General features: G+C 43.0%; 1 protein-coding gene across 1 annotated transcript; it reads right to left on the reverse strand.

Annotated features, from left to right (window-relative positions):
* Positions 1–36,947: 36,947 nt before the first annotated feature.
* Positions 36,948–138,126, reverse strand: LOC116737955 (forkhead box protein P1-like). The gene is made up of 3 exons (XM_032592488.1): positions 137,838–138,126; positions 131,786–131,846; positions 36,948–37,336 (listed from the first exon to the last, which is right to left on the reverse strand). Exon 3 carries the CDS (start codon positions 37,323–37,325, stop codon positions 36,948–36,950), a length of 378 nt encoding a protein of 125 aa, XP_032448379.1. The 5' UTR covers positions 37,326–37,336; positions 131,786–131,846; positions 137,838–138,126.
* Between the last annotated feature and the right edge of the window lie 150,232 nt (positions 138,127–288,358).

Genomic DNA, 288,358 nt, shown 5'->3' on the forward strand with positions numbered 1-288,358 from the left:
CTTCCTTCCCTGTTTCCATCCCTCTCTTCCTTCACTCACTCAACACCTACTTGGCATCCAGCACAGAAAGGGAGACAATGTAGCCAGCCTCAGAGGCCTGATAAGGGAATGCCCACCATCTACCCCCACCCAGTGGGCTCTGTGCTTCAATGAAGGGGCACAGCAAGGGGATGGAAAGGGAAAGACTTGGAAAATGCAGATTAAACTCTTAGGTAATGAGCAGAGGCCAAAGCCTAAGAAAGAAATCTGATTTTAGTGCCTACAAGTTAGTTTTAACAACCAGAATTTGTGAAACGGGTGAGGAAAAAGGCCAAGTCTATAGGATTCTGACATGTGTCTCTACACAGCAAGGCCAGGAAGAACAGAAAGGAAGGTAGGCCTCCAGGGCTGCTCAGGTCAGCACATCTGGGCCTTGTTTATCACAAAGGGTCCGGAAGAGGTACTGGCCAATCAAGGCTGAAAGCAGGGCAACAAGTGGATGTCCTGACCATAAAATGACTAGGGAAAACCCAGCTTTAAGATCTACAATGAAAAAAAAGACTGCATGGTTCAGGGTGGAACAGGAGAAGCATAAACGAGCAGATGAGCAGAGGAACAGAGCACAGGAGGCCATCTTTGGCTAATCACACCCAATGGCTTCAGGCATGGATCTGACTTGGTTGTGGACCACCCAGGAAAATGTTAGAAAATTGACTTCGTAGGTATAGATTTTCAAAGAAGTTGTGGAGTGCTGGAACACGGAGCTGAGAAGGTTGGGGAGAGTACGGAAACAGGAGATAGTCTAACACAGAAAGGACTTGGAGATTCTAAATGCCCAAAATTCTGAGGGCTTTTTAAAAAACAGTCCTCTGGCACAGCGAAGGAAACCATCAACAAAACTAAAATGCAACCCAGGGAATGAATGGGAGAATATATGTGCAAATGACACATCAGATAAAGGGCTAGTATCCAAAATCTATAAAGAACTTATCAAACTCAACACCCCAAAAATAAACAACCCAGTTACGAAACGGGCAGAAAATACGAGCAGACATTTCTCCAAAGAAGACATACAAATGGCGAATCGACACATGAAAAACTGTTCAACGTCACTCATCATCGGGGTAGTACAAATCAAAACCACCATGAGATACCCCCTCACACCTGTCAGAACGGCTAAAATTAACAACTCAGGAAGTAACAGATGTTGGTGAGGATGCGGAGAAAGAGGAACCCTTTTGTACTGCGGGTGGGAATGCACACTGGGGCAGCCACTCTGGAGAACAGTATGGAGATTCCTCAAAAAGTTGAAAACGGGACTACTCTACCACCCAGCAACCAAACTACTAGGGATTTGTCCAAAGGATACAAAAAAAATGCCATTTTGAAGGGGCACATGCACCCCAATGTTTACAGCAGCACTAGTGACAATAGCCAATTATGGAAAAAGCCCAAAAGTCCATGGACTGATGAACAGATAAAGAAGATGTGGCGCGCGCGCACACACACACACACACACACACACACAACAGAATACTACTCAGTGATGAAAAAGAATAAAATCTTGCCTACAATGATGTGGATAGGACTAGAGTGTATTATGCTTAGCGAAATCAGTCAGAGAAAGACAAGTATCATATGATCTCACTCATATGTGGCATTTAAGGAACAAAACAGGAATATAAGGGAAGAGAAGGAAAAACAAAATAACATATAAACAGAGAAAGGCAACCATAAGAGACTCTTAAACGCAGAAAACGAACTGAGGGTTGCTAGACGGGAGGTGGGGGGGATGGGCTAAATGGGGAATAGGTATTAAGGAGGGCACTTGTTGGGATGAGCACTGGGTGTTGTATGTTAAGTCATGAATCACTAAATTCTGCTCCTGAAACCAACACTACACTATATGTCAACTAGCCTGAATTTAAATAAGAACTTGGAAGAAAAAGAAATAGAAAAAAAAAAAAATAGTCCTCTGGGCCCAGGAACAAAATAATACCAAAATACTAAAAATAAGGCAGTGAAGGGGTGCTTGAGTGGCTCAGTCAACTGAGCATCTGACTTCGGCTCACGTCACGATCTCATGGTTCATGGGTTTGAGCCCTGCGTTTGGCCCTGTGCTCCGTGCTGACAGCTCAGAGTCTGGAGCCTGCTTCTGACTGTGTGTAGCCCTCTCTCTCTCTGCCCCTCCCCTGCTTGAACTCTGTCTCTTTCTTTCTCACAAATAAACATTAAAAAAAAAAAAAAAAGGCAGCATGAAAAGGTTCATCCCTGAAATGGATGGCTCTTAAATACAAAGAGAAATACTACCCACTCACCTATACCCCAAAAAGGGAAAAGTTAGGTTGAAATCACTGAATGTGAATATAACAAGGGGCAGAGCGGAGAAGACTTATGGAACATTCTGGACAAATGTTGGCTCCACATGGAGCTTCCATTCAAAAGTGGGAAAGACAAAAAAAGGGAGGAGGGAAAGAATCAGGTAGCACATAAACAAACAACTGGTGAGTGCAGAGCCTGGACTCTGTGAACAGATAAAAGTGAGTGATATTGTAGGGAGTGGCTGGGGAGGCCAAGTTCAGGTACAGTCAGGAGGTATCCTGGATTACTCCCCTCTGAGGTGCTCTTGGTAAGGTGTGGGCGAACAGTGCAGACAGCAGACAGTGAGGTGGGGGTGAGAAGGACCCCTGAGGCCTCCGTCAACTCAGTCACAACCCCTTTCACTGCCCCCACCCCACATACGCTGAGCCACAGCTATTCATGTAGACCTCCGATAAAATAATATCTTAACGTTGTAAGGCAAAAAAAAAAAAAAAAAATGTGAACTCATAAATAGAAGACTGGTGGTTGCCAGAGGTCAGGGTTTGGGTGTGAACAAAATGGGTGAACGGGGTCAAGAGGGACAAATTTCCAGTTGTAAAATAAGTAAGTCCTGTGGATGTAATGGACAGTATGGTGACTATAGTGAACGATACTGTATTGTGTAGTTAGAAGTTGCGAGGCGTAGATCACAGGAGTTCTCAACACAAGAAAATAAAATTGCAATCATGCATGGTGATAAGACGTGAATTAGACCTACTGTGGGGATCACTTCGCGATAACATACAAATACCGTACCACGTTGTACACCTGAAACTAATGTCACCTGTCAGTTATACCTCAACGACAGCAAAACTTAAATAATATAAGAGGATCGATCATAAAAAGGGTCCCCGAATCAAAATACAGATAAACGCAGGACTGAAAGTTAAAAGTCATCTGGACCCCTGGATTTCTCTTTCAGCCCACAGACTATGCTTCAAAAACAATGTAAAAGGTTATCACACATCTTAACAAGGTGAGCAAGGAAAGGCTGGCTCCAAGGTGGAAATAAACAGCTGAAGACTGCTTAAAAATTTGGGGGGAGGGGCATCTGGGTGGCTCAGTTGGTTAACTGCCTGACTTCGGCTCAGGTCAAGATCTCGCCGTCCGTGAGTTCGAGCCCCGTGTCGGGCTCTGTGCTGACAGCTCAGAGCCTGGAGCCTGCTTTGGATTCCGTGTCTCCCTCTCTCTCTGCCCCTCCCTTGATCACACTCTGTCTCTCTTTCTTTCTCTCTCTCTCTCTAAAAATAAGTAAACATTAAAAAAATTTAAAAAATTTTGTACAAATCTACTGGAAGCCTCAAAATTGTCCGCCAAAAAACTCAAGAGACACGGGCGAAGGATCTCTTTCCTCATTCCATGTTTTCCAGAAAACTGTAAAAGGGTGGAAAGAATCCAGAGAGAGGTAAGGAGGATTAAGAGGAGGGAAAAGGGAACTTTTGAGGAAAGGTTCCAAGGGTCAGGATGGTTTTGCCTGAAAAGGCGGCCACAGGGAGAATTTTAGTAACTGTTTTCAAGTATACAACAGGGCACAACACGTTATCTTTATCAGCAGACAGGACAGAGGAGATGGTCTTCACCTGCAGCCAGAGTGGGCCAGGGAGTTTGGGGACCCAGAGGAGTGAGTTCTTGACTGGACTGGATTACAGTATGGGACACCGTAGAACTCCTTGCCTTGGAGAGCTTTATACACAAACAGCGCAGGTGTTACACACAACGCAACGAAGGTGAGACCAAGTGACCTTCAGCCGCCCCTTCCTATGATATTTCAACTTGTGGCTCCCAAGTGTGGCAATAAGGCTTTACTAATACTCCGTTTCCTGCCCCGGGTCGGGGGCGGAGTAGGGAGTAAAATATTCAAGATACAGAAAGATCTCATCCAAGGAGGGGTTTACCAATGACAATGTTTTATAATGCACTGAAAAGGATGCCACCGTTCACCTGATTTTTTTTAAGAACGGCAGTAAACGTAAGCAAGAGAAACAGAAGCCCTGATGAGCACAATTACGCTTAGAAGAAAAATTAGGCCAAACGTAAGACGCCCTGAGGTCCCAATTCTGCTAAATGAACACACGGAACGAAGACGTGTGGAGCGCATGTCCTAAGTTCAAGCTGAACTCCGGGATTCTCTTCACTTCCTTCAAGAAGAGGCATTTATGGCAGAAGGCTCAAGAACCAATAAAAAAGGTAATTTCACAATATCTCTGCTGTGTCCCCAATCATCCAAAGGGCCGAAGGCAGCTCTGTTCCCACTACACTGCACTACGCTTGCCACGCGGCTGGTTTTCAATCGACACTGCTGTGTACTTTTTTTTTTTTTTTTTTTTCCTCCCAAGCTGGGCCTGTCGGGGTTTTGTAAAAAAAAATTGCAACTCCACACCAGGCTGCTGGCCTCTGGTTGGGTTGCGATCAAAAGAAGGAGACGATTTACGCTCCTAGAGAAAAGGGGGCTCTGTGCTGGCACAAGGCACAGGTGAAGATTCTAAAAGCCAAGTGCAGTTTAGGAAGGAGGAGGTCAGAAGCTGGGGAGTAATCTGGCCACTGGGTCCTGTGTATCTGTAATTCTGAAAAGTAATCCTGATGAGTGAGTTCTGATCTAAAGTCAAGCGTTAAACCTCTGTTGGCATTACGTGAAAACGGATACTTCCATTTCAAGTCTACAAAATTCTGGAACCCCTCTGCTCCAAATGGTAGCCACCAGCCACGTGTGACCATTTCACTTTAATTGAGGTTCCATGAAATTAAAAATTCAGTTCCTCAGCTGCACTAAGCACATGTCAAGTGCTTGGGCACCTCACTGACCAGTGGCTACTGCACAGGACAGCACAGGTAAATGAACCTTTTTACCATCACAGAATATTCTATTAAGCACCTCTGTGCTAGAATATTAGAGGCTGAAGGACACTTGAGAAGTCAGCCAAATAATGTTACAGATGTAGAAACGAAGGCCCACACAGAGGGTACCTGCCCCAACAGGGAACGGTCATCTCTTCCCTTACCCCCCACACCAACGCACCTTGAACTAGAGAGGTCTAAGAGGGGTTACATGTGATGAGTCATGAGGGCCCTGGGAAAAACTAGAGAGGGAGGGAACTAACCTTAAGGAATTTAACAGGAACAAAAGTATAGGGTGCAAAGATGGTCCGGCGGGGGTGGGGAGATGTAGCGTAAGCAAAGGAAAACAGATCATTGTGTAGACTAAAGAGTCAAACGTGGCAGACATTTTAGAAAGGTCTAAGAAAATGTACAGTAAGAATGGAAGAGGAAATGAAGGATTGATTTTCAAGGTTCCTGTTTCAATTCTCTCTCCATTGCTTTGTAAGTAACAAACCGCGCTACACGAGGTTTCTGATAACAGCTTTGTTTTTCTAAAATTCTGGGGAATTGGCTGGGCTCAGCTGAATGGTTCTTCTTTAGCTGGGGGTCAGTTATGCAGTTACATTCAGCTGGAAACTCCTGTGGCCCCCCAAGAGGTGGGCAGCTCTGTTCCGTTCCCTGTGTGTGTCCTCTGCCATCCCAAACGTGGTCTCTCGCTTCCCAGAAGTCTAGGCTAAACTTCCCTGCGTGGCAAGTGTGTGCCAAGAGAACTAAGGAGCAAGCTGCCAAGCCTGGAACTTGCCAGTGTCCCTTCTATTGTGTTCTATGACCTAAAGTGACTGAAGGGACTGCCCAAAGTAAATGTGGGCGGGGACACGGACTCCAGCTGTAGGTAAAGAGTGGCAAAGAAGGTGTGGTCATTCTTTTCTTCTTCTTCTTTTTTTTTTTTTTTAAACAGCGAGAGAGAGCACAAACTGGGGGGGGGGGGGGAGAGGGAAAGGGAGAGGGAGAGGGGGAGAGAATCCCCAGCAGGCTCCACCCATGAACTGGGAGATCATGACCTGAGCAGAAAACAAGAGACGGACACTTAACCGACTGAGCCACCCAGGCGCCCCTGTGGTCATTCTTAATCCATCACATTGCCCCCATACCAAGCTAAGGAATACTAATGAACTTAGTAGGAAATAGAAAACAAGAGAACAGAGGGATCAGAACTGTGTCTTAGGAAGAAAAAAACAAGTTCGGATAAGTGAAATAAATAAGAGAGAACCATCTACAGTTAGGAGCACCTATCACTGAAGGCACTGGGGAGAAGGAGAGAAACATTTCTGATCAGAGTAACTATAAAAATGGTGCATTATTTACCCAGATCGGAAAAGCTTGCTAAGTAAAGGTAAGTCTTAGTCCTGGACCAATTTAGAAAAATCCCTACCTGCAGTTTATGTTCAGATTCAAAAAGAACAATGATAGCCCATCCAAACAGACGCCAAACATACAGTCAAATGTACCTTAAGTGCTTTTTAACCTGGTTTCAATCATCACTTACAATTTTTTAAATTCTGCTGAACAGGTAGCTCCCCTGATTTAGAAAGTTAAACAACATTTACCATTAGCAAGCCATTATTTGGAAAGCTGAAACTGTATACTAAATTACAGGGTATAAGAGATACTTAGCTAACTGAAACCTGGCCAAAATAGTAGGACAAATGTAACTAAATACCAGCTTGGAATTCTAATTAACCATTGCTTCCCACAGTCTTTGTCTTTACATCTCTTTCAAAACAGACGTTATCAATATGATCCTTTCAGAAGGTCTAGTCTAAGTGAAGGAAGAGCCAGAACCTTTAAGACGTCTAATGTTAAGACGGTGGAGATTTTTGGAATAAGTGCCCACTCTAGCGAGGTACTTACTGAGTTCCTGTTGCATGCCAAGTGCCAGAGATAAAGCAGAGCACGTGACAGAGTCCCCATCTTGTGGCAATGTACATTCAGCGGCCAAAGTCAAATTACCAGCAGATCCATCTAGGGTCATTTCAGCTCATAACACATGTTCTAGCAAATCAAAATGGCGGACATGAGAGGGTGATGCGTGCATGCAGGAGCTTCTTTACATAGAAGAGTCTTCCCTAAGCTCTCCAACTGTCAGATAGAAATTGAAGGCCCATACACGTTTGGTACCTCCAAGTTTTACCTGATTCATTAAGTTTCGTAATTCCTTTCCTCTTTGAGGTCCCTTCTGAGCTCTTTTAAAAGGTCATTTTACAGTTGTGAAGCTGTAAGGAACAGGGAAGGCAGTGGGGTAGGATGAGAGCATACAGTTCCTAAGCCACCCACTGCTACTTGTCAATAGATGGAAAAGAACCAAGGGGCGCCTGGGTGGCTCAGTCGGTTAGATGTCTGACTTTGGCTCAGGTCATGATCTCGCAGGTTTCGAGTGCCAACCCCGGATCAGGCTGTGGGCTGAGAGCTCAAAGCCTGGAGCCTGCTTCAGATTCTGGGTCTCCCTCTCTCTCTGCCCCTTCCCCGCTCTCTCTCTCTCTCTCTCTCTCTCTCAAAAATAAACGTTAAAAAATGTTTTTAAAGAAAAGAAACGAAAAAGCTTCCAGAAGAACAGAGCGTCTCCCTTACACCCGGTAATTAATTAGAGCACCTGGATGAATGAGGTAGGAGACCTTGTCTACTAATATTCTAGCGATAGGTCACTTCAGTTTAAGAGTGCATCCCTCCATTTTTACTTTTCACCTTTCATAAGATCTTCCGGTGGCATTTATCACTCTCGTACCTACTGTCATGACCCCCCTAAGCGCCACCAGCACATTACAAAATGTATCAACGCCAACAGAAAGAAGTCCGAAGAAAAAAAGCGGGTCGTCCACCTAACTGTGTTCTCTGTACTCATCCACACAAGCAAATATAAACTTAAAAGAAACAGTTTCTGAGTTAGAGAACTTTGAATGTGTAGAATATTGGCTTCGATAAAAACAACGTACACGAATAACAGTGAAATTAGTAGACTGCTTCCAGAATCTTTTTTTTTTCCCCCAGGCACACCCACGGTCTGTCTTTAACAGATCCTGGATACTTCAATGAAAAACTGAGGTGCCAATGATTTGCAGGCTAAATTAATGTTAAATACTTCAAAGAACTGGACAAATAGGTCGGCAGCAAAAATTTTATGAGTTCACTTCCTTCAAGGGAACTTGGAGAGCGGGCTTTTATTGCTGCGAATTCTAGTCACCCCTTCTACCCCTCAGCATCTGTTTGAAATATGTAGTAGACAATTGCTTTTTTGGCTGTGACTCAGGTGGTGGAAACACAGGACAAACAGACTACTGTATATAAGCTTTCCTCCAGCAATGAAAATTTTTATTAACTCTCCTGCATAGCAAACGCGGCGGCTGCTTCGTGCCCAATCTCCGCAGCATTATCGAGGAATCTGACTATTTACGAATTCTGGTGGCCGAGCAAGGGGGTGACCATGTTGAAACGCGTCTACTCTAGGTTTCTTCACGTTTCAGAAGAAGCAGGGCAAACGACGACACCAGCAAAATCTCGCGTCTGTTCAGTTTTATCATTCAGATGTGTAAAATTCCAAGTTAAATACTAAATAGGAGCTTTCCACATAAATATGTCAGTCTTGCCCCAGAGGCCAGCCAAAGCAAACACGTCCCACGGTGTGAAGCTGCACGATTTTCATAGAAGCCATGCACTTGCCCGTTTTTAATCAGTTTTTCAAATTTTCTCCCAAGACAACAGAGATGTTAGAAAGCGACCCAGGGAGAGGAGTGAGGAAGAGTTCTCTCTCCTTCGCCATGGCGACTGGGGGGAGGATCGAGGGCTGAACGTCTGCCCGGCCAAACATGAGTCTGTAAAATCCTGCCCAGAAGAAAGCTAAATTCCATCCCATCAGCCCAACCCCAGAACAAAGACACATATAGGCCTGGACTAGAAACGTGCATGGATGTATCCCCAGCTGACAGTGCGGAATTTCAACAGTAAAAGGAGAGCTGATTCCAAAGCCCAACAAAACACCCTTTGCTAGAAACAGTGACGGTCATTAGAAGAGAAACTGCCTGATCCTCGTCTCCAAAGACGAACACAATTTGCACAGAGAGTCTAGTCGCAAACTGGGGAATTGCTTTCATCAAAATCTTCTGGCCAAATCTACTTCACAAGACAGCGCACACTTTTTTATGGACCTGTTCTGTGTTTCCTGCTTAACAAATCGACTGCCCGTTTCTTTCTTTGAGTAAAGCTTACTTTCTCCCTTCGCTTGAAAACTAAGATACGCTTTATCTTACAACAAACACCAAACTTCCTTTGAACTTTAGATTCATGCCCCCCCACCCACCCCGGCCCATTACACTTGAAATTATTTGCCTCCAAAATTATAAAGTAAGGGAAAAAGCAAGTGGCTGAGAGGACTCCGGTAACAACTGTTTTTCTTCCTTAAACCAATTTACATAGCCTTTTTCCTAGTTGTCCCAAAATGCAGATTCTTCAAGGAATATTTCAGGCATTTAAACGGAAAGTGAACTCCCATGAATTTTGGCAAAAATAATGGAAACAAGGACTGAAACAAAAATATCCAATAAAACACTTTCTCTTTCCTGAAAGAGATGGAAAGGAAATAAAACACACCCTGAAAAGAAAATGATTTTATAAAACGTTACTAGGAATAGCTTTCACCAAATTGAAAGGGAGCACCACATTTTTTTTTTTTGGTAAAAAAAAAAAAAAAAAAATCAAAACCTTTCCCAGATGACTGCTCTAAAATCATCAGCACCTCACAAATTTTTTTGTTTTGAGAACATTAAACTCAATTAATGCTTTCTTTAATATTCAAAAAATTAAGAAAGGAGGCCAGTTCTGCCAAAAGGCCTTTTTAATCATTTCAAATAAAAAAATAACTAAGTCACAAAGGACTGAGCAGACATGTCAAAAGTGGTACAGAAGAGGGTACGTACTGATTCCAGCCAAGCTAAACAGAAAAAAACAAAAACCAAAAACCCCTTGGCTGGTGAATCGACACGTCACCCACCTCAGAGGCACCTGAGATGACCAGCAGGCCACCCAGAAAGTCCTAAACCACTCGGAGGGCTCTGCAAAAATTCACTCGTGAGGTGGGCAACACCGAAGTTTCTCAGTCACTGGCCTGGGGCACTTCCTCGTGACGATTTGCATTCTCTACATACAAAATGAGAAGCAGCATTATCTTTAAGCAACTGTGTGTGGCTGGTGGTCACAGAAACAGTCTGTCTGAGCCACTGATGGCAATCTCCCACTTAACAGCAGGAAAACACAGGACAAAAGACTGGTTAGGTTGCTGGACTTCAACACTGAAGTTCCCCAAAAGGAGGACTTGGGGTTAGAGCACTCCCCATGGGCGGAGACCAGTGCAATCTCAGAAGCATGAATGTGAAAAACATTTAGAAAAGAGAGCCCAACGCTCAGTTCCTCCTTCTCTCACTTGCCACGTGGCACAGAGTCTGCAGAGGGCAGGCTTCCGGGAACCCTAGGGCACACACCCAGCAATCCAAGGCTGCCCTTGCCTTCAAGAAACTTAGAGTTTTAAAGGAGAGGACAAACAGAGGAGAGGCAGCACAAGCGAGTGGGGCACAAGTGCCATTCCGGCGGGGGGCGGGGGTGTGCGGGGGAGAGGGACATCAAGGCACCACGAATAATGGAATAATGCGTGCCACCTGGTGACCTGTGAACGTCCCATCTCCCAAAGACTCGCACAGTTGCGTTCTTTAAACTCTTCTTGAACTCTGTGCAATTAAAGAAATTTGGCAACGCATGCTAATTTTGAAAGGCACTCCCTGGGAATTTAGTAAAAGTTTAAACAACTTGTTTACATGTGTTCAGCCCATCTGTTTAAACAAAAAGTTTATTTTAAGAGGAGCAAATCTTGGGTGCAAGCTCCCTTTATGCTTGAGACCACTACTGACCTCTTATCCAGCTCCGTTTCCCTAATCTGCATTCTAAATCTCTTCTGTAAACAAAACTCGAATAACAACTTTTTATGATAAATGTTGTACACCTCTAAGATGACAGCTGCAAAATAAACTCGACTTTTATAACCAGGAAGCGTTCTAAACATACAGAAAATACTTTTTTTTTTTTTACACTCTTCCCTTCTAAGAAACCACACACAAAGGATTTTTTGTGTGTTTGCGTGCGAATGTATGTGTATGCGCATGTATGTACACACACACACACACACACACACATATATATATATATATATATATTCCCAATGATCATTCTGAAATGTGTGCATTCCCATCATGACCCAGTGTTTTCCAGCCCCATGATGCCCTCACTTTTGATTGTGGAGATGATGCTGAAGTGCACAGAGTATTTACTGATCCGGTTATCTTGTTCTGTGACAGGCAGAATCAATCAATCAAGGGGCTAGCTTTGCACTTACATATTCCAGGCACATCTCCGCACTTCAGGATACGAGATCACAGTGTTATCCAGCCAAATTTGATCAACAAATGCAGTTCCCCTGTGCCACAGCAATCTCAGATGAAGATGTTATTATGTGGAACTGAGCAAAGTGATAAAGACAGTACAGCGAGCTCCGAGAGGCCCGGCTGGACCTTACTGACAGCTTTTATATACCGAGACGGCGATGTCCCCTTCTTCCAGGATTATAAAAGTTGCCTTGATTTGAAGAAAATCATGCTGTACATACTCTGGTGACCCCCAAACACTGCATTTCCCCATCTAAAATGAAAATCCTCAAGGAAGAAGCAACATATATTTAGTGTAACTGCAGGCAAAATCCTTTAATAAAGAGGATAATATTTAAAGCACGGAGGACATCCGCGTGCATTTTCACAGAGCTCTTCCCCATGGTTGCTGTTGTTATTAATTGGTGTAAGCCAAAACAAAAACATGGTTTCATCATTCAGTCGGGCTTATAAATAATTTTATTAACACCACGTCTAGGGCATTGTGTGTAAGGAGGTGTCGATATTTTAAGTGGACTGTTGAAAAAAGTCCGAAAGAATCTTATTGTGCCAATAGCTTTTACTTCGCTACTGCCCTGCAGTTATTTTGCATTATTTAATCCCAAATCCCATCTTTTGGATTCTACCTTCCTCTTGCATTTTAAATCTTTAATGGAAGCCTTTGGCGGTCCATGGGTACAATGATTAGATATCTGCAGAGAGAAATTGAAAAATTAATCATCGTTTCCATTTTATATTTTTGTACTACACCAAAAATTACTTACTTGTAGAGCTAACTTCTACACTCTTTGCAATATGTTCCTTAACATTGCAAATGTGGAGAATGATTTCAGATAAAGCATGTCCAAACTGAGCCAGTAAACAGCCTTAAGTTATTCTTTGAGAGTTGTATTTTGGGTGTTCGTCCAAATTTCATTTCAATTCGTTTTAATTGAAATGCATTTATTGGTAGAGGTTATGTTACATGCGGCCTAAAACCAGGGCAAGAGTACCCAGGCTAATCACAGGAATGATGTTAAAATTGTTGATTATCCTTTTATGAATTTTCCTACTTAAATTACAACGTTTCACAACTCTGCAGAATGTGAAATGTTATCCACATGCAGTTTATTATAGAAACTGATATATGCATTAATCTGACCTTCCCCCAAATAGCTCCTGAACCACAGGCACGAAAGAAAAAAAAAAAAAAAAAAAACAAGGAAAAAACACAAAACCACCTCAAGTCAGCTATCACATCGCGAGTACCATCACACTGCTAAATCTATTAACTTTGTTTTCTTTTTTTCGCTATTATTAAACTGGAAAGAAAAATTCAACTGGAAAATTGTGCCTTTGCTGTTCCCTTGTCATCATGTAATAAGTATGAGAAATATATGTGCAATGGCCAAATGGCCGGTAGACAAAACACCCACTCTAAGTGACGTACTGTTTTCCATACCACTCAGACAAAATCAAAACAACAGAACTGCTGCAAACAAAAACAAAATAACATTTCCCATCAGCATTCCAGACAGAGAAAATTTACAGGAAAAGAAGCTGGGAAAAGAACCAGAATGTAATAACTGCTCATACCTCCACTCTTGGTAGAGCCATTTCTTCAGACAAACAGCACTTACTTTAACACTGAAATGTTTAACAATTGATAAAATGTTTGCCAGTGTTGGGAGACTTTTTTTTTTTCCTTGTTCAGGCAAACATTTGCACTGTTTCAAGTGATGAAGTGCTTCTATAGAACGGAGGGGGTTATTTATTTATTTTTTTAAACAGGGGGAGACTTAGGTTAAGGAAAAAAAAAAAACAACAAACGTAGGTTGCAGAAATGTACGGTGGCAAAGTGTGTCATTTAATGGGTTCCCCTTTCACTGAGAAATACAGAAGTGTCTCCTGGTCCGGCTAAGTCCGCCGGGCAGGAGGATGTAAAACTCACTTGAAAAACTGAAGATGATCATTTATAGCTGAGTCACATGTGTGTAACTTTATTAAGGCGTCTGGCTCCCTGGGAGTCACCGGATCAGGGCTGCTCCTAGATACCTGCTCAGAAACTGAGGCATGGCAGTGGCTACCAACAGCTGTATTTGACGAGCCCATCGAGTCCGTTTACAGTGTCTCTATCACGGGGGATTCTTGTCAGCTGCCCTCTTGCTAACACAATTCCTGTGTTTTGCCTGGCAGTAAATGGACGCCTCTGCCCTAGCGTCGTCTAAACAACTCCGTTAACATTTGCCCCCGAGCGTCTCTCTCTTTGTCCAGTCCCTGTCTTCTAACAGATGTCATCCAAGCCTAATCAAGCATAAAATGGTCATAAATATTTCTTTCTGGTAGATTTCACATTCGCATTTCATGCAGGGACATGATATTTTTCTGCTACCTCCAGGGAGAGCCTAATGCAAAAACCAGTTACTTACATTCTAGCCTCATGTTCCTTGAGTAAAATGCAGAACATGTTCTCAGTTCAAAGACATAAAAAGGCGTAAGACTTTATCTTCGGTCTTTTGTTTAACTGCACCTTTTTTTCTTCCCTTCCTCCCCCCCCCCCCAAAAAATGCATCTTCATTTTACAGTTTACACCTATGCATTACAAATGTCCCTTTGTGCGTGTGAAAATATAAAACAAGATCTAAAATGAGAGCGGGTCTACCATATTTCAATAACTTCAGGTTTTTCCACATTAGACTCCTTAATTACTGGCAGAAAGAGATTTTTTGCTCAGATACCTAATTCAAATAACAAGCTATTTAGAAAAGTAGATGAGATAAGATGAGGGCTCTGCCATTTTCCTTCATTTTATGCACAATTTTGCAACCTTCTTCATCATATTTAGTTAAAACAATGGGATGAATCCAATGTACAAATTTAGGGTTCATGCCAATTTACTAGCTGAAAAAGGGAAAGATAATCATGAGATAGGCCCCGTTTCCAATGTTTAAAACTTTGATCAGGCAGGGGAAGCCACTCCAGATAATTAAGCTGCCTCCTTAATGAGGGAAGAATTGGTAATCAGCACAATCGTATTTGTCTTCAGCGAACTTAGTAAATAATGAGTCTTAATCTAAAATAAAACTATCCTAATAATACTTTTGAGGCCATATGTCTGTGTTTCTCTTCCCTATCCCTTTTGTCAAAACAGAAATCTTATAACGCTATTTAAAGGGAACTGCAAAATACTTAGCAATATATATCACAACAATGACGCTCTCCCCCCACCACCTTTCCCTTCGTTGAGCCTAATATTTGATTACTGCTAGTCAAATCAAGCTTTCAGGCAAATAATCTCCATTTTTAAAGTTAATGAGATATGGTCATGTCGACAACAGCTTGCAGAAACTTTTAATTTTAATTCCTGCAGGCTGTGCTGGCCTCTTTTACAGCAACTACTGTATGAATGAGTCAAATTTGCCAACATGGCTTATGTAGACAAGTGCACACTAATTAAAAATACCCACTGGTATCATAATTTAAATACCATGAAAATAAACTGTGAAAGTCGCTCGGATCCAGTCTCGTGGTTGCCTTAGAGTGTGCTTCCTTTGACTATAGGATGTTTTATTGCTGGCGTGTGCTTAGCTGAAAACCGTTTTTGCATCTTTGAGGAATTTGGGATTTTGATGTCATTATACAATTTGTGTTAATATTTGTTTCACATAAGCTGTTAAGCGGGCCTCCCAGAACGACCACTAATTGAGAAAACCATATTGCCGAGGCAAGCGACAAATTTATACTCTTGATTTAGGGTCCATCTACAACTTCTCGTGGGCCGCGAGTGCCTTCTCTTTTCTCCCTAAGCTCAAGCCACAATGGAACCCAAATAAAAACACAGTTCTGTCGTTCCTTCTTTTCTTTTATTCCTTTTAAGTTTTCATTCTTCTTGATATTTGTATTTTAACTGCTTCTCTTCCACACAAGAGAGGTAGGGCAGGCTTCTTTCCCTACATCTAATCCCTCAACGTGGCTATAATTTCTTTTCATAGACATACACACACACACACACACACTTTCAAAATTTAAATGATTCTTTTCAAGGGAATGCCAAGTCTGCCTCTGCTGGGATAAAAGCACATTTCGAACAGGGGAAAATCTTGGCACCTCGAGGGTTAAAGCTATTTGAGGGGTTAAATATGCAATTACCTCTGACTAAAACCAGAGAGACATATAGATAAATAGAAGAAATGAAGTCCCCAGGTTCCCTTCGGAAGCCTTCATCACATTACTACCAGACAGAAACTCTTTAAGTACCATTTTCAGATGTTAAATCATTGTTCGTGCCGCACATATTCTCGCTATTCCTGGGGGAACAATATCTGAACAGAGTGTGCTAACAAATGCGATCCTGTAAACAGGCATTTTTTCCTCTTGTTGTGAGTACCTTTGTACCCCCGCTCCCGGCTCTGTCATCCATGCTTTTCTCTCTGCTTTGAAGTTGAAGGAGTGAATGAACAGCATCATCTATTATCCAGAGTGTGCATGTAGATTATAAATAAGAAATAAAAGTGACTTTCAGTACACTGCTTTTGCATTAGCAAGTTGCCTTCTCTCTTATGTCCTTCTGTCCTTCATACCTAACAACCAACAATCTATTAGAAACCTGCATTTCAGGGTTTCTTTCAGAGGGAGACACAGCCTGGAAAAGGCATCTGCTGGGATGGGGAAAGTTGCGTTGACACGCACAGGCCTGGGGTCTGGGCCACGGCTCTGCGGGCGGCTTCCCCCCCCCCCCTTAACCCTTATCTTACAGATGTCCTTCAGGACGAGTGTCTGCTGACCGGGCTGCCTCTTCATTTACATTTTTCTGTTGACAAACAGAGTCCATGAATATTAATTATTCTGAAGTTTATTTGCAGAAAAGGCACTTTCTAATCCTTATCAATTATTTATTGAAAATCTCCCCCACCTAATAATCTCATTAACATTATTATACTAAGGCCAACAGCAAATATTCCTTTGATAAGTAACAACCCAACCCGTTATTCTTCCTGCCAAATCTCATGTAGGCTCCTCTGCTTAATCATGGACAACCCGGCTTTTGTTTCCAGGAAGCTCTAGGTTAGCCCTCCTTTTTTAATTTTTTAAATAAAAGAAAACTCACATACAGGGCCTATTGTTTTAACACAGAAAGTTTCTGATACACTAAAGGAAAAAAAATAAAATTAAAACACTAGAAAAATACATGTATGCCTGCTTTTTTTATCCCTGTCGGTTATGTGCGGAATTACTAAATGGAAATCCCCAGGGACCCAAACCCCACAGTCGGGGAGCGTGAGTGTCCCCAGGGGAACACATCAAGTCTGGGAACACGCGAGGGTCTGCAAGAATGTAAGGCAAATAAAAACCACGTCTCAATAATGAAGACACCTTCTACTTACAGACTATGTTTCACTGCTTACAAAGCATTCTGACCTTTAATACCTCATTTGCTTCCCCTAATGCCCCTCTCAGGTGTGCAGGACAGTCATTATTAACTTGATCTTACCGATAAAGAAACTGAGAGTAAGGGACTGCCTAAGGTCACAGAGCTACCAGGCGGCAGGGCATGGGCTATATTCCAGAATGTTTTGCATCCCAACTCATTCACTGAGTCTGTCTTCAAAACCAGGATTTCCTCTAACTTCCTTCGTCCTTTTTAATGCACTGTTGGTGTTTCACAAGACATTCTTGCTTGGAATTTCAGGTTTTAAAGACAGTGTTGTGCCTAGTGGGGGGGGGGGGTACACTAGGGACTACACTTCCCCCAAATCACCAAGGCACCGAATATGTTAAACAGAGTCTGATTTCTAATTTAATCAGAAATTAAAGAGAAAAGAAACAGCATGCAATTTTAGAAGCAGAAGGAACCTGTGAAATGAACTGGTTTCCAGAGGCTCAGAGAGTCAGTGACTTGCTACAAATCACTGAAAGACTCCAACCCAGGCTGGCTGACATCCACATCAATGTTCATGGATCATATTTGCAAGAGCCCTTGCATTTTCCAAACTTGAGAGGTCACTTCTTTCTTCCTTTTGAACCAGGGGTCAGCTTTTTTTTCCCCTACCACAAAAGGAGTTTCTTCTCCGTTGCCTAAGACCGTGAGTCAGAATCCGTAAAGATTTCCCAAAATTTGACACGGTTTCATAGGAATAATCAGCCAGGAAGGCACTTCAACTTCACTCTCTCAACCCCAAAGTCTCCATCTTGCCTTTTCTTCACCAGCATCACCCAATCAACCGGACTGATTCACAAGGTTTCCAGAGTGGAAAGTGCTTTTCTTTCACCCTGCGTGAAAACACTGCAAGCATAAAAGATGTATTGAGGCAACACAGTAGCTGTTATCCTACTAGTACATTCCACCCAGGAGATGGACAAAACCTGATCCAGAGTCAAGACGATACCCTACACACTCCAGGTAGAAATTCACTAAAAGGCAAGACGACTGGGGGGATGCGGGGGTAACAGGCCAGTTCATGATGACCAGGAATGTCCACGAAGGAAATACTGAGGTTACCTCTGACAAGTCTCGTAACAATGAGACTTGAGGATGAGGGTTGAAGTCATCTTACAAGGAAGTCATCTTCTAAGTTCCTTATAAGGAAGTGCAGGCATATTCTGGGAAGTCTCAGCTTCTTTCCTAACAGCATTCGAGAAAACGTGGGTTTATGGGATAACCACAATGAATGAGGCTTTGAGGAATGGGAATTGGGAAACAAAATACGGTGGTAAGGATGAAACCGTTTTTCAGGAAGGAAGTGAAACCTGATCACCTTTAAAAGGAACTTTTATGAGAGGAACTTTATCACCTGCTACACAACAATTTCCTTGGGCTACCCTCTATGTGTCCTCTCGAGGACAGCAAACTACAGCCCATGGACCAAATCTGGCCCTCTACTTGTTTCTGTAAATAAAGTTTTATTGGAACACAGCCATGCCCATTTATGTATCATCTATGGCTGCTTTCATGCAGAGTGTTTGGGAGAGAGAAGAGCCAAAGAATTTTTAACATTTAAAGTAAATTTAAGGGACGCCTGGGTGGCTCAGTCGGTTAAGCGTCTGACTTTGGCTCAGGTCATGATCTCACGGCTCGTGGGTTTGAGCCCCATGTCGAGCTCTGTACTGACGGCTCAGAGCCTGGAGCTTGCTTCGGATTCTGGGTCTCCCTCTCTCTCTGCCCCTCCTTCCCTCACACTCTCTCGCTCTCAAAAACAAACATTAAAAAGAAAAAAAAAAAACGTTAAAAAAATAAATTTAAGTGTAAAGATGGCCGAACCCTGCTCCGAAAAGAAAACAGTGAAGAAAAATAACCACTTCCCAATAAGCACTAACACAATTTTAAAAGAGACATACATGTACACACACACAGTCACATAGATACGCCCTATACATTGAACGCAGTTCGTGATGGGTGTCGGTAACCACAGGAGTGAAGTTGCTGACTCCATCCATCCCGACAGACGATGGAAGTGCCGACATCATACTACACAAGATTGTTTCCCAACACATCAGGGGCGTCCATGCAAAAGTGAATCAAAGGACAAAGCCTTTATTTTGTCTGAGCTTAGTTTCTTCATCCATAAAATGTGAGGCTGGATTCATGTAAGGAATTTAAAAAATTCTAGGACTATACAGAGAAAGAAAAAGAAAAGCGAAAACACACATCACATATTTGGGGCAGGGAGTGGAGGGCGAAGGAGAATGAAGGACATGAGGGAGACCAGGTACAATCCAGGGAGAAGAGAGAAATACGTGTCAAAGGGACAAAAAGAAGTCACTTTTATCATTCGTGCGGGAGGTGTAGATTCTGCAAGAGCTTAGCGCCTCCAGCTAGTGGCTAGTGATAGAGGGAATGCTCTACTTAAACATAATAATGAATTAATAGAGACATCAGTGTTCTTTGAATCCTCCTGGAGAGGAGGTGGGAGACTGAGAGGAGACAGAGCAGAATGGAATCTACTTTGGACGTGCAAAGTAGGTTGAGGTGTGAACATCCAGGCCACCTGGAGATGTGCATTCACTCCTTCTCCTTGTACGGGGAAGTGGAACGGCCCAAGTTTCTTCTCCGGCCCATGTGTTTCTTTTCTGCAATGGCAACACAGATGCGGCCACGGTGACACCTTTGAAGAACTGAGGTCCTTTCCCTCTCGAACAGCAACCCCAAAGTGGGAGCTTTTCAAACTACGACTTTTCTTTCAATAAAACTGAGTCAGCCTACTCGTCCACCGCTCTTGCCAAAAGCAGACGCAGTTTGTTTTTAAAGGTGAGAGAGAGATGAAGACAGACAAAGAAAGACCCACTGCGGCCTGGTGTCTGGGCTCCGGAGTCGATCCAGAACAGGGACCAACAAGCATGGTAGCTAATTATCACAACGGGTAAAGCAAGGACTGGGCACACTCAGCCATCTTCACAAAATAAGCCACGCAAGTTTCAACGATTTCCCAAACCGGAAACAAACACAGGCTTTGCTGCCCGGAAAATGTACATAGTTTGACTTGTAGGTTATGAATCTTTAAAACTCCTACCACAAGTCCTATCGCACATCCTTTGTGAGTACTATCTTTTATTTATTGTGCTAAGCAATTTTTCTTTGTTGACTGGAGCGGGGTTGGATGTGAGCAAAGCAGGTGAGCCACGAAAACATTAACACAAAATAGCACTTGGGGAGGAGAGGACACTTTGTCAACAGAGCTGATCACTCTTGAAGCAAAATAATCCACTCTTTTAGGTATTAAAACAACGAAAATAACGGTGGCGACTTCAAAAGGACTAACTCGTTAATCAGTGAGGCTGAGTGAATAATTTCCCCAAGAAGCACAAGGTACCAGAGATATTTCACCCAAATACATTTTTGTATGGTTGGGAAAGGGGTCGAGCCTGTCACATAATACTAAGAAAACACAGAAGGTATTTCCCCAGCCCGTCAGTCTGTGACAGCTGTGTGGGGCACCTGGAGAAAGTTTGCAAGTTTTAGGTCTTCCAGTTGTGTGCACCCACACACAGGAGCAATAAAGAGAAACTTGTCTGACCCAAAATGGCTGCTTTTAAGTTGTCTATAAAACATCTATTGCAACCATCACAGCTTGCTGCTTATTATGTGCAGACTTATTAAGAGACCCAGATTTCCCATTTCTTAAAAGCCAACACTTCCATGCCCCTGACTCATGCAGGAGACAGCAATCTGAAAAGCATTCCACGTCGGAGGCATGGTTCAGATCTGCTGCAACCCTCCCATGCCGGCTTTATTGTCTGCAGCACTCTGTAAACCTCACCACGAGCACCACTGAATTTCTGTTGTTTCTGGAGTGACACAAATGCCTTCCAATCAAACTGTTTCCGAAACAGAAGGAATGATAATCACCTCTGCCTGGGTGTGCCAGGCTTGGGTGTTCAGCAGAAGGATGCAGGCAACAGGTGTGAGGCAGGATCCTCCTCCAGAAACGAAAAGAAACAAATCCGGGCAGCAAGGCAGAGCAGGCTCACCAGTAAGAGTGGACACAGGGGCTTTAAAAGGAAGGGCTCAGTCTGAAAAGAGGGGAGGGTGAAAACAGAAAGGCTCTGTCTAGAGGAATATTCGGCGTTTTTGGCAAGACTGGACTCGGTGAGAAAAGATGGGCTGAAACGGGAGAGTTCTGAAGGCCGTACCATTTTAGGGGGTTCACAATGGGGCAGGAGGCGCAGGCAAGTGCGAGAGAGCCTTGTAACATGACCTGATCATCAGCACGATAAAGGCAAGGAGTGAGGCTGGCATGCCATGGGCAGGGGCTTAGGTTGAGGGACCCATCAGACGTAGGCTGGAAGTGGGGCTTGTCTCCATGATCAGCTGTGTGAACTTGGGCAGCTAATTAAGTTTCTTTCTGTGAAGAGTACGAATTTTAAGAGTACTTGGCTCACAGTATGCTTGTGAGAACAAATTGCCCTAATACAGGTACGAAGCATAAAGCTGGAAGGAGGGAACTTTAATAAATTTTACTGATATTACTAGCACTTTTCGTGCCATTACTATTACTGGCATGAGGACCCTTGACCCTTAAACAACACAGGTTTGAAGGGCACTGGTCCGCTCCCACCAATTTTTCCCCAATGTAATACAGTAAAGTCCCATCAATGTATTCTCTCTTCCTTGTGATTTTCTCATTAACGTTTTCTTTTCTCTAGCTAACTTTATTTGTAAGAATTCAGTACATGAAATCTACAACGTATAATACATGTTAATCAACGACTTATGTTATCAGTAAGGTTTCTGGTCAACGGTAGACACCATTACTTAACTTTTGGGGGGAGTCAGAAGTTATATGCAGATTTGCAAGGGGCGGGTGCCACTAACCCTCACAGTGTTCAAGAGTCAACTGTCGATTGTCATTTCAAACCAATAAAAATGTGTGACAATAGGGATGTTTAAGATTAGTGATAAAGACAAGAGATGCACTTGTTTACTGAAAATGGGTAGGCTATCATACCACGATGAAAGTTTCTTCCTAAGAATAATTTTTAGGGGCGCCCGGTTGGCTCAGTCGGTTAAGTGCTGACTTTGGCTCAGGTCATGATCTTGCAGTTCTTGAGTTCAAGTCCCGCGTTGGGCTCAGTGCTGACAGCTTAGAGCCTGGAGCCTGCTTTGGGTTCTGTGTCTCCCTCTCTCTGTCCCTCCGTGCTCACACTCTCTCTCTCTCAAAAATAAAATAAACATTAAAAAAAAAACTTTTTAAAGTAATTTTTAAGGAAAGTGCCCAAATACTGACTTGGCTGGCAAAGCGGGAAGAAGGTGGAGGTGGGCGGGGGGGAGGGGGGGGTAAAGTTAGGAAAATAGCATGAATTAGACCATACACTATGAAATTCAAAACTAAGAACGTGAATTTTCCCCAAAAGCTATAAACACTAAATACAAAATTAAGATGAAAAAGTGAACCGTGACGTACAAAACGTAGCCCTAACCATTCCCACTGATAACATTATGGCTAGCCATATTTTTTAAGGATATAGTTCCATGGTGAGAAGTTACATATTTTATAGGGATATGTAAAAATGTGAAGGAGTGATTAAGGGAAAAAGAAAAAAGAAAAGGGAAAGGCTAAGTCCATCACCAAAATGTCCACCGTTGATACCTCTGTAAACTGAGATCGGAGGCAATATAGTTTCTTCTTTCTCTGTTTTCCTAGCTGCATCCTCTAACCTTTCTACAATGAACGTGTAATTAATTGTACAGTAGAAAATTTGAAATTATTTGGTATTCCATTTTCAATTGAAAACATCTGAATTACACCCAAGCCTTCCGCACAGCCAGCACAGAGGATTTCACTCTGGGCTCTGGCACAGGGGATATTTTGTAGGCACTGGCAGAGTTAAGTGACTGTCTCGGCACCTCTTCCAGCACATTCCGCAGCCATTCCCTAATTGTGCCACAGTCGCTCTGCCAATATTTTATGGGAGTCTCACAAAATGCACCTATAGCTAGTTATACTCACAAATGGGAGCACCTCCTAAAATTCTGGCTAAAAAAAAAAAAAAAAAAAAAATCGACTCCCTCCCCCTCTTCTTAATTCTTCAGAAACTTCCCCCAACCTTCCAGAAATAAGACAGGCCACAGAAGTCAAATATTATGTCCGACTGGAACCTAAAAAGGGGGCTTGCCAGACAACGGCCTGGGGAAGCCACTTGTTAGGCGCGGGGTGTAATTATTTGCTATCCTGGTTCTAGGTACTAATCCCGTAGAAATTACAGAAGGAGGGCAGTAAGGAGCCCTGAGACATAAAAATCATTGCCATGTGTAAAAACTTAGATGTTAAAAAAGAAAATGCAGGCACAAGAATTTAGCCAGAAAAAAAAAATAGACATGCCAATAAAAAAGCTGCTTCTTAAAATTTGGCTGGCAGTGTCCTCCCCCCTCCCCAATGGATACTCTTAGTAAAGAAAACATGGTAGGTTTTTTCTCCCTTGCCTGTATTTGATTTCCAATTAAAATTAAATATAAACTGAAACGCCACCTGGATTTTAGCAAAATCCAATCCCCACCCTCCACCGCTCCTTTTTCTTAAAAGAAGAACCTGGGCTTACATATACAAACATTTCGCTAAATGACCCGTGGCAAATTGCGTAATGCCAGTAAAAGTTGTGTTTTTTAAGTTATGAGCCCCAAAGATTTTATCTGAAATAAAACCCTGATTCAATTCAGATTCTGGAGGCAAACTGTGTCCTTAGCTCTGCCTCTAAATTTAAAACATTTGTGGTAGGGCCCCTTTAGTAACGTTGCTAGTAGGTATACGGGAGAAATTCTGTATTTATTAAGATATATGTTTTCTTTTCTAAAATGGTAAATTGGGGCACTAATTGCCTACAAGAACGGATTCTCTGCAGTCTTCCTATAGAGGTCAGTTTCTAGATGAAGAGTGTGACTGTCAAATCGGAGTGTGTCCGTATTCCAATTAATTATCCCAATGAGGGAAGACACAAGAACTCTGGAATTCATGGAGGAGGGTTCTCCTTGGAGGTCTCTAACGTGAATTTATTTCTACAATGCTCCAAGGTGATCAGGTTTGAATACAAACTGGATGGTGTACGTGATGGAATATATGTTAAAGAATGGAATCGCCTTAAGAAACAAGTTGGTTCCCTCCTGGTCTGTGACTTTGGATCCCTAAGATTTCAGCCCTGCTTTTTCCCTGCCCTCAGAAGATGTTAAGCAAGCACAATTCTAGAGTTGAGAGCACTCTATTTTAAAGGCTTGACTAATGTGCTAAGGCCTTTGCATATATATGTATGTTACTCAACGTATTTATACGCAACCCCACTCTAGAAGTTATCTCTATTACCCCATTTTACAGACAAGAAAAGTAAAGCTTAGAAAGACTGGCAAAACTCACCTACCTTCACTCTTTCAGCAAGTAGTAGAAATGAGCTCTGAACCCTTGCGAGGAGGATTCCAAAATGTCTCACATGAAATGTTTCTCCAGCATTTTCTAGACTGAGGCAGTGAAATAAGTCTCTAGTGGAAATGCACGCGCTGGGTAAGCAACTAAGTACCTGTGTATATTACCATCAATACAATACACGATTAAGTCCACTGGACAAGGAAACAGGCTGGCTCTACTGACTATGCTTTTAGATGCTCTGCCTTTTGCAGCGGTTATCAAAATGTGATCCTCTAACGAGCAGCAGAGAATGAGTTAAAAGCATCAGAAAGGCAAATTCTTGCCTCACCCCCCACCAGATCCACAGAATAAAGTACTCTGGGGGTAGGTCTAGCAATACGTTTTAAGATGCCCTCCAGATGATTCCAATACACATAAAAGTCTGAGAACCGCTGCTGAACGCTATACGACCTCTCAGTAAAAGCGTACCCCTGAATCAAAGGGTATGATGATCTTAAGCCTCTTGATACCCCATGCCACAGTGCCCCCAGAATGGGCAGCACGAACTTACACTCCTGGCAGCCACGAAAGGGAGTGCCAGCGTCATATGTATCATTTACTGTAACCTTTGCTGATGTAGTCAAAGATCTTCCAAGTAAAATTACTTGGGTTCTTTATTTAGAAGAACTCAAGAGTGTATAAACCTGGTGATTGCATTTGAACAGATACAAAATGGCTCTTAGAACCTGTGCAGAGTGCTTTCTATGACCTTACTTTCCAGAGTTTTCTTCAGAGCTGGCATTTATCGTGCTGCATTTAAGATATCCAAGAACTAATTCCAGGGACACATTGGTAAGCACTGAGAGCCAGAAGAGGAAACCTTTTCCAAATTAAAGATAGGTTACTAATATACTTAACACTAATTAAACACAGAAAAATCGAGGAACATTTGTCAAAACACTGAACCAGCAAGCAAATCTAATTAACAAGCAGTATGGACTGTATAGTGTTCTAATTGGGGGGTAGGGGGTTGGGGCAGGATGTGCATGAAACGCACTGCAAAATTACACAAACACACGCATAAACACACACTTTTCACGGCAAAAGATGCTGAGGTTTCATCAGATTCACAAAGGAGGAACCGTAAACCTGCAATATGCATGCATGACGGAATTAAAGACGCGGCCTTTGCTAGAGAAACCCTCCCACCTGGAAAACAAAAGAGATTTTCACTAATTGTGAGACCTCATGATAAGTCATCTGCCACACGCTGAAAACCAGAAAGAAATAAGAATGTAAGAAAACAAAGAAGACAGACAGAAGGGAGAAAAGACAAGGCCATGCATTTCTAGGAAAGAGTGTCAGTTCATAAAAAGCCGGACTTAACCAATACCTTCAAATTTGACAACTATTTCAAAATTAGGTATTATGACTTCACTCGTTCTAGCTCTATGACAAACAGAGGTGAATCAGCTAAAATTCAATATAAGAAAGTATATAAAATATGGACACCACCAGCCAAACGACCAGCCTTGTCAGTCTCCATCTAATCTCTGGAGATCGTACACTCAACTCAGGCAATGGTCTGTGTAAACAGATAGGCCCCAGGCCATTTCCTGGAGACCAATAAACTCAGATGCTGGCGTCCAGTATACACAACTTCTCCTTACCATATACCTGCAGTTGCTCCACAGTGGAAATCCCCCTTGCTTATCCCCAAGTTAAAAATGGCAAAATGGCAGCGATACACCCTTGGGCATTTAGGTCATAAACCAAAGCCATACGGCTGACTATACACCTTCTATCCATTATCTCCTGACCGAAAGGGTTAAATGAAATCAGCTGGTGTGCATGTGATGAGTTACTGTTTCTTAAATTGTACCAAGGGCTTCCGAAATCCCACCAACACGGTCACAAATAAACCCTTCCTCTCTGGGTTACTGAAGATTCAGTGCTTAAATCACTCATCTGTTGATTACTCACAGGCATCTCTTCTACAGCTTATCTTCATTTGCTTTGAAATTTTTATTGATATTTAATGCCTATGTTTATGTTCCGTTCCACTACAATTAGATTATAAATTTTATGAATTCAGGGAGATATTAAGGGCATTTCTTCATATATTCTGGGACTGTGAACATAATAAGATAGGCTCATTTTTACGTTAGTTTTCTCTGGTGAGAGAACCATGGAGAAGAACATGTGCTCTTTGAGTGACACAGTGTCCAACCTCCATTTCCTCAGTGGGGTGGTGGCTGATTGTTCTTCTAACCACCAGTAACTCCAAAACATTTAATTTGTAAAATGCATTCAGCTACGTGATGAGAAAGAAGCTGTGCAGGTATGAGTGAACCAACAAGTGACTTTACCACGCCTGAAAAAGACAAACTCCTACATTGTGATACCTCTCTTTTTGAGGGATGATTGGGAAGGGAAGGAGGAGTGATCCCTCAGGTTTTCACTTCATATAAAGAGGAGAAGGTTTGAAGGGTGCCTGGGTGGCTCAGTGGGTTAAGCATCTGACTTCCCCTCAGGCCATGATCTCCCAGTTCATAGGTTCCAGCCCTTTGTTGGGCTCTGGGCTGACAGCTCGGAGCCTGAAGCCTATTTCGGATTCCTAGTCTCCCTCTTTCTGTGCCCCTCCCCCGCTCTCGTGCATGCACGCATGCTAATTTAAAAAAAAAAAAAAAAAAGAAGAGATGGTTCTGGAAGGTAACTGTTGCCACATTTGCTATTTACTAATTCAGGGGTCAAGAAACTTTTTCTAGAAAGGGCCAGGTGAGAAGTATTTCAGGTTTTGTGAGCTATCCATTCACTGTCGCAATAATTCACCTCTTCTGCGGTAGGAAGAAAGCAGCTACACAGACAACGGTAAAGCAAAAGAGATGGTGGTGTTTCAATAAAACTTTTTTTTTTTTTTTTAAGTCCAAGAAGGGAATTTACTAAATCTCAACTCTTCAAGGAAGGGCTGAACAGACACACCACAAAAAAGGCAGGTGAGCAAGCAAACAGCATGAACAAGTGGATCCAGGAACTCAACAGCAGACAAGTCCTCCCCCCACCCCCTGCTCTTGACTCTTTCTAGCTCTTTCTTTCTTCTTCCACGAGATCCTTAAATGTTCTGAGTCTGTTTACTAAAATGGGGTCCCTCGGAGAAGGAAATGAGATAGCACGCTGCAAACAAACAAAATACCTCATTGGGTCCCTCGGGAGAATTAAATGAGATAGCACGAGGCGAAGAAATAGAATACCACAGGGCTCAATAAATGTCAACAAAACCTTTCTTTAAAAAGATAGGTGGCGGTCTGATTTAGTTTGGCCTTGTGGCTTAGCTCCCCAACCCTGGTACAGTTTGCAGGTTTAACACAGCACTTTGTACCTAGAACCTGCCCAGTCAAGGTACTGAACAAATGCCTGAGACAAGTTTGAAATATTTCCAGAATATAACTGTGACGATCATAATTGTGAACGTCACATAGTCAGCTTATGCATGATGCCTTTCCCTCTCCAAACACGTTCATGACACAGTCAGTCTATCTGTAAACGTGCGCGACATACACATGGAATACCCAGCACGAGCTCTGAGTTGGTAAGAGGAGTGTATATCCAATGAGATAATCAGAATATAATAAAAATGCACGTAAAGACATTTTCACTTACTACTTTTGGATGTTGAATGCCTATTGAGTTGAAATGGAAATATCATGAGTAGGATGAAAAAAATGAGGCAAGGTAAGCAATATTATCGCGGTATTATTTATCATACATATTAGGATCCAAAATAGTCAGGAAAGAATGAGCATTATGTCATTCTCTCCCAGTCTTTAACCTTGTAAAAGGTTGTTGGGTTCGTATGCAGGATAACAAGAGTCAATACAAGAGGCTATAAAAATGGAACTGCGTCTTACCATGCAACCTTGAAAAATTAATACTTAATCATTATACTCATAAAAGGCCACTTCTGCCCTGTTTCAGGATGTTACATATTATTTTATTAAATTTTTCCAAAACTCTTTCTCCCTTTGGCTCTGAGACACATATATGGCTCTGCTGTTGAAAAGCAAAAGACATTTTACGCACAATTTTCCCTCTACTAGAAAGAGGTATATTGTGCCCTTCAGTGAACATAAAATTGATATTATCATCTCTTAGTTTATATCTCACTACTTAACCTTCAGATTAAAAGTTATTGGATTTGAATGACTCAGAAGACATCATGTCACCTTCCCTTCAACGTGGAGACGGGGGAGTTGGGGGTGAGAGGAGAAGGTACAGTGATAAAAACACGGATTTTGGACCAGCTGCCACTTCGCCTCTTCTGACAAGCAGCGGTGATACTGACGATTCCTTGCGCTTGTGTGGATGATGAACTGTGTGACAAATAGTCTACTTGGAGACACTTTGCGGGAGACGAATCTATGTCAGGAAGTTAATTTTATTTTGGGTACAGCTGAAAAGGAGCAGTCTAAAAATAGGGATAAAAAGGGTTAATTCAAGGAGAACCTTAGGGTTACCACCTTTACAAAATCCTACCCCTGTTGGGCAGAAGAGACTGGAAAACATTCTCACAGAAGGATTAAAGACAACAGAGCTTCCTTCCCCCCATCTGCCTCTATCCAGGGCTCAACTTAAACACACAAACAAGGCCCTGACATCCCTAAGTAGTTGAATCTACACCCCGTCAATGAGTCTCCTGATAACACCAGCTGCCTAATAAGGACACATTGTATTTTTCCAACAAAAGAAACACAACATACACCCCCTTTCACCTTAAAAAACAAATTCATTCTAAGAAGCTTGTGTCAATATGAAGGAGACTTTATCAAAGATCTAACTTTGTAGTTTTGTTCTCCAAAAGAGATTAAGTCCGTCCCATGATCAATAGGGACACAAGCGGTTTATCAGCATTTCCCATGTGACTTTTGGAAGATATACTCATTAGTACCTGGCAAAGGCTAAAGGGAAAATGCTTGATGCAAATAAATACAAATAAACATACACAATCAAAATAGTTTTAGTGATAGAAGAGGATGTTGTTGTTGTTATTGTTGTTTTAAATAGCCTTAAAAAAAAAAAAAAAGAGGGGCGCCTGGGTGGCGCAGTCGGTTAAGCGTCCGACTTCACCCAGGTCACGATCTCGCGGTCCGTGAGTTCGAGCCCCGCGTCGGGCTCTGGGCTGATGGCTCAGAGCCTGGAGCCTGTTTCCGATTCTGTGTCTCCCTCTCTCTCTGCCCCTCCCCCATTCATGCTCTGTCTCTCTCTGTCCCAAAAATAAATAAACGTTAAAAAAAAAAAAAATTAAAAAAAAAAAAAAAAAAGAACTTTCCAAAATAAGTCCATTCCCTTCTTACAAATTATGTTTCTGCTTTATCATAGCACAATAACCAAACAGTGACAGGTAGGAAAGGAACATACATGGGTTCTCCTTGATGCCCTTTTTTCTCTTCTGTTCCCTGATGCCACCATTTTGCCAGTCATTCACATGGGAAATGGTGACCTACCCCTCATAACTGCCGCTGCTCAATGTTTTCACATCTAATTCAAAAGGCCCTGTTGATTTTCTAACACGCCCCTCAACGCTCTCTTGTGGCCACGGCCTTCCCTTCTCTTCCTATTTCATTCACTCACGGAGTCTGTCAAAGAACTGCTCTATGTCAGGTCCTGTGCTGTGTGTTGGGGAACATCAGGGAATGAGGAAGGGCCATCCCTGCCCTTGTGGGGCTTACAGCCGACCAAGGGATTCAAATGTAGGAGGAGAAATGCAAGGGCAAGGGGGGGACGGGTGATCAGTAAAAGTGAGCCCTCAATGAAATGAGGCGAGGTCTAGTGCCCAGCACTAAATTCTGGACCAACTGCAAGAGCCTTGTGGATGCTACTCATCTCTCAGGGATCTCTTTGTTTCCAAGCCAGGCCAGCCCCAACCCTCTAATTTACCTTCAGCACCCCTCCCCTTGAATGGCCTCTCTTCACTGCTTAGAAACCTCCCCCGTTGTAGAAACCCCCGTTGTAGAAACCCAAGCCTCCAGCAAGCTGACCCCAGATAACCTTGGAACCACCTTCCCAAAGCTCCCATCCTTGCATTTCAGGCTGTACCCCAAATTTGCTTTGCTGGCATCTGTGCTGACTCCTTACACACAGGCACGCACCACGCAGATCAGTCAAATCAAAGAAGGTGCAACAAATGAACAAATGAATTTCAAGAACTCCAAAGGTAAGAGACAAGGTTAACAAGGTATTTTCCAGGGCAGCACGTTTATTAGCTCACGTGGAACAAAGCTGAGGCCAGGTGAGTACGTGAAACTCCCTCCGCCACATTTTCTTGCAGAGGTGAAAGGAAAAAAAAAATGTGGTTGTATTTCTCTGAAGCAAATCAAACACAGTATTTAGCGAAGGGTCTCTGGAATGTTACAAGTAACACTTCATAATTACAATAGATTTGAGTTCAAAGACCAAGTGATGAAAAGAAACTTTCTAATAGGGGGTTCAATTCCCTGTATAAACTTCCCTTTGGTGGCTCCATCTAGCACTCGCATTTATATTGCTATTCTACTTTGTCATAAAAGCAGTCACCTCGTAACCCTTTTTATCAAGTAATCTATGCGCTACCTAAAAGGACACTCGACTCCATCAGTGGAGTTATAGGTTTACATTATACAAACATACCAATTCTGCCTGGTCAGCACCACTTGTCAATAAGCACAAGCAGTTGCAAAACAGCAAAGTACGTTCCTTGCCTTCAGAGAACAGATAGGAGCCTGCCAGTTGTGCAAAACAACGCTAGCTAATCTGTCATCAAATTACCATTAAAGTCACACCTCCAGAAAGTTCAAAAAGAGATTTCTGATCAGACAAGAGATAGAGGGTGGTGGCATTATTGTTGTTGTTGCTGTTTATTATTATTATTATTATTATTATTATTATTATTATTGGCTCACAGGTCAGGGCTTAAAATTACCTGCTCAAAGTAGTGACGCCTCAGCTTAAAGTCCAGAGGGTACACTTCTCTCATGATGAAATGTGGCATCTGGGGTTCTATTCCCAGGCTCTCTTATGCACATGGCTTGCTTTTTGTTGTTTCTCATGCCAGCTTAACTTTCAGCGGAGAAATTAATGACACACAACTGTTTAGTAATCGAAACTTGAAAGGATTTCATACAGGGCTCACATCACAAGTTACATACATCTTTGACAATATTTTGATGAGAGGGAGGTCCAAACTCACGGAGTGGAGAACTAAATTTAGCATTCAGGGTGAAAAAGGCCTTTTCCAGAAATAGCCACAAAAAGGAATTGAGAAAAGGGGGGAATCTCTTACTGTTGGGGCAGCATTTTCTCTATTGGTCACAATTATCTGAATCCCTGTCTCAGTTTTATCTCAATTTGTTCGTGTGGTCTGCGCTAACATTTTGGTGGCCCTGATTCCTACTATACGTTTTTCATCATCAATAATTTCTGTAATATTTGAACTCCACATTGTGTTCAAACAAGAATATATCTTGGTAGAGTGAGCCCTTTAAAATGAGGGTTTGAATTTTCACCCACCGGTGAAGGAAGGGGCTAGCCCGTATCACAGTACCTGCACCAAGGAGGGAACTTAAGAAATATTAATAATACCTTCTTCTACACTCCCTTCCAGAAGTTTCCATTGTCGGACACAGAAATGCTGACTATCTTTTCCCTTCCAATGGCATCAAAAGACCCTCCTTTCAGACACAGTCCCTGGCAGCTACAATGCAAAAGGCCACTTCGGGGCATTCCTAACAATGTTAATAGAACAACGTTTTGCAAAGAGAAGAATGGTAAGGCCCAAGTGGCCACTGCGACCTGGCCTTCATACCAATCCACAGCTAATCACTTGGGCCTCCCTGTGTAGAGGGAGGAACAAGGAGAGTGATGGCCACTGTAAAGGCAGCACTGTTCCCACAAAGGAATATGGGGAAGAATGAGAAGCACAGAAATGTTTTCTTTTATGCGAGCTCACCGCCCATCCCAACACGGACAGATACTTCTTCCAGGCGCTGTTTTTCACAGAGGCACTGAAATCTGAAAAATGTTGGCAGGACAACGGCCCTCTTTTGCTCAGTATCCACTAGTCATTTCAGTAACAAGAACAAAATGAAGGAGAAATTCATTCTGCCATTTTGAAAGTCAAGAGAGGAATTTTCAATGGTCCTATAACGGTTTAGGCTCAAGTGTTCATACTCTGGTCATCACAGTTTGGTTTCTCATATCCTGAGGACCCCAGGCTATCGACTTGTGATTCTCCCGTGCCTCTCTGACACTGTATTTTCCATATCCCCTGTGAATGTCCACAGCCAGATTTCCTTCTTGAGCTCTCTCACACTCAGGCTGTTTCTCGGAGCTTCTCTGGCCCTGTGCAGTGACTCACTGGCAAAACACGACCCAACAAATCCTTCTTCCCTCTCATGATGTTTCTTTCAGAAGATACCTGCCCTTTACATCTGTCTTAACTCCTCAGCGCTCATTCGATGTTTTCTCTCTTTCTTTTACATTATTAACAGGAAACATGTACATATACACATGTGTTCATGGCATGTATGCATCTTTAGGGCCAAAAGGCCCAAACCCTCATGCCAAATGTCAAAGGACCAATGTCAATGGATGAAACAAATACTTCCCTGACTCACACTCTCTGAAGAATCCATATTCAATTCCCATATATGGTTTATCTATTTTTTAACGTTTTTCTCACAGACTACTTCTAAACTGCCCTCCTCCTACAAAACAATGGCCACACCTCAAAACCACAGCAACCAAAGCTCTCTCTATACTGATTTTCAGACAATAAAACTGCCAGGTGGTACCCAAAAAAAAAACCCCATCATTAAATGGAATGTTGTTAAGAAATAGCTGTTTTATTTAACAGCTATTCATTTTTATTGAATAAACATTTTCTAGTATGCATTCTGTTAATTGACCTGACAGCATATGCTGTATATGGAGAAACTTCTAAACATTATGCTCTATGTAATATGCTTATCTGAAAAAGCTCTCATTTGCAGCAATATGGAAATAAAATTCTGCTTTCTAAAATTCAAGACTTTTAAAACGCATTAATCCACACAGTTTATGAAATTGCTCTGGACATTTTAAAATCCTTTCTTTAGGAGAAAAAAAAAACTTTAGTAATTGGTAATAGTATTTGTTGCCGAGTTTCCTAATGGAGTAGTGCTCTCCGATACGGAACTTTTACAGACCCAGGGATAGGGGGAAGGCATAATAGGAAATAAGAGGCAGTTATGGTATCGGGTGAAGAATTACCCGGTGGCTAAAAGAAATGTTCAGAAAGTCTATCAAATTACATTATTAGAAAACTATTGTTCTAATAGTTTCATGGCCTGGATAGAAGTCGACTTGAAACAATACAGAGATAATACATTTAGTTCTGAGGAAGGAGGACGGGTCGGGAGTGTGTTGGCGGACTCGGCCAGCTAACGGCAGCACCTCTCCCTGGGTGATGGCTTCTGAGTGATGATGGCATCCCACAGAACCACCAACTCCAAGGCCTAAAGGGCCACAAAGGAGCGTTGTTGCTAGATGGGAGCTGGGGCGGACTGGAGAGCTGCAGGCTCCCTGACTTGAGGACCAATTCATCCCTGAGCAACTGTTGCCCTTGTAGGAATACTGGTCTATGGTCACCAGATCTTCTGATTTTCCAAGAGAAGATGGAAAAGCCAGATTCCCCCCACCTTTCGAGGTTGTCAGCTATGAACTTTTTTTTTTTTTTAAACTATCCTGTTTGGACCTAATTTAGCCAACCTACAGACCAATCCCAGTCTAGAAGTCACTCCTTCCACAGCTAATCTGTGTGAAAGCTCTCCATTCTGAAAGGGCACTTGCTATCATTTGTAATTATCTTTGGTAATAAGAATCAAACATGGAAAGGCTTGCATTGATTTAAAGTCCTGGCACTAGGTAAAAATTCTCCCTACATCATCAACGATTGCACTGGTGCAACTGGAAAATCCTAGAACATTCAGTGTTACACACAGCATAATTAACTCATTTTCATACCAAGCCCTTTTAAGCCACATCTTTTTGTTCCATGGACTTCTAACATATCTTACAGTTCTAATTCTCTTCCACTGTCCTACATTAATCAAAGCTGTAACCCCTGTTGTCTTTGTGCTACAGAATCAGAATGTGCCCCTGGCGAGGAATGGGGGAAAAGTCAACAGGAATTAAATTTCAGTGCAACTGTTTACTCAACTGTGGCCTGCAGTTATTGAAATTTTATCCGTGGTTTTGTGTGACTACCGCAGTAATGAATTCAGCATGGCTGTGATTTTCTCACTGCTGGGATTCGCACTTCAAGTAAAAACCTGTAGAATAAGAATGACGAAAACAACCCGAGTCCATCACGCGGACCCTCACATTTCTCAAAAGGGCTTCATTGTTGCAGTTTTTAGGCTGGAAAGACACAGTGATAGTCCCGCGAAACTTTTTCAGCCCTGTAGTGTTTTTCTCATTTCGTCTACAGACTTTCTTGTCCTCCGACAACCTGTTAAGAACCTCATTGTACACTCAGAGGGGTCGCACAGCTGTCGGTATTTTATTTTACAAGACTGAAAAGGCCTGTGAACCACAAGATGTGGGGTTTTAGCCACAATGATAAACCCAACTACTTTGTTTCTTCTTAAATCATATCAATAGCAAATAAAAGTAGAATTGTTACAAAAAGTATTTACATAGAGTCTCAAAGTACAGTCAAAGGTTTTGACACCCATAACACAGAACAGCCTATTTTTCAAAGTGGTCACAGACAAGATAAGGAGGAGAGATGTGAATAATTTTTACTGATGCTTTTTAAGGAAGATGCTGTTAAAATGCACTTTCAAAACTGTCTATGAGGCCAATGTGTTGTTGCTGTTATTGGTGTAGGGGTGTGTGAGTGTGTGTGTGTATGTGTGTGTGCGTGTGTGTGAGTGTGTGTGTTGATGGTATAGATGTAGAGATTTTGGCTGACTTACTACTTTAAGACAGTAAATGATTTTCAGTTCTTCATATAAAACTCTGAAGAAGTGAATTTCCCATGTATTTAATGTACCTTAAATACTAAGTATGTGGGGTTCACACCACATAGGTCAAGAGCCCCACCTCAGCTGCTCCGTAATGAAGCAGGCGATCTTGGACTCTGTAGGGCAAGGTCATAGAAAATGGCACTCCAAAATACCAACTGTTCCTTCTCAATGTAACCAAAAATATCTGAGAACACCACGTGAATGATACACGCACATCCATGGATACCTTTCTACCATTTAAGCATAGTTTTTGTGAACCTCAGTAGTTAGAATCCAGCCATTTGCATTCATTTAAGTGCATAAACGTTACAGACAACATATATCATGAATCCCAGCTGATGGGATGCCCAAGGTGCGTGCACAGACGGTGCGGACTGCCGGTGGGAGAGGCCAAGTCACTCAGACGAAGCCCTCTGAATTAAGACCTCAGCTTGTCTATCAGTTCCCTTTTCTTTTCTCTATTGTCTATCTTGCCCCCAGCAGGTCCCATGGTCTCACATCGATGCCACTAACTTCTATGTGACGATTCTATGTATTTTGAAAAAGTCTTAGCAAGAAGAAAACAAAACACATTGAGAGTCTGTCAAAGGCTATATAATCTAGTACAAAAAGGGATTCCCTTCTACTTGTGTGATACAGATTCCAAGAAAATAGTATGAGAAAAGGTTCGCCTTCCTCCTCCTCCTCATCCCCCAACGACTTCTGTTCCTTTCCGAAAGGCCCAAAGACATATCTTTTTTTTTTTCCAGCTTTTTGCAAAGGCACCGTAACTACGTACTGAATAAACGAATCAAGGACTAGGATGGAACAAAAACAATCCATTTTTAGCAAAAATAAATCACACTTCCTGATTCCAAGAGACGTTGGAGAAACAATCCTGTCCTCGAGTGGATGCTTATTTACTGATTTGAATTTCCCTCCACACTTCCGCCACACAACACCATTTCCTGGGTCACCTTTACCATTTGGAAATATTGAATCATATCCGCTGACATGCCTTCAAAGGATGTAACAAGAATGAGTATGTCCCAATTTATATGTATTTTGGGGAGCCACCAATAAGAGGTCATTGAAAACATTAACAGGATCTAGCCACATACCAACTGTCACATGTACACAAGCCACATGCGTCAGCGGCCCGCACCCCTAAATGCTACAGGTAGCAGGAAGCCATCTCTTCCACTTAGGTCTGTGTTTCCCTGTTATCTACCCATGCCTGCCTGCGTCTGTCTCTATTCTCCTTATTCACCTACTCAATCTTAGATCCCTTATCCTGTGCCCTTCTTCACAAGGCTTCATACGCCTGTTTATTATTATTACTTTTTCATTCAAGCACGGGGAATCCATCTCTCCAAAAGATCCACTGTATTGCAAGGAGGGCACCTTTCACGCGCACACAGTTCGGGCTGGGAGGGGTGCCGGGGTGGGGGGGGGGGCGGGGGGTCCACTCCATCTCACTGTTAACAACGGTTAACACTGGACTCCCGAGGGCTTGAGAAGCGGCCTCTCGGGCCCACGGGCGGGCTCCTAGGTGCCGCTGACGGCCAGGCGGCCGGCCGGGCCGGGCCCGAAGCCGTGCGAGCGGGCGAGCGCGGAAGGGGAGCGGGTGTGTGGGCGCGCGGCGCCGGGGGCGCGCGGCGCGGGCACAGTACCTGCTGCTGCTGCTGCTGCTGCTGCACGTGCGCGAGGTCGGCCGCCCCCGCGTCCGCGGCCGGCGTCTCCCCGTTGGACCGCCCCTCGCGAAGCCCGGCGCACGAGAGCAGGTGGTTGCCGCCGCTTGACCCGTTCTGGATGGCTGAACCGTTACTTTTTGTCTCAGTCCCAGATTCTTGCATCATGACTCAAAAACCTGAGAGAGGGATTTTCGGAGGGGGGGGGGGCGGGGGAGAAAGAAAAAAGCAGCTGTTAAAACAGTTGTTGTGCACCAGGGGAAGGGCCCTGCCTTCCTTCCACGCTGCCAAACTCCGTAAACAGTTGTCATTTTCTTTCACTCGGTGTGGCCCTGCCAGCGGCTGAGTCCCCTGGTTTGGGGGGACGGAGGTGTCAGGCCAACTTCAACTTTTAGTTGTAAGCGGTCCTTTAAATAGGCTTTTTCCCCTTGGGGTGGGGGGAAGACTTCTGGGTGAATTCAGGATTTATGGTTAAATTTCTGTGACTGTATCTCGATGTTTTGCTCAAAAACCAGAAAGTCGTTCTACGCAGCATATTAGGTGTAACGTTAAATTTTACTACGTGCGGGCTCTGTTCGGGGATGCCACACTCCTGGAGGAATCTTCTCCAACTTCAGCCTATCAAGACTTGACACACACCCCCGGGAGGGCCCCCCCCCCCCGAGGTAATTCGAGCTGAAAACCCTTAGGGGTCAAAAGCCGAAGAACATTTAAAGATTCCTACTCCTTGGAATCATTCAGGTACTGAAAAGTCTTCAAAATGGGCCATTCCAGTAAGATAGTCCACGTTGAAGGAGAAAAAAATCCCCACTTTTCAGAAGCCAAATTCAGACTCTGATCATTGTCCTATGGTTAAAATTGTCCTAAGAAATCCCATTCAAAGTTAGGTGTTTCTCATGCTGGATTACTAACCTCTAGAGTTTGGTTTTAAGGCCTGAAAGGTCTGGGCCTTCTTATATTTACTTTGGAGAAAATCTGGCCTAGGCAGGCCAGGAAAAGAAAAGTCTGAATTTGAAAGTACAAAATGTCTAATAAAAAGCATATATATATATATATATATATATATATATACACACACACACACATACATATATATATAAAACACTATATATATATGTGTGTGTGTGTGTGTGTGTGTGTGTGTATATATATATATATATATATATACATATATAAAACACCATATATATATATATATAGTACAAGGTGTAAGTACCCAGAGGGTATCAACTCCATGCAAATACAGTCCACATTCTGCCCAGTTACTCTCTAGGTACAAAACCATTCTCCTAGGCAGCCAATTCAGCTCTCAGCAAAGGCGTCTGATGATGACAAAAGATACAGAATAATATTTACTAGTACCAATTATTACCATCTATTGATCACCAGTGTTGGACCAAGCCCTCCTGCAGCTGATTTATGTATATTCACCAATTTCCTTCTGAATGCAACTGGTATCTCTAGTTTGCACATGAGAAAACTAGGGCTCCCTGAGAACTATTTTCATTTGCCCAGCATAAATCTCAGCTAGCTATGGTGCAATCAAGATTTAAACAAGTTCAGTCTGGTGTCAAAGTTCTTAACCATGTCTTTTCCTAAAGCTGAGGTGCAGTGGGGAGCAAACAATGGAAATGGCAGGGTCGTACTCCAAATTCAGAGACTAGGACTTTGAACAGGAAAAACAACAGTCACTAAAGGGCTTGACAGTTCAAACATCAGAGCTGAGAAATGATCGAATATTAAAACTTTAATGTGAAATACCAACCTCGGATAAAAGGGCTGAAAACTTCCAACGCAAATATTTTTGCATCATGGAAAGAATATTATTAACCAGCGTTACAGACTTCTCCCCTCCACATGAAATAGGTGACATGGGGGAAATTAAAATACCTGGGACATCTTTACAGGAGGCTGCCCTCTTGCCAGAGGTTGGGTTAAATCCCTTTTCTATAGACTTCCATGAAAATCTAATGAAAAATTAAAAGCAGAAAAACTGACATCTTTCTTCATTTCCTTTCAGTGCATGGTATGATCCAACTTGAGTACAAACTTCATAAACCCAGAGGACTTATTTTTTAAAGTTAATTCAGTCCTGAGGGGGATTAAGAATGGCATTTTTTGTTAACAGGTGGGAAACAAAGTCAGAAGCAACAGCTGATTCACTCTCTTCTCCTTAGATCAGACTTTCCAGTAATGAGAGTCCTTTAAAGAGTGCATTCATATCCTTACTGTCCGTAGAGTATAAAATCTATCAAAAATACAAATAAAAGTTTCTCTAAGATATAAGAACCAGGCGTGCGAGCACCTTGTTCGTTGCCAAAAAAGGAATTAATTTGTCACAGCGAGGATTTTTTTTTGTGCCCCCTCCAATGTTTCAGTTTCTGTTTCACAAACATGCCCATTTGTATAGAAACAAAGGAAAAGACAGTGGTTAGGTATTTAAGGGAGAAAATGGTGGTCTTAACAGTAGTTAACAAGGAAATTCACTGAATTCTTAGGGTATGTCACAAGCATACCTAAAGAAAAAACAGAAACTTTTTTTTTAACTTTCTGCAAGGCCTGTACATTTCATATCAGGGAATAGGGAGTCAAAGACAAAAGACAAAAACACTGCTTACTATAAAATCTCTACCTGCCCTCAGAAAATGGGGCATATTTAGCCAGATGTCAGGTCCCCGGGGAGCAGAGATACAGGAAGAAGACTGCTTTCAAAGCCTGTGGCCATCGGGACGCCTGACCTCAGAACAGGTGTCTAAGAGACTGGCCCTGCTTCTGTTTCCTTGGTTTGACACCGTGGTGGTGGGTGGATTAAGAACAATCTCCAATCCACAATTTGATGAGAAGGTTTTGCTCTACGCAGTTCTAAGAAGACTGCCAAGTCCTCCAGGAGAAGTTTTGCAGGCATCGTGCCAAGCAACTTGGCTTGCAAATCGGGTCTGTGAGAGTGCAGGCATTGGGACCGAAATTGCATAAAGGATTATTTTGGTCTGAGGATGTCCTTAATTAGTCAAGTGCTAACAGTAGTATGTAGGTTGCAAGATTTAAAATTTCCCATAATCTCCCACACCAATCAGGAGAAAACAGCTTTTTGAAAAGCACATGTGAAAAATTAGGAGTGTCGATGTCTAAGAACATTTCTAACAATATCTGGGCTGGCAATACTTCTTTCTATGGAATGTTCCAAGCCATTTAATAAGGCTTTATGTCTGTACAGCACTTCACAAACTACAAGGCTCTCTGAGGTACTTTTCAAACTCGTAACGAGTCCATCAGGGAGGAAAAGGCAGGTGAAGTTTATCCCCATTTTACAGATAAGAAAACTAAAGCTCAGCGGGTCAAGGAAAAGATGCAGTCATAATAATTTCCCATTCCAGACATGAATTTGTCCATTCGATAAGTGCCAGAGAATTCCCCGTTTGCAAAGTCCTGTGCAGGGCCGTGAATTAGTAAATCGATGAAAAGAAAACTAATCCCCACAAAGACAGTAGGAAGCTGGCAGGTGGACACAGAAAAGCATTAAAATACCAAGATGAAGTGTCAGCATTCTTTAGCAAACAACGTTATTTGTCTTCTTCTATTGAGTTTTACAATTTGAGCATCACATCTGAAAGCAGGTCAACGTACAGGAGAGGTGTGTGTGTTCTCTAGTGCTGAACCCTCTTTTCTTAGAGGGAACCTGTCACAGACCCTCAGTCTGTATAACCTCCACTTCCCTCTGGGACTCCCGGTGCCCAACGAACTGCTTTGCTCCACAGCGAATCGAGAACAAGAAATGATCCACAATCATCCCAAGTGCATGGACGTGAAAGCATGTACCTAGAAGACACGACCGCCCCGTAGCCACCAACAAGCCCCTCCAGACGCAAAGACAAATCCTCCTCTGGCTTCCTCTGAATGAGCTGGGTCTGTTTAAGTCACATAGGCTCCATTCACCACAACCCTAAGCAGGCTGATGCTGCAATCATATGGGTGTCAGAAAGCTTAAGCAGCCAGAATGGCCACTTCGTGTCTTGCCTGGAAACATGACAGAGCTGCTGATTTCAAAAGATCGATTTGTGTGCTGAAGGAACATGCAGAAAGGGGTAAGAACAGAGTTTAGCATGCTTATTTATTGTCGTTGCCAACAGAGCATACTCTGGAAGTATTCTGGAAAATTCGTAAGGTCCAGGCCAATGTATTTATAGTAAATTAAAGCAATGCTTTATTATTATGATTATTTCCTTGGTTACAGTGTTGATGCTGAAAGTTTAGGGAAAACAAAGCCCTTGTTATCATATGCTTGTGAAAGATTTTAAGCTAACAAAAAGTTCAGTCTCGATTCCAGGGCAGTTAATTAAGGTTGACCAAGTCAGGCAGAAGTAAATTAACTCGGCTGATCAATTATTTATATGAAGCAGAATAAATGCCCTTAAAGAACTTGGTCTGTTCATGAAAGGATGTGTAAATTAAACTAAACATAGTTTTGTAAAATGTATTTCTACTTCTATGGGGAGAAGAGAAGAGAAGTTAATGGTGAAATCACTTTTTAGGAAAATGATGCCAGAGATGACGTGGTGCTCCTCCTATCCGAAAGGAAAGATCCTCTTTCTCATTGTTCATCATGTGCCACGAAAGAAGGAAAATGGAATGCGTTTGAAGAGCTAAGAGAAGCTCCTGGAAAGGAAGAGAGGGAAATGAAGAGAGGAAGGGACTTGGGGAGGGAGGGACAGAGAAGGGGAAGGAGGACAAGTGAGAAGGAAGGAGGGACAGACTGAGGGATGAGAAGGAGGGAAGGAGGAAGACAGTAACTCTAAGAATGGAGAGACGGTGTGAATTTCTGTAATTTGGAATCACTGAACATCATCGGTTAGACTCCGTGCAGGGTTTGCAGAATGGACAAGAATAAAGGCGGGAGTGAGTCTAAGCTCTAATTCTAAAAGAAGTACTGATGTTGCATCATGATGATTCAAAATCCATACTGATCATCACGTTCATGCCATCAGGAAAGAAGAAAAACTTGTCTATATGAAGATATAACGCATACATTTACTTCTGGGTCTCATCGGGTAAATGAACCGTTCCCTTTCAACGTGCAAATGGTTTACCTGGCAACATAATACACATAAAGGAGTTTTAAAGAGCAAGGTGCAGCTGAGGGACTTCTTCCCCAGCAGCAGGCAAAGAGCAAGGTGGCAGGACACTAACCCAGCGCCTTCCTCTCAATCCTCTTGCAAGATTTTGAATCCTCCCATTCAAACTAGGGACTCAAGAGCAGAGAGCAACCCTGAGGAAAGTCGAATGGAGACTTTATGTTTCCTAGCATGAGGCACAGAGAAGAAGAAAGACTGGTGGAAGGATTACGGAAGAAGGTGAAGAAAGGGCAGGATGGAAGGGCCACAACTGGTCCCAAGATGCAGATTTGTTATCCCTAAGTGAGGATTTCATAGCATATTCTCAAAGGGAAAAAAAGGGGGGGGGGGAGGAAGAATGAAATAAGAGAAAAAAGTAACACCAGCTGGTTAATTTCTCACTGAGATCACTCCCACAAGTTGTGCACGAACACTTCAGACACTACTGTCCGTCTATCCACTGCCCCCACTGGCAGGGGCCCCAATTTCACGGAAAGACTATCCAAGGGTCAAGTTTAGGAAGAGAAGTCAGTGTGCCGCCTTGTGTTATGAAAGCACTATCTTCCAATACCAAATTTTCATAATTATAACAGAAAGGCGTAAATTTTCTAATGCATGGCAGTTCAAAAAGTAATCAAGGGAATGAGCCGGAGGGCTATTTTAATGTGTGCAAAGCTAGTGACCCACAGTAAATGGGAGGTAAGCTACAATGAATGCAAAGTAATGTACGCATACTCAAGTCCTGCTCTGATGAGGGACGGCTAAAATTAACACCCAATTAATTTCCGAATTGACAAACAAATGAAACCCATAAATCTACTTTCTCATTAATTTTCTTGTGGCATAATTTAAAGCAGTAATATGAGGGCAAAAACTGAGCATTATCCATCATAAATATCAAAAAGATAGCACTGTAACACCATAAATTATGCATATTACCTGTTGTTAAAAATGATTTATGTATTATCAACTTTATCGTGCACTGGAAATATCTAGATCTATCTTTAAAAATCTAGAATTTCATTTAGCGCTCAGGAAGGAAAAGCTCAGGAGCAACGAAATAGTCAAAAACGCGTCTCAAAAAAAAAATAAATAAATAAAGGCTACTTATATAGCCATATGCGAGTTGAGGGCAAAATTGGAATCCTTCAGGCTGAGGATACCATGGAAGTGTCAGGCTGGGCGTCTCAACAGAGAAAGAAACAGCTCCAGGAGCACGCCTCCCACAAAGCCCCGGTACATGTGTCCTAAAGGAGCATTTCCTAAAGGAAATGCGGGGCTTGCTGTGGGAAAAGGAGTGGGTATAGGCAAGGATGCCCTGAATACACCTCAGAGAGTCAGAGGGGGAGAGCCCAGGGCTACAGGTGCTCAGTTGGGCGAGAAGTCTGGGAAGAAAAATGGGCTCATTGTTAATAATGTAATATGGTAGCATTCTTACCTTTATAGTTCAAAGGAGGAGAACAAAAAAGAGCTAGGGACTAGTTTGTATTTATCAGTCAAAGGGTGCCTGGGTGGCTCAGGAGTTACAGATCTGACTTCAACTCAGGTCATGATCTCACAGTTTGTGAGTTTGAGCCCCTCATCGGGTGAGCTCGTGCCCCACTTCAGGTAAAACACGAGCCCCAGGTGAGCCCCACTTCTCTGTGTATTTTGGAAGTGCCCTGTATTTATCAAGTAAATGGATGAAGAGGCATTCGGAGTAAAACGATCCCCTTCCTGGCCTCTCCACCTCCATTTTGTTAACAACACCTTTTTAAAAAAAAACCTTCACTTTCAACTATATTTTCAGGTATACCTTATATATACAAGTAGCTCCCTTTATCCATGGGGGACACGTCCTGAGACCCCCAATGGATAGATAGTACCAAACTCTATTATACACTATGTTCTCTTCTATATATACCTACATACCTATGATAGCATTTAACTTAGAAATCAGGCACAGGAAGAGGTTCACAATAATAAATAATAGACTAGAATAATTATAATGTTATAAACTAATAAAAGCTATGTGAATGTGGTCTCTCTCAAAATATCTTATTGTACTGTACTCACCCTTCTCCTTCTCGCGATGACATGAGATGATAAAATGCCTACATGATGAGCTGAAGTGAGGTGCCTGACCTAGGCGTTGTGACACATCCTTCTGACAGTACCTCGGAAGGAGGATCATCTGCCTCCTAACACCAGCTGACCACCGGTAACTGAATCCACAGAAAGCAAAACCGTGGATACGGGGGACCACTGGGGTAGGGATTTAAATACATAACTGCTGAGTTTTTAGGCAAATGACTGAATGACACTGGAGAAAACTCCAAGTCCAACCTCCCAATCAAATGAAATCAAGAGCTTGTGCTGGCCTCCACCTGTATGTTCCTACTTTAAAAATACTCTAAGTCCTGTACTTCCTTTGGAAAGTCTAATCATTTTGGATTTCTGAAACTCAGAAACTAACTTAAGCCATTAAATCATTTTAAGTCACAATGGAAGGAGGATGGTCCCAATCGTTGAAAATTTAAAGATCATCAATCAACGAAAAACTCCACGCAAAGCCATGGTCGAGAGTTAATATTCAATTCAGCTGGACTGGAAAAAGGTAGCGAGCAGGATGTTTAATTTTCCCTGTAATGCATGACTCACAACAGAGTTAGAGGAATAGGGTGGTAAATAAAATAATGTTCCTAACAAAAACATGATTTCCCTTCTCTACCAGACTTTCGATGTAAAGACAGAAGATTCTGCATTTCCCAAGAAAAGGAATTCCTGAATTCCAAACCCGAGGCAGCAACCTGTTCAGAGGAAGTGTGTGGGTCTCTCACAGACTGTGTTAACCGAACTGTTAGAGTCTTTGTAAGTCATCAATAAGTGCAGATAAAGACACCCACCCCTGTAAAAGTTACAAACGTCCAATTTATATTTTCAGAATGTCAGCTACTGTGGGTCTTGTTTCCCTTCCCTCCTGGTGGACGAGAGTTTAAGTGCTGTAATCATAGCAACTGTGGGCAAACCAAGGAGGTTAGAAAGGAGCCGCTCTAGGAAACAGAAGTACAAAGGAGAAGGCACACCCACTCCCGGGCATATTAATCCAGACGGACTCAAATAATGAAACAGAGACCAAAAAGGAGCTTTGCCAATCCTGTGCTAGGCTGCTGGCTTGGTCACAAGGAAGCCTCTGCAGCTTGGGGTACGACGGGGCCAGGTGTTCTAGGGAGCTTAATTAAAATGCATTGTGACAGAACCAGAGTTGAAGTTTGAGAATGAACACGGCCGGCCAAACTTGAATCGTTTTGAACATTCAAACAGCTGAACTGTCACATATAGCCCGGTGGAATAAAGTGGCCAACCACCAGGTCAGAGTATTATTATTTTTTTTCATTTCCATATTTTATACAGTTTCATATACGCGGGGGCAGGTTCCTAACATCAATTAATGACTGGTGGGTGCAATGAGACACTTCACGCATCTCCTGCCTTTGCCTCCAGCCCCTAGCCGCTCTAGCGGCCAGAGCGAACAATATGTTCAGAGCATCACGGCCGCTCAGTGAATGCAGGCCTTCAGAAGTCAGCGCTTCCATTTCTCCACTGCGTGCAAGGGACAATTACTCAATTTTATCCTTCAAAAACTTCAGTATGCATATACGTACTTCCCCCCGAAACTTGCTCTTACAGATAGATTAACAGGCTTTCTCCTGATATAAAAGACCACAATATGTTGAAGGTCATTACCCCCAGCCTCCACCCTCAACCCACTCCGTGGTTTATCCTTGTAATTTATGGCAAATGCCAGCAGGCCCTGCCTAGTATTGAAACACAACACAAATTCAGAAACAGCAACAAACAAGAATTAAAAAAAAAAACAAAAAACAAAGATGATGTCAGCTGTTTTCTCTGCTGTTTGCAAAACATGACAAAGGACAGGCTAATGTTTGGTATTGTCTAATGTGACTCCTAGTGACCAAGGGACAACAGTCACACACATCAGGCTGAACAAGGAGACACAATGTCTCCTTTACTTAACCACAAATGAGAGAATGCATAAAAGTCATTTTAAAATGAGACAGGTAAGAATAACAGGTAAAAAATTAAAACACTGGCTTGTAAAAACATTATCAGGTGTATTAATTGTATGGATGTCTCCGCTTGTATCACAGAGAATTTATTCACAATACGTTAACCTCAAAGTTAATCTCCCCGTTTCAAACTTGAGCGAGTACACACATCACACAGGATCCCATGGAGCCCACACAACAACACCCAACGCACGCACACAAGAACACAAAATCCAAGGATTGTACCTTTGGAAGGTGACTGCCTTGTTCATAGCACTAGACTTTTTCTCCTACACCTTCTAAGTCCTTGTTTGCTCCACAAAGAGTTTTGTAGCCATCTGATGTTCTATTACTAAGCTAGTGGCCTTTCAGGAGAGCTCTCTCCCTTCTGAAAAAAGCAAACAACTGCATAGATATCATTACACTAAGGAAATCTCTTAGAAAAACCAAACAACTTGCTAATCTCTCCAGCCCCTTCATCCAAGCAAAAGATAAGAAAAGCAAACCTAAGTCTGTTTCAACCACATTCCAGGGACAAGTTCCCCTTTTTCTTTCTTTATCAAAATTCTACTATTTAAGTTTTTTTTTTTAATGTGTGTGTGTTTTTTAAACAGACCTTGCAGGATAAACCACTGCTCGCACCCCGCAAACAAAGCAATATTTGTTTAATAACGATTGCTGCCATGGGTACAGTAAACAAGGGGCCCAGCATTTGTGTTTATGAACAAACACATCATCTTACAAGAGTAATTTAACATTAACCAGGTGGAATAATCAACAGATTTCATAGGTGACACCAGGGGCAGGACTAATGTAAACAGGGCTAGGGAGGAGAAAGGGGCCACTCTTTGGGAATCAAGGTCGAGGTAAATGCATTACAGAGTAAACAGCTGCAAAGAAGGCAAGATAAACAAACAGTCATTCTTCTGACATTTAGAGAGGCAGAAAGGTTGTATGTTACACAGATCAGCTGCTGACCACCATGAAATCAAACCAGTTGGAGACCAGGCCTGCTTGTTTGCACAATGCCATGTTTGCTTATAAACAACAATTTGCTGTTACCAACCTCGCATTACTCATCATCACATAAGCCAGAGTGAATCAAGTGAAATCCGGTTAACTCTTTACTGGCGACATTACTCAAAAAAACAAAACAAAAAAAAAATCATGGCCCCCTTTAAGAAAATTACCCCCAGATGAAGCAAACAGAGCTCAGTCAATGCCTTTTTACTTCCTGCCTCGTAGATAAAAATAAAGCACCCACATGGTTTAAACTCCTAAGGATTGGATTTGGTCACAGCTTTAAAAGACCGGAATGTTTTCATGCTTGAGTAACTATACGTTCATCTCCTGGGCTCATCTTCTTTTATCAATGAAATATACGGGTGAAACACTGATGGGGATCTCGAATGTTTTACCTAGAAGGAAAGCCCAAATGTTCCTTCTGCCCAAGTTTCTCGTTCCAAAATACCTTTAAGTGCACTGGATCCACACACGAATAGATGTTTCTCAACTACGATGAAACGATCAAACTGTCTCAGGGTATGATTGTGCTCTTAAAAAACATGACATAAATAAATGAATCAGTTGATGTTACATGGAGCCACTCAGGAGTTCAGTGTGTCAGCTCATCAAAGAAATCTGAGGCTTCGAAAGAGTGAATAAGTTCAATGTCTCCACTAACAGAAGTGTTATGAAGAATCGTTTTATCTTCAAAAATTCGCTTCATGTGTAAGAACGTGTAAAACGGCTTGCTCTATGTTATAAGAAAGCTATCCTGTTTTATTGGAGAGACTATATGTAGATGTACAATTTGCAATTAAAGTATTATTTTTAATCTACAGATTCTCTAACGTTTCTAAACTACTTAATTGGGATACGTGTGAATGACATCTCTCCATTACTTAATAGTTAATAAGCAAAAACATAGTGAAGATCAGTTTGGTAATTTGTATCTTACATTTATTGTAAATTAATTAAGTTTTTTAAAAATCTGTGTACTTAATATTTAATAAGCAAAAACACAGTGAAAACCAGTTTGATAATTTATAGCTTACATTTCTTTTAAGTTAATTAACTTTTTAAAATTCTGTGTTACGTTAGCCCAAAGTACAGTAAAACACTGCTGGGTATCCAAAGCAAAATTTGAAAAGGACATACTAAAGTCATACTTTAGTCAAAACTAAAGACATACCTCAGAGTATTGTGGCAGTGACATTATTAAGCATCAGCATGCTGGAATTTCCAGCTCTGTCTAAAAAGTGTAACAGAATTTTAGTGGTCCCTTTGCCCACCCCTGATGCCCCCCGCCCAGTCCGGCTATGAACTTCTTTCTTCACCTTCCCTAGCTGCTCCTGTTCCCCCATCTCCTGGATCTATAATCTAGTCTTTGTTCTGCCACCCTAACATCACTTTCTTTTGTGTTTTGTCTTGTGCTGTGGTTTGTCTCCCAAGTCCCTCTCCCTGCTGACAGTCTCCTTTCCCCAAACCACAGCAGCCCCCCGAAGCCTCGATAAAGAACTGGAGAAGAAATGTCCAACGAGCGCTCTGTGCCCAAGCAGGAGGGAATTTCTCAGGCTCGTGTGTGGATGAGCCTGTTACCACTGTGTGGACACAAGGAAGGGACACTGGGACCTCTCCCTTTCCTGCCCTAGAAAGCCCTCTGGGGCTCGAGCTGTCCCCACTGCCCTAGAGAAGGAAATCCAGCCTTGCTCCACTCTGGATGATGAAACCAGTCTGGCTGCAGGAACAGCTAACACCAAGACTCTTCCTCAAATGCTTTGGGAACTGCGTGTTCTCAAATTCCAGGCTTACTGCTCTCTGCACACGGCCTAGATGATCAGGAGACAAAGAAAAGTGAAGCGCCTTGTCTGCCGCTCCAGTAAAACTCCAGAGAGAAAGAACTGAAGAAGGAAAAGCAGAATGCTGTGACTGCAATCCTTATTCCCCATCTCTATTGCACACTACTTTTCCTGGAGTTCTCTTGACCTTCATTTTTATTTTCTTTTCCTAAAGCCTGGATGAACTGGACTACCAGTGAAGGATTACAAAGAGGGTTTACAATTCCAAAAGGAAATCCAAAGAGTTGTAACCATGTCGCTTGAGAAAGGCCAATCATAACTGAGCCCTGGAGTTTTGAAAATCAAGCTAAACCAGGGCACATGATCATTACCCAAATGAGGACTCGTCCGTGTTCAAAAATGGTTTTACTGTTTCCTTACTAACAACAAGATAAATAGTGTGCCTTTTCCTCTGCCTCAGTTGAGGTGGTAAACATCCTAATGCACCTTCAGTTTTAGAGGCATGTGCCCAGTTTACTTATTTTGTCCCCCACAGAGACCACCTTTCCTAAGCCTTATTTACAAAAGAAAAGAAAAGAATTGTAAGTGAAAGAATCCATTTATGAAGAGGACTTTTAAAGTAACCTGTTTGATCAACTGTTGCAAAACCTGAAAACAATCCCAGGGAAACCCTGGGTAGACCCAAGATTGGTAAGGGATGATTTGTTCTCTCCCACACATCTTCTCTGGGAGGAAAGCCTTACAAATTCTGAGATTCTTGGAGTGGGCATGTCATCTGAAAGGACACTTGAGCCAGTTTCCAAGGCTCAAGCGTTCATTTCTTCTTTTACCATCGTTATTTCTGCCACTTCTCTCCCTCCACCAATGCTATTTTTCAAATTCACTTTTGACAAACATACAAATCTATCGCAGAGGAAACTTTGTATCACTTCGTCAAAGAGAAAGCCAGTATGTATCCCTTTATAGGAGAGAAAGACTTTACAACAAATGTAACACAACCCAACCAATGTTATTAAATTCTAGCTAGATCCTGCTGCCCACAAAGGCTCTGAGCAGGAACCATGTTCTTTCTTTGTTAAATAATGAGCTTACAACTGGAAGAGAGAGATTAAAGACATACTAGTACCAAATGGAAACTTTCTCCTTGGCTTTATCGGAAGGATTAAAACAGACTGAAAATGGAATTGCTTCAACATCAAATCGCAATAATGAGAACCGGTGAATGATTTATGAACCACCTAAGAATCCTCTTCCAATATACCAGTGAGTGGTGCAAGCTTATGGACTGGGGAATTGGGCAAGAGGAGACGTAAGAGGCCCCTCTGAGGACCAGGCTATATCCCTGACTCCAGAGCACGGTTTTCTAACGATGCAATTCCCTAAGCACTTGCAGAGGGCCTACTGTGTATCCACACGCTGCTAGAGAAATAAAGAATCAACTGGCTAGACTCTCTATTCTCGTCCCCAAAGCGAACGGGGCTCCTGGGCCATGGGTATGAAGCCTGTAGAAGACACGATAAAGATCCAACTGGCAGCTCCAACGTGAGCCTCCCTCCCACGCCTGCCTTTTCGCACACCACCAGGGAGCGGTTCTTCAGCCACTTCCACAGAGCTGCCTTTCTACAATGCAGGTTCCGAGTTTACTCAGCACCCAGTAACTACTAGATGATAAAAACTATAAGCATATCACTCAAATGCTTTATTGGTCAAAAAGATGGATGCTTTTATTAGCCCAACGTTTTTTGTAATGGAGTGCCACTGATGACCCAGCATTAGCCTCATTCCCTGCTATTAATCACACTTCTAAGAGCTCATTTTGCCTTAAAATCTTAAGAAATTGCTATAATTTAAAGACATGGTGTCTACATAATGGGAAATGCCTCATAATTGTATCATTTCACAAAATACAGTATTTTTGATGGGAACAATGACCATGATGCTAAGGTATTACAAAATGGGAATAATTTATATATATAAAAGGAGAGTGAGATGTAAGCTGTCTTTTGTATTTGTGGTTTCCCACATCTGTGCACTTTAATCACTGCCTTTGGGAGACTGATTAATCCAAAGGCATAGGCATACAGTTTACAGAATTAAAAGCAAAATAACATCCCCAAACAAATGAAAAATATAAATGAAAGGGAGAAAACCTAATGTAAAAAGACAGAAAAGATGTGAAAACGCATCGTGTGCTTTAAGGAACTTCCATCAGTGGTATATTCCTTATTCATCATCTATAATTCCTGTGCCTTGTCTGTCCATGTAGAGAGAACTAAAGCAAGCTCTTCAAATAAGTGACTTCAGGACAAGCTACAGGTATCTGCCAATTTACTTTCAGTATTATTTCAATAATATAATGATGGCCTTAACTTGGAAGTCCTCATCTCATTAAACCGCCCTTCAAGAACATTTAGCACAGCTGAATACTATAAAGGAAAGAGTATTTGAAAGAGTTTTTCAAAATACGGAACTAAGATAAACCTTTTCAAAAGTTCCCCTTCCATTTTTATGACTACACAATTAGAACACAACATACACAAATCTTCAAATGTTGCATACACACAAAAATGGTGACGTTGTGCTACATGACGAATGAGAAGTAGGCTCCAATCAGGCACAAAGATTTTTGAATAGGTTTGGTGTGAATGGCTGGGCAGCATGCAGAATCAGTCACCCTTAAGTCAAGAATGTAGGCATCATCCTACAGTTAGCAAGGGTCAAACCCAGACACTGTGAAACAGCCAGAGGCTGGTGACAAAGCATAGGTGGGGCTGGACATCAGAGTGCTCGGTGGTAGGTAATCACAACTCTGAGAGGCCCCTTCCAACAATGTGGTTATCAAATGGTCATGAGAAGCACCTAGACCTTAGACCCCTACTCTACCTAGTGAAAAGCTCTGTACCTATTTCTCAAGACCTAGGAGGAAGTGCTGACCAGAGGGATATTTAAGAAGAAACTGTCACAGACAAGCCAGTAAGAAGCAGAGAACCTCAGGTGCCCAGAATAGGTAGAGGGGCACCAACAGCAGGCGGTCAATGGCAGCCTCCCTTCACACGTTGAGGGCTGGGGCCACCGAACGGCTACAGAGTTGATGGTGGGACCATCTGATGTCTGGTGACCTCAGATTCTCCACAGGACTCATTCATCCACTAGACACTCAAATTTTCAAAAAGTGTTGCTACTCCTTGGCAATGCTGTGGTAAATGTGAGTGGTGGGGGGAATGGACGTCTTTAGAGCAGGAACACCACCTGGTACAAAGGGATGAGATCTACAACGGAGACAGGGCGGGGGGGTGCCCATGAGCATCATCAACACCTGAGTTAAGATTCTCACGGCCCCTGGATAATCAACTGATGGACGGCACCAGTGTATTTATTCAAGAGCAGATCCCAGGGACACTTTTCTTAGGAGACCAGTATAGGTGCAAATACTCTGTCTCATGGCCAGGCTCTCCAAGAGAACCCCATATGCTTCCAAAAGATAGGAAGTTGTCATTTATTACGCTGTACCTGTGGTGCAGACCTCAGCTACACAAAGCACGGTTCTACGGAGTGAAGCATGGGTGTCTCCAGGGAGCGTGGTACAAATGCAAATTCTTAGGCCCATCTTGGACCCAATGGAGAAGAATCTGCATTTTGATAACATCCCCCAGGTGATTCACAGGCACGTGAAAGTCTGAGAAGGCAAGTGTGGCGGGAAGGGAGCAGCCTCCGTCCAGGCACACGTGAACGTTACTTCCCACTCTGCCAACTTTAAGGTTTCAGCACGCCACACACAACCACTCCATCTGTCCATTTCCCCTTCTCTAAAATCAGACCATTCTGCATTGGGGTTCAGTCATCCTTCTAAGTAATACTTATTTTGTACCTAGTATGTGTCAGACCCTGTGCTAAATGTTGGGGTCATGAGAAGCAACAAAACCTGATAGACATCCGTCCACATGGAGGTGACTGTCTTTATGGAAGACACACATTCATCAATTAGTCATACACATAAGTGGAGATTAGAACTGTGGAAAGTGCCACCATGAAAAACGCACAGTGCTCTGAGAGCACGCGAAGTTAATATATGTAAAGTGCCTTGTATATAGTAGGTGTTCAATAAATCACAGTGGTTATGAGTAGCCCATAAAACCCAGACCTTTGGGAAGCCACTAAAAAACTCCCAAGAGCAGAATACTCTTCTTCCCATCATAAAATGAGCCTCAAGTAGGACTGTGTTCTCAGTTAAATTATTATTTTTTTTCATGTTTTCCTGCTTTTTCCTGGTTACAGGAGGAACAGGGCATCAGTAAAGTCAACATTCCTCCTAATGACCGTTTAGAGGCTGACGTTAACTTTCCAGGTTATTGTTAAGAATTAGCTCCCATTTATCAAGTTGTAGTTAAAAGGAAAAAAATGCAGAGCAGGGCAGAAGGTGATACTGCAAACAGCCTTGTTCTAAGCAACCTTCTGATGATCATTTGAAAGCCTCGATACCTCGAGACAAATCTTTAAGGGGCTTTGCAGCAGTGTTTCTTTGTCTATGCAGTTTGCTCAAGTCCAGAAAGTACAGGCTAATTTTCAGGCAGGATTAGCAACCCGTACTGCATGTGCTGGACGCAAGGGGTTAATTATGAATGCACTCAGCACATGCCAATACACTGGGAAACCTGGACCGAACAGGAATCAAAGAGCTTACGCACCCATCACTAAATCCACACCATGGAGGACGCCCACCCCAGGAGCAGAGGGACTGGAGTCTACCATGCTAAAGGGGAAGCTTTCGTACCATTAGAGGTGGGCGTGTTCAAGCGTTCCTTAAAACAACCCTCCAAAGTCTACGAGGTCTTCCCTTTGCTCTTTCCCCATGAATTCACCCACTTCAAATAAAAATCTGAAATATGATATAATGTCTCTCCACGTTCATACGCGTCAGTGGGTCTTTTTCAGAAAGGTGGCTTCCGTCCAACAGGTGGATATTTGTGATGAGAGAGGTCTTACCTCACCCGTATCAGAAGGCTCCTGATCAAAGAGTAGAAAACAACAGCTGATTTGGAAAAGAACAGAGAAGTGTGTGCATGTGAAATGTAGCTTGTGTTAAGACTTCAGAGTCTTAACACACGGTAGCTGAGCGATACGACCATCGGCTCACACATCGGAGCCCTTATTTTAATTCTGACACCCGGCCGTATTGTTCGATGGAACGGAACACAGCCGTTGGCAGCCTGGTCCCTGGTCAAAAATGGGTGGTTTCCATTTATTACTGCCTGGAACAAGACTTAGCTTAGGATCGTTTCTCTTGGATCCAACCACCAAATCTGCAAAGCGGGAGGGAAAAGGCGCTCTCTTAGAGGACTTCTGGCAGTCTCTGGAGGCTAAAATTTTAGTTGCCGCAAGTCTGGTGAAGAGGTGCTACGGGGAAGCCAGGGATGCTGCTGAACACCGTACAACACCCAGGACAGCCCCCGCAACCAAGTTCATCCAGTCCCCCGTGCCAACAGCGTCATGGCTGAGAAAAATGATGTGAATCTGTACTGTTTTTATTATGGAATCAAAGCAATGAGTCCCATTTCTTGTTCAATAATAAATTTATAATGTGCCTTAAAATTTTAATGACTTGTGATTTTTTTTTTTTTTGCTTGCATTTCTACTTCATAAATACTACTGAACTGAGCACCTATTATGGGTCAGGTTAGGCAAGACTTGGGTGACGCCCCGCCATTTGAATGGAGTACTGTATTTGAAGAGGTTAGGCACGAGGAGGGCGTGCTCCAACGAGGATGGGAGGGGCCTGCCAGGGGAAGTGGCTAAGCCTAAAAATGCAGACTGCAGGCAGAACCTTAGCTGAGCAGGAAGCGGGCAGGGCTGGGGAAGGCGAGCCTTCGAGGATACCTACAGAAGTGCCGGGCAGAGAGCTCGAGCAGGGAGACCGAAGGACACGTTACTGACCTTGAAACCCCTGAAGACAGAGGCAGTAAGGGTGGGAATAAAAACCGGTAGCTGGGCCCCGCTCCCACCTCCCCCTGCCTTTTGAGCACCTGCCCCATCCATGTTCTCCTCTCCCAGCTGTCCCTCTAAGCTCTGCCCTGTCCCCTGTCAGGTGTGCTTGGCCACCTGAAAACAATCCTTCTCAACCTCCAGTGTCTGTCAGCTTCCTCCTGCTCTCTCCTTCCTTTCACTTGCCAGCTGATGGAAAGAAAGATACCTCACTGTCTCCACTTCCTGCCTCCCACTGGTTCCTCAGCCCAGTGAGAGCCGGCTTCTGCCCCACCTCTCTGCTGAAAATATTCCTACCACAATTGCTAATGAGCTTGGAGTTGCTCAATTCAATTGACACTTTTCAATCCTTACCTCACTTGACCTCTCGCAACACATGACGCTGTCATTCATATTGTCTCTTGAAAAAAAAAAATCTCTTCTCTCTGCCTCCAGGTTTTCCTGCTCACAGTGGTTCTCTGCCTACACATCTGGAACTTCCTCTGCTCATTCTTAAATGTTCCCCTCTCCTGGCATTCCACCCTCACAATTCCCAAACTCTAAAGCAGGGGCCAGCAAACTTTTTCTGAAAAGGGCCATCAAACAAATGTTTGCGACTCTGGAGACCACAGGGTCTCTGCCCCGACTACTCAGGGCAATTCGGCTGGAGCACAAATGCCGGCAGACACAAGACATGAACAGATGAGCACGGCTGACTTCCAGTAAGACTTTACTTACCAAACAGGTGGCAGTTGGATTTGGCCTCCAGGGCTGCTGTCTGCTGACCCCTGCTCTAAAGCAGGTTCTCTGAATGACCTGATCCTCCCCACGGCTTCACCTCGTGTTTGCCTCTGTCTGGTGACTCCCATATCATTTTCACCAACTAAAATATCCTTCCAGAGCTGCAGACCCCCTCTGTTCCCACAAGCTTCTGGGCATTTCTACCTCGATGTCCTGAAACGATCGTGACCTTGTCTCAGAGATCACCCGCTTCTTCCTCCGTCCAAACCCAAGCCAGGGGCTTTCAGGGAGGAGGCACATTCCAAATGAGGCATTATCTTCCTTCTCTTTGATTTCCTGTATTAACAATCCCCATCCCCTTTCCCTTCTATTTAAGTAATATCTGCTTCTCCATACCTGTCTACTTTGGGGCACGCCTGCATCACGTTGTAGCTCTGGATGAGAATGAATGCATCTCGTAGGCTGGCCACATCCCAGCACTTCTGATCTGTCACCTCCCTTGTTTCAGTGGCTCCCCCATCAATGGCTCCCCACTGCCTCAAGGGCGAAGTCCCCAACTAGAAGTCCTGCTCCATCTAATGTGAAAGCCACTGGCCACATGAGGCTTATTCAGCGCTCAGAACATGGCCAGCATGACAGCAGAACTGGATTTTTTAATACATGTGTAATTTTAATGCAAATTATCTTAATTTAAATTTAAAAAATGATGCTTGGTTCAGCTACTGGAAAACTTTTAAGTATGTGTTGAACAACTTGGGTATGTGAATCTACTCATCTATTCAACTATAAGTTTTATGAAATTTAAATACAGATCAAGTACTTCTGATGAAATTTTAACATCCAAATTGAGATACTTTTTCAGACTTAGTATCCAAGAAAAGAATGTAAAATGTGTCTTTCATAAACTGATTACATGTTGAAATGATATTTTAGATAAATTGGATTAAATAAAGTACTATTATAATTTATACCGGATTCTCCAGGTTTTTTAACGTGGCTGATAGAAAACTCAAAATCCTGGGGCGCCTGTTCAGTAGGTTAAACCTCCAACTCTTGATTTCAGCTCAGGTTATGATCTCACGGTTAGTGAGATGGAGCCCTGAGTCGGGCTCCGCACCAACAGCTCGGAGCCTGCTTGGGATTCTCCCATTCCCTCTCTCCATGCCCCTCCCCTGCTTGCACATGCTCTCTCTTTAAATGGACATTAAAACAAGAAGCAGCAAACGTAAAATCCTTACATGGCTCTCATTGTATTTCTGTTGCACAGCACTGGCCCAGGCATACAGCGCTTCATAATCTGGCTGTATCAGTATCTTCCATCGGGTGTCTCCCTCCCTGTCTAAATTGTGGCCACACTCAACAACGGACTCTAATGCCTCTGTACCTGTAGCCACACGTCCCCTTTACCTTTGTACATCTGCCATGAATCTTTAAGGAGCTAAATCCTATTGAATCTCAAAATTCAGCTGAAGCTAAGAAGCTTGTACAGACTACATTCACCACCAACTGTAGGATAAGTAGTCTCCCATAGGGTCTCATCAAGTTTTGTACTAAACTTTTGCAGAGCAATCAGTACGCTGCATTCTAATTTTCTGAATGCTTAAGTGTAAGCCAGGGATCATGTTCTGTAACCAACGGGGAACCAGGCAGTTTGATAAATAATTTAATGTCAGATGAATGAATGAATGAATGAGATACTGTGCCACTAGAACTGATGAGCTGGGAGTTGATTATAAAGGCTTAGCTGGCATCGATGAAGGTTCGCAGATTTCTAGCCCAGGTAATTGGGAGAATAATGATGCTCTTGTGAAAACAGCCAAGTGAGGGGAAGAGGTTGCTCTCAGGAGAGAAGGAGAAGTGAAAACATGAGCTAGTGGGGAGCCACCAGTACAGAGGCTACAGTTCAGAGGGAGTGGGTAAGACAGAGAGAGGAGGGGAAGGGTCCCTGGAAAAACCATAGTCTATCTTATATTTAGGTAACAGGAAGAGTGGCATTTACTAAGTTGTAGTCCTCACAACTACTCTGTGGGGTCCATATAACCTCCACTTTTTAAGAAGAAAGCGCCAAAAGTTAGAAAGTATTAATACACGCGCACGCACACACATACACACAAAGCTAGTGGGCAGGCATTTGAACATCAAAGTCATCTAATCTCTGTCCACTATACTGGAGAGGTGTAGTCAAGGGTAGAGCCCTCGAGAGTGACATAGAAGTAGAAGAGAGTTTCAACAAGGAAGGGGTGGTTGGTGGTTTCAAGTGGTTTAGAGAGCTTAAGTATGATAAGATGACAGAGAAGGCAAGAGGGAATTCCCCCACCCAACATCAGTATCTTCATCCTTCTTCCCTTTTCTCTTTTCCTTCTGAGATTAAGAGGGTGTTCACCTTCTACCTTCACTCTTAAACGCATGCCCTCCTCCATCAACTACCATCGCACCAACACCAAATCCCACTCTACTGGTTTACTCACTTTTGCCTCTACATATATTCAAGGTACTCTGACCCTAAATAATCATTTCCAGGGTACTCCTCTGCTGCCCCCCACTTCAACCTCTTTCTCCTCCTCAGTTAGGCATCTTGAAAGGGTGTAGTCATCAGGTTTTTATCTCCTCCTTGCAACTCTCTGTATGGTGGTCTCTCAATTTTCGAGGCTAGGATAGTGTAGTTCCTAAACCCAGAAGCCAAAGCGTTTCACCCAGATCCAGGGCAGGCAGCCTGGGAGGCAGCGTTTACAACAGGCAGTCCAGGGGATGTGGATGCAATTTCACTGCCTCTACCTGCCCATTCATTACGGTAATGTGTAAGATTCCTCTGTGCCCTGTGTATTTGTTTTACCCCCTCCGATTCCGTAATTAATCCAGATTGGATTCCTGACAACTACTTCTGTCTCTATTAGTTACTCCCACCACTCAAAGTTCATCAGATTGCCTAAAACTCAACACGTCCGAAATGAAACAATCTTTCCTGAAAACCGCTACTTTGCTCAATCAGGAAAAAGTCCCTGTCATCTCCTTTGACACTGAGCTGATCATGAGGACCTGGTAATTCTCAGTCAGGTGTATCCCCCTTTTTTTTCCTCATCCCCGTGGCCATCCGGCTACCATTACCTCTCCCCTGCAATACCCAGGGACTTTCTGCAGGTACCATACATATCATTCAGAACAAAAGCCAATCTGATCGGGTCACTCTCTGCCTTGCAAACCTCCAACCCCCCCCCCCCACTCCGTTCTCAGAGGAGAGACTTAACTCCTTTGCTTGGAATAACAGGCCCGTTGTGTAACTTCCCAGACTTCTGTCCTGCCATCCTCTTCCACTAACCAACACTACTGCCCGTTACTTGCTGTGTTCCAAACATGCTGTTCTATTTCTAAGATGCTGTTCTCTCCGAACAAACTCCTATGAACGCTGTGAAACCCAGCTCAAACGCTGTGTTTAGAGAGGAGATACTTCACCCTAAGTACTCCAGATGAATTCTATTTTTATGCTGGCCAAAGATCAGGCACATTTCAATACAATAATGACTAAACATATCCTCCCACTAGCTCAAGCATATCCTATCACTGCTTCATTAAAGCCTAGCAGGACTGGACACTTACTATCCAAAAGCTCGCTGAATGAATGACTGGGATCATGAGCAATGGAAGGATGTGGGGTGTAGGCATCAGCAATTACTCACCCCGCCAGGAGAATGGCAGCCCCTCAGGAAACAGAACTCCTTCCATTTTGCAGACTGAGAAGATGACCAAAGAGAAAACAAAGGCTGCCAACTCTGAGCTTAGAGGAGGGAAGTTTCACGAGTGATAGGACCGCCATCTTTAGAGTAGAAGAGCAATTAAATCATCTGCTGGGATGAAATGTAGGTGTAGCGGAGGCTCAAGTGTAGAGTCAGTGTGGTGAACGAGACAAACATGAAACCACAAACAATGGCACTGATAAGCCCATGAGGACTTGCTTCATTGAGCCCAGAATGCAGAGCTGCGTGGGAGGCATGGTTCTGAGCAGACCACCAGTGGTACACATCAGCTGAGGAAGAGCAGAGGACTCCAGAGAGTTGCCAAGGCCAAAGCAGCGGAGGACGAAGAGGTAAGGGAGACAGACAGACAGGAGAGAGCATCCTACTGAAATGGTTAGTTATGGCTTCCCTGCCGGGGGGGGGGGGGGGGGGGGGACAAGAAGTACACGCAGGACAGAGAAAGTAAGGTATAATCAACTCGAGCAGCGGGAAAACTATGAGCAAATGGAGGATGTGAAGCACCTGGGGACACATCTATGACAAAACACGGCGAGGTTTAGGTGAGCTTCTCAAATCACTCAGCAAGCCAGAGGGAGAGGGTTGGCACCTCACACAGTAACACACAGTAGGTGTTCAGCAGACGTCCGCCAAATTATTAAGCCAATAACCGCATGGGACAGAAGCATCCCCTCACCCAGTGATCCCACATGAGCTGCCAGCGTCTAATTTATCATCAAGCTCATTAGAAAATAATCACACATTAACAGCGTATGCCAAGGACACCCCACAGACTCGTTGTTTTGACAAGGTTATATTTGACATTATTCTAACATGATAATGTAGGCGATATGTTTAAGAGTTAGAAATAGCTCCAAAGGTGCCCAAACCTGCCAGGACCTGGCACATTACAGTCAGTCAGGATCTCTTACATGAATGAATGGATACGTACACGTAAGCGGAAAGATGAACGTGAGAATATGTATCACTTATAATGCCTACAACGAACACCAGCTACCTTTCGAAATCCTCACCCAAGGACCACTGTTCCCAGAAGTCAGACTAAACAGACAACACAGGATAAAGAGCGAAGGCACCTTGTGCCTCAAAAATTTAGATGACACAAAGGCGCTGGCTGGGAGGTGGCAGGGTGTGAAGGTGCCTGCTTTCTGTCGCCTGCCATGTTATTACAATACATTCACCGCATAAATGCTAACCGTCAATCCCCTTTGCCTGGGTAGCCGCAGTTCAGAAGTGGCTCAATCTGATCAGCGACGAGCTCTCCATTTAATGCTGCTTACTTCATAAACTACCAGGGCAGCTCAATGCTCTGAACGACTGGGAAGGCAACAGAGCTGATAAGAGAATTAATGCTTTCTTTCCAAATCACATCATCTAGGATAATAAAAGCATGTTGGACAAATAACTCTTAAAAGAAATAGGAGAAAGCCAGTTTAACATAAAGCTCTAAGCTATATTGATGTTTATGAGCATGATGGGGTGGAGGGGAAAAAAACTTCTGAGCTAAGTCATAATTGCTAATGCTACGGATTTGTTCCCTGTAGAATTCTCTGAGATAAACACAGATTTGCATATTTGGAAGGTATTTTGTCTGTTAAACATTCCTGTTTCTGTAAAGAATTTTTCTTTACCAGGGGTAGCTAGCTATTTTTCACTACTCATTTCCAATTCTCTGCCCACGTGCTTCCCCTAGCCAGCCTTCTGGGATTTCTCTCTCAAACCCTAATGCTGGAGGAAAGCTCTGGAACCAGGGGGTTGTGTACAGAACCCCCATCACAGCTCTGGAAAGCAACAGGATGTGAAAAGATTGCAATGCAGGGTAAGACGGGGCACAGGAAAGCGGTGCCAAGCACAGTGACCCAAGGCGGGGGCTAAGAAAAATCAGGTCTTCAGGGACACCTGGGTGGCTCAGTCGATTAAGTGGCCAACTTCGACTCTGGTCATGATCTCACAGTTCGTGAGTTCGAGCCCCACGTCGGGCTCTGTGCTGACAGCTCAGAGCCTGGAGCCTACTTTGGATTCGGTGTCTCCCTCTCTTTCATCCCCCTCCCTCACTCATGCTCGCTCGCTCTCTCTCTCTCTCTCTCTCTCTCCCTCAAAAGTGAATAAACATTAAAAAAAAATTTAGAAAGAAAAATTAGGTCTTCAGACATTCGGGCAATATTTACTTTCAGCTAGCAGGTTCATAAAAAAAAACTTTGACCTTCTAGAAACTAATGATAGTTTTGCGGATTAAACCTGAATGACTGTAAGTTTTCAAAAGCCAGCTGGAGAGGCAGGGGTGGAGAAAAAACTTAGTGTCACTGCTCCTATTTTTCCAGGTAACTTAGCTTGACACATCAAGGGCATGGGCACTTTTTTGGCAGCCTGCAATGCTGGACTCCTCTGGGGAGATTAAGTTTAAATTACATTGATTTTCATCTTCCCATTTACTCGAGCTAACTAGAGTACCTCTGCTTAGAAACCTGGGTGTCTCACTTTGTCTTGCAAGGTCTGAACTGGTAACAATCTCGGGATCTTTTTTGTAGCTGAAGCTGGATTCTTCAAAGTGCAGATTCTTGCTCGAGGTCTGATGGATAATGCTGACATCAGAGCATTGCCTTTCCACTTTCGGCTTCGCTCAGCAGGCCCAGGCGGGACTCCTGCCAGCCTCTGTGCCCCCTTCCAGCTGCAGTCATCCTGAGAAATACTCGCACTGGGGCAGGGGACTCTGTCATGTACAGGTGATGGCAGGGTCTACCCTAGGGTTCCCTTTTCCTTCCTGGGGTTCCCTCTCTCTCTCTCTCTCTCTCTCTCTCTCTTCCTCCTTCCCTCCATGTCTCTCCTCTTCTCCCTGTCCTCCTCTCTCTTCACCTCTGCATCTCCCCCCTCCCCACATCATCTCACCCCCCTGCCCGCTCTCAGTCTCTGGGCATGGGCACTAAGTGAGCTGTCACCAGCCAGTAAGAGGGACCGTGCACCGTTGCGCTGGTCAGACTGGTGTAGGAGCCAAAGCACGCAGGATGTCAGACAGCAGCTGACAGTCCCCTCCGATGACAGGGCAGAGGGAGCCGGACGTTTTGGTTTGGCTGTGGGTGGGGAGAGTCATTCTGGTCTTCGTGGTATTGGTGGTGCCGGGGCCCCCTGGACCACATAAGAAGGCCGGTGTGGTTCCAATGCTGCCGTACTTCTCACGCTCTTACTCATCCTTCCACTGACGCATGGGTGGCTCGTGACCCAGTGCAGTCCCCTCCTCACTGCTGAGCCAGGACCCAGGCCCTCTTCCGAGGCTGCCTTTACGGCCGTGCAAGGAGCACATCACTGTCGCCACCCCAGCGGCTGGCAGCTTTTGCCATACCCGTGGCTCCGCAGAGTCCCCTCACCACGCAAATCTAAAATTCGGGACATGCACTGCGTTTACCTGAAGACCACAGAGCACGAAAACGGACGGGGTCTTTCTCCTGGGAGCAGCCGAGCAACCCCCCCGCCCCCCCGGAAACACACCCTTGCCAAAACAGACCAAAAACATTCATTCCACCCCAACCAAAAAAAGCACAAAACAAAAACAAAAACCAAACAAAAAAACAAACAAAACCAAACCCCCAAAGGACTGTTAGTCAATTTGAATTATCCTAAGGTCCGGCTTAGTCTAGAGCTTATCTAACGGTCTATGGAGTTCTCAGTAAGTCATGTGAAAGGAAGTCCTATGATAACATTTCCTGAGACTTCTAGACATTTGATTAAGGAGTTATAAATCTTAGAGTCTGACTTGTCACAAGCAGAGGGAGATTACACCCAGGGCTGTCAAGATTAGGTAAACTTGTCTTGTTCTCTTATAGGTCTTTCTCAGCCTTATACCATAGATTAAAGATATTTTTTTAAGATAAAAAAAATGGTTACCATCACGTTCAATGTTAAAAAAAAAAATAACTCAAGGAGAGTGAAGTGACAATTTTCAATCTTCACATCCTGAAAGGTGTTTACCTGCTGCTCACTGGCAAGATTTTAATAAGCAGTAAGTAGAAGGGAAAAGGGGATCGCCTGCTGGGCTGGTCCCACACTGCTGCCCGATTAATTCGTTACAGCTAAATGAATAACCTGTATTAAATCGAAGAATGCGTGTGAGCTAGGCAACCCCCGCCTACCCCCACCCCCCATCTTCCAGGAACCAATTCTAAGAACGTGGTGGAATAAAATCAATACCTTCGGGGGTGGGAGGGGATCCAGAAACCTCTTACAGGAGCCCCTGTCAAATTCTATTGCTAATTTTGAATTGACACATTATTCTAGGAATGACCAGCGGTTACCATCAGCAAAACCTGTGGCGACAGAGGTTTTAATCCCACACGTCACCGAAGGAGAGGGTATTTAGGGAGTTCTAGGTCAGTAGAATGCTTCCTCAGCTTAGTGACAAGAGATTTGGTACCTAAGTGGAGAACTTACTGTTTCCAATTCTCCAGACACGCCGAAATTATTGGGTTAAATAAAGACATGACAAGCTTTAAATCAACTTGCTTTTTTTTTTTTTTTTTCTGGGGAGTTTTTACTCAGGTGTACTCTAAATGTGCATTAAACTACAGCTCCATTAAGCAGTTACAATGAAGGTAAAGGGCACAAGGCTAAATACCACAGGACCTTGTATGGATCTCATGGCTTTAATGGAATCAGGTTTTTAACAACTCTTTTTTCGTTAAATACAGTCAGTGTCAGGAAGATGCGTCCCACTCATAAAGCAGCGCAATGACAATGTACAGTGGCACTAACACAAGGACATAGTTCATCATGACATTTCCAGCAATTCCCAACTGATTAGGGTCATTATGTTGGAGGTCTGATTTATGTTGTCATTTCCTCTCACCGATCCTGCATCAATGAATCTTAATGAATTGGTAAATAAGGGTGAAGATTACACTCTATGACACTGAAACATTCCTCATTCTCAACACCCGAGATTTATGTAGCCAATTAGTGACTAACAGAGAAAATTGGCTGGCAGAAAAATAATATTCTTTATGGTACAAAATGGAAAAAGCTTTCTCGTTGAAGGGCAATGCCACAGCAAAAGTCCATAAAGTAGCTTGATATGTGGAAACACAAAAGATGTTTAAAATGTGCTGTAAGAGGTTCCCTAGTAAAATGCTTTCACTGTGGGTTTTTTGTTGTTGTTTTTCTTTTTTGATGTCTCATTTTTTAAAGGTTATCGGTTTAATATGCAGACCTGTATTTTATAAAAGAGAAAAGTTGGCCTTTTGGGGTAAGGAGTTAAGTGTACCCCTACATGACCCAAGTGCTAATTTTTGTATTTCCTGGCATAATGGGAAAAAAACCCAGTAGACAACCCGTTATTCCCCCCAGTTTTAGCCATTAGGCCAGCTTCTCTGACTTCTTGTAGACAGGTAGCCATAATCATTTGTACATAATCAGGGAGCACTAAAATCTTTCATTCTGATTAATTACTGGTAAGTGTGCTTAAAGTACAGAGCGTGTTTCAAATACCAGAACTTTTTAATTTAAAAAATAGCCTAATCATTAACACAGAAATCACTCCACTTACTAGTATTATTTTACATTCACCTGTTCCTGACCTCATTATAAAACCAGATGAAATGACTGTCATAAACAGGGAAAAAAGGTAAAAATTCCCCAATGAAACATAATTCAGAAAATCTTGGCTTCACCTAGAGCTCGAAGCGTCACCCTACGGTGTGTGTTCATGAATGCAAAGCATAGCTTCAGAGTCATTACTGCTTAAGTATATACTTAATGCTGAATACTGTCAGAAAAAAAAAAAGGTCCTCAAAATCCACGTATTTATTCAGATTTCATCATCTGGGCTCCATGATATCCTTGTACAATATGCAAATCAGCCATGTCTCTTTCTTTCCCTTGTTTTCTAGTCAATGTCACCAAGAGAACTTGGGAATTAAAAAAAAAAAAAAAAAAGTTGTATCAGCTGCACTGGGTTCTCTGAACCGTCTCATTAAGCTACCCAGGGTGTGGTGCACAATAACAACAAGACAGCATCTGCATTGACAGGGCAGCCGGTTCTTTTCAGTTCTGGAATGCTCCACAACCACTCAAGTATCCTCCTTAAGAGTTGCTGCTTCATCAAGGGCTTCTGGATAATTGTGCCACTTCTGTCAAGCTCGGATCATGTGTGAGGCCCTGCAACCTTCAGGACTCCCTGCAAACTTGCGGCTCACAATTAGAGCTCCTCGGGCCGCCTGGAGTTGTACAAGGTGCTCCAAACAGCAGGGTTGCCGAGGAGAGAGCAGGAGCTAGAGCAGACACCACCCATCACTGGGGAAGGGCAGGGGAGGGGGAAATAAAGGAAGAAAGAGGCAAAACACGCCCCTGCAAAGCCCGGAGCCTTACAAGAATATCACCCTGTTGTCGCTGGGTGTTTAGAGATGGCAGCAGCTTTTTTAAATGGATTGTCTCTGTTGTTCTTTAGACAATTTCTCAGAGAACAAATGGAGCAAACTGGCCAGTGAAATGGGGAGGGCATGCACTGCTTCTGACTTGTTCTGGTACCAAGAAACTTCTACCTGCACAGCAGGATGCCTCGGACACAGGAAACCGCCCTCCCAAGGAGCAGGGTGCATCTAGGACGCAACAATGGATCAATCTTCAAAACCCTCCCCCTCAAAACAAAGAAACAAGGGGGAGAAAACTGCATCTCCTTTACCTATCATGATGAACAGATAATATTTTAAAGTGCGAAGCGCCAATACTGTCCAGAACAAAACAAACAAACAAAACGTTAAATGCAAGTATTTTAAGAGTCATTCCAAACCAGTATAGAAAACCTGCTAAGCCAAACCCTGTGGGCAGAGAAGGAACTCTGGGGGAGGAAGAAAAGGTTGGTACATCAAATCAAGGGTGGGCAGCTGACAGTCTGCTCCTGAAACTGGGAAGAGCCAAGGGAAAACTCTCCACATGTTTTATTTTAAAATCATTATTTGATACTGATTCCAAATGAAACTGTTTTGTAAAATATTTTCACAGTAGGTGGCATCACTTATCAACTGTAGGAGGGGTGTGGTGGCTTGAAGCATATTCCTTTATTAAATTATCAAATAATCATCTAAATGGCTTTCACACATTCTGTTCCATTCGGGACATACCTCCAAGTATGGCCGGCCCGCCAGAGTGAGGGAAAAAAGATTCCAGCAGACTTGGACTACCCAGGTCCTGGTTCTTTGCTGTCCTCTTTCATCACACAAGGGAAAAAGTGAGTTTTCAAATCCACTTTCATTCAGTAACAGATCGCCCCCGTGAAACGCTGTGTTTGTGGAGCTGACCGCAAAGCCCCCCTTTTCTTTTGAAAGTCAATGGGGATACTTGGATTTAAAACAGCTTCTTTACTTAAATGAACCATAAGTCAGTGTTACTCGTTCGGACTTGGAAAAAATGAAGATGTAGGCTGTAAAATTAAAAACTAATGACGAAACACAAGCACACTGGTGTTTAGGCAGACCGGCTCCTGCAAACATGTTTCCATCTTTTTTTTATGTTCAAGAGAAAGGCAAGGAACTAATCGTCCTTTTCACATTATAAATGCCATGCATTCAAAAGCAAGACTTCTGATGCTACAAATACGTAAGCAAGAAAGAACCAACCTGCCTACCGCTTTAAGGAAACCTAGGAGAGCTTTCTAATCTTTAAAGAGAGAATTAGGGGCGCCTGGGTGGCGCAGTCGGTTAAGCATCCGACTTCAGCCAGGTCACAATCTCGCGGTCCGTGAGTTCGAGCCCCGCGTCAGGCTCTGGGCTGATGGCTCAGAGCCTGGAGCCTGTTTCCGATCCTGTGTCTCCCTCTCTCTCTGCCCCTCCCCTGTTCATGCTCTGTCTCTCTCTGTCCCAAAAATAAATAAACGTTGAAAAAAAAAAATTTTAAAGAGAGAATTAATTTATGACAAAAATCCAAGGGTTGTGTGGTGGGGGGGCAGGGATGTCAACAGACAACACCAACTCAATGACTCAGTGGTTATGCTGGAGAAAGTACAGATTCTGGATGCATCAAATTTCTCCTCGTGCATTAAAAAATAATAATAATGGGCAATAAGCACTATTTACCAGGCAAAGTTTTCAAAATATGGAGCAGAGAATAAAAAAAAATCAGGAAGAAGTTCAACAGGGAAAATAATGACAGACAATAAGTAAGCAGGAAAAGCCTCTTTTTTTTTTTTCCTTTGGGCACATAAATAATTTTGGTGCATTCTAACCAGATTGTGGTCTAGGGAGATGTCAGAGAATGTGGGGTGTCAGGACCCAGATTCCTAGACATTTAGAGGGAGAGTAACAGGCAATTTGCCTGTAGGCAAAGAGTTCATACTTCAACGTTATCTCCTACATGAAGGCCACATTTATTTTCTGGGTGCGCCTTCCAACACATGTGGAAAGGACTCTGTTCCCGAGGAAGAGCTTCAGAGTTCAGAGGGGAATTGGTACTCAGCCTGTTTCGGAATCATCACCTTGAAAGGAATTTCAGGGGGTTGTCTAGTCTGTCCTAGGTCACACCTGAAAAAGATCGTGTGTCCAAAACATTCACTCTGAAGAAGCCGGGTAGCTCAGGCAAGTGAGATAACAGAAGGGTAATCTGATAGTATGAAGATAAAAGATGTGCCACCATTTATTAATGGCATTCAATTACCTGAATTCACATATTAGTAAATCTTAACAGTTAGAGCAGGGAGGGCAAATAGATTTCATGCCAAGCACTATCGATTAGCAAGAAGCTGGCACTCTTTAAGAGAAAGATTCATAGACCACAGTCAGGCTTGCTGAGAAACAGCACTGTGATCAATTAGCAATGTCTGCTGTGAACACTGGCAGAGGGAAGGACTAACAGTTATTGTACCCATCTGCTAGCTACTGCTTTGTATGCAGCAGTCCTCGAAGGATGCTTCATGGCATCTCCAGAGTAGTAAATGAAAGCTAAAATAAGTAAATGGGCCTTCTCTAAGGCAGGAAGCATGTCCGTGTCAAGAGATCTGAAAAAGTGAAAATAGAAAATGTAATTCCAAACCCAAAAATGGTTTCAACTCAGCATTAAAAAAGGGGTGGGGGGAGGGCAGGGTGCCTCAGACAGTTAGAAGCATCCGACTTCAGCTTGGGTCATGATCTCACGGTTTGTGAGTTTAGTCCCTGTGCTAACAGCGTGGAGCCTGGAGCCTGCTTCCAGTTCTGTGTCTCCCTCTCTCTCTGCCCCCACCCCCCACTCCCTGCTCATGCTCTGCCTCTCTCTCAAAAATGAATAAACATTAAAACAAAATTGAAGTGGGGGGGGGGCCTCCAAAGGACTCTGAAGGAGGGACCAAGGATGCACACATGCACAGCCTACCAAGAGGAAATGTAGATTGCAGCACATGGGGTAGCTTCCCAGACTATACTCCCTAACTGATGGCTGCAGACACCGGGAAGGACAGGAGAGGGTAAGGATGGGCACATCTTTGGAAAACAAGGAAGGCAGGTAAGAAGACTTTTAGAACACACGGAAAAGCGATCAGACACAGAACTGAAGGCCTTGGTATATCAAAGTTGCTTTTAGCTCAAATCAGACATCATTACATGACAGAATTGTTGCCCTTTCCTTAGGGGTTTGTGTTCTTACTCCGCGTGACTGCAGTTACTCTCTTGGGTGTGGGGGCCGCTACCGGCCTGTCCTCTTACACAACCATTACTACAGGCACACTTCCACAATGTTCAGAACTGCTGTTTCTTGCACGTCAATTTGGAGACATGGAGATATAAAAGGCCACACCTCCAGTTACAAGAAATCGAGATACCTTTCACAAGCACAACAGAAGGACCCAAACAAGGTGTGAACTATTACATTTAAAACAAAAAACAAAAAACAAAAAAACCACACACACCCTAATCTTTTTGGACAACTCGAGTGATTGCCAAACGGTGGTTAGGGATGAACGCCTCAAAACACTAACCATCCATTACATCCCAGCTCCAAATTAATCCAACCAGCAGCCTTCGCTTCCTGCATCTAAGACCACCCGACACAACAAAGCACCCAGGAGCATCAGAGGCTGTCCTTCCAGAATCTATCCTTATGGAAGAAATGACGGTAATAGTATTGCGGGCAGGGGATTGGGGGGGGTGGGGGCGGGGAGCAGGGCTGTTCTTTAAAACCTTACAGCTGAAAGTCGCACTGCCTTCTAGAAAGTTTTGCAGCTCCAAGGACATTTCTAGGAGCAGCTGTTCCCTCCTGTTCAGAGATGATTTGCTGGTGGGCAAGGGTGGTGGCTCTCCTCTCGGAGGTGTCTGCAAAGAAATGTTTCGTGCGGATGACTTGAAGGCATTTTCCTCCCCAGTTATGCATAGGACAAAAGCTACCATTAACATGATTCCCCTGTGAAGTTCAAAGAGTCGAAGATAGGCCAACTAGGGGTAAGATGATTGAAAATGGAAGCAGTGTATGGAAAATTTCAAGCAATAATCATAGCCAGGAGCCAGTGGCCCAGAGATATAAACACCCTGAAAACCAATTGATACTAATGAAGCCGCAGCTTGAAGGCAGCCTAGGGCACGGGGTGGGGGTGACCATTTTCAGCACTTAACAAGTGAGTGGGCACATTTCGTGCTGGGTACTGATCTTTGCCAGGACCCAGGGTCCCTATGGTCATCTCACATCTAATACCCTGTCCCTTGACTTAAGGACCAAAAAGTAAAGTGGGATAATATCCCACTTGAATGCTTGCTTTTAATGGATGAGGTGACAGTTATAATTTCCATGTGTTCATTCCAGTGAAGGTTTCCATCTATTCTGATGCGAGGGGAAAAAAAAAAAAAAACCCTTAGAAAAGACTGCATATTGAATTTCCCTGGGTTTCTAAAGAATGACATAGATGCTTAGGGAAAAAACTTTTCGGTGTGTAACATACCTTTCTGCAGGGGTTGGAGTTATTGAAAATTTACAATTAAAATCGTGTTTCCCCTAAATCACCTAAATGTACGGTGAATAGAATGTGAGGAACATGTGAACTGTTAATGGATACTGATTATGAATCCTCTTGAAAATCAAAGAATCTTTTCATAAGGCAAACCACATAACTCCAATTGAGCAAAACTGAATTTTCATGTCTTGGGTTGAAGCCACGTGTGCTATTTATGTGTCCAGATAGTTAACAAGGTTTCTGAAGGCAGGGAGCCCATCATGCCTAATAAGACAGATACTTAATCAATACGTGTTAAATAATGTACATTCATATAATGTTGTCTCTCTCCTAAAAACAAAACAAAACAGGGGCATCTGGCTGGCTCAGTTGGAAGAGCGTGTAACTCTTGATCTCAGGATCATGAGAACAAGCCCAAGACTGGGTTGGCAATAAAGATTACTAAAAAATACATAAATAAACTCTAAAAAAAGACAATGACAACTATATTTACACATAAAGTTTACTTAAGGAAGGGTACACCTGTACTGGGTAAAGAATATCTATCAAGAAAGTATCGGGGCGCCTGGCTGGCTCAGTTGGTTAAGCGTCCAACTTCGGCTCAGGTCATGATTTCACGGTCCGTGAGTTCGAGCCCCGCGTCGGGCTCTGGGCTGACAGCTCAGAGCCTGGAGCCTGTTTCCGATTCTGTGTCTCCCTCTCTCTCTGCCCCTCCCCTGTTCATACTCTGTCTCAAATAAATAAACGTTAAAAAAAAAAAACTTTAAAAAAGAAAGTATCAAAGAGACAAATGCATTTATATGCCTAACAGAAAGTCCCCAATAGGATCCTGTGGACCCAGGGCCCCAGGTTCCTGCAAGATATCAGAATCCAGCACAGTAAGCAGAGTTAACAAAGTCCACTGGGAACACTGTCTTCTCTCTGATGACCTCTGTTAATGGAACCATTATAGGAGATGAGCCAAAATTTATTGGCATCAAAGATGCTAGCTGAGTATAGAAACGCTTTTCAGGTCCAAGTTGTTCAAACAATAAATTGGGTGCGAGATTCCCCAAAATGATAATAAGGAAGGACAAGGTGTGGAAACAACCAAGTAGTTTATTTCCTTAGTGACTTCCAGGTAGAAATATGTGCCATCTGGGGCTTCATCCCCAAATACTCTCCAAGCATCTACTGTGGGTCAGGTCCTCCGTGAAATACGTTCACTGCAGCTCTCTATCCACTTGGGGGATAAATCTGTGGGCCACTCCATCTGGCCTGCCCGTCACCATGTACACAGAGGTATGATGTACATTCTAGAACTGTATTATCTCACGGAAATAAACTGAGGGCCACAAATGCAAGCCAGGTCTGTAATTTTAAAATATATACCAGCCACATTTTTTTTTTCTTTGAGAAAGAGCGCACGCGAGCGGGGCAGGGGCGGAGAGAGAGAATCTAACCCAGGCTCCTCGCCCAGTGCAGAGCCCGACGTGGGGCTCAGCATCACAACAGTGAGATCGTGACCTGAGCCAATATCAAGAGTCGGATGCCTAATCTCTCAAGCCACCCAGGCACCCCTCTAACAAACGCATTTTTAAAGTAGAAAGAAACAGGGGAAATTACTTTTAAAAATGTATTTCATCTAACTTAATATATCCCAAATCTTTTAATGTCAACATGTAATCAACAAAGTTATCACGAAGATATTTTACATTCTTCTTTTCTCTACTAAGTCACTGAACACGTACGCACACACGAAGCACGTATTTTGTACAAACGATGCATCCTTAATTCAGGCTAGCCGCGCTCTGAGGGCTCTGTAGCCACATCCGGCTGGCAGGTCCCCTGCTGGCAGAGGCCTAAGAACATTCCAAGATTCCAGATTGGAAGAGTTTCTAAATGTAAGGGGCAGGGATGCCATCCACACTGTCATCACTTCACCCGCCTGCAGTGGGACTCCCGAGACACAGCAGAGGGACAGGGCTGGGAAAGGAAGTTAGAGTTTCCCTGAAATGTTCCCACTTCTCTCTCTCCATGTGGACTGCATCGTGTGTAAGAGTACAAGCTGTGAGTCTGTGCACGTCCACGGGGATGCATGTAAACATCTACAGATCCATACATCTATAAATTCTACAGCTGATATTCATTCTGTCACCTGTCAAGATAAAAGTAAAACAGACTTCAATCAAAGGGAAAGAGGAAACACAGCACTTTCCTCCCCCAAGAAAAAAAGAATTTATCAACAGTCTAGTTTGGGGAGGAGGGGGGTTGATGAAGAGAAGGTGGCTTCTTGCCAGGAATTTATATCACACTGAAGACTGGGAAATTAGGAGATGTCTCAGTTATTTAGAGCACACATTTAAAGTCAAAATCCCCAACACAGAAGATAAATATGAAAGCCCTTAAAAACCACAGGTTCTCAAAAAATAAGTATCTGAGAAGCACAAAACGCTCTCAAGCTACTGAAAGGTTAGTGCGAGCGTGTAGTGGCTATTTAACTGAGCCAAGTGCCTTTAGACAGGCAGGCTTGGGTTCGAAGCCCCGTTCAGTCACCTTCTACCCGTGTAAGCAAGCTATTCAATCCGAGCGAACGTCGGTTTCCTCGTCAGTAAGCAGAGACAAATAACAAATATTCTTCCAGGGCTCGGTGGCAGTGAAATATGCCAAGTTCTTAGGCAGCTACTATTCGACGCATGTATGCACAATACACACACGAGATGCAGTTGCATAATAGATACACGTATATCATGAGTATATGTAGGTAACAAGAACTATGTACATAGTGCACATGTATAGTGTGTGTAAGTGTGTGTGTCTCTTTGGGCAGTGACAAGCAGGACTGAACTGCAGTGGCCAGGAGTACGGACTCTGGAGCTTTCCTGAAGGAGTACAAGTCTTGGTTCCAGCCCCACGCCTGTGTGACCTAGAGCTGTACACGCATCATGGACGCCAGGGCTAAAAGATGACAGTAACAGTGCATATCTTGACCACTTGTTGGAAGGATTCAGTGGGATCACATGTGCCATGCACTTAGTACATGGCTCTTGCTCATAAACTCTGAGTTATTATTACAGGCATTAGTCCATAATCTGGGCTGCAGGTCTTCCGGGGAAAATTGCTACTGTCCAACTGCGAAGACTGGACGTTGGCTCCCATACAAGGCGGGGGCCAGAGGAAGAACAGATTGATTATGGGGTCTACAATCCAAATACCATCATGCGTATTTAGAGGCTTTACACCAGAGAAAGCATTTCCTTCTTTGTTTTCCTTTTTCCTTTTTTTTCCCCCAAGATTTTATTTTTAAGTCATCCCTACACCCAATGTGGGGCTCAAACTCACAACACGGAGATCAACAGTCCCACACTCCGCCAAGTGAGCCAGCCAGGCACCCTCCTCATTTTCTTATTTGATGCCCACATGCCTACAGGAATAAGTACTATGATTTCAACCAGAAACTATTTCTGGAACACCTATTATGTGCAAGGGGTGACTCCACGTGTTAGGAATTCAGATTAATATTCCTTGCCTTCAGGGAACTTAGCTTCTGGCGGTATTTCATTCATTTGTTTATTCAACTTCCCAGAAGTAGGAAATATCACAATGGGAATATCTGCTCAATTAGTGGCATGGTCTGAACTGAGACAGTCTAGCCTAAATTATTATAAAAATGTTCTAGACTATTACCTAAAATCGTTTCTCCTTTCCACCGTCTCCTTCAATGGTATGGGAAACAAAGTATTTCCACATTTTTGAAAAATATAATGTTGGATACGACATTATAGCCATACGCAAAGGTTTTTAGAAGCTTTTTTGCACATCTTTGCCTTCTGTGGTGCTTCTGAAATGAGGTGCAGGGAGAAAAAAAAAGCTCTTTAAGGTATATGCTTCTCCAGAAGTTCAAATTGCTGAATAGCCTGACATCACATGAACAGTTTGGCAGCATTTACTTAATTCAAAAACAGCTGGGAGAAGAGACATTCATTTCCATTAGGATTTCCAGAGTCAGGGGCACCTGGCTGGCTCAGTTCCCAGAGCATGTGAGTCTTAATCTCAGGGTCATGAGTTCAAGCCCCACATTGGGCTTGGAGCTGATTTAAAAAATAAAAAAAAATATGAAAAAAAAAATTCCACAGTTATGCAAAAATTCCCTGTTCCAGGTGTCACTGCTGCAAGGCTGAGTAAGCCTGTATACACTTCATGATGGCAAGACCAGGAAATCCCTGCCCGCCGCGGTGTTGGAAAAGGCAGCCTCCTGACAGAACTGCTGAGGGGAAGGGATGCAAATGGTCTGGCAAAAGTTTGGGTCAAGAGGCTTAAAACCGGGGAACGCTTACAAAGGAAGGGCAAGACTTTTAGCTCCAACAAATGAGGATGGACACAGCCGATTACTCTGCTTTAATACGCTTCCATTTGCCCAGGAAGTAGCCTGCAGGAGAGTCAAGAAGCTTGAACTATTTTTAGGCCCATGACCCTTTTAAAAACACAGAGCTAAATTCGGTCCTCAGTTACACCCACTCAACTCCCACTGGCTTCAGCGGGAGCCACAGGGAGAACCCGCTCAAGATGTCGAAGAGCTTACTTATGCTTTTGCATTCCTTGGTTCAAATGGAATGAGAATGACAGTTTACTGGCTGAGGCTGGCTTTCGAAAGCCACCCAGCGGGTCTCCTCCCTCCGGGGGGGGGGGGGGCAAAAGGCAGGGTCTTACATTCCAAGGACATGGCTGCCACACAACTGGATAAAACTTGTGTTTATTTGACGATCTGTGCAGGGGAGGGGAGGCGGTGGGGGGGTGGGGGGTGAGAGGAAGAAGATCCTTTTGAAAATGGTAGTCAGTCTATCTTGGAATGGTTTAAAATTATAATCTCATCTATAAAAGCCCAGATTGGAAGAATTGTATTATGTGGGCTAAATTAAACTTTTGCCTCCAACTAGCATGGGGCAATTACAATAAAGGATCACGTGAAGTTCACTGCTGTTGAATGCAACACGATTTGTGACCATCAACTACAGTAGAGTGGGGGAAGGGGGGGTGGGGGGGGAAGCATCATTTATAAATAATGGGTCCCAAGTCTGACTTGGGGGTGAGTGGAGAGCATTTGGCATCTCAAATTACTTTAACTGGGGGCCTTCATATCCCATGGAAAGGACACTTTGTCCCCCTCCACCGTCTCTAATCCTCCCTTCTTAAAGGAACACTCAGCAAGATAATGAATCCTTTAAATGTTACATCTTCTGTCGTGCATTATTGTGGTGCAGAAACTCTTCACATCAAACAGTCATCAGGACTATTACAAAGTGGGCTTATAAGAGAGGGGCTGAAAAGGAGCTGTGTGAAAAGAAGTGGAAAATTAAAGCTGAAGCAGTCGAAGAAAGGGCTTAATTTACTGGCATGTACAGTATGCAAATGAGATTACTCTCAGCTTAACTGCATCATTTATGTCCATAATAACGGCATCATCATTACAGGGCTCAAATTAAATTACACCATAATTAGCATATCAAAGTGATTGGTTAAAGTTTAAAACAAATACCCAATTTTGTTAATGAACAGCTGTAATTGTCATGTACACTTCAGTGAAAACTCTCTAAACAAATATATGTTTTAGAAGGGAGGAAGATGTTTTTTTTTTTTTCAAGCAGACAGGTCTGTAGCAGAGGTAAATTACCTAAAAAAGAATGACATGGACTATTCTATTAATGTTAATATATGCTGATCATTTTCAGGTAATAAAGCATTCTATCAAAACAAGGCTTCACTTATATTTAGACACCTTCCCTGCTCCTGAATGTGACAAACCACCAGAACCCAGTTTCCACTTGCCGCAATGATGGCAACGCAGGGGTGACCTGTCTCGAACAAGCAAAGGACATGTTCAATAACATGCTATTACAAAACCTCCATACTTATTGAAAAGACGTCCATGCTCAAATCGCGCCCACTCAAAGCTGATTTTCTCTGCATTCCAGCCGAAAGAGGGAAGAGTGACAGAGCCAGAGAACTTTCGGAATTTACGGGGTAGACCAGAATGCTCCTGAGTTGATGACCCTACAACATGTTAGACAGCCTCCAATTCAGGCTCCCCTCCTGGAATCAGAGCGGACCTACACAGCAGTCCCAAACATGCAGCTGCACTAGGGAAGTTTTCGCTCTTCCGTCATTAAAATAAATCAGGAGGCACAACTAGCTGTTCTGTCAGTGTTGGCTAGAGCCAGCATGCACACGCTTTTTAGATATGCAAAACCAGACACGGATAATAAGCTTGTTTTCAAACCTTTTTGTTATAATCATTTAATGTCTGAAGAGTTTCTACACAAGAATCAATAATCTTGAGGCTCACGTGCAAAAAAAGCTCTCCGCCTAAGATTCTCCCCATTTCTTACCAACGCACCCCATATGTTCTCTGCTATATCTGTGAGGGTAACCATCCACTGTGATATACAGCAACGCAAGCCAAAATATATTTTTCCCAAAAAGAAAAAAAAAAAAAACGCACTTTCAAATAGACTTAACAAGCAAATTGAATGTCTTATTAAAATCGTATTATCTAAACAGTGTTCAAAAATTTAAAGAAAGTAGCTTTTCATTTTATTCATCGAGGAATCCATTAAAGCTTAGGCTCTGAAGTAGTATGTAAATTATGTGCCTTTCAAGGTAGAGCTAGGGCAAATTCACTCCATCAACTAATGATGAACCTCATTATGTGCAGGGAGGATTTCATAATGAGGAAAGAGCCACCCGCCATTCCATGTTCTAACATAAATCCCTGTAAAATTTGAATATCTCCCCGTCTAATTAAAGGCTACTAATTCCAATCACCCCCTCCATGGCCCCAAAGTAAAAATAAACCTCTTTAAAAGCACAGACTACAGTTATATTTCTAAAGCAGCACTCGATTCTGTTTGGACTCAGAACCTTCCACTCAGATATGTTTTGCGACAAGCATAATTAGCAGCTTTCTAAGATACAAACTTTGAGGCTGTTCGAGCTCATTTTGGTTAAATACACTGGATTTCTATTTTTCAGAGAGCTTCACCTTGACGGGGCTACAGTGCATGCACAGAAATGATCCACAGCCAAGAAACCAACAGGAATGTGCGAGCGTCGTAATAACGTAAAATAAAATTCTTACACTAGAGTTCCAGGCTGAAGCGGAGATGTTCAGAAAAAAAACAAAAAAAACCCAAAAAACCAAAAACAAAAGAAACGCGCGTTGTGGCATGAACCCGAGATTACATTTGGAGGGGGATGTATTCAGACCTGCTTGGGAACAACATACTCGATTCTGGAACACAACTGCTTACTTTTAATGCGGTTTGAACTAATGAACAAGTACAGCCCAGCGTGTCACAAGCCATAGAGCTATTCCCTCTTGTAATCACTGACTTTGATTTTTTTTTTTTAACCGAACACTACAGAACGCAAACCCAACGTTGCCAAACATATTTATTATGATTAATAGCCTGTAATATCTCTCACTAAGGCTTAATTTGCTCTTGTTTTCAATTATGAATCTGCACTACTCTATTCCAGTCCCCTTTGCAGGTAGAGATGAATTTCTTGTGGTCTTTACTCTTTGTATTGAACTGCCACCCAGCAAGGCACAATTAGTTAAAAACAGCAAATCTCCACCTTGACTCTATCAGAGCACCAGATTAGGCGAAATAAGAGAACCAAATCAGTGAGAAACATGTGAAGGTGTCCAGGGAATTAAAAGCAATTAGACCAAAGGAAAAAGGAAGAGTCCATACGCTGGTCACCCACTAACTCACACCTTTACATTAGAATTCAATTTAAAAAAAAAAAAAAAAGACAAAGAAAAAAATATCCTGGATCCTTTATTTAATTTTGATAAACTGAATACACAGAATCCAATAAGGAAATCTTATCTGCTGTCGTCAATTCCACTGTCCCCCCAGAAGTCTGAACCCCAGTTTGGCAATGCCATTTACACACCAGCGTGACACCAGGTGTAGCATTTCAGGAGCTAACGAGTCCATTCTACTAGAGATGCTGCTGCTTTCTAAGTTGCATAAAAATAAACTCCACTCCATAAAAGCTGCCACAGTGCGTGCTCTCTCATCCCTGGGCTCCAGGCGTGATCTACACCACCACCCCCCCTGCCTTTTAGGTCAGCCACTCATGCATTAGGAAGACATCCCTCCCAAAATAACTCGGCCCTCCCCCAAAGCACAGAGTTGAGCAGCCTACCTTTGTTCTGGAGTTGCAGATAATAACAGGCAAGCCTCAAGACCATGAGGATTTGGAAAAGATCAGGAGAGTTGAAGAAAAAGAAGAAGGAAAAGAAATACTCCAAGTAGAGAAGAATTGGAAGAAACAACAGGAAAACCCTTCTAATGAACTGTAGTGGCTGCCACAGGATCGGGGGTGTCTTCACCAGTGTTTACACCAGTGAGTACACCCCTGTTCCATCTCATCCACAACTGGTGGCATCCCCCCCCCCCCGAATCTATGCATGACAATTAAAAGCAACTGCACCTCTCCGTTTGGGAGGGGGACCACAAAAGACCTCCGCAATATTTCTTTACAATGTCTATATCACTGATGAGCATTAGTTTGAGTGACAAAGGTCCCGGGCTAAATCAACATTCTTACCTTAATGTTCCTAGTAAAAGGCTCCAGGAAACATAACTCATGAGACATGTATGCAAAGATGTGTCTCAAGGAATTAATCCAGAGCCCGCAGATGAAGGGGGGGGGGGGTGGGAAATTTTTTGAAAAAGGAAAAAAGGAGAAAAGAAAAAGCAATGGCTTATTTCCAAACAAACGCAGCTCAGCCCGGGCAGCGATGGCATAAGAACAGGTTTGCATATACAGAGCTCAGTGGCAGAAACGAGAGTTCTGTAGGATTTATTTGACACTTATTTTCCGGAAAGCCTTTTGTGGAGTTGTACGGTTTGTTTCTTATTGTCTGAGAGGCAGTTAGGAGCTTTCTCCCGGAGGGGGCCCCTCAACCCCTGGGCTTGGCTGCCTCTGACAGGGAGGTAACCATATTAGGATGTGTATGGTAAAGTAAACAATAACATAGTTGCAATGAAATGGAATTTTTTTTCCAAGCTAATGGTGTTGGGGTCAGTCTGTCTTTTTAGCCATTCCCACTAATTTTGTTTCCTAGTTCAAACAGGCCCTCCTCCTCCTTTTTTTTTAAGTGCTAGCTGTTTCCAAATATCTGACTGTAAATTTGCTGAGAATGTTTGCAATGTAAGAAAAAGCTTTTAACATCCAAATAAAGATCCTGCCAGTTTAATCATTAAAGGGGATGTGAATTTTCAAACCCTTGCAAAGATCCAACTCTCCCCTACTTTCCTCCCCCCCACCCCCACCTCGATATCTCCCTGAAGGTTAAAATTACTTGGTCATTTAAAAGTACCTTCTAAATAAATCAGATTTTTAAAGAAAGAGACTGTTACCTTCATAAAAATTCCACATTCACATACGGTGTCACTGAGTGAAGAGTCTTAACCGTTCATGCGCCTGAAAATTTATTACCTGAAATTTCTAGGATGGTTACTTTTACATGATAAAGCTCTTTCCCACCTCCTCCAACCCTCGGTTCCCCCCCCCCAACCCCGCCCCGCCCGGAAGGAAAAAGTAAGCATAAAACACTGTTGTCAAGTCGGCCTCTAGAAATTAGCTAACCAAACAAAAAATATCAAGAATGAGTTCTCAAGATGTTGCATATTTAGGAAAAGTTCTGCAGGTCCAAAGACAACAATGAAAAGTAGGGCTGCTTTCTGCCCACTGTCACTCAGTAGATTTCCCGCCGAAGCAGCGAGGGAAGCATCCCCGTCCAAGGTCAGGGCCGGCGGAGGAGGGCAGCGGCGCGACTGAGGAGCACAGAGGGTGGGTGTTGGGGGACAGCCGGCCAGCTGCCAGGCAGCCCCGGCCCCAGGGCAGAGCGAGCTCCCATGTCTTGGTCCCGTAGGTGAGGGCCCTGCGTGGCTGCTCCTGAAAGCACTTTCCCAGAGAGATCTGCCCAAATGCGGGTGTTTAAGTAGCGGCCAGCCCCTCGGTGTGCAAGGAGGGGTTAGAGGCACAGCACTGCTGCCCGTGAGGACCCCAGAAACCACCCCCGCACCAGGCACAGAGGCAAAACACGTGGCGAGAGCGACAGGGCACAGGCAGGGGAAGAAATGATACATGCAATTAAGAATGAAGCCAGGCCGATGGAGCAAATACAATACACGTGGCCCTGGTGCAACTTCCAGAGCTCAGAAAAAGAGCGCCTCCCCAGCCTGGAACCCCTGGGCGGGCCTCTGCATGGCCTTGCTGCTTATCAGATCCGTATCACACAGAAACCTAAAACCCCTGCAACTCATGTTTTATTAAAACATGTTTAGCATTCTTCTTAAAGATAGGTTTTAACCCCAAATACCCATGAAATTAAATCTCCTATGCCACTTATCTGCACTGCCGGGCAAAAACTAAAGTTGAGCTAAACAGAGAGATAGCAAAATCAATAAATCACACCAAACAAGTAGCAGTTCAAAAGTTCAAAGATATGATGGCCAGTTCACTGTGTCTTAGCACTCACCCAATAATAACTGGTCTCCGTCACTCCGCACAGTATAGACAATTTCATGGCATCATTTTCATTAGCCTGTCTCATGGAAAATTGCTAGCTATTTATGTATACGCTAAAATAAATTAGCCATTTCATCGAGCAGTGTGATTCTTATAAAATACATTAACACAATACTCGATTTTCCAGTTGGAGTAAATAAATAAATCAATAAATTCAATACAGGGTGATTCTTTTATTGTGGCGCTCTAGCTCTCAGCATAAGTGTTTTTATTGGGTTTATTTGTTTCAATAAAAATTGAAATGGGCCAGTGATCTCAGTGCATCTTAGAAAAAAAAAATCTATCCAGTATTTGGGAAAGTATCGCGTAGAACGCTCAAACTTAGAATTGTATTCAAAAATCATCTTCGTGATAATTATGATTCCACAACCTCATTCTGATGGGGATTTCACAAAGGGAAAGGCAGAATCTGCCAGGTGCTTGCTTCACTCTTGTGGCGTTTCTGTGCCAGAGACCCGAGTCCGGGGGTGAGGCTTCTGAAAGACAGCAGCCCCTCGCTGTGCTGCGACCTTATGCCTCAGACGTGCCTCTTCCCTGGACAGGGAGAAAGGACCGAGGGGCAACTGCCAGATGGCCTCTTCTGTCACACCTTACGGAACGCCATTGATTGTGGCTCAGAGAAGGCCATTTACTCCAACCCCTGGGGGAAAGACTGGGGTATCATGATTGCAAGAGAGAAGAGAGAGGTGTGCTGATGCTGTAAATAAACTCGGGCCAGAGGCCTGCCAGCAGCTCCCGAGGCGAAACGGAGAACACAGCAAGCAGGGGATTTTTCCTGGGTCACCAGTGCACTGAAATCAAAGGCGGAGCAGGGGAGTGGATATCTGTTGTTTATGCCGGCCCAACATCCACGCTCCTTTTCCTCTGATAACACCAGCTGCATTTTTCTTTAGGGGAAGCGCCCCATACCCTCTGGCTGGTGAGCCACAGGCCTGGGATGCAGCTCCCAGCTCCAGAGGTGGAGCCATAAACCAAAGGCTGACCAATCAGTGCCATCTGCTCTACTGGCCGCCCTGATTGGCTGATGGATGGACAGGTCCCAAATCAGAATGGCACTCAACTCCTAGTATTCTGTAGGAACTACTCGGAGAGGGAGACTGTCCTTTTGCTGGGCTTTGGAGAGCTTTGAGAGCACAGACTGGGCTCGTCCCCACAAAACAAGAGAGCTGGCTGAAAGAGGTCAGGACACAGCAAGTCAGGGGTGAGCCCAAGAGCAGGACAGATTCCTAACAGTACCGGTGGAGGACCATCCTACGCCTGGACTTACCCATTACGTGAACCAATGAACTTCCCTTATTTGCCCAGCCAGCCGGAGTTGGTGCTGGGTTATTTGCAACCAAGAGGTGCAATACAGGATGTCAAACTAAATAGGTGTTCCATGTGTAGTTCTTCAACTCTACCGTATGTATCAGCCCCGATGAGAAAGCAAACCAACTAAAAACACACTAACCGACAAACTCCCACAGCTATTACTCAAAATCTGTAGACCTCACCTATCTATGTATCCTGATCGTCGGCCATGTTCTCTTCTCTGCTATCACTGAAAAGAAAGAGCTGGAAGAATGAGTGATGACCCATAGTCAAAAGGACCGCCAGATGAGCTGAAAGCAAACTAAACTAGAGATCTAAAATAAATCCAGTGTGAGGTCTAAGAAAGACCTAATATCTCTACGCCCCTGGTGCTGGTGGTTCAGGTCAGCAGTGGACCAACAAATCAGTTTTGGCAAATAGCCAGTTGGCTTACACAACAGGCCTTGTGTCTTCTGACCAGACTCATGGACAAGGGATGAAGATCTGACTCTTTCATTCTCTGATAAAAGTCGTATTGAGGTACAGAGGTGGGATCGAGCAGTCCTTAGTCGCTGATGGCAAATAACCGGTGAGGAGGCAGAGAAGGGGAAAAAGGCCTGTGTGGGTCCTTAAAAACAGGCCAACACAAACTTGCCAGCCCGACACTCTTTCTGAGTCCCTTCTGCAGATCCACTGACACTCATAAAAATGTCTACTGGTTGACCAGATGCTCTTACCTGCAGCCTACCAAAGTTTCAATCTGCTGGGCAAAGTGTAAAAGTATTCTAGGAGACACAAATATTCTAATATGCCATGGGGTATAGCTAACATTCGCTGCATCATACTGATAGAAGGGAATGTGGACAAATTCAAACGTCATCCTTGAGTTTTACTCCTATGTTGGTTCTCTAATCACTATAAAAACTACCATTTACCAATTCTCTAACTGAAGTAGAACACATTGTAATTGGCATGGAATTCTTACAATACTTTTCCCATTTCACAGATATGGCAAACTCAGACTCAGGTTAAGTGATTTATGTAAGGTCACAAAGTGAGCATTGAACAGAGTGAGGTCTCAAGTGTGGATTGGCTGGCATGCAAAACCCATGGTTGGCTTTAGCCCTGTCACCTTCCTTTCCTTCCTTCCTTCTCAGGAATTCAGGTTTTCAATATAATATGTCATTAATTCTTAAATCTCCCATACCTAACACCAACTAACTGGGAAAAACACACAATCCTATATCCACAAAATTTACTACGTTCTATGAAGGAAAACAGACATGAACCAAGGATGAGAAAAAAATGGCAGGATCCTGGGGAACCTATTTAAACAGAGGGAACAGGAATGTCCTTAGAGTAAGTGACATTTAAGCTGGGGTGGAGAGGGTGAGGCCCTGCCAGACTGCTTGGCTTTTAGCCCTGGCTCCAGCCCAGCCAGATTGGCAAACCAGGGCCCTGATTTCCTCCATGGGCAGGAAAGGACCCCAAATCAATACAGCCAGGCTTTCTCAGGAGTAGTAACCATAGCAACACAAACAATTAAAAAAAAAAAACAATAATAGGAGCTACCGATGACTTTATTCTTAATATGCTGGAGACTGTACTAATCACTTGACATGGATTTTCTCATTTCATCTTTAAAATAACCCTGTAAGACACACAGTCATCACCTCCATTGGTACCCAAAAGCTCAGAGAAGTTAAGTAACCTGCTCTTAGCCACACAGCAGATAAGTGGGAGCCTACACCCGAGCCCAGCTCTGGACGGAACACCTGATTCTGGTACCCCACGCTGGCATCCACCTGCGATGGTCAGCGTGAGCCTTGGTTGCTTACACTAATGTCCTGGCTAATGACAAAGGCCTGGAGTGGAATATCACCCACCCCAAGACGTTATGATTTAGATGGTCGGCTCCACTCAGTTTGCAGGAAGAGGGAGAGTGAAGAGGGAGAAGGCAGAGGAAGAGGGGGGACCAATCCCATGGCCCCCTTATGTCTCCCAACCCAGCTATAGTAGTGTCAACTAGACTCCCCTGGTGGCTTTATGGATCCTTCCCTGCCTGTGATTAGGACTATGGGATTTGGGACAAGGCTTTTCGAGGCATCGCCTCAAGTTTTAACCCTACTACATGTCAATATTGTATCAATACGCAGGTTACCTGCAGTCTTGTGAGCAGAAGTCACTTGAAACTTCTAGATGAGGAGCTGTGGGCCATCAGAGTCCCCCCACCCTGAAGGGTAGACTTTCTGAACCTCAGCACTACTGACAGGTTGGGCCAATAACCCTTCACTGTGGAAGCTGTTCTGTGCACTGCAGGGTGTCTAACAGCATTCCTAGGTAGCATCACCACCACCCCAGTTGTGACAGTAAAAAATGCCACCAGGGGCACGTGGGTGGCTCAGTCGGTTAAGCGTCGGACTTCGACTCAGGTCATGATCTCCCGGTTCGTGGGTTCGAGCCCTGCGTTGGGCTCTGTGCTGACAGCTCAGAGCCTGGGGCCTGCTTCGGATTCTGTGTCTCCCTCTCTCTCTGCCCCTCTTCCCCCATCACACTCTGTCTCTGTTTATCTCTCTCAAAAATAAACATAAAACAAATTTTTAAAAAATGCCTCCAGATATTGCCAAACAGTCTCTGGTGGAGAAAATCACTCCTGGACGAGACCCGCACATCTAGAGAAACTCTCCCCGATAGGACTTTCTGTGGACAACTTACACTGTCCAACAGAGTAACCGCCGGGCACTTGAGTCTACCTAGCACTTGGGAATATGGCTAGTACGTTGCGGAACTAGACTCTTAACTTTATGTAATTTTAATTAATTTAAATTTAAATAGCCACATACATCTAAGGGCTACTACATCCTGGACTGTGTGCAGTTTTAGAAGTGTCGCAACTTTTCCATATTCATGAGAATCCGATCCTCGGCAGATGGGTATTTGGTTCCCGGTTTGAAGATTCTATATATTAATTAAAATTTTTATTTTATTTTCAGTGGAAACGGTTTTGGTCCTGACTTCTTAAAAACTCCATGCTTATGGTGAATCTTGTCATTTTTCTAAAAACTTTCATCTAATTTTTATACAAATTCGAATCACAGGTTTGATTAGAATTGTAGACTTATTTAGTTGACTGATTCAGGCAAGAGATGTATACTTGCGGGCTAAAAATAGGTGCATTCTTTAAGAAGCCAGTAGCAGAGTAATCTTTTTCCCTGTTGGCAAAACATATTTGCTTCTCCCTTTAGGCCATGCTGCCAGTAAACTGGGTCTTCGGGGACATCAGCTCTCCTGGAGAAAGTGCTCTGCTCTACCAACTCTAATCACCCAAGCCATCTGGAAAAAGAGTGACATTATGGAAGATTTCTTACACAGTAAGATCCCTCCAGTCTGTCTCTCCCCTGAAAACTCCCAACTACACATATTCAGGTGGAACTTTTCCCTGTAGCTCAAAGTGTGATGAATTTTTCAGCTTAGGGAGAAAGATGAGTATTGATGTAACAAAGTGACGGTAAAACCAGCCGTACGACATTATAAATACATCACAGCTGTCAGGATGTTTCTTTCACAATGGGCAAATACAGAAGCACAGAATATTTTCGGGGTGGGAGAGGGTAGTCATACCCAACACCATGTGCAGAGTGTGAAACATCCAGAGCTACAGCTTTGAGCAGGAAGCTGAGCCATCTCCAAAGCATTTCTTGGGTGATATACAGAGAGCCAGAGATGGTATAAAGCCTAATGATGAATAAAGTAAACAAAGCGGGTTTGGCTTAATCATCCTCTCTAGATACCAAGAAATTTCAGCTTCAGCAGTAATGTAGGAATCTAAAACTACATGGTCATTCTAAACAATACCAAAAAAAAATTTTTTTAAATACCTAAAATAACAACTTCATACCCTTTGCCAGGCACAACCTAGATTTTGAAGTTGATCTTAGCTGGTCAAGTATCAAATGTCACTCCACATGTAGATACTATTCAACAGTCATTCCCAACTTCTTCGCCACCCCGTCGCCCTACTCTCAAGCTGAAAAAAAAAAAAAAAAAGACAGAGAGAGAGAGAGAAAGGGAGAGAGAGAGAGAGAGAGGTGGTCCCCTTCCCCTTCCCAGCTTTCTCTGCAATTACGGATAGACATCGAACTTAGCTCTGGCCAAAAGATATAAGGGATATAAGATATAAGCTATTTTTCCTCCTTGATTGGAGGAAAATCATACAAAGCTTTCTTTCTCTCCCTCTCTCTGCCTTGGCCCCTTCTCCCACTTTTGTGCCTATGAATGTGGCTTTGTAGGCAGATGATGCCTGGAGCTGTAGCAGCCCTCTTGTGGCCACGAGGAAAAAGCTAAGCCACCACAGCTAAGCCAACCCAGCAGTCAGATATTATTCAGGTGCTGAACCACTCTTGAAACTGACTACCTTTGGTCTTCTGGGCAAGTAAATGATTAATATCCTTATGTTTTCAGCCACTACTAATGAGGTTTTCTGTTACTAACAGGTGAACACATGCTAATTGACATATCTTAAGTCCTGGAGAAAAATCACTTCCTTAAGGGAACTTGAGTAATCAACGTGTAATTAGCCAATTCTCCTGGCATGGAAGATGGCTCCCTTGTCACTTGAGAACTTATCACTAAAGAAAATTATTCTTAATCTTTAGAGGCTCCCTGAAGAAAAACACCACCCCTTCACACCTACTGTGTGTGAATTCTGTGCAAGGCTTTTACTAAAGTGATTTGCTTATACAACCTCATCTAGTCTTCCAACAACTCTGTGGGGGAGGTACTATAATTTATCCAAATTTCTGAGGAGAAGAAACAGAAGCAAAGAGAGGTAAAACAGAATGTCCCAGGCCAAGAGCTGTTAATGGAAAACCTGGTCACACACTGGGTCAATGGTTATATGCATGGCCCCGGCTATAAAACGTGGATAACTGCAACCAAGTGATAAACATTTCATGTTCTAAGACATAATGGAAGAAGCCTGGGCTCAGAGCACAGGACACCCAGTCACATGAGCTGTGCCTGGTAACCGAAGACAGGATTCTGTGTCTCATTCTCAAGAGCTATGGATGCTCCCATTCAGGTGACAGTCACCATCACAAGTAGGCACAGATGTCACTTTAGCGTTGCCTGTCTCCGCACCCTGGAGGATGGAACGGGGGCAATGCCTGTAGCACCTCGTGCTTGCTGGGTTCCCCCGTGTTTCAACACCAAAGGAACAAAAGAGGTAAATACACTTCCAGGGAAGTTGTAAAAAAAAAAAAAAAAAAAAAAGGGAAGCACGGGTCAGAAAAAAATAGCTTCGAAATACTGGAAGGCAAACTGGCGAAATGGATAGGTGCAGCACACCTACGGCGTGGGGGAGAGGGAAAGCAAGGCAGCATGCGGCTTAGGGTAGTGAAGAACCATCAGCCAGCCTGGCTATACACTTACTGGCTGTGTGACCCTGAGTAACTAGCTTGACTTCTCTGAGCCTGAAGTTTCCCATCCATAATGTGGAAATGAGAGAAGGATCTAACATTTTGGGTTGCAATGGAAGTCCAATAAAATGGTACATGTCAAAGTTTTCACCTAGTACACAGTCAGTGCTCACTAACAATTACCTATCCTCCCCCTCCACTTGCTCCTCATCAGTGCTGACTGATGATGAATTGCAGAATTACTGCACAGGCCCTACTCTAGTGCTCAGCATGCACTTGGTACTCAGTAAGTGCTCGTTCCTTGGTTTTCCCATCTCTCTTCCCACCACAAATAACTCAAAGATTTAATTCTGATATGATGCACCTATCACAATTTTTAAAAATCTGAACAAATTTATCCCACTAAAATGGTTCTGGGTTTGATGCTATGGTAAATTCATAGATAGACAAAATATCTCTGGACATACGTGTACATAACAGGTATGGTAAATAACAAAGAGAAAACCATGCATTTAAATATACGTAAATGATGGGGTGCCTGGGTGGCTCAGTCGGTTAAACGTCCGACTTCGGCTCAGGTCATGATCTTGCGGTCCGTGAGTTCGAGCCCCGTGTCGGGCTCTGTGCTGACAGCTCAGAGCCTGGAGCCTGTTTCAAATTCTGTGTCTCCCTCTCTCTGACCCTCCCCCGTTCATGCTCTGTCTCTCTCTGTCTCAAAAATAAATAAACATTAAAAAAAATTTTTTTAAATAAATAAATATATGTAAATGAACATATATTTTCAAATATTATACATGCAAGGATACCCCTATCCATTTGCTAAATTCTCTGTGTGATGAGGAAAGAGTTAATTTTAATTTTTAAAATATTTAACAGTTCAAATTTTCTGCTATAAAAGTATACTCCTTATAGAAGTCGGAGGACGACATAACTTTTCAAAAGATAAAAAAGAGAAGAATGACCCAACTTCTATCCTCTTGAATTTGTTTTCTAACAGCTGCTAATTTGTCAACCATGTAAATGGCAACAAATCTTTAAGAAGTAAGTAACTTTCTGAACATTTAACTAACCTAACCTCCATGCCCTTAATAAGTTACTGTTCACTATTTTTCCCTCCTAACTTCCTCTTCTCACCAGGAATAAATTCTTCCCCCAATTTCAACCCTTTCTTTTTTTCAAAAATATCTCAGGGGACATCTTTAACCTCCTCCCACCCCATTCATGGTGTGACTAAAGTCTACAGATGGGTTGGGAACACAAAAATAAATAACTTATTAAGAGTCATGACCACTGGGCTGGCCTCATTCATGGAGGTTTCGTGGACTGGCGTTTGCTGAAAAGTTTTTCCTTTTTGGTTGACTGGCCTCATAGAGCCCTGTGAATGCCAGGACTTATGATAAGCAACGACATACTTAACTGTTACATATTAATGTTCATGATAATGCAATCTTTCATTTGGGTGATTTAAAAGTCCCTCTAGTCCGACTTACAGTTAGATATACACTGAATGCTTCATCAATCATAACCATTTTTATTCTCCATCTTGTGCAAAATACTAGAGAAGGTGAATTTCAACTACACACTGAAGAGGGCTTTCCTATTAGCCCTGAAAAATTTCTCTCTTGTCATTTATACATTGGATTCCCAGAGTTCCTGCCTAAGCAATCTGTTCACCTGCACCTTTCACTACAGCAGATCTTATCTACAGAGGAAAAGGAAATCCACATTCATATCTCTTCTACAGGGCCAAATCTTCCTTATCTTACAGAGAGAAGAAAGCATGTCTCAGTTATGGACTAGACAAAACGCCTGGCATCTCAACATTTGAAACGTTTGTGAGCAAGCAGCTTGAGAGGGTCGGGATGACTCAAAACGAAGGTAAAGCAGGATTTAGAAATAATTCGCACCAAGAACCAATGAGCCCCCCACCGTCAGAAGTATGCAGTGATCACAGAAAACTCTCATAAATGCACTTGAAAGAGACTACACCTCCCTTCCATTCCTGTAAGGGCTTGTCATAGTTTCAGGGCCAAAATCTTCCCGCAGCTGACCTTGGACCTACAAACCATGAGGCAAACCAAAATGGAGGAAGGGATCAAATCAGTCACCATGCAACTTGGCAACTCCAATTATCTTCAAAGTTAGAAACCCAACACCTTTTATCGTACTGCTACAGCAGTCCCGTATGCAGCCTGCAGCGCCCTCACGTACGACACACGAATCAGTGCAACTATAAACACATAAAAAGCTGTGCCCCAAAATGCTCTGCTTAGGGTACAGGAGAATTAAGACTATCCCTCTAAAAATTTTTTTTAATAAAATCTTATATTCAATATTTATATTTTGATTTTATGACCTTTCTTCACTTTTATCCTCTTAAATTCTCCCATCTTAACAATCTCCTTTGAGGCTAATAAATTTATGTTTTTATTCCTAGGTCGTTTATAGGTTGATCTCTTGAGGCAAAGAAACATTGAATTATTGGAATTCAGTGTAGAGATGCTTCCAGGGTAAAGGCTCTCTGTTTATTAGCAGAAGAAATGCATTCAACTAATTTGACTTGTAAGTCTGATAAAATCTCCCCGGAAAAACTGATTCTATTATGATGAATAATCCTTTGAGGTGAAAAATGAGAAATATACACACTAGGTTTTATTATATATTAATTCCAACAGGGTCTGAAACGAAACTCAAGTAAGCCATCTTTAAGATGTTGGAAAATGGCAAACTTCCCTGCAAACTACATGCAAGAAGTAATTAAAGTAAATGAACATGAAATTAAACAGCACCCCCATAAAGTCGGATATAAAAGTAAAGATTATTAGAAAAAAAATTGTCTTCCTCCTCTATATTAATCTCATGAATTGTGCGTTTACTCTATTTCTCTTTTATTATTTGATGATGGGTTTTTAGAGCTTGGGTTTTATTAGGACTTGCTCGAGGAAGGTCTTCAGTAAGAAGCTAACTACAGGTCTGAGTATGTTATTACATCTTTCCCAATGACTTAAATACTAGATGAAGCCATACAAGATAAGGGTGGGCTCATCAAGCTTGCCGCAAAGCAAAGCTGGAAGGCTTCCGGATATCACTGATGACCACGTCAAGATCATCAGAAAGGAGATTTAAAGCTACGGTATATGGGACTTTATTTATAGAGAAAAACTCTGCACCTCCTTCAATAAACTCTACTATTCATGTAAAATGCAGGGACAGCTGGTATTTGTTGAATTTTGGGGGCTATCCAGAATCCATTCTTAGCTCAATTTCTTTTTGGGGAATTACCACCCTCCCTCGCTGTTCCAGGCAGGGTGGGAATCCTCAAAGTCCCCTGCCCTCTCATAGCCATCAGGTGGCTACGTGATGCCAAGTAGGCGCATCTGATTCATGCAGAGCAGGCTGATGTGAGGATAGAAAATGTGTGGGGAGGGCTGGTTTTAGCAGTGACAGTGATGAGCTGGTCAAGTCATTCAAGCTGCCTGTATTCGGGAATTGTCCTGCCTCCTATCCATTCCCAAATTTCTGTCCATTCTGGAAGCTACTAGCTATTGCCCCGATGAATTCTTGTAAGTTGGCCAGAGGTGATCTCTGTTGCTTGAAATCAAAGAATCAACCAATATGATGGGATGAGCCTGGCTTGACATTGGTTCCCAGGAGTAAACTGAGCTCACTCAACCCAAGCTCAGTATAATTCACCTTATGTGATATTGTGCTCTTCTGCTACATTCTGGCCAACAGTCAGTAAAGTCATTAAAGTCCAGTGTCCAAATCTGCAAATAAAAAATCTCTTCTTTCCTGGTCTTGACAGCATAGTGCTACATAGAGATCACCGAAAAATACAGAATGGGTAAAAAGAAGAGGGGTGTGAAAAGAAGTCTGCAGGATGTGCGTGGCAAGATGAAGAAATCTAGCCCTATGAGCATTTATGGGAGGGATGTGGATTCTTCACCTGGACTTCTGGGAACCATAGCAACCACTGTGATGTATTCTCAGGTATCATGGCAACAATCACAGGGACTTTACAATCAGGCAGCTCTGAGTGCTAATGCGTGTCCTTTCTCTTAGCAGCTGATTCTGAGCAAGTTACATCAACTTTCTGGACTTCAGTGTTCTCATCTGTAAAATGGATAGTATTCACATCTGTAACTTATCAACTAGTTGGCAGGAACAAATGTGATAATAATATCTAGCAGTCTTGAGGCACAGCAGGCCCTCAACAAAATGGTCCTCATTATTACTGTGCTTCCTAACATCCGTGGAGCACCCACTATCTTCCTAATGCGCTCTGGGGCAAACAAAGTAAGTTACTTAGGCTCTTACCTTCAGGCAAGAATGTGTCGCTTTCAAGCCTGAAAAGAACACACTAAAATACAGAGCAGACTCGAACAAAGGTTATAATGAAATACAAACACACACTTGTGGGAGTCCAGACAAAGGAGTGAGTCATACAGGCTGGGCTAGGTTGAAAGGCTCCATAGAAGTGATATCTGAGCCAAGCCTCGAAGGATGAGTAGGATGTTAATAGGTAAGGGAGGAAGGAAGAAAGAAAGAAAAAAAAAAAAAAAAGGAAGGCCTGGCATGGCACCCAAAGTTGAAGGAAGCAATAACATGAGCTGCACAAGTTCAAGGGTAGGACAAAAACAAAGGGTAGAATAAGCCATCTGATATAAGCTCCATAAGACCAGGAACCAAGTTGGAATCCGTCATTCCTAGGACTATCCTTACCTCCTAGAGGAGGGCCAGTCCCATAAGAGGCTCTCAATTATTCTGTGGAAGGTTACAGTAGAATAACAAAAGACGGGGCGCAATGAGGCTAAGGTAGGAAGAGCCTCGAAGGCCACACCAAGGAGCCAAGTCTTCCTTCTACAGTTGGGAAGGCAATGATAAGAAGGACAGAAAGCAGGAGGCTGACTTTAGGAGTGAAATAAACAGGGCTTGATGCTTGGAAGGATGGGGGAGGGGAACGCAAAAGACAAGAGAGTTCTAAGTAGGCTTTAGTCTGGGAACTAAATTTTTTGAACTGAAATGTTTCTGTGTCCAGAACTATCAATGGTACTACCCTCAAAGTGGATTTTGACCACAGGGAAACCTTTCTGTCCACAGTTCCGAGAATGGAATGAGCTGCCCCATGAGGGAGTGACCATGTCTTTCAAAGCCTGCCGTCAGAAACAAGAAGATCCCAGGTTTAAAGCCAAATGCACCGTGTGACCTTGCAGAGGCTACTTCATCACCTCTTTGTGTCTTAATTTTATTACCTATAAAATGGAGTCAACAGCAGTACATCTTTATAAGGTTGTTAGGAGGACTCAAAGAGAAGATCTACACGAAGGACTCAGAATGGCTCTCGGCACATACGAACTGCTCCATGAATGTTGCCGACTATTATTCCTGTTGTGTCTCTGTTATCTACCAAGGATGGTGAAGACCGAGTCTCAGGGTCTAAATGACTGACTTCCCAAGTCTGTGATGCTTATATCAGAAGAAAAGTAAACCCCACAGCATCAGGTGAGAGGGGCAGACTCCAGTCAACTGTCAGTTTCCTACAGATGGATTAGGCGGTTCGTGGGTGAACGACTGTACGAAGAAAAACTGATATAGGTTTGAGATGAAACGAAAATGCCTACAAGTTAGTAAAACGTCTGTATTCAAGATGGCGTCACTCGGCGTGAACTAACTACATATTAACCAACAGCCGCCACAGGGAGTGCTTCCTTCTGTGGACTCAGCCTGTGACTTATGTCCATGTCCCTTAGGAAAAGGGGAGCCCAGTCACCCTCACACGTAAGCAACTTTGTGGGGGGGCAACCATGAGAGTCCCGCTAGGGTCTCAAGATGCCACTCCACTAGGTGGGAGAGGTGGAGGGCAGGCAGTAGGGAACAACTAAGGGCACTTGGTAATATTTAGGGAAAGGGGAAGGGATGCAGAGAAGAAACTGGCACAACATGCTTTTTGCTGCTGCTGTTTTAAAGCAGAGGTCCTTTTTGGCCATGTTTTGTCAAATGTTTGCAATGCCTCATTTTTGTCACTACTCTTCATCTTTGCATTTTACACTTTTGGCTGAAGCCTGGTAAGCATTCATACATTCTTAAATGCCGTATGCAATGTTAAGTAATTTATTTAGATTAATTGCTTAACCCACAATTTGAGTCATCTTAAGACTGACACTCGAAGGACAGTGAATAGTATGAAAGCACAACGTGAGGCAAAAATAATTAAAAGGTGACTCAAGTTTTGGCTGTGACCTGCATGGGTGATTAGCAAGGATGAAAAAAGAAACATTCTTGAAAATCAAAATGTACAATTCAGTTGATATACTTTATTTCTGGGTTGAGGATATAAGCAAGAATGTGCCTTCACACAGGAAACTGACACCGAGGACCTTCCCTGGGTCACCTTATATTTGAAATGAAACCTGTCGTTCTTGGGGCAATAATGTCTCCTAGAGGAGTCGATGGGCAGGGGTGCAGCATTGGAGGTGTGCCATCATTCGCATCTGTAGGTGGCCGCAGACCTGCCAGAGGTGGTAAAAGGACCCTTGAGAGAATTCTTGGAGGCAATGATGCTTTGGAGGCAATATGCCTCCAGCTTTCTATGTATTAAACAGCAGAAGGGACCAGAAGGTAAGGGGGGATAGCTGCTTTAGAATTTAGCTTTCCACCATACCCCACCTGCCCTTTTCCGAAGTGCAAATTTCTTTGTTTTGAAGTCTGTTTATTTATTTTGGGAGAAAGAGAACGCGCAGGTGGGGGAGGGGTGGAAAGGGGCTCCGAGCAGTCGATGCAGAACCCAAGGAGCCCAACACAGGGCTCAATCCCACAAACGCTGAGATCACGACCTGAACAGAAATCAGGAGTCAGTTAAGCGACTGAGCCACACAGGCACCCCGCCAAGGTGGAAATTTCTAAAAAGTATGGGATTTGTTAACCCATTAATTACATTTCCTTCTTTTGGGTGTTCTGTTAAGTGAAGTAGGAGTTCCCCCAGGCACACGACGGTGAAGCAGAGGAGCCCCTGATAACCTAAGAAAGAAGGTAGAGGATTATACAACCTACTATCTATACCTTTTACAGTAATAGAGGTCCCTCGCAAAGCTGTCGTGTAGTCGCTGTAACTACGTTACAACACGTTAAGTTTTAGACCGTATTCCATATTTAATAAGTCTGTTTAGATAATGCCACTTTTTATAAATTATCAGTGAAGTTTTCAACACAATAGAATAACACCTTATTTTTAAAAACCTAGTTTTCAGGGCACCAAGGTGTCAGAGTCAGTTAAGCGTCCAACCTCGGCTCAGGTCATGATCTCGTGGTTCGTGAGTTTCAGACCTGCGTCAGGCTCTGGGCTGACCTCTCAGAGCCTAGAGCCTGGCTTCAGATTCTGTGTCTCCCTCTCTCTCTGGCCCTCCCCGGTTTGTGTGTGCTGTTTCACACACACACTCTCTCTCTCTCAAAAATAAATATTTAAAAAAAAAAAAAAACAAAAAGGCTAATTTTCTTTAGACTTTAGTTTCCAGTTCTGCACTCTGGAAGTAAGACCAATTCTTAATACTTTCGCATACTTAGGGAGGAAAACGTAAAATTGAGTGGAACGGGAAAGCCCAGAAAAAAAGACTTTTGTCTCTGAGAGAGCTGGATCCAAGGGTTGTAACAATCTACGTTTGCTAAGATCCAATGTAGTGCTATGATTAACATGATGTTTTTTCCCCTGAATTACCCACATCTTCACAACATAAGCAGCACAGCATGGCGAGACAGGCTATCAACTTCTGTAGACTAAAGCTGTATGGCTGAAAAGTAGTCCAGGATGACTGTAAGAATATTCACAGACTTCAAAATGACTTTATCTTTGGTGGTCTGATCTGCCCTGGAAAGGGACGCCCACGTCACCATCAAGGGGACCTAGGCAGACTTGCCACTGGGAGCTACCTCAGTATGGATCATCACAAATTCAAACGGAAGCCCAACCTACAGCGTGTAGAATATTCATCATTCCTCAGTCAGAAGGCATGCAAGTTATCTGGAAATATACTTTGAGACCTGCCCTCTACGGAAGTCCTGATTATTAAGTACCATTTATTAATTCATCTGTTTGTTCACTCAGTAAATATTTGCCAGATCCCTACTACCTACCGGGCACTGAATGCTAAGACTACAAAAGAGATATGAACCCAGCCCGCACCATGACGATCAAAGTTTTCGGGTGGGGGGAGAGAGGGTTAGTATATGCCTAACACACCCAGAAATAAATAAGCAATATAATTTTTATACTCGTGGTTTATTTCCAACATCAAATTTATGTAGAAAAGAAAGAGGGTGCCCTTTAAAAGAAAAAAAAGTCAGCGGATCAAAAGCATCATTAATCACTGTCTCTTTTAAATTAAAAGGTTCGCAAAAAGGTGGGCATGGAACCAACGTGGGAAACAAATCACTCCCCTTGCTGAGTGAGGGTCAGAGTCTAAATGGGAGAGTCCTCGGTATTTACCCAGCTCATCTCCTGCGTAATGGATTTGGAGAAGAGATTTCCGCTGGGGCTCTGCTAATTTGAGGCTTGCCTTTTGCTTTTTAAAAATGACACTTGGGTGGGTACTCTAGTGTTGCGCCTGGTTTTAGAAATAAACCTTCCCAAGTTTCTCTCAATAAGGTTCTCGCTTTCATGGTGTGACCTAATAAATCCCGAGCCGCGGCAAAGGTGCTCTGTTAATGAGCCACAGGCCTGGTGCTTTCGGTGGCCTCGGGTCTCCATTTGCAGAACGGCCAGCCCTTGTAAAGCAAATGTAAAACATGCCCAAAACACAGGAGAAAGGCCTTCTCACACGGTGGCTGAAAGGGTCAGGGACACCCCCAAAAGGTACGCATTTGAAATCAGGGCGATCTCAGCAAGGAGCTCTCAGGGTCAGGGTTTGCTGCCTACCCCTCTTCACAAAACCTCTATCCACACCCGCCCTGGTTAGAGCAGGTCAGGGTCCAGGGAGATAAAGCATGGTGGTTTCTGCTCTGTACACAGCCCAGCAGGAACTCCGCCTTTGACAGAGTCTGCTTCTCATCCTTAGAACGCCAGCCCAGAGGGATTTAAATATGTCTAAAACCTAAAATAAAACAACAAAACCTAGTCCACGCAATTACCAGGAAAGCTGGGGATGTCAATGGCTGCTGGGAGGGTGTAACCACAGTTAGAGATTGGGATTTTATTGTTCTATTGTTTATTGTCAACTTCACCTGCAAACTTCTCTAATTAGGCTGGGGCCTGTTCTTAAAGGCTCACAGTCCTTGGAATGACTATAGCTACAGAGAACCACCCCCTTCACCACCAGGAAGACTTCCTCCCATTTTTATTAGTTGGGAAACTTATATTTGTTTTCTTCTGTTTTTTTTTTTTCTTTATATATATAAATGCATCTGTGATGGAACGGGCAAGAGGAGATAAAAACAATCTGTAAAGGGGTGCCTGGGGGCTCAGTCGGTCACGCAACCGACTCTTGGTTTCAGCTCAGGTCATGATCTTGCGGTTCACGGGCTCAAGCCCCGCATCAGGCTCTACGCGGACGGTGAGGAGCCTGCTTGGGATTCTTCTCTCCCTCCCTCCTTCTGTCTCTCTGTCTCTCCCCCCCCCCCCCCCCCGCTGCTCTCTCTCACACAATAAATAAATAAACTTTAAAAAATTAAAAAAAAAAAAAAAACGGGGCGCCTGGGTGGCGCAGTCGGTTAAGCGTCCGACTTCAGTCAGGTCACGATCTCGCGGTCCGTGAGTTCGAGCCCCGCGTCAGGCTCTGGGCTGATGGCTCGGCGCCTGGAGCCTGTTTCCGACTCTGTGTCTCCCTTTCTCTCTGCCCCTCCCCCGTTCATGCTCTGTCTCTCTCTGTCCCAAAAATAAATAAAAAAAAAAAAAAAGTTGAAAAAAAAATTAAAAAAAAACAACAACAACAGAATCTGTACCCTCACAGTAATGATAATGAGGGTATGCACTATTCACTGATCATTTACCACATGCTGGCCCATGTGCTAAATGCTTCTTATGCCTTCTCAAACTTACCCCTCTCAATTCCAGAGTAGGCACTACTCTTTTCCCCATTTTAAAGGTGAGAAAACTGAGGCCAAGGGCACAGGGACAGAAGTAAAACAGGTGATAGTTGAGCCTGACACGCAAGTGCTTAAGCAGTACTGCTCCTGACTTAATACAATACATAACTAACCACAAATACAAAGTAGTTGGGGAGTAGGGGAAACACGGGAGGGAGGAGGCAGTTTCAAACCCCCAGCCCCTTAGACCTTGCTAGCTGTTCGTGCTAGCAAGGCCTCTAGGTGGCCTCCTTCCTCGGCACCGGAGCCCCGAATTTGTTTGGGCCCCAAATGATTCAACTAACCTATCTGCAGTTTTAGGCTCTCTCGTCACTGGAAATTGTCCAAAAACATAATCCTGGCCCAGGAGACAGATGCCCAGAGGAAGAGCATTCTTTCTCAAGTCAGAAGGCAAAGCCAAAAGCCAAGAAGATGCACTTCGTTTTACAAAGAAGCAAAAACTGGACAGAAGGAACCTCCTTAGCCTCTGCTCTTTCCTCTCCTTCGTGAGCCTGAAAACACACTTTTTTAAAGGTACAGGGGCCACTGTGTGACCATGAGAACAAAAGCTGAAGATGGTGGACGGACAAATAGGTAAGGAGTTCATTCTTGGAGGATTCCCTTGACCAGATATATTAGTTGTGGAAGGCCTACTTCTACACTTCTTATTTTATTACACAGAAATGACCCTGCATCCCCATTTGATTAAGCCAGATGATACAAACTGTGGCCCGCGGGCCAAACCTGGAGCCTGTGTGCATCAAGTTTGATGGCAACATGGCCATGCCGGTTGATTTAAGCGCCGTCTACAGCGGCTCTTATGCAACCACAGCAGAGTTGGGTACTTCCGATAGAGACTGTACAGCCTGCAAAAGCCCAAAAGGATCTTTTCAGTGAAAGTTTGCCAACCTCTGGATTAAGTCAGGTTTCTGCTTAGCGCACGCAAACGCGATCCTAACTGAAACACAGCCAGTCATGGAAAACTCCCAGTAAGTGACGAATAAAAATACTTGCTCTACCCACTCAATCAATGTTCCATACATATGTGTATCAAGTCCTACTATGTTCCAGACCCTTTGTGATATGCTAGATATAGAGAAGTGAACTGTTCCTGACCCTTTAAGAACTTGCAATCTTTGTAGACCATCATATGCTTAAAGATTAGGTTCAGTAAAAATCATTTGTAATTTTCAGCACTAGGGAAAAAATACAGGATGCTATATAAACACACAATTAGGGAGCCTAACTTAATCTGAAAGAGAGAAATCATCTCTGAAGATGTGACAATTACCCTATTTCTACATAAAACTACCCCACCGACCCAGCTTCTGGCCACCCGTAAGCCACTCCTTGGTGGAGATTTTCAAAGCTCCAATCACAACTGTTTACTAACCAACTCACGTTCAATCAAAGAAAACCCGGACTTTGAGAAGCCATCTCTCTAGAACAATCTCATTCAGTGATTTTTAACACCTGCATGTGATTATGAGGTAGGCATCCAGAGAATGTTTTGAGGGGCAAAAACATATGGGTATCTATACCCAATGGATAATTTAATCCTCAATACAATTTCTGCATTTGTGTCCCCAAGATCAAGCCACCTGTGTATGCTACTTAACCATGGACACCAGTCCTCGCGACCTCCCCAAGTGTGATCTCTAGAGAGAAGAGGACATTGTACTCTGACAGGAAAGTGCAACATAAGCGATGTTTTCCAAAACACATCATCCTGAAGACCCATGGAGCACTGATGGTGAATTGCCAACAAATAAAATCTTTAATTCCAGAATGCAGACAAATGAGGATGAGAAATGCAAGATCCATAAAACCTTGACACCAGTAACAGAGAGCCACGAATGGCCTTTTAGGGAAATTAGTTCAATCCTTAAGTACTGGCAGATTGGACAACATTGCCACTTAGAGGAGACCAGAGTGGATTCTCCAACTGCTTTGTCACCTGTCCCTCATTCTTCCACTGATTTGCTGAATGCTAGACTAGAGAGGCAGGATATGCCGTGGGTTCTGCTCATCAACCTTCCACTCCGATCTCCAAGCACAAAACTGTCCACTTAACAGCTACCCCGCTCTAAGAGAATTGGACATAGAGGACTACGCAATTGGTAACAGACCTTTACTAGGTACACTGGACAATATGAAAAGTGTAACATGTGAATGCTCCCTAGGTACCAGGCCCTGCCCTGTGGCTTTTATATTCGTTGTGGCATCTAATTCTCAGAGTATTTTAAATTGGATACAATTTCCCCTATTTTACAGATAAGAAAAGAGAGGCTCAGAGAGGTGTGCACAAGATCACACAGCAAGCAAGCTGGGGAGGTGGGGTGCAAGTACCAGCTCACATGATTCTAGAGATGGCCCTCCTCACCAGTGACACATTCCGAAGCTCCATCCCGAAGCCTCGGGGCAAGAGTGGCTCTACTCTGTGAGGTACGAGCTCTAACTCCAAGTGAGGAATGAAAAAACACCAAATTCCGGCTTTCCTCTCTCAAGACATTGCCAGACTACTACTTCTCTTTGGTTTAACGACCACCACCACCACAATCTGGCCAAAAGAGGTACCATCAGCCCAACACAGTGAGAACTACGTCCACGCCGTTCCAGCTACCTGCCACAACTGTCCCAACGAGACATCAGCTGGGATTCAAAGCATAGGATATAAGAAGAAAAGAGAAGGGATAACTTTGTCTCCCTGATTTCGAAGACCCAAGAGCTGAACAAAAGAATGACTGTAAGTTCCAGAAACCTTTTGGGGCGCCTGGGTGGCTCAGTCGGTTAAGCGACTGACTTCGGCCCAGGTCATGGTCTCGCAGTCTGTGAGTTCAAGCCCCGCGTCGGGCTCTGTGCCGACAGCTCGGAGCCTGGAGCCTGCTTTGGACTCTGTGTCTCCCCCTCCCCTGCTTACACTCTGTGTCTCTCTGCCTCTCAATAATAAATAAACGGCAAAAATAATAATAAAAAATAAACAGAAATAAAAAGTTCGAGAAAAGTTTTGGGAGTAAGCCCTAAGGCAAACCCATTACTAGAGGGGCAGTACCAATGGCTAACAGTCAGTCGACGACTGGCTCACATCCAGTCCTTCACAGCCAAGTAGAAGGTTTTGCCCCAGGAAGAAACAGTCAGATGTGACCAGACACCTGAGGCAACTAGCCAACTGGACAAACATCTATCCATCTCTGTCTCTTTCTCAAAGAAGCATAGAAGAGAAAACACAGAACACTGCAGAAATGGAGCAGACTCAGGCTTCCCAGGCTAGCTACTGTCCCATTAACCTGGGAGCTTGTTGACGGCACACTGACAATTTATAGCAGCAAACACAGGGATGGCTGACTGACTCTGTAAGAACAGATCAAGTATGAAGAAAACCGAGAACCAAGTGACAAACATGTGAAGATAAACCTCATCAGCACATGCAGGAGAAAAAAAGTGAAAAATGAAGGTTGTGGGAGGCCATTTCACACCTCGGGAAAGAGGTGAGAATGCCCAGAGTTGAGAACAAGGCTCCAAAGTGCATGAGGTTATGGAGATGGAATGACGTGGGTATTACGTGGACCAAGAATGAGGCACAAAGCAGGGATGATGCTGGTTCTGGAGCCCACCAAGCAGTGGTTTCAATTGTGACATCAAGGAAGAGTTCATTAGTGTGGTAAAGATAGATGCAGAGCTCTAAGAAAAGCAAGGGAGGAGGGGGAGAAGAAGAAAGTGGTACTCTTACCACACCTCTTACTTCAGAGTACTCTTACTGTACTCTCAAGGCCATGACTCACATCCACAGGCCATTACAAATGTGGACTTTTCGTGTTCTCTCCAAATCAGTCACAGAAATACAGGGACAGGATTGTATCCAATCCTTCATCATGGAACTTTAACCTTTACCCCCTTTAATGGATCATATCACCTAAATACATAACAAGTAGTATTTTGGATAAATCATGTAAGTCTCACTATTATATTGCATTGTGTGTGTGTGTGTGTGTGTGTGTGTGTGTGTGTGTGTGTATACGTTAACTTATTTAAGGTAAATGTTGAGAAGATATTGCAAATCTCCTAAGTCTGTTTTTTGTTTACATTATATATTAAGACATCATGAGCCCCGAAGTAATGAAGTGTTCCAGGTCTCCCTTGGATTCTGAGAGTCCTTCCCCTTTCACAAATGTATGTGATGAGGACACTCAATATTAGAAGAGTTTATAGGAATTACAGTAGGTCCATATGGAAGAGAATCCAAAAGGAACATCAAAGGGACAAGATCAGTGTCTAGATGCTCTCAGAGAAGGCTCAGGAAAGCCCAAGAGTGCCCCAAGGTGACTGAGCACTGACTTGCATATGTGAACAGAAATGTCAGATAGGCAGAAATCACTCTGCCAAGAGGAGGCCCCAAAACAACAGCTATTGTAAAAGGAAAGTCAAGATCATGGAACTAAAAGCCAAAACCGAGATACAATTTTTTTTTTTTTTGTAAATGCTTCATTTCAGGAAAGATCAGGGTAATAATATATTTAAGGTACTGAAGGAATGAAAACACAAAGCAACGATTTTATATCCAGCCAAACTATTCTCCAAGAATAAAAGATTATAGGAAAAATGTCACAAACGTGTAAACATTCAGAGTATGGTTTCCATGACCCTTCTCAATGAATCTCATACATTCTAAAAACTAGTTGGAGAAACTTCAGCCAATAAGTAATTTGGGAAGCCTCACCATGTAGACAGGTGGCTGGAGACTTATACCATGTAAAAATGCACAAGGCCAAAGAGTGGCCAAACAAAAAGAAGGAAAGTTCTGTGGATAAGGCCCATATTTTTGGAAAAGAGCTGTTTTAGATCACCCTGCAACTGAACTGTCATTTAAAAGACGATTTTCTATCAATTTGGAAAATTAAGTACAATGCCGTGTAAAGATTAATATACCACTCGTAAAGGTGATTCAACTCGATCTATTCGATGAGCCTATGGCTACCAAGGAAAACGTCTTTACCCTGACTGCCAGAGGAGGAGTAAGCAAAGTGCAGACAAATAGGGAAGAAAAGCACTCCTTTTCCTTGCAAAAGAAACAATGAGTGCCAAGACTTCAAAGATAGTGTGTGGTGTGTTCAAAGGAATGAGAGCATAGAGAGAGTGTAACGGGAGGAGAGACATGGGATTTTAGTGAAGACAGATATGGTAACCATGTCTACGGGAGTCTTGAAAGCAATATTCAGGAACATGTGGACAAACTGAGATACAATTAGCAAGAGACATCAGGTTAAGGGTGGAGGACGGACCTGTGTAAGCCCAAAGAAGTCGAACCAGGCAAATATTACTCCTTCTGGTAGTGAGGGCCAACGGATCGCTTAAAAAAGGCTTGCCATCTAATAATTTTGAAATTATTTCGGCTTCTAAATCGCCCTCAATCGTTAGATGAAGAAGGCAGAAAATAATTGTACAGGTCAGATACATCCAGATTGCAAGGGCGTGAGACCAAGAATCGCAAGGTGCCTGAGAAGGAAGCGATGTGGTTTCAGAGATTCCAGAGGGCAGGAAAGCCCCCAGAAGACTGGGGGAGGGCCGGGAGGGTAATGAAGCACCCCTCACAAAATGATGAGCCAGGTAATTCAAACGGATCTTCTTCCCTTCCTCACCAGGGGAGACACTGAGAGAAAACAATCTCTTTACCGTCAGTGTGAGAAGCACAAGTTACCAGGCAACAACCAACACAGGTTTTCTGGAAACATGCCGTCCGGCCCCTCCGACCGAGTGACAAGTCAGGTAGATAAAGGGGAAATAGGAGATGTAATCGTGTAGACTCCTGTTAGTCGCCTGATTCTGTCCCTTGTGACATTCTCATCAGCGGGCGAGGAGGATGCAAGCCACACCCATCGAGCTGCTATCTCTGGTGGGCTGTCAACCTGGGGACGCCTAACGAGTGATGTTCCACAGGTGTCCACCTTCCCACCAGGATTATTTAATATCTCTATCAGCGAGAAGCAGTAGAGCTTCCTGTGCCCAGAGGACCGGCCGGCAATCAAATCCCAGGGTCTCCCTATCGCCGTTCTGTATCGCCGCTTCTCTTATTACCCGAGATGCAGCCCCGTGCCTCATCTCGGCAGAGCGAAGACAAAAATCTACGAAGGTGCCTGAGTGCAGAGAGTTGAAAACTCACTCTGCGACAGCACTGCCCACGCAGACCCCACCCAAGCTCACAGCGACTCCGAAAGGCTTTTGGTTTTCATTCAGTGACACATGACTGTGCACAGCACTTCGAGGAAGGTGACACAGAATCCCAGGAGGCCTCAAAACTCGGAGTGGGCTCCAGGGAGGCTAAGAACCTTTCCGTCTGGAACCAGCCCCCGGGCCTCCAACTGCAGAAATCCTCCCCAAAACACTAGCTTTTAGAGATCCAGTTCCGCATGGCATCCTGCAGACAGTGATTTCTGAAGCAACAGCCAACCCCAAAACCCAAAAGTGCCAGGAAACAAACATTATCCTTCAAAGGCCCTGGGAAAGCAATGATAAGATCACTTAATTAGGCAGAAAAAAAAGAAACCACAAAACTAAACTTAATGTGCATTCACCTAGACCTAAATTAAAAATAAGATGCCACCACAGAAAGGATTTTTCAAAATGTGAGGTCTGAGAACACGGACACATTGTTCCATCCTGAGGAACCCAGTAGCTTCACTTTTATTACTAGACTCCCCTGGCTTCAAAGTCCCTTGCTATGAACATTTACAAATTTCATCGCAGCATTAGTACTAAACAATATTCATTAAGAATCCCGCCAAAGTGCAACATGTAAGTAAATCAAAGCTTTGATGCTCTATTTTGCAAATTTCATGGGCCACTAGGGATAATTAAAAGGGCAATTATATAAAGTTGGTGCAGTTTTGAGAAACAAATGACATTTTCTGCTTTAAAGCACTTGATAATTTGATATTTTGCTATTAGGGCCATCATGTGTACTTTTATAGACAGGCAGCCAAATAAACAATAAATGTTCCTTAACAGCCTCTAATGATTGTTGTTGCCCACTGATATCACTCACCATTCCAGTCCATAAATCATACGCTCCGAGATTAAGGTAAAGATAATGAAAAAGCAGTCGAAGCCATTAAGCCAGACGAGGAAAAAATAAGGCTAAAAGCGCTGATTTCTTCTGCGCTTTTTGCAAAGACGCTCAGCGAAGTTGGGAGCTTCTGCTGGCGTGGGGCTCAGTTTGTCCCTGTGTTTAACCACCGTTCTGAAGCCGGCAAAGTACATTACAGCTCATGAAAAATACAGCGAAGAAACTGCTAGTGGCAGAAGCATTTAACTTCCTTGTTAGCAGCCTCCCCCAAGTGGCACTTTTTCACCGGCAAGTTGTTTATTATGTTCCGTGCCAGGCAAAACTGATTAAATGGGGCTCTTAAGAATCAAAGCGTTATAAATTCATGGAAATACAGCAAGCAATAAATTCCATGGAATTAAAAGCTTACTAGTGCTATTAGCATTTCAGGGTGTTTGAATTGTTAATACTGATGTGCAAGAATGATGTGCCTCTAAGACAAGGCAGACCGAGGCAACACAGGCGAACAGCTATGAAAAAAAAAAATTTTTTTTTTTATCAAAGTGGCACTGGGACTTGGCAGTTGTTATAGCCACAGGAATGGAGGAGGAGAGTAATTATCTCCAAAATTCTCATCTGCCCTGAGAAGTCAATCCCACCACAGAAGAGACAAGGCACCAAATAAAGGTTTTCACGCAGGAGCAAAACAAGCGTAAAAATATTATGCAAAGGATTTATGCTTTCAACGGATAGAAATTTCATCTTACCAACTAAGAGGGATGAGAATTTTATTTTGTAACCTAGTCTTGGCAGGGACGGGGCCCCACGTGTTGTGACTGGGTTGATCTTGGTTTTAGCACAGGACACAACGGCAGATCGGGCCCCAAAAAAGTTATCACAAGTGGGGCTGGCTGCTTTGGTGCGGTGGCCAATAAAATTCCCTGGATTGTCATGTTTCATCTTCAACTCTTTCTGGGGGTTTTATAAAGTGTTATTCTAAAGTGACAAGGGGTAAGAAAAAAATCAATTATTATGCCATTAGGCAAGTGATATCCTCCCAAGTGCAAGACACAAAGTAGTAATTCTACTGCACCCATCTATTTAAAGAATACTTTGTTCCAACAGAAATGCATCTCAGGATCTTTGCTAGGCAAATACAAATGTTAACAGAGAGAAAGAAAAAAAAAATTAATGAGTGCTTCTTAAAGACTCAGATTGTTGTTCAAAGGGCAAGGATCTATTGAACTTGTTTTTTAGAAGAAAGAATTACGGTCCACAAATACAGTGTGATCACATGAAAACACAATTTAAGAGAAAATGTACTCTTAAATCTAGAACTACCAAGATTCAGGAAAAAAAAGTAATCCGAAGTTATCAATCCAGACAAATATCCCAAACACCTATTCATCCATTCTAGAGTTGGCCAAAGAAGTACTATTTTCTAACAGATCAAGGAAACTTAATCCTTTGATAAAAGAATTGCATGCGTAAATCTATGAATGGATCGCTGGTACATATGATTATCTCTGGGGCTATGTTCCACATGTGGATATAACATTTGTACTCACTGAAGCTGTCTGCTGCTTCCCCACAGAGCGACAGAGCCTGCTCATGTACCAAAAAATAGAAAGGAGACAGAGAGGAAAAACCTTACAGACAGAAACTCACATCCATTAATATGCTTTCACTGGGCTTAAGTCCAAAGCCATGCATTGTTCCAGAAGCAACATTTTATAGGGCATCTGAATTGTTAGCACTGCTGTTCAAAACAGTTCTGCTTCTAAGACAAGACCTACTGTGTGTAGAACACTGGCAGGGGAAATGAATAACTGTAAGACGTTATTCCTGTACTCAAGAAAGCTTAAGAGTCTCACTGGGGAAATCATCAATTATAAAGCACCTATTATATATTCTAAATCAGGAATCCAAGTTTCTTAAAAGACAGGTTTCTCTACCCATTGGGATTTTAGAGTGACTTTAAGATAAGGCATACACCCAAAAAACAACCCCTGAACAAGCCAGTATTAGACCTACCAACATTCTATACGCATACAATCCTGGCGTGTGTGTGTGTGTGTGTGTGCGCGCGTGTGCACACGCGCAACAAAGTCTTCAATTACCAGAGAGTGAAGAGTAAAACCCTGATAAATAAAACACTGGGACAAATTCACAGAACAATTAAGATGAAAAATAATGTGTGTACTTTGCTCTGGGCAGTACCCTCAGCATCACGAGTGGGTCAACTGAGATGTCCACATGAGTCTGCGTAGGAGTATATCCAATAGACCTGAGCAAAACCAAGAGGGTCCTTGCCCCCAGGGGTCTCACAATATGCTAAGCGTGGGGCAAGCGGCAGAAGGCGGCCTCAGTAACAATAAAGACCTGGAAGTTTCCATGCCTGTGTCCCACACTCATCCCTACCACCCTCCTCTAGTCTTCTCACATGGGTCTCCAGAGGCCTGTTCTCTTCAAAAAGAGAAATCCACCCTCCAGCCTTCCTTGTCACTGGCCGACAACCCGGTAACGTCAGTGAGCTGCACTCAAGCGTTATGCCAAAGAAGAGACATTTACACTGTCAGCTTCTCCTAACTAGCTGGGATGAAGAGCACTCTGGTGCGTTCTTTTGACTACAGTTGAGAATCAACAGAACGTTGTTCTTGTTGATATCGTTTCAAGGGTAACATCTTTTAGAACGGCTGCGGATGAACTCAGTTCTATCTTATTTCCAGATGTGGAGACAACAGCCTCACGGCCATGGTCTTCCTTGGTTTGCTAGGGGCAGCAGCAGCAGAAAGGAAATCGCCCTGCGCTCTCCCCAACAGGGTCCCTCCCTTCTCGCTAAACGCAAATGAGGACTAATGAGAGCCCTCCAATCCAGGGAGCCAAGTCCTCTCCCTGCTTACTATTCAATCCCCCCGTGGTGCCCAATGAGCAGAAGTGGTCAACTGCTCATCTCCACACGGGCCACCTAAGAACGGCCCAACTCAAGTTTATGAGAGGCATCGGAAAGGAGCCCTTCGGGTCCAAGACTGGACCAAGTGCTCACGCTCAGGTTTCAAGAATTACCCACAATGAAGTGCCGGGAAGGGACAAGTCCGACTAACAAACAAACGATGATTTGCTTTCCACTCGCCACTGTCTCCTTTCATACACACCTAGCTTACGGGAAGAAGCAGCATCATGTGACCCTAATACCACTGTAACGAACTCTGAGTCCAACTTCAGCTTCCCTTCCTCCTTACTACCTTAGCCATAAATCAAGCTGCTTTCTGGTCTAACCTCCTGTCTTTGTCAGACTGAAGACTATTGTGTTTTCCAGTACAAAAGTTGGCTGATATTTTCATGCTGTACCCTACCCCTCTTCAGGAGTCTTCTTTGAATGCAACCCTAGGCTGCCTCCGTTATTTCTGTAGCTGGGAACAAAGTTTCTGAGGACAAAGTGTGCCCTTGGAACACAACCCCTTTGCTAATGGGGGACTACAGCATGATAATAAGGCACTAATTGTGTCGCCCAGACAATGCAACTGAAAAAGGGACCGGGAAGGGAGACAAGTAAATAACAATACAAAGTAATAAACGCCTGTCCCAATGAGTGCAAAGAAATAAAATGCATTTATATTCTGAGGACTGAGTGATTACCTTGGATGGTCTCTTCACGGTGGGTGGCCACATAAGGAGAAGGTGGCACAGGGGCCATCTTGAAGCAGAACTTGATGAAAATTAAAATTGTCTGTTCATGCTCTTCACATCCTCAAACGGCTCTGACCTTACTGCTCTGCACTGTCTGTACGAAGTAGACATACAGCTCCCAGAAGCCTTATCTCGGCTGTTACTCTCTCCCTCGTCTCCTGCTAATACTCCCTCCGAGGTGGAGAAGACACCCCTCCCTAGAGTTCCTGGGAGGCTGATATTTCCCTATTAGCTTCTGCATCTTCTCTACCATGCCATGAACTCCCCAAGATCTGCAGAAATATTTATCTTGGTGATTCCGCAAAAAACCCGGAATAGAGAAGTTTGAGGCTCATCAAATTCAAATGCTCTCTGAACAGGAAACAGAGGAAAGCGGGAGGGAAAGATGAGTCTCCAGGATCCCCCAAGAAGCATGTGACCCAAGGCTAACAGGAGAACAAATGCTGGAGGGGCTGGACAGGCAGGGAGACCCTTGTGGCCGCCCTTGGAGCCGAGAAGTTGCAAGGATGGAGTTGCCAGAGCTATTCACCACAAGCAAAAGTGTCCCAGTAGGCACAGGGTCAGCACATAATAAAGTGGATGGGACACAGGTAAAGACAGGGCCCTTGAAAAAAATTTTTTAATGTTTATTACTTATTTTTCACAGACAGAAAGACAGAGCATGAGTCGGGGAGGGTTAGAGAGAGACAGGGAGACAGAGAATTGGAAGTAGACTGCAGACTCAGAGCTGTCAGCACAGAGCCCGACGCAGGACTCGAACTCACTGACCGCGAGATCGTGACCTGGGCCAAAGTTGGACGCTCAACTGACTGAGCCACCCAGGTGTCCCAAAATAGAATCTTTAGGGCTTGGCTCAGGTCCAGCCAGGCCTAGACCTGATTCAGTTACATAATCACATAGTGTCTCTTTTTGCTTAGGTCCATCTGGCCTGCAACTTAAAAAAAAAAAAAAAAAAGGAAGAAGATTCTAGATGATACATAGATAATTCAAGTCGATAAAATAAATTAGCATTACACAAGAGACAAGCCCTACAGAGTCAGGAGTCTGGAGTGAGGATGTGATTGATGAGGGCTCAATCAACTGTTCCTTATCACCGGGTTTTGAGATCAATCAGCAATCTCACCTGATCTTCCCACTTACTAAAAGCAAGGATTTAAAAGAAGAGATCATCAAAATCCAGTATCTGATCTTTTCCAGCAGGGCTTGCTGCCCTTTAGGTAGTCACACCTTCACTCTTGGGCATTCCAGAACCGCTGTGTTCAAAGAGGCACCAACCTCATCTATACACAAGCCAACAGCACAAATGGGGTCCACAGGGAAAAGACATCCCATACTCCTAACCACCAAATTTCCCTTCCAAAGGCAACCATTGTTACCGGCGTCTTGCCTCTATCCAAAAATATTCTACATATAAACAATCACATGTGCTTTATATGTAGACTTCTTTGGTCCCCTTCAACTGACACAGTAGAACGACTCACTTGGTCACTTAAGCCATCTTGGAGACACATGCCCATCAGCACCTCTGGGTCTACCGTCTTTTTTAATTGCTACAGAGCAGTGTCCCTGTGTGTGTCGCACCCCCACCCTAGGGATGAACCGGAACTTAACCATTCGCTCCGGACACACATTTAGGGTGACTTCACTGCTTTTGTTCCCACAAACACTGCTACAAGTTAGATCCCTGTACACTGGCCTTTCTTTCCACCTGGGTGGACATAACTCCCGAGAAACAACAGTTGGTTTTTTTCCTGCTGCCTTTGGGAACTAAAGAGTCAACAACCTTGCCAGTTGGGAAAATAAATCCCCACGACCTTCGTACATACCCGATACTTGGGCTTCCCTTTTACTGGCATCTTTCTGATAGGATCAGACGACTAGGTGCCCTTGATGGAAAGAACAAAAAACAAAGGGAGGCACAATTCTGGAACATCAGCTGCTATCCACTATAGCAGAACTCAACCTGGCAAAATATGACCCCCCAACACCTTTCATAAAATTAATAACATTTTACAGTCCCATTAGAAACTCCTATGTGCCTACATCAAGAGGGTACACATGAGGCTGTTGGGTGCGTCCCACATCCTGGGAGTTACAAGTGGTATGGTAATCACACGCCCGTGTCCCTGCACATCGGAGGGGTTCCCCATTCTCTCACGTTTATCCTCTCTTCATGTTTTTCCTGAACCTTCCCACCTTTAATGCATCCTGGAGCAGTCCTTCAACCTGCTTCCCGCCAGTCTTCTTACTCTTTCATTTTAAATAATGTAATAACGTTGACATTTTCATTTAGAGTTAAACCTTGCTAATTTGCACAAATGATGGGCAGACACAGCACAAATTAAAAGGCCTCAAAAATCAGCAAACACAAAAGAGCCAAGGATTAAAAAGAAATCAAACTGCTGCATTACGACACACACATTTGTTCTTACAAGCAAATTCTGCAGGCTCGGGAGCAAGTGTGGACACTATGCTGCTTTCGAATATTCACTCTTTTCTAAGCTACAGGGTTACTTCCTTTCCAGGGCCTCCAGTGATGATGCTTTCTGAACAAAGTATCACGGCACATGGTGAGACTGAGTCTTTCTGAGTAACTATGAGGTATGTAAGGCAGTCTACGCACTCAAGTGTCGCTGCTTTAAGAATTTCTGGGCATTACAGTGAAGAATAACGCATTGTCTTAGTGCACGGGGGCTGCTGTAACAGAACGCCGCAGGCTGGGTGGCTTACCAAGAGAAATTTATTTCTCACGGTTCTGGAGGCTGAGAAGTCCAAGATCAAGGAGCCAGTAGAGGAGGTGTCTGGTGAGGATCCACCTTCTGGCTCAGACATGTCCTCACATAGCAGAAGCAGGTGAGGAATTTGTCTGGCGTCTCTTATAAAGGACACTAGTCACATTCGAGAGGGCACCGCCCTCAGGACCCAGCCCCCTCCCAAAAGGCCCCACCTCCAAATACCATGACACTGGCTGTTAGGATTCAACCTATGGATTTGGGGTGAACCCAAAACTTGTCTATAGCATATAGAAAATGGTTGCATCCTGAAAACCCCCACAATGTGTCCAACCCAATCTCATCATCTTCATATTCCACTCTTGGGCTTTCCTAACATTCCAAGCCAAGGGTAGCTCCCTAAGAGATGTTCACATCAGCAACTGAGGTGCCATCTTGCACAACGCCCTCTCTCTCGCATCGTTTCCTCAGTCCATCAGTGACAACTGCCTAGTTCGCACTCCTAAATCTCTCTTAAAGTAGTTCTTCCCTTGCTGTCTGCCATCAGCATCAGAGTCCCAATTACAGTCTTCTCCAGCTTGGTCTTCCACAAGGGCTGGCCACATTCACCTATCCCATGGCTTCCTCTATCTCCCCTTCACTTCTGGTCTCTACACAGCCACCTTCACTCACCTTGTAGACTCTGCACTAACTAGGGCACCTACATGGCATGCACGTTCCCTCCCTAGCCTACGTCTAGTTCCTTCTTTTCATCTTGACTTAAACGATACCTCTTCACCGGCACCTCCCCTGACAATCCAAATGTCTGAAGTGGCCACTCACCTCCTCGGCCACTCTGTTATGCACGAGTTTAGCCTAATTGCCAACCAAATGACATCTGACACTGTGGTCCTATTTATTTGTTTATTGCCTCCCTCTATAAGGTCAGAAGAGCGAGAATTTATCCTGTATCATACAGCGCTCTATTCTCAGTGCCTTGAATTGCATGGATTGCCTGCCAAGCTGTCTACCAGTTACTCTTCCCATTCTTGTATGCGTGAGCCCATCAAGAGGTGAAGTATATTTCTCCTCCCCTTGAGCGTGGGCTGGCCAGGTGACATGCTCTGACAAATGCAAAGTGGGGAGGATGTGCTGGGCCAGTGCCGGGCCTCCCCTTAGGAACCTTCAAATGTCCTCTTACACCCTATCATGATGGAAAGGCCAAGGGGAAAACTGGGTCATGACCCCTACTAAGCCCTCCCCAAAGGAAAGGATCCCATACCAATGATTATTGTTTTAAGCAGCTAAATTTCAGGGCAGTTTGTGAAACAGCAGTAAATAAGTGATGCCTAAAAGCTGATTGTTTGTGGCGAATCAGCGACTGCACTGCCCCCCCCCCCAACCAGTGTTTCTGCATCTACTCCCCACTGCCCCCAGGCATTCTTAACACTTCACGGAGTGATCTTCCCCAAATGCAAATCCCATCCTGTTCTCCCTCCCCCACCCCCACCCCATCCCTCACTACAAACACTAACAGAAGCAACGGTTTGGGAAGCACATATCCAAATCCATGTACATTCTACCCACAACCCACATCCTTGGCCTCCTACTCACCCTGGCACCCTCTCCATGTGCCCATTCTTTGAACACATCATAATCCGTCCCCTCACCGGGGACATACTGTTCCTCCTCTCTGGTTCCCACATTTCCCCTCCACCCTTCCTTCTCTCTTTCTCCAGATCTCATTTTAATCATCACTTCTGCAGACTTTCCCTGACACCTATGACTGGGGCAAATCCCCCAACCGTAGGCTCTAGAAGGTACCAGGCACCTCCCTTCCTTAGACCTCATCAGGTCAGCCTTTCTCAGCCCCCACTGGTCTGTGAGCTGCACAGAGGCACTACTACAATGTCTTTTTTCATTCACTGCTACCAACTCAGCAAAGAATACTGCATCTGGATCTCAGGGAGAGCTCACGTGTTTGTTGGGAGAGGGAATACATGAATAGCCGTGTTCACTTGGACTGTCTCCTTCAAATCCGGGCCCCACCATGCACTCAGGATGTGACCCAGGACATGCTGGATGAACGGCTGGTGTTCTCTCTGTGCCTGTCTTCCTTCACCTGGGAACACAGCAACACTCACCTAACAACAAGGTTGTTCTCAAGTTTAAAGGAAATTCTATGGAACAGTGCATCCCAGTGCCTGATACACAGCAAACGTTCAATAATTAACTATTATTAGCATCCTTTCCTATTATTCCTTTTTCTCACTGTAAGGAAAGTCTGAAATTGTGAGGTAATAGGTTTTCTCATTGTTCTACCATCTTTTTTTTCCCCCTTCTATGACCACAGAAACCCTGTATATTATGCTAAGTAAAGATGGCCCATGGCACCGCCTCGCCAACCTGGCCTCCCAAAGAAAACACCTACGGTGCCTCCATCACAGTCCTTAGAAGAGCGGATCTCAGAAAGCAATGGGATTATGCAATTTCCCAAAAAATAAAATGACAGATACCCAGGCCTCTCTTCCTAATAAGCTTCTTGTAGACATTTAATGAGGACTTTGTTATCCTCAATAGATATGTGAATTGCTACCATTTTTCTAGAAAATAGTTTGGAAGTATACACAAAATTTTCAATGAATATCTATAGCTAGCTAGCCAGCTGCCTATTTGTTTAAGTTTTAAACACATATACCTTTTCACCTAGCAACTCCCATTCTGATCATCTGCCCGAAGTCAGGACTTCTCAGCCCTGACAGTTTTGCCTTGCAGGGGACACATGGCACTGTCTGGGGATGTTGTTTTCTTGTACCAGGCGTGATATGGGGTAGGATGTGGTAGTGGCATCTACTGGGTAGAAGCTAGGGACACTGCTGAACAACGCACAGCACGGACCTCCACAACGAAAACTGATCCAGTCAAAAATGTCCATCACGCTCCAGTTGAGAAAGCCCATCTTAGAAAATCATCACACAGCCTTGTAAAGTTGAAAAACAAGCTTGTTCACCAGCACTATCGTGTGTATCTTTGTATATCCACAAAGCGGGGCTGATCGAATAAATTCTGATCTATCCACACACAACTAGAAGGTAGTAAGAGTGTTGCCACTTATTAATCAGGACAGAAAGATACTGGCGACATATTTCTAATTTTGAAAAATACGTCCCAAATTTTAAAAATTATTAAAAACTATAGTGTGATACTGTTAAAACTGTAAGGGATCTAGACCCAACTGCAGAATAAATATATAATGTGAGGGGCGCCCGACTGGCTCAGTCGGTGGAGCATGCGACTCTTGATCTCGGGGGTTTAAGTTCAGGTGCCATGTTAGGTGTAGAGACCACTTAAAAATAAACTCTTCAAGAAAGAAATATAACGTAAGCTACAGATATAATGGCATTTAATAGTATATTTCATTTAATCCCATATATCTAAAGTATTATCATTTGGGGGCACCTGGTGGCTCAGGTGGTTAAGCATCCCCATTTCAGCTCAGGTCATGATCTCACCATTTGTGGGTTCAAGCCCCGTGTCGGGCTCTGTGCTGACAGCTCAGAGCCTGGAGCCTGCTTCGGATTCTGGGACTCCCTCTCCCTCTCTGCCCCTGCCCTGCTTGTGCCCTCCCTCCCTCTCTCTCTCTCTCTCTCTCTCTCTCTCTCAAAAATAATAATCTTTAAGGTATTGTTATTATTTCAACCTGTAGTCAGTATCTAACTTAATATGTATTTTATAGTCCCATTTTTCCAAAAATCTGGTAGGGATTTGACACAGCACAAGCTGATTCAGACGAGCCACATTTTAACTGCTCAAGAGCTGCTTGGCAACTGGTTACCATATTGGACAACTCAGGTCAATGCAATAACAGATGGGCAGAGAGAGTGATATTTAGAAGGACTGTCTCCAAAATGGTCCAAGTTGTGATCCTGGGGGATGACTTTGCAATAATGTTTACTTTCTTACTTATGTTTTCCTGTTTATTTTTACAATGAGAAATATCACGTATAAGAAAAAAAATCAAGCTATGCATTTAAAGAAAGAAAGAAAATTGCTTGTTGACCTTCATAAACATAAGTGAAAGCAATCCTCATGATCATTTCTCATATTGTTGTTGGAAACGATAGATTCCGGAGATTTCAGAGAAAGGGCTTGCCACCACCTCCCAAGCACGCACCTGAACGTCTACAAGCACACAAATGCAATCCTTTGCACAACAGTGGAGTCGTGGTCACTTCTGACAAGTGTACCCCAAAGAGCCAACCCACGCTCCCTTAAAACACATCTGAGGAGTGCCTTCTCCTTCTCCCAGATAGCCAGGAATTCCTGCTTCCTGCCCTGGGGACCTCCTTGCTTCCCTCCCTCCATTTCGGTCTCTGTCTCTCTCTTTGGCCTTGGACACAGTGAATACTCAATGAAATTTCTACCCACACTCCTCAACGTGAAGTGCTGGGGACACCAGCCTAATGCTCTATTAACACAGTCTCCATGGGTAACTTCCATAATAAGATTACATTAGAGCCAACGAATCTCGTACACAGCCCTTGAAAACCTTTTCACGATATCACACAGTTTAGGTGCGAGTCCCAGATCTCTCTCTCTGAACTCAGAAAACATCTGGGTGTCAATGGCCTGGCCTAAATTTGAGCACTTAGATCTAAGCTGTGGTGTGGCGGAGAGGCTGATTCAAATTCATAAAAATGAGCCAGTGGGATCCTGCTGGATGGCCCCACCCGTCACCTGGTGATGGCAGGTGGGACGTGAGAAGGAGAAAATGATACAGAAATACACGTTATCTTGAAAAACCTCAGGTATCAGGATGCCTATTTCATTTCTATTTCCTCTAAATAGACTCTCCCCAATAAAAACAGCCATTTGAAACCATTTTCATTAACTTTAAAGTAAATTAACAGTAAAATATATTAACGTCCGTGAGAACTTACTACATCCCATGCACTGTGCTAATAATAAAAATAGACATTATTGAGCCAACATCACTGAGCCCTTCTTGGATATGAAGCATTGCTCTAAGCACTTTTTACTTGGAATAGCTCAGTTAATCTTCCAACTACTTCCAAGTCCCTACTTTTTTAGATAAGGGAAAAAAGGCTTAGAGAAGCCGGTTGCTTCCACGAGATCACAAAGCCAAAAAGTAGCAGGGGCTGGACGTGCAAAGCAGACCTCTAAGCCTGAACTCTTAACCAAACTGTTCTCTACATAATCCTCACAGCACCTCTGGGAGACAGGTCCCTTCCTTCTGCCCATGTCTCAGCTGGGTACAACTGACTGACACGTCGGGACCTGCCAAGAACGGTCACATCCAAACTCAGACGAGGCCCCCCCCACCAATCCCCATCTCTGAGTGGGGCACTGGGTCCCCAACCCCAAGCTACCCCTTCATTACTCCAGCACTGAGAATGTTTACCTCAATTACAAATCAGTTGTGTTTTGAAACAGTGGTGACAGGAACCAGGCGAGTACACAGACAGGAGGGCGCTTGCCGAGTGATTCCCAGGAGTGGGAAAGCCTGAACTCTGCCCCTCCTCTGCTTGTGCACACACGTGTGCACTCTCTCTCTCTCTCTCTCTCTCTCAAAATAAATAAGTAAACATGGAAAATTTTTAAAATAAAAAAATGCAAAAAGCCTAAAGAAGCAAAATTTCTGGACTTCACTTGTAATCAAAGAATTGAACAAAAAATTGAGATACACTTTTTTTTTCCTCCTATGAGTCATTATAACAAAAAACGTTGATACTCATTGTTGGCAAAGTTATAGTGAAATAAACACTCTCAATCAGTGTTAACAGGAGTGTGAATTGGGCCAGTCTTCCCCCATTCAGTGCTGAGTTCGGAATCCCCGAGAGCACTGAGAAAGCAAGAGGAAGCACACTCTCCTTTTCTACTTTTTTCTTTTTGATTCCCTCTTTCAGGTGCTGATGAAAATCAGCTGGTTGAGCTTACAGATTAAACAGACGCAATGCCCAAAGAGGTGGGTGCACCTAGCAGCACCCCCACTTATCAGCCTTTGGCAATACCCCTACTGGCCAGACGCCAATGGGAGGGGCTCCCGTGAGGTCCACAGCTTTGTCCCCAGGGTCTCACGGCTCAATTGTACACCACTGTGCTTCTCTACAGGCTGCTGGAACCACAGGGCTGGAGGAGACTAGCTCAGTGGGTTAATTAATAAAGGGGTTAAAAGAGAAATGGAGAGAAGCTTCTTGGGCTGGAGAGCACCAGCCACGTAACGGCATCCCTTCCCCAAGCGTGACAGGGACACTCCAGAAGGGACCTGGCTGGCCACAGTTTCTTATTTGAGCTGCTGCTGCTAACGGAGAAACAGCACTAGCAGTAAGAGAAACAACCATGACTCTTACCGGGCTAAGTGCTTTATGTAGAACTGTCTGTCTGTCCTCATCATCAAGCAAAAAGGGAAACTTAACCACATGTAAAGAGCCTTTCTTTTTTGTTTACCAGTATATCCCTGGTGCCTAGAAGAGTGCTTGACACAAGTAAGCATTCACTAATTATTTGGTGACTAAAGGAATACATTGAAAGCATCCAAGTTTTTGGAAAGCTTGTGAGCCCCAGATCTCTCGATGTGGCCTCAACAAAGTCTGAGTGCCAGTGGCCTGGCCTTTTCCAATTTTAACACTTAGATTTTTTTTTTTTGAATGTTTTATTTTTGAGACAGAGAGGGCAAGTGAGCAGGGGAGGGATAGAGAGAGGGAGTCACAGAATCTGAAGCAGTCTCCAGGCTCCAAGCTGTCAGCACAGAGCCCGATGCAGGGCTTGAACTCACAAAACATGACATCATGACCTGAGATGAAGTTGGACCCTGAACCAACTGAGCCACCCAGGCGCCCCAAATTTTAACACTTAGAGCAAAGCTGCAATGTAGCGCTCTGTGAATTCCCTCTGGAAATCCTACCATAAGGGCTACTGATCAAGGACCATCCTCTTGACAGGATTCCTTCCCTGTGCTCTCCAGCATCCTGGTTTCCTCATTCGCACTCCTCAAACCCTGGCTGCTCCAAAAATTATGAACAATTAGAAAAAACACAGGGGCGCCGGGGTGGCTTAGTCAGTTGAGCATTCAACTCTTGATTTTGGTTCAGGTCATGATCTCACAACTCCTGAGATCGAGCCCTACATCAGACTCTGTGATGACAGCATAGACCCTGCTTGGGATTCTCGCTCTCCCTCACTCTGCCCCTCCTCTGCTTGTGCACACACATGTGCACTCTCTCTCTCTCTCAAAATGAATAAGTAAACATGGGAAAATTTTAAAATAAAAAAATGCAAAAAGCCTAAAGAAACAAAATTTCTGGACTTCATTTCTAATCAAAGAATTGAACAAAAAATTGAGATACACTTTTTTTTCTCCTATGAGTCAAGTTATAACAAAAAACGTTGATACTCATTGTTGGCAAAGTTATAGTGAAATAAACACTCTCAGTCAATGTTAACAGGAGTGTAAATTGGGGTATTTTGAAAAATAATGTGACAAGATGTATGGAAAACCTGTAAGAATTCCATAAATTCTTTTCTAGCGATTTCCACCTCTAGAATAGATCTAAAGAAATAAAACTTGAGAAACGCTTGTGCACAGATATGTCCACTGCAATATATGACAAAAAGCTGGAAACAACCTCCACAGCCAATAATGAAGAAAAGTTAATTAAATTTTATTACACGTAAAAGGATGACACAGCTTACAATCATTTAAGATGTCTTTAACAATACTTCATGACATGGGAAAACGCTCACCATGTAATATTAGATTTTAAAAAGAGCCAGACAATTCCATATACTGTATGATGGCGATTTTATTAAATATGTATACATTCAATGAAAAAAGAATGGCAGAAAATTTATGTTATTCTCTGGGTCAGGATTCTAGATTATTTTTACTTTGATACGTGATCGACATATCTGTAATTGCAAATTCCCTCTAATGAGTTGGTTTTACATTTGTAATCGGGAAAAGAAAATAAAGTTCATAAGAATTTCCTACTCTATTTCTATTGCTAATAACATAATGAGAACTTAGCTAGTGAAGCTCCCAGTGACAAATCTATATTGGTCTTCATGTATTTTTATCCCACATTCGGAAATAAAGAGAGGATGTCAACCCCATTCCATAACTAGGGGGAGGGAGATCTTGGAGTGTAAGTAGCTTCAATCAAAGAGACAATATATATCTCAAAAAACATGAGGAAAACACAATTATCCTTCCCCGTACCTCAGCCCTTGGCAAAACAAATGCCACATGGGAGGTGTTCCTTTGTATGAATCAGTCAGATAAGGGCAGTGGACACTGAAATTCTCATACACACAAGACTCAACAATTTTTAAAAGGCACAGTAGTCAACTGGCAGGAACATTCTACTTTTATATACATCTTCATCAAATGGCCTTGGTGAAAAAGCCAATCAGCTTTCAAAGCCAGGAGACAGAGAGGGAGAGACAGGAGTGGGTAAGAGCAAGAGAAAGAAGAAGGAGAAGCATTGGGAATTCTAGAAGCTGGAAGAGGAGGGAAGGAGGAAATGGAGGTGGGAAGGAGAGCGAAAAGTGGGCATTTTCTGAGATGAACATTTTAATTTTTGTTTTTGTTGGTTTGAGATGAATGTGTTCAGGTGATGTTTCTCAGAGATAATACAGTGAAACACTTGTAAATGGTGTAATTTCCCTCAACATTGCTGGAAAAAACAGAGTGAGCACTATAAATGAAATCCAAGATAAGAGCCATATATATATATATAAACAATACATGTTTGTTTTTGTCAGGTCTGTTTTTTTAACGGTCAACTTTTTAAGAGTCATATTTTAGTATTTCCACTTGTTTTTGGTATTATATCATAAAAGGAAGGAAAAGGTGTAGGAGAAGAGCCGGGGATTCCCAACCCAGAGGGCTACAATTATGCAGTGGCCTGGGGTATGTCATTTTCCTTTCCTGGATGTTGGTTTCATCTTCAGTAAATTACAAGAAAGAGACCAGAGAAGTCCCACATTCCTTGGCCCTCTCTGAAGTTATAAGACTACTTCACTGAATGGCTGTTTGGGGATTTTAAAATTAGATGGGGTCATGGTCACAAAGGAGAGGGGCACACAGCTCAATTTTAAAAACACAGTGAACCTCACCAGAACTCAAATGTTTATTGCCTACACCATTAATGACGATACTGCTGAGGTACGGCGAACAAGGGAAGAGAACTTAAATTTTATACTCTAAAAGCAGTAAGTACATTTCAATCTTTCTGGGTAAGCGGACGGAAACCCAACCAAAGCAAATTTTGGAGATGCAAATGCAAACAGAAGTCAATGGCTTGCTCTGGGGAAAGAGAAGGAGCAATTGTTTGGGATAATAAAACAAAGAGAGGATGAACAGCTGAGCCTTCAAAGAACACAAAGTGCCCAGCTCACAGGCTAAAAATCAAGTTGGGAAAGTGGGAAAATACCAAGAAACAATTCAGATCAGAAGAAAAGATGCCTAGCAGCTTAAAGTCTAGAAATTGTGAAATCAAAATTAATGTAAATGGTACCACGATTTCCTAATCGTGAAAAATGCATACAGTCCACCCCAAGGGGTGATTATGTGTGCTTCAGATTAGTTTTAATTTATTCAAAAGTAGAGGGAGAAACTGGATGAGAATCTAAAATCTCAACATCATTTATAAAACTAATTCAAGAGACTGAGCTAACTTGAGATGTTCAAAACAGACATCCTGGACATCATGACTAATTGGAAAAAATCGGAAGCCCCACCATTGCAGGAATAGACAACACAAAAACAGAAGTCACCAAAGAATCCTAAAAATAGTACTTAGATATAACATATAATAACTTGAAAAAAACTTGGGAGATTGTAGGGTTAAAAACAGGAAAAGAAATAGTCCGTGCAGTATGACCACATAAAAACAAATCTACATATACAAAATACTGGCAGGATAATGACAAAATGGTGAACTGTTTTTGGTGAGGTCACCAGTAAAACTGTTCTTCTGACATTTTCTTCCTCTACTTTCATGCTTTTCTAATTTCTTGTAATGCCATCTTATAATGAAAAAAAAGTAGATTTATTATCTTCCACAAATAGCTAACATTCTTACCTCACCCACAACTATTAGTACCTAAAGACAGACAAAGAATATTTTTAAAATTATTTTACCTGTAATTTTCTAGATGCTTGATGATTTGGGACCAGCCTAGAAATTTCAAAAGCGTTAACTGTGTTTCAGATTTTTTGAATAAGCCAGAATCTTTGATGCTCTTAGTTAAGTTGAAAGGCAGATGACCCCTTCAAAGACTGTATCTTCAAAGACTACCATAAGGTAAAGGTCACAGACTGACATGTGGCTCAAGCACAAACTAGTACTCTACTAATCTAGAGACCATCTTAACCACACCAAGCTGCAGTGCACCTTTAGATGGTTAATACATCCCCCTTTCCCTCTGCCTTTTCTTTAAACGTAGTATTATCTCGGCCATTGGAAAGAATAAATTGAAAGGGGCAAAATGCACAAATTCCTCGGTGTAGCAGTGAATTTTGCTCTGATCACTTTCCAAGGGCTGTACCGTGACTCGAACATCACAGAGTTAGGCCCCTGTCCGGGTGGGGCGGCGAGGGGTGGAGGTGCCGGATGACCTTAACAAGTAAGAGTGCTGAACAGGCACTATTCCGGGAAACTTCATTCAAAATGCCTACCATAAGCACACTGGTAGTTATATGAAGCCGGTGTATATTAGGGGAATGAGGCTCAAAACATTTTTGACTGTGGTTAAGGTTATCGATGACTTCCATGTTGACAAACACAATGGCCAGTTCTTTCTCATCATCTCTTATTACATCTCAGCAACCTCTGAGGCAGCTGACAATGCTCTCCTCCTTTAAACAATGTCCTCCATAGGCTCCTGGCTCATCCAAATCCCCAAAATCTCCCGCCAGCTTTGACTCTTCTTTGTATCCTGTCATCAAGCTTCCTAATGGTGCTGGCGACAGAACCCTCATCCTGGAGCCCTACTCTCCTTTATTTGTACCACTGCTCCCTTGGTGAGCTCACCCGGGTTCATGCCTTTACATATTACTTACATGTTACAAATCCTCAGTTTATAGCCTCAGCTAGGACACTTCGAGACCCACATATCCAAATGCCCGCTTGACATCTCAATCTGGGTGAATAACAAACAGCTCAAACCTCACGCGTCTACAGCTGTGCTCCCAGTTTCTCTCATCCACCCTTGACAAAGATTCTTGGCTTGACCAAACTTCAGTCAGGCTCCTGAATCCATGTGGGCACCTTCCTATAAAATCCAGTTTGAGCAAGAACCCTGCTAAGTCAGTTGAACCACAACCCCCTCTACTACCACCTTCCGTATCTGATCACCGCTGACATATGACTGGATTCCTCATCTTCCATCATCTCCCAGGTAATGTCTGATCCCCCTGGGCTGTGAGATCTGTTTAGCTTAGACCCTCTGCTTCCCCATGATGTTTACTCTTGGAAGTTTTCCATCCACTGACACCCACCCTGCTATGACTTCCTACTTGCCAGGGCTGTATTCGGAGTTGAGCCCAATCTCTCCCGTATAAAACCTCACCGGAATGTTCCCTGTACCTAGTGTGATGGTCCTGAATAAAGTGTACCTTACCAGCTTTAACAAGGGAGATTAAATATTTCTTTTCCTTTATACCCTAAACCTGCTCCCCTACAGGGTTCCCTATTTCAGATCATGGCAGCCCCGTCCTTACAGAAATTGCTTGGGTCCCAAACCTCAATCTTCTGCTCTTTCCTTTCTACCCACAAGCAATCCATGACAGGATACTACCCCATCGTCCAGGACAAAAATCTTCGAGCCATCCTCAATGCAACGTGTTCAAATTCCACATCTATTCCACTAGGAAAGCCTTTGGCTCTACCTTCAAATAAAGCAAATTTAAGTACTTCTCACCACCTCTAGTGATCCTCACCCTGGCCATCACCCTATCTCACTGGGATGATTACAATGGCCTCTTAACAAGTCCCCCTCCCTATCATCTATCATCTTGCCTACTCCACCCACAGGCAACTTGCAAAACAGCTTCCAGAGTGATCCACTTAAAGCATGAGTCAGATCTTAACCCACCTCAAAGCCCATCGATGGTTCCCTATTTTAGTAAATGTCTAAGAGTCCAATGAGTCTTCACGCCCTACTCAGCCTGGCCCTTTACTTCTTCTCCCCCCACCCTCCAAAGTTTGTGTGTGTATGTATGTATACATGGATGTATTTACTTATTTTTAGTGATCTCTACACCTAACATGGGGCTCAAACTCAGGACCCTGAGATCAAGAGCCACCTGCTCTTCCAACTGTGCCAGCCAGGCACCCCCTACCTTGTTACTACTTGACCTTGTCCCCCCTCCCCCCCCCCCCATGACTTGACTTCAGCCACACTGGCCAACTTGCTCTCTTTAGAACAAGCTACATCTTCACTCAAAATGCCTGTGCTTCACAGAGACCCACCCTGGTTATTTACAGCTGGAACCCCTTGCTCTAGCAAGCCCATCTCCCTTATCCTCCTCTATTTTCTCCCAAGCACCTATCACCGTGTATTATATTTAATAATTCCCCATCCACCTGAGCAAAGCTGACCATTAGAAATATAATGTCTGCCATTTATGTATTTGTGACTACACTGAAACAGATGAAATTAAGTTGAATAATTTATATTATGTGTCCTAACATAACCAAAATATGATCATTTCAATGTGTCATCAAAAAAGAGTAATTGTTCAAATATTTTTTTCCCTACAAAGTCTTTGAAGTACTTTGTCGAACTCACATTTACAGCCCATAGAAGTTTGGGCTAATTGTACTGCAAACATGTGGCTAGTGGTTTCCACACTGGACAGTGTAGGCTTACTCTATTTTATTCTACTCTACTGTATGCTTATTCCAGGTTTTAAAAATTCTTGGGCACAATCCACTAAATTGATTTCCTAACCCACAAATGGGTCCCAATGCTGACTTGGCCAATCGCTGCTCTAAATAAACTTCAGAGTAAGTAATCTGTAATGAAAGAATTTTAGGGCACATTCTCTGACCTCCAGGGACTGCTCAGGACCCTCTGAAAGGGAAAAAGATTTCCAGAAAAAGAGGCCTGGAGGGACAGGGTGAGGAATTGAAGTACCATGTCAATCCACAGACCGAAATCATCACTGTCCATCCAATGACGCAAGACTGTTTTCTTAAAAGGTAAGTTTAAATAACTCACTGCACTGTCAGCTAATTAACAAAATACCTAATGACTTATAATTATATAGTACATACGCGCTAATATACAATATTCAAGGGGATATCTGCATGATTTTCACACTTCTCAAAGAGTATGTTTGAAAAGAACAGAAAGATTTCAAGTTTTTCATTTTCCCCCCTCCCCACCCCCCACGCAAAGGCTATGGAAATACAACGGTTCAGATCGAGGACAGAGAAGTACAAGGTTAAACGACTGATCTTCATTTTTCAATTGTGAACTACCACTCACGAGGAGTTTTTTTTTTTTTAATTTTTTTTTTAACATTTATTTATTTTTGAGACAAGAGAGACAGAGCATGAATGGGGGAGGGGCAGAGAGAGGGAGACACAGAATTGGAAGCAGGCTCCAGGCTCTGAGCCATCAGCCCAGAGCCTGACGCGGGGCTCGAACTCACGGACCGTGAGATCGTGACCTGAGCTGAAGTCGGACGCTCAACCGACTGAGCCACCCAGGCGCCCCACGAGGAGTCTTTTAAAAATATACCATAAACTTCAAATCCGAACTCAGCCCTGGACAGAATGTCAACTTGCAAAATCGACTCAAACTAAGGATTCTACCATCAATAGAACATTTGCCCCTTTAAGGTTCTGGATATTACTACATACGAGGGGGTAGTACTAATACAGTCAAGGTTAACACCGATCTGCTCCCTTAAACAGGGTTTAGTTTTTGTACAGTTAAGCTTCAAATTTCTTCCTGAGGCTTTTGAATTACCAAAGAAAGGCAATACTCCCTCTATCTCTGTTAAGCTGTTAGGTTGTCACCTAAACTGAGAATCTCTTCCTAAGATGCTCAAGGTGAGCAGCTGCGATATTGGTGCCCTTGGCAGATGGAAGAACAAAAACATCATTTTAAAAAGATGAATAAGACCATTTGGTAGTTGGTTTTGTATTTGTGATTGTTCACAGCGCAAAAATATCGCTAGGTGATAAATGCTGCACAGACTGTCTTTATTACTAAATACGCCTTGATGGACATTTCAACAAGTGACTCCCTCTTGAAGACGAACTCTATTGAGCATATTTCTCTGGAAATCAATATTTAAGAAAATTTTTTCTTTGAATCTAACATTCAAGAGAAACAGCTCTTGTTTACAGAGTAACTTGGTTTAGCATTATGGTTAACAATGTTTAAAAACAGCTAACTTAAAATGCAAACATTTAAATTTTGAAGTTTAACTGTTGGGAGGCCAAGTCAGTTCTATGAAAATATAAACAACATGAGAACAGTAGTTTCCCCCCAATTCCATCCCCTGCGAGAGTATTTCAGGTCATCATTTTGTTGGGGTTAAGAGTCAGACCTCAAACAACTCTAAGGTTGTTAAGAGAGTTACAAATTTAAATGCTTGGGTTGAACTTTGAAAACATTATGCTAAGGGAACAAAGTCACTCCCAAAAGGCCACATATTGTATGATTCCATTTATGGGAAATGTCCCAAATAGGTCACCCTATACAGACAGAAAGTAGATTCGTTGTCAGGTGCTGAGCTGCGGGGAGTCACTGCTAACGGTTACAGGATCCCTTTCTGGGGTGCTGAAATTATTCTGAAACTAGATTGTGATGATGGTTGCAGGCCCTGGGAATAAACTAAAAACCAATGAATGGTGCTCTTTAAATGGGACAAGTGTTGGGGCGCCTGGGTGGCTCAGTCGGTTAAGCGTCCGACTTCGGCTCAGGTCATGATCTCGCGGTCTATGAGTTTGAGCCCCGCGTCGGGCTCTGTGCTAACAGCTCAGAGCCTGGAGCCTATTTCAGATTCTGTGTCTCCCTCTCTCTGACCCTCCCCCGTTCATGCTCTGTCTCTCCCTGTCTCAAAAATAAATAAACGTTAAAAAAAAATTAAAATAAATAAATAAATAAATAAATAAATGGGACAAGTGTATTGCCTATGAATTATAATTCAATAAAGCTATTAACAAAATTAACATGCCTAATAACGTTCATAACAACATTGGCATGACAGATACAAGAAAACCAAGTTAACCTAACAAAGCTTCCATATAAGGCTAAAATACGTAAATCCCTGATACCTTGGTCTCCCACTTTAGAGACTGCTTTCTCACAGCAACCAATATTTGCCCTTCCTAACACTGCTCATCACCATCATTCATAATAACTGTCTTCCCCTCTATAATATAAGCAATGACAACAGAGACTGTGTCTGTTTTTTTTTATGTTTATTTATTTATTTTGAGAGAGAGAGAGAGAGAGAGAGAGAGAGAGTGCAAGCAGGGGAGGGGCAGAGAGAGGGGGACAGAGAGAATCCCAAGTAGGTTCCATGCTGTCAGCAAGGAGCCCCATGTGGAGCTTGATCCCACAAACCGTGAGATCACGACCTGAGCCGAAATCAAGAGCCAAACATTTAACGAAAAAAGTCACCTGGCACCCATAAGACCATGTCCTTCTTATGTACTGCTATGATCTTAGCAATCATCAGTAAATATCTACCATCATCATAATCATCAGTAAATATCTACAGTAGGAATTTATGCATGTATGCAGTATATACTTTTGTATGAATGAATGAATGGAAGAAAGAAAGAAATCATTTCATTGGGCCAATTCAATCAATCAAGTTGTTGTGTTCGAAATGTCCCCTTACATCTATTCTCCAATTCTCTCATGCTCTGGACACCTTGGTATTGATACTTCCCAGCAGCCAATGGAGCTTCTTATGACCATGTAACTATAATCTTACCAATTAAAGGTCAACAGATGTGACGTGTGCAATTTTTAACTCATTTGCATCAGAGATGATAGCTTGCCTTGGACTTCTCCACTATGCTTTACCCATGTGAATAATAACAAAATCCCAAGGTAGGAGAGCAGAAGAAAGAACCTGTCAGTCAAGCTAGAGTGGCCAGAGTCTTACATAAGAAAAAAGTAAACTTCTATTTTATTTAAGCCACTGTATGTTGGGGTCTCCATGTTGTACCAGGCTAGTCTTCACCCTGTTACAACGCAAGCATGGATATGTGAAGAGAAGGGGGGAGCGGGAAGGACTTCAATGTTTAACTGAACAGAATAAACTAGTGATTCAGCTAGTGTGGTCATCTGGTGGCTCAATGAAGACACATCAAGTTGTTATGTCTTCATTAACAAGTTGATGAATTAATAATCACATAATTCAAATGCTGAATTCTATCAAGTGGTCATTTTGAAAGTGATTTAACTTTGAATTTACTGCCACTAAATATTTACATCAAATAAATACACACTTTCAAAAGAACTAATGGATGTATTTTAAGTAGCTGAATAGTCATTTTTACCTTTATTTGCAAACAAGGTATAATTTACAATATGCAAGACACAATGAGTAGAGTCTATAAGGATGCTTTACACTCCCTGAGCCAACAAAAAAGAGCTCAAACTGGGGGTAGAAATGATTATACTAGCTTTTAGATTGTTTCTTTTTCACAAATAAGTTGGCTGTAAAAAAGAAATTAAAGGGGTACCTGTGTGGCTCAGTCAGTTAAACACCCAGCTCTTGATTTGGCTCAGGTCATGATTTGACGGCTCATGTGAATGAGTCCCACGTCAGGCTCTGCACCAACAGCAAAGAGCCTGTTTGGGATTCTCTCTCTCCCTCTCTCTCTGCCCTTTCCCCACTCTCTCTCTCTCTCTCTCTCAAAATAAATAAACTTAAAAAAAATTTTAAAAAAGGTAACCAATACATAAATGTGAAGCTTGAAGATGTCTAAAATCCTTAAAAATAACCAGTTAATTGTAATCTTTATGGTCTTGATGATTATCATCCACTCCTAATGCCACTCAGAACTGCTACAAGAAGATGAATTTTACAAACTGGATTTGAATTTTAAGCAAAAATGCATGTAGGTAAAATGCCAACATTGGGGGACAGCAGAGAGAAAATGACATATAAACCTTTATTAAGTCACCAAACTAAGGCCGCCATGATAAAATGACATCAATAGAATCGTGACCTGAGCAAGATGCCTCTTTAGGTCCAGTCTTGACATTCTTTTTAAAAAAAAAAAAAAATTTTTTTAATGTTTATTTATTTTTGATAGAGAGAGCACGAGCAGGGGCAGGACCGAGAGACAGGGAGACACAGAATCAGAAGCAGGCTCCAGACTCCGAGATGTCAGTGCAGAGCCCGATGTAGGGCTCGAACTCACGGACTGCGAACCCATGACCTGAGCCAAAGTCGGACTCTCCAACGACTGAGCCACCCAGGCGCCCCTCCAGTCTTGAAAATCTACATGACCGTGGGTAACTTACTAATCATCTATGGAACCACCTTCCCAGTTTGTAAAGTGGGGATTATAATGATTGCCACCCACCTTTCAAGAATGCTGGCAACCAAACCCATTTTGTAAAGTGCTCAGATCCACTTGGAAGAAAATTGTCACATCGCTAGCAAGTAAGATAACTGTTACTTATGACTCGTCAGACCTTTGAATCTAAATTTGAAAAATGGCTTCATCTGTTTTTCTGAATATGCCTGGCCACTTTTATGCACATAACTAGTTTTTCCCATAGTGCCAATGTAGACATATTTATTTGCATCTATGCTGACTGTTAATGATTCCCAGATTTCAAATGCGGGCATGGCATTTACTGAGAAGCTCCTGGCATCTGAATCTACCTCTTCTTGATGATTTGGAGATGGTGCCGGTTTCTCGAGCATCACTGGATAGCATGATCTTCTCTGTTTAAGATTTATTCCCTGGGGAGAAACACTAGCCATTCCAACCATTTTACAGATCTTTTTTTAGATTTTACAGTTTAACAAACTTTTTTTTCTTTATATATAAGAGATCAAAATATATAAGGATTCATTTTTTAAGGATCTTTGAGCTTGTTAAAAGGTAAAAAATACAGGTGATTTATTATTTAGGTCTATGCACCTTAACTGATGTCTAAAGGAAAATAAAATTTGAAATGAGGGTCCAATAAAAGAATTGATATTATAAAAGAAAAACAAATTAAATAACACAATGTTAACTGGGGGTAGGAGATAACGAAGTTTATATAAAAAGATATCAATAACAAAAATGTGGAATGTGAAAAAAAAACTAGAGACATTGAGCAAAAACTCTTACTCTGAGCTTCCTAGCAGTCAAGTTTAAAAGTTTTATGAATTTGTTAATCAGCTTCCATTGTGTCATGACAAGAGCCATCAGAAGGACAAAATTTTTCACTGCTCCTGACATTTGACAATGCATTCCTTATTTGCAGTATATCACATGTCCTTGATATTAGACAGAAACAATTTTTTTGTCCCCATGGACTACCTCCCTTAGTCAACACTAATGAAAAATTCCTAGAAACTTTTTTTTTCTCCCCAAACTTGCCCCTGACTCACGATATTTTAAACTTTGAACAGTATCACAGAATCGGAAACAAATCGCAATGCACAAATTCAAACGTGCACATTTTCAAGTCATGGGTGTTAGCATAGGCCATTATAAAGACATCAAGTCACAGGGAAAATAATTCATGCTTACAGGTGACTCCAGAGAAAACAATGAAAACCCACTTAGGATGCCCGTATTTGAGGCTGTGGGGTAACGCAATTCTCAAGGTGAATATTTCATCTCTTCGACCATATATTCAGCTTTGTTTAATCAGTTTTTAGCTTTGCCAGGAATCTTTGCTAAAGGCATGAGATGAGTTAAAACACCTGGCACAGCTCTGCATGAGGAACATCTTGGACTGAGATTCTGCAGGGCTCAGAGACACCGGGAGACAAACTTGCTGCCTAGCTGAGCAGCTGTGGCAGAGAAGGAATGGCCCAGGAACAGAAAAATAATTCGTGGCAAGGAAGGGATGGCCCGCCAACAGAAAATAATACGTGGCAAGGAAGGAATGGCCCGCCAACAGAAAATAATTCGTATGGCCCTTGACATGCAAAGTTTGCAGATCCCTGAAATTAACAAAGCCTTCATTTTTAATATTGGACCGCTGAGCGTCAGCAAGGGGAAGAGCTTTGTCAAAAGTCCCGCCCTGACTTGATGAGCCCCAAAACTGCTTGGGATCAACCCTTTCCGCGCTGGAGCATATAAAAGGAGCTGTCCTCTGCAGAGGACAATCTGAGGCTTCTCACAAAGATTTAATTTAGACGACAAAGATGGTGAAATGGGGCAAGTTGGATTTCTGACCTCAGATCAAGTGTGCTGGAAGAACGCAACTAGAAAAATAAATCCATACCCGTAAAATACGTTCTAGAACCTCAAAATGCTCAGTAAGATGAAACACAAAAGTAATCTAAGAATCTTCACATTGTAAAGATTCAAAAAGAAGAAAAAAAAACCCAAAACAGGTTCAACTGAAGAATAAGAAGTCTGTGTCTTACAAATTCATAAACTTAATTTAGTAATATCTGAGTGAAGGCCTTGTGCAACCAGGCCCTCAAGTAACCTGTTTTAAAACAGACACAAATCTACTAAATCGAATGGAGCTATCATTGGCCAAAATTCAAAAATAAAATGAAGATTCTACAAGAGAAACATCGGCCATTAAAACGGCCTGCAAGATTAACTTGTATGAGATGAGCACCAGAGAGAGACTTTGGGAATCGAGAAAATAATGTAGCATCCAGAACCATTTTAAACAGAGTGCTTTTTTGTTCCCCCTCCCAAAAGTGAGTTTGAGAAAATTTAATTTAGCTTTAATTCATCAAGCTACATTAGTCTCTGAAAACTTCTAATTTTAAAATCAAATACTCATTTGATTTTCAAGCAAGGTCAAGAGAACAAGGCAGCCTAGTACTGACATCACAGGGATGTGGCCCACGCCGCTCTGCAGTTCTATCAATGTGCCGTGTTGCTATGGTGCTATGACTATTAATTTCTGAAAGAAGGTGATTATAAAGCCGCCAGGTGAACATCAATCGGATGACACCACTTCAGCACAGAACACGGACATGGGCTACTCTCGTTTGGAGCAAGCGAATTTTTATGAATCACCGCTTTTGTGATGTGAATATTCCTGTCAAAGTTTGGGTTCACCAAGTCAACAACAACAACGACAACAACAACAACAACAAAATCAGCTTCAACAAAGGGGAAGTTTGATCATATTTGGGAGAAAAATGTCACTCTGTGGACCATTTCTTCAGGGCAATCTTTTCTGTAAACATCTCCCAAATGATGCTATAACATAATACTTACATAAATAAATTCACAGACATTTGGTAACTACGCAGATTGGGAAAGAAGTGAATTAAGATATACCTAGAGGTGGTAAACACAGCCCTAGATAGAATTCCACGAATCACATCGCGTTTACCTTTTTTGGCTTCCGGAAAGCAATCTTCAGGTATAGTCACCTCAAAAGGTCACTTCTTACCCTGAAAACAAAAGAGAACATCAAAACCTGAATGTCAAGAGAAAGGAGCAACCACCTATTTGCCAGGGACAGATGCAAAAGAACTCCGGCACATTTCATGGCAAGTGACTTTCAGAGTTAATCAAAACAAGTCCCAAGACCACTGATCCGGTGCACAGGCCGGTGAGCTCCTCAAGACAACAAAAATAACGTGGGTGGAAAAAGTCAAGGTGAAACATTGCGAATTTTGCATATGAACTTTTTCTCATCTTGTCCTCCATCAATTTATTTTCTTGTGCAATAATACGTGACTCATAGGCTTTTGTTTTTGGAAACCAGACTGCTCCTTGAACGTGTCTGTTTGGTTAGCATCTACGACATCTCTGATTTCATTAAAGCACAGGCTTGTGGGGTTTTCTCCCCCTTAGGAAGAGAGTGAGTTCTGAGAGACGAGATGCCTTTATGCCAACCTGGACCTTTCAAAATGAACCAGGATCTGCAAGTTTTGGGGGGGGGGGTGGTTAATCGGTTGGTGAAAGCTGTTCACACAGTGTTTTCCACTTAGCCTATATCTACCAGATCTACCAAGTTAAATAAAAATGGTTTGTGTCAGATGAAATAAACAATTGAAATCAAGCTCCCTAAAACACAAAGAAAGCCTGGAACATGTTTTATCCTGCATCTGCATATACTCTCTTATGCAAAACAGTGCGTAATCCTTTAAGAAACATTACAAGCTGCCTCTTTCTGCCCATGTAACTGGGATCAACATATGGCACAAGTGAAAAGAAAAACATTTGTTTATTAATTTAGATCAAGTTACCGACAGGGTACAGGATTCATTCCCCATCAGCTGACCAAATGCTCATGTAATTTTTTTTTTTTAAGATGCTAAGACCAGATCACCATTTTCCTAAAATGTTAATATCCTTTTGCTCACTCTTCAGAACAATATGTAATGAAGTGGTTTTAATTTTATACAGAATATATCCCTGCTTATCCCTCCGCTGTCAGCCCTGAATGTGGAAAGGCAAACATTATTGAGAAGAGTTAAATCTTCTTTCACAAGGGCTAAAATACGAAAGTGGCACTTTGGTGAGTACTATCTTTGAGGAATTGATCTGAGGCCAATTTATGACATTTCCACAAGCAAGTGTATGCAGATTCTTGCCATAAAGATTGGAAAAAAATGCAGGCTCTGAGTGAAATCATAATTTTCATGTTTACTGTAAGAGGAAATTGGAGGTTTTCACCATAAATGTTCACCATTTGGGTGGGGGAAAACCCTAGCCCTGGGACTTAAAATTACTATTTTGCAAACCGCCCCAAACCTTTTTGTTTTTACACAAAACAATTCAAATTGAAAATGAAAATTTTGAGGCACACTGCTGATGTGTGACTCCAGGATTGGTTTCTCCACTGGTGAGAATTGTCACGAGGCATCTGGTGGTGAGAAAACAGGGAGCAATGATGTTGGGGTCCTCAAGGTAATGGGGAGGCCGGCAAAGCAGCCCCCGGCCTCCCAAGCGAAAAGAGCACATTAAATACAAGAAACAGCAGCAATCTTACACACCAGAAATTTCCATCTCATCACTCAGGCAATCTTAAATGGAAAGTAAGTGAACTGGCAGGTTCTACTCAATTCAAGGCAAGAACAGCCATTCTCCCTCCTTTTTCCTTGAGATGTTCTCCAATGCGTGCGCTCTAAACTAATTTTCATGTTAATCTATTGAGTTGCATCTATTTTTGCATGTTTGGCAGTCAGATCTATACAGTATTAGGCTTTGCAATGCAGATGAGATTGCTATCATATAGGCCCGGCAAACAACTGGACCTTATTAAAATTTAATTTAAGAAAAAAAAAACACACTGCAAAAATGCCTACTTTGAATAAAGTTATCTTGAACCCTGTATTCAAACCTGTAGGAGGATTTCAGGTAAGAAATGGGCTATTTCTCCACGCACCTGTCTACACAGTACCGTGTGTCAGTGAACACAGAGCAAAATTATAAGCTGATTTACCCTCATAGATTTTACAAGTGTAATTTTCCCCTAGGGAAACAAAATTATACAAGTGACCCTCCAACGTACAATTACTAAAGCAATACAGAATTGGCTACTTTTAATTTTTACTCATACAAAAAAAAAATTGGCAGTGGGATACAAATCATGGTTTCCTCCATTCTGAGGTTCCATAAATTTTAATGCATATCCACATTTGACCACTCATTTATTTATTTCTGTCGATTTTAGTTTTTAGGATACATTAGCCAAGTAATCGGAAAGGTACTTTTCTAGCATTGCAGAGAAAAGATGAATAGTTCAACAGCTGTTTGCCATCATGCTAAATTAAATGAAATGTGTCAATATAACAGACAAGAAAATTAGGGATTAGAACTGGGGCCTGAGTCTGCATCACTATGAGCCTAGAAGAATCAGAAATCAACAACTAGGACAACAGTCTGCAGTTCATTTTTCTTCCAAAGTGTAAAACTTCCATTTCCAGAACTATTTTCTTTTTTCTTTGTTAAACAATCACTTTTATTTATCAAATATATCAACTGTTTACCTGAATGCTTACTCACAGCACAAGCATCAAAACTAAAATTATGTGAAGCTGTTTTTTTTTAAGATAAAAGAAAAATATTCCCCTCCAGCCCACTTCTCTTCTTTTAAAACGCCGTTACCATCTGAATTGCGTTTTCTTTTTCCTCTCTTTCTGAAGTTTCCTATTGGTTTTAGGTTTTAAAAGTGAGCCAGGAATACGGTAAATAGAAATGACTTATTTTCCTTTATGTCATTCTCTGTACAGTTAAGATCCTGTGAACAACTACAAGTGATCCTGGTGTGGCCTCCTCACTGCTGTTCGCAAGAGTGTTGTTTATCTGAATCAATGTGCTGACCATAAAGACCGTGGGTAAGACACCAATCTTCAGCAGCAACCCATTCATTAGAAAACTTAAGGTACTCTCCTCTTCCTCCACCTTCCCAACCCCCATCCCCCCACTCCTTAAGAATTTTATTCTGTAGACCTCTTAGGTTACCACAATGCTTCAATGTAATACTTCGTTTGGGTGTCTTTGGCCCCTAATTTAATCCATGTAATAAATAATACATAATGCCAACTGGCATGGCCCAGTTGGAACCAATTGCAGGTAAACATGGAGGTTTGACTTCGTTTCACAAGGCTGAAAATGAACAATATATTCTCTACTTTTCCCACTATGAGTATTTCCCCGCGTTCTTTCATGGCAGCTAAAGGGAATGCTTTGCATCAGGACTTCTGCATTGTGTTTCATTTTATACAATTATACAAAGGGACCATGAAGGATGACCAACATTTTTCACCTTAACCTTCAGTCCCCCAAGTGATGCCTTAAATCCACTGTCCATCAGTGTTATCGGGGATGCGAGGATGTCAGGGCCAGCTCCTGGCCCACAATGAAGGTAGCAGATGCTTTCCTTAAAGTCCAGTAATCTGTCTCTGGCTAGAGAATGCTTTCTCTTAAAGCCCAGGAACACGATTCAAACTTCCAACACCCCAAATACTCCAGTCAAAGGACATAGACTTCATCAAAGAAAACAGAAGGTCTATACGGGCCAATTTCCCAGAGACTGCTGTCTCTAACCAGTGACTCCTAACACGTGGATTTTAATGTCTTTTCAAACATTTCTTAGAAAAACAGAAGCGTATCAACACAAATTTGCCTAGCTGAAAAATGATAGTACAAGGGTCACTTCATTTTCTGCACTCAAGACAAGAAAATCCACTCCGAAATCAACCACAAAGATCCCCCCCCCAACCCGGCACCCTGCTCTAATAACTTCAATATTGAGTCAGGCTTACAGGGGGAAAAGAAAAAAAAAAAAAAAAAAAGCAAAGAGGGCAGGGAAGGAAGAGAAAAAAGAAATAAGAAAAAGAAGAAATAGGGAGAGACGTCAGGAGTACCAAAGAGGTGGGGGAAGGAAAAACAAAAGAAGGAAACTGAAAAGGAAAGAAAGAAAAAGTTAGAGCTGTACAGTTCGGGCCTCTAGGACACCACCCAGGCCTGCTGGGTTACAAGTGCTACATTTCTTGTACTTGGGTCTACCAAAGAAATCAACCACCATGCCCCAACGTCCCCTCCTATGGCTGCGCGGAACACTTTGTTTCCTTTCTCCTTACCCTCTGTGACTCTCGCCAGATCATGGAACCTAACTTTGGGGTCCATTCTAGTAAGAAAAACCTAAAACAACTCAAAGGTTAAGCCACAGGATACAGGCAACCCCAGCCAAGGCGAACCGGCGAGATTACTGGAGGCTGGCAGTCAGCCCAGCGACAGCTCCACATGGGTCCATCTCACTGGGAGAAACTACTCTCTCTTACCTTACAGAAAAGTAAAACCCTGGCCGTGGTCATGTGAAAATATTTTATAGGTATCCTTTAACAGCCTTTAAATGTTGAAACCTAAAAACAATATTTGCTGTTTTCTCTTTGAAGCTCTAACAAAGCCTTTGTTTTAGATTTACCTTTAGTGTGCAATAAGAGTTAATAATCAAATCCATCCCAACCCCCACAAATGTTAAACAAAAAGATAAAAGAAATGCAAATAGCTATTGTCATGGAAAGTTAAAGTACCTGTCTGTATTTTTAAGTGAAAACTATTATCTCTATCAATCAAAATTTAAGAATACAATAGCACTAATCACAGAAGGTGCTCTCACGGAGTTACTTTTCCTCATAAAAAAAAGTATTTTTCCCCTTAAAAACCGAGTATAAAAGTCATATACTTACAATTAGATAGGGTATTTGTAATTTTATTATTAAAAACCTTCAGCAGCCTCACTGTTAATAAATGCTTCGAAGTCTCTAGACTGATTTGTACCCAAGAAGACCCAACTCCCTACATATTTTAATAAGGTTGATGAAATTTTATTTAAATTCTCACAGTTTCCAACCTGCGGGAGAACAGCACACTCTTCTGTTGAAAAGAGTTACTCAAGCAGAGGCAACAGTTAACTGGTAATGAAAACTCCTTTTAGACCCTGGACACAATTCCTGGTCCCTGAAATATCTTTACATAGGACATCTCTTCCTTGGATGGTGCATCCTTCTTAGTTGTGGCGAGTCATTTTTGAAATTATAACACTCTAAAAGAAAGCAGAATCCTACCACCATAGCCCAGAATGATCTAAGTGCACAGTACATCAATTTCTCTGAGTCTTTTTTTTTTTAATCCACTTTTTTAAAAGATTGGATTAGACCCTGAATATGGTGCTTTCTAAAGACAGTACAGGAACAAAAAATAGCAAGACCCCAGATAGTAAAACAAACAGCTCAAGATTAAAATTCCTAGAGCAAACAGTTAAGCCAGGATGCCATTATGCAGGCTGAGCCTGGATGGATGTCTCCTCTACGGTGGGGCCAAGAGGCTGTCATCCCCCCCCACACACACACCCCCAGCAAGATCAGATTTCCTTCCCTCCCGACCGCCTCTCTGAGCATCATGGCCAACCTCTCTAGTGTGCTATTAATATCAATGAAGAGACGACTCGATTTCCACTGAAGAAAACCCTTCCTATTCCGGCACAGAGCTTAGGGGAGGACCCTGGCCCGGGTATAGACAATACAGCAGCAGAGTTTCACTGCTTTCTTACAGTTCGGTCTTCCACACTGTTTGAAGGCTTTTAGCAAACAATGGCAGCATTATCTCCAGGACAGTTACAAAACAGGATTTGTTAGGACAAAGAATAATAAAGCTGTTCCTCTCTCTCTCTTTCTCTCCCCCCCCCCCCGCTTACCCCCCCTCCCCCCACCCCGGTTCCAAAGAGGCTCTCTCGGCCAGTCCAAAATCCAGCCACGGTTCCTAAGAGGCACCTGCACTTGTCTATATCAATGCAGCCAGCAACTGACAACGGCCCAGGAACCAGGACCCAGGTCGCTGGCAGGAGGCGCCCAGAAGAGCAGGAAAGTAGCCTCTCAACATTTGTAAAATGAAACAAAGTATCAGCCTTGGCTTTCGCACACACTTACCCGTTCATGCTGAGGAAGGAAAGCTTTGGGGCCGGAGAGGCAATTTTCACACAACGGAAGAAAGTTGAGAGTTTGTAAGGGAGAAACTACAGGCGCTTGGAAGCCTGCGGGCTCTCAGGGATCCCAAGCTGGCGGCAGTGTGAGGAAGGACTGAAGGTATGTGGGCTCAACACAACAAAAGCCACTGCCTTACTCTAGATTAAATATGCAGGAAGAGGCCCCTTTGCATAAACACAAACACTCAGCAAATGAATAACTGGCTCAATCAGACGCCTGCTGTGCCTTCTACCTGTCCTCTCTCTGACAGGAGACACCGCCTGTTCCAGGGCACAAGGACTGAACAGGAGACACTTAAATGTTATGTTGCTATAATAACAATTAAAATGAATTGCATTCATTAGTAATTAAAAACTCACTCCTGGAGTGGGGGGGGGGGGGAGTAAGGGGGTAGAAAATATAGTGCTATTGTTTTACCTCCAGCTACTTCAAAAAGAAGTTGGGATAAGACACATCACTGGAGTTTTACTATAGCTTCTATTTAAATCTCTAACATTCCGTGGAAGTGATCAACAATCACATTTCTCAGTCACAATATAAGGTCAGAGATATACCTGATATATTCTGGGTTTTTTTGTGTGTGCTTTTTTGCACTATGAACTGATGCTAATGAAAGGTCTATTTTACATATGCATAAAATTTTACATATATAAATTACACACACCTACACATGTATGTACATGAATATACACAGTTACACAGATAATAGGGGCTCATATTTAATGAGAGCAGATAAACAAAAACTATGCCACTTTACGCTCGTTAGTTCACTAATGATTTAAGGAACATAATTTGTGTCTTCCAAAATCACACCCCAAATGCCTGCCTTTCAAATGTCATCAATCCATGACCACTCATTTAAAAACATTATCCATATATTAGCACGGATGCTTTTAACTGAGTGGCCTCACCCACTTATAATTTCAATTAAATAACATAATTACAGTCAACAATTTTCTCCATTTCGGCAGAAAATATGCCATACCTCAACATAATTTGTCCTGAGAACCGAGGAATTGAAGCCAAAGGAAAAACACGTAGGCATTGGGACTTCACAAGGGCCTTTCCTCTTTCCTCCGCCTAGGGACTCAGCTCACTCCCCTCTAACCTCTCTCATATGTTTCAGCCACATGTTGGCCTTAGTAACTTAATTATTTTTTACTAACTTTTGTAGCATTAAATGACTTCGATTGAAACATAAATAAGATTATGTTCACCTACTTCCTTCTAACGCCACATAGTAAAGTTGGGGGCAAATCCAGCAATGCTATAGGATGTGTCATTACATTACTGCTTGGACCAGAAAGGGTAGGTCACACATCCTTCACAGCCTCAGAGAACGTACAGCACTTACGCCAGCCAAGGGAAATAAGGCAGCTTTCTATTTCGAAACCAGGTTCTGTTTTATTAACACGACACTGCTTTCTGACCGTATCATTCTACTGCAAAAGCAAATGAATACTACCGAAAAGTTGGGGGGAAAATTACAAACAGGCAGAGAAACCCATCTCAAACATACATTACGGCATAACTTGGAGAAAAGAGAAAACAAACGTTTTAAAGATTCCCACCCCCCCCCACCACCAAAGAATAAAACACAGGTTCCTAAGAAGGGTTCCCAAAGAAACGAAAGACGCCTATTCTATTCACTATTTTGTCTCGAAATGACCTTCCAAATAAGGTGTTAGATAACCCACTTCCCCAGACGATAGTCGTCTAACCTTGATGCAAATAAACCATAGAACAAAATTTAATCAGTATATCACTGTGAAAAAGCCTCTGTCCATCCCAATGGAGCTTCTAATGACTGTTTTGGCAGTTCTGGAGGGTAGTTATGCTTCCCAGCTCATCTATATCTCATACTGGTTGAGCAAGCTAATGGAAGTGCTGTTAGTGGAATCCAATATTAATGCTCTGTATCGTGCAAACCTGGATGCAACTGAATATATTATACAATTATAGGTAGTATCTAATTCCATAGGTATTAGATACCGCACCCGAAATTAATATTTTAATGAGGACAGTGAAATAAAGCAGACAGTCCAGGTAAGGGATCCATGCACGAGTGCTGGATACTGGAGCCAACGGCACAGACACAGGGATTGTGACAAAAATCCGCATGCAAGCTTTAGATGCTGAGTGACACATACTGATGCACAGAGTCAAAGATGTCATCCTCACACGAGCGCCACTGGCTGTAAGCTTGAGCGAGAATGAAGGAAGAAAAAATGGGGGCGGGGGAGTCGCAGGGAGGCCTCCAGAAAATAAACAGGGTGTACAGTTTCAAAGGCTGCAGACACAGACATTTCATTGTTCAAGCCAATTATCAGTGGAAAATAATAACAACAGATGGATTCAGAGTCACTGACTTTTCATATGCACTTCATCTCAGCGGAACAGATGATGAAACGCGAGAGCTATCTCAAAAAGGCAAAACATCTTTCAGTAAAAGAACTCTACAGTCCAGATGGGGACCTTCTAAGGCTGCTGATTATCTTCTTATAATGTTGTAAGATAGACTTACTAAAACATTTCAAGAACGGATCAGATAGGATGCGCACAATGGCTTCATTATTGGAAGGAGTCGCCTCGGACTTGTGACTTAAAGAGGCAGAGATTTCAATAAGGTGAGGACTGTAAGTTTCCTGTCTTCTCATCAGGGACGGCAGGTTCCAACTCAGGCTGGAAATCTGTGCACGACAGAGAATAAACCGGTGCCCAAGGATCCCGAGTGTGTGCTCTTCTCTCATTTGAGCAAAGAAAAACGAGATACACTGGGATTGTGGAAAGGACATTAAATTATTCTGAACCATTCTATCACAACAGGGGGAAAAAAAGCTACAAAGCAATTCCTTATTAAAAGCATTCAGTGATAAAATATCATCTCTTATATGCAGTTAGGACATCTTAACTATCCCTTGCCACTGGTGATCGCAAAACATAATTTGCTTTCAGTAGGAAATAAATATAAATTTCAATGGTGGGGTGATCCACAGTTCTAAGGAAAGCCAGCCAAACACCCAGGCTAAAGGAAAGAAAGCCACCAACCTATCCCCAAGCGTTCTCACTTAACTTAAATCCCACCAACTCAGGCTTGCTGATAAAACACAATAGGTAAACCACAACCTGAGAAGTGGCTGTAAGTAATAGAAAAAGTTAAAATTTCTAATCAGATGAGCCTCATTACTACTGGAAAAACAACCTATCTATTCTGCCTCTCTCCCTCCATCCCTCTGTCGTCAACTCTACATTTATAATTTTGCAAAAATCTTTCTCTGAATTGACATCATGTGGCTGAAATCAGTGGGCTAATAAGCAAGAAGAAAAGCAGCTCCTCCCACTATTTACTAACGTACTTAACATTTAAAAAAAAATGTGTTTATAAATACACTGTTGACTTCACAAGTTTATAACGTAAATAAAAAAAACCATTTTTTTCCTTTTCTTTTTTTTTTTTTTTTTTTTTTTTTTTTTTTTAGAGCAAGGCTTTTCTTCAAAGTACTCTGACAAAAAAGTAAATTCAGAGCAGAACATACAAGCATGAAGAAAATACCGCCAAGGGCAAAATTCTGCAACTGCTTTAAGAAGCAAACAAGAACACAAAAGATGTGTAATACAACCATCTGGCTCTCCCCATACTGTATCAATGCCTCAACTTTATCCCCCCCCACCCCCTTAGCCAGCCCACACCAATGCCACAAAACCAAATGGCTTCACTTATGTTTCCTGCACAGCAAATTTACACAATGCACTAAGAATGCAAAAGTGGATTTTTACACATAAACTGGTATCTTAAAAATTTTCCCCACCTCAAGTATTTTGTTGAACCTCACTGTGATAAAGACATCCCCACACGTGCAGAAATACTTAGGCTCAAGAGAAGCCCCCTTCAAAACTTGAATCTCTACCCTCTCGTGCTTTCGGCTATAATCATACACTAGAAGCAGGCATCTGAAAGGCAAATTCTGAAATTATTCCCATTAGACCTTCACTTTTTTTTTTTTGTCTTTTTGCTCTACATTGTGAGTTATTTCCCCCTACTTACTACTTGAAAGAACTTCACTCATGTTGGATCCACTCATGTTGGATCACCATCCTTGAAAGTCTACATGCTGACTGGAAATTTTCCTCATTTGGTTCGTCCTACAAACATTTCCTGAGCAAGTGCTGTGGGGTCTGGGGCTTGCTGGACAGTGGATGACCAAAATCATCATTTTCCCAGAGAAGGACAGAACCCGCCTAGTACATTAAACCAGACGGTTTACGATTTAATTAAAAAAACAAAAAAACAAAAAAAAACTCTTCTATACACAGGTTGCCTGAAGCATTTAATTTATTTACGTACTTATTTGGGGAGGCAGATATAACAGATATCTGAAAAGTTATTGCACATCTGTAGGTATCCCAACGCTTTCAAAGGTGGGAATTAAGACTTTTAATGCAGATCTCTGGGCAAAATCAACACGGGTCATCATAAATGGGTCTCACAGAGAGGCAACAATCCAAAAAGAATAATAACTGGGAGAAAGCTACTCTTATAGGCCAACTCTCTGCTTTTCTGCAGGGCCACACTGGAGGCAGGCAGTACCTACCAGGAAAGCGCTCTTGGCTGAAATCAAAACTTGCATGCGGGAAGCCATGTCTGGTTTACTTCCGTTTTCTTGCTGACCATGATTTTCTACCTTCCCCGCATCTCTCTCCGTGTTCCGGGATAAGAAAGCCGTGCCTAGTTTCTCAACACGCTGATTGTCGATTCCCTTCCGGGTGTTTCTGCCCAAGACCATGGAGGCTCCTGGTCTGGACAGCAGTGGTAATCTTAGGACACACACAGTGGATCCAGCCACCGAGCAAGGGATTCCGCTAATTGTTTAAGCCCGCACTAGTGTCCTAGTGTCAGGCCACCGGTTGGCAGACACGAATCCCGGCTGCCCAGCAGACCTAGGTTAACACAGCTGGAGCCAGATGACATGCTCTCCAAGACGTTCTTCCCATGGCCACATCTGGCCCCTGGCGGCTCCAATCTGCCGCGAAACTGATTTTGTTTGGTTTTGCTGGGAAAGGTTAGGACACAGATAAAGCCAGTCGTGTTAATCTTGACTGTGCGCACTTCAGTTTTAGGACAAATTATCAGACTGTAAGTAAACTCCACGAAGGCAAGGATTTTATCTGTCCTGCGTGCCGTATTGCATGCCAGTACTCAGCAGAAGCTACATACGGCAGTTGTTCAGTCCATACGTATGAAATGAGCGACACTAACCAGCACGTACGTGGAATAAAAACATTCCTGGGTGTCACTGTGGTTCCTCTATTCCCACTATTATATGCACCATAGCTTACACCTGGGTGCATACAGAGGAGACCCCGAGCGGCTCCATGGTTCAATTTTACTGTCAGCGAGACAGTGGGTTCAAGAATGAACCCACTCCTGTAGTCACTCAGGCGGGAAGACCTCCCAGAAGTCCTTCCCTGAAAATAACAGCCTCCCGGTATTACCCAGTGACCACCTTAGTGGTCCTTAAACTGCAAAACTTGGCAGCTACGTGCCTACAGGGTTTGCAAATGACTTAAAAGTAGAAACTTACCTTTTGGCCAACAGAAAAATGCCAAATGATGAGGCAACTTTTCCTGGCACCTTTTCATTCCACTTCCTTTCCCATGCCTCTCTTCCTGAATTCTCGGACACTGGCAGACCCCAGTTCCCTTTTCCACTCAACTTTGACCTCTCTCTGGGCTTTTCCGCACCTCACCACCTCTCCAGATCCCACTAGAAACACACCCACAAACGCCAATGTAACTTAGAACCACGTGGGACTCACCCTCCTGGCTCCTTAGGTAGGAAGGGTTCTGATATTTACAGGATGCTACACTGAGAATACTGATGCTAGGGGGTCTTTAATCCTCATGACAATAAAACGCCGCTAAATACCCCCAGAACTTGATAGAGGACCAGGGACATTTGGTAGAAGCCTGGCATGGCTGTTCACATATGATGCTGCTTCCCCAATACAGCAAGTTAACGTTCCTAAAACAAGAATGGCTGAAACGGGCAGATGACTTTGACAAGCTCAGCATATGGTCTTCAACGAAGCAAAGCTACTCAGAAGTGCAATAGATGAAGCTGTTGCCTGAACTCGCTCCCGTTTCTGTCACGTAAGGCGGCGGGGGTAGGGTGGGGGTGATTCTTTTCAACTGATGATTTCAGTTTCTGAGAGGTGCACTGTGTCCACTAGGGAGATCTGGGGCTACCAGGTCCCCTTGGAAGGAACTGCGTGCCTCAGAAGGGGTGGCCCAGGAAGACCCACCCCCAAAATTGCCTCTCCTCCTTTGTTCCTATTTTCTGGAATTACTTTAAAACTGGGAGAATGGCTTTCCAGAATTCCACAATCACAATGAAAATGTAAGATAATCAAGGGAGAAGCAGGACAACAGGATGCAAACGCTTGATTCCCAGTCCTTTCGCTGGGAACAGGCCAGAATGTAAAAACCACCGAAAGAAAACAGAAAAAAAATTTTTTTAATTAGGGAAAAATGTCAGTGGATGGGGGGAGGACACCAAGGCTGACCATGTACAGAGTGAATTTCTTTTTTTTTTTTTAACGTTTATTTACTTTTGGGGGGTGGGGGGAGGCAGAGAGATAGGGCAACAGAGGATCCAAAGCAGGCTCCACGCTGATAGCAGAGAGCCCGACGTGGGGCTCGAACTCACAAACCCTACAATCATCACCCAAGCCGAAGTCCGACGCTTAACAGACTTGACAGGCACCCCGCATCTCTTTATTTCTTAATGCTTCCTTGGGTTGCCTCAATTAAAACTAAATACTATATATATCGTACTGCACAGTCTAGTTTAATCTAGGATAGTTCGGTCGTTATGAGCACAGACTCAAGTGCCAGAGTTCAAAACTCAGCTCTGCTGCTTACTGGCCTTGTGATCTCAGGCAAATTACTCAAATTCTCTGTCCCTCGGTGTCCTCTTCTGTAAAACAGGCTTAATTATAGTACATAATGTGCTTCTGAGGAATAAACGCGTTAATGGAGAAAAGTGCTTGCACACGTGACTGGCACCTAGTGAGTGCTGAAGTCACTGTTATCATGCACGGAGATAATACAACTTAAGTAAATCTAAAACTTCCTACACCTCATTTCTGCCATCTCTACAGGCTGTTAATACTATCTGGTGATCTGCCACGCTGAAAGGTAGAAAAAAGGAGGGAATGTATATCAGATTTTAAACTTCTTAAGAACACGGTGTTAAAACAAAAGCAAAGTTCATATTTTCCCCCCTCGCTACTGGGTGGAGAATAGACTAGAGTTTCTAGCAGACTAGAGTTTCATTTCACCTACCTCAGTAGAGGCTAAGTCATTAGCTATTCAAGAGTGACAAACCCAAGCTCAGTGTCCACAGTTTATCCCACCAATGACCAATAAGGATTTGAGGGACGTGTTCAAAGGATGGCAGGAGGGGAATCTGGCCTGGAAGCGAAAAGTACTGAAACACATTTTCTTGTACTTTTCAAGTCTGTGCATATAGATTCTGTTACTGATTTAGGATCTTAAACAGTTTGTTTATTTTTTAAATGCCTTTCAGCTCACCTTTAATAACATGTTTCTTTGACTTGGCTGAACTATGCCTCAGAAGAATTACAAGCGGGAATACGGCTGGGTGAAAGGTTCAGTGAACTAATCCACACCTGGTCCATGTAAAAAAAAAAAAAAAAAAAAAAAAAAAAAAGGCTCATATTTTCCATATAGAAACAGGCCTCTTTATATGAACCAGGCTTTTATTTAATTGGTAAGGCACTTTCCACACCGTACAATCTTTCATGAGCTTCTTCAGTGGGGTGGGGAAAAGGCCACAGAAACACCACCCAGTCATACTATGGAGATTTGTCAGTGACGACGACGACGATGATTGGGAGGAGGAGGATGACGAGGACAAGGACGAGGAGATGGTGGAGGACAGAAAAGCACAAATTCCAATCAGAATAGGAAGTAGGTTTATGTTACCAGGAATTCTTTCACCAAGTTTTACCAGTAACAAAGGACAAGAGGGACCCCCCCCCCCCCGAAATGGACATTCAGTGAGAGGTCTTCAGGTCTTCATGACAAAAACTCCGTTTTTTCCTGCACCAATTGTGTGACCCAGACTTTTAAGTGGAAAGAATAAGGCTTAGATGGGGAAAATCTCAGGTTCGAGAGAAAGAATGCACATGTTTCGGAGCTGAAAGGCACCTATGAGAGAGTCTAGTCAAGCTCCATCCTCCTGGGGAGCTGACTCAGCGTGTGCCTGAGGCCACACCAGTGGTGTGAATGGAGGAGGAACGAGAGCCTCTGACTCCCCACAAATATGGAACAGCAGTGGCTAGAGGATGTGGCCACTGGAAGGGGAGGATGAAACATCCATCATGTCAAAAGGAGACTTTGGAGCAGGGTCCTGTGGCCAGCAAAGAGACATGGAAGACAGAGGAAGGAGTCACAAATGTCCCATAAATTGTGCCAGCCCCTTGGTTCAGAAGCTAAAATCTAATTAAGCTAGCTTTCTTCTATGAAGCCATTCACTGCAGGGCTCCAACATCTTGGTTTGCTCCTCTGTTTTATCCCTAAGAAAATCTCTTTTTGATCAACTCTGGTTTGAAAGCAGTGAAAAAGAAGGTATTTCTACATCCCAGGTAAGAGGGACCAAAGTGAAGTACAAAGGACACTTCACTGGATCCACCAGCAACTCACCAAGAACGTGGAGAGCTCCTCGGCTTCTCCAGACCTCAGTCTCCATGCTGGGAAAGGAGCGGTAGGTACTCAGGGATCGCGTTCAACCGCTCCACAGTGGTCACCTCAACGAGTTGTGAAAATATTGAAACATCCACGTACTGGCTGGAAAACAGCCTTTGCCCCCAAGCTGTCTGAGTACACCCTTGGCCATGACCATGAACCTCCTAGGATCTTCAAGGCACAGTGGGACTCCATAGTGCCCAACTGCAATGCTCCACCTGCCATCCATCTCAGAAGGCCAATACGTCTGCTGCATCTAATGCCTACTTTGACCATCAACCTAGACGTTCTGAGACCTTTTCCAAGGCTAGGAGGGGAGGACCACCAGGGCCAGCCTATGCCTGGAGGAAGCCACTACCTGGGGTCCAGCATGAGATGGGAAGGCTGGGTCAAGCATAACAGTGGGCTCATGAGAGACCCACCTTTCCTCAAGTTACTTCCCTGACTTGGAGCACCTGGATGTGGGCCTGGAGTCATGAGGCAAATCAGTGGAATCTTAGGGCAAATTCTTAGGGCTAAATTTGTTTTCAAAAGCTGGAAAGAAATATATCACTGTGAAACAACACTCCAAGTGAAATCCTGAGCTCTGGGGGAAATTACCAACATATGTAATCAAATTATATTTACCATGGAAATTTCTAATAGCTCATACTTTCTACTCTGCTTTTACAACTCTTTAGGAAAAGGAATATTTCTCTCTCCAACGTTCCAAATTTCCACAGCAGAGCTGAGGCATTATGCATGCTGAAATATATGGGAAAGGAAAAAAATTTCCCATTATTGTTGTTTCCTTCAACCCTCTGTACCTTCAATGCCACCATTACTCAAAAGTCACTCAAATATTTTGCTGGCTGACATGACGCCATGCAGTCACTTGATCAGGTGTGGGGTACCACATGGTATGAATAAATACTTATCCACAACCGCATATTAAATGGGAATTCGCAAAGGCGAGCTCTGGAAACAAAGACGTTTCTATATAGAAATATTAACTAAGAATTTAAGTAAATGGCCCCACTGGAAAAAAAAAAGTTCTGAAGTAGCAATATAAACTATATTTAATAGCAACAAAAAATATTTTCCTTTTGGGAAAGCAATTTGGGCTTCTAAAAGTTACTGCCTTTCACGTGACTTCGTACAGTATGGCTGAATTCTTTCATTTCCTAAAACACAGATGCTAGGCCCCAGAGTTCTACTTTGTGAGAGTTAATTTTTTTAATTCATCTTCTCCCAAATACAATACCCAAATAAGAAACTATTTTGGGTACCTTTCCCCCCACCACAACAATTGTTATTTTCTTAAGCGCATGAGTATCGCACGTCCCAAAGAACATATGTTCCCATGGAAGGGGAAAAAAAAAACAGGCTCTAGAACTAATACACAATGAAAAATAAATTTAAAGCAGCCTTCTGGTCTGACATAAGAATATAAAAATGATATGAGCAAGAACAGCTTAGTTTACATACTTTTCAGTCACAGCTGCTGCTTTGAAACCACAATACCTTTAAAATGACATTTTAAGGAAACAGATACGGCAGGGCTTTAGCCATAGCTAGATGCAGCTAACGTTGAATTAAAGGGGCTTCTCTTTTTATGCACATACCTTATGTAACCCCATGCCAGTGGCACACTTAAGAAGAAAAGAATGATTCATTTTTAAATAATATAGTGATAAACACACTGAGTCGCAAATAATTCTTCCCAGCAACAGTTTTCCCCCTTTTTCCTTTAAAATCACCAGACTCAGACATCAAAACAGAGTTTTGAGGAGAGAGAGAACAAATCCCCTCTTCTTGGTTAATACGTAATTGGGTGCTAAAGATCTCTTGGTGAGACCTGGGCACCTCCAGTGACAGGCATACAAGAGGCTCCTCCTATCTGTGCAAGAGATGCAGTCACTTTCCTGAATAAACGAAAATAACATACAATTAAATCAGGCTATTCAATTAATAAATTACTTCGGCAGACCTCGCAGGCCAAGTCCTATTTAATTACATAATTTAAAAAATATTTGCACATTGCCATCACTGAAATTGGCTTTGAGGTTTCATAATACACACTTAACACATGAGTTAGAGAACAAATTTATTTAATAAATGCAGGCCTAAGTGCTAGAAGGCCATACCACTCAAACTGCAAAATCACTTAGCACATCCTCAGAAAAAGCAAATAAACTTTTCCACTATTTAGACGAACGCTGCTGTTGGATGTCAGGAGAGGCTGGCTGGGTTTTTGCATTTTCCCCGTCATGTGTTGCCTGTAAATCTGACCGTTTCGAGAGGTAATTAGAATAGAGCTAAAGGACAAAATGGTTTCAGTTGAAGATAAATTAAAGATAAACTAAGGTGGAAGATGTCAAGAACCCAGGAGGAAAAACCTCTTTAGAGCAAAACAAAGAGAAGGCGTATTACCTCCCCCTTTTTCACTTCTTAGAATTCCAAAATACACCATAAATTAACATGGTTACTGAGTGTAGAAATGTGTTCCATTAGGAAAGCACACACAAATTTAGGGGTGAGGAGGACATTCATAAAAAGGATAGAATTACACGGTATCCACACAAAGGGCAGAAACCTTTCAAAGCGACTGTACTTCTTATGGTTGTATCGGGGGCCATGATATTGCCATTAAGTGAACTTTCTAGAAAACCATTTGACCGCCTTGGCACCACAACTTGTTTTGCCTTCACATTTTGATAGAAACCTTTGTCAAACACACACACTTCCAATAATCACTGCATGCTTGATATCCGCAAAAGCCTGAGAGCTTTCCCAGCCACACGGGGCTAACTCCAGACACCCAAGGTCTCCCAAGCACCATGACAAGGTTATTAGTTTTGTTTACGGGTCTTTCTGGCACGCGCTATCCAGACTGCTCTGCTTACCTCCAAAAAGCCGCTAACTTGCGGCTAACTAAGCACCAGTGAGAGAGGGATTTCAAGTTCTCCAATTTAAAAGTTTCCAGTAAGGTTTAAACCAAAGATTCTGGTGAGGACTTGAAATCTCTGTTAGGAAACAATAAGCAACTTCTGCTCTTAGTTTCAGGTGGCTTCCTTTCTCCTTCTTTCCACAACTTCTGGAAAGAGCCATCTCCGCTCTTGGTGTCCATTTATTCACCTCCCACATCTCCTCTGTCCTCACCGAGGCCCTGAAACCTGTTGCCGAGGTGAGCAAGGTCATTCAGTGTTTCGTCTTTTCTGATTTGGTCTGGTGGCTCCATCTGGCAGCCGCTGTCCCTCATCCAACAACTTCTCGGCCATCCTCCGTTCTCCCAACTACTTCTCCTGGCACGGTCCTTCCCTCAGTGAATGTCACTACCACCCACCCGGCAGATGAGGCCGAAGATGCTGGAGGCAGCTTTGCTGCCTCTGCCACCACATCTAACAGCCACACCTGTCCCATTGTCTCTTCCTCTTCCCAGGCAAGACTCACAAGCCCACACAAGAGAGTCTCGCAGGGGCTCTTGCAATTGCCGTCTCAAAGCTCCCTCTTGCCTTTGAACGTGCTCTCCTCAAACCTACCCATAGGGAAGACTAAGTCATCTTGAAAAATGCAAGTGGTGAAGTTTTGTCAATTCCCAGATTCAATTCTCACCACATCTTAGTATTTTTGATACGGGGATGCCTCTCCAAATGGATGTGGTGCTTCATGTCCCACGCTCCCCGGACGCATGGTCCCACCCTTGCTCAAAAAGTTCTTAGCCCGCTACGGTCCAGAAAGTCAAGGTGAAACGCCCGAAGGTACTCAGAGGGTCGTTCTTGATGGAGGCTGCTCTCTGGACTTCTGGTAGCACCTCTTGCTGCCCCTCAACTTCCATCCAACCGCCAATGGATGCCACTGCGTGCCCTGTCCTCTCTCATCACCAAGCCTACCATTTTACTCTGCCTCTTCTCTCCTCAACAGTCCTCACCTGGCCCATAAATGCCACTTCCTCCAAGAAGAAACGAATCGCTCTTCAGATCTATGCCCTTGTTATTTGTTCCATGTGCATACGGCACTTGCTGTGATTCAGCAATGATTCCCTTTTATTACACTGCTCTGTCGACCCAGTATTTCCCCCCTGGTAACCTGTATGCCCATTCCATTAAAGACATTTAATACATCTCTTTTCTTCATCCCTCCTTCTTCATTTCTATTTTTTGGATGAGATGGAAGAGACATACAAAATATTAGCTTCACACATACAGCTAAGGGATCTTCCTGAATGAATAAAGTTAATGAATTCTAGTCAACAAAATTCAGGGCAACAGTTCTCTGGTTCCTTCATAAAATTAACTCCTCCCAGTGTTAGTTCCTCCCCACAGCAAAATCATTCGGCAAGGTGAGGTCAAGCAGATTGCACATGCACAGTATTTGTTCACAGCTCGGAAGACATAAGGTTATCATGGCTGATATTTATGTGAATGGGTGGTATATAGTTTGCACAAAAAAAATTTTACGTTCCCGCGAAGTAAAATCACCTTATTGTTGATAACACAGTGAAAAGGAAATAGAATGAGCAAGGAAGCTATAAGGATTTAATCAAATAGACTTCTTCTAAGTAAGAATGGAGATTCACTACCCACCAAAAATGCAATTACCCTCCCCCCCAACTAACAGCGCTTTCATTTAGACTCCGCACAAAAAAAGCTTTCAGGTTATAAGACAATTTTACATTAAGGTCTTAGATGAACCTTAATGCCATTCCCTCTCCTGGACTTGTGGTCTGCTAAACTTCAGCTTTAATAATCTGAACATGCATCCCATCTCCAGAAATTCAAACTCTGCAGTCCATCTTCAAAACCACACAGAAGAAAGAATGGTCTTCTGGCAAACTCGTGACCTCCAGTCGTTGGCAGATTTGGTGACGGTACTAAATCAAGAAACCTGGTACCAGCCAACAACAGCCCCAGACCCGAGAAATGACAACACGTAAGTGGCCAAAGGATAAAAGCCAACCTCTAGGAATGTGAAAAGACCAGAATGGGCTATAAACAACAAGTAAGGCCACAGAACGTTCTCTCTGGGGTTCGTATTTTCAGAGACCCAGATCTAAAAATACCCGAAGAAATGTGTTTATAATGCAATTAAAAGCAACTGGAAGACATTCAGATTTATTTTTCATCATTTTGACTAGGCAGAGTCATTTCACTACTCTGATCCTCAGTTTCTTCATCTGCAAAAGAGTGTAACGAGATCTGCATGGACAGTCGAACCTGAGTTTGTATGTTACGCTCACTGGTAGGACTTTTGTCAACGGCGCGTGTCACGGTGTGTGCATCAGAGAAGATAGTGATTTTTGATACGACTCCTATATCATTCATTTGGTCATGTGGCGAATGTCAGTGAATATATACCACGCTGCAGCGCAGGGACTGAAACAAGAGCAAGACTTAGCCTCTGCCCTCAAGGAGCTCACAGTCAAAATCTGTGCTGTCCAAAACAGTACTCATGAATCCCACGTGGATATGCTAACCAAAATTAAACACAAACTAAAAACGCAGTTCCTCAGTTTCTCATACTTCCCCTGCTCAAGAGCCACATGTGGCTACTAGCTGCATTTGGGCCACCACATTGGAAAAGCATAGAGTGTTTTCATCATTGTACAAAATTTTACTGAACAGCTCTCGTCTAGAGGTGCAAGACAGTCAAGTACGCAGGTACATCTCAACATACTATGACAAGTAATCACTTGGGAGAAAGAAACATCTTATAATGGAGCTGATCTTTGTGAACAACACGGGGTTTGGTTTTCCTAGAGCAGAGAGGGAGAGCTCGATGGAGCGAACGACATGTGCCAGGCCATAGAATCATCAGGAAACTTTCTGAGGTCCAGGAACAGATGTAAGCTCTTCTTGGTGCCCGGCATATGAAGGTATGGGGAAGAGGTGGCCAGAGGTGAGGCTGGAGGAACAGTCAGGATCCAACTGCGAAGGCCTCCCGAGCCAAAGCAGGAGTCGGGGCTCAATTCATAAAACAGAGACACTGAAGCAGTGGAGTGACCCATGGGATATGTTTTATAGAAAACCAACCATGCAGTTCTTGTCAGCTCTGGAGATGCACAGGAGAACTACTTTGGAAAGCTTTGGAAAATGCTGACGCCAGTGCCCTCCCGCTAACTGAATTAAATCCATTTCTTGGCACCAGGCCCAGACCTAAGTCTTAAAATCCCAAAAGGACTCAAGTACAGCCAAGTTGAAAACCAATGGAGATGACAAAGAATTGGAAGTGTGATTAAGCTAGGATGAAGAAGTACGACTAAGAGTCTACTGCAACAGTCCTAACAAAAGGTGATGGTTCACCTAACACAGGAACAGGGAAGATGAGAAGAAAATGATTTTGGCAGAAATTTCTGGCCAATATTTCTAAGACACAGAATGACCTGGAATCCAAGAACATGAGCAATCAGAGAAGAAAACAGAGAACAGAACATGACAACTTTCATCATATGTCAATAATGACCAAGATCAAACACTTAGAAAACCGAGCAGACTAGGGAGGGGAAGAGCAACCACTAGCTCAGTTTTATAAGCAGTGCCTGCTCAATTCCTTAGAGCATCTGGTAGAAAGGTCCACGGGGCCAGAGGAAATATTTGCCTGGATTCTGCTAGAGCAGTAGGTCAGAGACTAGGGCACAGAGGATTTGCGAAGAGTGGTCGCAGAATCTGTACACAATAAAATACTTTCCTTTGAACTTCCACCTACGACAACATTAGAAAAGACACACACACACTTTCAAAGTTCTGCTGTGTCTCCATCTACTCCATAGCATACGCCAATGCCCACACCTGCCTGGCATCACCAACAGGCCACAGGCATCCTGGCCCAACGTTACCACTTATTAACCGTATGGCCTTGGACAAATCACTGGACTGTCTGGGTCTGGCCTTCAGTTTCCGACCAGTCAAAGGAGTGTGCTGAACTAGAACGAGATGCTACCAACAGGTCCGTCCAGTCTGGAGTGTCTATGACATATCACATTCTGAAGAGCAGAAATTATAACACACAATTTATAGTAATTTCTTTCATTTATGTATGTACTCATTAGCATAAGTCTATTGGCCCACATTCCAGAAATATTATACATTCCTGAGATTATGCACACACACTTCATAAATCACGGTTTCAAAAAATTTACACACACATCCATAGTTCTCTTTTGTCTTAAAGGTAGGCACCAAAAGACACACGCGGCATATTGTTTAATCCCGAAGCATCCTGTTTACTCCTGAACACCAACTTTGTTTTGTTTGTTCCTCTGTAATGCTCAAGTAAGAGGTGGCAAACTTCAGGGCCGATAGGCTGACAGGGATGCAGGGTCACATTAATGAATAAAGCAGGCCAGAGGAAATCCCCCCACACCTGTCCCTCCACCCCTGCCCCAGCTAAGGCAAGCAGCCACCATCTGGCTCTGGGCCGCAGGTGCCGTTTGAGAACGTGGACCCAGGGTTGTTGCACTTTTCACAACACCCAGAAATGCCGGGTTGTTCTAGGTGCGATCCCTTGATACTCAAATGCCAGCAAACAACACATGTGAGTTTAAAACGTGCAGATCAAACACAACTGGCCTGAAGCTGCCAGACTGTGCCCAGCCCTGAAGTATGCCACTCTTCTGTGGCTTTTAAACCTAAAAAAAAAACGTAAACCATGCATAAAACCAGAAGCTATCATCTGTTCCTGGGACAGTCCTGACAGTGTTTTACCCTAAGCAAGCTGACCATCAATGCCAGTATGGACCTGAAGCTATCTTCACGTGGAGTGCCTATTAAAAAAAAAACAACAAAAAAACCTCCTCCAAAATGCATTATTTTTTATAAAACATCTGTGTAGCATTTGATAAATGAGTTCTTTGTGTACTAAATATCAAGTGGACTTTGACACTTAGAGATAAAAATGTGATGATTTATATTCTACAGATAGCAGCCGTACATGCCTCGGTGTATTGCAAACAGAAAAATACTTTATTTAGCAGCAATATTGCTCTATTTCTTGTGTTCAAACGGGGGGGGGGGGAACCCCTTCTCTTATCATGATACCTTTCTGGTGCACATTAGCAGGAACAGGCCAACCGTGCAAGGAATATGCCATTACTCTCTTCTCCAAAGCATAATGAAATGTGATCTTCTGCTACTCGATCACCTTAAAACCAGTGCCCTGGTACACATAAGAGGCAGTGATAATAAAAGGGGTTTGTGCTCAGGTGGACTGTTCTGCACGTACCCAATGGACTCAACGGGTGGGAAATCCACGGGAGAAGCATGACAAGAAGCAAAGATGAAAAACAACAACCCAATAACAATTATAATAAAGCTCCAATGACGATAAAAAAAAACAAAAACAAAAACAAACAAACAAAAAACCTGGCAGCAACCTGGGTTTCAAGCTCCTTCTGTGACGACTGTGATGGCAGAGCTGATGGTGTTCTGGCTCCCAACGCAAAACCTGTAACAGCGCTTCAAGAGGGAAGAATGTGTTTTTAAGCCAAGTAAAATTCAACGAAAGCATCCTCATTAACCTACCTGCCTTGAAAAAAGCTTTCTTGTCCTGCTCATGCCACATACTCACTGTAGGTCTCAGGTGGGTAAATACTGGGATAAGCTTTACGCGAATCCCTCGCTGGGAGGAAGGAAGAAAACAAAGGATGTAAGGGTTGGGGAAGATGGGGTGTGCGAGACTGTTGGCTGCAGGAGGGTCCGGGTGAACTCCAAGTCTGGAAGGACCAACAGGACAGGGTAGAAAGAGATGGTAAACCAACTGGGAACAGCAGCAGTAGGAAGAGAAGCAGTCATGAGAAAACAACACTTAATGGTACCCGGCACAGCACTATACTGTTCTCGCTCCCATTTAACAGGTGAGCAAACTAAGGCCCAAGCTATAGAGCTAACAAACGACACAGCATAGATTTGAATCCTAACGTCCGTTTCAGAATCTGACGTCACAACCACCGTGCTATGCGACGTCACAACCACCGTGCTATGCCACGTCCCCACATTGGAGACCACAGGGCAATATGGAACCAAAGCAGGTAAAGACCAGACGAGAAGTGAGACGAGAAAGGATGCCTTCAGAAACGCTAGTGAAGAGCTGACTCTGATGGCTCAACGGGGAGCAAGAGTTGAAAATGAGGAAGGGACCGCCTTGCTATCACTCCAAAGACAGAAGTGAGGCCGACTCGCTGGGCTGAGAAAGGCTTCCCAGCGGCAACATAAAGGTCACTCGCTTTCTTCTCAGCTGGCCAGCTGCAACAGAAGTGAACTGTAATTAAATATACACCCACAAGCCATGAAATCTGACCAACAATTTCTAGATAAAGTTATAAACACAGTAAACAGGCTGACGTAAAGGGTAGTTCAAATCTCTAAGTACGTACACATGCATGTGTGTGTTCACTGATCATAAATTTTGTATGAATATTAAAGTTCCTCTCTCTAATCTAACTCCTACTCTTTTGCTAATTAGCTCCTTCAAAATCAGTGGCACATGTATGTTTGTTTTAATGAGAGGCAGACATTTCTTGTCCGAATCAGAAATGCCCCACCCCAGGGCATCCAGTCAACCTTCCACACGTGAGAAAAGGCCACAGAAGTACCTCGAACGTGGTTATCTGAAACTACACCAGTAAGTCTGTTCACTAACATTAGATACATATGAAATTATTTTCCACTGGTGAAATAGTTGTGTTCAAGATGCAGGACTGGCTGAAAAGATCAGGAGTGGCAACACCTAGGAGCCTCATACGGCACCCAGCTGCACCCAAGGTCTAGCTCTCGTTTGCGACAAGAAAACTCTGTTTGCTTTCAGTTAGAAACATGACCAATTCTGGGACGCCTGGGTGGCTCAGCCGGTTGAGCGTCCGACTTCGGCTCAGGTCATGATCTTGTGGTCCATGAGTTTGAGCCCTATTTTGGGCTCTGTGCTGGCGGCTCAGAGGCTGGAGCCTGCTTCGGATTCTGTGTCTCCTTCTCCCTCTGCCCCTCCCTAATTCGTTCTCTCTCTCACTCCCTCTCTCCCTCTCTCAAGAATGAATAAACATTAAAAAAAATTGAAGAAAGATGACCAATTCTGTCATCAAAATATTATTGCCTGCTCTTATAGTATACCTTTTACATGATGCCTCCTGGAGTATGCGAGGGCAGCAAAGAGGGACTTCAAGCCTCCAAGGAACAAGCTGTATGACTTTTCTGGGCTTACTTCCTAATACATCTCTGCCAATTTGGCAGAATTCTGAGACTTGCCTTCAATGCAACTCGCCAAAGGGCAGTGAGGTTCTGATAGGAGGAAATACATAACCCTGTCTACTCCTAATTATGGCATATACCATATTGACCAAAAGACTCTAACAATTTGGAATGGTTACACTGGTCAGTTCAGAGCTCATGACTACTATCCACCCGGGGCTGATTGGGTTTCCTGGACCTGAGCACCAGCCTCGGGCTGTCTGGTAAGCTCTAATATGAACTCACCAAACAACTTGGCTGCAATGGTTGAGACAGTTGGCGGATGATCTAGCTAAACACCAAGATCTCCACTCACAAAGTCTAGACCTATTAAATGTCAAAGTCCAGGGCTGCCCCAGAGGATTAGAGATTAGGAACTACAAAAACAGCCAGGATGGGATGCCTGGGTGGCTCAGTCAGTTAGGTGTCTGACTCTTGATTTTGGCTCAGGTCATGATGTCAATGTCATGAGATTGAGCTCCGTGTCAGGCTATATGCTGGGTATGGACCTGCTTAAGACTCTTTCTCTCTGTGCCTCTCTCTCTCTCTCTCTCTCTCTCTTCCCCTCCTCTGCTTGCTCTTTCTAAAAAAACAAAAAAATCCAGAAAACAATTAACAAAATGGTTATAAACGCACACCTAGCAACAACAAGAAATTAAACAACATGCTACTAAACAACCAAATGGGTCAGAGAAGTCAAAAGAAAAATTTAAAAATGCCTTGAGACAAATGAGAATGAAAATGTAACACACCAAAATTTATGGGATGCAACAAAAGCCGTTCTAAGAGGAACGTTCATAGCAATAAATGGGGATCTCAAGAAAAAAAAAATTCTCTGACAGGCTAACTCTACACCTCAAGGAACTACAGAAGAAACAACTGTCCAAAGTTAGTAGAAGCAAGATTAAAGCAGAAATAAACGGAGATTTAAAAACAATAGAAAAAAATCAACAAAACTGAGAGCTGATTCTTTGAAAAGAAAAACAATTTGACAAACCCGTAGCTAGATAAAAGACAATTCAAAATCAGAAATGAAAGAGATGTTACAAGTGATAACACAGGAACACAAAAGCTCCCAAAAGACTGAACAAGTATATGCCAACAAATGGGACAACCTACAAGAAATGGATGAATTCCCAGAAAGCTACAATCTACCTAGACTGAATCATGACAACATGGAAAATCTGAACACAGTGATCATTAGTAAGAAGATTTAATCAATGGTCAAAATACCTCCCAACAAACAAAAGTCTAGGACCAAGCACGTTCACTGGTAAATTCTACCAAACATTCAAAGAATTAATACCAATCCTTCTAAAACTCTTTCAAACAATGTAAGAGAGGGGAACACTTCCAACTTGTATATGTACATATACAAACATTTGTGTGTGTATTTTGATAACCAAAAGCAGATACGGATGCCACAAGAAAATAAGATTATAGGCCAAAATCCCTCATGAACACAGATGTAAAAGTCTTCAACAAAATATGAGCAAGCCACATTCAACAATTCATTCAAAGAATCATACAACATGATCCAATGGGATTTATTCCGGGAAGCAAGGATGGTCTCAACGTCTATAAATCAACCAATGTGATACGCCGCATTAACAAAATGAAGGATAAAACAAAATATGATCAACTCAATAGAGGCAGAGAAAGCATTTGAAAAAATTCAACACCTATTTATGATAAAAATTCTCAATAAAGCAGGAAAGACGGAATAGACCCTACATAATAAAAGCCATATATGACAAGCCCACAGCTAACATCATAGTCAGTGGTAAAAAGCCGAATGCTTCTCTTCTACAATCAGAAACAAGACAAGAATGCTCACTCTAGCCACGCTTACTCAACACAGTACTGCAAGTCCTAACCAGGGCAATTAAGCAAGAAAAAGAAATAAAGTGTATCTAAATAAGAAAGGAAGAAGTTAAATTGTCATTATTTGCATATGACACGATATTACATATAAAAAGTGCTGAAGACTCTACCAAAAACCTGCTCGAACTAAGAAACAAATTAAGTAAAGCTGCAGGGTCCAAAATCAATACACAAAAATATGTTGTGTTTCTATACACTAAAAATGAACTACCAGAAAGAGAAATTAAGATAATAATCCCATTCATACTTGTATCAAATGAATAAAATATTTGGGAATACATTTATCCAAGAAAGTGAAAGACTCTTATACTGAAAGCCATAAGACATTAATGAAAGAAATGGAAGAAGACAAAAATAATTGGAAAAATACTCCATGTTCAAGGACAGGAAGAATTAATATTGTTAAAATGCCCATACTACCCAAAGCAATATACAGATTCATTGCAATCTCTATCAAGATTCCAAGGGCATTTTTCACAGGAATAGAACAAACAATCCTAAAATTTGTATGGAACCACAGAAGAGCCTGAATGGTGGAAGTGATCTTGAACAAGGAAAACAAAGCTGGAGGCAAAATGCTCCCTGATTTCAAACTATATTGCGAAGTTGCAGTAATTAGAACAGCATGGTATTGAAACAAATAAACAAACTACAAATAACTAAATACAGAAAACTGATGGTAGCCAAAGAGGAGAGGTGGGAGAATGGCAAAATGGGTGAAGGGAAGGGAGAAACTCCAGTTATGGGATGAGTAAGATACAGGGATAAAAGGTACAGCACAGGGAAGAGAGGCAACAGTTTTGTAATAGTGTTGTATGGAACAGACGATAACTGCCCTTGTGGTGAGCAGAGCACAAAAGGAAGTTTTGTCAAATCACTATGTTCAACACCTGAAACCAACATATCATGGTGTGCCAAGGCAGTTCAATGAAAATAAATGAACACACAGGGCACCTGGGTGGCTCGGGTGGTTCAGTGTGCAACTCATGATTTCCGCTCAGGTCATGATCTCACGGTTCACGAGCTCAAGCCCTGTGGTGGGCTCCCTGCCCCTCTCCAGTTCATGCGCACTCACTCTCTCTCTCAAAATAAATGAGTAAACATTAAATAAAAGAAAATTATCCTTTAAAAAGCTGCCAAAATTATAATAAGATATTTTCATTAAAAATAACAATTAAAAAAATAAAACAGTATACTATTGGCATAAGAACAGATACAAAGACCACAGGAACAGAAGAAACCCCAGAATAAACCCACACATATATGGCCAATTAACTTATGACAAAATTGCCAAGAATATACAATAAGGAAAGGACGGTCTCTTCAATAAATGGTGTTGGGAAAACTGGACAGCCACATGCAAAAGAATAAAACTGGACCACTACTTTATAAAAATATTAACTCAAATGGATTAAAAACTTGCATGTAATACCTGAAAGCAGAGAACTGTCAGGAGTAAGCAGAGACACTAAGCAACCTGACATAGGTCTTGATAATAATTTGTTTTTTTTTAATCCGACAGCAAAAGCAGAACTAACAAAAGCAAAAACTAACTAAGCGGGACTACATCAAACTAAAAAGCCTCTGCTCAGCAAAGGAAACCATCAACAAAATGAACAAGCTGGAAGAAAATATTTGAAAATCACATACCTGATAGGAGCTAATATCCAAAAATATGGACAGAACTCAAAACTCAACAGCAAAAAACAAGTCATACCAATTAAAAAATGGGCATAACATCTGAATAGACATTTTTCCAAAGACATACAGATGGCCAACAGGTCCATAGGAATATGCTCTATATCACTAATCATGAAGGAAATGCAAATCAAACCAAAATGAGATATTACCTCCACCTGTTACAATGACTACCAAAAAGACAAAAATTAACAAGTGTTGTTAAGGATGTAGACAAAAAGGAACTCTTATGAACTGTTAATGGGAATGTAAATGGGCACAGCTACTATGAAAAGCAGTAGGGAGGTTCCTCAGTAAATTAAAAACAGACCGACCCCATCGTCCAGTAATTCCACTTCTGGCTATTTATCTGAAAAAAACTGAAAACACAAATTTGAAAAGACATATGCACCCCATGTTCACTGCAGCATTATTTACAACAGGCAAGGTATGGAAACAACCCAAGGGTCCGTTGATGGTTAAATGGATAAAGAAATCATGGTTCATATACTCAGTGGAATATTATTCAGCCATAACAAGGAATGAATTCTTATCATTTGTGACAACATGGATGGACCTTGAGGGTATTATACTAAGTGAAGTAAGTCAGATAAAGACAAATATCATGTGATTTTTCTTACATGTGGAACCTAAAAATAAATTTTTTAGTTGACTCTTGAACAATATCGGCATTGGGGATGCTAATGCCTCACAACCTTGAAAATACACATACTGCTTTTGACGTCCCCAAGCCCTAACTACTAATGGCCTACTGTTGACTGAAAGTACTACCAGTAATGAAAACTATTGATGACATGCATTTTGTATAGGTATTGTCTACTGTATTTCTACATAAAGGTAGAGAGAAGAAAACGTTATTAAGAAAATTGTAATAAAAAGAAAATACATTTATAGTATCAAAAACAATTGCATATAAGTGAGCCCACACATTTCAAATCCATATTGCTCAAGGGTCCGATGCATGTGAGAGAGACAGAGAGAGGGTATACACTAAGCTAATAGGTACAGAGAACAGACTATTGGTTGCCAGAGGTGGAGGGGGTGTGAGAAATGGGTGAACTGGTTTTTGTTTTTCAGTTTAAATAAATTGAATGCAATTTTTGAAAATTAGAGGGAGAGGTAAAAGCCTGGTTTTTAATCTTCCCAATTTCCCACATAAAAACACAACAATCTGAGAGCAAAATCAAAAATCCATGCACAAATTTACAACAAAATTGGGGACTAGGGGGACTAGAGGGGACTAGGTATTGCCTCAAAGTTCCAATTATAAACAGTTGTGGAAAAGGCAACACTAACCACAAGTCGTTCAGATCAGCAACATATGTGTGGAAAGAAGTAGAGGAAAACAACAGGGCCATTGAAGGACTTGAGAATGAGAGCCCTCGAAATTGCAATAAAGTACCATATGGAAAGTGTGATGAGCCCACTGAAAACAGCAGCTGAACCTGGGAGAAATGTCTCCTGAACTAATACAGGAGTCAAGGCACAGGGCTCACAGGAACAAACTGTGAATAGTCTGGAGTAGTCTAGTGCATATAACCTCTCAAAATGGAGCTGCTGGGACTCCACAGAAGGTCAGAAAAAAACTGCTGGAAAAAGAATCAAAACTGGAAAAGACATAGAAAATCAAGAGGAAAGAAAGACAAGGTCCAAAAGATGTGGGCAAAGAGAACAGAATCATGATATTTTAGAGAGCAGGCCAGTAACCCAGTAGTAGAAACTAGACCGGAAGAGGGAGCTCTATGAAGTTAGAAGAGGTATCTACATCAAGCCTCCCTAGTATAAGTTTAGGAAAGTTACTTGCACATAGAAATGAGCAATAAAAAATTTTGATATCAAATCCTACATGAAGTTATAAGGAAGAAAAAGGAGAAGAATAAAAATGAAAGCACATGCCAGAAAGACATGTCCTAGAGCAGATCAAAGCTGTTACCTATTATTTTAAAATGAGCAAAAAGCGGTATTTGATTAAAAAGGCATGAAAAAATAACATAAATCAAAATTGGAAAAACTGAGAAATGAGGGAAGAAAGAATGAATCCGAAAAAATTATTTTAAAGACGAAGCATACACTGGGACACAAAAATGACGAAATACAGTAAATAATGGTCTAAGAGTAAGAGAAGAACAGGAGGAAATTTTTAAAAATCAAAAAGAAATGAAGAAAAAAGGATTTAAGGACAGTGTCAAATACTGAAGACAGGTAAAGAAGATCCAACATACAGAAAATAGGAGAATCCCTAAAAAGGAAATCAAAGGAAGTGTTCTGTCCAAATACTTAAAACTGATATACAAAGAAACATTCTTGACCCCCCCCAAAAAATTCTGAGATTGTATGTCAAAAGAACACACTAGGTACTACAGCATTTTTGACCCAAAATAATCAACACCAAGACATGCTGTAGTAAAATTACTGTACTTAAGACTTAAGCCAGAAGAAAATGGAGTAAAACAGCTAAGATACTTACAGAAAAAATGTGAACCAACAATTTTACACCCAGCAAAAACTGCCTTTTAAGTATAAAGGGCACAGTAAACTGTTGTCAACTTTCAAAAATTCAGAAAATACAGTTTCTATGAGCCCTTCCTAAGGAATCTAATAGAAAATGGGCTTTAGACAAAATGACAGCGACCTCAACATAATGACTACTGTTGAGCCATGAATATATGTCCCTACAGAACTTTTAACAGGGCTAAAAGGAGAAAGTATAGTATAAATAGCTGTAAGCTCTGAAAAGACATAGTACACCGTTAAAAAAAAAATCACAGAAATTTGGAAAAGTATTATGTAAGATGTTTAAGTCTTTTAGATAATTATAATCGGAGGCTGTAGTATTAGTATTGTTATTCTGAGATCGGTATGTGTAAGGTAGATAAATAAGCAAATTCATAATTATGGGATATTCTAATTCTACCATCCCCTGTATTCTTTTTTTAAATTGAACTATAATAGATACACAATGTTATATGACTTTAAGTTGTACAACATATTGATTAAACAATTCTACGTATTACTCAATGCTTACCATCCCATATTCCTAAAAACCAGGATTCTCGGCAAAGAAGAAAGGATATAAATATATAACACATAAGAAGCTAATTAAAGCCCCTCTAGGGATGCCTGGGTGGCTCAGCTGGTTGAACTACCAACTCTTGATTTCGGCTCAGGTCATGATCCCAGGGTTGTAGAATCAAGCCCACATTGAACTCCATGCTGAACATGGAGCCTGCTTATCAATCTCGTTCTCTCTCTCTCCTTCCCTCTGCCCCTCTCCCTCACTTGTGTCTCTTTCTCTAAAATAAAAATTTTTTTAAAAGTCCTGCAATCCAGAATATCAAATGGACATATCAATGTGCATTCATGAGACCTAGACATAATGACTATTTCAGCAACAATGAGCATCGTTAGCACTAAGAAAACCATCTTGAAACACAAATTTCCACTAAAGAAACTAAGTTTTCTAACACAAATGGCCTATTTTTAGTTCTCAGGCAAGAAATTTACAAAGTGAATCTGAAACATCATGTCATAGCACGCAGCAAAGAAGCTATCACACACTAGTAGGATCATCTCAGGAGACAGAGGACCCAATGTAAAGAAGTTCCATGATCAAAGGTCGACATTCTTTTATAAAAAAATAAAAAATGTAATGTACTGGAACCAACGTTTAAATTCATGGTTCAGAAATATATTAAAGTTTACTGGTAGCTTTCAGAGAATGACATAGAATCAATTCATTATTTTGAAAAATGGCAAACAGAAGAAAGAACCCAGCATTTATCCTTCATTCCCTATATGAAAATTTCCACTGGCTACCCAAAGAGTAGATAAGAGTAAAATTACAAAAGTATTCCAGCTAATAAACAGAATTCGAATATCACCATTTTACAACTCCCAGTGAATTAATGGATCTGAGCAGTGAGCACTAATGGCTGTTAACATCACAAAAAGAAAGACAATAAGATATTATGTCCCTTCTGAATGAAAGAACATAATACCACTCAGAATCTTGCCAAAGGGATCAAACGTAAGCCTCTGGATCCAGCTGCCAATTTGTAGGAAATACAGAGGGCAGAGGAACACATGGACTGAGGATGCAATCAGCAAAATCAGACTCTTAGAAATTCTATAGCTCAAATGACCAGGTTCTTCAAAAGGTAAAGCGCAAAGAAAAGAATAGGGGGAGAAACTTGTGAGGGAAGAAACTTAAAAAACGTATCAACTCTAAAAAATGGGCAATATGAAACTACGGTGTCTAAGGATGCACACGTAGGTAACAAAGTAATAAAGAAACAAAGGGAAGTGATTACTAAAAGTACAAGTTACTACGGCACCTGGCTGGTTCAGTCAGTAGAGAATGCAACTCTCGATCTCAAGATAGTTAGTTCAAGCCCCATGTTGGGCATGAAGCCTACTTAAAAATAAATAAATAAAAGTATTGATTACTTGTGGAAGGGGTTTTAAGTGGGATAAGACACATGAGGTGGCTGGGTGGCTGGCAAAGTTCGACATCTTGACTTGAACAGATGTTACAAAGATATCCACCTTAAAACAAGTGACAAATATATACATATAAATGAACGTTGTTGAGTACAAGGACCACTAGTTTCTTGTGCCTATTACAGTGTAAATTAATTAGAACTAAATAAAATTTGGTTTCTCAGTCATCCTAGTCAAATTTCAAGTGCTCAGTAGACAGTGACTACCTTTTAGGCAATGCAGAAATAGAACCCATTGTATAGAACCGTGTATGCGTGCATGTGTGTGTGTGTGTGTGTGTGTGTGTGTGTGTGTATGCACGCGCACACACGAGTTTGGATGGTTTTCTCTAACTGTATTTTCTTTATAATAAAAATGTTAAAGCGTGTGCCCCCAAAATATATTACACAACTGCACTTACTTGAATTTATCTCAAATACATGAATATTGGGGCTCATCTCTGAAGCAAAGGCAAAGGGCATACACCTTCTAGAAAAGAGATAAATAACATGAAATCAATTTTTGGCGTTATGTAGCAAGGACCCGACAAGTCCAATGGATCTGATTTGAAGTTACTGGAACGTGATACAAGAAACTTTCATCTCAAGGACAATGTACTCGTGTCTAGAAAAGGTTAATAAGCTCCTCCTCACTGTGCATTGATAACTGATCATTTCAATTATCATTAAACATTTATTAGACACTGGGAGCAGACAAGGCTGTGGCAAAAGAGGGCAGCAGAGTCCCTGCCAAATGGACACTCCAAACAAGTCACTTAAGATATGTAACCCAATTACACAAAAGGAGGACGAGGAAGCGCTCCTTCCCCCGAGCTGGAGATCCTTAGGTCAGACACATCATACCTCAGTAATATTGCCGAGCTCACAGGGAGGATGAAGGAGGAAGTTCCTTTGAAGAGATTCGAAGGAGGGATATGAAAGCGAAAAATAAAAGCGTGGCCAATGGAGTCGCAAAATGTTTTCAAGCGGAGCAAATGACTTAAGAGAAATGGAAGGGCTAGACGTGCGCACAGATCAAAGTGAGAGCTACAGAGTATGTTACATAATAGAGCGAGGGCCTAAAAAGAAATAATTTAGAGGTCAAAACACAGAATTGCAGAGAACCAGTGTATAATAAAGGCAGGGTGTCCACTAATCCTCTCCAGTTGTTAGCAGGTCAAGGGTCAGTGCTATGGAAGAGGATAATTATAAAGGAGGCATTCTGAATAAACGAGAGAAAAAGGAGGAAAGAAACATCGTAACGACAAAATGCCCTTCCAACGGAGCCTTCTTTCATTATTCAGGGACAATACCACTATTTTCGTTAACATCATGTCATGGATGCTAAAACATAGTAAGGAAAAATATAAGACCAGGGAACCCGAGATCCAGGGCAGTGAAAAGGGCACAGAGGTGCATTAACAGTTACAAGGTGTGGAAAATCAGCAACTTCAAGTTTCACTTTGGTTGTCCTGCAAGGTACCACACACCAAAAAGCAGGCTAGCTTGGAGTCAAGCTAAAAGACGCCTATCTAGAAAGTGAGACCAGAATGAGTTACGGGCCGATTATAAGAAAGAGAAGAAAGCCAAAAATCAACAGGACCCAACCTTCCCCTCGTATTCCAATCTGAGACTTTCAATCTCAGGAAAGTCCATCCTATGCTCGCTCGTGTCTGGATAGGATCCAAAGAGTCTGTACAAGCTCTCTCTTACATTTTATTCTATCAAGAAAGATTTGGCAACTGAAATCTATTATGATGTCAAAAGGTAGCTGACAACATAAAATGTATCCCGCTGAGCTGATGCCGCACACGGCTAAATTTACAACAACAGGAGTATCATAAAAATTATAAGAACTGCAAATTAACCACTGATTTCTAGTTCCCGGACATAAATAATGGTAAGGACCTGGACAACTTCCAAACATCTTTACCGCTGTTTAATTTGTCAAAATCTATCAAGAGCATTTCAACCACAGACCTGCCCTCCAAGGTACATTATCATTCCCAGGCTTAGATTAGCCTCGGTGGCAGCTAAAGTAAGAATGCATAATTACGAAGACTCCATCAGGATCCTTCTCTGGCTTTTGTAACTCCTCAATGTGTCAGTAACTCACTCTTTTTTTTAAGTACCATTCTTACTCTCAATTAGTTATTTAAGATCATTTAAAAATTTGGTTCTAATTTTGTGAGCTACGTCTGTGCGTTCAAAATTAGTCCCTCATTACAGCGGTACGGTTCCTACTGGGCTCAAATTAGCAAGATTTTCTGTTTACTTCCTATTTGTGAACCAGGAACATGAGTAGCAGTATGGGGCTCGAGTAGTTAGCTGACAGCTGTTGGGAAACCCAGCAGGTAGGGAGGTCACACTTTGGGGGGAAAAAAATGACAATGACAATAATTCCTTTCTCAGAGAAAGTTAAGAAGCAGGACTACACGGCTTCCTCCAAGTCATCAACTCTACAGACTATTTGGAGAGATGACAAGAGGAGAAAATGCCTTTAACATATATGTAAAATCACTTCTACAACACTGTATTTCATTTATAGTGAATTCAAAAGCAGGGCTTAATTATTTCATCACTCAATGATAAAAACCAAAACATGGTTAAGGATAATAAAATGGTGAAAGGAAGAGAGAAATCAAAGATAAATGCCTTTTTAAAATGTATTCAGGGAGGAATGATCTTTTATGTGTAAGTACATAAGCCTGGGGGTGGAGGGGTGTCTGTGCTGTGTGTCTATTACCCCACCCCCTGCTTTCCAACTGACATATGTCTAGAACAAATTTACAATGCTGCTGAAAAGAGAAAAATTAGATGTTTGGCCATAACATCGTTAGCAAAAACAATCAGTGAGCAGGATCACGGCCTAAGTAGAAGCTATATATGCATTTGTGCAGAAACTAGGCAGTTCTAACTCTCTGATTACAGCCCTAATACAATGAGTGTAGGGAGATGTTCGATAGATACTAAGTAAATCTAGCATACACTACTTGAGCCCAAATTGGTTTATTTCACATTTCTGTATTTGGGGGGAAAAGCAATTTCTGCATGACAGATGCACCTGGAGTTTGCCACGCGGCCTACACACAGAAAGGGCGGTAGAGTCATAGATGTAGAAACAACGAGAAAATTGCATTTTATTCTTATTTGCTAAAAAAGAAAATAAAAATAAAACGCCTATTTTCCCCCCGGAAGGTGTCTGTAATCAGTTAGTCCATGTCTACGCAGGGTAAGTGAAGGGTAGAGATGAAACAATGAATTATATCTGCGTCAGGCAAAGCCCCCAGTCACCAGATACTGAAGACATGTTGGTTTGGCCTCAACAGGACACCACTGGTCACTTACAATGACAAAATACATGAGATAAATAAGCCATCAATCCTTCATTTCTCTTTATGTGTGTAAAGGTGACCTAAATGCCTCCATCAATGTCAGAGAGCTGCTCTTATTATAAAGCTAAGCTTTTTCATCAGTGTGGTATACTCTTTTAAACTCTAAAACTTAACGAAGTCCTGAAAGTAGGTAAGATAACAAGAGTACTCCTTTTTGGTCTCAAGAAAGTCTTTACCTAAAAACAGAGCCCCAAAATACATGAGGCAGAAACCAACAGGAAGGGAGGAATGGACAATTCAATGCAGTGGCTGGAAAATTCAATATCCCACTACCAATAATGTATAGAACTAGACAGAAGAACAATTAGGAAACAGAAGGCACAAATGATATGAAGAACCCAATAAACCTAGCAGACATCTGTAGAAAATCCCACCCAGCACCAGAATATACACTCTTCCCAAGTGCACATGGGACATTCTCCAGGAGAGACCAAAAGCTAAACTGTAAAACAGACCCCAATACATTTAAAAGATGGCAATAACACAAAGTATCTTTTCCAATTACAAAGAAATGGAATTAGGAATCAGTATCGGAAAGAAGTTCGGAACATTCACAGATAGGTGGAAGTCAAATACACTCCTAAATAACCAGCAGGTCTAAAAGAAAGTAGGAAATACTTCCAGACGAATGAAAATAATGATAAAATTTGTCAAAACTTACGAGACACAGGTAAAGCATCGTTCGGAGGGAAATGTTTAACTGTAAACAATCATGTAAGAAAAGAAAAAAGGAGTTCAAATAAACAAAGTCTTAGTTTGAGTTCATCAACCAGTTAACAAATCCATGAATAGATCCTAGAGCTTCATGATACTGAGCAACTTCTACAACGATCATTTTTACTCAGTAAAGACAGAAGGTTGAAGTTGTGTTATAGAGAATTTCACGTTACTGATCCACGGGAGCTTTAGGGAGCTTCTCTTAACACTTTCCTAAATGCGGGGCACCTTGGTCAGTTAAAGGTCCAACTCATGATTTCAGCTCAGGTCATGATCTTGCAGTTAGTGAGACTGAACCCTGCATCGGACTCACCACTGACGGTGCGGAACCCACTTGGGATTCTCACTCTTCATCTCCCTCTGTCGTCTCTTGCTCTCTCTCAAAATAAATGAACTTAAAAAAGAAACTAAAAAAATTTCCTAAATGAGGAAACTGAGATAACAATCTAGCGGAAGACACACTTTAAAATTGAGGTTTCTGGGGCGCCTGGGTGGCGCAGTCGGTTAAGCGTCCGACTTCAGCCAGGTCACGATCTCGCGGTCCGTGAGTTCGAGCCCCGCGTCGGGCTCTGGGCTGATGGCTCAGAGCCTGGAGCCTGTTTCCGATTCTGTGTCTCCCTCTCTCTCTGCCCCTCCCCCGTTCATGCTCTGTCTCTCTCTGTCCCAAAAATAAATAAACGTTGAAAAAAAATTAAAAAAAAATAAAATAAAATAAAATAAAATTGAGGTTGCTGAGTCTGAATCTGGTAGTTTTTCTGATACACAAATAACTCGCTTGGTACATGTAAACTTTTCAGGGCTTATCATATGTACATGGTGCAAACCAGTAAATGTCTGGCTCACTGTTAATGATTTTCCTTAATACGTATCCACGTACATATCAGGAATTACAAAACTCCATCGTGAAACTGCTCAAAACCGTCAGACCACAGTCATTCAAGATAAATGATCACCAATCTCTCTACCAAGAACTGAACAGGCGATGGATGGGGAGGGGGAAGGACAGTGTGCAGGAGCACAATAAGGAAAACAAGAGAAGCAAGGATGAATTTCGGTTCCTAAAACTACATCAGGTTATGGCAGGCCACATGTTACCAGGGGCGTGAACTGAAACTAACCCTAGGAAGATAATGGAGCAGAGTTCATCTTCTTGGTGGTCAAGTGACCTAAAAAAGCAAAGCAGTACATGATATGGATTTCAAAGGCAACAGACCTTGACTCAAGGGTAAAATCTGCCATTTTTAAATTTAATTTTGAGAGGGACCTGGGTGGCCCAGTTGGTTAAGCGTCTGACTCTTGATCTTGGCTCAGGTCATGATCCCATAGTTCATGAGATCCGAGTCCCAAGTGGGGCTCTGTGCTGAGTGTGGAGCCTGCTTGGGATTCTCTCTCTCCCTCTCTGCCCCTCCCTGCCCATGCTGTTTCTCAAAATAAATAAATAAACTTCAAAACTGAAATTTAAATTTGAAAGAACCGTATAAACTTACAGAAACTTGCAAAAATAGTACAGAACCAAGAAACTGGCCTGGGTACATTACCGTGGCCTACAGACCTTCCTTAGTTTTGTTTACTTTTTCTGTAACCCCGGGCAATTGAACATAGCTAACCTCTTTGGTCCTCAGTTCACTCATCTGAAACATCGTGGTAAGAGCGCCTACATTTCAAAGTATTTATAAGGATTCCATAAAACAGTGCTAGCATACTGCTTACAATAGTAGCTGTTACGCAGGAAGAACATGATAAACGGTCACATTATAACCATCGAACGAGGCTTTTGGAATTTGTAGGTCTACTTTTCCACTTTCTTTGGGGCCTTTCCTACTACCCACTAATACTGAGATGGCATCTGCCCATTTTATAGTCCGAGTGACCTCAAAGGACAAAAACACGGAAAAAAAAAAAAAAACCAGAATGTGTCCTACAATAAGGATTCAAAGAATATCCAACTCAAAATTCTATTTGTGTGTGGACATACCCAGGTTTTTTTCTTTTTACTTCATTTATCTAACAGCAAAATGACTCAGTTACTACTGACAATGACAATGCCTTTTGACGTCTTTGGAGGAAAGAGGAGTGCACTAAAATAACCGAACCTTAAACCAACATCCAAGAAAAATCTGATACTTGAAATGGCTTTGCTTCTCCTCTTCTTTGGAGGGGTGGGGTAGGCTTTTAAATATATATACACACACACACATATACACACACACAGATATGTATACATATAGGTTTTTAAAAAATATATATGTAACAAGTCTTTTATCTAATATAAGTTTTCAATAATAGATTATTTTTAATCACACAGATTGAACACAAGCCTGGATCTACCCCTGCTATACTTTCCAAACCTTACTTACATCATCGCTCAAGGGCAGCAGTGCTCTTTAAGAGGCATGCTCTGTAACAGGTCTTAACCAACCAGACCTCTGTTTAGATGTGCCTTTTGTGCAGCCGAGAAAGAAGGGCACATACAAATAGTCAGTTCCAGGCACAATCAAGCCTCTCCAATTTGGGGGCTATCCCATACTCCCATCAACTACTGATGTGAGCCCATCCAAGACGCCTCTGGCTTTGGCACCGCAGACATATGCCAGTACCCAGAATGCTCTAGGCCCTAACTCCTTCACAGCTATGTTTTAAGGACACAAGTGTTCAATTTATAATAGGGAAATTAGAACTTCGCTGAATTTTCCCCCAACATTGCCATTTCTAAACCTTGAGAATAGATGAATCAGAAACGTCAAAGATTTTTTTTGTTCTTTTTCTTTCTTTTTTCTATTCGCTTTTCTTTTTAGCAAATTAGCTGCATTTTCAAAATGTGCCACCACAAACTGTGTGAAACACTGAAGTGTCTTCTCTGTTTCTATCAACAGTTAATTTTTTGGAATCCATTAAAAGGACAAATAATATGTCCACTAATCAACCAAACGGCTACAGTAGACGTCTTTGGTCCATTTATTTTATTCTTATTCTTTTGGTTCATTTAACTCTGTAAACCTCTCTTCTATTCTCCTGAAGTCAGACCAAATGAGAATCACATTTTGATAGTTTCATCTCTGATTTCAGATTAGGGCAGGCATCTCAAACCAAGTCGTCTCCAAGGAAATCACTTAGTGTTAACTAAGATCATGGGAAAATAATTTAACACAGAACTGGATCTATTCCAACTACCACATGTATCAATTAACCAACCTATCAAACTTGGTTCCCACTCCCAAGATTTATTTTGAATGGAATCAACACTTGGGGACACGGGAAACAGCTTATTTTTATTTTTGTAAGCTACACCCAAATGATCAAAACCTGCCTTCTCACCTGAATTAAAAGATGTCTCTAACTTTGTGGGTCACTGTCCCCTGTCCAGTTCTAGCTCCCTCTTTTTCAGTCTGAACATATGTTTTCCTTAAAATTACTTCTTTTTTCCTACCCCGGTGTTATGCAAGATCCCTGCTTATTTTGGCAATAGAAACAAAATAAGAAGAGCCACCCAGAGTTCTCCATTCCAAAGGGAGGAACTTCCCAAGAAAAGCAAGGTTTTGCTGTTGTATTTCCTTTCAGCACTGCTGAAGAGCAAGCTGCATTCTCCAGCATGGAAATTCAGCACAGAGAGGGGAGCTGCTCTTGAAATACCTATGAGAACCATGAATTTCAAATGTAGGCAGGGACTACTGGAATGTTCATGATCAATGAGTGTTTGTAAAAAAAACAGGAATATACATATATATGTACATATATATATACACACACATATATGTATATATGCGTGTGTGTGTGTATATATAATATATATATATATATATATATATCAAACACATGTGTGCACAAACACACACACACACACAGATACAGAGAGTGAGGCACTTAAGTAGGCCTAATAGGCAATAAGAAAAGGCGCTTTTCAAACACAGAATATAAGGAAGGAGATGCCTCTTCTTTCAGAGATACCCAGAAAAAACCAAACTCTCCTATCAGAAGTGAACCTTGACTTCATTTCAGGAGCAAAATCCCCACTAAAATGGCCATTGAGCCAAGGGGAAAGCTTTTAAAATGAAGGGGCTGACGGGCTTCTACCAGAAAAACAAAGAGGGGTTTGCATGCAGAATACACGTTTCGATGAGGAGGGGGTGAACGCCAAAAACAGTATAAGAATTAAGCGCTCACATAATAGATCACTGTGAGCAGAGCTCTCCCGCAGATGTCGGAGTGAGTGAGCTAAGCCTCACACTTGGAACGGTTGTATGACTGGAGCCATGATATATAAAGTAAGACTCAAGCGCCAAAGGTTTGATTTAGCCAAGCAAACGTGGCTGTTTTTCTTGGGTGGAAGAGGCATTTTTTTTCACCGAGCAAAGAATTACGGTAAACATCTGCTAACCATGACCACAGAAGGGGTGGTTGTTTTCATCCAAGGTCATTTTAAAGGAATAAATGTAATTAATAAAACCCACAGTAATAGTACCCCAACCGTCCAATAAGTCTGCTCGCTTCTACTCATGGGCCTATTTATTAAAGAAGCCATCAACAAAGTTTCACGATGTTGCCATATATACTTCTTGGGAACCACTGGTGTGGCGTAAGCAATCTACCTCAACGGATGCTTGGAAATACAAGCGTGTGCCACTTCTTAACTCATCCCTTAGGCAGATGTCTCGCTGTGGGTTCTCTTGCTCTATTGGCAAGACTTTATTATAGTACACATACCATTTAGGTAACTAAAATTCCATTAAAAAAATACAAATTAAGGTTCTAATGGCTTTACTTCACACATAAAAGTACAAGAGTGCATCTCTCTGTCAAGTTCTCTCTCTTGAAAATGAGTATAAGAATTCATATAATCCAAAATGGTTTCAGTTTTGAAAAATTCCTTATTTGGTTCGTTCTTGTGGAAGGAATGGGGAGGTAGGGAAACTCGTGGAAAACTGAATTATTCAGGCTGACTGTCGCTCAAATCTGTCAAATTAGAGCTCAAAACATCACTTTACCTTTGAACAACCAGCCAGAAGCCCCTCTGCAAAAGAAGAGGTCGTCTATGATTATTATTAAATGTTCCCAATTAGGAGAATATCATCAAATTCATAAAACACCAACTTCCATTCTGAGGTAAGTGAACTTCTCTACCTACAACACCAGCAAGGTCCTTCTCGATTTAGAAAAGGCAGTTTTGCCTAAACCACTACCACTGAGAGAATACAGCTCAAGAACTAATAAGGTTTCCTGTTTCTAACCCTCTGCTGAGATCGATATGATCGATCGACAAAATACTAAGTTCAATGAACTTCAAAAATATTTTCTCTCTTTGGTTTCCCTATGGCCCCTGGAACTAGATGCAGAAATTCCTAAAGGTCAGACTTCAGCAATCTTACGGAAAAAATAAATATTAAATTTATCACTCCATGTTTTCCAATGATTACAACAGACCACGGGGTCCGGGCTGTTAGACCAGTTCTAAGAGCTTCTGAGCCCCGGGGTGGGAGGCTGTCAGCTTTTCCAACCACCAATCTTCAACATACTATTAAACACCTCCTAGTGCCAGTTTACTAGTGGTGTGTGTGTACACGTGTGTGTGTGTGTGTGTGTGTGTGTGTGCGTGTGTGTGCGCACATGCATACACAGGGATATGTGTGCAGAGCAGGGAGGGGGTGAAGGGTGAGTTGCTATCTACCGAATGCTACTACTGGTATTTGAGAGAATCTTGAAGGGTAATAATGAACATACATTTCAGAGTCTGTTGAACTTGGAAAATTATTGTGTTCATCTTCTCATTTGCCATGTGTTTCTCATGTGCTAAGGAAGGAATGAAGAGCGAAAGAGATGGAGAAAGCGAGTGAGATTTTGACACCTCAATGGGTCTCAGTGACGATGAATCCTAAGACAAGTAGGAAGGGACTACAAAGACCCAATCCTATTCAGTAAGTGTCATGCCTTCAGCGGTGAAAGAGAGCAAGCCTCATTGTAACCCCCAACTCCCCTCAATACAGTCAAGATTCATTTCTACAATTAAGTCCAGCATCAGAGGCCACTGTGGTCAGAACTGGAATGTAACCATGTGCCACTACACTAACCTATGCATAAGTGAAAATGCAGGGCATCCATCATATTCTTATAACAGGGGGATTAAATGAGCAGTAATTCTTAAGCTTTAAAAGAAATTCCAAGCTTTTAAGTATATCCCTGGTGCAAGGAAATATGACAATGTCATAATAAAAAAATAACTTCGTGGAAGGAAATAATTCTTTACCCCTTTTACATTTTCCCTGTGAAATGCACCATTTTAACCGAATGCATTACAACATACTTCTCCATAAATGTAAATTTGTTTTGATAAAATGACGAGCCTTTTAATCCAAATTGCACAGTGATGCTTCTACAACTGATCTGTTATAACTTAGTAATCAGAGTTAACAGACTGCCTAATTAACCAAGTCATCATTTGCCAAGATCCAAATATGGGATGAATTGTGGGCCAAGGAGAAAATATGATGGACATGAAAATTATTAATTCAGGGAAGCATTCAAAGCATGTGGAGTTAAAGTTCTTTGCTAAATCTCACCATCTTTAATATCCTTAATTTTTATAACATAAGTTACACGTGCAAATAAAAAATATATTACAAGGTATACAGGAGAACATTTTTAAATCAACTGTTATTAGTTAGCGGATAATTACCTTTAAAGCCTCTGACAACCCAGGAGGTAAAAATCATAGAGGTTTTCTGATAATAACAAATAACATACACTGAGTACTTACGACGTGCCAACATCCTATTCAGTGTATTATAGGGACCAAGATGTTTATTCTCTACATGAACCCTCATCCTTTGGAAGGTACTATTTTCGTCTTTAGATAACAGATGTGAAAACTGAGGTTCCAAAGTTTTTTTGCTCAGCAGAATGTATGAATAAAACAACAGTACCCACTCCTGTCAGAGTCTTAGGGAAGTGCTATTAAGAATTTCTACAGTTTTACTGACCAAACTTTACCCATGGACTCTTTATCCATTCATTTATTACACACTTAGGAGGAGAAAGGATGATCGGGGTAACTTAAGAGGCCAAGTGGGTGACCTGTACAGAAATACTGCCCATCATCAGTTTTCTGTCCCTATTGCTAACATATTAATATGTCCTAAAGACGTACAGTTTAACGGGGCTTCGATATTGTGTAAGCCAAATTACCTAGATAACTCAATCTAAGTCCACATATAAGGTTTAATCCTAAAAGGGATGGGAAATCCACCAGTCTGGCCATTTTCCTTAGCCACTTGAAAACTCCTACTCATTTTTGAGGACCCAGCCAGGTCTCACTGTTTCTGGGAAGACTTCCAATTTCCCTCCCCCCGCCCTCCTCCTCAAACCACATGCACAAAATCCAGAAGTATTCTTGCAGCCCCTGTATCACTGTATTATAATTGACCTTTCTGTCTACTTTTCAGATAGAAGTATACTGAAATCAAGGATCTTGCGTTAGGACGTAGAAGAGTGAAAGATGGCACACGGATGGCTGACCACAGGGACAGACAGGAGGAACACAGCAATGAATGAACTCCAGGCTCCCTGGAGGATAGATGCATGGTAGTATTTCTGAGGCAATGCCTACCTGCAAGGTAGCGAATCCCATTGGAGATGGCCAGATATTGGGCAGATACTTTATGGGGAAATTTTCCTGTGATATTCAATCATGCATCACTGGGTTAGGTGATACTTAAAGTTCCTTCCAACCCAATAATCCTATGTATTCACTATGCCTCGAGCTCAGTGCCTTCCTTATAAGACACATATGCACAATCTATCTTCCCGAATCTAACCCCTTGTTCTGAAACCAGTACCCCCTTCACTCGCTTTCCACTGCTTGTGTAAGACGAACGCCATCCATGACTCTTGAGAGAAGCATGTGACCCACTCAAGGCCAAGTATACCTTCACACTACCCACCCCCCCACTCCTTATCTCTGCTTCAGTCCCGGACACTGCTGCAGTGATAGGCATATGGCACACACTGAACCAGAGAACCAGGAAGATCCAAATTCTATGACAGCTACTACAACTCATACGAAAAGATTCCCTTCTGCTGGAGTTGCTATGAAAACAGATTCATGAATGGTTATCATGTATACCACACGCTGGTAAACACCTACAGGAATGAATCCAACCAGAGCGGAGCATAGCCAAGAGACTGAGACAAGACTTAACAGCAAGATCTGAACTCCTTGGTCCAGATGTCCAGAAGCTATTTCCACCATCTGACTTTCAGCATCATGAGCCAATTAATTCCCCTTCATACCTAACGCTACTCAACAACTAACCAGAGAGACCCAACAAATGGTGGGTTCGGTATTTGAAGGCACAGACACATTACAAATGATCGGCTGTTTGTGTTAACAGGAGACATTGATCCTTCCAACTCCGTTAGTAAAACTGTCTTATTTGTGTCACTTGCAACAGGATTTTACATTTTTTCAAGCCTAGTATTTTACTATATGTTTGCAAAACCCTAATATTTTTATTTTTGAAGGTCTAAGTCCTTGGCATACATCCTATAAATCTGTAATTCTACCAATCAAGTAACCAAAGACCTTCTAACTTTGTTAGCCAGTGTTAACCTCTAAGTAGCCCAGAGCTTCACCCTGGTAAATAAAAAGCCATCCGTGAACGTATCCCAAGAAGAAAAGGGACGTTCTGAACCGCTTGCTGGGAGAACACCCCAGGTACAGGACTGCTGCTCTGGGAAGGAGACCCTCTTGCTTGCCACACTTTTTCACACAGGTGATTGAGCGGAACAAATCAATTGTTGGGTGGTCAGAGGCTAATAAGAAATAAAACGAGGGCTACGAAGATGAGGTTAATTAGAATAATGTACCAGAGAAAAAGGACTCAAAGATCTAGAGAAAATGTCTTAACAGGCACATCCAACTGGAGATAGAAGAATGCCAATTAAGTGGCTGTCCTTGTTCTGAATCGCATTGGGACATACTTTTATTTCCCACAGCTCTTGTACCGGCAAAAAAAAAGCATGTGAAAAAATTTAGTAACATCAAACAGGGCCTGTTAGGTGGCACTGAAGTCTAGAGGCTCAACAAACCGTGTATGAACAGTCCCAGAATGGAAAATACGTGCTAAAATAACCAGTGCCCGCAAACCTACACCGAAGGCGAATGTCTACACGATAAGACCACAGACCAGGGCAGTTAGGAACCAAGGCACCAGAGGCACAGTGCCGGGTTGAAATCCCAGCTCTCCTGATAAGCGAAGAAGTCTGCGTGAGTCATTTGACCTCACCGTGCCTCCGTTTTCTCTGGAAGACAGCGTTTTAGAATCATACGTCTCTCACAGAGTTTCTGTGAGTTAACACATACGTGCTCAGAATCACGTGGGGCACACAGTAAATTCTCAGTAAAAGTAGTATTAGAGAATAGACTTTCTACCAACTGGAGTTATTCTCTCTAACAACCGCCGTTTACTGGAATTCCTCAACGTTAGGTTTTTCTCGAGTTTGGAAAATGCTCCTTTACCTCCGGTTCCCTTTCAAGGGAGAAAGAGGAAACCATGCAAGCAGGGATAGGTGATAACGTGAACTCCAAGTTCTTCCAGGCAGATAAACCTATATAAAGCCAAGAAGTCCTAAGCACGGTGTATTCTAGGAGTAGAATTTCAGCAAACTGCCACGTTTAGGAAATGGGCCAGGACTGGAAGAACGGATCTGTGTCGCCGTTGATGAACGACATGGGATAGATATGGACAGAGGCGAGGCACGGCCTCTGCTGATGGGAACGTCTATGTTTACTGACGGTCTGAAGAGTTAGCAGCAAGAATTCCACCCTGGACGCATCCTCAGCAACCTCCCCTAACGTGGCATTGAGAGGCCGCCACACCAGACCGCACCCAGACATGCAGTGACGTCTCATTAGAGCAAAAGCCCTTAGAAAGCTCCTAATCTCGCCCACTGATACTCAGGCACCCGGGTATTAAAACCCAAGCAGCACGAGAGCTGATCCCCGCGGCCAAGCCTCTTGTGCCAATGGCACAAATCAAGTCTCACCTTATGCTGATCAGCTTCCCCCTTGGTGATTCGTGTTTTAGTTTCTGACATGGTATTCGGAGACAGGGGTGTGCCGTTGGTTTTCGAGACGTAAGAAAGCTGGGTCTCCCCCCCTCTGTCATGAGCCTGATAGAAGTTTTTCCTGAACCATCTTCCTGGGCTCAACCTGGCTCAAACTGAACGTTAGCATTTTCTTTGCTAAAAAGGATATGAGGAACCCAACTGGACGCCTTCGACTGTATTTTAATTGTGTTCTTTTCTTGTCAGAAGTCGGAAGGGTATACGTTACAAGTGAAAATATTAAGAGTATGGAATGGCATATATTTTACCTTTTACCTTTTACCACCAGAAAAGGTGATGGGATACAGAGAGAGACCTGCTTCAGCTTTCCTACAGCAGATGCACAGAGCAACAGGGCAATAACTGGCCACCTTCCTCAGTGGCAGAAGAAATCAGAGCAAACAACGGAAGATACGCATATCCAGTTCCTTCCAATTGCTACAGACCGGAGTTTTCCTTCAAAAAAGCAGCACGTGAATTTTCAGGGCAGATGCATCAAGTGTGTAACTTGTTAAAAGTTAGTGTCTACAGGATATTTGAGATGTAATCTATCATGAGACAGGAGATCAAACCAGCCCTGATTAATTTAAGGACAAAACATATATATCCCCAACCCACAGTCTTTAGCACCGTGAACTCCAAACTTCTTTTCTTTTTTTAATGTTATTTACTCTTGAGAGAAAGAGACAGAGAGAGAGACAGAGGCGTGAGACGGGGAGGGGCGGGGAGAGGGAGACACAGAATCTCAAGCAGGCTCCAGGCTCTGAGCTGCCAGCCCAGAGCCCGACGAGGGACCCAAACTCACAGACCAGGAGATCACGACCTGAGCTGAAGTCACACGCCAACTGACTGAGCCACCCAGGTACCCCTTTAATTTCTTTTTCTTTTTTAACTAGGCTCCACGCCCACTGTGGGACTTGAATTCACGACCCCGAGATCTGGAGTTGCATGCCCCACTGACTGAGCCAGCCAGGCGCCCCATGACTCCAAATTTCTAAGGTTTTGTGGATGTAGGTCAGGCTCCAAACCTGATCCTTCTCAGCATTTGAGGTTTATAACTTGAATTACCTGAAACTTGCCACAACCATCCGAAAGTCAACGTGTCAACAGCCTATAGAAAAAGATCATTCCTCTTAAGCTCATTTTGTCCTTTTGGTTTTAAAGTCAATTCAGTGAATAGAACATGAGCAAATTAATAGGGAATCGAGGCTCTTCACCATCTTCACCAATTTTTTTTTAATACCGCAAGAAAGTGCAATCTGAGTTTGTCACTGTACCTCCCAAAACCCTTTGCTGTTCTTTCTACACCAACAGCATCATTACTGTTCCAGACTCTGTGCAAAGCACTGTACAGGTATCATCTCATTTAATCCTTGCAGTATTACTAGGAAGTAGGTAATGCTATTACCCCGGGTCAGATAAGTGAGAGGCCAGAAAGAGGAAGAGAAAGTAATTTGTTCAAGGGCAAAGAGCCAGTGAACCAGGGTGCTGGGATTTGATCTTGGAATCCAATGTCCTTAATTAACCTGTACCACCCACAATACGCTTTAGGCCCAAATGGCAAATGATTCTGTCTTCACGGGGAAGATGATGTATAACCCTTTCTGCATGGGACACACGGAGGATCAACGACTTGTTTCGTAGAGAGTGGAAACCTTCCAGAGAAAACCCAAGGGCAGTATTCTATTCCTACAATAAAGGTGATGTGTGTGGTTTTATTTCTTCTCTTCCTCTCTCACCCAGATGCGGTCCTCTTAGGTATCATGAAAATACAGAAATTCACAGGGAAATCCCCAAATGGGCTCTATTTCAACAACTGCTAACTTCGAGCATGTCTACCATACGCTGGATACTGTCAGCAGCCAAAGAGACGTGCTGAGTCGGGCAGACCTGTCCTGAGCACATCACCTGGCAAACAGGTAGATGCAGAAAACACAAGAGGCTTGGAGCGAGGACAGGAAGAAGGGGCAGGAGGGAAATCTTTAATTGAGTGTTCCGGGCAGACTCTCCAAGAAGCTGACGTGTGAACTGGGCAATAAGGAATGAGAGAGTGAGCATGTGAAACACAGGGAGGGTTCCAGGTAGAGAATACCACAGCACAGAGGCAACGGAGATTTGAGGGCATCTGAGCACGGCAATGGTGCCTAAATGAAATATTTGAGACCATATAGCAAAGCTCAAGGGTGTCAAGAGTCTCTTGAACAGGGAACATCTTCGAGCCACTATTTCCAGAACATCAAGTGCTGCTCAACAAACAGCCGTCACTGAGACACCGGGGTGGCTCGGTCAGTTAAGCGTCCGACTTCGGCTCGGGTCATGATCTCACAGTTCACGGGTTCGAGCCCCATGCCGGGCTCTGTGCTGACAGCTCAGAGCCTGGAGCCTGTTTCAGATTCCGTGTCTCCCTCTCTCTCTCTGCCTCTCCCCCACTCACACACGGTCTCTCTCTCTCTCAAAAATATGTAAGACATTAAAGAAAGAAAAAACAGCCACCATCAACTAGGTACCACCAATTCTCAATCTATGGGACACACTGCCAATGGGGGCCATCCATGGACACAGCTGCAATCCGTGACGCAGTCATGCAGCAGCTTTGGTAAGGAGCTGACACTGTTCTTTGAGGGCTGTTCCCAAGAAGATCTGTGGGGGACCAGGGCCTGCCCTGCAGACTCAGCACGGAGGCAGGGCCCGGGATGAAACAGGGCAAGATCGGCATCGTGTAGGATCAGCCTGCATGAGTGAAACCCTACAGAGTTTCAGATTATCATCAGCAATACCAACTTGAAAGCAGTTAGCGAATTCTGCTTGCTAGGCAGGCCCACTGTCTGAGTAAGTAAAAACGGAATAGAAAAAAAATTGCACGCCTCTCAGGGGAAATCGTCAAAAAGGGACCCAGAGATCTAAGTTCTGTTAGCAGGCCGGTCCAACAGCATGCATGGCTGCAGGGCCCTTGAAGACAGGCATCAAAGCCGCCTCCCAAGGCTCGACTTAAACTTGTAAGAGAAAACTGGGTTAGAAGCAATGGATTGTGAAACACATACTGTCCACAAGTAAGACGATGACCAATGAACCAGGCACACGACAGTAAAAACTGTTCAAAGATCGGGATTTCTACCACATCACCTGGGCTGTGTAGCACAATGCTGGCATTTATGACCCATCAGGATCTGTGCTAAGCTCTGTAGAAGCATCACCTCACTAGATTTTCACAGGAAGCTCGTTCCCGGTTTTATCCCCAACTCCCAGATGAGGAGGCGGGGGCGCAGAGATGTTAAGTAACTCGCTCAACATCGTTCAGTCACTCAGTAAACGCAAAAGGTGACATTCGGTTCTAGGCTGATCTAAACTTCAAAGCAGACCACCACACTGCTCTCCTACGTCCATAAACGGCATTCAACAATGTTTGTGAATGCATCAACCACCGTGATCCAGGAGAATCTGTCACAGGCTGGTCCAGGCAGAGACTACAGAATGAAGTATGAGAAAGTCTCATTCTACTTATTCTAGGAGATACAACTTTTCTACAATTTTTTGAAATCTTTATTTATTTTTGAGAGAGAGACAGAGTGTGAGCAGGGGAGGAGCAGAGAGAGAGGGAGACACAGAATCCGAAGCAGGCTCCAGGCTCTGAGCTGTCAGCAGAGAGCCCGACGCGGGGCTCGAACTCAGGAACCGTGAGATCATAACCTGAGCCGCAGTCGGATGCTGAACCGACTGAGCCACCGAGGTGCCCCAGGGATACAACTTTTCATACGAATAACATACAGGCCAATCTGATTTAGAAAAATTGGACAGGGGTGACTTACTTGTCTTCCCCATTATCCTAGGTAAGTATTCAGTAGAGATGGGGGGGGCCAGCAAATCACAGAGATACAGAGTGGACAGCACTGTCCCTTCTTTGAGGGACAGTGCAGCCATCAGCAACATCCCCTGCAGACAATGGCATGACGAGAACTGGAATGTAAGCTTCTATGTCACTAGCACCTCAGGCTTGTACTCAAGCTTTGACAGAAGCTTATATCCAAAGGACACAAAACTCATTACAAAATTCTTGAGTTTAAATTTTGGTTGATAGCTCTCTTGGGAAAGAAATCCATTTCTCAGATTTGCCACGGCACTTTCAGTAAGAATATTATGGCCCTAAAATATTTACTGGGGTATGTATCTCCAGTGAGAATCAAATAAGCTTAAATTCGAACATGTAAAATTCAAATTAGAGATTATACACACAAGTCAATGGATGACAGAAGACATCACCGAAAGAAACAAAAATTAAACCTGTATGAAAAATTCACATTGTGGGTTTGTAGAAGTAATTACAATTGTGGTTCAGTAAGCAATGACCTTTTTCTTCCTTACTAGGAGAACAGGGAATTTATCTGGACATCAAATTTCTCAAGTCTAAGGATACACTTCCCTTATGTCCTTAATGTTAGGGGTTGTTAAAAGGCTGAAGTGGAAGTCATTAAGACTTCATGGAAAATTGTGTAAAGAGGCCTGATTCAGCAGAGAGGCTAATTTTTTCATTCCTTGCATTTCTGCCTCTCTTCAGGATGTAGAGGCAATGGCTGGAAAGCCAGCAGCCATCATGTGAGCTTGAAAACAAACAACCCTTGAACAGGCAGGTAGAGCAGAAAGACAGACAGCACTAACTGCTCTCCTCCAGATACCTTTTATCAGACGGAATATGCAATAAGGTTTTTAAACTTAGATGCATCTCTGCTACTAGAAAACAATTCTTAAATGATATGATGATATGAAAACATGTCTGAAGACGATCCCGTTTTTCCTCTCAGGAAAAAAATAAGAAAATTCATGAATTGGAATTGTGATTCACCAAGCTGTTTAAGTATGACTTTCCCTCTTAATTACAACCACGAGTCCAGGAAGCGTATTTGCCGAACCAGTCTCTATGTTGTGACATGCAACACTTGTGAAATTCAAACATAGCTGGAGACATCCAAAGCATTATTGTTATTAAGGACCTTATTAAAGGTGGAAGATCTTAAGCCACTTTCAGAATCTGATGATTAAAGAAATTTAATCGTTGTTCATTGGCATTTGATCTTTAGCCTGCCATAATCTACCCATAGATCCCTTCATCCATATTTGATACTCAAGAGACATTTCAACAGCTTGTCCATCAACTGCAGAGGGGAAGGAACGTACAGAAAAACCACATTACTTAGAAAATAAAAGAGCTTTCCCCCACACTCATTTAGCTCATGAAAGCCCAATATGATTAAAAGGGTGAAGAAGGCAGACTCCACTACGTGAACCAGAATGACTGTAGAGAGCCATCCATTATACTTGTAAGGAGTTTCGAAATTTTCAAAGTGCTTTCATATACATTATATCTTGTTTCATCCTTAAAACTACACCCTGTGTGGTAGGAAGGGCAGGTATTTTTTTTATTATTATTATTCTCGTTTCTTCTTGATAAATGGTTTGCTCGAGATCAGACGAACCGCTACCCAGGGAGGTATCTTCTTTACCTTTTTTGATGCTTAGGTGAGGGGTCAGCAAACTACGGCCTTTGGGCCAAATATGGCCCAGTGGCTGTTTCTGGAAACAGTTTCACTGAACCAGTCAAACCCATTTGTTTACATATTGTGCATGGATGATTGGGATGGCACATCGGGAGAGTTGACCACAAAGTTGCAACAGCGACTGCGTGGCCCATGAGGCTGCCAATGCTTATCATCTGGCTGTTTTAGAGACAAAATCTGCGCTCCCTGTATCCGATCACCTTTCCACGAATATGATCCAGGTTACAGATCCTACTCTTTTAAGCCAGAAAGCTAGCCTGGAGGACAACAAACTTATTATTGCTGGCTGTAGAATTCTGGCTTAATAATGACTCATCCCATTACCTTCTGAGAAATTACCACATGTTCTACGGGGCCGCCTGCAAAGATGGACCCCAATTCTTAAGCGGGATGCAACAGTAGTAATGTTTGCCACTTACCCTGAGCTTCTAACGAGTCTCACAGCCATAAAAAGCTGGGGGGGTCACTGGTTGGAGGCAGGCATAATGCCACAGGACTGCAACACACGGAGGGACACTGAAAGCAGAGAGAAGAGGAGAGGTTTAACTGAAGAGTCCCGATTTTTTTTTAGTGTGTATTTATTTTTGAGAGAGGGAGGGAGAGACAGAGCATGAGCGGGGGAGGGGCAGAGAGAGAGGGAGACACAGAATCCGAAGCAGGCTCCAGGCTCCGAGCTGTCAGCACAGAGACCTACGCGGGGCTTGAACTCACGAACAGTGAGGTCATGACCTGAGCTGAAATCTGACGCCGAACCTACTGAGCCACCCAGGTGCCCCGATTGTGATGCTTCAAAAGCAAGGCATTCACAGGAGCCTCGGGTATTCCTTGCGGACACGCAACTTTAACATCCAATATGCGATCACGTATCTAAGCGTCTATTTTACCTTTCCCCTTACAGAATCGGCGTTTCATTTGCTCATACGCTGAATTCAGTATCAGAGAACACAGGAGAAGGAAGCAAAATGGTATGCAGCTGGGGAAACTGTCACCTGTGAAGGCACTGACATTTACTTACAAGGAAGGGTTCCTTTAACGCCCGTCCTCTTTTATCGTTTAGGATAAATTCTCATAACGAGCGCGTTAACCTATCCTGAGAAATAAGGGCCAGGTGGATCCCTGAGTCCAAATGTGGATTCTGCCTTGGGTTTGAGTCTTTCAGTCTCTCCCAATGCATCTAAGCAGAAACGGACAAGTGGAAATAAATATATGTGGGCACACATGCACACAAGCACCCTGTTTAGGAAAAAAAAAAAAAAAAGGACAAGCTATCTCGCCTGGCAGCCAAACACCAAACCTTACTTGCCGCAGCTCACGGCGCTTTTTCCAACTACATTTCAAATGCACAACAGGGAGGCCGTGACACCGCCTCCTCATGGCAACAGCCAGCCTGTGTATGTGCACATGGGTGGAGGCTATGAGCTTTCACGGCTTGGTGAAGTTATTAGTAGAACATTGACCAAGTCCAATTCCAAGTAAGCTGAAATTGCTGACAGATAAGTCAACTCATCCTCAAGCAGTTTTCAGAGAGATTTTATGAATAGCAGCCGGTAGCAAGGTTTTGCACGCCAGGCCTTTTCTGCAGAGATCCTGGGGACGATAATGCCACCTATGCAGCCCTCAAGGTGACAGGAGCCACCGTAACACGGGGAACCGGAACTCCAAAATGAGTAGAAAGCCTGAGATCCGCTGCGTGCACGTGTGCCGTTCTCTCCCAACAGCCAACTCAGACAAAAATCCACGAGCGACACGTCTTCTAAGTCTCATCAGAGAAGTGAAACTGAAAAGGAGGTGTATGAAGTTCTCGTGATTTGAATAGTCACGTCGTAGCTCCGGAAACTATGTGGGCTGTCTGTCTACCAGAGCTCGGAAGAGGGTTAAGGGCTGGTGTTCTCAGTGAGCGCCTCTTCTTGGTAAGAGATGAACTCAGGCCAGATGGGTCCACGTGACGTGTCCTAGGTATGCACTGCCTACGTGAGTGTAAACCGTTTGCCAAATGTATCACGGCTTAAGCATCTTCCTTCTTCGATGAATTGAACATGCTGCGTTAGCAACCTCACTCTTCAACGAGGCAGCTTAAGTGCAGGGTAAGAACGCATCAAAATATTTTTAAAGATGATTTCAGTTGGCAAAGGCTGTAATCGTTCAAACTTAATTGGTGAACTCATTAATGAGCAACTGCCACCACAAGAAAGAGGGCCATTGTCATCGACTTATCAGAGCAATGAGATAACGAAGTTAATTACATTGTTTTCAGGGGGTTTACACTTGCTTCCTTTTAAAGTCTACATTTCCCAAACATTGGTTCTGACACTCCATGTGTTTGCTCCCCTTTTTAAAAAAACCTATCAGCCGTGGGCTCCTCAAGGAAAAGTCGGCAGATCACAGCCCTAACATCAGGGCAAAGCAACTGGAAAACTTTTCTACCCTTTATTATCTACTTGTAAAATGTTATAAGCCTGTAAACTAGTTAATTTATGAGCCGTGTTAATAATTTGCTCACACTCGATCGCAGGTTTCGCAAACACCGTTTCCAGGGATGGAGGCGGATAATTTGTGGGTCCGGCTTCTCTCCTAAGGGGACACTAACTAATTTGACACAGTAACATGACATAGATGGTGGGGCACACTAATGACCACACTCCAAGACGTGGCTGTCAGCCTGTCGCTCCAGTGAGAAGCAGCTCGCCTTCGCTGCTGCTCAGTACACGATGCTCAACTAATTATTCAGACAGGGACATTAATGAGAACCCTCGTGTTTATTTTCAACATACTAACCAGCGCTTAGCTTCCATTTGTCTGATATGGTCACTGATAAAATGGGTTTCATGAATAGTAAATGTGAACTCCAATACAACAAAGAAGCACTGGAGAAAAAGGAACAGCTGACTAGAAAACTATCCTTGTCGACTCGAGTTGTTTTCTGCCTCAAATGTTGCCAACGACAAAGTGACAGGTACTAGGAAAGGCCAGGAGTACCAGGGAAGCTAAAAGGAGTATTTTAACCACATATGTCCAGGTACAATCTTGACTTTTGACCGAAGCCACTGGATTGCAATATGGTCAAGAGCAACTTCGATCTGAAATAAATTTCACTAAATTTATGACACTGAATACATTTTTTTTGGAAGTTGTTTTTCCATGGAATGACCAAAAAGTTTATTAGCTAATATGTGCTTTTTCAACATTAGAAAGGTTTGATCTTTGGCGAAACTACCTCAAATGTGATCTTTACAAACATCACTAAATGCAACCCCTCGTTTTTTTTGTTTGTTTGTTTGTTTGTTTGTTTGTTTTTAATCTATTGGGAAACCGTACCTACTGAGGGTTTTTTCAGAAGTGTTCTTCAACATCCTCTTATACATCCTATTTCTAGGCTACTAAACCCTGCAATCAAGTTCTTTCTACTTTACATTAAATTTCTATTTGGGTATGATAAATGTTGTCCTTCATTTCATGGTTATTATATTCCTGAAATATTCATACAATCATAATTTAAAACGAGTAACTTTAAAAAAAGGTATGCTTCTATCTACTAGAGGTACTGAAAAACTGAAAACACTCCTGATGTGGCTCATTAGAAGACGTATACTTTGAATTAAGTAACAGTGGTAGTATTTCAACAAATGTTCTCTCTGGCATCTTGATAAGGAATTCTACTCAATACTATGTATGACTTCTGATTTTATAGAACAGCAAAATAAGTAGGAGTCCACATAGATCTCTTTGGGAATGAAAATGTCATTGAGTGTAAAATTTGAAGAAGTATGTATTTCTAAACTTACAATAGATCTGTGATTTTAAAAAGTCAAAATACATAAATCGCACCTAACATGTGAGAAGCAGATTCAGATTCCAGGCTACGTATTAAACATGTTTTTAAACCAGTATACAGATTCACTCTCTCATGGGCACTACTGTCTCCAAATGATGCTATTTCCAGGGGTACCTGACCTGTTAACAGATTCTCAGATTATTGGTATCTGTGCAGTTTAAATATGGTAAGTATTCATCCTCCATAATAACCTAAAAAGGTATGGCCAGTGTGTGGCACAGACCAGCTAGATGCCAATCAATTCATTTCTTCTTCCTGGATGCAGAGGAGGGATGTGTTTCCCAGCTTCCTTTGCTGTTAGGTGGGGCCTTGTGACTAAGTTCTGGTGAAACAGATCAAAGTGGGTATGTTACTTTCATTCTGACCCTGAAGTTTCCTGAACATCACTCATGTCCTCCCTCCTCCCTTAACTGTGCACCCAGAGCTCCAGTGGAGAACTCCCAGTTCCTGCAGGTGGTGGGGTCAGTGGATGGAATTTGCCAAGGGCCCAGAAACACAATCGAGAGCCACCACCCCTGTCCCTCACCAGCCAGCACCAGCCTGAGCTGCTTAAGAAATAAAACTGCACCAAGTTAAGGCTCTGAGATTCAGGAATGTTTGTTATAACTACCGGCATCTCTTAACCTGAATAAACAGAGCTTTCTAATTTCTCCCTGGCTCCCAAATCATACTTGAATCTCCAGGCCACTAAACCTAAACAGAAGCATGGTAAATCTGGAAAAATGCCAAACTTTTGCTGTGATTATTTGCTCCTCTAATTAAGCTATGAATAGAAAATGCATCAGGTGTACGTAGCTTTCCTTCTTAATCTCACAGCCCTGTCAGGAGGTCTGATCCCATTTTATAGATGCGAATACCAAGCCTCTAAGAAGTGAAATACAAGCAAACAGTGCAAATGTATACCCAGTTGACATTTTCCTAATTGAATGCCTCTTGCCTTTTAATATCTAAATTTTATGGAAAATACTTATTTCTAAAGCAAACATTTTTAGCTCTTGCTTATAAAAGAAAAAGTTCTATGACATTCTCCAAAATTAAATAGAACATTTTTAATGAAATGTGTGAGGGGAAGTGTCAAGTTACAATATAATCGGTATTATGTCAGAAACTTCTGTAGAGGTTTTGAAAAGGGAGCAACAAAGGGGATGCGTCTCAGATGTTCTTGGTGAAAAGAAAAAGCCATATTTAAAACATATGTACATACTGTTATGCTGAGATCACATTGTTTAGTAATCAATGTTTTACATATTTTTATATTTTTAATGTGATAGTAGAGATAAATAGATAGATAGATAGATAGATAGATAGATAGATAGATATGGCATTTGCTATGCTTTCGTCATATTTTAGAATAAGGATTGACAAACTTTTTCTGTAAAGGGCCAGAGCGTGAATACTTTAGACTAAGTTGCTAGAAGTTCTCTATTGCAGCTACTCAACAAAGTCCTTGTAATAAGAAAGTAACCACAGTAAGTAACACAAATAGGTATTGTGTTCTGATAAAACTGTATTTGCAAAAACAGGTACTGGTCCTGAGAGCTGTATTCTGCCATCTCCTGTTTTAGAAAATTGATTGGTGGGGGAGGGAGTTTACATACCGACACCTAACATTATGATTTCTCCTACATAAAATAATGGGAAATAGTCTTTGGTTAGCATTTTCACCCATGGCATCTGATCGCCTTCCTTTGCCCAAGTTTCAAGGGATAGGTGGATGGCCGTGCTCAGTCTCCATGTGAGTTCTAACCCTGCGGTTCATTCTTCCCTCTAAGTCGTACACCTGTCAAAGGGCTCACTGCCCGTACAAGGCTCTTACAGGCATCCCATGCCTTTTAAACAAAATCCAAGTACTTCTGTGACAAGAAGAAAAAGCTGACGGTTCCGCCCAACCGGCTCAGTCAAGTCTCTGCATTAAGGTAATGCAGACAACAAACAGCCACCTTAGAATGACCTTATATTAAGGACTTCTTAACAATAGCAAAAGAAAGCAAAATAAATAATATGTAGACTGAAAAGGTCACTAGGGGAATGAGTGCTAGGAGCAAGAAATGACACCTCTAAAGTTTCCAAATTAGGCACGAAGTCTTCCCAAATTAGAATCGAACACTTTTCCTGATTTTACAGGATGTACCTTGCTAACCAGTTTCAGAATAGGAGCTACGTGTCCAATGATAAAAAACAAAAAACAAAAAACAGAGATAATGTATCAAATGTATTGCCTTATTATTCTCTTAAGAATGTAAGGTTGTAACAAGGTTTTAGTTCAGCCTTTGTTTTTGTTTTGTTTGTTTGTTTGTTTGTTTGTTTTTTGGGGTTTTTTTGGATGACAGAGTTCAGAGACACTCACAGAGACACGCTTTTTTTAAAAATCTCGGTTCCCCATTAATGTTTTATTGTAAGACTGAAGTGTGCAAGGTGGCTTTAGACATAAATGGACAAATTTTATGAATCTGTTTTACCTAAAATGTCAGTAACAACAGAACAAAAGCCAATAAATGATAGACCAGTCTGACAAAGAACATTTTAGAGTCACTAAAAATGATAGTGGAAACAGGGAAATGTGTGCAAACGCTTGCTGTAATGTGATATGAAACAAGCAAGATAGAAAAACTGTACCAACTATATAAAAGTAGGTGTCAATAACGAAACAAGAAAAAACAGTAAAACTAACAGTTGTGCCCTGGAGGAAATGGGACTAGGTGAGATTTTTTCTTCAGAATTTTTGTATGTTTGGTATTCAAAAACAAGCAATACCGAAAATATCGGTTATAAACGAATCTGAAAAAGTTCTCTGAACTTCAAAAAGAAACATCTGTTTTACATTTATACTCATTTATCAGTGGCTTCTGATTGGCTTTTTTCAGACCAGAAGTATCTTGAGAGCAGAGATTTGTGTTATCTCTCATGTCCCAAACATAGGGTTTAAAGCCCCTTACGCACTCAATTCAGATTCCTTCAATCAACTGAATGGTCTTACTTAAGCCCTTCCGATGGGATTACACAAGTAAATTAAATTTTTATACTTGAGCCCTTAAAAATATGTAAATAATTTTGTTTAAAGAAGTTGACTGCTTGTGGATCACAGCTGTCAGTAAACTGCCTGCTACATAATGACACTTTCTCCCCTCTCCTTTTGCCATGATGACACACGACAACTTGTCTTTTAATAACTTAAAACAATTCCGAGTCATTTGCTCATTAAATGCAAAATACATCTTGATCACCAAGCCTGGCATTTCATAAATATTTACCCCAAATGCACTGCCTGCTTGGCAGCTGGGACGGTAGGCTCCTGATTGACAAGTAACTTCTGGGCAGAAAAAGGGAGACCTCTCCCTCACGTCAGCGGGGAGAAGGGCACCGTGCTGTGTTCACACTCACTCTCCTGTGGAGGCTCTTCTCCCAACAGCCAAAAACACACAGCAAGTGGGATCATCCTTTACTGTTTTCTCTCTCTCCATCCATCTATCTCTCAGACAGGAAGATACACACACGCACACACACACGCAAGCATATCCACCCTGCACAAACTCCCTGCTTGCATACTTTCACTGTCTCCCCAGTACTCTGAGAGTAAAGATCAAAACCCTTCCCTTGACCTTTATAATGCCCTCATAATCTGGCTGCTGAAGACCTCTCCACTGGCCCAGCCAAGCTTCTCCCTGAGTTGGAAGGAGAGCAAGAAGGGATACAGATGACTATAAAGATTTCAGTTTCTTTCCTGAGAACCACCATGGTCAGCAAGACAATACGAGAAGAAATATATCTTTACTTAAAAAAAAATAGGGCATCACAAAGTAAATACTTAAGTACATATTTTCATCACTCAACGTATCATGAAAAATTTCCCCTATCACCTTCTGGGCAAAAATAAACTGAGATCAGTACACACACACATAATCAAAGTCTTCAAAAGCAACTTTAGTTTTCTCCTTAAAACCTAACTCTCGGTGCATAGGTGCTCTGCCAGCCAATACCAATGGCAAGTGGGGAGGGCTCAGGTGGTCCTCACCACGGGTGAACTCTTTTCTCCAAACCTGTCACCTCCAGTAGGAGAACAGAAAAAGCCACTTGCAGAGCATAAACGGGGCCTGTTATTCAAAAGCCAATCTGTGTATCGTCAGACTGATTTACCACTTGGGATAGAATATTTCATTGGATGGCGCAGGGAAAGCATGCTATGGCCTTGGCTCATCAACAAATCTCCCTGCCCAATCCCAGAGGATGATGGGCTCTTGGTTGGGATTTAAATGAAAGATATTCTCCTCGTGACATGCCTCTGAGGGCTATCACTCTTCCTGATCTCTGGGAGAACAAGGGTATTTATTGATGAGCAGGCTACAAAAACAGAAGGTGCTATGCTTCTTTTGATCAAAGCCCAGTGGCTAAAACCAAAGTAACATGTTGTTTGGGACTATCACATGATAACTAATTCCATTTCATTTTCTTCTTCCTGGGGACACAGGCGGATTACATTGCCCAATTTCCCTGGCATTTAGGTTGAGGCCACATGACTGATTCCTGGTCACTCAGATGTGAGTAGAAACAAGGCACATCACTTACAAGCATGACAAATACAGTTCCTGTCCCCCCTAAACTACGGGGACCCCACATTCCTTGCAGCAAGTGCAGAATGGGGGAGGCTGAGCAGACACACACTGATGTGAAAAGAGCCCCACATATACCTTTATCATGTTAAGTTTCCAAAATGTGTGCGCTGTTAGTCACAGAAGCTACAGGCACCCCACATCCTGTCTAGCACAGTTACACCTTGTAGCAGCTTTCATTAGGATTTACCTTAAATAAACACTTCGTTTGGGGTTTATCTCCACTCCCCCCATCCGGATCCGTGGTACCATGCCTTATTATTCTGCATATCCTTCTTTTAGAAAAGACCCACCACTATGTCTTCCAAAACTCTGTTGCTGATAAATGGAGTCACAGATCAGTATCAATGAAGAGAGAAAGCATTCACTTGAGATCTAGGTTTCCAGAACCCAACCGTGGGCCAAACCCTGAGTCTGTAGCTGACATAGGTTGGAAGGGACACCACGAACATCTCTGCCTTCATGAGGCCCACAGTCTACTGGGAAACCAACACAAATGCATGGGAATAACCTAAGAAAAAATGGGCCCTATGCCCAAGAGGTCAGAAAAGGCTTCAGAGCATAAATTATCTATAAGCTGAAGATACTGAAGGGGAGGAGGACTGAGCCACGTAGCCGAGGCTGGGTGGAGGATGAGGAGAATCTTCCATCGGAGAATCGAACGGAACTCTTGGTCAAAGTAGATGTGAGCAAGCACAAACACTGGGCCCCAGAATAATCTTCTGTTTCTACAATGATTTTAAAAACATAACCTGGGAGAAAGAGGACTTCCAAAACAAAAACAAGGCAAATATATTATTGAGTAATTCAGAAATAAAAAGAATATTATTACCCTTTGCTAGGTGTCTCAACGGTGTAACTTAATACAAAACACTTGTTTTTCTACCACTGACAGGGAGAAAGGAGAGGGGTTATCCACACTGAAATTGCTTTTCTAAATGATCTGAGAAAATTGGAACAAGAGAAACAAGGCAACTCAGTTCACAGACCACAGCAGTACCTCTTAAAAATCCAACCACCTCCTCCTTTATAAATACCGTAGTTAGCCCTCAGAAAAACAAAGTGGGTTTTATTGATTATTTAGCTCCAGAAACAGACGAGGACAGAGCACTAGAATACGGTCAAAGGGGACGTGTTTTTCTTAGCACTGGGTGACCACTTGGCTGTACCTCTTTACTGGGTCCTGTCTTCCAGAGAAAGTCAACAGTGAGTATGGAGAAGTGGAAAGTCCTTTATGGCACTAATACCCTTACCAAGGGGCTCCCCAACCCCTGATGAAGGCTCCAGTCGTCATCAGAATCACCCGAAGGCTTGTTAAAACAGGACTGCTGGACTCTAGCCCCAGAGTTCCTAATTCACTAAAGGCCAGGACCAGTGGAGTGGAGTCTGTCTCCAGTGTGGCCTTTTCCAGGGCTCCTTGACCAACCTCAGGGGACGAGGACTTCATCCTCTCTCCCAGGGAAGTCTATTCCCCAGGAAATACTTGAAGCTCTGCAATCTGTTCTCCAGCGGGCATCCATGTGGCTCATTCTGACATCTGACTCAGAAACGGCTAACTTGCAGGGCTTTGCATCAGTCTAAGAAGACGACTCAGCCCTTACGCATGCTCCTCAGGACCCTGATTACATCTCCGGCCTCTCCTGCTCTCTACCCACACCCGCCCAGCTCCATCCTCACCAGCCCCCGGCTAGCCACACTGGTCTTCCTCTCCTATACCATGCCCTCGTTCCCAACCCTGGGGCTTGGTCCCATCATTCCTCGTAAGTGGACAGTTCTTCCTCCAACTCTTTATATACAGAGATCATTCTCAACCCTTACATCTTATGTCTGATGCTTTTCCTGACTGAATGAAACAGCCTTCCCCCAAGGTATGAGCTGTATAAAATTTCCTTTGTGTATTTTCATTATGTGGAAATATACGGCTCCTTCCTTTCACGATTTGCCTCCCCTGCCTCCCTCTACTTGAAGGGAAACTCCAGGAAAGCAGGGGTCTGTTCTGTGTCCCTTCTCACTAGGTACCCATATCCCTCACCAATGACTGTCACACAGTAGGCACTCAAGGGAGCTCTGCCAGATGCCTGAATGACTAAATCAAATTAGCCTATACTATCCTTCATTCAAAAAGAAAAAAAAAAAAAAAAACTAAGGAAAAAGTAAAACCCAGTAACTCTCAGCTATGATATAACGAGCTGCAGAGCCCAAAGGGATTCGAAATGCACAAGACAGACTGAAGTTACAGGAATAAAGCCTCTAGGCCGGCATTTCAGGCATCAGGAAATGAGGTGGAGGCAGGGTATAGGAGATCCTCGTACAGCTCAAACCACCTCAAGACGCCCACCGTCTCCTACCAGCCATTTCACAGAATTTCTGCAAGTTGTATCCCTAACCCTCGACGTCTTGAACTTCTCTTTAAAGTCACCTCACTCCTGCTGCAGGTGCAAGGGCAGCAGAGTAGTAAACTTTTTTTTTTTTTTGCAAGCTGAGCTCCTCCACCCTGGATGACTCTGAAAAACCACTTGTAAGTAGTATATGTTAACCACAGTTCGTAATTTTGTCACAGGTGTTTGACTAAAAAGGGGACGAAGCCTTTTAAGTGAGTCCGCCTCTATTATGTCATTGTGTATATTCCACGCCACACCTAAAAGCTAACAAAATCCTTTCTTTCTACGCCATGGCAACCAGAAGAGGGAACGCTGCATAATTTTGCTAGGGGCATCCTATATGCTCAAAAACGTTCACGCCTTTACAAAAAAAAAAAAAAAAAAAAACAAAAAACAAAAAACAACAACAACATGTTAAAGTAGAATTTTAACACAACTTGTCATAAAAGCTGATACGAGTACACTAGAGAGGAAATCGAATGACAGGAGTTGTACCTAGCAGTTCAACAGAACACAGGATAAATACTCTTCCTGACGCAGCCAAAGCATTGGTTAGAAGTTCAAACAAGGGAGATGCAGTGAATGAATATTCAAAGTGTACCATACCAAACGATTTTTCTAGAATTATTTTTAAAAAATCATTAAAATGCGCTAAACTTTGTAGCAGCCTGGTGGGGTGAAATCGGTGCCAATTCTGGTTCTGACACTAATTCACTTATTGTGTGGTCTCAGAAAAGTCACTCCCTCTCTCTGAAACCCATAAGGAGAAGTCTGATGCATTCAATTATTTCAAAGGCTCCTTCCAGTCCACACGCGCTTGGCGTCCATGAATGTTTCTGGGCTTGCCTCTTGCACGGACAAAGAAAAGGGGAGCTCACCTCCACCTGGCTCATTATGAAACAAACACGTGGGAACAGCCATCCTTTGTGGGAAGCTAAGGAGCAGGGTGGCTCTACCCTGGTTTATTGTATCTGTTCAAATAAAGTTATGTTTCCATGTACTGCAGGAGGGTGAGTTGATGTAGTAATTACCTGTTACTCTTGACAAGTAAGGTAATTAATGTAGCAAAATACCACTGCAATGTGTGTAAATTTAGACCACCATAATTAAAGCACCCGTCTGTTCAACAAACTGTTCAATTAAGAAAAAATATTGATGGTGTACATTTTTTGAAATTAGAAAACGTATGGAATGAATGAATCTCCCTTGGTTGACATCCATTTCCAGAACGCTTTCTCAGCAGGGAGCATCCATAAAGGGTTATAACGGAGTAACTTCCACTAAAACACAGAAGTATTTTTGTACATACGCTATTAAGATAAGACTCTCTTTTGAAAGTATTGATTTAGCGTTCTCGTTCCGTAAAACCTGTCAGAAAATGAGCTCAAGGACTATCTGAACCCTAAAACTACAGCCAAGGAGAAAAAGAGCTGCAACGTTATGATTGCACAATCAAGTGATGGGGCTGTTCTCCATTACCACAACTTGAAAGTACCATCATCTCCTTGCCAAGGGCAAATAAAATTAATGTAACTTCTCTGGTACTCCTTGATCAGAGAGAGAGTGGTATCAAAGTTGGCTTCGTATGCTTTTATTCTGGTTTTTGCCCATGCCTACCAGTCATCTTCAGACCAAAGGCTAACAGGTTGAATAAGAAGGCTACTTGGTCCTTCACTTGAAGCAGGATTTCCCTCCTTGCTAATCTGCTTTCGAAAAATTCTAGCCACATTGAGTGGCTAAACCAGACCAGAACTAAACTAAAACTAAACCATATCCCCAAAACTAAACCAGACCTTCCATAAGAGAGAAAAAGAATCCATCAGTGACCAGATCAGAGGAAAAACAGTTCCCTCTGAATATAGTCACAGCGCGGGGGAGGGGGAGGAGGAGAAGGCACAAAGCTCACAGATATCTATGTAGGGTGGGGTAGCAAAAGTGGGGAACCGGTCAGGGGTGCGCCCAGTTTGCTCCAAGGAGGCGATCCCAAGGGTTATTGTGTTTTTTCCCTCTTAATTCTTCTACTCAGATAAATTTGGAGGAAGACACAACAAGGTGGCCTAAGTAAAGAAACAGCTGGAATGCAGACAGACTAAACAGTGTGATATGGGCAAAAAATGGTATATGATCTCAGTGTCATTTAGTGACATATACACTTGTTTTGGGATTTGCTTTCACATTTTTGTATAGCATATCTGAACTTGGGAGACATAAAAATCTAGAAAGAAGTGCTAAAAAGACATCCTCCAGTAAATTCTCGGCTTATCATAGTAAATTTAGGTCCTAATATCTGAGAACTTGGATGTATCCCCAAGTAAAGAATAAAAAGTACAAGGAGACATTCTAGACTGAAACGTGGTGAGGAAATTAAATCATTTCTCCAACTAAAACACTCTGATTTCACACGTGGAAATAATATTGTCATTAGAAAGTCCAGGATGAAGAAATCGCTTGTACTAGCTATTGATAAAAACAAGGCTAGAAGGTCCTAACAGGAAAGAGGATTTTGTAAAAGCTGCCAGAGAACTCATAGTACATGGTCATATTAAAGTAATAACTCTTAAAAACGAGCCCTTTTTTTTCTTGTTTTATTCTCCTAGTTTGAAAGGATGCTAGGGGCGCCTGGGTGGCGCAGTCGGTTAAGCGTCCGACTTCAGCCAGGTCACGATCTCGCGGTCCGTGAGTTCGAGCCCCGCGTCGGGCTCTGGGCTGATGGCTCGGAGCCTGGAGCCTGTTTCCGGTTCTGTGTCTCCCTCTCTCTCTGCCCCTCCCCCGTTCGTGCTCTGTCTCTCTCTGTCCCAAAAATAAATAAACGTTGAAAAAAAATTAAAAAAAAAAAAAAAAAAAAGAAAGGATGCTAAATCTGATGGTGGTAGGGATGGGGGAAAGGGAGGGGCATGAACTGGGGACAGTGAACATGCCAGATTCTCTGAGTACACACTAAAATTGCCAATTCTCAAATGCTGCGTGAACCATCCAGAGAATAAAAGGAAAGTCCATAGTGCTCTTACTCACTGGGTGAAGTGACGGAAGATGAAGCACTTATTTCAAAGATGACATCGGATAACATCTGACGGGCTGTGTAATATTACAAAACTATTTCACATTGAGACTACCACGGGATCCTCACAGAGATTACAAGTAAACTAAGGCCAGGAGCAGTTAACTAATATGGCTGCATCCCCAAAAGCCAGGGACTATACTAACAAGTGGTTCTCCTTAGAACTGGATAAATGTGGCTCTTGGTCCCACTATGTCAGTACATAAATATTTGAATATTTGAGTATTTCTGCCTTAGAAGGTAACAGTTGTGACTCGTGTCTTAAAATTTGTGCCTTAAAATGACCAGGCACACTGGTTACTATGTTCCAAAACAATGGTAGTTCAAGTTGGTAAGTAATCACCCAAGTTGGGGAAAAACAAACCTGGTTCCAAATTCTGGTTTAGCCGTTTGGTAAAAATACCAACCTAGAAATTGTGAACCTATGAACACACTGAGCTTACATACTCAATTACGCTCAGAATTTGTTCTCCCCTAAAAGAAGGCCCAAGAAAAACAGTACCACCATTTTCAACACTCAACTTCATATAAATGAGTTCTCGGTTTAACTTTCTTTTAACCTTTTCCACTTGACCCTTCGATAGCATTGCACTGTGGCCCTCCCTCATCAACTAGAACCAATCCAAGAACCATGTGGCTGGAGGATAACTTCTACAGGTCACACACATTCTCCAGATGTAGCAGCTAATGCAAGGAATAGAAAAAAAAGTGACTGGTAGAGAAAGAAGGAAAGATAAGGATAAGTGTCCTATTTATTCATCCGTTATCGATAGAAACATACAAGTAAATGACGTGCAAATTAGGTTCTTTTTTATTCTTAAAATTAATAAAAACTGCAGAATCAAAACAAAATGGCAAACGGGTAAGCAGGTGCAACTGAATTGATGTTAAAGTGTTAAAACGTGTGAGTCAATGTTTCCTGGGTTTAAGCAACTTTAAGACATGCACTGATGCAAAGCCCCCCAAATTCTGATCTTACATGAACACCACGCATCCTTTCTTTCTAGAGAAGAGAAAATTATTTTAAACCGAGACATCTAAAATGCAGAAAGGTGACAAGGTGATATACCACTGTTGCCTCCCAGAGTTAAATGTCCCCTTCTATTTAACTCTGTCTTGGGTATCCAGCAAAATGACAGTAATTTGAAATATTTTGTTTAATTAGGTAAATAAATTCCACATAAAGGGAACATTACTTTTTATATGCCATGCACTGTGCTCAGAACTATTTTTGCAAAATCCCATTTAACCCCAAAGCATCTGATAAACTAGGATACTACGGTGAGGTAGGTGGTTATTTTTTTTTTTTTTTTTTACTTCCATCTTCAAATGTGAAAACTAAGGCTTACAAAGATTAAGTAACTTTCCCAAGGTCACAAAGTTACTAAGTAGCTTTGCCAGAATTTGAAGCCAGATCCCTCTCCCCAACTTGGGTAATTACTTAACAACTATACTACCACACTTTAGAACATATCAGCTAATACTCCTGGTGTAAGATTTCTTGGTTCATGTTGATACTGGAAAGTAAAGCAACCTGAAAAAACAACTTTGTTTTAAGAAACTTGTTTTGAATTAAAAGTCATTTTTTTTTGCGCTGGTAACATGAAGACTGATTACTTTTTAGGTTATAGTAATAATTGTTACCTTATGAATGCTCCATAGAAACGCTTCCTCAGAACCAAATATTGTTAACAATGAAATTCTTGCATCCTGCAGATCTCTATTTCAAGTTAGAAGATGAAGCCACACTGGTCCTGGTTTTCTGATGAAGACTTTTGTCAAGAAATAACTCAAGAATTCCTATCCAAACTGTACATAAAATGTAATCAAGAACACACACCCCCAAAAAAGCCTGTATTGGAGGTTGAACACGGAGTGAATCACCACAAAAGGATGGAAAGTGGTTGGATAAAGAGACACTATCCTGGGCCACGAACTTCCCTTGTTCTTCTTGCCAGCGGAGAAGGAATACTAACGTTAGAAACTTCCAGAAGAGAATGATATGACACAAATACCAAAGAAGCTTGCACAGGGTAAGGGATGGGAAATACACAGTACCACACACTGTGACACTACAGAAAAAATGAGAGATGGTAATGGCCTGACTGGCCAAATATTCCAATTTCTGTCAACTTCTGGTCTCAGGAGATTTTTCAGTTTTTGCTCGTTTATCAATAATGGCCATTTTTTCACCCCTTCCTCTCCCATCACTGATCTTGGCTATTTCAAGGTGTTATGTTGATAACTTTCCCCTTCTCCACCTTTCCATTCGTGTGCTCTTTGTATTTCTACCTTCATATCATCTGTGTGAGGATTAGAAGAAGTGGGTAGATGGGCACCTGGGTGCCTTAGTCGGTTAGACATCTCACTTCAGGTCACGGTCTCATGGTTCATAGGTTCAAGCCCCGCGTCAGGCTCTGGGCTGACAGCTCAGAGCCTGTAGCCTGCTTCGGATTCTGTGTTTCCCCCCCTTGCCTCTCTCTCTCTCAAAAATAAACAGTTAAAAAATTATAAAAAAAAAGAAGTGGGTAAAACAAATCAACAAAGGCAAAGGTTCTCAAAGTTCTAGACTTAAACCACTCCAATGATCTTACGTACTATGGACATGGTAACAAATCACACCAAACTGCATACATGGAAGTTCTCTTTCCAATTTCCTTTGACCCCTTCTCATGATGTCAAGGACAAAGTGACACCTTATACACACTAACGTACATTTTTTTTTTCAACGTTTATTTATTTTTTGGGACAGAGAGAGACAGAGCATGAACGGGGGAGGGGCAGAGAGAGAGAGACAGAGAGACACAGAATCGGAAACAGGCTCCAGGTTCTGAGCCATCAGCCCAGAGCCTGACGCGGGGCTCGAACTCACGGACCGCAAGATCGTGACCTGGCTGAAGTCGGACGCTTAACCGACTGCGCCACCCAGGCGCCCCCTAACGTACATTTTTAACAAACAAAGAACCTCTCTGGCCCAATACCTTAGGCAGAAGTAGGCAAGAGAACACAAGAGTAGTTTGTATCAGGGGTCAGCAAATTATGGTCGACAGACAAATCTGGCCTGCTCCTGATTTTTATGAGGCCCATGAGATAAGGACGTATTTTATATTTTTAAATGATTCAGAGAAAATAGCAAAGAGTAGTATTTCACATGAAAAAATTACACGAACATCCACAGTTTTACTGGGACACAGCCACGCCCATTTATTTACGTCTTGTTTCTTGCTGATTTGGAATTACAAGGCAGGAGGTGAGGTGTACCAGAAACCATATGATGTGTGGACCCAGATACATATACTAACTGGCCCTTTGGAGACACATTTTGCCAACTCTTGGGTACACCATCATTCTGGCCTTCGTAGTATTTATTTTAGGTTACCATCAGGCTCTGGTAACCGATACTATTTTTTTTTTCTTTTAAGGGATAATGTAAAATTTCCTTTTTAAATAGGCATTCTCACAAGCAAGGGGACTTCAAGGGAAATAAAAGCGAATAAAGGATAGGGATACGTGGAATGTAGATCAAAAGCAGGAAAACCTGAGGAATACCCGAGAATGGCAAAGTTTGAAAAATAATCAACCAAGGAGATGGGGGCAGGCAGGGGAGGCTGGGATACAAAACTAAAGGCTACGTAAATAAGATATCCAGATACAACAATCTGTCTTCTAAGGTCACAGAGGAGCCTGACGGGTGGACCCCTAGTGGACAGAAGGTCAGGCAGGCTACCCAAGAACATCAGGTTGGCCAGCCTCATCACGGGGAGCAGCGGGTTATTATTTTACGTCCACAAGACCCTTATCCACTGGCCAAGATTTCCTAGCTTGGCCACTGGGGCGGCTGTGAGTCCAAAACAACCAAAGCTGTGTCAGTCAGGTAAAACCAGAGCAAACGTCCAAGAGGCTCAGCATGAGTCTAGGACAAATGCTTCAGAGCAAGTATCTCTTTGCACTGATAATGTACCCAGTATGACTTAAGATTCCCTTACCTTCCTCCACTTTGAGGGAAATGTTGCCAAAGTGCACTGAGTATAAGAGACCTCCTGCATCTCAGAATAAGTTCGCATTACTACTGACAACACTCACACTCTTCAGTGTTTGATACGCACAGTGTCTATTCTTTAACAATAAGGTTTCCTCAACAGTTTCAGTGTAGTCTTGGGAAAAATGTCTTTTGGTAAAACAATCTCCCATTACCATATTCGCCTTTCACTAGTCTTGCATATGGCTCTCTCCTGCAGCCTTTCAACTAAACTTCTTCCCCAAGACAATTGTATTGTGGTGGTTCCACGAACAAAAATTTCTGTTGTTGAGTCATAGATACTATCGTGGCAGTGTTAAAAATTCATCATCTTTTTCTTTCCATATGATTAATGTTTTTAAAACAAGCTGGTAAAACTTAAAACTAAACCGTATCTGTAAAAAAGAAAAAAAAGGGACTTGAAATGCTGAATTTTTAACTTTGGAAATAAGGTGATTTCAACCGCCCAAATGTCATTTTTTTCTTTCCACATCTGCACAGCATTTCAGCTGGTCATCACTTCTTAGGTGAATTACAATGAGTTTTATCTGCTATTGACTCAGAAGGCTGAGACAACAGGTTCCTGATTTTTTAAAACCACGATGAACTACTTTTATTAAATTCCAAGCACTCCCACCCACAGAGACACTAAGTTTTCATACTTATTTGTGACATATTAATTAATTCAATACAGAGGATCTACCAAATTGCCAATCAGAGTTCACAGATTGACATATTTATGGCCGAAAGCCAAAACACTTGACAGTTTGGTTAACCCCAGAAGTCTTATCTCATACCAACGACTGAATTAACTTTAGGCCATTTGAAACCTAAAAAACAGCTCAATGAAATGTACATTTGAAACTGTCTACCCACCCTCCTTTCCTCCAAACCGCTCCCAAATGGGCCCAATGGATAGTTGGGGGGTCATGCTATTCTGGTGAGGTGGACTCCACCTTGGTTCCGGTGGTGAAAAAAATGTCACCTAGGATATGCCAATTAACATCTTCTACTTCCCTGGCCCTCGGGAGGGTATAAGATGCTGGAAAGCACTCCAGTTAGAGTTCATTAATTTTTCTGAAATTTTTAAGAAAAGATTCCCTGTATTTCTCTCTCCTCCTTGGCATGTTCAAGGAGATGTATAACCCAGCCATTGCCAGGAACCATCTAACAAGTGCAAATAAGGCCAGTCTGATAGGCCAACACCGTGGAAAACAGGAGAGAGACCTGGATCGAGTCTCCTGCCAGTCTACCTACTGAGGACTTGCCAGGGACACTGTTTAAGCCTACCTCACCAGAGGTTGCCGTTGGTTACAACCAAATTCATCCTAACTTAAATCTTGAAATCATCAAGGATTATATTTTCCCAAACCCTGGGATTCTGGGACCCTAGGAATCGGGAACCACTATTCTGGTGATGAGTAGATTTTATACATTTACATGGGGCATCAAAACATGCAAAGTAACCAATAAGTGTTCATTTCACGCTTGACGGGTATTTTTCATTGTGTTTGTAACTCCAGGTCACGAATGTCACCGGGAAAACTGTAAAAGATAACAACATCGGGAAACTGCCTGACGTCCCTCCTCTAATTATAAGATGGCCATGCTGGCGGACACTATTATGGTAAAAGCGACAGGAGGAGATGAGAGGGCTCCAGGTGGCTCCCTCACTGCAAATGCTTTCAGCTAGCTCTGCATCAAAAAGCACTACTTAAGCATTTACTTAACCATTAACATCCTTAATTTCGTGAGAAGGGAGAGAATTCATTACCATAGAAGACCCGCTTTACGCTAGGCATACGAAGTGGTAAACTTTACAAGCAAGATTAGATCACTAAAAAAAAAAAAAAAAAACACACATAAAATGCTGTTAACCATTCCTACAAGCTAGTGAGTTTGTAAGGCTGAGATTTGGGGTTTTTGACCCAGGATGCAGAGGAGAGAGATTGTTGGCCTCGCAGAAGAAAATGAGTTTCAGTGAAAAAATACCAGTATTTAGGGCTTGCACTTAGCAGTCCTCTGTGTAAATCCAGACACAACCTATTTGGCTGACTTAAGGGGAAAAGTTGAAAGGAATGGAGTTTGATGGGCAGGTCCAAAATTGGAATGAAACCCTAACATGTCTGCAAAGCTGTCTTAATTTTTGCCCCATGCGAAGAAGTCGTGGGTATGCAAGAGCTAGGGGAAAGGTGATCATTTCCCTAGTGAGTGATTCCTTCTTGATATGCTGCTTGAAATTTGGAAGACAGGGTCTCTAGGAAACAGCTTGGAAGGACATGCTGAACAGAAAGAGAAAGTTAAACTGTTGTCTTTAAGAAATATGTGCAGGTAACAGCAGACAGGCAAGAAGTAAAGAAACAAGAGGGAAAAGAGAACAGAAGAAGTGACAAATTAGGCATTTGGAGGTCATGGTCTATGGAAAAGGCTATCCAAGGACAAACTTCGCATGGGCAAATACAGGTTTTAAGAATAGCACCATGGGGGTGCCTGGTGGCTAAGTCAGTTCAGCATTGGGCTCTTGGTTTCACCTCAGGCCATGATCTCACAGCTCATGAGTTCAAGCCCCACAAGGGGCTCTGTGCTGACAGTTCAGAGTCTGTTTGGGATTCTCTCTCTCTACCTCTCTCTCAGCCCTTCCCCCACCCCCCCCCCACACACACACTCTCTCTCTCTCAAAATAAATCAACTAAAAAAAAAAAAAAGAATAGTGCTGTTGAACATTTAACTCTAAATGTCTCTGATGCAAACTTCTGGAACTTCCTCGACTCCAATGGCATCTGTGAGCTCTGTGGAAGGAAATTATGGGCAGGAGCTAACTTCCAACTCTGAGAGGAGAAAAGAGAATAGCAGAGAGAAGGGAGAATATCAGGAGTTGTTTAACCAAAACCAATCACAAAAATGAAGTCTCCAGGAATCCTCACTGGAATTCCCAGGGGGAATGAGATAAAGGTTCAAGCCAATTTTACTAGAGTCTCAAAAGTCAGGGTGACCTCCGTTGATGAATGACTTCTCAAGCGATGATGACAAGGTCTTCAGTAACATGGCCAACTACAGACTCCCAGGAGGCACATGAACCACATCCCAAAGTCGACACTGGTGTCACGACCTGCAGGATTTTGTTAAATCTATTTTCTTAAACCGAGGGCCAATACCGGCAGTATGCGAAGTGGGGGGCAGTGAAGCTTCTCAAGGTGTTACAAACCTTTCTAACCCTTTTGTAAATGTCCAACCTAAGGAATCAAGACAAGAAATAGAAACTCAAGTCCACTAACGTGGGAGGGCAAGTTTTGCCAGGGTGACATTTTGTAGAACCCTTAAAGGAAATCACTTTGTGGCTACACGAAGGGGGGGGCACTATGTCCTTGTCCAATCAATAATACCAAAAAGTCTTCAGCAATAACATTTCTTTGGGTGTTGAAAAAAAAAAATAAAGACCCAGAAGTCTCAACTGTTAAGCTTATTAGTAATTAACAAGAGGTATAGGGAAGGGAAGTCAAAAAAAAATTCTTAACTACAATCACTGGCAAAGGCGATGAAAGCAATGAGCTTCCCATATGCATTTCAGCAGATGAATGGATTTTCAAAGGAGAAAAATATCACCCCAAATGAAAAGTTAACACATTTATTGACCACACTCTTAGCCCATATTTCACAACATAATGGTAATCTTGCTGAATTCTGTAAAATCCTATTATAGATCATTTAGCATTTACTATAGCATTTAAAGCAGCCAGGCTTCTGTGTTGGAATGCATTTGGGGGGTGTATAAAATTCTATGTGTTGGGCTGAACCTCGCACACTCTAGAAGGAAACTCCATCTCTCCTCTACCGCCCTCAAGTTGCAGCACCGAGGAGCAGAATCCTCTTGAGTCGGCCACTCATGGGACAGACTGATACCTAGCCGCTCCCACACTTGCTAACTGAGGTGGGAAAGCCTCCCAAGTATACATATGTGTGCTTAAGGGAACAGAGCATGCTCATGATACATATACAAATACACAGTGATACATATGAATGTATATGGGAATACATATATAAATATGTACATGAATATGTATACAAATATGAATATGTATAGGTATGTGTCTGAAGCGTGGCCTACAAATCTGTCATCTCCAATGTGCAGAAAGATTTTTCTTTATCTCATAAAGCTTATTTATTTCCTGATCTCCTTCTCCAGCCAGTCTTTCTTCGCTCCCCTCACTAAATGTACCAATCCCCCCCGCCTCTCTCTCTCTCTCTATATATATACATACATATATATATGTATGTATGTATGTATGTGTATATATATATGTATATATGTGTATACATATATATGTATGTGTATATATATATACACACACACATGTATGTATGTATGTATGTATGTATATACACATATATACATACTCCCTTGGCTTCCAATCCACATCTCCAGCCGAACTACCTTCCCAAGGTTATGTGGAATGTGTGTTTCATCATCTTCCAGAAAGATTCTGCCTGAAATTAACTCTTGCACCTAACATGCCATCCAAACCCCAACTCATCTCTTCCCAGCCTGTCCCTCTCCTCTTTTGGGTACAAGGGCTGGGAACACCACCCTGATTTTCTCAATCATCCATCACCTTCACACTGAATCTAGTCGATGAAACTTCACAGGTTTTTATATACACCCCCACCACCCATCATCACCTTTCCAATCTTTTCAACTACCCGGCTGCAGACTAGGATTTTGGCTCTTCAGAAACATCACAATTTCCTCTAATTTGGGCTCCCCACTATATTCCATAAAACAGTGACACATGAACTATCCCGGAGCCCAGCCCTGACCAAGAGAGATCTGTGCTCATAAAAACCCTAGCCATGCCCAAGGGCTGTGTAGTCAGAATCTTCAAAAGGCTGGTCCTGGAGTCACAGAGCCAATGTGAAATCAGGGCTCCATTTCACTACTCTGCACTTGTGGTAAAATCGCATACCCTTTCCAAGACTCCATTTCCTTATCTGTATAGTAATCTATGGATAATAATAGTACCCCCTTCCTTGGATTTGTATAAGAAGTAAAGCTTAATGAACTATAAATCACCAGGCTTGTTCCCATGCCCATAGCAAATGTTATCTGCTATTATTAATATTAATATTAATTGATACTACCAAGGAAATCCCTTGGTGGTGAACCTGAATTTGCAATTCTCCACGGTAGTAAGTCAGCTCCCTTTCCAACTCATTTTCTCTCTTCCCTCCTATGAACTCCACGTCCCAACCGAGATGAATTATTCGTTGTTCTCCTCAAGTATCAAGCTCTTTTGGTCTCTGTTGCTTATTCATTCTGTTCCCATGAACCAGAAAACCACATCTTTTCTCCTAACCCAACTACCTCAAGCTTACCTCTTCCGGAAGCTGTAGCTTAAATCCTCCAAGGGGGTAAAGAAATATCTCACATGTTTTCATACCTCATTCCTAAGGACGAAGTATGAACTTCGGTTTTCTCAAAATTGCCTACAGCAGTTTTAAACACACCCTGAACTATCCGTTCCATAAGGCGGTAGAGGTGAAGCAACGCAAAACTCATCCCCCTGCGCACCACAGGGCACCGCGCATCTCCACCGACGCTAAAACCAAACACGGGCTTCTTAACTTAACCACCTCCCAGTTCGCAAACGTTCTCTCTCTGTCTTGGTTAAGTTCCTATCGATACAACTGCAACAACCAAGGACTTTGTATCTAAAATATCTAATATTGGGGGGCCTGGGTGGCGCAGTCGGTTAAGCCTCCGACTTCAGCCAGGTCACGATCTCGCGGTCCGTGAGTTCGAGCCCCGCGTCGGGCTCTGGGCTGACGGCTCAGAGCCTGGAGCCTGTTTCCGATTCTGTGTCTCCCTCTCTCTCTGCCCCTCCCCCGTTCATGCTCTGTCTCTCTCTGTCCCAAAAAAATAAATAAACGTTGAAAAAAAAAAATTTAAAAAAAATAAAATATCTAATATTATACTCCTTTTCTATGCCCATGACAAATAAGCATTTGAGAGGCTTCAGTCATCCATTGTCAGAACAAGTTCTGGCTGTCAGGGAAACCACCTCATACCTAAATGAGTTAGTATTGCCTATGATCTGCCTCTTTGAATTCATATTGTTCATTCCACGGAATATACATCAACTCCTTAGGGTGGAGTGTGAACAAATGTATACCAATTCTTGAAAGTGGCATACGCATCTGTGATTATTACACATTATCAGCTCAATAGCCACACCCATGTCATCTTCCAATGGTACTTATTAAGGACCCATATGTTCCTGCTGCATGACAAAAACAAAGCTGCTGTTCAGTTCGGCTTCCATTTACTTCCACGTCTAATGCTCTTAAGAGAATGGGTGGTTCTCTGTTATTGAAAAAGTTTGTAACTGTCAAAACAAGAAACTCACTGGGTTATAGTCAGAGGCTTATAATGCCAATACCAAACCAATGCCAGAACATACACTAACAAAAAAAAAAAAAAAATTCTGTCAATTTTTCCGCCTGGAAGTCTGTTTCTATGCATTGCCTATATACCCAGCCAATTCAAAAGGGATGAAAAGTAAAAATCTTTTGCTGTCATGTAGCCAATACAGCCAGTGGATTTCCTTTTCTAACTTTATTTTTTGAATGTCCTGTAGACTCATCGTAAATCATTTCCAATCTAATTCTCCTGCTTCCCAATTTTAACTGTCGGCCTTATTTAAAGAATTGCCTCTATATTTAACAGATTCCATATCCATTCTGAGAGCTAGTAAGCTAAAAAAGAGTGTGTTGTTCTAAAATGCATCATTCAACTGCCTGACTCTTAAAGCAGCTTAAATGTTAAACGTGCAATTGTCTTACCTAGCAGTGATTTGAAAACTACACATATGACTTTCCAGTGATAAAGAAAATCACAGCTGAATGCATGTTCAGCACCTCTCTCCCTTCTAGGTTTCAGGTGACATGATTTATCGACGTGCACTCTCTCAACCAGTCCGAGGGCACACCACCACCGCAACAGCAACAAAACACACAGGTACGCACAGAGCACAACTGGAAATGTTTGGTGTGCGCGAAGCGAGATACGCCTTGTGACCGGTGGCCTTTAGTTGCTTTTCATCCAAGAGGCTATTACGCCTTTTATCAAAATTAAAAATTAAATAAAGTTTCCCAAAGCACGAGGTAACAATTGACACTTGGTTGCTTTCAAGAGTCCTCCGGGGAGAAAAAGGAAGAAGAAAAAAATGCAGTGGCAGTTACAACAAATTAACAACATATAATAAAAATGCCATAAACATGCGGCGTACGTCATAAATCTAATCAAGTCTACAAGGCGGGCAGATAAAAATGATTAACGGCCACTATCCTTGAAAAGAAAAGAAAAATTTTGTCCCTGGTTATTCATCACGGCTCATGTGCTGACCCTGAATCTAACATGTAGATCGAATGATCTTTAGAGCAACACACTGTGCCAAGGAGGATGGCCTTTTCACTTCCTATTTTATTTTCTGAGAAATCGAGAAAACAGCAAAGGTAGTGCCACTTTTTCATTAAGAGTGCGGCTTTGCGGGGGGGGGGGTGTTAATAAAGGTTCTCAGAATCTTTATCTCTCTCAGTGGAAAAAGAAATGACAAGGCCAACAAAAACCCCACGAGTCTGTGTACCGACAGGTAGCGTTTTTGTATTTTCGTCCCATCTTGAAGTGGTATTCAGTCACTTTTTATTGGTTGGCTGCAGTCTTTCCTGATTCTGATAAGTTACCAATTCAGCCCAGGCCTCCAGCCAATGAGGAATATATATGCTAACTGTGTAAGGTGTGGAGATAAACTTCCCTCCCGAAGGAAACAGGAAAACTGAAGCCTGCCCGAGAGGTAGGTTCTGTGGCGTAACAAAGGCTTGGATAACTTCCATCACAAAGACTGTCACCTTGACGGGCAGCAGGTCTAAGAACCTTCTGCTCTTAGAGTTAAGATTCTCCAGATAGATCCTCTGTGACAAGAAGGGTTACCTGGAGTGAGGATTAACATGCAGATGTGTAAAAAAAAGTTAAAAAAATACAATTTTTTTTTTTTAAAGCAGAAGAGATTCAAATGAACAAACTCCTACTTGTTCCTCAAAGGAAAAACAAAGAGCTTTCAGAAACATCTCCTCGGAGAGATGTAATAGAATATGAGTAAATTATAACAATTAAAAACCATTAAAGATAGAATAATTGAGAGTACCTGTTTGGGTAACAATGACTTTCTTGAATTCCTCATAACAGAGGGTCTATTTTTAATCACTCTTTTTGCAAAAACTTGCATCGTTTAACAATAGTTGCGGATTTTTCATTTTTATACATCCACAAGAACACAAAGTGAAAACCATAAATTATATACGAACTCCAGCTGTTAAATGTTGGCATTTTGTCTTTAAAAAAAAAAAAAAGTTCAGAAATCTGTTTCCTTAAACCAAGGAAATGTGGGAAAAGGCCATCCTGCCGGTGGAAACCTTTAGCAGCAGCAGCTCCTGCTGTGGTTTCTTGCCGAGGCAGCAAAGTCTACTGAACGAGAGGCCGCTGCCAACTCAAATACTGTTTGCTTTCACACCCAAGAACAAACTGTGTGCACGGCGAAGGCATCCGAAGGGCTGGGAGCAGCTGGAGAGGACTGCAGAAAGGTAACAGTGGAGTCAGAGCTACTGTAAACTGGCTCGCGCTTTCCTATCAGCAGCAAGACGGCATCCCAGCAAACACCACGTCGCCTTCTCCTGGCGTCTGGGCGGCCCTCAGCCGGTACCTGCTGTAATTCAACACCTCCTCCTTCCAGGTCGCCGAGCCAAGGGACTTTGCAAAAAAAAAAAAAAAAAAAAAAATCACCCGGACGGATGAAACACGTGCTCCTTCAGGGCGATTCCAAGGGCCGCAAATGGGAGTAATGAGAACTCTCCCTATCTCGGGGCAACGTGCAACCTGCACTCTCTGCAAGAAGGAAATGCAAAGGAAGTGTTCGCCGCAACTTGTGAACCCAGGGCAGACAGCTCTGCCAAGGCAAACATTATTCCTCCAAGGGTTTTCTGCTCCAAAGACCCTCCAGGTTACCTGTGTGCCCCCAGAGATGGGTGTCACTAAGGACGTGTCAGGGGGAGCCGAGGATTCTACAAGGACGAAAAAACAAGCCAAGTGTCCAAGAAAGGAGGTTTATACCATGATGACTGGCTTCTGATTTCAAGTAAACAAAGGCCAACTTCTTTTTGGGATAGTGGTGTTTAAGCCCCCAAATTAAAAATGGTCAAATAAGAAAGATTTTTTTTTCTTTCCCTTGCCCATAGTGCTTTGAAATAAGAGTTAAAATTATCATGCAGTTGGCTAAATTGGTCAATTTCATGATATGTATATTTTAACCACAATAAAAAAAAAAGAAAAGAAAAGGATTGTGCAATGCCACAGTGGTGAAAAGAAAAGAGCCCTCCGTCTGAGACAAGCTATCTGTTATGAAATTCTGCCTCCCCGTGCCTGGCATGCTGCAATTCCAGAATCAAACACAGTTAATCATTTTAAGGAAGGATCCTTTCCAAGGTAGAAAATCATAGTGCTTCTTTGAAAACCCCTACTCCTCCTAGTCCCCCTCTTCCCTAACCACTGTTATTTAAAACAGCTCACACAAAAGTCCTGGGTGCCACACATGTGCATGAAGGAAAGATCTAAATATTCCCCACCTATAATAAGGAAGTTTACCTAGGGCAAAAATATCACATATTCCCAATTCCAGATTGGACCTAGTAAGCTTTCAATGTTAAGAGTCAACTTTATTGACTTCCTCTAGTTTAAAATTAGAAGCCTTTTTCTTACTGTCTTAACCACCCACACCTACTGCCCCCACCACAAAAAAAGTTTGATGGTTTAGACACAGGTTAAAAAAAAAAAAAATCTGTCCAACTACACAAAGACCTCCTTTCTTCCCAAATAAAAAAGAGTGGAAGAATTTGCCAACGGTTCCCCCAAGACACAATCCTATAGCAAATTCTCCTTGCCTCCAGAATGATTGATGTGATGTCCTTCCCCTCTGTCAACACTCCCTACCTTGTCTGGTCGCTGGTGAAAACCAGGAAGCCACAGACACACGCTTCGGTCTTTTGCTCGTGCGGGCCTCAATTCTCCAATGCCAGGCTGCTGCCAATGTCCTTGCAGCCAATGGTAAACAGGCCACAGGGTTCAAGTTAACTGCAGAGCGTTACCACACTGAACATCTGGTCATGAATGAACGGATTGCCCACTAACTCTCAGCATTGGGCAGCTGATGAAAAATTCAACATTTTCCTTGTTGGCACAGTTGTTTTGGAGAATTCTCTAGAGCTTCCTGAATTATATTAAGAAAATTTCACTGCAGCAATCTATATCTGTGAGAACAGCTGGTGTTGAAAGGGATCTGCTGCTCTCTCTCCGTGCTGGGGGACCTCATGTTGGATCAGGACAGTTTTACTACATTTGTCCTTGAAAACTTAGCCTTCGCTCTGAGGTACCAGGCAAAGCAAATGGCAGGAAAGGCAGCTCCCGGTTGCTGGATTCCCACACAGACAGACCTCTTAATTCAGGATGAAGAAATCTATTACCTAGCTAAGAGGACATTAAGATCAAAACAGTACCTGACAAAGACCTCTCTCCGAATTTCTCTGAGAGAAAATGTAGGCAAATGGTCATCAGAACTGTTGCTGAGGTCTGCAATCCAATTGGTCCCGTTACCACTGGACATTTTGGGGAAGATTTTCAGTTACAAAATAATAGTTCTTGACAAAACCCAACGAGACGCAACATGTCCAAATAGTAGTTTTACACCACATGACAGATCTTAAACTTCGCTCAGTCTTCTCTATTAAACCTAAGGATGACATAGTTCAAGCAAATCAAATGTAATGTGTTCTCTTATGCTCAGCACTGGGAGAAACCACATTGACAGAAGTGGTCCGTTGATGCTGGAGAAGAGAAATTCTCTAAAAATGTAACAGTGGCGTTTAAAGACATTAACTTGTTAATGGATATATGTGATATATTATTATTCTTTTTTGCTGAAAAAAAAAAGGAAGTGGTAAACTTAAGTCAAGCTAAATTTAGGCTATTATCTATGCAGCATAAATTTCACTTCTGTGTATAAATGCTAACTTGCATATTTCTCCATGGTAACTAAACTATGATTAAAACAACAGTGAAACCAGCCTTTAAAGCCACCTGTTTAACTAGGAACAACCTAATTTACAAAAATACTTAAACTTTGGAAATTTCACGGGCATCTCTATCATGCCTTTCCCGGTAGAAAGCTCACTTTTCCATGAACACATAATTGCAGTGTATTTGGCCTGGGTCGTAATCATTCTTTTTTTAACTGGTGTAATTTTTCCAGGCATTGTTCACTCTAACAGTAGTGCTATGTAAGATTATAAAGAAGAAGACTCTAATAACTCTTTCCAAAAAGGAAGTGATTTTACTGCTTGGGAGGGATTAATTTACCTAGAAAGTATCTTTGCATTTTACAAAAAGAACTAACGAAAGAAGAAAATTCCACACTGAAAAGGCAATTGGAGATGGCAAGCCACATTTACACTAAAAAAATTTTTTTATTGAGATACCCTTGTAATTTACTAATGAAGAAATGGGCTATTTTATTGGTGAAATTAAAGAAATAATTATAATATGTCCAAGAATAGTAAAAATGTAGGTATAAGCAATATTTTCTTATTTAATTATAAAACATAAAAGTAGATTTGAATGTGAATCATTTTGAAACCTTAGAATTAAGTTTAGAATTTAAATACTGAAAACCCCTTGAAGTCGAAACATAATCTTAATAGGTCAGGTTTGGTGTGAAAATCATGACTCAGGCTCATGACACATATTCAGAAATGCCTCATACTAAAACTTTATCATAATCAAAAATTGATCCTCAGGGTTTGTGTGTGTGTGTGTATGTGTGTGTGTGTGTGTGTGTGTGTGTGTGTGTGTGTGTGTTTGTCTCCTGGTCTTTGTATGATGTAATGTCTAAGGCCACATTTCACACTGTTAAGTAATGATGACTGTGTAAGACTCATGATAAAAAAAACTCATAAAATGTCCACAATTTATAATTTTATGTATACCTGCCTCTCTAATATCACGTACATTTGCACAGTGGATGCTAATTAGATAACAATGGTATTACTATAATGTCTATAAAACCTGCCTTTAAAACCAAATTCTGTTAAAAATAGTCTTTTCAAGCTGACATAGCCCATTTCCAGGGTCATATTTAAAATAATTAGCACCATTGCGAGTAAGTGTTCTAATAAAACTCAAAAATGACTTCTAAGCAGAATGCAAAATTCTTTAAAACATAACAATAAAGTCTTCCAGTAACCAGACATCATCTTTCCAAGGGATGCCTATGAAATCAAAAAAGTGTAAGATCTCAAAATACAGATTCCCTGGGGCCATTTACATGGCTCCTAAAACTCATCTTGGAAAACTGGACCAATGGAATGTTACCCTAGCTGGTTCCTTGACATACACAGGTGTCCTGCTGAGCAGATCAAGAGATTCTGAGAAGTAGATGGAGACACAAGCCAGCTTGTGCATCAAAAATATCAACTATCTAGACCCAATTTCCACGATAATTACCTCCTCCCAAAGAACAGCATGTAAACTGCTCATATCCATAAGCCAAATCCAAGGTGACCACAAGTCACTTTTTATCTTATAAAAACTACTGTGATCCTCTTTAAAGACAAGTCTTCTAAACTAACAGTATACCCTTCTTTTTGAATTTTCCCATATTTCAAACTCAGTCCAGCTAAGAGACAAGTAATATAAGAGAGAGAATCCTATAGGTGGTGGCCATGTGTTATTATAATATTCCAGACCTTAAAAAAGAAGGTCAGTTATCTATGAAGGTGAACCAGTATCCAGGAACCATTTACTGAATAAGGTAACTATATCCATCTTGACTTTATCTGCTAGGTTTCTCCATGAGTAATAGAAAACCTCTTTAATGAGCAGAAAAATACATTCGTATAATTTTAAAAATTAGGTATTTTTAGCAGGGAAGGTTAACAAGTGAGGATTGTCAATCATGATAGCCACATCATACTTGCATATGATTTCACATTTACCCAGCAGTCACCATGAGCCCTTAGTCATTTCAAAATTAGACCAACCTTGTGTCAAAGGCATAATCCATCTGTGGGTGACTGGGGAACTAAATAGCTTGTCCCAGTAGAGAAGAGACTTGTCTTGCAACTCAAGTTCCAAATGCTCCATTCAGATAATGATAATAATAATAATAATAATAATAATGCTTCTTCTTCTTTTAATGTTTATTTTTGAGAAAGAAAGAGAGATGCAAGGAGAGGAAGAGGGAGAGGCAGAGAAAGAGGGGGACAGAGAACCCAAAGCAGGCTCTGCTCGGATGGCAGAGAGCCCAATGTGGGGCTCAAACCCACAAACTGTGAGATCGTGACCTGAGCCAAAGTCAGACGCTCAACCGACTGAGCACAGGCACCCCCAGATAATGCTTCTTACTTCAAGAACTAAAGCGGGGGCGCCTGGATGGCTCAGTCGGTTGAGCATCCGACTTCGGTTCAGGTCATGATCTCGCTGTCTGTGAGTTTCAGCCCCGCGTCGGGCTCTGTGCTGACAGCTCAGAACCTGGAGCCTGCTTCGGATTCTGTGTCTCCCTCTCTCTCTGTCCCTCCCCCACTCATGCTGTGTGTCTCTCTCTCTCTGTCAAAAATGAATAAACATTAAAAAAAATTTTAGAAAAAAGAACTAAAGTGGACAAATCCAGGTAACATCATCTACTTCCTTCCAGTTAATGCCTAGAGGTTGCTTAACTGATCTAACTACCCAGCTGATGACTGAACAGATTCCTGGTTCTCTGTTAGCTTGAAAATAATAGCTAGAGCAACAAAGCTCAGGGGTGACATGACCTTATCCACCATCAGGCCCCAACTAATTCTCTTGCCCAACTAATTTCCCCTGTCCACCCTGCATACCTCTTTCCAGCCACAATGATCTTCTTTGTGTTCCTTAAGTCCACCAAGCTCGTGGCACCTTAGCGTCTGAGCACCGATTGTTCCAAGTCTGCAACGCTCACCTTCCACCCTACTCCTGGTTGCCTCCCTCTTGCCATTCGGATCTCAGCTCAAACGCCACCTCCTCTGAGAAGCCTTCCCTGGCTACCTTGTCTACAGTGGCCCAGAAGCAGTCTTACTCCACCGCCCTGTCTTACTTCTCCACACAGCACTTTTCTCTGACACTGTTCTTTGCGGTCTTTAATACCTGCTCCCTACTAGAATGTCAGCCACACAACGGCAAGGGTCTTGCGGTGTTGTGAATGGTTGCACATCTGGTGCTTACAACAACACCCGACATTTGTTAGGTGAAGGGATGGATCGTATCCCACAGCACGTCCGTCCCCAATAACACATCTCTCCTCCCTCCCCGAGAACCCGAGTGCCTCTCATATGGTCAATGTTTGGCATGAAAGGGGGAGGGGATTTTAGTTACAAGTTACTCGTCCGCTTCGGGTGTGTTTTCAATGGTCTGCAAAAGGTACGCTGAGTAAGAGACATCTCTGAACCGCTGGGAAACAGAAATGGGTGAGAGAATACTGAGTTTGGTTACGCAAATCCCTTCCGTGCTCATGAATCATCCCACATACAGGGGGGAGCAGAGGGGAGTAGCGGGAGCCAGGGCTTTGGTCAGGGGGACACAGCGAGCAGAGCCGAGGCAAGGCTTCCCTGGAACTCTGGCACCGGGCTTCACGGAACCCTGAGGGCTGACATGTTAGCCCATCGAAGCACAGGGACAATCCCGCAACTTCAGCGGAGCACTGACCACAAAGAGCAGGAGGAGGCAGCAAGTGTCACATGTAGCCAGAAATGTGCTGCCCAGCGATGGCAACAAGACCCAGCAGTGACCGAGTGCTCAGGGCACCCGAGGAGCATGTGCACACACTGTCTCATCTGACCCTCACTTCCAGCTTAATGAGCTGGATCATCTCCTTTTTTTGCAAATGAGGAAGCTGAGCCGGGAACGGTGAAGTCATTTTGCCCACTATGGGGCCAGGATTTGAACCCAGACGTCTGAGTTAAAACCCAACTCTTATTCTGTTCATTTGTGTCCAGGGAGGGCAGGGTTCCCACCAACCGAGGCTCAAAAAAGCCTTTAGGAGCCACGGGCAGGTGAGACCAGTCCTGAGGCAACCTGACTTCAAGTAACAGAAAGTCACATGTGGTTACAATGACAGAACATGCATTTATGGGCGGGGCCACCCCCATAAACTGGGGGGCTCAGCACAAAAGGAAAATGCGGGCCCCTTGTTCAAACTATTAAGAATTTCAAAGGGCTCCTGGGTGGCTCAGTCGGTTGAGGGTCTGACGTCGGCTCACGCAATGACCTCACGGTTCGTGGGCTGGAGCCCTGCGTCGGGCTCTGTGCTGACAGCTAGGGGCCTGGAGCCTGGAACCTGCTTCAGATTCTGCGTCTCCCTCTCTCGCTCTGCCCCTCCCCCACCTGCAATCTGTCTCTCTCTCTCAAAAATGAATAAAAGTTAAAACAAAAATTTAAAAAAAGTTCAAGATGGTAACAGCAGTGCATTCTAGCAAAGGCAGGGCCCTTCTGAGCATAGGCCCTGGGGTGGGTTCACACGTCTCAAGCCCATGGAGACAGCGCTGGTCCGAAGTGCTCGATGTCTCTGAAACGTAACTCCTTGCATTTCCATTTTGGTTCTTTCTTTCTAAGGGTCAACACAGGCGTCATAAAGAAAATGTGTATCATAAATGAAAGACACACAGTCGGGGGTGGATAAAACGTGTGTTTTTCTGACGTTTTTCTCTTAATGGTCTAAGGGTTGGGCACGAGCCATCAAGTGGCAGTCTCTGGAATTACATGATAGGTGCCTGGGAGACAAAAATCAACTCGGAAGGGACTGACTCTAAGTGGATTCTCAGGCTCCAAACTTCAAGTTAAGGGCATGGCAAAAATCCACCTAAATTGCTCTATTAATTTTGTGGACAAGTATTTACAGTTTGGGAAAGTTTTATCTGGAAGGACTGGCTAGCGATCTCCAAGTGATACGTAGCATGCAGGCTACTGTCCACGTGGTTCGTTTGATTGAGTCTATAAATATGTCCTTTTTTTCATACATCTTTTTTCTAATGTTTAGTTATTTTTGAGAGAGAGAGAGAGAGAGAGAGCGAGCAGGGGAGGGGCAGAGAGAAGGGGACAGAGGATCCGAAGCGGGCTCCTTGCTGACAGCAGCAAGCCCGATGTGGGGTCAAACTTAGGAACCACGAGATCACGACCCGTGCCAAAGCTGGATGCTCAACCGACTGAGCCATCCGGGCGCCCCGAATACTTCCCAAATGTACATTATGTGTCAGGTAATAGGACAGGACAATCCCTCCCTGGACGTGGGGGAATGAGCATTAAGTAATTTTACAAGTACACACGTAATCGCCGAGCACAATAAATCTACAGGATGTGACAGAAAACGTGCAGCGGACCTTGTGCTTTGCACTAAGAGAGGAGGGCAGGTCACAGTAGTATGAACACCCCCCCCCCACCACCACTCACAGAGTTCTTCTTCAAAAGTCTCGGTCTTCCATTTATACTATTTAAAGTAACTTTTCTATCCACCCTGGAAGAGGCAGGAGAGTTCCCATGTCCCGCACAATTCCAAGTTCCACACTACACAGAACCAATCCTACAATGTAACTCTCCTCTGTATAAAATTTTACAGGGAAGTGAAGGAAGGAGGAGGAGAAAAGGTGGGGAGGGGTGAGGAAGAGAGGGAAAGGGGAGGGAGAGGACAGAGAGAGAAGTGGGGGAAGGGGGAGAGGGGAGGGAAGAGAGGAGAGAGGAAGTACAGAGAAACAGATCACTACCTTCTGACCAGAGCATGACTTTAAGAAATAACCATTTTCTTCTCCCCCACCCTTTTCCTTCTCTAAAAGCTTGAGAACACTCTTCAAACCACTCATAGCTTCTATCACTCCAGGGTCTTAACATTATTTTAACAGAGCTTTGCATGTGCAAATAATACTAAAACCAGAAACGGTGCCTTTCCCTTAGAAGCATCTATCGAATCTGAGTGTATATATGTTGAGTCTACGTGTGCGATATATATGTCAACGGCGTGTAAGTAATATCTTGTCTCCACTTGCTTCTGATCTCTTTGATGCTCGCATAACCCCTCTCTCTTTTTGAACAGTGCTGGACAGAAATGTTAAGACAGTTCGGTTCTCGCTACAAGGCACTGAACAAATTGAAGAATCTTGCCAGGACTCGAGTCTCACGAGTTTCCTTTAAACACCGACTTTGCCGTTGAACCTTCCTCGCCCTGTTTAAATTCCAACGTAAAATTTGTACACAACAATAAAACATGTGGCTCATTCGTCGTGCTTTCATGAGCAACTATGTCACTCACACCAAGAGCCATAGGCTGGGTGTGTAGAGCGATTTCATTCCTATTTCACATCACTCAATTGAGCCTTCTGGAGAAAAGCTTTTAACAACCACATCTGGCCTTTAATAAATCACTGCACTTTGTCTTCCTGCCAAAACTCCTCTTTTATCTAACTTACATCTTCATGATGAGATAGGAAATCACGCATTATGGTGGTGACAAACAATTGTAATTATGTCATTAGTAGCCATTTAGCCTACAAAGGTGCTCAAAAAGGAAATATAAAGCACAATAAGAAATATAGGGTAATACATTGATCACAGTTCTAATCCGCTTTTACTTCATGAGTGTAAAAAGCTGGCATAATTCTTGGGCACAGCAGGCAGTAATGGCATACCACTTTATGAACTATGTAGCTATTTTATTCCCCTATCTACTTAAAAATAAAAAAGCATTTAATAGCTTGATTTAGACATAAAAGTTATTTGTGATGCCTCGCTGATTATAATGTTTATTTTGCAACTTTTCGTGGAAGTGACTTTTTGTGTTAGGAAAAAAACTTGAGTTACTCGGCCTTAGAAAATGTAGCAACCATAGGTGTGTGTGTGTGTGTGTGTGTGTGTGTGTGTGCACATATACATATGAACACACTTTGGTATACCATGGTATGTACATGCACACATCGCCCCAGGAGCCAACCCCACAAGGTAATACATTCTCTAAGGAGCCCAAGTGGTAAAGAAAAACATTCTGCTATAGAGATATTTTTTTAATGGGTCATTCATCCTGTATCCCACCACCTCCCACCATGTAGTTTAGTAATAAAAAATTCCAGCAGGTTTCAAATTAAGTAACTATTTGGGGGTCGCTAAAGTTCTAAAAACTCTGCCAATTCCTCCAAAGTCAATAAAAATCAAATGCCCGATTCTGCACAGACCAGAGCTGTACCATCTACCCAGAGTGAGTCACTATTGGCATGTGAGGGAGAAGAAAGGGGCGGTGGGGGGTGGGGAGGTAAACTGAGGATAAACGGCAGAGCCTACTGAGGTGGAACATGAAAAAACACCCTCTCTTACCAGTATCTCCACCTAAAACACTTACCTAAAAGCACGTACCTAAAACACTTAAGACAGAAACAAAACAAAACAAAACAAAAACGGATGGCAACGTGCTCAAACTTTAGCAAGAGCAAAATCAGTTCATGTGTTAACTTCAGCCAGCGACACTGACCTCCCCACTTCTTACAGATGTTTATTGAATTGTGAAATCTCTACGTGAGATGAGCTTTGAATCAAGTCATTGAAAAATGCCCGGTTGTTAATACAACAAATACGTAGTAAATGCCTACCATGTTCCTTATCGATCTGTTAATCCAAAAATAGTTCAGATGTAGACACGGTGATAAAAAGTTAACGTGTGAAATACTGATGCCAAATCTAATTCACCTAATGTTAAAAATTATGACCAGTATCTCTAGATATGGACATTTTTTCTAAATGATAAGCTTTTAGTTTCCACCTTGCACTTGGCAGTGCATGTTTTCCTGGGGGCGGGGGGGGGGGGGGGCGGGCGGTGCGTGAGGCTGAATTCATAAAAAATTTTTAAAAATTAAAAATTATTTTAGGGGCGCCTGGGTGGCGCAGTCGGTTAAGCGTCCGACTTCAGCCAGGTCACGATCTCGCGGTCCGGGAGTTCGAGCCCCGTGTCAGGCTCTGGGCTGATGGCTCAGAGCCTGGAGCCTGTTTCCGATTCTGTGTCTCCCTCTCTCTCTGCCCCTCCCCCGTTCATGCTCTCTCTCTGTCCCAAAAATAAATAAACGTTGAAAAAAAAATTAAAAAAAAATTAAAATTAAAATTAAAATTAAAATTAAAAATTATTTTAAAAATTGGCAAGCAGGGGAAATATTACACTTCTGTTTCCAATATCGTTATCAACATCATCCACGGGCTAATAAAACCCTAGGCACCAAGGCACTAAACCTATTTAACTCAAAACTTTAATAAACAATCTGAAAAACAGGTGCCTAATTGGATGAGGTGTTCATAACACAGGGCTTTTCTGTTTCATTTATTTACGTATCATCGGTGCTTCACATGTGCCTTTATCTGAACATAAAACCTCCAATTTCAAACGATGCTCGTGAAATAACAGAAGCTGGATTATTTTCCCAGAAGTCGGAACAGAAGAAAAGAACAAACTCCCACAGCCAGGACCCACATTGTGTGAGAGGTTGACTCCCCCATTTCTCAATATCGTGGGGGAGGAATTAGAAAGTGACCATTACAGGCAAACACGGAAATGTAAAATTTGAGTAAGCAGAGGCTTTAAGAGAACACGCAAGTGGGAGGAAAGCCTATGTTCAATGAAAACAGAAGGGCCTTCAGTCAAATTTACCTACACGCTATCCGCTCGAGTCTCTCTTCATTGGGCTCAGGTCGAAGGAGGTCTTTAAGTGCTGGAGTCCTTGCTACCCCCACTCAAAAAACTTTGACATTTAGAATTTTATTTTTTCTAAGAAAAGCTTATCTGGAACTCACATGCTTCTCTAGTTACATATGAAAGAAACCGTACTCACATCAACATTATCTTTATTTATCGACTCCCCTGCACAGTGGCCCGTGGGTACCAGCAGTTCAAAAGTTCAAAAAGGTTTTTGAAAATAAACCAAGATAGAAAACAGGCACCGATTCCTATTTGGAACTTACATTCTCGTGCCTTCTAGCATTCTCTGGATGATGGATCAAGAGGAATGATAAAAGATAGTGAGGCAGCTGCCAGGGGAGGGTATCAGTTGGTGTGGATGGCATTTCTCATGCTGACTGAAAAATTCATCTGGTCCCCACAAGCTGTCAGGCCTAAGCACGGGACAGATCTACATATCACACCTCAGGAGGAGAAGGAGCAGCAAAGGCCTCATTCACTCAGAAATTCTTCCTCCCTTTTATTCTTGTATTTCTGTTTTCGTTCGCTCAATTTTTGTGTGCTGTTGCCTCAAACATTTCTCTCTGGGGCTCTGTTAGCCCCCCAAAAGCAACAGCTCAGAAAGCTCAAAACCAGGCTGCGTGCAGGACACCTTTTGCTGGGCTCTCCTGCTGGATTAATTGGGGGATGCCTTCCCTTTCTAAAATGTGTCACTACCTGAAACAGAAAAACGTGCCACTACCTGACTGCCATTCAGTCAACATAGTGGGATCTTGCTCCTCAAACAGGTGCAATCAGTGGACACAACGCAACTCGAATTGTCCGTCACAAGAGACCAGGGTTAGTCTAAGCAGACCATTACCTCCTCTTGAGGGCACCAATACCGTCCAGCCCAAATAAGCAGTTCTTGGGCACAGAGAGCTACCCTCCGCCACCTGCTCACCACTGTAGGCTCCTTGAGGGAAGACATGATACATCGCCATGCTTCCCAATGTGCCATGGAGACAAGCTCGGAACTGAGGACCAGTACACTTTAGTAAGTACACTCAGGTGTCCCAGGATTTCTGCTTCTCGATCTTTAAGGAAGCTCTCATGCATGCCAGAGTTGTTCGCTGCAATAAAAATAAAATTATAAATGTCCCCCGACATTGGAATGAATAAGCACAATGCATCCTTCAATGACGGAACATCGTGTAGACTTCTGGCGAGGTAAGCTAGACCTGCACAGATCGACGCTCATGGTTCTCAAAATCAAGGCTGAATAAAAAAGCACAGGGTAGTAAGGATACAATGTCCTTTGAGGCTAAACTACAAACCAAACACTCTCGAAAGAAGGCTCTCTGTGTGTAAGCAAGCGTACAAAAATGCGGTGGAGTGAGGGAGCCCCCACTCCCGATGGCACTGGCTTCGGAGGATAAAAAGGGGAAAGACAAAAGGGCATCCAGGCCACAAGTGAAACCCTGTATTCCTTTTAAATACAAACATAAACAAAGAGGACGAAATGTTAACAACTGTCCTTCGAGGTGGAGGGAATACAGGTTGATGACGGCTGGTCTTTGTACTTGCCTCTAACTTTTGCACATCTTGGGCACCTCCTCCATCCCGTGTCAAGTGCCTCTGGAGAGGGTTTCAAAGTCATTCCATCAGGTAGTCTTTTTACACACAGTCATTAGATAACACACCGTGGAAGCAAAGCCAGATTAGTTTCTCAAAAGTCTAGTTCAGGGGCATGTTAGGTCTTCCCTTCTGTTTATTGGGTGGAAATGTCATAATCCGTAGTACCTGGAAATTGGGAAGAATGAACTTGGATCTCTTCAAATTCACAAAACCCTGGCATGTGCACACGTGGCTGGACAGAAGCTGCTCCCATCAGTCCCAGTGGGGGCAAGGACGACGAGCCCCTGATAGAAAAACAACCTTGCACAGACCTCCACACTGGAGACAGCGTTTAAAAAAAAAAATATTCAGCTCACCACTGAAAACCTTCAGGCAGATGGCTGCTAAACTGCGATCAAAGTAAGGGAACCACAAAAAGGACATCACTTTGGGACTCGGGCTGGGGTTAGGGAACAATTACTAATGTGATACACAGATGTCCCACCTCTAACAGAAAGAGTTTCCTCTCCACACCAAGGAAACGAATAATCTCGCTTTAAAAATCGGCAGGGGTGCCTGAGTGGCTCAGTTGGTTGGGCATCAGCCTTCGGCTCAGGTCATGATCTCACGGTTCGTGGGTTCAAGCCCACGTCAGGCTCTACACTGACAGTTCACAACCTGAAGCCTGCTTTGGATTCTCTGTCTCCCTCTCTCTCTGCACCACCCCCCCCCCCAGTTCGTGCTCTCTCTCTCAAAAATAAACAAACGTTAAAAAAAAAAAAAAGAAATCAGCAGAGGACCTGAAAAGACATTTGTCCAAAGAAGACATCCAGATGGCCAACAAGCGCATGAAAAAATACTCAACATAACTCATCATGAGGGAAATGTACATGAGAATCACACCTCACACCTGCCAGAATGGCTAGTATCAAAATGACAAGAAATACCAAGTGGTGGTGAGGGTGTGGAGAAAAGGGAAGCCTAGGGCACAGTTGGTGGGAATGCAAACTGGTGCAGCCACTCTGGAAAACAGTATGGAGGTTCCTCAAGAAATGAGAAACAGAACTACCAAAGAGCCCAGTAACTCCACTTCTGGTCACTGACCTGAAGAAAGCAAAAACACAAACTCAAAAATATATATGCACCCTATGTTTACTGCAGCATTATTTACAGCAGCCAGAGTATGGAAGCAGCCCAAATGTCCACTGGCAGAAAAAGGATTCTTGACTTCGGCTCAGGTCAGGTCACGATCTCCCACTTCGTGAGTCGCAGCCCCATATCGGGCTCTGTGCTGACAGCATGGAGCCTGCCTAGGATTCCGTCTCCATCCATCTCTGCCCTTCCCCCACTGCTCTCTCTCTCAAAAAAAAAAAAAATGATTAAAAAAAACTTAAAAAAAAAGAAAAAAGGATAAAGAAGACGTGGTGTGCATGCATGCATACACACACACACACACACACACACACACAGTGGAATATTACTCACACATTAAAAAAGAACAAAATCTTGCCATTTGTGACAACATGGACGGATGTAGAGGGTGTTATGCTAAGTGAAATCAATCAGAAAAAAAAACAAATACCATATAATTTAACTTATATGTGGAACCTAAAATGAAAAACAAATGAACAACAAAAAAAAACCCACAAAGAAACAGAAATAGAAATAAACTCGTAAGTACAGAATAAACTGGTGGTTGCCAGAGGGGAGGGGGTGCAGGATGAGGAAATCGGTGAAGGGGATTAAGAGGTACAAACTTTCAGTTATAAAATAAATAAGTCACAGGATGAAAAGTACAGCATAGGGAATATAGTCAATAATATTGTAATAACACCGTATGGTGACAGATGGTGACTATATTTATCCTGGTGAGCATTGTATGATGTATATAATTGCCAAATTACTATGTCGTACACCTGAAACCAATGTAACGGTCTATGTCAACTATACGTCAGTTTTCAAAGTTTCCTTTCTAAAGGACCCAAGGAATGATAGAATTCCAAAGACCACAGAACTGCCATCCAAATGCATGCTATGTGAAGAAGAAAGAATTTAAGATTATCAAATTCAATTTTACTATTTGTCTTCAGCGATACTGACAGCCAGGATGACAAAAGATTATGCATTTCCTAAAACAAAAGAGACTCTGGGCAAGGGCCTGCAGAAAATTAACTACCTTAAAGGAAGGGAGGGGTAAGCCAGCCCCAATGTGTTGGGCTATTTCCTTTGGAAACAGGACTTGGTTGTTACTTCTGATATTGTTAACTTGTTTCCCAAGAACCACAGGGTCAAAGCTCAGGTTCTCTTAGTGACACCTGACCAAGTTTCTAAAAAATGTTGTACAAAGGCCATTAAGTACAGAAAGGAAACATAATTGTTGACTTTAAATACGCAGGCAAAAGTCACAGTAAATAACAATAATTTGCCTGGAATATTGTTCCATACTGCATTTCACAGAAATCCAGCATACAATTTGCGAGAAAGTGCAGGCAAATTAATTGTATACTTTCACCTTTTCTTCTCAACTCACGGAGGAGAAGAATAACATTTTACCCCACGCGGAGAAGCCCCGTAGGCCGCATACGGTTTTGAAAAGAACCTAATCAATAGTATCAACTGAACCTGAGATTAGATTAAACGGCAGACAGAGGCAAACAGCCTATAACTGTTAAGAATCATCATTCCCATGGCTTTCAACCTCCTTTTCCTTGACAGCAGGCAACAGGGCAATATGGTTTATCATGCAGAGACTGAATCCAGTGGAAAATGCCACCCCCAGCCCGGGGACTGACAGTGGCAATGGGTTGTGAAATGCCACCAAAGGGGCCTCAAGGGCAGGCAGCTGCCACCCTCCACATTCCTACACATCTGCCTTGCACGACTCAGGAGGGGTAGGTAAGCAGGGCCCCAAACTCAGAGTGACACCCAGGTTCAAGTGCAGGCTCCTGCTTAACTTTTCTGCTTAACTTTTCTGATGCTCTTCTGATGCTCTCTACCTTCCACGGAAGGGGTACAATCACAGCAGCTGCTTTGGAAGGCAGTTGTGAATACAAGCCATACACACCAGCCAGGCTCTGTGCCTAGGACTGTCTCAGCCAGGGATCTGCCTCTGTGCATCCTAATCATTGTAAGAAGAGTCAAAACAGCAGCTATCATTTACTGAGCAAGAACCATGAGAAAGACACATGCCCTTCCATAAGTCAGGATCACACAGCCCTAGGTAGAAGTTCACACAGTATCCCCACATAACCGAAGGGGAAACTAAGGCTAAGAGAATAGCTTGCTCACACACCCAGGTGGCCCAAGGGAGGTGTTCGACAGGAAGTCAGGTTCATCCAATGCCAAAGCTGACACCCTACACCAGTGTTCCACCTGTGTGGTTGCATATCTGAGTCACTTGGAGAACTTACAAAATGGCCATGTCCACTTCATCCCCAGACTAATTAGAGTTTCAGGGTCCCAAGATCCAGACATCAGCATTTTTTTTTAATTTTTTTTTTAACATTTATTTATTTTTGAGACAGAGAGAGACAGAGCATGAACAGGGGAGGGTCAGAGAGAGGGAGACACAGAATCTGAAACAGGGTCCAGGCTCTGAGCTGTCAGCACAGAGCCTGACACGGGGCTCGAACTCACGGACCGCGAGATCGTGACCTGAGCCGAAGTCGGCCGCTTAACCGACTGAGCCACCCAGGCGCCCAGACATCAGCATTTTTAAACCCTTCCAGGGGATTCTAACAGGCAGCCATGTTCGCTAACATCCGATCTAGTCACCATACGGCAGCCACGCGGTCTTCCTCCAATGTATTAGTTTCCAGTTGCTGCTGTAACAAATTACCACAAACTTACGGGCTTAAAACAGGCCATTTATTGTCTTACAGTTGTGGAAGTCACAAGTCCAAAAAGGGTCTCACAGGGCTAAAATTAAGGTGTTGGCAGGGCTGTGTTCCTTTGGAAGGAGCTAGGAGAGAATCTGTTTCCTCACTTGCCCTTCTCAGCTTCTAGAGGCTGCCCACGTTCCTTGGCATATGGCCCCTTCCTCCATATCCCAAACCAGCAAAGTGGGCAGGGTCAGCTCTAATTCTCTTTGGTTCTATCTCTTCAGTCTCTCCTTCTACTTTAAAAAAACCTGCCAGTACACTGAGCTCACGGGATAATCCAGGATAATTCCCCCATTCAAAGTCAGGCGATTAGCAACCTTAACTCCACCTGGAAACTTAATTCCCCTTTTTCCAAGTAACGTATCATATTTCCAGGTTCTAGAGACCAGGATGGAGATATACCCAGGGGGTATTATTCTGTCCACCCCACCTGACAATCCTGCTCCAGGCCAGGATCCTGGGCAAAGTGACACATTCTAAAGGGTCGCTGAAAGCGGGTCTCTGTCAACGAGGCTTCTGCTTGCTTAATAGTTTTACGGACAGTATTTTAGCTGACTCTGCACCTTAGGTACCAAGTGTCCTGGGTGGAGCATCAAAGGTACTCAAGAGATAGTTGCAGAAGGAAGAAAAAAAAATCTTGCACCTCTCCCACCATGACATTTTCTATCAGATACACTATCACGTCCAATAAGGGAAGAGATAACTGGTGTTTCTAACTGGATACTCAAGATGAGAAATTTCTGCTTGACTTTAAATGCAGCATCTCCACTCTGCTCTCGCATTAGGAACCGCATGCTACCCATTCCCCCCAGCACACAGAAGCCTGCATCTCATTTTACAAGAGCTTGGAAATAATATGCCCTCTTACTTAGATTCTTTGCCAGTGGCCACCAGAAAAAGAAAAAAAAAAAACTGCTTTCAGTAGGGTGCTATTCATTGGGTTTGTGTATTGGGTTGTTTTTCAGGGGAAGGGGTGAGGGGGATAAAGGACACTTTTAAAAAAAAATCATGCTTCTAATCCCTAAAAAGACTAAAATAGTTTCATCCTTCATAACCTGTCATCACGCATGTTTCTCTAAAATTAAACACATATGGCTCAAGCCAGAGTTACATTATGCACCATATTATGTAATTATCTTTTCAATTTATTACTCCTCAAAATAGAAAAAGATTAGCCCGTGTTTCTTAAGTCTGAGTAAACATATGGCCTGAAGATTGTAAATGACATCCTATCTTTAAAAGAAGTTCCAAGACTAAACAACACACAATACTTCGTCCGCAAAGGCCATATGTGATATCAGGGTTGTGAGATATGGAGGAACTGTGTGTGTGTGTGTGTGTGTGTGTGTGTGTGTGTGTGTGTACATATACATCTTCTTGCTTTCTGGCCATGTCTTTAATGCCGTGAAGTATCCCTGCTGGCAGATCATAAACAGTACAAAAATAGAGACCACAAAAATCTCCGTTTCAGCATTTCCTATTAGCCTTAGTGCCCTCGGGTACTGTTTAATCCATAAGGAATAGGTTCCCAGTCATCTGGGTGTTCATACAGGAATTATCTGTCTCTCTGCAATTCAGGAGCTTTGTGGCCACTTCCCTGGCAGCCTGTGTACCTCCCATTCTTCATGTTACCCAGTGATTTAAGACCTCCTTTGAGACCCTCCGCCTGATCACTGCCCTATATTCCCCGTCAGGAAAGGGAGCACTCAAGCAGGGATCCTCACTGCTGCCACCGACTCCTTGCCCGACAACTACATTAAACGTTATTCCGGAGGCTCCCGGCAGTGTGCGGCAGAGTTAAGGGTCTGACAACGTCCCTATTATCAAAACCGTTCTTCAGGGGGGTTTGCAACTTGAAGACTTTCAATTTGCAACAGGCGGAAATTTTTGCATAGGGCTGCCGGGCATAAAGGAAATATTTCACAGACAATTCATACTCAAATCAGTTTAATTGTTTATTCTATATTGACGGATATCAGCAATGAAATGCTGTGAGTGGGTTTCTGATGCCTTTACACTCTCCCTAACAAGAAAGAATGGTATAAAAAAAAAAAAAAAAAAAACAAACTTAAAATCTGGCAAATTGGAAACCAGCTAATCAGGCTTCCACAGAGCTGTTACCATGCGCACACTCACAAGGGTTTTAAATATACATTTTGCTGTGAATGTCCAGCAGGAAATCGTGGATTTCAGAAGACTTTTCCATCAAGAAAATATGAATTCCAGTGGATCGATATTAACAATCTGCAAAACTATTGCCAAATAAATTTTAAGAATACAGCATCGAATAACATGTCACTGACTAATGTGAAACCTTTTTAGATTTGAGATCAAAACCATTCAAAGATGTTTTCCTCTGCCATAATGCACTAGTCACTCATTCTCAGAACATACAGGCAATCCTTTCTATTTGCTCTAGAGGGGTAACCAGAAGCAGGAGGACCAGATTCTCAGCCTATTACAACCACTGCCGCATAGAACATGTAGATCTCGCCTTCCAATTCCTAGGATAAGGCCACAGTCCACTAAAAATAAGTCACTCAGCTGGCTAGGAAAGGATGTATCTGAGAGATACAATCACTGGACAAATCCTTTGGGCTATATTCCGTATTTACGAAAACTATGGAACCAGAAGTGCTATGTTTAGGTTGTTTGGGACCTGATCATTTAATACGGATGGATAATGACATTCCCCAGAGAAATAAATGATCGCCCAATCAGGAAGGAATATGCAAATGCAGATTACTGTGAATAGTATGCTTTTTTATGAAAGGAGCAGGCTTTCACCACAGTGTCTTTGCACTCACTGGCTTCCTGAATGCTCTTCCCTCAGAAATCCTCAAAGCGCCCCCTCTTGTCTCACTGTCCCTTACTTCCTCAAAGTTCCTAGGTAAATGGGGCGCCTGGGTGGCACAGTCAGTTAAGCGCCTGACTTCGACTCAGGTCATGATCTCGCGGCTCAGGAGTTCGAGCCCCGCATCAGGCTCTGTGCCGACAGCTCAGAGCCTGAAGCCTGCTTCAGATTCTGTGTCTCCCTCTCTCTCTGCTCCTCCCCCTCTAACGCTTGCCTCTCTCTCTCTCTCCTCCCAAAAATAACATTAAAAAATTTTTTAAGTTCCTAGGTAAAATACACCCCTCACTCACATTCTCCATTTCCTTGTCCTAATGTATTTTCTCTAGACCACTTAGTACCAAGGGACATACCATTTATTTATATGATTTAAGTCTTCTCTACTAGTATATAAGCACCACGAGATCAGGGATTGGTTTTATCCACTGCTCTGTGCCCCGTGTGTGAAACAGTAGGTGGAACGTAACTGCCACGGAAATATTTCCTGAGTGAACAAATGAACAAGCGAATGAATGAATGAATGAGCGGGCCGATAACACAGGCCTCTATGACCTCATCAGTAGGTACTGGGCCACAAGCCTGTGATTCTGTCCACCATAGTACGATCATACTAAGGCTCACCTATTATTTGGATGAAAAGAGACCTAAGTCTGAGTCCTTCCCTCACGACAAACAGATCTCAGGATATTCTGAAGTGAATAGAGAAAAAAAAATTAAAACAAAAACACTGAAGTAACATATCCCAGTAGTTGGGTGATTGTGGGGGTCAGACTGCCTGGGTTCAAGTCTCACTGCCTTTAAAAGTGCCTTTAAAAGCTGTGTAGCTCCAACAAGTAATTCTAGCTGTCTGAGCCTTGGCTCCTGTGGGCTGTAAAACAGGGCCAATTACAGGCCTTACCACTCAAGAGTTTCAGGGATGATACCGTAACAGCTTCACACATAGTGCTGGGCACGTTACAATGTTCACTAATTGTACCGATACATTATTCCCCATTTTAAAGAATAATGAAGACTAGAAAGCAGACTGTGAGATATTGTTGATCTTTTGCTATTTTTACCCCGTTAACTGTCCGCAATCTTTTGAAAAAGGTAAAAAGTTGGTTTCCGTACCTGAGACAGAGCATTTATAAATTTCAGGTGGATGATTATTTTTGTTTCGAAGTCGTGTTATATGCCAAGAAATTATGGTGTGCTTCCAACTGTCAGTTCTATTTCCTGATGCTACTTTACTCAAAAGAAGCACTGTGCTTTCTGCTTTCACCAACAGGTGCACCCCTGGGGTTGCATACCCCAAAATGCACTCGTGTGTTTTTAAAATTGTCCGCACACATCTTACCACTGTTTCATACATATATATTCCCAAAGGAATTACGAAACAAATGGAAACCCTGCTGTACTATTTTTTTAAATATTTTAAAATTTTTCAGAAATGTCCCCAAATGTACACTTCTGTGCTTCTGAGGTCTGAGAGAAAGATCTCATGGAAAAATCAGGACTTCAACTGGAATATGCTTTGTCACTTGATACCTTACTTTTCAGAGTCGAAATACACAGCCTATTTTTGTCCTTTGCATAACAAAAGTAACCAACTGTCTTTTTTCCCAGAACAAACATTTGTAATATGCTTTTCTTAAGAAGGTTGGTATTTGTCTACTTTCTCACCTACTGCTAATGTTGAAAGCCTACGGGAGTTACACTGTTCCTGTCACACGTGGCTTCGTATGTGTAGCAGACAGGGCACACAGACAAGACTTTCCTTACAAGAGATGCAGGGTTGTAGGGCAAGTTTTAGGGGACTCCGTGTTCAACGTGTGCAAAGACACAGAAGAGAATTCGCACACTGTCCGAGAAGTATCAGATGATGTAAAATAATTTTTAAGTCCACGTATATTTGAGTACGGTTGGTTACATTTGAGACAACACAATATAAAGATTCCTATAAATCTGCACCATCTTGCTTCGTGTATTATATTTACGTATCTGCTCCAGGTGTCCCTGCAGGGAAGAGAATTCCGGTCCTGGAATTCCAGGAGCTGAACGGCCTTCTCATCATCGTGTCTGACTATGTGAAGTTGGCTGGCAGGTGGCAGGCAAACTCTCTTACAGAGAAGGACCCGACCCATGAAGAGCAGTGATCAACACTTAACGTCCTCCGGTGGGGAGGACAAACGAGGGGCAGCTTAGGAGTGAAGGAACCTGAGTTCCAATACTGCCTCCAATGCTGACGGCTATGATCCTGGGCAGGTCACTTCATCCTTCTGGAAGCTGCCACCTCTCATGGAGGAGTGGATCCGAGGGAGCGAGCAGCCGAGACTGTAAGATCCATCTCACTGACTGAGAGGTGAGATAACGTTCATCAGAATGCCCAACGCCATGGAATGACGTGTGAAGACCAAGTTCCCAGCAATGATCGTGAATGTTCTTCTTAGGACAGAAGGTCAAGTGCTTCCCAACAGGGCAGTGTCTTGCCCTGAGGCCATCGGTCTCCTCTTACAGTCTTCAAATGGCCAGTGTTTTCTAGACAAATGGCTCTTTTTCTTGTGCGGCAATCTATTCCACATCCTGAGGACCCTCACCAAGAGGAGTAGGCAGCATGGCCTATAGGATCTGGAGAACCTAGACTTGGCCTTGCAGGGGCACCCCTGGGCAAGTTACTTAATGTCTTTGAGTCTCAAATGCCTTGTCTGAAACATCTCTGGAGCTTATAATAACTATCTCCCCAAACTCTTTTGTGTAAAAGGACCATGAGATTTACAGAGTGGGGTGAAGGACAGGTTTCTGCGGTTGGAGCGCCTGTCGTACTTCACATTCTGGTTGATCCAAGGGGGCCCCCGATGCCTTTTCTGTCGCACACTCAATGCTCCGACTCTGTTAGGAAAGGAACACCACATGGCACCGTGGCCAAACTGAGCCAGACCAAGGACTGGAGCGTAACACAAAAGGCAACCATAGATGGGGCAGAGGAGAACCCAGCTACTCCCGGAGGCAAACGCTAACCCAGGGATGCGTCACTCTTGAATCCTTCAAAATGATGCTACCATAGCTTCTCCCTGGATAAAGAACAGAAAGAAAGGACACGGGAAGAAAAGATGGGTCCTTCGCACAGGGGTTGTGATCCCAAGTGAGCCTGGGCTTATGCCTTCCTATCTGGTGAAGTCCACTGTCTGCCTGTCTCCTGATTCCACCCCTCCTCTACCTTCTGAGTGTGCACCTGAGCACCACTGTGAGCGACTCGCAGTGTCCATAAATTAAAAAAAAAATAGACAGGGGAGAATAAACACATTTTGGGTTAAATATGTTTGTCTAATTAAAGATACTGTTCTGCTTAATATAGGCAAACCAACGAGAGAATTAATGTACCACCTGTCTATACACTAAGAGCAAAACTAACAGTAAGAATTTCAAAGGTACTTTGTCTCCTGACGAAATGGGAGTCGCTACCCAAATTCCTACACACGGTTTCCATTCCCTTGAAAACAGACGGAGATGGCGGGATGGGCGGAAAAAGTTCAACTAGCTATTCAGCTAACTAAAACACACATACATCCCCCTATCACCCCGGCTGGAACACACACCTAACCTAAACATCCAGCCAATACGGAATTGGCTAAATAAATGACAATATACCCATGCAAGACAATACAGTGCTGCCATATGACCTGTAATAATGATACAGCCAGATGTCCACTCTTTATGTCCTGTGCTTTCACTAATATTGAGTAAACCTTACTTACCCACCTCCTAGATGCTACATATTATTAGCATTCTGCTCCCCTTGGTTTAATTTATCTCCATCCATCTATTTTGGTTTTTGATGCTATCAGAGGAAGCCCCATGATATATTTTAAATAGAAAAGACAAACCAAACCCACATGTACAGTGTGAGCTCATTTTTGAAACTCTATATGGGTGTGTGCTCTCACATGCCTGGAAAAAACAATGGAAGGAAATACCACAAAACGTTACTAGTAACAATTTTGGTGTTTTTTTCCCCTCGTTACCTATATGCATTTTTTCTGTTTTTTTTCTCTTTTTTAGCAATAAGCATTTATTCTTTGTGAAATAAACAGATATATAATGAAGGGAAGGAGACAAAGATGAGAAGAGGGAAGGTAGGTCAAGGAGCAAGAATGCAGGACAGAAAAGAAATACCCAAAGCCATGGAGGCACCCTTCCCTGGGCAGGGTCGCTTGGTGAGAAGCTATGCTCAACCAGCCGTGAGAGTGTTGACCACGAAGGGCAGAGAGGGGGCAACAGAGAAGTAACCAACGCCAGTCCTGCCGGCCCTCTACACTGTCTCCTAACAGGTCAACTCTTTCTCAGAACAGACTTCTAAAACCATTTCCAATCACCTCCCTGAGTGTCACTGGGAAGTGACAGGGATTTCCTGATCCCAGGCTCACATCTGCGCCAGCTGTTAAGAACAATCCACGGCACTGAGTTTACAGCACCCAAGTTCAACAGTCTTCAGCCTCCACAACCCACTTGGGGTTATCCTCATCACCAAGCGCTCGGTCACTATCCACCTGGGTGCCGGCCTCTGCCCCTGGAAGCCTAGGAACCTTGCAGAATGGAGGCAATGCCCATCTCGGTGGCACCTTCTCGGCACCCCCAGTCTTTCCACCGATGCATCTGTCAGCTCGCTGAAGGACTTACTGGTTAAGATTAAGGTCTATTTCTAATTACTAAAAGGGGAACAGCTGAGGGGGAATTTCCTCAGCTCCCAGGACTATGCTGACAGCGGCTCATGGAGCCTTGTGGACACGGTCCAGCCCTGTGCTGGGGGCCGGAAATGGAGGGCACAGGAAGACCAAGCAGATCATGAGGAGAAGGCAGAAGCCAGGGTCTCAAAGGTACTTCTGTGTAGCCTCGTGAGACTGGATAGCCCCATGAAATGCCAGGGATCAAGGGTAGTAAAACAATCACAAAGCACATGAAATAGAAAGGATAATTAAGATCAGCTCCTGGAAGTTTTTAAGAGCACTCACTGATGGATCAGTACCACCTAACAGCGCGGCGGTTTTAGTTTTCAAATCCTGCACCTGGCCTCGGTTACTAACCCACTGCCATGTTCTGAGAACGCTATATTCTCCTAGCACTTTCTTACGTTGTTGTTAGTGTTCATTTAAAAAAATTAAAGGTCACTCTCAATGTCCACCATCATCACACCCTATGAGAAATCCAGCTCTTTGGAATACAACATTAAGTTCTTATTCGTACCTAAGGGCATCTGCACCAGAAGCCTTCCCTCCACCCCCAGGATACACATGCACACGTGTATTCAAACAATAGCATTCCTCACCATGGAATCCGCATTCCACTAATGAAGTATACAATGCCCCACCTTTTGGAAATTCATTAGGGACATATGGGTATTAGAAACCAAGTGCGGCCCAAACTGATCTGTCAAGAGAATATTTTACTTTCTCATACATCACCTGTTTAAAGGCTCAAAAAAAGTGGGGGTGCCTGGGTGGCTCAGTCAGTTAAGCGTCTGCCTTCAGCTTAGGTCATGATCTCCCAGTTTGTGGGTTTGAGCTCCGCATCGGGCTCTGTGCTGACAGCTCACAGCCTGGAGCCTGCTAGATTCTGTGTCTCCCTCTCTCTGCCCCTTCCGTACTCACTCTCTGTCCCTGTGTGTGTGTGGTGTGTGTGTGTGTGTGTGTGTGTGTGTGTGTCTCTCAAAAAATAAACATTAAAAAAACAATAATAAAGGCTCTTAAAAAAAATGGGGCAATGAGGATCCCAGTGATAAAAAAAATAGTTTCCTTAAGGATGATAATAATTTTTCAATCTATAAATTATAAGTTTCACTCATATGAAAACAAAAAAATGTTTAAATCCTCCATGAAATCACATAAGCTTTAGAAGATGCAGACACAGAAACGTTTCTGAACCTGGGTCTCTGATGTGAGAACCAATACTTATACAAATAAAACCTAGCGTATCAGAGCCAGAAGGGAACTTAGGTATCATGTAATCTGACCCTCTCATTTCACAGGTACAGACAGCTAGCTCAGGAGATTGTAAGTGGCTTAGATGTGGCTATGGGGACATATATGGTTCCCTAATACCAAGTTAGGAGAGGGGAGCATTATTAGGGATGGGAAGTTAAGCAGAACAAACTCACAAATTAGTTATGTTGTTGTTTCCAATACAGGCTGTTAGTATCCAAAGTTTGAATCTTTGACCGAAGATCACAACCACAAACTGCCCCTTCACCCACAAAACACATAATCACCCCCCCTAAAAAAGAGCCTCAGCCCTGTAACCTAAAGGCAAATTTAGAACCAGATGGTGAACGACTTAGAGCGTAAATACTTGGTTTATGAATAAACTACTTGGTTTGTTTTAAAATAGTACTTCAAAAGTTTTCCAAAATTATAGAAAGTTGAGACTCCAATATCTTTCAAAATAGGAACAATAGACCAACTACTATAGCCATTTGCTGAAGAAATATTTACAAATAACTACTTTGTGCCAGGCATTGTTTAGAGACTAAGTAAACAACAGTACCCAGGAAGTGATATTATCCCTGTTGGAGCTAGTGAGAAGACTGGCATTAATGAAGACAGAAACAAAGATACACATAAACTGCATTAAGATAAATGCCACAAGGTAGAGTTTTACGGGACCAGAACAAAGTCTAAGAGGGATGTTGCAGACTAGAGAGATCAAGAAAGAATTCCCTGATGAGGTTATACTTGAGCAGGGAGCTGAAGGACAGGTAGGAGGTAACCAGGTGGAGAAGAGAGGGAGGCATTCTCCAGGCAGAAGCAACAGCATATGCAAAGACCCTGTGGCACCAAGGAGCAGAGTAAGACATAACCAGGATGGTTGCAAGAGAAAATAAAGGTGGGGGAAGAAAGCAGAATTCACACTTTAAAGGTTGTAGAGATCCTGGACAGAACTCGGTCTTTATCATGAGGGTAGACGGAGGCCAGCAAAGGGATCTCAGCTTAGTGTTTAACAGGTGAACGACACATGATCATATCTACATTGTGAAAAGATCGCTCAGGCTGCTGACTGGAGGGACCAGTCGGTCCGCGAGACAAAAGTCCACCCTTATTCAGTGGATTCCCAATAATGATAACAAAAATTAGAGAAGGTCCTTACAAAATGCCCAAAGCAATTCTTCAAATATACATAAGAAAGCAGGTACAGCTGGGGCTGGAAGGAAGAGAGTTCTGAAGGCAAATGGTATAGATCAGCAGCATCCTCGGGGCTATTCCAGCAGTCCACAGGATGCAAATAAACATTTTGAGCCCCAACTCCCGTCCACCATGGAATTTACAGATGGTTATTTCAGCATCTGTTTCACACTGGCTGTGTTCCATCGTTATTGATTTAGACTTCCAATGATCTCTGTATCTGAGCTTGCGGGCCAGGACATGAAAAACCCACACCAAACCAAACCGTAAACCATTCCAAACTGCCCTAAAATAAGCACTGTGCTTCTGGACTGTCTTCTTTAGCAGACGCTAAGGTGGCAGGGGGATATAATGGACCATCCACACAAAACTGTAATATCACTACTTACACCTTTCAAAAACCCCATGGAGTCTCTTATGATTTTTTTTTTTATGTCTGAGACAATCTCCAAGTATTATATTTCCAGCTTTGCAGAGACAAGAAAAAAAAATTGATTAGTTTTAATGGAGCTAACTTCCTCCTTGTCTAAGGGACAGGAAACGGTTAATGTATCATTTCGTTTTTCTCTGCAGAACTGCAAATGGGGACAGGCATCTTAGCTGGCCCTAGACTAGCACAAGTTTGGACAGAGCTGAGGTTGTTGGGTTTAATTTGGCCAAATAAAGGAACTCTCAACTCAACGAGCATTTGGTCTGTGTAGTTGATTCACTTCATATTACAGAGCGAGGACACCAGCAGTACTGTTTAGAAAAAATGGCAATGCTGTTTAGACAAACAGCCCTGAGAAGACAGACTGGATAGGAAACGTGGTCTGTTGCACTGTTATCCTAGATTTTTTTTTCCTTCTTCTTCCCCCATGAGTGCTTTTCATGTAATTTTTACTCACGAAGTTGCCAGTGTTAATTTCTACAGGCCAAATTTGGCTCACTTATTCCTTGCCAATTCCACAGTCAAATTCTGTGTGCTTGAGGGGTATGTGTGTGTGTGTGTGTGTGTGGTGTGTCGGTGCGCGTGTGTGTGTTTCTACTAAATTGCACCTAAAGCCAAAGGGATTTCTGTGACCAGAGACTCAAAAAGAATGTAGGCAGCATCACACTTGGGTATCTCTAATGACAAAATCTGTCTCTATTAGCAAAACAAATCAAACTCTCAGAGCTGGCACACGGCTCAACTCAGCAAGATGCATGGATCCCCACAGAACCTTTACAAGGATGTGACAGAGCATCACAGAAAGGCAATTTGCATATTCTCCTGCACAGGAAAAGGAAACACAGCAAAGCAAGGGCTAAGCGGCATTTTTCTTGAATTTCCGGCATGGGCTCTATAACTTTAAACGCGCCATTCATTTTAGGGTGCTGGGTTCAAATGGCAGAGACAAAAAACAACATTTTTTTTCCTTCTTCCATTTTACATAATGTAATAATTCAATACTGGTTCTTTTTTTTTATTATTTTGAAGTGATAAAAGAGTTCAATTTCCTCCTCCACTCAAAAAAGCTAATAGAGAAATTATTAACTGTCAGAACCACAATATTTTATCATGCCCACCTGAGATTCCAAAATCCAAAGACAGGATATAAACACAAACCAAAAAATTAATTGGGGCAACCACAATCTTAATGTTTTTATTCCAGTTATTCACTCGAGGCGAATATCAGCCACAAGAATTAAGAAAGTATCTACTAAATCAATAATATATACTATATGCGTATATGTGTGTCGTGGGTACACATGCATGTATGTATATATACATATATATACATATTTTAAAGGTTAACCTAAGAATGTAGGAATCAGAAATTAATGACACATAAGGGGAAAGGAGAATGAGAGGGAAACAATGTCTGAAATTAACAGCTTCAACCCTTGCAGCATAGCTGTGAAAAAAAAAAATCACAAGTAGACGTTTTCCAAACGTTGCAGGTCCTTATGAGACCGGACTGATCTTATTTGAGGTTGTACCTAACACCTGCTATCAGAAGATATGAAAGAAACTGGATCTCCACCAACATTTTAGTCCCCCACCAGTAGTGTAGTAAGGGCAATGACCTTTTAGAGATGGATCTCTCACCTATGCCACAACATTTGCAAACTAATGTGGAGGTTCTGGTCTAACTCAATGTTTCTCAAAGTACAATGCAAATACCATGGGTGGTACATAGGGTGCTTTTAGGTGACAAATGGAGATATATACACATGGGTGTGTGTGCACACAAACACACGTGTATGCACATGCCACCACACATATATATTTAATACTCAGATGTTTATTTTGACAGTTTCCTTTATGGTCCACCATCATACTAGTTTTCCAATAATGAAAAAAATTCTGAAGTGTCCTTTTATAAAAAATATCATCTAAAAATAAATAAATGAATAAATATATATTTAAAAAGCAACATAAAGCAATAGTAAGTAAACTGTACTCCAAACACATAAATATATGGCCAAAACGAGGGTCTGGAGTTTGACAAGCCATCTCGTAAGTGCATTAAAGAGGTGACAGAGAAAGTGTCCAATCATGTTAGAGCATACAGTAGGAAGGCAGAGGCGTGGGGTCTAGTTCCACCAGAAGGCTAATGAAGTCATTGCACTGCTTTGACCTTCACTGTCCTCATCTGTGTAGTGGATTAAATACGTGCATCCCTGGGGCGCCTGGGTGGCTCAGTCAGTTAAGCGCCAACTTCAGCTCAGGTCACGATCTTGTGGTTCGTGAGTTCAAGCCCCACATCAGGCTCTGTGCTGACAGTTCAGAGCCTGGAACCTGTTTTGGATTCTGTCTCCCTCTCTCTCTGCCCCTCCCCAACTCGTGCTCTCTTTCTCTCTTTCTTTCTCTCAAAAATAAAACAAATCTTAAAAAATTAAAAAAATATATTGCATCCCCAACATTTCTATCAGGATATTCCCTACAATAATTTTTTAAAAGCATAAATATAGACATAAGAGCATATACACCTATGTCTGAAAAGGTACATATCTGTCTATGCCCTTAAAGTTCACATATACAAACATATACACATAAACAGATACAGAAACATACACACAGTTACGTATGTGGACACAAATGCATGCACTGTGTGTATGTACATATACTGTACATATCTACACATATACATGTGTATAAAACCAGGCCATATCCAAGGTGGGGCTGATCAGGAAAGTAAACAGGGATCCAAGGCAGCTATGAATAAAGAAGCTTTCCCTGTCTGGTGCTACTCATCTAATTTTCTACCTCCTGTCCCAACCAGTGTCTGGTGAGCCCAAGGTCCAGCATGAGGGTCTACACGTGCCTGTCCAACTCCACGATGTCAAAATTTCCTGAAGCCTCAGCCTAGGATGGCCCTTGAGATGAGACTAGACATACTCATATCACAAATGAAGCCACCAATCTAAAAGAGACAGACATTCCAAAGGACACCCGTCACCATCACTACCAAAGAGAGATGTTTCCTAAGGAAAAGCTCTCTACAATACATTCTTTGGGGGAAAACCACCTTAGAGTGAGCAAAAGAAGAACGAAACTGCAGAAACGGAATGAGTATCATTTTCCTCAATTTTGACATCAAGATAAAAAAAATTAAACAAATTAGAGGTGAATTTAACTAGGCATTGCCATCCTCTACCCTCAGGTAAATGTATGCCCTGTTGATAATTTCAGAAAAGAGAATAAAGCTTACACATGGTTTCAATATTTTCTCTATGCTAGGGCAATCTAGTTATCTTTCTATTCAATAAGGCAACCAAAATTGCACGTGTTTCCTAAATAATTTGGGATTTATACAATTTGACATTTTTTTTCAAAGAAGCATAAATTATCTGAGGGCCATGTCCCCAGTGCATGACAATAAATTGTAGTTCATGCTATTTTCAGACAACCACGATATGCAAACATCAGTCGCCAGCCAGACTCAGGATAGAGACACCTGCATAAGGAATGCTGACCTAGAAACAAAGAGGCTGTTGGTCTCGGCACCTCCTGTCCAAAGAGGGGCTGGCTTGACTCTTCCTTCATCCAAGTGTACGATGTTACCAAGCCACCACCCAGAGCCCTCTCTTGACATGGCAGGCTTACTCTTAAAACGGTCACCACCTGCCAGAACTCTACAAAGCCAGACCACGGTTAACCCGGCTATGATCAGCATCCCAGCTGCCTGTGCGCTGCTGATGGCGCACAAGTCATAACCTGATCCCCTTTTGACACGGCCTCAGTTTCCTATTTCATCATTTCATGAGACGCTTCCTTTTGAAATTTTCAAGCAACCCGGCCCAAGTTCTTATAGCCGTCTGCAGTCACTGAGCGATCTGGGTACTGAGCGTCTTCTTTCAGACATTTCGACATCTTAATGGTGTGATGTGGAACAGGAAACATTAACTCACCCGCTAGTTTCAGTCACACTTCACAGCTTTCTAACACAAGTGAAGGACAACACATAAAGGAAGTCGGAAATCTAGGGGAGTGATAATGTAGACACTTCGGAAGAAGGGGGCATGTAAGAGCATCAGCGTAAACATGAACCTCTCAACCAAGAACCACCGACACCTCCCTCTGTTTACTGCGATTCGAAAAAAAATGCACAGAATTTAAAACACTCTAGTGCTTCTCTGACCTTAACATACATATGAACGACCTGGTGATCTTGGTTTAAAAAAAAGATTGATTCAGTGCCGGAGAGGGACGGTGGACTCTGCGTTTCTAACAAGCCCGCCCAGGTGATGCTGATGCTGCTGACCCAGGATCCCACTCTGAGCTACAAGGATATACAGTCCCTCTGCCTGATCTCCTCCTCCGTTCCCACCCTCCCAGTGAGGTCAGAAGAGCCCACAACTAAAAACAAGTTTCCACCCAAGCCAGGCTGAAAACATGTTTCCAATGAATCTGAAGCGTGGAAAAATAATCGAAAAGAAAACCAAAATTACTACCTGTCCAGGTTGCAACAAGTTCCTCCATTAGATACGGAAGTAATTCATCGATAAGACTACTGAGCACTCACACTTCTGGGAAGGATCAAGTGGCCAGATTTGGACCATTAGAGACAAAAAGGCAACAGTCCTCCCTCTTGGCCACATAAGACTTGAAACTCTTTGATGTCACTTTCAACGAAAGTTACAAACAGATTATAGGCAGACATATTCTCTCTCTGTCTCTCTCTCCTTCCTTTCACAGGGGGAAAAAGTAAACCAGAACTCCAGTAAAAGTTCTGGTGTCTGACCTCAGAAAACAAGCCATGATTTCCTCAGAAAAAAATTAAAACTGGATCAAGAGGCAGGCGACTACAACGTGAAACCCAACCCCCAGCCCCAGAATCTGAGGCCTTCAACCCCTTGGTGGCAACGGGCAAACCAAAGGCGTAAGACGGACGCACCTCGGATCGTGCACATTTACAATACCTTCAAGACTTTCGATAGTTTCCCATCCTTCAAAGTGGTTTCCCAGGGTAAGCTTATGAATGCACACAAGTCCTGTGAGTTCTCCTTCCCTGGGTATTATTAACCCCATTTCACAGATACGGAAGTGGAGAAACACAAAGAGTTTTGGCAAGCCCCAGCGTGCATCCACTGGTGAGAAGGAGGCCCCTGGCTCCCACCCCTCCGACTAACCCAGCCACTCAGCACATCCCAGTCACAGGCCCGGAGGTGCTGTTCCTTTGGCAAGGACACAGGCTTGTCCTGGAATTCTGCCAAGGAAAAACACATTAGTCCTAAAGGTGTGCCCTTTGCCTCCGCTCACAAACCGTTCAACTTTATAGGACATCTGGGATTAGACTGGCTTCTGCTAACACAAGGAGCATCTCCTGCCGGCAGCCATGCTCAGACATGTTTTAAAAAATGGGCACAAAGAAGAAGGGAACCAGCAACGGAGGGCCAGCTGCCCACGGGGCCAACTCAAGACCTTCCCAGATTGGCCTGTGTGTCTTTCATGGACATTTCCTGAGCACCAGAGCACTTCGAACTCCTCCCCCATTCAGTCCGGCTGCAGCCTGGCAGGAAAGCACACTACGTCTCCCGACTCTATGTGTGTCTTCAGCTGCATTCAATCAGTTTGTCCTGGGTCACGGGATTTCATGTGTGGCCCTAAATATACCCACAGACTATGAAAACGCACCAGAAAACCAGATGTTGACTCCTCTGCCAGGACATGTACCTTGTGAAATGAGTAATGATGAACAGGGCTGAGAGATGCTTTAATAACAGTCTACCCAACGTTAGTAAAGCGGGGACAGTCACCTTGGCCAGCGGACACAGAGAAGCGCCTCCTCTGCTAACTGAGAAGATCCTACACTTCCTCTGGAGCTTGCAGGCCATAGAAAGGAAAGTGTCCATTCTATGCGAGCTCTGGCTGTATCGCGGGTGCTGGCTGGAGCACATCCCGGATCTCATTCACAGTCCTCACCAGAAGTGTGCAAGGTCACGGGGCACCTGGGTGGCCCAGTCAATTAAGCGCTGACTTCAGCTCAGGTCACAATCTCACAGTTCACAAGTTCACGACCCGCGTCGGGCTCTGCGCTGACAGCTCAGAGCCCGGAGCCTGCTTCGGATTCTGTGTCTCCCTCTCCCTCTCCCTCTCTATCCCTCCCAGGTTCGCGTGTGCACAAGCTCTCTCTCAAAACTGAATATATGTTTAAAAAAAAGTAATAATTTACAAAAAAAAACACAAAACTTGCAATGTCACCAACGAAGAAAGGCACCAAGATAAGCACCTCACCCAGTGCCCCAGCGCCAGGCAGGATAGGATTCAATGTCTGCTCCTCTCAACTCTGAGTTGATGGTATTTCTACATCCCAAACCATGGGTGCTGGAAAGCCTATACATCTGGAGCGGAGACCACATGCCTAAGAATCATAAATGGCTGCTAAGTCCCAGTGGTACCTTAATAGGAATCTAAAAACAGCAGGTTTTTCAAATCCCACAAAAACCCACAGTCCAAATTTTCCACTCATTTCCTGTACGTCTGGGAGAACGACACATTGAGCATGGTGTCACTGCTGAGCTGGAAAACTGACCCTCAGGATTCACTGAGTAACCGGTGCTTACACTGTGCTCACTATTGCAGGATTCAAGCAGAAGACACAGGCTTTGCCTTCAAAAAACCAAAGCTCCAACCAGAAAAACAAAACACTCCCACCAGACAGCTACCGGGCAGGGGGTGGGAGGAAGGTTCAAGTCAAACAAAAGAGGTAAGGAGTGACTGAGAGGGAAAAAAAAATGGGACTTTTCCTGGGTAGAAGCAAATGCATAATGCAGCTCCTATACTCCCAAGTGCCTACTGAGAAAAAGGTAAAAAGCACTAATGTGGATTTTTTATGAACAGAATAGGAATATGCTAACTTGTAAATGTCAGTTGATAACCTACAAGGTGTGCTCATTTTACTGCTAGCACAGACTGTGGTTTTCAAACTCTGTTCCAAGAGGCCACTTGTAGTATGGAAGGTGAGGAGAAGAGACTAGCTGCTCTGAGTTTAAGTCACTCAACCCCCTGGTGAATAACGGCTCCTCTGCTCGGAGCAGAGTCCCTGGCAAAATAAGTGCTTACTAAGTATGTGTTCAATGCAAAAACAAGAAGAAGGAGCTTTGAATTCATGCCCCTGGCCAACCATTAGAATTCAACTTCTGTTTATTTTAAATGGGGGGGGGGGGCTCCAAGTTATAGTTCTGTGTGGCAAGGCAGCCAAACCACTTTAAAAAAAAGAAAAGAAAAAAAAAAAAAAGAACCAAAAAAAGACATGAGATTTATGAGTATCTCTACATTTGCCCCCATTTCTTGCTCTACCATGACATTCACCCAACACGGGAGGCCCACCAAACTGGGCTCATTCAGACTCTTAACAAATTTCCAGGATCACAACCACATTCAGCCATCCACATATGGCTGAACCACATCAATCAATAGTGTGGCCCGTTCAAGACCATAGTCTGTAGGCCAGATGAGTTTGACCAACATGCTGGCTCACCGAAATTTCTGCCCAGAACTAGAAAAAAGCCTCCCATGAACCCCAGGCTCAAAGCACGAATGAGCCTCAGATCGTGCCAGCTCTCTGATCCCACGGGGAATTGAAAGAGGATAGTAACGAACATCAACTCCTCTTGACCTATGAGCTGGAAAACAAGGTACTCTGGAAGAGCAGGAAGATCTGAGGATTGAAAAGATTCTATCAAGTCCAGGATGGTTGGGTAAACAAGCCAGGGGACACAGTGAGTAATATAAACTCCACTGTTGGCTGAAAGTAAGTCATTTACCAAACCCAATTTGCAACATCGATAAACAATGCACCAAATAATCTCTAAATCCCATTAGATGGAAGTCTGTCCTCTGGAAGATACCAGTAAGAGAAATGGAAATGTACAGTAGAGAGTCACTGTCCTCATTCTAGTGAAACTCACTCAATAGATTTAATCAGAGGCAAAATGGAGAAGTGCTATAAAGGAAAACCAAAGTGGTTTAGGAGGAGGAATAGAGTGGGCACAAGAAAAACGAAAACTTAAACAGAAGAAGGAGCAGAATCTCTCAGTTTACTTAAGACTTAGGCAGACCCTACTTCAGGGCCTTTGCACATGCCGTCCGATCTACCAAAAATGTTCTTTCCCAGCTCGAGGTACGGTGGCCTGTCCCAGCCTCCAACCTTCACTAAATACCACCTTCTTGGAAAGGTGGTGTTTCTCTCACCACACAAGCTAAAACAGCTTCCTCTCTCTCACTGTCTCTTAAAACAAGAGAAGCACTTCTTTCTATGTATATAATCACTCCATTTTACATGTGTTTCTTGGCTTCTTTACTATCTGACTCTCCATCTAACAGACCACAACGGCAGGAACCACCACTGGCTACACTGTCTCCATGTATCTACTACGTAGCCTAGGACCTGGCATTAAGACGGAACTCAATCAGTGGCTGCGGAATACATGAACTAATACACAGGTTCAAAACGCACAGTGGAGAAAAAGCATTTGCCACACGGGGAGAGGAAAAGAGTGGTGGAGGGGAGCTAGGTAGGGGGGGGGGGGGGGGCGTGGAAAGGAGATTAAGGATAACCGGAAACTGTGCTGCAGGAGCGTGTGCAGGGAGATCACAGAAGGCCTGGAATGCCTGGCTGAGGAATCTGGGCTCTTTTGTCAATAAAAGGAGCCACTGAAGGTTCTGAACAAACATATGTGACATGATTCAGACTGTTCCAACAGAAACGTATGGAGGCAGCGCTGTGAGCTGCAGGCTACCACAATAATATGCAGAAAACATATCGAAGGACTGAATGAGAGGAAAAACCCAGCACAGAGAATAGAGGGAAAGGATGAGAAGCACAGAATCAAGTCAGAGACTTTGGCAACTAAGGGAATATGACAAGTGAGGGGCAGCAATAATAAAGAGGACTCCTAGGTTTTCACGCCGAGCGACTGGAAAGGCGGCACTGGAATTACGTGTGCCCGTACAGAAGAAAAGATGACAAATTCCATCCCAGAAATGTCTACTAAGAGATCTGGAGGGGTGCCTGGGTGGCTCACTCGGTTAAGCGTCCCGACTTCAGCTCAGGCGGTGATCTCACGGTTCGTGGGTTCGAGCCCCGTGTCAGGCTCTGTGCTGACAGCTGGGAGCCTGGACCCCGCTTCGGATTCTGTGTCTCCCTCTCTCTCTGCCCCTCCCCTGCCCACGCTCTGTCTCTCTCTAAAATAAATAAACATTAAAAGAGTGAGAGAGAGAGATCTGGGAGTAAGGAGGTTGGGGGAGGGAGGATGGGAATCTTTTAATCTTCTAGGAACTTGAAAACAAGCACCTGGAATCCAGGAAAAGCCTTAGCTCAAAATTTTCGATACTGAGGTGAGCACTGAACCATGAGGACAGGGACTGCGGAGACTTTAAGTCAGGGCAAAGTCCCACCTTAAGGCATCAGTATCGTGGCTTTCAATCAAGAGGAGGAGTACTGTGTGATGAGGGGATGGCCTCTTTTCTCTTGCAGGCAAGTGAGACTGTCCTGTCTGCACTCAAAGTCCATGAACCCTCAGAAGGATGAACAGGGCAGCAAAGGAGTGAGCAATCTCCCCCACAGCACGATGGCTATCGGGGAGATGTTAGGGAGCAATTTTGAGAACTGTCAGGTGTCTCCAGCCCGTCTCCGAGGGAGACGCTCTGTCAAGTCCTTTGCACTTCCTTTTTGGTTTTTAAAAATGTCCATGTTCCAACTGTTTCCTTCTCTAACCAAATGAAGGGAACAGTACAGATACAAATGCCAGTACAAAATATGGCAGCAGGAAAAGTTTACAGAGCTAATTTTCAATTGTGTTGGCAAAACAGCTTGGTCCACTCCTTCAGGTCTGGAAAGCAATCCGCTTATTAGCAGAGAATGGGCTACTGTATCTTGATGAGTCTTGTTCAGAAGCCTGCTTTATGGTTTTTATTTCACGAGAAGTGGCCAGTGAGAGTCCATTGTTCTAAAGAGGCTCCTGGATGCACTATCTTTCACACCCCAGGTGTGCCAAGAGCACTGTGAGAGGCAGAATCACAAAACAGGAATAGGGAAAGGCATGAGATTCAAAGGAAATGAAACATTTGAAATCCGTACGGTGAGATGTGGCCCGGACACACATACACGTGAAAGAAACTTGAAGGGGCACACGTTAGACAAAGGGTTAAGTGCACTTCACCTTGAGTTGCAAAGGCTCTGTGAGCTCTTTCCAAACCCTGGCTCATCCGGAGCTGCTGGTGGAGCAGGGGTTTTCCTGGCCCTGAGGTTCAGCTCAGCTTGTCCATTCTCCTGTGCAATTACAGAATCAATAAAGCATCCCTTTGAAACTCCCTGGACTAGTGCCGACACGCAGACAGGAGTCGGCTGACGTTTTTTTGCTATTTCCGTTATTACAGCCTGCAAGCCCGAAGAGAAGGCATCAGAACCACAGCACGGGCCGGGCAAGGAGGTGGGGTGTGGTCTGGCTGCGCACGGGCTGCCCCTGGGCTTTTGTATGGTCCTCGTACACCCTGGCGACCCGGCCCGTGGCGGGGACCCCCAGACCAAGGAGACGCCATTTCTAAGGGGGCACTGAGGCAAAGCTATGGAAGAGTCCGGACTGTATCTGCCTTCACCGCTTTGGGGTGGGTGAGTGGGTGTAGCGGGAAACTATTTTTCAAGGAAAAAAAGACATTCTTGGACTGGCTCACCTGAGAAAGTTCTGGGGTTTTTTTGGTTTTGTTTTTTTTTTGTTGTTTTTTTGTTTTTTTGGTCTGCTCTGAGCATTTCAGGAACCAAAGGCCTGTGCCAAAAAGCAGGCAGCCAGGCGGAACTCGGCACTTGTGTGTGTGGCTCGTGAGAACTTCGGGGGGGGGGGGTGCGGGTGGGGGGGGGGTAGGATGGGGGGAGGTAGTGAAACGTCCCTGTCCATCTGTTGATGTCTGGGTGGCAGAAAATATTGAAATAGAAATAGAAAGTTAGAAAACTGCTTAGGAGCAAAACCTGAGAGTATTGTATTTGAAAGGGAATGGTAGACTGATTGTATAAAAAAGGAAAAACAGAATTAACATGTTCCGTAATGATTCGTCTGTGTTAACTAAATATTGAGCCGAAATTTGGTGAAACCCTCAAAATAAGACTTTCCAAGGAAGTCGCTGTCTTCAAAATTCGTTGTCGTCTAAAGACAGCTGAACACCTCCGCGGTGCCCTATCTGACTCACCTGGGAGACGGCCTTTTCATTCGCTTTATTCGAGAAAGCACACAAGTCTGTGTACTGTGTTCCCCATCCCAAAGCCACAAGACAAGCCCATTACCAGCATTCCTCAATACATATTTGCATATCCAGTGAAAAACAAAATTCACAATCTTTCCAAGCTGCTTCTGCTCTCCTGGGAAGCTATAAAAGCTGGCAACTTGGACAGATGAAGATTCCTCTTTCTTATCCAACCCATCTCACGCAGGAAGTGACACGAGAGCTTTGCTCGTCTTGCCCTCCTGCTATACTGACCGCGATCCCGGCAGAGAAAGACCACCCTGGGAATCAGGCAAGTCAGGTTTTTAACCAGCTCCCTCCTGACCGTACCCAAAAATAGCCTGAGCCTCAAACCACAGAGAGCCTGCCTAGAGGACTTGCAGTGTGAGCGTTTTGGGCACTGCTAACTCAACCCGGCAGTCCTTACTTATAAAATAAAGACCACAGCCACGCACACATAGTAAAATGAGCAGGCACAAATCTGGCGCAGAATTTCAAGCCGAGTGAATAATAGTACAAAAATATCAAAAAAAAGAAAGGTTATGAAATTTTATAGCAGATGACAAATTGGTAGCTTTTCCCCGCTTTTCTGGAATGGATTCAGTAACAGATTTGAATCTTGGGTTTGATGCTTGTCTGAGATACACAGGGATCCCAAGTTCAGGGAAGAAAGAGGGAAAAAAAAAAGGGGGAGTAGTTATCACTTGCAACAGGAAACCTGTCCTTTGCTCTCGACCCTAGAAATTATTTGTTTCCTTCTTAATTCGCTTTTCTCTAAAACAACACGAAATGTTTCATTTTAATTTTTAATCCTGGCGGTCCTCTGTACTTGAAGCTCTCAGACTTAGGTCTAAAAGATAAACCTACCTGCTCAGATTCCAGGGAAACAGAGAGAACGTACTGCATTCTGCCACTTTGGAAGAGAAGCTCAAAACTCTGCCTTATGGTGTCTGTCTGTCACCCAAGCTCCCTAGGCTGCGGGGGAGGTAGCCACACGTTTCTGGGGCGAGAATGTCCACAGTGGGAATGCCTTACGGGTCACAGGCCCAGCTGCCTGCGGAGCATCGAGGCAGCCACAACCGCCGGAGAGAACGCCGGAACCGTGCCAAGAGGCCCCTCCCTCTTTCCACATAACACCTTCCCAGACACTGTCCCCCAACGCTTCAGTCTCATGGCAACAAAACATTTGGAAGGTGCCGGGTGGCAGGAAGCATGCAGGGACGGGAGCGTGACATGGGAATCCAGGACAGACACCCCTTGCCTCTAAGTGTCCCGGGTGGTCTGGGGACGCAGACAGACAGGCAACGGAGCCCGGTAAAGGCCACACAGACAAGGACAAACCAGCTCCTCAGGAGCCTCACAAATTTCCCCTGGCAGCAAAGAGCTCAGGGTCATTTCTCTGGCTGGTGAGTAGGAAATCGAGAAAGGTTTCGAGAAAAAGAGAAGCCGTGAAGAGTAAGAAGCAACGTGCTACCATGTGCTTGCTAACCAGGAAGTCCCTTTGTGATTAATAATCTTGGTGACTTAAGTTCCTTTCCAGATGGGTAGTAAGAGCAGATGCGTCTCAGGGCTCATACGGGGCGAGGCAGTGGGCTAAGCCACAGCTTCAAGCACTCAATGCATGCAGTGGCTCTTGCCCATTTTAAAGATGGAAAAACTGAGAGTCAGAGAGATAAGGTAACTTGCAGGCCTCAACAGGCCAGTAGGTGAAGTAGGGATTCAAATCCTGGTCCACCTGGTCCCAGATGGCTTTATTACCATCTGGTTCGAATGGTTACTTCAACCAAACACATTTTCCAAGGGCATTTGCTAAAGTTAAAAGAAACTTATGAGCTCCTTACTGCAAAGTCCTCATTTCGTATGTAATAAACACACCCAGAGAGGAATGGAGACCGACTTTTCCACAAAGCCACCCCACGACTTTGAGTCCAATTCAGAACCCAAACCTCATAGCCTTTTCCAGACCGTTTTTCTTTCTACGTGTTTCTTCTGACTTTGTCGTGTAAGTTACACGGAAAAGCAAAACCATAAAGGAAAAAAAAGAAAGACTACGCTGAAACCCCACCGTCTTGCACTTCCCGTCCCCTCCCTGGCACCTGGGGAGTAAAATGTGAACGACTGGAGAAGCTAAGAGAACCTACAGGAGAGGCAGAGGGTCCCCCAAGGGCTCCTGCTTGTAGAAAACCTATTTGCTGTGTGTTTCCTGAGGGCTGAGCACTGTGTCGGAGGGACTCCCCAAAAGGGCTGGCCCTTGAACTGCCGTACTGAAGGAGAGTCAGTTCCTACAGAGCACTGAGCACAACCTGTGATGACACGCAAGAGGGTCAAACCTCGACCTCTCTGCTCAGTGCAGAACAGCAGCCCAGCCCAGACCCTGCATTAAATCCTCGTTCCTTTCCTGCATCCAGCTACTTGGTTTTTCCGTCTCCTCCCAAGCTCCCCTGCCTGGTCCCTGCCTCGCCAGCCCTGAGCCAGCTTCTGACCTTGCGCCCCTCCCTGCTTTCAGAGTACAATCGGCGCACCCCTCCCGGGCCCTGGCCCAATGACCCCCATTCTTCTCTCCCTTTGGAAGCTTCCTTTTCCTGTCCCTCCCTGTCTAATAATCTGCTCCTATTCCATCGGGTCCCCCTGGGCCGACGCTGCACTGAACAGGGCAGGGCCTGAGCTGCCTCTGGATCCCAACTCTGGTTTCAAGTGGTTTTGGGCTGGCTCACCGGGTGCCTGTAGCACAAAGCTTTTCATCACAACCTCACCCCCGTCCTCAAGCACTGTGCCCCCGCCCCCCACCAAAAAGCCAGAACTCTCAGCATTTATATTCATATTCAGGCTTAAGTGTGGCACTCCTAAGCCTAGCCTTCAAAGCAATTCAGCACTCAACTCTGACAGGAAATGTGAACATGTAAAAAGAAAAAAAATTTTTTAACATGATTTGGCTGAGAAGCTATTCTTTGCAATGCTTCCAAGGATGAACCAGCGTCTGAGCTTAAGATGGATAAAATAACAGTGGGCTTGAATGATTCTAATGGTCAGAGTGCCCTGAGCATCTTGTCACTGCACTGGTATTTAAAAAGCAACAAAGGGGCGCCTGGGTGGCTCAGTCGGTTGAGCGTCCGACTTTGGCTCAGGTCATGATCTCAGGGTTTGTGAGTTCGAGACCCGTGTCGGGCTCTGTGCTGACAGCTGAGAGCCTGGAACCTGCTTCGGATTCTGTGTCTCCTCCTCTCTCTGCCGCTCCTCTGCTCACGCTCTGTCTCTGCCTCTCAAAAATAAATAAATGTAAAAAAAAAAAAAAAATTACTGACAAGTGACCTGTCGTGTCCCTAATGTCCCACCTTGGGACAAATCCAAAGCACAACAGTAAGGACGGTAGGTTTGTAGGTCAGAATTCACCCATCAGGCAGTGAAAGACAAATCACAGACTATCGGTATACAAGGACCATGAAGAAAACATATCAAGTCAGCCGCATGAGCACAACTACTCTAGGCATTGTTTTTAAGACTATAAAATCAAATAGCAGGCGCCACACTTTTGATATATTTCTTTTTCTCTAAATACACAAACACACTATAATGTGTCCGTCCAAAGAGAACAATGTCTTGTGTTTGCTGCCGTCACGGACACACACAGTCCATCAGGGAAACTTTATGGGGTCAACCACGAGGAATAAAAAACGTTCCAAGGCTTCCCTGCACATTCACTGTCTGACATCCCCCATCAGAGAGAGGGCAGGCAATGGACACCTGGAATAAGGTTCCATTCTGGTTGTTCCGGGGTCGGGGGGGGGGGGGAGGAGAGAAAGGCTGTAAACTAATATAAAAACACACATTAAAAACGTACAGTTGTACAAACAATATAAAACCTGCCTCGTTGACTGAGGGCAGGGGTGGGTGGTGGTGGTATTATCCTCCCTGGCCTCGCTGTGTATGCGGAATCCCTGTGAATCCGTTTCTCCCTTACTCACAAGAGCAGCTCCAAGCCCCCATGTGAGCTTTCCCTTTCTTGGTTGGCTGGATGGGTGTGAAGGCTGGTCCACAAGCAACCAAAAATGTACCTGCACCACTTGCCACCCCGAGGGCAGGAGGGAAGTTCAGTGATCACCAGCCGCATATCCATGCCAAACGAAAGCCCGAGCCACGTTACTGCTTCCTGGATGGCTTAAATTGCAAGCGTTTATCTTCATATGCCTCAAGTTTAGTTGCTGGAAATTATTTAAAGACCTAACACCACAACGAATGTTTCTGCTGTACAGTACTTTAAAAAAAAAAAAAGTATTATATTTCTTAGGTAAGGCACCAAGAGGAGAGGCAAAGACATCAAAATCAGAGTCTTGATTTGTAAGGAGTTTACTGCCCAGGTGAAGAAGCAGGACATAGACACTTAAAAAGATCAGCACCCCTCAGGAAGGATGTGTTAAATGCCACGTGGAAGCTATGGGAAAGAGTGAGGGCCAGGAACCAGATTCTATAAGGCCCCGGGGGACCTGCCCCCCTACCCCCGCTCCCAGTCCCAGGCAGGCTGACAGCCTTAAGAGAGCCTCCCTCCTGCCTCTGCTCTAGGGAGTCCCCTGGCATGCTGCACCTTACGATGCACTTTCTAGAACCTGCTCAAGTCCTAACATCTTCTACAAAACAGTCTAGAAATGGGCTTCCAGGGTGCAGGAAGTGCCTGAGGCCATACCTTAAAAACCATTAGTGCACAGGCACATCACCATGCCAATTATGCAAAGTAAAGAAATACTGTGCAAAAGCCTCATATATCCTTTCTGGACACCCGCATACATAAAACAGGAACCCCAGAAGGAGAACACAGCCGAACTTTATGAGAGGGATGTTTTGTGTGGATGTGGGGATAGAGGACCAGACCCGAGCTGTGGGGTAAGGGGACGCATCTTTTATCACGAATGTTCTATTTCTTAAAGGTAACAGAGGAGAGGGGAATATGACCAAAAGTCAAACTTCTTCATTTAGGGTGGTAGCAAAGTGGGCTTTTGTTTTATACACACACACAGAGGAGCTTTTCAGTTTCAAAATGGGACCCATGAACCCAAAAGAGCTTAAAACCCTGGACTCTGTACAGACCCCTCTCACCTCTCTGTGTGCCTCTCTCCTTTGACTACAGCCAGGCAGTAGGTAACCAATTCACGGCCCTTATGTTCAGCTTCATGACATTGCTTCTGCTTTTAAACTGACAAATCATTCCATTTTTTTTCTTCATTTTTCAGTTTTTCTTTCTCCTCTTCAACTGAAGTTTTTGGAATCTAAGAAACTTCTACCTGTCCCTCTTCCTCAGCTCATTGTCTTGCATATAATAGTCAATAAATCGACATTACTAAATGATATTTGAAACTAAGAAACGTCAGGGGTGCCTGGGTGGCTCAACCGATCGGTTAAGCATTCAACTCCTGGTGTGGGCTCAGGTCATGATCTCACGGTTCATGAGTTCGAACCCTGCATCGGGCTCTGCAGTGACAGTAGGGAGCCTGCTTAGGATTCTCTCTCTCTCTCTCTCTCTCTCTCTCTCTCTCTCTCTCTCTCTGCGCCCCTCCTCTGCTTGTGCATTCTCTCTCAAAATATATAAATTAAAAAAAAAAAGACTAAGACACATCAAACAAAATGTAGCAATGAGACTGGTTTGGCTACCTTTCATTCTGGGAAAGAGCCATTCTCCAGAGCAGTAAATATTCATTTCCACAGCAAGAGTTTAACTCCTGGGTGTATGGGCACACACACGCACACGATCATTTTTCAGTCTTGCCTTTGTTTTTTTTTTCTTAAGAGCTTAAAGTAATAGACATTAGGGTCAAAAGAAAAAGAAAATGGAAAGGAAAAGAGAGAACCCTCCACATATTGGTACATATATATTGGTACTCTTTTATTCCACAACTTAAAAAAAAACACTTCTGGATTTGAACCCTGAGAGTATGACTTTATGCCATGTAAAAACTTTTTTTTTTAATCTTTATGTATTTATCTTAAGAGAGGGGGAGGGAGGGCTGGAGGGAGGGGTGGAGAGAGAGGGAGAGAGACAGAAAATCCCAGGGAGGCTTGACAATGTCAGCACAGAGTCTGAGGTGGGGCTCATTCTCATGAACAATGAGCTCATGACCTGAGCTGAAATCATGAGTTGATGCTTAACCAACTGAGCCACCCAGGCACCCCGCCACGTAATAATTTATAATGATTCCAATGAAACGTTTCCCAAACTGTATTCCTGGTATGGGTTCTTCAATAGGTCAAAAGGCATTGTCCCCCAACTCCTTTCACATTAACACCAAAAAGGTTCCTGTTGGAAACCTCTACATATGTTCAGAGTTCCCTCTGAGATCAATAATGCATATGACTATACTGAAGTCTGAAAACAGTTAAAAATAAAAGAGATTCTGCCTGGTACACACCAGTGTTCCCCAGCTTATAGTTTCTGCATGGCACAAATTAATATATTGAAGGACCCATCATCTGAGGACGCCCGTGTAGGACATCCCAGCTGTTAGGATGATAATACCTTCTGGATTTTACACTACCATCCACATTTCAAATATCCCATCCATTGTCCCCATAAATATGACTCACTCTCATAAAACTGGAAATCCTAGTTTTAGATTCATAAAATATGGTCCCTATTACAATGCCATGTATTTGCATAAAACCCTTATATATCGATTCCACATAACCTCTTATAATACTAAAAAGGGTAGAATAGAAAACTTTCAGGGATTAACTTCATCAGCGCAGTAGTGTTAAGCCAGCTACAGTCATAACCCAAACCAAACCCCGTCCTCGGAGAGCGATAACAAGAAGGCATCGAAATACCTGGAAACCAGATTCTGCTTCTGAGTCTCTACTAGCCAGAGTGGGGACGTGTATGCAGGAATAACGCAAAAGTCTACTATAGCAACCTAACTGCATGTAACTCTGGGCCCTATCTAAAACACAGGAAGCAAAACGTTCAGCCCCACTACCCATCGTAACAATGCCAATTAAGACAGTATTTTTTTTTCCCGCCTATCAAATTAGAATATCCTGTAGAGTGGTGTTTGGGGAAATAGGCCTTTACATGCAAAGCTGATAGGAAAGAAACTTGGTACCATGCTTCTGAAAAACAGAATGCATTTTATACTAACATTTTGCAGTGTCTCTGATGCAAGAGTTCTACTTCTAACAATGTACGAAAACAAATCACAACAGAGTTCAGGCATACAAAAGCCAAGAGCAGTTCCCCACTAGGCTCCCCCAGTCCATCAGGCATGGCAGAGGCATCGAAACAGGTAGAGGTGGGCAGCAGGGTGGGCTGCATGTTCCCCAAGGAAGAGGGCATCATACGACTCTGCAATGGCCCGCCATTGTCTCTCAACCCAGCAAAAAACTCATGCCCAAGTGTGCAGGGGCATGAGCTCCCAAGTCTGGGATTATCCTCTGCTCACAGAAGCAGCCCTGTGATACGGCTGGAATAAGAATAAAGAAGCCCCGACAGACCAGGAATCAGGGTGGATGCCTCTGGCTGGGACACAGGAGACGCAAACCAGAAAGGTGATCGGAGAAAAAAGGAAACTGTCCCAAAGGGATCGGCCCCCTGCCTTGCTGACAAAAAGGAAAGCCTGTTCCCAACAGGTGAAAAACTCTGTATATGAGACGGAGTGGAAGGGAACCCAAGGAAAGCTCCCAAGATGCTCTGAAGGGAGTCGTCGAAATGAAAAGGAATTAAAACCACGACAAAGACGTATTTTCACAAGTAATGTCCTTTTGTATGATTGAGCACTGGAATCTACCTCTACCATTTCCACATAAATGCTGGAATAAAAGTAAAATAAGAGAAATATGTATGACCTTCAAGAAAATGCATCCAATGTCTGTCTTTGCTCAGCATTTGATTCTTGACTATTAAAAAATCCATTTCTGAATGAATGAATAAATGAATGAATGTTGTCCCATATTCTTCACTTTCTGGCAACCTAGTCTCACACAAGCTACACTGGCCTGAAAGAATTGATGTTTTTGGATTACTTTCAAAAATGTGAAACAGCAACACTAGTCCTATTTCCACTTTATTTATCCACTTTTAAAGAGGAACCTGCTGTGGCATCGGTCTCTGTGCATTCCATTATCTCTGCTGACTCTCCATCGTCCTGCCATCAGTGAGGAACCCCTGGTTCACAAAAGGATTGAACATCATAGCACAGTAGAGATTTCGACTTCCGGTCACCTTCTTCAGGCTCCCCTCCACTTACATCTTCACCTACTGGGACTGTCCCTCCCTTGGGCCTTTTGCACCTCACTTTCACACCCCTGGTGTTGATGGCCAAGGTCTAGTCCTCAGGCACAAGGCTTGGTAGGCCCATTCTGCAAAGAGAATTACATAGATTTAGGGAGGTTTCTGTCTAATTGGAAAAAAAAAAATGGGTGGAAAAAGGCAGTCTCCATAGATACAAGCTTTTCAACATATTGCTTTTCTGCTCTCCTCTTTTCTTACACTGAGAATGTCAAGGCAGAACCGGAATATTTATAAGTAAATTACATGTTCCATCCATCCCTCCACACCCTGACTGGTGACACCCAGCTGGAAATTCTGAAGACTGTGGGGCTGCATGGAAGGCAGCTGGGATATTGAGTCCCTCAGACGAAAGCAATGAATGGAGCCTTAATGTGGGAGCTACACGGTGCTATCCAAAGCACTGTTGGAGAAAAGTCCTTCTTCCTACAACATGTCTTACCCTTCACCGCTTCATTCAATTGCACAAGGATGTGAGTGTCCACGCGGGAGTCAGACGGGCAAAGAGGGGCCACGCCACACACTTCCACAGACAGAGAAGTCAGCGAAGCAGCAGGGATCCCAAGGACAAAGCGATCAGGTGTGGTTATTGATGGGTGCCTGACCGCTGCTTGCGAACACTGCCCACTGCCTCGCAAGGGTCTCACATTTCATTGCGTCCACGTGCACAAAGAGGGGGTAAGAAAAAGAATCGAGGGCAGCAGTGACGGAATGAAAAGCTTCAAGGAAGGGTGTGAATGGAATTGGAGAGCAGAGGGTTCCACTTCCCTAGGCTAAAAAAGGGCAAAAGGAAGAAAATACAGAACTACCACACAATCCAGCGATTCCACTCGTGAGTACCTAGCAAAGGAACTGAAAGCAGGGACTTGAAGAGACAGTTGCACACCTAGAATTACAGCACCATTATTCTCAGGAGCCAAACAGTGGAAGTAACCCAAATGTCAACCCGTGGATGAATGTATAAACAAAATGTGGTCTCTACATATAATGGAATGTCAGTCAGCCTTAAAAGGAAGGAAATTCTGGCACATACTACAACAGGGATGAACCTCGAGGACATGACACAAAGTGAAATAAGCCAGTTGCAAGAAAGACAAATACTGTAGGATTCCACATATTCTCAAGTATCCAGAGTAGTCAGATTCATAGAGACAGAAAGTGGAATGGTGTTTGCCAGGGGCCGGGAGAGGGGGATTGGAAGAAGTCGGGTTTTTCCTGGGTGCAGAGTTTCAGTTTTGCAAGAAGAAAAAGTTGTTGATGCTGGTTGCACAACAGTGTGAATACGAATATTCTGGACACTATTGAACTGTATACTTTACAATGGTTTAAGATGGTGAGTTTTATGTTACGTGTGTTTTCACACAACTTAAAAAACCTTTAAAAGAAAAAGAAATCTTGGAAAAATAAAAAACCCAAAGACACGGTTCCTGGGGTTTTGAAGTGAAATTGGTATTAAATGAAAAGCCTTGAAAATGCCCATTGGGGATTCCTTTTCCTGGTGAGAGGACGGGACTTTAGTAAGTACTGGCTGAATGTTTTAAAAACTCACTGCATTCTCTGCAGCCAACAGCGCGAAGCCATTCTATAAGCTGCCCCTGGTTTTCTTTTTCCATATTCTAAATTAGAGAGCTGGTGTAGCTGTCCCTCCATCAGGGTAAATAAACTTGCATATCATGGCATGCCCCCCCTGATACGCGGCACTCAAGATCCCTGGTTCTCATCGGGGATGATTTTGTCATCCCCCAAGGGATGTGTGGCAATGTCTAAAGACAGTTTGGTTGTCACACGGCGGGGGGCAGGAGGGAATGCTCCTGGCATCCAGAGAACAGGGGCAGATGTGATGCTAACACATTCCACAATGCACAGCACAGCCCCCACAACAAAGACCCTTCTGGCCCCAAGGATCGACCGTGTCAAGGCTATAAAATTCGGCTCTAGAATGGCCTAGGAGTTCAGCCACCAGGTTTGTGGTGAGTTTTGCTCTTCCTTCTACACGTGCCTTTGAGCAGGCTGCAGAGGGAACAGTTACTAATCTGCTAAGTGCGATGCTAAATGCTCTCTCCCCATTATACTTCACGCCATGCTCTCACTACTGTAAAAGAGCTACTGCTACAACCCCAGCTTTACCAGGGAAACACATCTGGACAGGTCATGGATTGGTCCAAAGTCAAGGCCTCTGCTGGAATTTTAAACCAGCTCAGCAGACCTCCAGAGTGGCATTCTTAACTCTACTTCCTAAACCCGAGCGTTCTAGGACTCTTGTGAGAAGCACGTCATGAGACCAAAGTTCAAGAGGACACATTGTGGAGAAGGCCGACACAGGGAACCATTAGACCAGACAATTCTCTTTCCTACCCGAGTCCCTCCTGCATCGAGGCATCCTGTCATCCCCACACAAATGATGGAAGAACTGTCAGATTCAAGCGGAAAGTTTCAGGAAAAACTCTTCTGCTATATGTTATAAAGGTTTGTATATTATAAAGTTCTCCCATTCCGCCCAATGTTATTTGCATCAAGAGGGCCCTAACAGCTAAGTTCCTGTTAGAATCTTCACCAGAATCTCCCAGTTTAGAAGTCACTCCTATCTGGGGGGGATGGGCAATATCAGTGAAAGGGATTAAGAGGTACCAACTTCCGGTTTTAAAATTTGTAAGTCATGGAGATGGAAAGTGTAACATTGAGAATACAGTCAAAATAGTGTAATAACATTGTATGATGACAGATGGTGGGTGGCTACACTTATTGTAAGCATTTTGCAATGTATACAATTGTTGATTCACTATGCACATACTGAAACAGATACAATATTGTATGTTAATTACAGTTTAATTTTTTTTAATATAATTTAAAAAAAGAAAAAGAAGTCACTCCCAAACCTCTTGGAAGAGTTCCCAAACACGAAACATCTCAGGAGGCAGAGCCAGGGAGATCCCTAGCTGCTGCCTCTGCCTATAACCATACTCTTCCTCTTGAACCACCTGGGTGACTCTTATTCATTCTTCAAGACCCCACTCAAGCTCAGGGCACCACTTCTGTGAAGTTTTCCCATAAACTCCAATTTGACCTTCCTTCTACACCAGTTCTACACGGTAAGGCTGAAACATCAGCCAACCAGACTGCAAGTTCCTGGACCCAAGGACCACATACATCTTACGTGTCTTTGTATAAACCTTGTCTACTGCAACACAGCCTTGGAGTGGCGGGGGAATGAAACCTGTCACCTTTGTCTGCCATATTCTACAAATAAAGATGATCAGCTTAAAATTATGTCCAACTAGCACCTTTCACAGATGGTTAAAGATCTTTAGAATCAAAAAAAAAAAAAAAAAAAGATAGAATAAGATATCAAGTAACACATTGGGGAAGACACCTATAGGAGGACATTTGCAATTTCCTCGGAATCTTAAGAAGGTCCAAGTAATTTTGGCAGACTTACAAGAGTTTCTGAAAAGGAGGGATGAATTCCTTAGTTGCTTAAATCAGTCACAAAAGTCTCTTGCAATGAGTTGGGCATTGGGGACATATGGGGAAAGTGACACGGTTGCCAAGGTCCCCTGTATTGTCAGTATCATCATGCACCAAATGAGCCATGGCCTCAACAAGTAAGAGATGCTTCTTCTGGGGCGCCTTGGTGACTCAGTCAGTTAAGCATCTGCCTTCAGCTCAGTTCATGATCTCACGGTTCGTGAGTTCAAGCCCCACATGGGGCTCTCTGCGGTCTGCTTGGAGTCTGCTGTGGATCCTGTGGCCCCCTCTTTTTCTGCTCCTCCTTTCATGCTTGCTCTCTCTCTCAAAAATAAAAAAATAATTAAAAAAAAAAAAGAGACACTTCTTCCATTCCGTGGTTTTGATTTTGTGTTTTGTATTTGTTTTTTTGTTTTGTTTTTTTTAATTTTTTTTTCAACGTTTATTTATTTTTGGGACAGAGAGAGACAGAGCATGAACGGGGGAGGGGCAGAGAGAGAGGGAGACACAGAATCAGAAACAGGCTCCAGGCTCCGAGCCATCAGCCCAGAGCCCGACGCGGGGCTCGAACTCACGGACCGCGAGATCGTGACCTGGCTGAAGTCGGACGCTTAACTGACTGCGCCACCCAGGCGCCCCTGTATTTGTTTTTTTTAACAACAACCACAGCCACTCCCAGAGTCAGGATTTATCATATCCTGGATCACTATATCAGAACTCCAGAGGGGAGGGGAATGGTGCGCTGGGAGGCTTGGCAGAGGAGGATGATGATACTGCTGATGTAAGAAATTAAGGAAGGAGGTTCTCAGACCCCAGAAGCTACCTACTGAATCAGAATCTCAAGGGGTGGGGCTCCAGCAGGTAGGTTTAACAAGCCACCCTTGCGGTGACTCTGAGGGGCACTCAAGTTCGCAAGCCACTCGGGTCAGTCTACAGCTCTCAACTATTAGTGAGTACCACGATCACCTGGAAGACTCCAGAAAACACTGATTTCCAGGCCACACGCCACGTTTTCTGATTCTGCAGGTGTCTCCTGGGGCCCCAGAACTTGTACCTAACAAGTTCCCAGGTAATGCTGATGGTGCTGCTCCCTGGTGATTTCCACAACTAGAGAAATGACTGGAAAACCTGGAGTGGCGCGATGTAATTTCCACTTCATATCCTTCTGTGATTCTCCCTCACCTTGTGTACGTGTTTTAATGAGGAACGGAGAATATTTCTCTGTCTGTGAGAAAATCATCCAGTATTATAGGATGCTAACTTAAGAAAATGCTAGAATAAACTGCTTGCGTCGCACCCTTCTCTCCCGAAGTTCTACGAGGCTCCCAAAAGGCAAAAGGTAACCCAAACTTTGGACCAGCAGACGGGCACCCAGCCTCCTTCAGAGGGGCTTCACCAGCTGGCCCAGCCCAGACTCGTTTAGAGCCCAAGCGTCTGCAACCTAAACACTGTAACTCTGACTTCGCCTCAAAGAGATTTCTCTCTGAAACACCCAGTACAACCACCTCAACTGGCACTGTTTTTTTGTTAACGATCGGAATGGCCCACGCCAACCACAGCTTACAGTACATGTACTCGGCCTACTTCCCTATTTTAAACGCCTAATGGTTATTGCCGTGCCCAAACACATCTGGGGGGAGCAGGGCCCACTGGTTGCCTCTTGCCCTGCTGTAGGCCCTCCTACAAGGGTGCCCTCGGCAAACCCTCCAAGCACAGACAGGTTACACAGTGTTGCTCCATGTCAGAGCGGAGGCCTAAAACAATCAAGGATTTTTTTTTTTTTTTTTTTTTTTTTTTTTTTTTTTTGGAGAAATGATCAAACCCGGGGGTGGGGACAGAACTTCCTGCAAGAAACCGCATCCTGAACAAGCATCGCCACGACTCACTGTAAATAAATACTCTCTCCTTGCAGCACTTCCGTCAACTGTCAGGGCCCTGGCTCCAATCGCCTTTCAAGTCCAAACAGGAAAGGGGGAAAAGAGAGTGAGATGGCAGATAGGAGGTTTAATTTGCTTCTTGCTGCCGTTTTCATTGGTGGGGAGCTTCCAATTCAGCAAGACTGCCAGCTGCCTGGAATTGCTCCTGGACCCCACTTTTTCCTGTTAACCTTCATAATTGTATTACTACCGGCCAGCCCACAACTGGCCTACCCAGGGCTGGGGAGTGCGGCCTCTCCCCTGGATCAGATAAGCGGCCAAAATCGAACAGGCGTGCTGCAAAGAGCCCACTGACACTGGCAAGGGGGTGCTCTGTACGTGCTTCTGCTGTAACTCAGCCCAAGGGACTGGGGTGCGGGGGAGGCGGCCATGGAGACTGCAGGGCAGGGGGTGCAAGAAGGGAACAAGTCGGTGACCTCAATTTTCTGGAAAACGAACGTGAAGGATATCCTTTTCAAAGTGCAGACCATGTGGCTGGGATGGAAAGATATGCAAAAGGAGACCATTTATTTCCTGTACCAATGATGGCTGCTTCTCGACCAAGCCGCTGCAGACGCGAACTACGCCAGAGCCGTCGATATGCCTGCCTCCTCTCCTCAGTCCTCACCTGCGGTACCGGTGAGGCAGATCAAGTAACCTTCCGTTTTACAGATGACGAAACCACATTTGGCAGAGCTAAGGAAACACGTGCTGGTTCACCAACAGCGAGTGGTAAAACACAGAACTCAAATTCAGTTCTGTCTGAGTCAGGGCTGCCACGAACAGCAGAGAAGGGTGTGCACTGCACAACTGAGGAGGTGCCGCACACACCGTCGGCAATGCAGATGGCGGCCCCGGTGTGTTGCCTGCTCGATTTCCCCCACGGAACATCCTACCTCCCAAAGTTTCTGAAACAGAAGGATGAAACTCCATTCGGAGAGCTTCGCGAGTCCTAAGATCCTAAGGTTGTTTGAATTCCGTGGCATTCCAAGAAAAGAGCCAACGGGTCCTTTCCTTAGGGCCTTTCTTTGCCGCATTCCCTGTAGTTTTCACTTGTGTGTGATGGGACCAAGTCACGGGTGTGTTTTCGTAGCATTCTGATGGCACCACTGCCTGGCACGTCACGGGCACTCGACAAATACCTACTGAAAAGAACTGGGAAATGAATGAAGGCAAGAACAGAAGACAGCTCTTGCTCCTCTCCAAGAAGCCAGAGCCCGATGGGGAAACGGGGGTTCTGCCATCCGGCCGACGCTGGCTTCCAAGAAAGCCACTGCTGCTCATGGGCACTGCTGACTTCCTTTTTTCTTTTTTTTAATGTAACTGTGGGAATGCCGGGGCCCGTGCAGTGGTGGCAGCAGGGAAGGTAACGAGCGGGGAAAAAAGCATGTTCAAGAACGAAGGAGTGGGTGGGTGAACCTCATAAACCCTTCGCAGACAGGACATGCCCCTGGAGCCTCTGCCCTAGGGAAGGAGGCAACCAGGCGGCTTGCCCGAGGCAGGGAAGGGTGGAGCTGGACAGAGCTGAGGTGCCCCCGGGCAGCCACTGCCACACAAAGGAAAAAAAAAATTAATAAAAGTAAAAATGAAGCATCACATGTAGCAGCGAAGTGTTATTAAAACGCTGTCATGTCTCAGAGGTTCCTATGAAGTCATGTTCCTACAATTCACTCGTAAGAATTTAAAGACAAAATTATATGCCTTGTAATTCTCCGATGAGTATGTTTTTCTATGGATCCCATTGTTTATATGGGATGCACAGCTTCCAGAAAGTTTAAATCATTTAAGGGATTAAAAAACCTGGCACTTTGTAGAAATCTAGCTGCACATTTCTCAGCGGGAGCAACTGTCAATACTGATTACGTCCACACGCTCACGTACACAAGTACACACATTCCAGGACGCACTCTCTATCGGGGTTGCGAACTCAAAACGCTCACAGGGGCCAGGCGGTTGCTCAAAAAAAAAAAAAAAAAAAAAAAGGGAGGCAGGGCACCAGGCACCATGGAACGGTGGGAAACATCCCTAAAAGAACAGCTTGACGAGCCCTATCTAAATGGGCACCTTGGCCCCCGCCCGGGGAAAAAGGCTGGTGTTCCTACATCTTTCCATTTGTGAAAAGAAACCAGAAATCTGGGCCCTACGGAGGAAATCCCAGGGAATGTAAGGGATAAATTCAAATACCCTATTTAGAACATTGTACAGGTAAAGCAAAATATATCTGTGGCCTGAACACCTCTGCCTACGCCTATGTCTACACACATACCAATAACGACAGCTGTTTGTATGTAGCCACTGCAGGACCAGGCTCTCTGCACCACACATTACCAAATGAGTTCACGGGGTTTCCCAAAGAGCTTACAAAGAATAATGCCCACGTTAGAGATGAACAAACTGAGGCAGGGAGGTACCTAGGCAGTGACTGGCAATCGGATGCCATGCAGTGAGAGTGAGATCCAAATGGGAATCGGTGCAGCTGAAAGGAGACAGGTGAGGGGCCCTAGTTCGATGACGTCAGAACGCCAATTTGCTCCGCTGCCCACTATACATTTCACTCACAGAGACGTGAAACCATCAAGGCCCATATTCCAGTCACCACACAGCCATCAAGAGGAACTACTTAAAAAAAAAAAAAAAAACAAAGTGTGGATGAGGCCTCACGTTAACAGCAAGCTTGCTAAAAGGAAGGCCATCCAGGCTCAAAGTGCTTTACCAGTTAAGATGCGCTTTATAAGAGATCTAAGAAGAGACCTTCTAAAAGAATCTAGCTTTTTTAATGCATTTTGATTAAACCTGCATACTCACCAGGATGAGGGAAAGTAGATATCCGTTTCTCTCCCTTTTGTCCTGCTCAGGATCACAGAGAAATTTCAACGCTTCACAATCCACCAGAAACAAGTGGAGACATGTTGTGAGAGAAGGACCTGAAATGACTCATTCTTCCAGTTTTCTCAGACCAATTTCAGCTTTACGAAACAGGCTTCATTCAGACACACGGCACATCCGTCAGTGCCAGACCCCACAGAACCCCTCATGGGTTGATGGATCCAAACAACACTTCCGTGCTAAGGAATGTGAGTGCTGCCAGCCTTGGGGAGGGAACCCCAGTGCAGAAACGGGCTCCTTGTAAGACTTCAATCTTAGTGACTGACAGTTACCTCCTGTTCTATCAGTAGATCGTTCTCCCCTACCCAGAGTTAAGCATTCCCACGGCCTGCCTTCCCCTTACACACTCCTCTCTGAATGGCTTCCATAAAGAAACGTACAAAATCCTGCTCCACTGTGTCTATAAACACACGGTATGGGCGCTTAATGCTTTGCTGGTTCTGCAAAGGCAAGGTAGTTGGCTCGTAAGATAGGAGCAATATTTAAGTGGGAAATGCTAGTACCTCTTCCAAAAGGCAGACTGTACCTATAATAATGTCCCCAGCCAATAAATGGAAGGGCTATGCAGTGGTTAAGAGCATTGGTATTAAGAGCTCAAGGGTTAGGCTCTGTTGTTTCTGAGCTGTGAACTTGGGCAAATGATTTCATTTCTCCAAGCAGTGATTCCCTCATCTGTAAACCAGTAGGTAATAATGGAACCTACTAAACTAGGTTTTCCTGAGAATGAAATGGAAGGAATTCAAAGAGAGCGCCTAACAAGAAATCCGTAACTAGTAGGAGGTAGCTATAGTGTCAGAGGCAAAGAACATTCTCACCAACTGTTTACTGTCCTGAGTTAAGATGCCCATTACAAACTTTTCTGCTCTGAACACCAAATTACCATTTCCACAATTTCAGAGCCAAATAACTGCCAACTATTAATCCTTCCAAACCGGCTTAGCAAACTTGAATGTGGTAATGCCAGCACATGTCTTTTTAACAGAGGCCACTCGCAACCGTACGACTTAATAAGGTGTGTGGCATGCAAAGTTAGCCAATGTCAAACCCTGGCTTCCACGGGATCAAAGGGGGAAAAAAAAAAAAAAAAGACATGTTATGGCCAGACCTAATGCAAAATTGCTTTTCAGTTCAGAAACAGAATGCCTGCCAGTTCGGGGAAGCTGCATGGAAACAGTCATCAAATACTGTATAATCACATTTTTTTTAATGGTGATAAGAAACATAGGGTAGATTACAGAAATAGCAAACAGGTAGATGAGCTTCACTTGGATCAAGGGGTTTTTTTTCTCTTGCAAAACCACAGCCCCAAAGGAGCCTTCCGAAAGGATTACAGCAGGGCCCGGAACCAGGGGAAGCGATCAAGGTGGCAGGGTACAAACCCCAAGGAGGCGCTCACTCTCAAAACTGGACCAAGCTCAAGGCCAGCGCCCGAGGTTAAGTGCCTCCTTAAAGTCTGCACCCCGGGCAGCTCTTCTGCCTCAGACTGGTCCAGGGCTAAGGGACACGGAAGCCACATGTGACTTTCATGCACCTGTATGTGTGGCAGTAAACTTGCAAGGAGGTACCAAGATGTAAACTGATGGGTAACATTATAATGCAGCTCTTCCTTAAAGACCAGAGTTTCAGTCGGGAGCAGCGTAGGCAAGGGGCCGTTTCCTGGAATCTTCCCAAGTTCAGAGGCAGCCCTGTGCAACTCTGTGAACGTTTCCTAAACAACCTCTTCTCTTCTCCCACACACACAGCAGAGCATCCCAGTCACAGATATCATTTTTGCCCAAACCCTGGAGGAGGAGGAAATGCAACATCAAATGAAAAGGGCCCACTTACTGATCGTGCAATCTGACCACTCAAATGGAGGACTCTTTTTTCTTTTCAAGGGCTGCTTGTAAATGAGTCATTGTTTGATTAGATAAATATTCATAGAGTTTATTTTTAGAAAAACTAAATAATAATAAAGTATTACTAAATACATTCTAACACAGATCTCACGGAACATGGGGTAAATACAAGTTTTCCAACCGAAAAGTGAACTTCAACCTTAAGGCATGCCATTTCTTTCAAATTCAGCATTAAAAGGAAAGGGGTCTTTAAAAACGTTAAGGCCCTCAGTGTTCAAAATTTCCTTTCTGGTTTTCCAGAAAGGTGTGAACCTCACAAAGCCTCATCTACAAATAAACATGTTTCTAAATACATAATACATTAGAACAAGGGGTAGGAGGAGGACAAAGAAACATCACACCTGCATAGTAGAGTCAAAGTGGATATATTCCTAATTTCGATTATTTAACCGAAACTGCTTTGGTTAGAAATGCTAAACAAACATTCAAAACTGGAAAACCTACAGGTGTTTCTGTACCTCTACGCTGGAAATTTTTAGATGTGCTTCACTAATGATGTGAGCAGAAACCCTGCACGCAGATAAAGAACCAGGACAGAGAATGCGAGAAACGTGGCTCTCCCCGTTCACCCTCGTCTGGAACCTCACCGTAGAACCACTACATCGCCACCAGTGAACGCCGCTCTCGAATGCCCCACGAACAATGGTATCAGCTGTGCATGCAAACCGCAGGCACGATCGCACGCTCTGAGGAGCTCTGCGGTCGGTCGGCGTGTTAGGATGTGTGACTCCGTCTTATTTCTGAACGTCAAGAGTTCCTGGAGTCTACAGCGCGGTGATACTCCTGGCTCACCGCCCCTACTCTTGGGAAGAAAGCCTATCACTCTACGTTAATTGTGATCGAAAGTAGAGAACGGCAGAAGACAAGCTTCTACCTAAATGCCGTTAAATTCAACTTCTCCTGAAGGAATAAAATAAGTCGTACGATGAGTTGGTCATTTTTTTTCTTTAAGGGGGGAGGGGTGGAGAGAATAAACAATTTCATGGAATTTTTTTTTTTTTAGACCTAATTATATACTAAGCAAGAAGTAATTTTTCCCTCCTGCCTACATTTTATGTTTTGGGCACTTCCATTTCATGTCCCTTGACACCTTTTCCAATAATCCATCTACTTGATATTGGAAAGCCTCACATGAATAAAACTTTATGGCACTACAGGCGTTTAGCCTTCCACTGACATTCCTGGCCTGTTCAATTCTGCAATTCAATCAAAATCAAATCTCAAAATCCTCTTGTCAGCCAGCACTGCTTTCATATGCCGGAGCCTTGTGTAAGGGTAACTGCATCCAATCTTCCCCCCAAGCAGTGCTTATATTGTTTTATTACAGTTCAATGAGTGGAGTTCAAAATTACATGCAGCCGCCTACTACTGTGGTCGGGCTGTGTTACGCATGGACACAAGTATTGCCCACCAGGCCTGAAATCATTCACTTACCAGCCGGCCAGAAAGACTGGGAGCACTTCTTTGTATGGAGGAACATCCTGTCTGCTAGATCTAAAGAGGGTGATGTTAACAGATCAGTCCCTTTATAAAAGGATTCTGAGAGCCCAATGAAATGCAACTCAAATGTGCTCAATGTTAAGCATGTGGCTAGAGCACATAAAAGCAAAGATAAACCCCAACATGCACTACTTATTCTCAGAAAGCTTGTGAAGGAAGATAAAGAGATCCAGAATAAAAGACATCTTAAAGAATTTTTATATGTGTTTTAAATGATGGAGCTTCATTTAAATGGGCTTTTTAAAATACCCCCAATATTCCTTTCATCGAAACAAAGAGGCAACACACAAAGCCAATTAAATACAATTTAACCTGATGAACAATACAGTAATTACAACGCCAGGAGTTTGGAAATGCTCAGGAGAAGCTAGTGGGAGGCACAGACAGGGTGAAATGGCATCAGGGGTGTACCGTCTTTTCAACACAGGGACCGACACATCAAATGGCCTTTCCACATTTTAAAAACAAACAGAAAAAGAGGAGAATATACTAGAACCACAAAGACAAACTGAGGCTCATTTGTGTAAGAGTTAAATTACCAAGCCATTGTCAAATGGGGGGAGAATGCTCTGGCTAGGGGGGAGTTGCCAAAACCCCAAATAAAAATGTATGTGCTAACTCCGCGCTACCTTCAGGTTGGTAATTCACAAGTAAAACAATAGATTCCTAGTGTGCAGCTTTCCAAGAAAAAAGAATTACACCTCTCTCATTTATGAAGGCGTGCTTCTCCTGTGCAGGTGGTCACACACCTCTCTGTGGCAAAAGTCAGTGCCAATAAGGTAAAGATGTATGTGCAATTGCAAAAATCTTATCTGTGAGGTCGCTAAAATTAAACACCCTTGGAGCCTCCAGAAGTTGAATTTATATCCATTTCTAATACCTACCACCCTGTATCGCTTGAAACAATGCCATCAAAGTGAACTCTAGAGGGAACATGAAAAGCTCTCCCATACAGAAAACTCCTGATGCACTATACAACTCAGTCTCAAGACTAAATAAGTAGTCAGGAGTTTTAAGTGTCGGGTTAATTCCCAAGCCAAGAGAGCAAATGTAAATGTATTTATTCAGTTGCAGTTATGTTTATAGGTAGCAGCTTGGAAAACCAATGGATTCTCATGCAATGATACCTCATTTTTTAATAACACAGGCAGATCCAAAGAACCACGAAGGCAACACAGGGAAAACTCGGAGTTGGCACAGCAGTGGATGAGTATCTAGGTATAATTTTATTCTCTCTCTGGGATAAATGATGACCTTCAGGCTTACTGACCCAAAGGAGGTTCTTATTACATTTTAAAATCTGGAAGGGCTGAACTCTGAAGAATAGGCATACTATTTTAAGTGTGGCCAGTACTTTGGTCAAGACCTGTCATTCTTTGATGGTCAGACAGCAGGAGCGCCTGTCCCCCTCCCAAATCAACTACAATGTAATGTTATTGTTTGATAGCTTTCCCATTGCTAAAAAAATCAGCTGGTGTTCCCAGAAAATGGAAATGAATTCCACACACTGGTCTCCCTCCCTTCCTTCCTCTTTCACTCGGTGGAGTCCCCATGGATAAATGAACAAATCTCCAATGCATTCAAAGACCACTCTTACTAATAAGCGTCTACTCTGTTTTCTAGCATATCCAGACAACTCAGAAGATCTAGCAACGTGGCCCAAAGTCCTGGAAACCGACCTGCATGGAGTGAAACAGCAATGCTATCTGGTTCTCCACTGTCTCCAACCAACCGGCTTACTTACTTCTTTCAAATCCCCTGTGGGGGCCCCATAACAAATTAAGCTTGACTCCCCTGGACCACAGGCTACTTCAAGTTACTTCTGGTACCAAAATTCCATGACCCTAGTACACTCAGTGATGTTCAAGCCAGTTATCAGTCAACGTTCCCGCACTGCCTACTTCCTCCTTTCCTAAGAAAGGGAAAAATGAAGAAGAAGAATACATACATAGCTTGGCAACAAAGGCCAGTAACAGCTAGCTAAACACAGACAACTACAACAAAGCAGGATCCCTCCCCCCAATCTCATCCCTACCAAACCCCAGTCTCCTAATGTCTACTAGGCAAGGGAGTTATTGGTTCAAAACATGAATTATCAGATACATTCTTCAAGCTGAATGACACATGCAAATGGATATTCTGAGAACTGGTTACCTTGGTTATCCTAACAGCTAAAGCAGATTCACAGTGTGATCTGGGCAGCCCCATAAGCTGAATCAAAGGATAGGTTGTAATAAGATTTCATCATAAGAGGCAGAGAATGCCTGGTACCAATGGACTCATAAAGCTCATTTAAAAGTCTAACTCCTGCTCTTTAACAAATGAAACCAACCTCCTCCACCCTCCAACCCAGAGATCTTGTCCAAAGTTCCTGAGATGACCCACATTACCTTCAGGATCTACAACCCTAGTCTTACGGATGAAAGAAGATGCCCAAAATGTGTCTGAAACCTAGAGGTGAGCCCAATGGTCACACTCCTCTTCCCAAGTGCCCTGGAATAAAGGGAATTCACAAATATGTGCTAAACACAGTCACCAACATCCTAGGAGCTTCCACCTTCTACAGCCAAAAAGAAAAAAAAAAAAAGTCTTCAAGCAAAGACTCACCTCTTTTCATGCAAAGAGATAAAGTCCTACAAACTCTGTATGAACCAAGTATCTGTGCTTAAGATAATGAACAGATCGAGCTCAAAAAAGGCTGCAACTCTGAGGCAGGGCTGGCGTGACTTCGAAGATTTCCACCAAACCATGTCTCCTACCGTCAAATCCTTCACAAAGCAAGTATTTATACTGTAGCAGGAAACTCCTGAGGCGGACTATTTTCTTCTCTCACCTCCATTTTGTAAGATGCCCCTATCCAGGGACCCTGGAGTTCAGAACCACATTCGCTCCGCTCTGTTACGTAGCAACAGCAACGGAAGAGGTAAGAGAAAGTGTCTCAAAAGAGACTTAATTCTCCCTTCATCCACCTGAGGGAACTAGGCTCCTACAGGATGATCAGAGCCTGGGTCATTGGGGCTAACCTAGAATCTTTGTGCCTCCACATACATGAAGAACATCATACGTATTTTCACAAGAAGTGAAGTGTTTAGGTTGCACGCTAAAGCAGGAGATGAGGAAGAGAGAGACAGGTGTTCAGGAGAAAACCACACAGACAAGAGTACCCAAAGAGTTGCTTTGAATTTTTTCCTCCTTTTCAAAAACTCCGTAACATAAGCGATTGAATCTTGGGGTCCTGGGTGTTGTCCAAGCAAGTAGCATGGACATCACCTGGAAGTTTATTAAAGATCCAGGGTCCCGGGCCCCACCCCAGACCTAATGACTCAGAATCTGCATTTTAACAACATCCACAGCTGAGTCCCCACATACCAAGGAATGAGGAATGTTGCTGTAGAGGAATTTTGATGCAATTGCTCTTAATAATGGATGGTAAGGATAATTCTCTGACTTCCAGAACTGATGTAAAAGCCTATGGAATAAACACCTGGAATTGAAGCCCAAAGGTGCTTAAAAAAAACAAAACAACACAAACAAAAAAAAGAACAGATTTCTACGTCCCCTCTCAGACCGGCTTCATCAGAATCACTGGCACTAAGGCAGTCCTGGGGTCTACTACAGTTGAAGAACACCTGCACAGCTTCGAATGGGCATCTTGTTCTGTGCTAGATTTATGGCCTGGTTTTAATCTATTGCTAAAACGATCAACACATTGCAACTGCGTAATCTGCAAAAACTTCAAAAAGCATGTCATAGCTTTGTACATGCCCCAGAGTAAATGGGGCAAGGACACCGTTATCGAATTCTTATGAATGATATCTATCTCTTTAAAAATAGTCACTTTCTTAAAGGAAATATGTGCATTCTCAGTAACACATACACATGCTTTTAGTGCTCAACTCTTCTTAGAAAATGACGGGCAGACATGGAAATGTCTGCACCAGCACACGGCTCCCACCCCAGCCCACCCCCGTCTGAAATGGAGGGGCATACAACCCAGAATGCATCTGCATGTACAGACCCCTTCCAAATAAACAGACCAGCTACCGAGCGAAAGCACTGCCCCTAAATCCAATACTCACTTTTTATCTAGAACCAAACCAACTGATTGTAACAAGTAGCAATAAATAACCCGGTTCCACGTTAGCCTTTAGTCATTAAACACACTTCCCGGTTAATTAAAGAAAACTTGAAAACTAGCTCTCAAAGAGGTCCTAAATAAAAACTCCTGACATGTTTAAGAAAACACCGCTTGCGATACAAACTGGATCAAATGGACGATGAGAACTTTTCAGTGCTGAATGAGTCGGTATTTCAAAGAATTAACTAACTGCAACGTGAGAAAGAAGCAAGATGCTTTTGCTTCTGAGTCCCTCCCTCAACTTCACGCGTTTAAAGCCCCAAGTTTTAAGTTGGGAGGAAACCCAAATGTTTTTCATTAATACGAGAAGTCAAAATATTTTAAAGGGTTGTACTTCCAACGGTTTCAATTTCCCCGATGCAGGTTACCTAAAAAAAAAAGGAAAGCACTATTAGTTAACAGTTACAGGCAGATATGCAGTGGGAACTTCAGGCACAATTATGCTTTCTTTATCTACCATTGCAGATCTGCTGGGATGTGCAAGAACAATGTCATCAACGCTACCAATTCACTTTTGAGTCCAAAGCGTTCTTTTTCCTTCAGTTAAGTGATTAAAACGTGACTATAATTTGACTACAATAATAAAACAACAGAGCAAGCCTTGAGGTACAGTAACTTGGACAAAGCGTTTCCAAAAAGCACAGCCACAGAGTCATGCCAAGCTCAGGGAGAGGCGTTAATGCCTGTCTGTGAAAATGTCCGTCTGTGGAAAGAACGACACTTGCCCTTGCTTTGGTTACTGCAGAATTCGGGCGGCAGCAACAGCCCTTCCCTAGGAGAGCTGTAGTACACACACTTCTTGATGAAACCGACAAACTAGTTGTTCTTGCTTTACATGTGGGCAGCAGGAACAAAGAGAAAGAGATGGGGACACACAAAAGTCTGGCAAAACAGGAAATTTGAGGAAACTATTTCTGAAATGTAAATAAGGGTTTCTGTTACTTTCATTATTGCAGAAGCCAAGAAGCTACATTCAAAGGAAAGTGCCGGTTTTTCCTGTAAACTCTTAATTTTTCAGACATGAGAGTTAGTTCACGATGTACTGAAATGATATGTTCTATACGAGGTGATAGCATCACAATAGCGACGAAAGTTTATTTTAAGTGTTCCTTTGACCCGCAGCCCTCTCTGTTTTTCCCTTGGGGGACCGTGAAAGCAGGCTGTTAGAATCTCATCTCCTCCACATACACGCTAGCTATGGGACTCAGGACAGTGTCTTTATCTTGTTTAAACCTAAGTTTCTGCCCTGGAAGATGGACATTATAGCAGTTCCTACTTCAGAGACATATTGGGAGATACCTAAATTACACAGTGACCCAACTATAGCAAGGGCCAGACAGGCTAAGTCTTTTTATTATTAACAACAGGGCAATCCTCTTAAAATCAACCCATGCAATACCAGAGAGTCAGGGTTGGTTTCTGTGAAAAAAAATCTATGTCAACTAACATTAGTAGCTTTATTTTTAAAGAAAGGGTGTTTGTAGGTTACTGCTGAAGAAAATGCCCCGTATGAAAAAGAGTGTCCTGGCGACTTATCTCAGACACGTGTCATTTACCCTCAAAAAAAGCAGAACACACAAACACGGATTCCCATACTAGAATATAAAGAGGGGCATCTGAGTGTGCTAACAGAATTCCAGGCTGCTGAAGCCAGAGTTTATCATTCACACATCTGTACCACGTTCTTAAATGTCTTTGCTAATCCTCACTATGAAACTTACCAAAAAAAAAAAAAAAAAAGATAAAGAAAAGCATTCACAAATTCATAGAAATCAGAAATCAGAGAAAGTTGTACTAATAAGATTAAAATATAATCTTAAAAATTAAAAATCTGATAAAATGAAAGCCAAAAAACAAAAAAAAAAACCCAAAAACCCACCCCACCTAGTATGTTCAGACACACTGAATGCAAGCAAATCCTCCTCATTGCTATCTACACAATCCTAGAGCATCTACGTAAATCATGATTATGGTGCTACACTGCAATTTTATTATCAGCTGGTGTGGACACATTCTGCCAGGTATACACAACAAATACACTCAGTGATCACAGAAGAGAACAGAGTCCTGACGGGGGAACTATCCACACCTTCATTTGCATCTCCATGAAATGAAAGTAACAACTTTATCAAAGGAGATGACCACACAGGGAAGGGATGTTAAACAACAAGACAGCATTAATTCAGAACTGTAGTGCATCTGCGGATTCGTAAATAGAGCATATCCCTTTAAAGCATACTTTAGAGCACTAAGACTCACATTTAGGCAACTGAGAACTCCTGTGCACACAAATAGTAGGGCAAATGGCTCAACCACTGGGTAAAATTCGCAGTTTGTCCAGCACGCACGATTGAGGCAATCAAAAGATACGTGTGTAAATTACGTTGTTATTGATGTTTATGGGTAGGACTGTTTGCCACAAGTCATAGTCATTCTGTCTCTCCACTTTCCTCTTTGCAGCAAACACACCGTGCTTCCCATCCCCGGCATGGGCGCACAGAACAGGAACCGTGGGGCCGGAGGCTTCACGTAGCAGATCCCAACTAGCAGTGGCTACAACGCGAGCACCATGCGCCAATTTCAGGAAAATGAGAGTTCAGCCCTTTCTTTTCTCTCCATTTTCGTAATCTCCCAGAAGCACAACTGTTCCAGAAACCAGCTCCCCTACCAGTCAGATATTTACACTAAATCTTCACTAAAGGGCTTGCTATTACAATGCTATCTCATCGATACAAGATTACTTCATTTCGGAACCACATCAAGCTGTATAATACTCCAACAATCAAAAACATTGCCCCTCGAGAAAGATGCAGCCCAGATTATTTTCATGTGCTTATCAAAGCGGAACGCCAACATTTTTTGTTTAATGCAATGCAAATCTCACAAAAGAGAGTTTAACTATGAATGTAACAGGCAAGCAAATATCCTTCCAACATACATGTGTCCATATACGTATAGTACTCACATACAGCATACACAGGCACATGGCAAGCTGTAAGGAATCAGCGGATCCAATCTGGATCAGAACCTTACATGTTTCCAACCTCTTAAAGTAGAACTCCACTTTCAACAGCCCAGGCAAGCATGAGGTCGGATGAAATATTTTTTAAAATCTTTGGGAGAATATAAAATCCCGGTTTGTGACCAGGTGAAATATTCCACCTTTTTACTCGGATTTGCAAAAATAGGTGTGTGGGAAAAGTAACAGAACACAGCACTTACCTACCCATTTAGCAAATAATATGGAAGACCTACTCTACATCTTTATTCAAATGAAAATACTTTTCACCCAGCATTTATTTCTTCAGCTGGGAGAAACCCCACCCTGTAAGGAACACAAGCGTAAAGCAATCTCTTGCAATGGACCATTTTACTTATTCTGCAATTTCTTACCCAAATTACACAGGTATAATTATTTTGACACTATAATGAAAAGAAAATGGGATTTGGGCACCGTAGGTTTATCTAATAACACTATTTCTTGCCAGACTTCACAGCACTGACAGTCACAAAGAACCTTGTCCATTCCAATAGGAAATATTTGATTTTACTGTAGGAACATTATTTATTTTCACCAAGTTGCTATTATCAGAAAGGATATGATAGCTGAATAATAAAAATGAAATCAAGAAATTCTGGTGTTTCAAGGCTTTATTTTTTTTCTGCTCTCACTTTTGACATTTTCTTCCCCTGGAGAGACAAGATAAAGTGCTGTCATAAATGGGTGACTTTTCTTGTCAAATGACAGATTTGATTCTCCATGGCAACCACAAATCAAGGTGCTAGTAGGAATTAAAGCTTCTCTTAAAAGGCGTCTTTATGTTTATAAAATGAATTTAAATTAAATGGGTATTAGGTACAGTCTTTACCTCAATTTATTTGTTGACTGAAGAGCTCTGTATTGCAGGGAGCACGTTTGCATTTTTAAGGAAAGATAACATATTGTCCTGACAGATGTATAAACAAAAAGCAAGTTACAAGGTCATGCCTCATACACTAGTTTAGAGACCCAGGAAGGGTATGCAGATGGACATCTCGCAGCTGAGAGGTATTTAAATACTGGACAAGGTGTAAAAATTACTCCTCCAGGGCAACACATGAAGCGATCTCTCGATTTCTTCTAACACAGCTCTCTTCTACTGCCAATTAATAAAGATTTTTGTCACCGTCACAGAATGCCAAAAGACCATCTCCCTCGTCATCTCTGTCCCTTGCATAATATATAGAGAGTTTTTAAAATGTCTCATCATTGCAGATAAGTGTCCCCCTCAAAATGAGATCATTTTAAGCCCCCCACTTTGAGCACTGTTACAATGACACATGCGCTTTCAAATGTTTTTAAGAAAAGCACACACACACACACACACACACACAGAAAACATGTATGGTTTCAGAGGAATTAGATAATTAATCTGAGAGTTAAGCTGATTTCAATTTTCATGAGAAATGAAAGCTGACGTGCTTCATTTTCTACAACATTCCTGGCCATCAGGACTTACGGAGCAAGGTAACGTGCTAGAAGATCCTAAAATAATAAATCAGCCCCAATCTTCTTGATATTAGCAAGCCATTTACCTAGTCAAAAAGTCTGAGTGAGGGTTTTAAGGTCATAAATAATATTTTAAAAGTTGGGGTCCATCTCATTTTTGGAAGTTCCAATTACAGCAGAGGGCATTGCTAGCCTGTTTGAAATACATACTGTCAACAGTACAGTCATTCCGAGAGACATGTTTAACCTAAAATAAAGAAAGGGGAAAATAAAAGTTTTACACTACATGCTGGTAGTTGGGAGAATCCATCATTCTAAATGGCGCCCTTGTAAGCTTAGCCAAATTTGATTTTACGCCGTCTCTAGTTAAAAGAACGATATGGAGAATTAAATCAAATTCCTTTCATACAATCGTCTGATGGTGCTGCCTTGGGCTGGTGGGAGTAGCTCTGACAAGCTAAAGGAGGGAGAAACAGCTGGTACAATGACAACAAAGAGATGCACAAAACAGCTTCATCCAGCAATCTGTGACTTTGAACATCAAAACTCGGACATTGTTTTTTTTTTTGGGGGGGAGGGAGGTATTACTTTCAATTTTCGGGGCTCAAAGAGACTTTGTCCACTCTTGAGTTTAATCAGTACCGGCTAAAATAAAATGGTGTCTGAAAGTTATAAATCTCTTTGGAACTCCGTGTACAAAGCATATTTTATGGCGGAGTGAGTCACATCGAACTCTCTATTTCAGTCACAATGGCTTTTGTTTCATATTAGAATGAGGTGGGCTGATGATCTTATTCTCGTCCCGTGTAAAAAGTCAAACTAACATCACGTCTGAAAACACAGGTTGACAAATTGCACAGAGACAAGGGTTGTGGCAACCGCACCCGACCCCAGACATACATCGCAGGTACCGTGGTGGTACGGCATCAGTCTTCAAGACCGTGGTGACCACAGTTCTGTGGCTTCATAACATCAGAGTAATCCTCTCCGGGGAGCTTGGCAGAGCTCAGCAGTCTCCTGGAGAGTGACCCAAAACGGGCTCTTGGCCCTTCTCCAAAAGAACTGACCCTCTCTTTAGACGGGGGGGGGGGGGGGGGGGGGGGTTGGGCAGGGGGCACGGTACCAAGACTACCTGAGGGCTAAGACAGCCTTGCCTTAACAGTGTCTACCTGAAATATTTCGTCATCAGAGAAAGTCATCAAAACAGAGACCCTACAGGACCGCACGTAAACGCTTGCTGCATAAAATCAGGAAACACTTTGCTAATGTACTACTGGATAAGCAGACTGCTCATTAAAACTAGACCCGCCAGGGTAGAAAAAGGGGCATGTTATTTGCCTGGAAACGAAATTATTTACTACCTTGTTCGAAATGGGGGCAAAAATGAAGAATGTATAAACCTATGTCGGTCAAGCAGTGGAATCCGGTTACTCTGTTTAAATGTCCATGCCACGGAATCAGCTTAAGAAATTCTTGAGAAAAATAAAATATGGTTCACTTCAAACAACACCTTCCACCTGCCTTCAGGAGTGCTCTGGGCTTTTCAGGGGGCACGCAGGGCCTCATACAATCATGCCTTCGCGCCAGGCCGGTTCCATGGGCAAAGTTTCCCATGCGGTGAGCTCCAGTCACCGTGTGACTGGCTACAACAAAATATAATAGGTGAGAACCCATTGACGCACACTTGGAATTTCACAGGGTGTCTTCAGCCAAATTCTGCATCGTATTTAAAAATCAGTTAAGATGTGAGAGGGAAATCATTTCATCTGTGTTAGAAATCTGGGCTTCACTCAGAATGAATTCCATTTCGTCTCATTGTATTCCACAGTCATCCAACGATGGAAAATTCAAGCCAGCTACCACCTACAAAGTGCTTTTAAATCTCTATGTGATGTGGTTTCATCTGGTCCAAATTAAGGACCCCCGAACACATACAGGTGACATGTATTTACGGCTCAAGGTGGCCCAGAAGGCTGCTCTCCTCCCCCAAGTGTTGTCTCCAATGGCCGGGCATGCAGAAACCCACCTCCTACCCCTGCAATTCATCAACTGATTGAGTGTTTTCACCTGAGCAATGCCTGCCTCAAACTCCAGTGCTCGACTGAACCCCAAGCTGCCACTCGTGGACTCTGTGCCCCTTTGCCGGAAGGCCTCTCTCTCTGCCACTCTTGGACCTTGCAAATGACTACAGGGCGGGGGAATTTCCACCAGCAGGTCACCGGTGAAAAAGCGAAAACTCACACCTAACAAGTGGCCGTGGGTTCAGGATACTTCAGGCCCTGCTCAGGAGAGGCTGGCTGGGGAATGCATCCCTCAGTCAGGGGCCACATGAGTCGGGCTCTTCCCAGTGGCCCCATGTGAATGGGGATACTAGCTTCTCCAGGCCGGACTCTCTCCCCACCAGAAACGAGGATAATAAGGCCTACCTCACGGGGGTGCTATAATTTCAATTACGGTCTGTAAAACGTTCTGCGATGCCTGGATTGAAGCACTGTCAGATGGAAGCACAGAAGTAGTCACAAGAGTGTTGTTATTGTGCCTTGACCTCTGAGCACAGCTCTGTTCAATTCATCACCTTCTTGAAGGTTTGGCTGGCTACACCTGTTACGGATGGGAAAAGTCCAGAACGAAGAATATGTCCTACAGAGGCATATATCTCGTAATAACGAAACTACCGAGGAGGACAAGGAGGAGGGAACCGGCAGTAGGGGATCCCGCAGGAGCAGCACTTAGAAGTGGCATCGAACATACAATGCTACAAAAGCTGGGGAGTCCAGCTTACCAATCTGTCACCGGGTGCGTTATTTAAGAAAACAAGGTCACTGCCCGCAGGACTGAGTGAGGAGCAGGTGATGTGCACCCCCGGGGATGCCCGGCTCACCGCAGCATGGGGCTCACGGTGGACTGTCAAAGGCTGGCAACCTCTAAAACAGGGGAGGACCCTGAAAGTCTCCTCAGAGTGCTCTCCTGGGAGGGTGGAGGTGAATCAGAGACCAAGTTAGCACTGGTCCGTCTTCCTCCTCGGGGAATTGAACGGGGCCAGGATGCCTTTGGCTCCTGGGAACTGGAAAAGGCACCAAACAGTGCTACGCCCTCCCCACCTGGCTCTTCCAAGATAGCCCTTCTCCACGGGTAGTGCCGGGAATCAATTCCACTTCTGCTTTATCCTTCGCGCCCCCAGAGTGCAAGAATGAATGAAAGCAAGCAAGTGGTCTCTCTGATCTCAGCTCAACAGTCACTTCCCTGGGGAAGCCTGACTCCTGACTGTGTGTTAGGAGCACTGACAGAGGGAGGGCTCTGTGCCAGGCAGGGGGCTAAGCAGGGACAGTGAAAGCCAGATTGCCTCATGTCTAATCTCCACTCCGACCGCTTCTCCTTATATGGCCTCATGGGAGCTGTTTTACAGCTAAACCCCAGTCTCCTTATCTGTACCATGGAGGTAAGAGTACCTATGGCATAGGATTTCTTTTTTTCATCGTGTATCTATCGAAGGAGTTATTATACAAAAGTGCTGAAAGAAAGTCTGCCTAGAATTGTCACCTCTGCCTCATAAATAATGCCATGACGTGGCTACTAATATTCTCTCCACTTGGCAGATGGGAAAATCGAAGCATAGCATGCTTCCAGATTTGTCCAGGATGGGAGAGCTAGTGAGTGACCTAAAAACTAAGCAGTCCGGCTCCGGAGCCTACCCTCTGAATAGTCTTCTCCAGAATCCCCCAGGGAGAGCCCACAAACCTCTGTTTTGTATCATTTAAGATGGTAATGACATCGTACTTTTATTCGCAGAATGCTGCTGCCATGAGGGCAGGGACTCTGCCTGGTTTCATTCGCACTGTCTAGGACTTAGCATGTTGCAGGTACACAAAAAGTAAGTAAATGATCAAACCCATGCCAGCAACATGTTGGGCGGGTAAATGTAAACATTTATAAAGCTAACAACTATGAGCACGGTAACCGGTAGCAAAGAAACGCCAGCTCACCGTCAGCCTCCCCCAGACCTTCCATGAGTGGCTCTGTTACCTTCTCTCCACCCCTCACCCCACTCATCAACCTCCAACCTCTCCTGCTTTTCTACCCTGCCTTTATTCTTGTCTTAGGGCTGCGAAAATCTGATCGGGGCGAGCTGCTAACTTTTCCCTAGAAAACAACTTTCCACAGCTATTTGTCAACTTCTGTCATTCAAAGGGATACAACACAAATGTATATCTCTAATGAAATTCACAGTCAAGAAAAGTTGTCATCATCTAGTTATATCTGTTATGACATACATTTCATTTTGTTCAATACATAACAGAGAAGCTATTTAATCAAACAGAAGATTCTTGCTAAAATGACAGTCCAAGCAATGTCCAAACAAGCATTTATTATGCTATGCGAATCTGATCAGGATTGGATTGTTTTCAGCGGAATTTTTTTCCCCTTCCTTTTCCATTGAGAAAATAGCTTGGGGGGTGGGTGCAGAAAATGACACAAGACAATGGACGTGGAGGGATGCTGAGTCAGCGGTGAGTGTGGGCACTGGAGCCACACCCTGGAGTCTACTGGGAGGATATAAAAAAAAGATACATCCCCCCATCTGGAGGGCCATGAAGGGGTTTTCTAGGGCAAGAGGTTGTGTCTTCCTTTTTGTCACCATATAATTCCACACAAGAGAAGTACCAACCCAAACACAATATACAAGGTAAGGAACGAGAACTTCTGTGTTTCTCAAGGGATGCTTATCCTTGAATATATTTTGTTTGTTTGTCTTTTCAATTTAATAAACACTTAGCTTCAATGAGAAAACATGTATTACTGTGGTAGAATTTAGTGAGCTGTAGAGCTAAAAAGCCCAAGGCCAAAAATACAAAAGGAAAAAAAAATGTTAAGGAGGTAACTGGGTACTTGGGCTTTGGGCAATACAAATGGTACAAATCTGAGGGAAAGAAAAGATACCAGTAACCATTCAGAGGGTGACCGCCGTCCTCCTTCTGCTCCACTCACTACACAGCCTGGGAACAAAGTGGGATATCCACAAAGATCTGTTGAATGGAGGGACAGAAGGACACGTGGGTAGGCAAGTGGGTGGGTGGGTGGATGGATGGATGGATGGATGGATGGATGGACAGACTCTCACCAAAAAAGGCAAAGACTAGAGCACCAGGGTGGTTCAGTCGGTTCAGCGTCTGACTCTTGATTTCAGCTCAGGTCATGATCTTATGACTTGTGGGACCATGCCCTGTGCTGGGCTCTGGGCCGACACCAAGGAGCCTGCTTGGGATTCTCTCTCTCCCTGTCTCTGCCCCTCCCCCACTCGTGTGCATGTGTACTCTCTCTCTCTCACAAAAATATATTTAAAAAAGAGGAAATGACTGATAAAAATGATGTCAATACATTATCCTGAGACATGGTGGCCCATTACCACAGGAAGAAGTTCCTTGTTTTTGCTAAAGGTGGGCCCTGTGCTGTGTTAAGGCAGTTTTTCTATTAAAGGGAAAAAAATATCTATACAAGACAGTTGGAGGCAGTCCGACTGTGGCTAAAATACTTTCTTTTTCCTAAGCCAGGTTAATTGGTCACCATGACGACGATGACACAGATTGTCAATTAGCCCAAAGTTTACTGTGCTAATGTTCTAAGTGAACAAGGGATGGTCAAGACGAGTTGTGCTCATTCTGGAAGGCTTGCTAAAACAAAGACTGGTGGATCTCTTCCCCTCAGAGTTTCTGACTATGTAGGTCTGGGATAAGACCTAGAATTCTCACCTCTGACAAGTTTCCAGGTGATACTGATGCTGTAGACAGCAGAACCAGTGATCTAGACAACCCATAAGGTTCCTTCCAAATGTAATATCCTACAAGTCTATTCAAGATCTACCAGCACTCTTCTGAATTGAATGAATTTTGAAAAGCAGATCCAACGCTATTTGAGGTATCATAAAGGTAGACAGCATTGCTAAATTTAACATCAGGAAACCAACCCAACAGTCTTCACTATGTGGGGTTTTTAATCCTTGTTGGAGCAATGTTTTATATTCCTGTGTTCATTTCTGCAGAGCTAAAATTGTCCGTCAAAACATTTGAAAAATGAATTTCAAAAATTCCAACACAATAAGACAATATCAACATGAATTCAAGAGCCTGTAATGAGTTTCTGTGGGGTCATCGAAGTCATTGCTCGGTGTCCCAACAGGCTCTGCAAACCAGCCACCAAATCACCTGCCTCAAGTGTGCCTAACTGACATCAAGGTGAGGGGCCCCGACATTTCTCTTTGGTGGCATCCTCTTCCGGAGTCCGGCCATCTTTAAAAGGCTCTTGTCATGTTATCACATCACACAGTAATCTCAACTGCACTGCCATAGTTAATGCCTTCCTAATGGTAGGTCTTTAGAGGGCCAAAGGGTGAACATCCCCTTCCTTATAATTACTTTTCCTGTGTACGAAGCCTTAACAAAATGCCCCCACACATATACATGTTACATGGCTCTGATTCCTTTAACCTTTCCACAAAGATCCTATTCCTTCACCCTTCATCACGTTCACTGATCATCTCTGGAACCTTTCCAAAATCCCTACCCTTTTCTTGTCCTCCACCTGGGGCTGAACAAGTCACTGGTGCTTTCATCTCTCCCCATACGTTCATTAACACATCCTGAGTCATGCAAGGTCTTTAACACCAGCAATGCAGTGCTGACACAAGAGTAAACGGGAAAGGGGAGGGACCAAATGCATCCACGTTACTGAAGGCAAAGCCACCTAGACGACCTGCTTGAGGAGAAAAAGGAGCATGACCAAGTTGGCAAGTGGGTGCTGGAACAAGACTTGAAAGAAAAGATATCCCACAAAGCATCCTCCTGAATGAAAACTTGGTCGCAGGGAACGTCTGAGGCCCATGGAGTACTTACAACTCAGATCAATTCCACCAGTGCTGGGTGTTGGCTTTTAAATGGCAAAATCCAAATCAGAGAGGAAATGACAGTGCATTCCAAGCAAAACTGCACACATTTAGACAGACTAAGAAAATAACAATAAAAGTGCAAATTTATTCTGCATGTGTGATCACGATTATCATTACATCAGGTTCCATATATGCCCAGCCAGAATAAATATTAACCCATTTTATAAATGACTTTATACCGCATTTGTGGATACAGCTCCACCCAAACCCAAAACAACACTGTTTCCATAGTAACCAACAGATTTCAAAGGAGGAAAAAGGAAGGGAAGACTTGAGAACGGATAGCAATCAAATAAAATAGCCAGCATCAACAAAATATGTCAGCATTATTTAAAATACACATTTAGGACCACTCTATAGTTTAATCTCTTTCCCAGAAAACCAGCTCCTTCTAAGTCACCTTCTTGTAAAGCTGGTCCTCCCAAAAAAAAAAAAAAAAAAAAAAAAAGGCGCAAAATTGTCTCCATTTTAATTGAGGAAAGAAGCAAATTTCTTCAAATTTCTTGAGTCATTCCTGCGATTCAAATGCAAGTATGATGAAGAAAATAACATCTACTGGGTGACTTAGCACGCACTGAAATTCAGATTAATTACCAACTGGTAATTATGAAATCTTAACTGGGCTCTGATCGTCCTATTAGGGTATCTATTCTCTTGCTGAGAATGTAATTGAGAGGAAAAAGAAGGAGAAGCCAAAATTCAAAGCCAGAGAGCTAACGACCAGAAAAGCCGCAGACCATCACCAACTGAAAGCCAGATTTCTCACTGGAAGTTTCTCAAATATCAGTTTCCCCTAGTGAATTTTACAAAGAGACGACATGTATTAGTTTATCCAAGTTCCGGCAGGTTTCGTGGGTCTGAAACCTGTAAAACTCAAGGAAGTCCCTGCAGGCAGCGCCCTATCTGCAGGACAGGACTGACCTCACGAAGGGTCATCTGGCAACTCCCGAAAATCCACAATCCTGGCAATCTCTTTCCTGCTGCCACCTGATTTCAAAATAGTACAGACTAATAAAAATAAAATATTCACAAGATGTTCGAATGGATATTTTGAGTCCCTGGCTCCTACAGTCCTTTGGTAAGAAGGCCCACGGTGGGGTAGTAATTTGTTCTCCTGCATTCTGGCTGTGTGACCCTCGGGAAGTGAGGTAACCTTTCTGTAACCCTCCTGAGCCTCAGTTTCCTCAATCTGCAGAACAGGAATAATAAAAGCCTCCACCTTACAGGGATGTTATAAAGATGAAATGAATTAACACATCTAAAAAGCAGAACACCTGATCCACAGGCGAACTGGTGTGACCACTGTTGTTATTATTCAGAAGTAATTCCTCTTTCTTAGCAAGTACAATCAAATCCGGACGGGGTTTCCTTAAAAATACCTCTCAGTGTCGCAGAGACGAATATGCTGAGCACATGTCTTGTGAACAACTGCACCAGGAGGTCTCAGGAGCCAGCAACCGCTCAGCCATCCGCGCGTCCCGCGCGGCTCATGCTGCCAGGACAGACAGACCTGGGTTTGAAACAGGGGTCACAGCCGTGTGGCCGCGAGCTTGTCCCTTAATGTTCCTACGCCTCAGCTTCCTACCTCTCTAAGGGGAGCAATTAGAGTAACCACCCAAAGAAGTGGAATGATCAAGTGGGAGAAATCCCAGGAAGCCTTTCACCAGGGATCTGTTACATTCCAACATGAAATACACGTTCACCTTTATTATTATCACATTTATTTGCTCACACAAAACACCGATTCAACCACTATTTACTGTGGTGTATGCGAGGCGGGGGTGTGATCAAAGAACTTGACGTGGTCTGTGCTCTCATGGAGTTTACAGCCCACACGGGAATATGGACACTGAAACCACAGACACAAAAATATATATAGTGACAGACCTCGACGAGTGTTATGAAGGAACAGAGTAGGGGAAAGTGACGAAGATTTATCAGTGATAACAGTCTGCCACATTTTAAATATTTTTCTCCCGTACCCAAAATGACCCAAAGGTGCTGTCTGCCATCAAACACTGTCCAGTCCACTAGTATAAAAGCCTGGAATATACACCGACTAGCCTTTTCCATGTAGGAAAAGGACTCATACAGGACTCAGTACTACCGCAGGGTCTTAACTTTTAGCCAAATCCAGAGCAGTGATTCCACTCTTTTTCACCCAGAAGGATAACAAGCTAGGTTGATGCTTACGGCAGCCATGCAAGTGAATACTAAAGTAAAAATCCGACAGGCCACCCTTAAAGCCACACTGTCAAGTTCTGTTCCTGGGCTACTTTTGAATCCCCGATATCCTGAGAATTGTCCAAATGCAGCACATGCAGCAGCCCTACAAAGTTGCCAGGTGAACGACTCAAAGAACCACGTTCAGATGACTCACAGCGGTTCCATCCGACCAGGCCAAGAAAGACTCCACAGCGTGACGCCAGGTGACTCCCAGGTTTAAGGATTTAGCTGAATGTGTTCTACAAGCCTATTAGTCCAGTTTTCCCTTCCTTCTGCCTACAGTTTGCCTAATGGTAGAAGACGCACAAAGGTAATTACATTTACATGTTATTATGAAGTCAGTGAGTCACTAAGAGTACATGGTAGAACTTATGTTTTATTGTTTTTCATTATGTGTTGTCTGCTTCATTGCCTTTAGGGTCGTATTGTTGTCGGGGGAGGAGTTATAAGTATGGAATACTTATTTTGTGGACGACATACTTTTCTGTCAGGGTCTTTGTTTTTAATGCCAAAGAATCACTCTCACACTCCAGATCCCTGGAATTCTGCCATTTACGTGTGGCGCATTATTCTTCAGAGGAAATAAGGCTTTGGGCTTATGAGATACAGTATGCAGAACTGTTCACACCCAGTACAAAATATATAAAAGTGACTGACAGCAAGTGGGAAAATCAAGGCGGTCCAAGAAAATTCAGGAAAAGTTTGGAAGGTCATTCCATTTTTTTTTTTTCTATGTGAAATCAAATCAGATGCTTTCTTCCCGTGTTTTCTATGCCTCATTTTAAATTACGTTCACCAACCAAATATTTTGGGTATTGGCTCTATTGGCTTCAATACATGATATTTGGACCCAATGATATAAAAACAGATGCCAACCCTGAGGCAGAACTGCTCTCTTTGACCCATCATTCAAGACTTTGAAACTGGCCCAGAACTCCAACAGGAAGAAGCCAAGTACAGAGAAGAAACAAGAAGGACACACAAGTTCATGGTTTTACCAACAGCAAGGTATTTTATTCATTTTAATTATTTTAACGCATAACATCAATATGTAAGAAAAACATTTGGCTGGGCAGACCGGTTTTTC

Source organism: Lynx canadensis, chromosome A2 (assembly GCF_007474595.2).
Source record: "Lynx canadensis isolate LIC74 chromosome A2, mLynCan4.pri.v2, whole genome shotgun sequence".
In the NCBI taxonomy this organism is placed as follows: domain Eukaryota; kingdom Metazoa; phylum Chordata; class Mammalia; order Carnivora; family Felidae; genus Lynx; species Lynx canadensis.

Excerpts from the sequence above, each read along its gene's own strand:
- LOC116737955 (XM_032592488.1), bottom strand. The coding sequence starts at position 37,325 with ATGATGCAAGAATCTGGGACTGAGACAAAAAGTAACGGTTCAGCCATC.